The sequence below is a fragment of the Pseudorca crassidens genome, chromosome 4 (genome assembly GCF_039906515.1).
Source record: "Pseudorca crassidens isolate mPseCra1 chromosome 4, mPseCra1.hap1, whole genome shotgun sequence".
Lineage (NCBI taxonomy): Eukaryota > Metazoa > Chordata > Mammalia > Artiodactyla > Delphinidae > Pseudorca > Pseudorca crassidens.
The window spans coordinates 123523077-123811434 of NC_090299.1; the positions used below are offsets into that span (position 1 = coordinate 123523077).

At 37.9% G+C, this 288358-nt stretch overlaps 1 protein-coding gene, 2 long non-coding RNA genes and 2 pseudogenes across 10 annotated transcripts; 2 read left to right on the plus strand and 3 right to left on the minus strand.

Moving 5' to 3' along the window:
* Positions 1 to 12796: 12796 nt before the first annotated feature.
* Positions 12797 to 16925, minus strand: LOC137223046 (serine/arginine repetitive matrix protein 3-like; annotated as a pseudogene).
* On the plus strand, positions 16699 to 222451 carry FBXW7 (F-box and WD repeat domain containing 7). Of its 6 annotated transcripts, XM_067736658.1 has the most exons (14): positions 16811 to 17931; positions 77142 to 77181; positions 131437 to 131486; positions 132132 to 132701; positions 192579 to 192661; positions 195649 to 195790; positions 205327 to 205461; positions 210655 to 210778; positions 212530 to 212666; positions 213612 to 213725; positions 214985 to 215166; positions 217181 to 217406; positions 219543 to 219753; positions 220536 to 222451. In XM_067736658.1, exons 4-14 carry the CDS (start codon positions 132201 to 132203, stop codon positions 220802 to 220804), a joined length of 2124 nt encoding a protein of 707 aa, XP_067592759.1. In that variant the 5' UTR covers positions 16811 to 17931; positions 77142 to 77181; positions 131437 to 131486; positions 132132 to 132200; the 3' UTR covers positions 220805 to 222451. The 6 variants fall into 6 exon arrangements, with proteins under 6 accessions (XP_067592764.1, XP_067592759.1, XP_067592760.1 ...); XM_067736659.1 differs by lacking the exon at positions 131437 to 131486; XM_067736660.1 differs by lacking the exons at positions 77142 to 77181; positions 131437 to 131486.
* LOC137223925 (oxysterol-binding protein-related protein 9 pseudogene) lies at positions 125917 to 127815 on the minus strand (annotated as a pseudogene).
* A 344-nt stretch (positions 222452 to 222795) lies between the features above and the next one.
* LOC137223926 (uncharacterized) lies at positions 222796 to 227037 on the minus strand. Its single transcript, XR_010943129.1, has 3 exons — positions 226910 to 227037; positions 226352 to 226397; positions 222796 to 222933 (listed from the first exon to the last, which is right to left on the minus strand). It is a non-coding gene; the product is annotated as an uncharacterized lncRNA (long non-coding RNA).
* A 37305-nt stretch (positions 227038 to 264342) lies between these two features.
* LOC137223927 (uncharacterized) lies at positions 264343 to 271596 on the plus strand. Of its 3 annotated transcripts, XR_010943132.1 has the most exons (6): positions 264343 to 264995; positions 266946 to 267489; positions 268239 to 268545; positions 269291 to 269418; positions 269636 to 269708; positions 270438 to 271596. It is a non-coding gene; the product is annotated as an uncharacterized lncRNA (long non-coding RNA). The 3 variants fall into 3 exon arrangements; XR_010943130.1 differs by having other exon boundaries at positions 268239 to 269418; XR_010943131.1 differs by having other exon boundaries at positions 266949 to 267489; positions 268239 to 269418.
* Positions 271597 to 288358: the final 16762 nt, after the last annotated feature.

A 288358-nucleotide genomic window follows, 5' to 3' on the forward strand; every position in this document is an offset into this window, starting at 1 on the left:
TCCTAACCACAGAAGCTAAGTGTTTTCAAGCCATGTTGCAAATAGTACCGTTTTTTCATTCACTCACTCATTCAGAAATACTTATTGTGTCCATGCCATGTTTTAGGCACTGTTCTAGGCATGGGGCACATAGTGAATAAATCAGATGAAGTCCCTGGCCTGTACTGTAGTGTGTGTGTGTGTGTGTGTGTGTGTGTGTGTGGGTGGGTGTGACTATGAGTAAATAAATATAAACATAACAGAATGCCATAATAGAAATACCACTGTAAAGAAAAAGAAAGCAATGGATGAGGGAAGGGTAATGATGGGGTGTGTGTTATTTTAGATAGGAAGTCAAGGAAGGTATAGCTGACAGCCATCAGCGCCCGGCCCACATTCCCATTCCCTAAGCACTCTGGAATGATCCAGTTCAAGCCAATCTTACTGGCAGCACTTGTGACCCTCTGTCCGTGGCCTGAGGGCTTCTCTCTATCTGTTTGTGTGACAGGTTCATGCTCGAGGAACAGCTCTCAGCCAATGGTCAACAGGAGTGGAAGGACAAACATCCTGTTTCCCTGCCCCCTTGAGTGGAACATCTTTGATGTGTGGTCCATGTTTCCCAGAGGATCCCTGTGGGCTGAGCTCCAGTTGTCATTGGTAGAACCCTGCTCAAAAGTGCTCTGAATTGTTTCTTTTCCTCTGCGCCTCATGTCTCCACTCCTCTACCACTGCTTCCTGGTATCACATTTTACTCTTCAAACATATCACTCGCACTCAAATCCTTAAGCTTTGGAGGAACACAGCCTAAGTCAGTAGGTCCTAGAAGTGATGCAAGGAAGGAGACCCTCAGAATAGGATTCTAGAATTGGATCACTTGCTGGTCAGATGGCAACTAAGACCCTGCTACTGTTGGTAAGTGAGGCCACGATAATGTCTGGCTACTGTAGCATCACTACCACTAAGAGTCTTACCTGTGGTGAATGGGGCTGGTGTGCAGGGGTAAGACAATGTTCTGACCTATAGAGTAGCTCAAGAACAGAATGGGGAGCAGCGACAATTATTAGAATTTTGGAATTGGTTTGTTGTTGTCAACTGCTAGAGAGCCATGAAAGAAGAAAATAACAGGATCAGGTCAGGTAAACGTTAATTTAGAATTTGGGTTGAAAGAAAGCCAGAAGTCTTCCATCTCATCTTTTAAAGCAGGTCTCATTTCCTGTAGACAGAGGGTAGACTGAGCTGAAAAATAAGACCTCAAATATGATCTTAAATACGGTAGAGCTAAAAAAGGAGGGTGAGTTCACAGCCCAGAAGTGTTCTTATGCTAAAGTCAGGAAACAGAAAGGGAAGGAGAAGAGCCCATTTGGGTAGATGGGATTGAGGATTTAACTCTCTAGATTCCACTGAATAATCTGAGCCAGAATTCTCTGGAGCCCTACCTCTTGCTAGAGGAAACTAGTCTCCAACTGACTGGAGATTGTACAAAGGTCTTACCTAGGGCAGATGCCTTGCAAGATGATGCTTGTCTGTAAGATCTTTCCTTCCCTCTCTTTATTGCTCCTAGACCAATAATTAGAAGTCTTACTATGATCCCAGCAGAGAAATACCACTATGTGGAGAAAGAGATTATTCACTGAAAGCACTGCAGAACCTGGCAGTGTTATGTACCACCAGGAACTGGGAGAATTTGCTTGGAAATGGATATTAAAGGTGGTGGAATCATGCGGGACAGACTGTGAGGCTGGATAAAAGAGAGTTTATTAATATGGGTGCATTATTCAGTGACTCAAGACTTACTGTCTTGGTAGGATGCCTAGAACTGTCCCTGGTACATTGCAGGAATAGCTCTTCGAAACTTGAAAACAATGATGAGATGGAGGTGCTTGCATTTTGTAGAAGAAAGCTGAGGAAGGGGTAAAAATATTCCAACAGACTAGATTTAAGAATGCATTTATTACCTAATACCAGATAACCTACCTGCTAACAATGTTCCCTGGGCGGGGTGGGGGGGGGTGTTCAGAGGGCAGTCCCTTCACTAAAATATGGAATGTGCTAGTATATTCTGAGAACCTCAGAATTGTTTGTCCTCTACATTAAGCTTGTTGCCCCAGAATCAATGGGAATAACAGGATTCTAGGGGCTAGGCTGGCAGCACTATACCGTCAGAGGCAACAGGGATGTAATTATGATCACATATATCAACCTGAATAAATCTTAGGGGTCTAACGTTGATGGGGGAAAGTGAATCCCAGAAGAACATGGGAGTTATTTAGATTTTGAAAACACACGAAATGAAAACGTAAGTGTGTGTGTGTGTGTGTGTGTGTGTGTGTGTGTGTGTGATGAGAGGTTAGTAAACACAAAACTAGAAGAACGCTTCTGGGAGGAAGGGGGAAGAGAGAAGGGTTGGGGAGGTTATAACAAGACTTCTAAGGTCTTGGGAATATTCATTCTCTCAAGCCAGATGCCGAGCACACAGGCAATCACTTTACTGTCACTATTCATACACATAAGTTATACTTTTTGAATGTATTCAATATTTTTTAAAAATTTATTATTTATTTATTTATTTTTGGCTGCGTCAGGTCTTAGTTGTGGCACGTGGGATCTTTTCATTGTGGTGCGTGGGCTCTTTGTTGTGGCACATGGGCTCTTTGGTTGTGGTGCGTGGGCTTCTCTCTAGTTGCGTGTGGGTTTTTCTCTTCTCTAGTTTTGATGTGCAGGCTCCAGGGCACGTGGGCTCTGTAGTTTGCGGCACGCAGGCTCTCTAGTTGAGGTGCAGGAGCTCAGTAGTTGTGGTGCACGGGCTTAGCTGCCCCGCGGCACGTAGGATGTTAGTTCCCCGACCAGGGATCAAACCTACGTCCCCTGCTTTGGAAGGCGGATTCTTTACCACTGGACCACCAGGGAAGTCTTGAATGCATCAATATCTAACAAAAATAATTTAAAGAAATAAAGCCTAACCACAGTTTCTGGCTGGTTGTGACACAGTAGAGAGTAGTGAAAGGAATGCAGGTATTGGGCTTTGGCATCAGATAGAGCCAAATTCAAGCCACTTACTGGCTACACAACTTTAGGGAAGTTACTGAGTCTCTTGGAGATGGGTTTCTCATCAGCAAAATGATTTTGATAATAACTATCCAGCAGAGTAGTGGTAAGGATTAAACGAGATAATTCACATAAGTCTTATAGTCAGCACCTGGCACATATCAGGGGCTTAAGATACAGCAACTGCTATTCAAAAAGTTTGTCCGTGCTTCCCATTTTTTTCCCTTTTAGGAATTGTCCATGTTCCTCACTTGAATTTGACTGTATTCACCTTACTTATTTCCTGAAAGCACAGCTTTATGTTGGGTGGGCTATGTCTTATTTAAAAAAAAATTTTTAAAGTTAGTTTCAAAATACCATTATCTCATTTGACCCTCCTTTGTAATCCTAAGTTCGTAGCACAGGTTGGAACATGAAAGGAGCCCCAGTAAATCTTAGCAAATGAATGAATGTAGCAGGTAGGTATAATGGGCTTAATTGTGTTCCCCCGCCGAATTCATATACTGAAATCCCAATCTCCAGTACTTTCAGAATGTAACTGTATTTGGAGAGAAGGTCTTTAAAGAGGTGATTAAGTTCAACAGAGGCCATTAGGGTATGGCCCTAATCCAATATGACTATTGTCCTTATAAGAAGAGTAAGAGGGGACTTCCCTGGTGGCGCAGTGGTTAAGAATCTGCCTGCAAATGCAAGGGACATGGGGTTCAATCCCTGGTCCAGGAAGATCCTACATGTCACAGGGCAACAAAGCCTGTGCGCCACAACTACTGAGCCTGCGCTCTAGAGCCCATGAGCCACAACTACTGAGCCTGCGTGATACAACTACAGAAGCCCGTGTACCCAGAGCCCGTGTGTGTAACAAGAGAAGCCACTGCAATGAGAAGCAGGTGCACCACAACGAAGAGTAGCCCCCGTTCGCCACAATTAGAGAAAGCCTGCGCACAGCAACGAAGACCCAATGCAGCCCAATAAATAAATAAATACATAAATCTTAAAAAAATAAGGGTAAGAGACCCTACAGATGAGCTCCCACAGGGGAAGGCCATGTGAGGACACAGGGAGAAGGCCAAAGAGAGAGAGGCCCCAAGAGAAACCAACCCTGCGACACCTTGATCTTGGACTTCCAGTCTCCAAAACTGTAAGAAATAACATTTCTGTTGTTTAAGCCACTTGGTCTGTGGAAGTTTGTTATGGCAGCTCTAGCAAATCAACAGAGTAGGGCAATATTACTATCCCCAAGTTATAAATGTATAAACTGAGTTTCAGGGGTTAAGACCTGTACAGACTTAACGTAAGCAGTAAAAGGGTAGAATTGCTCACTGAATTGAATCTAGGTATCAGATTCTGACATTACAGATGCTTCAATCTATACAAACAATTTTTAAATCAAATTCTTATTTTTATCAAAGTTAATATATGGGTTTCTGAAAATAACAAGATTCACCTGCCTTTCCCTCATCTAACGTGGCTTCCTCAAAGGCAACCCCTTTGAGCACTTTAGGTGTTTCTACGCTTGGTATACGTGTCTAAATAACATGCTGATACAGAATATGTGATGATTTTTCAAACCAAGACATCACCTATGAGGTTCGTTATTAAAGATGAGTCTTAATTATCTCCACACACACACAGAGACACACACATAATCACTATCCTTCGCCTTTCATCTCAAAGTTTTATCACGACCTTTGATAATTGTTCTTCTTCTGTATTGTCCTAGTTTTCTCCAGGTTAATTTTATTTTTTGCTTTCATATTAGACTTTCCTCAAATGTCTGGTGATCCTTGGCTGTCCATTCACATTTAAGAAAAAGCTTTTTTCCACTTTACCCTGCTCCCATCCTTCAAAGGTGACTAGTGACTTCCATTTTTGACATTTTCTAGGGTTTCACATCAGAGATTGGCCAGCTATTGCTGGACGCTCTGCAGGAACTTAGGTTTTAACTTCATTTTCTCTAAGTTAGTTGTTCATTGTCTATCTTTCTATCTTCTAGAATTTCCTGACATCTCCTCTCTGCTGTCATTTCATCTCCTGTGCTCTTTGTACTTTTTATGCCTTTTTATTCCTTAACTGTTCTTTTAGGGGTTTTTGAGAGTAGAGACAAACACAGGCTTTTAAACAGAAGCCTACATCTCTAATTTTGACTTCTCTTGGGTTTTTACTATTCGTCAATAAGTAATGGTTAGTATCAGCTCAATGCAAATGAATAAAAATATCCCTATTTTTTCAGTTGCCTTTGTCAAAGCCTCTTTTACTTTGCAAACCTTGTGTTATGAGTGTCACGAATAAGAAGAATAACAAGAAATTTCTTACTTAAGCCTCACTTATACCTGAAGACGTCTGTGCGCAGAGCAAGGTGAGGAGGGTGTACACACAGGACAAAGGGCTGGTGTGGAGTCCCACGGAGGCTGCCCCAGTGCGTGGTGACAAAGCCTGTGCAGGGAGAGAGGTGAGAATCCGTGCAGGGGCAGAGTCGGGGTGGGACGGGTCCCGGCCAAACAAAGAGGTCACCCACACTATGGGGCGGCCTGTGGTGAGGTGAGTGAGAGGGTGTCCACCTGTGGGGATGTCCCAGCATGGGATCTGAGCACATGCAGGGCATCCTCATGGGGGAGGGGGCAGGGACAGTGATGGGAGTTTGGTCATATATCAAGAGATTGATCAAATAAGTAAAAAATACTAATGGTAATGAGAGCCAGGGTTCTCACCTTCATAGAATGAAGTCATAAACACGGAAAGGGAGAAAACCAGAATACACCTTCAGCATTGGAATTAGAAGTTATCAGTGTGAAATCACGGACTGCAACGTATCTGTATCTTTATGGCATCAATGTTGATATATAACTATAGATGTAAATGTCTGCGTGTGTGTGTATACATGTTCCCTAGCTCTGAACATCAAGAGAGCCTAAAAGCTGGGAACTCAAATTGCAACAAGCAGCCCTATCCAGATTGTGGATTCTAAATACCATTTGTTATGTAAGGGAACCAGGGCTCCTTGGTAGGGTGCCAGATTTAGTACATAAAAATACAGCAAATATTTAGCAAACAAGAAATTATTGCATGGGACATACCTACACTAAATATTTATTAATTATTTATCTGACTTTCAAATTTAACTGATTAACCTCTATTTTATCTGGTAACCCTATTCCTTGGAGAAATGGCCACTTGCAATACTGGGGCAGGGAAAAGACAACATGAGCCGGGAACATTTTGTTGTGTCAGAAAAAAAAGAAAATACTCACAGAAGGATGGGGCAAAATGACAAAGAAGCCAATTTGAAGGGGTTCTCAAATACGGGACAATGTGAGCATCAAAATAAATAATAATAGTAACAAATTATAACCCAACGAACAAAATAGGAAACCAGGAGCTGATACTGATGTGAATAAAATAAAGGCGTGATAAGGAATAGGATATTTATTTAGATCTAAAGTAACTCTTCGCAAAATTAATACTTGATAATTCCAAATGGAAAAAATAGTAACTTCATTTTGGAGTTACCTCCTTGTGGAGAAGCCTGGTAGACACCATTTTAATCAAGCGATTAAAGTGAACATCACCAGTAATAGGACAAATCAAAACTGAGTGTCACCTGAACACAGCATCAATTTGGTGATATTCCTGCCAAACACAAACACACCCAAATTGAGGGATATTCCACAAAATAACTGAGTCTTCAAAAGTATCAAGGTCATGAACGTCAAACAAAGAGTGAGGAAACATTTTTGACTAAAGGACACTAAAGAGATGTGACAATTAAATGCAATACATATTCTGAAGTGTAGCCTTTTTTTTTTTGCAGTACGCAGGCCTCTCACGGTTGTGGTCTCTCCCGTTGTGGAGCACAGGCTCCGGACGCGCAGTTTCAGCGGCCATGGCTCACGGGCCCAGCCGCTCCGCGGCATGTGGGATCTTCCCAGACCGGGGCACGAACCCGTGTCCCCTGCATCGGCAGGCGGACTCTCAACCGCTGCGCCACCAGGGAAGCCCATGTATCCTTTTTTTGCTATAAAAGATATTACTGGGATGATTGATGAAATTTAATGAAGGTCTTAGGATTGTTTAATATAAATGATCCGTGTTTATTTTGATGGTTATATTGTGATTATGTGGGAGAATAACTGATTGCACTCCCTTAAGTATTTGGGGATGGTGGGGCATCAGGTTGGCAACTTACTCCCAAATGGCAGTTCAAGATAAAAAAGTTCTTCCTACTGTACTTGTAATTTTTTGTAAGTTTCAGATTGTTTTAAACTAAATAAAAGTAATGCTTATGTTTGGTTTTAAAAGGGAAATGAATACTTAATCATTCTTACACATGGGTCTAAAACAAGAGCTTAAAATGCCACTAATAAGCAGTGTTTTGCAATGATGATGTAAGAGATTAAAAATGAGCCACATGGAAGTCACAAATTCATTTATTAAAAATGCTCCTGAAAGTATGTTGCTGGAATTTTTAAACTACAAGAAGTCAAAAAGAAAATTCTACATATTACTGATGTTTGTATGCCAAGCATTCGGGAAATTGCCATTTAAAACAAAAACCATGGTAGCTGTTTCTGGGGTTTAGACCTTGGCATTTCATCTCTGGGGTAGATGGTCTTTTTATGAAAAACATCTTTAAGGGAGCTATGGACTGAATGTTCGTATGTTGAAATCCTATTCTGCCCTGCCACCCTCCTCTCCTTCCCTCATTGTGATGGTACCAAGAGGTGAGGCCTTTGGGAGGTGAGTAGGATTAGATGAGTTCATGAAGGAGGAGCCTCATGAATGGGATCAGTGCCCTTTTAAGTGTTAGGAGAGAGGTTGCTGCCCTCTGCTCTCCATCATGTGAGGATGCAAGAAGTCAGCAGTCTGCAACCTGGAAGAAGGCCCTCTCCCCAGCATGCTGGCACCCTGCTCTCAGACTTCCAGCCTCCAGAATTGCGGGGAATAAATTTCTGTTGCTTATAAGCCACCTAGTCTATGGTAATTTTTTATAGCAGTCAGAACAGACTAAGACAAAGTGTGTCAGACACTCCTAATTTCCTACTCCTTGTCTATTCTTCTCGCTTTCCTTAGTTATAGAAATCCAACCTCTTGTTGGGCAACAATGCCCAGCTAAAATACTACTCAGCCTTCTTTAGATCTAGGTGTGCCCCAAGGTACCACTCTATCAATTAGACCTAAACGGAAGTGTGCTGGAAATGTTGGGAGAAGAATCGGCTTTCCCTCATACAGGCAACACCCGTTCTCCCTCCTTCCAGTCTGCAATTTGGCTGTAGCTCCTGAGGAACAGCAGCCTGTTTGTGACTCATTAAACAACAGGCTTGATGATAAAAGTCAACATGACATTGATGGCAATGAGGACGGCAAGGAAAGAAAAACAGCCTGGGTACTTGATGGCATTACTGAGCTGCTGTGTCAATCTTGAACTCCCTACCAGTGGATTTTTTATTAAGAGAAACAGCAAACTCTCTACATGTTTATGCCAGTTGGGTTTTCTGTTATTTGCATCTGTATAAATTATTAACGAGTTTGATGGGCTTTTTTAATCAAAGGTGGAGACCCAAGACAGTTGAATTGCTTGTAATAAAGTAAAAGGAATCTTGTATTTAAAGAGACTGTTCTGGAGAGATGTGAGGGGGATGTGGGGTTAGAGTAGCAAATCCAGGGTGACTGGAAGAGACCTAAGGAAAGACATAATCAGTGAGAAATTCCCTAAGGTTGCAACTGACCAACAGTTTTAGGAAAAGTTATATCTGACATCAATTTTGAAATTGTTTCCTGTGCTGTAAGTTGGTTCTTATACTATAATAACCATTTGTTACCTCTCAACCTAAAAGTCTGCTACACAGAACAGTCTTATGTTGATGAAATGAAACACTCGTGTCCAGTGAGGGGCAAGGCACTGAAATAATTTGAGGACATCAGCCATAGTGGAGAGAGCTGGCTCTGAACTTTTCATAACATATAAGATGGTAGGTCATAACATTTTGTTTGGTTATTGAAAGAAATGTCAATCCTGCAACGACAGGCTGGAGAACCTAAGGATATATTATCCTTGAATTGGAAGCCTATTGGTTGACAAGGAAGCCTTCAACAAATATCTGGAGGGTGCTGATGTTACACCCTGTGATTCTTTCACAGAAGAGTCAGTACCTAGGATTGTTGTTTTCTTTTCCCTAAATGTCCTTTTATAGCTTGAATTGGAACTCAGAACTCATATTTCTATAAAAATATAACAAAAGGGGGTTGCATTTTCTCGTCAGGTCACAAAAGCTTATTTATATCACTTAACCTCACTAGATTAGAATACTAACATTCTTTATGTTTTAAATGCAGACTTGTTATTAAACTCAGCAACTTAACATAACTTTATATGTTTTGCTCTGTTCACTGTTTGATTTAAGTCAGATAGCACTTCTCCAAGCAGCAACTAAGGAATCTGGACTCCTTCTAGCATGTGATCCAATATCTGCACATCCTTTGCTTCTAAGCCTGTAGACAGAGGAGCTGATTATCTCATGGGAAACTTTAGGGATCAAGCCTGGGCATGACACACATTACTCCTGCCCACATTCTGCTGGACAGACTAATCACTGGACTCCAGCCTAACTGCAAGGGAGGCTGGGAAACACAGTCTTCCTTTGTGGCCAGGGAAGAGGAAAAAGGAACATGGGCATCTTGCACCTACTTTGCAAGGTTTTGTGAAGATTAAATAACTGCACATTCTAGGTTCTTGTCAAGTGTGTCTTTTCCTTCCTTTGGAATCAGCTAAGTACATACTGTGGTGGCAGGCTGCAGTGGTGGTGGGTTCTGGTGCACAGGACTCCTAGTGAAAGGGTTTTGGTAACGAAAATCAGATGCAGATGCTGGTCGAGTTAAGCAGAGGTTGTGGTAGCCTGAAAGACAGGTAGAGAATGAGAACATAAGGAACTGTGAGTTAGATGCTCTTGAAAGGGCTCCTAGACATTTAGGACAAATTCAAGGAGAGGAGAAAGAGGGAATAAGGGTTTTGGCTGGAATATCAGAGCCTTCCAGGGAAGACATGGTTGGGCAAAGGAAGAAGGAAGCAGCGTCTGAGAAACGTACAGGTTGCTTTCGGAAAACAGAGGAATGCTTAGCACCTCCCCCAACCACTGAAGCCACACGGAGTCAAAGGTGAGTGAAAAAGCCACTGAAGGAAAGGAGATCACCCTTTACTGAAAATATATAACGTTCTTAGTAGACTTAAAAATATAACATTTTAAAAAGGAAATGATATAATGTAAAGCAATTACTTCCAAATAGTATTGGAGAGCCCAGTTTTTAGTTTCCCTAAAAATATTTACATTTAAATATGATTGAAGAATGCAATGTGTGAACCTTGATTGGATCAGGTTGGGGGGGAGGACACAAGCTATCAAAAATAATGTTGGTATTTTATGCTAGAAATTTGCTAAGAGAGTAGATCTTAAATGTCCTCCACCCCCCACCCCACAACAAACACACAAAGGTAACTATGTGAGGTAATGGATTTGTTAACTAACCTTATTGTGGTAATCCATTTCACAATACGTGGGCATATCAAATCATCACGTTGTACACCTTAAACTTATACAATGTTATTGGTCAATTATATCCCATTAAAGCTAGAAAAAAATATTGTTGGGGACAATCAGGAAAATTTAAATGTGAACTAAATTTAGATATAGATTTTTGTTAATTTTCTTAGATCTGACTAAAGGTTGGGGTTAGGTATATCCTTTTCCTTAGGTGATACCTGCTGAAGCATCACCTAAGAAAAAGGATGAAGCATCATGATGCCTGCAATTTAGTTTCAAGTGTTTCAGAGAACATACATAAAGCAAATATAGCAAAATGTTAACAATGACTAAATCTAGGTGGAAGGTGTATGAACAGAAATCATATTGTTCTTTCAATGTTTCTGTATGTTTAAAAATTGTCATAATGAAAATCTGAAAAATGACAATACGACTGAAGGTTTCTAGCCTGTGATCATTTATTTGCTTATCAAGAGAACAAAGCAGTCACCCAATTATTCATAAAATATATCATCAGATGATAATATAGCTCAAATAGTTTTAGATGGAACTGGCTGGGGTCAAGTATAAAGCCTAGGACATATTGGCACCGGACCGTGAACTCCATGAAGCCAGGACACCATTGTTTTCACCATTATACGTCCAGCACTTAGTCAAGTGCTAGGAAATAGTAGGTGGTAAGTAAATTTGTTCATTGAATGGTGAAGTAAATGTGAAAGTTCTATGCTTAGAATAGATATTCCAACCCTTTTGTGTTTTCTACGTACCACTGCTTTTTGGAAGACAAAAAATATACAAATAATATTTATGCATCTGGTACCTTTGGCAACTCCCTACCGTTAATTCAATAACTCAGTTTTGAATTTCAAGCCAAAACATTTAGAAACCTGTGCTTTTCAGAGCTAAGTTATGTGTAAGCCTACCTTAATATTTTTATGAAGTTATTTTCTTTAAGGCTGCTTTCACTCGATACTTTATTTTAAAAATAACAGTCAGATTTTACTGGATAAAAATAGTGACTATTAATGACAAAATCAAATGAAGGATTCTTCTGAAACTTTAAAGGTAAATTATCAAACATAACAAAATTATTTCAAAATCATTTAAATTTATTTTCCATTAAAACTAGTAGTCATCTATCATTCATTTTTAGAATCAACCTTTATGCAAACCTAGATGATGATAAAGGCCACACAGGGACAATCTTATCAAACAGTTGATAAGTTTTCTAGATTGATTTGTTCTTGTATTTAAAAATGTCTTTCAAGTTCTGATATATTCCAACATTTTTAACAGCATTATGATATTATTAGGGAGCTGATCACCAAATCCGAGGGCGTTTGCTGCATCATTTTGACACTACCAACCACTTTTTTTTGTTTTTTCAGATGTTGAGGAAGTATGGTAATTCTCTGGAGAGGCGATGGGGCCTAGTGACAGACTGGCTACAAGGGATGAAGGCAAGAGTGGAGAAATCTGCTTTTTAAAAAGCAGATTTCCATGTAACCCCTTTTTATCACTATTATTTATATTAATCTCTAAAAATTTTATTCTTTTATTTTATTTTTAATTTTTTTTCGGTACGCGGGCCTCTCACTGTTGTGGCCTCTCCCGTTGCGGAGCACAGGCTCCGGACGCGCATGCTCAGCGGTCATGGCTCACGGGCCCAGCCGCTCCGCAGCATGGGGGATCCTCCCAGACCAGGGCACGAACCCGTGTCCCCTGCATCGGCAGGCGGACTCTCAACCACTGCGCCACCAGGGAAGCCCCTATTCTTTTATTTTTATTTAGACCAATCTTAATCTGATCCTAAAGCTGTTAGGCTTAAAATAAAGTAACCTTATCCAACGGTAGAATAAGAGGTTTGCCATGTGGAAGTGAAAAATACTCTATAGACCAGGAGAATTAATTTACCTTACTGCTCCAGGAGCCTGAGGACCACTGTGATATAATAGCGAGCCTGAGGGCCACTGTGATATAATAGCGAGCATACTCTATTTTGAAGACTTGGGGCCGAGTCCAGGCTTCCTTTTTACTTGCTCTTCTGACCCTGGGCAAGTCATTTAATTTCTCTGGGTCTTCCTCCAGCCTTATAATATCACTGACTCTAAACAAAGAACTGACAGAAAAGAAAATGATAAAACAGTCAAGTAGAATATGCTGGGAAAATTTGCCAGGGAGTGACATGGATAGTATGTATTTGATATTAATGAGTAAAATGAAAAAACAAACAAAGTATGTATTTTAGCAGGAACTTTAGGAGGAAAGAAAAAGCCATTGTGATTTTTATAAAATGAATGAACATTGGAAACGAAAAAAAATTTGTGTTGGTGAAACAATTTGTTACACAGTTGCCTATAAAATACAAAGCAACAAAGAATAGACTTTAGTCACACAGATTCAAGAGAATAAACATCTGGCTTTACATACTTGAGGGAAACTAAGTCACAACAAAACCGGAAACCACCATGATGGATTCCAGCAACAATTTAGTAGCCGAAAGCATGGCATTATTTTGGAATGTAAAAAATATAGCCTTATAGGGCTTCCCTGGTGGCGCAGTGGTTGAGAGTCTGCCTGCCGATGCAGGGGACACGGGTTCGTGCCCCGGTCCGGGAAGATCCCACAGGCCGCGGAGCGGCTGGGCCCGTGAGCCATGGCCGCTGAGCCTGCGCGTCTGGAGCCTGTGCTCCGCAACGGGAGAGGCCACAACAGTGAGAGGCCTGCGTACCGCAAAAAAAAAAAAAAAAAAAAAAAAATATATATATATATATATCTCTCTATATATCTCTATATATATAGCCTTATAGTCCTACTTTTAAGAAGTTTATCATCAAATTCATAAGAGATAATTAGGTAAACTATAATTATCCTTATTTTGGAAAGAACTTGTCCCAAATGTAACTCATTTGGTAGTATTACCTTACCTGAACTATATTATTCAAAAGTGGACTATAAAAGGATATTGGAAAATCGGGTATCTCGGTGATTAGGCATGAAAACGATAACACATTTCACAAAATAAGAAATACAAATGGCTAGTTGATCTATGAAAACGTCCTCAATAGCATCAGCAATCAGGGAAGTGCAAGTTAAAACCACAATGATAAGTATACACCCCCACCAAGCTGGCAAAGCTGAAAAGGACTGACTATACCAAATGTGGTTGAGGGTGTGGAGCCATGAGGCTCATACACAGTGGGCGTGAGTGTAACACTTTAGAAAACAGTGCGGCATGATTCGTTCACATTTATAATACACATAACCCCTCCCAGGTATACACCATACAGAAACTCACATAGACGTGATGGAATACATACATGAGGAATATTTACAGCAGCATTTGTAACAGTTCCAAACTGGAACAACCTAGATATCCATCAACAATAGAATGCCTAATAAATGACGGCATATTGCTACAATAGAACACTGTAATATGCAACAATTAAAATGAATAAATTACAGTTATAGGAACAACATATGGATTAAAAACGATGTTGAGCGAAGCCGTAAGCACAACAGGTTACATATTATTTTGTTCCAAGAAAGGGCAAAACCAAACAATATACTGTTTAGGGATGCATGCATACTTGTGATAAAACAATAGGGAAAAGCAAGGAAATGGTTATCACAAAAGTTAGAATAATGGTTACCTCTAAAAGGGAGGGAAAGAGTTGTGTTCAGGAAGGTCACTGGGGGACTTCTGGGGTGCTGGCAGTGTTCCAGTTCTTGACCTGGTTGGTTACATGGAGGTTTCTTTTACAATTACTCATTACAACTGAATAACTGATTTATGCATTTTAATGCATATGTCACAATAAAACCGCTAAAAGTAACTGAATATTGTAGATGGAATTTCTAGAAAGAAATTTTGCTAGAAAATTTAGCTTATGAAATCTTTGACAGCAAAAGCTACTGATGTGGGATAATAAAACTGATAAAATAGTTTCTCAGACGAGCTCACTTTCAAGTGTAGCAGAGAAGAGCCTTATACAAATATCCCATTGTTATATTTTAACATAATATGCAGATCTTTATCACACAAACTGATGTACCAGGCAAAGAACGCTGTTACCTAAAACTTCGGATTTTTTTTGGAATTGCGAATGAACCAGCTGTTTTCTCCTCTGGATTAATAAGAAGTAAAAGAACTAAAGAGATGCAGACCAAGTTGGAAATGTTTGAACTTCCTTCTCTGCCGTCACCAGTTCCAGCTGTTTCCTCCAGTTACCATACTGCGTGAAGTGGGTGGATCTTGCCTAGTAAGCTAGTGCAGCTGTAACTTCATCAGTAGGTGGCTGAGTGCCATTCTGCCTCTCAGCACCAAAGTTCTCTGGTGGAGCCACTGACAACGAAAACAGATCAGGCTGCTGAAAAGCTCCATGTGGTTACACACTTTTCTGGAGGCGTCCTCTGCTGGGTTGCAGAGCTCTGATGTTTGCATTCTTTTCATCCAAAGCTCTCAGAGGTGCTTGGCTTTACAAAATCCCCTCATTCTGTATATTTTATTCTTGCCATTTTCATCAAAAAATTAGGAAGAGGAGCAAAATCCAAAAAGATTTACTTTGTAGCCATGTGGGGCCATCACTTGCTGGTTTGATTTCCTGTGAGTCTTATTTGGAAGGACCTGGCAAGGACTGGTCACTAGAAGAGAGTCAAATCCAGGGTAGCTGAAAAGTAGGAGAGTTAACCTGGTTCTTAGAACTTTGGATGAAGGTCAGCTGTGCAGACGCTACTTTGTGAGTCCCTTCTTGCTTTGGCAATATCCATCTCCCTCCTCCCATCACTTTTACTGCAGCATTTTAATAAAAATGAGCCCTTGGATTTTACCCAGTTACAAGTTTCCTTGGCCTATTTGCATATGGTGGTGGCAGGAGTGTCAGGAACTCTAAGCTCCCCAGATCTGCCTATAAACACTTGCGCCTCACCCCCTGAGGTGGAAAGACCTGTAACAGCCACTACTGCTGCTTCCAGACGAGGCAAGGAGCGCCAGAGTCCGGAGACCCAACTGTGGAATCTGCTTCCTTTCATCACTGCTGCTTTTATCTCGTTCTCACACTATTCACCAGGACAGGTTCAAGACAGATTTCTGAGGATTCTGAAATCCTTTTATCTTAAAATTTCTTGTCCTAGAGAACCACCCTTTCAACCTCATGAGTTTTTTACTTTGATTTACTTTCCAGGATAACACCCGTAGGAAGACCTGCCTAAATGGTAATGATATTTTACAAAGGAAACAGCCTTTGAGTCAGACCTGAAACACAGGCCAAAATTTCTTGATGACGGTAATGGACACTGATTAACAACCAATACCAGCTCTCCAAAGCTCCAAACCACAAGCAAGAATGATTCCTGAAAGGGAGGCACTGCTAAATTCTCCTCCTGAAAAAGTCAAAAATCCTTCCACACTCTCCGGGAGGATGGCTCCCTTCCCTCGTCCCAGCAATTCGCCTCCTTTTTCACTAAAGACTCAAGTTGTGTGACTCCTCACTCAAGCCGCACCCCTATTTCCTTGCGGGGAGGGGGACGGGGGGGGAGAGGGATGTGTTACAACTCTCATCTTTACAATGCTACGCAGTTTACAAAGCGCTTGCACTTCCGTAAAACTCCTCTGAGCTCCGCGAGGGAGGGAGGGAGGCATTCATTCATTCATTCATCAAACATTTGCTCGGCCCGAAAACGCGTTACCGGGCGCTGGGTCTCGCCCCACACGGCGGGAAGGGTGGGGCGCTCGCTCCCTCGAGCAGGTGCAGCGGATCAAGCTGTAAGATAACTTCTCGCTCAGCTGGGCTTTTCGAAGGCCCGTTGGGGCCAAATGCCTCACCTTCGGGTGATGCGCGCCCGAGCATGGCCGCGCGGCCTGGGCCTCCTCCTTGCTCCCCAAGGAGCAGTCACCACCTGCTCTGAAGGAAACCGCTACGGAGCAAGCTCTCTCCACTGCCCTCGGGTCAGGGGTAAGCTTAGGCGGCAGCTTAGGCTCCACGCGGCTCCTCCCCTTCCTCTCCTCAGTTCTGACGCGGCCGTAGAGGCGGCGGCAGCGGCGGCGAGTCCCGCGGCCCGAGGCGCACCCACCCGCTCGCCGAGCCCGACTTCCTCTTCCCTTGGAGCGTCATCGTGCGCGCCAGAGGCGCCCAGGGCGGGGTGGTTGGAAAGGGGAAAAAAGGCCCGCGGAGGAAGCCTCCGAGCGGAGAGAAAAGGGAGGGGGGAAGAGAGCGGTTGCTAGGTGACTTGCGTCATCGGTCCGCGCCGTTTTCCTCCCGCCCCTCTCTCTGGAGTGAGGCGAGAGCCCCGCACTGAGCGAGGGAGACAGCGAGCTGAGCTCGGGGCGCTACCGCCGCCGCCGCCGAGAGCGTGAGAGCGAGGGAGCATCCGAGAGACCCAGCGCCCTTGCACTGGCCGCCGCCGAGACCTCCGCCTTAACCTGGGCCAGAGGGAGCCGCGGCCACCCCTCTTCTCCCCCCCTCGCCTTCCCGGCCGGCAGCGGCGGCTGCACACGCCGGAGCCCGAGCCCGAGCCGGAGCCGGCGGCTGGGGGGCAGGGAGGCGGCTACCTCGGGTCGGGACTAGTCGGCTGCTCCGCGGTGAGAGGACGCTGAGGAGGGGCCGGAGCTTCTGTCCGTTCCGGGGCGCGGGGCGAGGGACCCCCAAGGTGGAGGGAGGGGGTCCCAGCCGCAGCGACACATGCTGGAGCCGGGAGCGGGGGCGGCGCCGAGCGGAGCCGGCCGGGTCCCCCACCTCGCCGCCGCCTCGGCCACCCGCCCGGGGCCGTAGCATCTTGCCCTGGAGTGTATGAGCCGGGACCCCAAGCCCGGCAACCACCCCCCGACCGGGGGGGCGGGGACCCCGATGTGAAGCGGAGGCCGGGGCGGCGGGGACAGCAGGACCGGCGCCGCCGTCCTTTCCTTCCCTGCCCCCTCCCCTCCGCCCCCTCGGGGGTCTTCTTTCTCGGCCAGTCGCCGGCCCCCCGGCTCCTCGGCAGAACTCCGGGAGGAGTTCTTAGAGCCCCCTCCCCTGCCCCAGCCCCGAGGGCGGCGGGGCCGGGGGGGACCCGGGGGGCCGGCCGCAGCCTCCGCCCAGAAGAAACTTTTCAAAAACAAAATCCGGAGCCCCCCAAACGTGACTGTCTGGGGAGAAGTGGCCCGGGACGGGCAGAAGACCCAGCCTGAAGAGACCCAGGAAGAGGAAAAGAGGAGGTAAGCGGGGCCGCCGCCTCGTCTGCTCCGGCGGCGCGGAAGAGTCCCGGGTGGCCGCCGGCTTAGCGATCCCAGCCCCGCTTCTTCCTCACTAACGCTCCGGAGCCTGCCGCAGCTGCCGCCTGAGTCCCAAGAAGGAAGGGAAGCACCCCACGCTCTCAGCGCCCGGCTCTTCTCTAAAGTGTGAGTGGCCCTGGGAAAGGGAATGGAGGGATAGAAAGGGGGAGGATGCTGGGGCGTCCTCCGGAGTTTTGCCGGTGTTTTCCAGGAGTGTTGGGAGTGTATAGACGAGAGGGGTACCTTAGTCCTCACTGCGGGGAGAGGCATCCGGCAGTCCAGTGTTTTGTAACCTTTTAGCGCTCTGTACGTGTGATACGCAAGCCCACAGGTTTCTCTTCGAGGAGTTCTGTCTTTCTCCAGGGTGGACACTTGGTATCTTTCTGGCCAGTTAATTGGCAAAAGGAAATTGAGGAAGCCAGAGCCTGTGTGCGCACAAGGGACATCTCTGTAATACACATTTTCCTGGTACACCCGGTGGGAAACAGCGCGGTAGTTTTTGTCTCTGGGCAACTCTTATTTGGTTCCCAAGTGGGAACCCCTGACTCTTTGAACCCCTGAAAGTAAAATTGCTTTCTTTTTTGCCAGTCTTCCTTGAGAGATTTCATTTCAGTACCTAGTGGTACAGGAATTTTTTTTACCTTCTCATTTCCTGGGTGCAGTTCCTGCGTATCAGGAAGACACTGTAACATTTCAGTTACTCAGGAAATTCTGAGGTCTTTTGATCACAACTGATTTGGGGGAGAGCATTTAGTACTTTAACCAGTTTATAAAAGGTGTTAAATTTTTTCCTTACCCAGATGCTTTTTTTTTTTTTTCAGTAGCATATGTCCTAATTGCTAGCAGTTTTTTGTTTGTTGGAATGACTTGAAGCTTTGCTTATTTGAGTTATCTCATGCTTCTGTATCAAATGAGGAGAAACTTCTGATGTTTAATTCTTTGAAGAATGATGTTTTTCCTCTTCCTTTATTTTAAAGGTGAAGTCTGTAAAATCTTTGATTTGTAATTTAGGTATCTCCTCAGAGTGCCAAATTAAGGTGCAGGAAAGTAATTGACATTTCATATGTTTATACAGACCTTAGGGTTAAGCATAGGGTGGAATTTTATATAACAGAACATAGGCAGTACTAAGAATTATGGCCCCTCCAGACAATTGTGTGAGCTTACACTCTCTGAAGCCACTGCTGAGAGAAACTTTGTGGGAGTGAATGTAAGCCTGGGATTATCCATGCTAACTTTTCCATTCAGGATCTTGATTAAACTTATTTAAAACTTTCTCAAACACTTTTCATCCTGTACTTTTTCTCTTTTGAAGAGATGAATTCTGCAAGTTTACTAGCCCCTGAATTATGTAACAGTTCATTTATTTATCCCAAACCTGTTTCTTTATAAAGTTTCAAGACACATCCCAAGTTCGTATTTTGAGAATTGCTAGAACAAGCTGGAGTTCATCTTTTCCTGGTTTGTAGATTTTGATTGTTCCTCTTTACTATCATCTTTCCTGACTTTTTGTCTTAAAATAATTTCTTCCATCCTTTTGATCACTTTGCCCTCCTCTGGAACTTCACCAGCTGTTTTGTTTTTCTTTATATGCCTTTTCCTTGTTATGCTTTTGTTAGGAACCTTTAATTCTACTTTAAATAAGTACTGGCATCAAAATATTGAGTAGTGGGGCTTCCCTGGTGGCGCAGTGGTTGAGAGTCCGCCTGCCGATGCAGGGGACACGTGTTCGTGCCCCGGTCCGGGAAGATCTCACCTGCTGCGGAGAGGCTGGGCCCGTGAGCCATGGCCGCTGAGCCTGCGTGTGCTCCGCAGTGGGACAGTCCACAGCAGTGAGAGGCCCACGTACCGCAAAAAAATATATGTATATATTGAGTAGTGGATGTAGTGTTAGACGTGGAATCAAAAACAAATTTCGCGGGCTGCCCTGGTGGCGCAGTGGTTGAGAGTCCGCCTGCCAATGCAGGGGGACATGGGTTCGTGCCTCGGTCTGGGAAGATCCCACATGCTGCCGAGCGGCTGGGCCCGTGAGCCATGGCCGCTGAGCCTGCGCGTCCGTGAGCCTGTGCTCCGCAACGGGAGAGGCCACGACAGTGAGAGGCCCGCGTACCGCAAAAACAAAACAAAACAAAAAAAACAAATGTCTCTAGATCTGTTATTTTGTGACCTTGAGGAAGTCATGTATCCCATACTTCACAAACATAGGAGGAAGAGAAATCTAGTCTTGCATAGGCTGTTTTTTGGGGGAGGAAAAGAGGACAGACCAACAAACTAGTTTGAACGTAGATTATACTCCATCAAAGTTGCTTACAACTTTGACTTGTATTGTTTTGACTATAGATTGGTTAAAAATCATGGTAATGTTTAATGTATATTTGGGTAGCAAAGAAACAACAGAGCATTTGTGGGTCCCTGCCTTTGAGATGCTTTTGCTTATGGGTGGCAGAGGCAGTGAAACGCAGATTGCACAAAATTATATAAAAGGAGGAATGGACCAGTTTTTATCTACGATGACTGTATGTCAGCAACTGTTTGATACCTTATAGATGTACATGTATTTGTACATTTTTCACTAGAGAAATGTTGATGTTGGACTATACAGAACTTATTGGAGTGTCTGAGCCAGGAGAAAGTGTTTTTTAGGAAGAAAAGAACAGGTGGAGATAAAGTGTTTAAGACTTTTGGAATTGGAGGGGGTGAGGGACAAATGTAATTAGGAAGTTAGCTTATGGGAATACAGAGGGAGATTGTTGAGTAGGCTTAGGGCCAATTTGTGTTTGTGTGGATACATGTTTACAGCCCAAAGAATGAACTGAGAACAATGTTTCTGAGAGGGTAGTTTTAGACCACTGAGAAGAAATCGTATTTTAAGCCAAGAGGCATTATACCTGGATTAGGGTTTTGTTTTTCTAGAGAACTAACATTTTTACACTACAGTCATTGAAGAGCTGTACAGATGGAGGGGTGAAAAAGAAGGTGCTTCCAGTATGTTGGTATGGTGCTAGTGGTTTCTTATAAAAAGTAATTCAGAAATGAGGCAGTGGACTTTGGACATTAAATTTTAGGGTTAAAGTTGGATACCAATGCAATCTTAAGACAGTAAAATAATGAGTGATATGCTGAAAATGTAGAATTGGGAGTCATTATAAAAGTACTAAGGTTTCTCTATAGTGCTGATGGAGAGTAGAGAGCTGAAAAATGGGTATTTGGGGGGAGGGGAATGTGTTAAAGTTAGCAAAGATACAGGAAGAGGAGAATGGATGAGACTCTCCTGTTTTAAAAGTGAATAAGGGTTGAAATTGAAAAAGGAGGAACAACCTTTAAACATGGGCACCAGTTCAGTCTTAGGGCAGATGATTATTTTTGAAATACTAACAAGCTTTTTGTAAGGTATATAGGTCCCTTGAGATTGTTCAGAAGAATAAGATTTCAGTGTTAAGGAACTTATACATAAAAGGACAGATCTGTTTCATCAAATTCATGTTTTTAAAGTTTGCCTTTCATTATTATCCTAAGTTTGGTCTCTAACATGACGAAGTGGGGCTAAAAATAGCTGGCAAAGAACGCTGCTTCCCCTGCTCGCAGTTGGTGTGTGTCTTTGTGTCCCATACAATGGAGGGGATATCCCTGTGTTGGCACAGCAGTGCTGAAAATGCCTTAAAAAAAATCTTTTTATTAAAAAACAAACAAAAACCAATTTGGCACTTAAAAAAATTCAGACGTCTTCGAAGCATTTATGGACATTGGAAGACTGATTTTTTTAAAAATTAAAATTTAAAATTTTTGTGGTGAAACTTGCATTTAGTGTTGACACTAACAAGGATTAAGAATTGTGAGGTAGGGAATATGTATATCCACACTTTTTTGTGTTCCTTAGTTCCAATTCACCTTCTTAGTAGCCTGTTTGGCCTCTTCTTAAGAGTGATAATTCAAGTGGCAGGACCTTCTGGGCCACAGCTATTTAGACAGGGAGCTAGATCTATGGTGGTTCTAGGATCTGGAATATATGCCATATGAGTGCCTTCTCTCCTCACCCACTATTTTCCACAACAGTTTTTATGCAGGCGAAATCATGTTTCGATGAACTTTAAAGGGCAGCCTTTTGGGGTTAACATGATTTACTAGTGAAGGCAAGTGGGGAAGGTGGGACCCTGGTAGTAGGGAGTGATCACCTCGTGTGCTCTGCCTTGGCAACTTTGGGACTGATATGGGATGATTAAAGAGCCTTGAGGGTGTGTGTGTGTGTGTTTTATCACCGGATGGTCCCAAAGCCCACACCTAGGCTAGCAGCAGCCCAATTCGTGTACTTGGAGATGGTTTTTGGAGAAGTCTTGTGTTGCCTTCGGCATCTCATTGTGTAGAGGAGGGGTTGGCATACTTTTTTTTGGTGAAAGGCCAGTTATTGAATAGTAAATAGTTTAGATTTTGTGGACCATATGGTCTGTGTCGCAACAATGCAGTTCTGCTCTTGAAGTGCTCTTGAACGCCACAGACAGTATGTAAGTGAATGAATGTGAATGTGTTCTAATAAAACCTTATACATAAAAACAGGAGGTAGGTTGGGTTTGGCTCGTTGTTTATGGACCCCTGGTATAGAACACTGACTGCCAAGTCCACCAACATGCAGTATGAGCTTCATTCCACTACAAAGCTGGGACTGGCTCTTTTAGCTGGTCTCTGTTTTCTAAATGAGATGTGTTCCTTGGAGGCAGTCTTAAAATGATTCTGCATAAAGCACAGAGTCTACTGTTCAAGGTACTTTTGCCTCCACAGTGATGAAAACTATGGACTGAGGAGCAGGGGCAATGCCATCTATAAGGTGATGAAGCTAAAAAGTAGGTAGGACTACTTGTATTTCTTATTCAAAGATACCATACCATATAAGATACCATATAGTGATATACTGGCCGTGTATCATGGCCAGAAGTATCTTTGAAGAAACTTGTGAGTATAATTTTGAAAGGTTCTGAAAATAAGTTGTAAAGCATTTACTTTAGATGTAAAATTAGAAGTATTGATGGTTTGTTTGAATCAGATGAAAATATTTGTCAAACTATAAGAACATTAAGGTTTGGTACTTCTGTTTCTTAAAGCTTTTATCTTTTGCAGTGACCAAGTTCATTGTGTAGAATTATTAGCTCCACAATTTTTGTTTTGTTAATTTCAAGTATTATATCTTACCAGATCACTTAAATCATTTAACTCTGTACTTTAAAAAGTTTTGCTGTGTTCTTAAGGGTAAATGTAGCATGGGTTAATAGATTCACCCAAAAAATAAATCTCAGATGTGTTGTTTAGAAAGGATAATTCACTTTGTGCAATTTTACATCACAGCTAATATCAAAACATCTGTTTCATATGTCAGCATTGGACGGTGGTATATTTTTACCCTGGTTTCATAAATCTTATTTATCTCAGGAGTCCCCTGTTTATGGCAGGGGAAGGGGTTATTCTTGCAGTAGTGACCACTTTTTAGTTTCAAACCTGCTTTTACTTTATATAATGTTTCTACATATATAATTGATACTTCAATTCCTCTTCCTTTAAAAAAGAGGTCTGACAATTTTACATGACCTGACAATTTTAGTATACCTTTTAGAAAGAAGGTCACTGTAAAGTTGCTTTTTTTTTTTTTGGCGGTACGCGGGCCTCTCACTGTTGTGGCCTCTCCCGTTGCGGAGCACAGGCTCTAGACGCGCAGGCTCGGCGGCCATGGCTCACGGGCCCAGCCGCTCCGCGGCGTGTGGGATCTTCCTGGACCGGGGCACGAACCCGTGTCCCCTGCATTGGCAGGTGGACTCTCAACCCCTGCGCCACCAGGGAAGCCCTAAAGTTGCTTTTTTATTCATTAGGAGAGGATTCTTTCCTTGCTTTTTAAAAAAATCTTGCTTTTATTTCAAGCTTAAGGATGAGTGGCAATTTAAAAGACACAAGGTGTCCATCTGCTATCTCCTGCCTTCTATCCAAATAGAAATATTCTGTGTTGGTGACATTTCCAGTGGACCAGGGAAAAGAGTGGTGTATTAGGTTTCATTTATTTATTTATTTTAATGTAGCTGAATTGTCATTACAGATGAGTAAAGTTGTTTTCAAATAATGAACTCTTGCTGTTAAACATTTCTACTTTGAGACTTTTCCCCACTGAGTGTCAAACCAGTCTGTCTTATGCCTTAGTTTAGTTTTAGATTTTTGCTACTTTTTTATGATACCTCATTGATACCGTCTCATGATCCCTTTCACACTGTGTTTGGAGTCTGTTTCCTAAATCTACGTGAAATTTCCTGAACACTATAGGATATATATTTTCTAATAATTATACTTTTACACACATGTATATTTAAAATTTCCTCCTGTTCTACCTTCAGGATTGTGAAATATTTGAGGAAACATCTGTACTTGATCTGGATATTGAGTGACAAACCAATGTATACAGTTTTTTCTAAAATGTTCCCTTAAAAAATTTTGAGTAACAATTGATTTCTCTAAAACTAAGAAAATATTATGTTTGTGTTGTATTATCCTGCAATACAGGTAGTTGGAAAATAATAAAAAAAATGGGCAAGAGACGTTATTGTTTGGTATCTTATTTTTTGCTCTTTCCCCTCATCTAAGGGATAGCTAGTAGATCAGTCTGATATTGTGCAGTTTCTGTTGCTCTGCTGTTTCACCTCAGCCCTTTTTTTCCAGCTGAAGGTTAGCTACTGGAAATCTGGGTGGCTTTAGGCAGGAGGTAGCGTGTGCTGTTTGTGTGTCTGTGTGTACATGTATCATGCTAGATGCTCCTTCATGACTGCTGTGGAATTTAGGAAATATTAAAAGATAGTGGTACAAAATATTTTTAATATCACTTAGCCTTTCCTCTGAGAGGATCACCATAGGAGAAGATACTGAACCCATCAATATATGTTAGGCCAAATGTGAAGTGTCAAGACAGATTGCTTGTTTGTTTTTGGAAGAATGTATATAACTTAATGAGACTTTTAGGATGGCATGCTTTTCAGGGTAGTGTAAGGGGTAGTAATAGACCTTTGCATGACATCCTCTAGGTCTGAGAAGGACTTGTCCCACTAATAATGGTGGGTAATTTATAACTATCTAATGGTTGAAAATATGCATACATGGAGCCAGCAACAGTTGCTAATTCATTTCTCATTTCCCTCATAAAATACATTGATACTCTGGAGGCAGAAGACTCATTAGTCAGGCAGTACCTTTCTTGGCTTTGTGGCACGGGACAAGCTACTTATCCTTTTACTGTCGACTTTATCACGTGTTGATGGGGACATGTCTTACACAGGGTTGTTGTTAGGATTAAATGAGATAATGTAAAACATATGCAAAGCTCTTCCAGTGCCTGGCATATAGTAAGGTGACCCATCACTGTTAACTTATTAAGTTAAAGATCTTTTAAACTGTGGCATAGACGGAAGGCTAAAGTCAGGCTTTATATTGCCGAACACTTAAATTCAGCCATTGAGTTTGACAAATAATACTGAAGTAATTCTGCCGTGTTTCCAAAAGCCTCTGAAACAGTGTATCATTCATTAATGTTTTTATTTTAAAAAAATCTTAAAAAGTAAAGAAATGGCAGAACTGCTGTGCTTATTGTTTATAGAAAAGAAAGACTGATTTGAACATAACTGGAATTTGAATTCATCCCTAAAGACTTCAATAGTGCTTAGATCAGAAAGGACTCTTTTTTGAATAATTTATTATCTCTGAAAATGACTGTGGTTTAAATTGTCCATTTAGAAATATCAGGATGTAATTGGATTATCCAGTCTTTAAACTATTCATCTCTTTAACACTGGGAATAAAAAACTTAAAAAAAACCCGTGAAGTTTAATAAGTTTTATTTGTATCGTTACATCTCAAATTAAGATTGAAGGAATTTTATTTGAAGGATTTTATTGAAGGATTTTGTTTTAACTAAATTTTTAGTTTTCTCCTTTTCCTAAAATGATGAGAGTGAGGGAGGGAGGGTTGGCTATTCCCTTTTCATGCTTAATATTTATTAAATACAGGATCAGTTTTCAGAAATAACTTTTCCTTCAAACTTGGCATAATCAGTGTTCTATTGGCCAATTCAAGAAATAAATGCTTCTTGATAGTTTTTTGTATTTGGAAAGTATTTCTACGTTGAGAACAATTCGTCTATGCCTTCATAGTTTGTTTGTTTAATAGAACTGTATATTTAAGATAAGTGTATGAAAAAAATCCAAAGGCAGAAAGAAAAGATTGAGCTATGTTCCTTAGCACTGTTTGTCTTGCCAACTCTTGTTCTCATTCTTTAACTTTTCTTTTAAGGCAGATTTGCTTTAGATTTTTGTGTAAATGCAGAAATCAGATTGACTTATATATTAGTGGATCTCTGGTTAAGTAGTTAATTTAATGAATATTCTAGTTTTTAAACAAAGTCAGTATTTTAAATATTTCTCTCTGTTGGTAGTGATTGGAGTTATAATTCTGGAGTTAGCTTCTTTCCATTTTAGAGATTTTCAGAAAGAATTATAATTATGAATAGGTTACTGGATAGATGGGAGAAGAGCATAATCTCTAGTGAGTTTAATTTCTTCCTGTTTATTTATTATGTCTATAATACCAGGTTATATAAATAAATATGCTGGTCATCAGCTTTCTTTTGCATGATTGGTTGTCTCTTCATTGACTAACATAACTTTTGGACTGCTGCTCTAACGAGTAGGGAACCTTTTTTCTACCTGAGTATTAACACAGGTAGACTTTTTTTCCTTAGAGAAATATAAAAGTTTTAGCTAGATTAGAAATTGAGAGTAGGAAACACAAAATTTTCAAGTTTTTGTAAAGGCCTTTTAGTAGGAGAGGAGAGATGGGATGTATAGAGGAGGGGAGAGACGCAGAGCGAAGGAGGGAGGGAAGTGGCAGATTCGGGGAGAATGGGTCAGGAAATTTTGAGGTCAGCCTTAGTCAGAGGTCACACCCTGTTATTTCTTTGGGTTGTGGACACGGGGTGTTACCACTCGTTATCTACCACCCTTTGAAATGTTGATTAGATGATTGACTCTAGCTCCTAGTTTTTCAACATCTGGATTCTTTAAACCATTGAAGTTTTAATCTGTATGGGATAATCAGTGTATTCTAGGGTGGGAAAAAATCCACAGTACCTGCTAGGAGAGGGGGCGGACATATGGTTTTTGACTACATTGGAATTTCTTTTTGGTTCTGGTTTGTTGTCTTTCCTCATTGGCTACATTTCCTTAGCTTTGCCTTAGAAGGATACTTGTAATTCTGTGTATGTGACATAGTAGTTGAGAGGCAAGCCTTGGAGTTGATAGACCCAGGTTCCAGCTGTGCTGCTTTGTGACCTTGGTCAAGTTGTTTATTCTATGTGTGAACCTGTAAAACTGGGATGATAATAATAGTACCTACCTCTCTAAAAAGGTAGTTAAGGGGATTGAGACAATGGATCACAGTGTCTGGCTCAGAGTTAGTGCTCAATAAATGTTAGTTGTTGCAAAAATAATAAATATTACAATATTATTGTTATTTTTTTGTGGTTGCTGAAGGTCTTTGTAACCTTTGTTTCTGAATATGTCACTATTTTGAATAGTGCCTTTATTCAGCAGCAGATATTTACTGAACACTTACTGTGCCAGGCATTGATCTAAGTGAACAGAACATTATAATCCCTGCCCTCTTGAAACTTACATTTTGGCTGAAGGAGACAAAATACATAAAGCAAAGTAGATGACCCATCACTCTTCTTATGAAATTTAGTGTTTGACTCATATGTCTAAGCCTCCATTAACCAACCCTACCAGTCTTCACCTTTAGGTCTTTTGCATTCATTCCTGTTGCTGTGCTTGAGAGTGTTTGTGGCAGGAACACCCTAAAAGCACACAACTAGTGTCATTGTCTCCAGCTATTGGGCGATCTTAATTTTAAGACAGACTTATTACTCCATCATTTCCTTGGCTTACTGTTTAAGTTGGCTATCACAAATCTTTCCTTTCAGTCCTCATACTTCTGTTTCACATTGTTTACAGAAGTGTTGCTCCTCCCCAGCTTATCATGTTTTGCTCATCCATTTCATTTCCAAAAGGGGATAATAGAAACCTCTTTTCAGAAGTATTCCCTGACTAATCTAACTATATACTTTCCTTCTGCTCTTTTTTAACTTCTCACCTTCTATGTGTTGTTAACGGAGATATTTAACTTGCTTATTCTGTCTTTTTAAAAAAATACTGTTCTTTTATCTTCAATTAAATTGTAAGCCTTATTAGGTCAGGGACTACTTTTCTATTCTGAGCCTTAGCTTCCTCACTTGAAAAAAAGATAATACCTACCTCACAGGGATGTTGTGAGATTTCAGAGAGAGAATGTATGGAAAAGATAATACCAAATCCTTAATAAACATAGTTTTCTTTTCTTTGAACCACTCTAGTTCCCAAAATTTGTACGGGGCATGCATACAGTCAGTGCTTAAAAAAATACTTGTTAATTTATCCTGAATTGAGGTTGGGAGTCTTTTAATTTAATTTCCACTTGTGTGGATAATTTTAGTTTTTACTTCCAGATAAGATTCAAAATATTAACTTTCCAAGTATCTGATGAAAAAAGCTGAGGCATGAATAAGAGACAACAGAGCCGTGCTTAGAGTAGGGATTGAATCCCTGTTGTGTGGGTTCAGCTCGGGCTGGTTGTGTGACTTTTAGCAGGTTGTTTAACTCTTGGCCTCAGTTTCTTTATTTGTAAGATGGGGAAAATAATAACTACCTCATGGATACTATGTTGTTAGATTAAATGAGAATAAATGAGAAGCACAGAACATTGCCTGGCATATAGCAGTAGCCTCAGGGAACATTTGGCAATATCCAGAGATGTTTTAGATGGTCACAGCTGGGGGAGAGGTATGTGTGAGGGTGCTACTAGTATTTTGTGGGGAGAGGCCAGGTATAATCATTGTACACAGGACAGCACCCCGCGAAGAGGGATTATCTGGTTCAAAAGGTCAATGGTGCCAAGATTAGGAAACCTTGCTTTATCGTTAAGCTGTTTCTCATTTGCTTATCTTTGTAGTATAAGGTACTTTGCCAGTTAGATTCTGTATAAATACTGACATCCTTCACTTGTATCTAAAAACTGACTGTATATCCATTTGTATGCAACATATGCATATTTGTGTGTGTGTGTATGTATATGCTTTTACGTATGTCTCTGTACCTTGCTATTTCCTCTGCCTGGAGTATTATTTCCCTTTCATCTGTGAAACATTTATCTCTTAAGACTGTACTTAAATATCATCTCCTCTAGGAAGCCTGTCCTGGTTAATGTGAGTAGAGTTAGTTGTTCTTTCTTCTGGTTACCCACAGTATCTATGTGACTTTTACAGCACTTAACATAGTTACTTGTATTTTTCTCTTTTACTGGTCTGTCAAGTTTTTGAGAACAGGGGTTCTATCTTATTCATCTTTTCAGTAAATATCTCCTTCTGCCAAATGCCTAACATTTGCTGCCACATAGTAGGCATATATTAAGTTAATGAATGGAAGAGAGAAAAACAAACTGGAAAGATTTTTTAATAGGCTGTACAAGAAAAGGATATTATCTTGTCACCTTTGTTTCCAAGTGAGTGCTTAGTGTTCAGTGAATATTTATTGAATGAATTAGAGGCCAGTTGCAAAAGTTGATAGATATTTCATGTGACCTTTTTTCTTCATTTCTACAAAGTGTATCCTAGAAGTAAAACAGCCTAGATACTTGGTGCATGTGATGCATTAAGTCGACCTTTCTTTCCTTGACTCGCTTAATGAGACTTGATCCAGCAGGTACTTCCTGAAAGATGTTTTTGGTTGATTTCTTTTTCACCTGTGTGTCCATTCTAGTGTTGAGCTTGTTGGAAAGATGAACGTGTGGTATCAGTCTTACATTATAGATGAGCTGTCATTAAGTACAAGTGTTAAATAAGGCTTTTGATCTCCTTTACATTTGGGCCCAAACTGAGTGAGTATGTATTTACTCTCAAGTATGGATAATGACTGAGGCTAGTGAAGCATGGGAGAAAAGGAGGGTGAGGAAGTTGCCTACTAGGTCTCTTTTTCTTGATAATGACTGCTTTTTACCTCAGAGCTGCCCCCAGCTATTTATAAAGCATTAGCTAGGAGAGGGTTGTGAATCTAGAGGATAAGAATATAGGTTTGATAATTTGATAAAATCAATTAATAATTTGACAAGTCATGGTTTTTTAAATTTATTTTGTTGAAGTATAGTTGTTTTACAATGTGTGTTAATTTCTACTGTATAGCAGAGTGATTCATTTATACATATATATGCATTCTTTTTCATATTCTTTTCCATTATGGTTTAGCCCAGGATATTGAATATAGTTCCCTGTGCTGTACAGTAGGGCCTTGTTGCTTATCCATTCTATATACAATAGTTTACATCTGCTAATCCCAAACTCCCAATCTATCCCTCCTCCACCCCCTCCCACACCGCCTCTTGACAACCACAAGTCTGTTCTCTATGTCTGTGAGTCTGTTTCTCTTTTGTAGATAAGTTCATTTGTGTCCTGTTTTAGATTCCACATATAAGTGATATCATGTGGTATTTGTCTTTCTTTTTCTGTTGACAGTCATTGTTTTGATTATCATAGTTATCACTTATTGAATGTTTGATATATGTCAGGCACTGTGCTAAGGAATTTTACATGCTTTTTAAATTTATTCTTCACAGCAGTGCCTATGAAATACATACTAATAAGCCTGTTTTATGGCAGAAGAAACAGATTCACAGAATTTTCTAAGAACATATAGCTAGGAATTTGAACGCGCAGACCTGAGATTCAAATCCAGATCCATTGACTCTGTGGTCTATGTTTTAATGACTGTGCTGCTGCCTCCTAAGTTTCAGTGGAGGAGTTTTGTATTGAAAGTGGTAGTACTGAGGTAGGAGGGGAAAATAATAGGATTTCATCCTGTACAGATATTAGAACGAAGAAGATTAACAGACTCATGGAGAAGCAATTCCCAAGTTTATGTCCTTATACAAAATAATTATGAAATTTAAACGTGTGATTTAACTAACTTACACTAACCTGCATTTTTTATTAAATTTAGTCTTGCTCTTGGTATCAACATCAGGACAGGTGTCCCACATCTTTAGCAGTAGAAGAAAACTTTCTAGGTAAAATCTAAAAGATCATGAAGCAAAGTGATTTTTATAAATAATTTTTTTTCTATATGTAAAATGTGTTTTGTAGTTAGAGTTAAGTCTTTTGAAAGAGATTTTTGTTTAGGGGATAAGCCTCAGAATTATATTATTTAGGACTTGAAAACCTATGATTTGTTATGCTTGGAAGGTGTAGCAGAAAATTTGATAATTGACACTTGCTAGTCTCTAAGATATAAATTATTTAAGTCAGTGGATATCTGTGGAGTACGTTTGCTCAGACGGTGTTTGTCATTAAAAAAAATTACTTTTTCCTTCCTTCCCATACTTTGTACTGGACTATTTTTTACACAGCTAGTTTACTTATAGGTGTTGTACATTTAATAAATAAAGTGAGAACATAGTTTTGACGTCTGTGCACTATTATTTTTATTCATTAGGAGATTTAAATAGTTTTAAATTTTATTTTGTTACCTTAAAAAGAGCTAAACCTGGATATTGGTCTTAAAAAAGTTTCTTGAAAGATTTTCTCTTTCCTCTTGGTTGTGTTTTAATACTGTATTTGTAATCATAGTTATATGCATTTGAACTTTGCTCCTTTCAGAATTATAATTCAGTGCTTTTGTAAGATTTTATCAAAAGTTACATGCAAACACTAAGAGCAGTGTGCTGAATGATGTTATATTAAAGACTAAAGATGCCTGAATGAAATTGAGCTCTGGTAAATAAGAATTTAGGGTTGGGGTACAGGGAATCAGATAATCACGTCAAGATTTTAGGATTCTAAGTCTTAGGCTTGTTAGTGCTTTCACATTATCTACCACAGGTTGCCTTTCTTTTTTTCTTCCAGGCAAACAAGTTTTATTTTCACCTTACAAGCTTGCATACTTATAAAAAAATGTAGTTTTGTAAAAAGTTTAAGGTTATACAAAGTTTATAAATAATCCTGCAACCATACATAGTAGACAATCAAGTAAATGTGCATTAACTTTGAACTACATCAGCAGTAAATAACATAATTTCTTTGTAATTCACGGGCTTGGTCATAGGTGCACTTGTCTCCAGGTGTAAAGGTTGGGTTTCAGTATTTTAGTGTCCTGTTTCCAGCATTCATACATTTTCAAACTCGATCAGGTGGAATTGCATTCAATCTAGTGATGGAAAACTTAGTATAAACTTACTATACCAGAACCACTATTCTAGTAGTTCCCGAACTTTAGCATGCATCAGGATCACCTGGAAACCTTGCTAAACCATAAATTGCTGGTCCACAAACCTAGTATTTGATTCAGTAGGTCTGGGGTGAGACCCCAAAATGTAATAATTCTTACAGTTTCGCAAGTGATACTGTTGATCGAGGGACCAAACTTTGAGAACCACTGTATTATACTAATGAGGTGATATCAAATCAGTTATTTCAAAAGTTCAAGTACTTGCATATAAAGATTAAGACCTTGAATTTGTAACCTTAATTAGCAGTACCCAGTCGTAGGCATCAGTTTTTCATGTTACAGTTGTGACCTAATCCCACTTCTTGGTGGCTTGTGCCATTTTTTGGTTATAAAGCAACAACATTAGCTGTAAACCAATATTTATTTGAATTTGAATATTGCATTCTAGTATTTTATTTGCATAAAATAATATTTTTGAAAGGCTTCTATGGCCTAAATAATGTTATTTTCTCCTTAAAATATCCTGAAAAATAGTGTTTCACCTGCTGTGAAAAGACTGAATAGCATCCAGGAGCCTTAAAGGCACAGAAAAGGAAGTAATGAGTATTAAGAGAAGAAGAAAAAAGCCTGCAATGTTATCCCTCCCATGGAAAAGAAACATAAACTATATTGGCCAAATGCACTGTGTCTTTTGGGATTGTGCATTTCTAACAAGCATCTAGGTGATGCTGATTTGGTGGCCCTCAAAACTATATTTTGCATAGCAAAGCCCTAGAATGTCAGTTTTTAATGTTTCCATATAAGTTTCAATTAGTATTTAACATAGGAACAGACATAATACTCAAACCCGTAAACATATCATTAAGGTTAAAAAATACAGTAATAATTTTTAACTGTGCCCTGGCAGATTCATACAATTAAATAAAACTAAAAGCCACCCAGGGGGACAGTCCGGCAGGTTCCTCAGCAAATACACAGTTTGCCTTTGTTAGAGGTAACTGTTAATATGATATTATTATAAAAATAATATTGATGTCATCATTTGAGTGCTTAATATGTGCCAGGCATTCTTCTATGTCCTTTGTATATATTAACCCATTCAGTCTTCACTATAACCCTGTCAGGTAAGTATTGTTAATGTCCCTATTTTTTAGTTGAAAATTTGGCCCAGAGAAGTTAAACATGCTCAAGATCTCACCTTTAGTTAGTAGTGGACCTGGGATTGTATCCAGGCAGTCTGGTTCTACAGCCTGGGATCGTAATCACTATTCTGTACTATATTTATCGTCTATACATTTATTTCTTATATATTATTTAGAGAACAGTGCCTGGCACACAATAAGATCTATAGAAGTGCAGGCTGTTTTCAGTGGCATTTAATTGTATACTACATAAGGTTGGCAGAGCAAGTGTTATTATCCATTTTTGTATGTATATTTTTCTTCTAGTAATTAGATTCCAGACTTTATTCAGGTTTCTCTTAGTCTTTTTTTTTTTTTAAATACCTGAGTTCCCTGAGGTCTTAGAAACTGGTTGTCCCAAATTATATGGCCTTGCTAGATCTAAAAATTAGCTTTTCTTATCACACATTCATCTTTATTTTCATTCCTTTAGAAAGTGATAAGGACTGAGATATTTACTTATTTATTTTTGGTATGTCACTGGTTTAGAAAGACAGAAGCAAATATACTAAATTTGTGTGCCCAGTTGATGGAGGAAATAAATTCTTAGATGTTATAAAGTTGTTTTTTTTTTTGCCTGTAAAGTTTTGAGAGTGGTATCACTTCATCCTACTGATTTGTGAAATTGAATAATAACACTAATAATAATGTGAAGTATAAGAAATTGTTCTGATGATAGAGCAGATTAGCAGCGTTTAAGAGAAATAATATAAACCATATTTCCTCAAATCTAAGAAGGCATCTGTGTTAGTTTTCCATTGCTGCATTGCAGATTACCACAACTTTAGCAGTTTATCTCACACTTTCTGTTGGTCAGGAGTCTAGCCGTGGTTTAGCTGGGTCCTGTCCTCAGGGTCTTACCAGAGTGAAATCAAGGTGTCATCCAGAGCTGTGATCTTATCTGAGGCTCATGGTTCTCTTCTAGGCTCAGTGGTGGTTCGCAGAATTCAATTCTTTGCGTTTGTAGGAATGGCATCCCTGTTTTCTTGCTGGCTCTCTGTCATGGACCACTCAGTCCCCTAGAGGCTTCTAGAGGCCACTTTGAGTTCTTGCCGTGTGGTCTTCCCTATGGGCAGTTCACAGCATGGTGGTTTGCTACTTTAAGGACAATAGGAGACACTCTGCATTCTTTTAAGAACTGATCTCTTTAGGTCAGGCCTACTACAATAATCTCAGTAATTTAAAGTCAACTGATTAGAGATTTTAACTACATCTGTAAAATCCCTTCACAACAGCATTTAGATTAATATTTGGTTGAATAACTTTGAGAAGATGTGTACACCAAGGTGTTAGAATCTTGGAGGCCATCTTAGAATACTATCTACCACATGATCAATTTTAAGACAAATTGTTATTTTATTTATCACTAAGGAAGAAAATGCTGGCTTAAAGTATGATACAGTACATTATTAGTACTTGGATGTTGTCTTCTTTAAAAAAAAAAAAGCGGAATTGTGGTCATTCTTCTAAGCACAAATACTTGCTTCACGAATGTCAAACTTATTCCCCATTGCTGCTTTTCTGTGCTTTTTTGCAAGCATAATTTTTTGTTTCAATGCTGAATCATAGTGTAGTCTTTTAGGGGACATTTAAAATTGGGAAGTAGACTCGACATGTGTGTACCAAAAGTACACAGAATTCAGTAAAAATTATGGTGATATAAACTGCCATGACCAAATTCCCACATGCACAGGGAATGGCAGCTACATTGTGACTGCCACAGGGCAAATGGTGATTGCTTTTTTTTGTTTGTTTGTTTCCTATTTCTTTTCATTCAGCTTTATTGAGGTATAATATGTACAGTAAACTACAACCATTTAAAGAGTTTCATTTGATGAGTTTTGACAAGTGTATACATGAAACCATTACCACAATCAAGACATTTCCATCAGCCTGAGAAGAGTCAGCCCCAGGCAGTCACTGATCTGTTTTTTTGTTAGTGTAGATTAGTTAGCATTTTCTGGTATTTTAAGCGGTGAGAAAAAAATTAAGACAGTGTTCTTAATTTTTGTGTTTTCTTCAGATGCCCCTCATTCTTAAAGAAATCGTTTCTTTGTTAGGTCCTAGGTTTATTCCTTCATTGTGGGGGTAAAATGGTTCTCTTCGAACCTTTCTGAACTCAATTCTGGGATGTTCTTGACTTCTTCTTTGCCTAGGTATTTTTTTCCAGCATAATCAGGGTTGGCTCTGCTAAACCATACTTGTGCTTGCATGGCTTCCTGGTCCACTCTTCTACTTACTGTCTTTGAAAGGGCCATAAACAGAAGCAGTTTTCAGCTGGAAGTTCTAAGCTCCTAAAATATTACACTTTGTTATTGCCTGAAGCTTTTCCCTTGTTACTTAAGATAGTCCTAACCCCCAAGAGAATCTCAAAATGTACTCATCTCAGTTTTTCTTGTTAAGATTCATAGTACAATTTGAATTTTAGGAAACGTAGGAGATTTCCCTCCTAGTCACTTCTTAGGATTATTACTTGTTTCATGTTGCCTGGTGTGTGCAGTGCTTTCCAGTATAAGAAACACTCTGGGAAAAGTCTTACTTCCTGCGTATAAGACAAAGGGAATTGAAGGAGGACTCATGAAGCTCTGAAAAAGCTCATTTAGCTGCCATTTAACACAACATTGTCCAATAGAAATATAATGTCAGTCAACCTCATTTGAATCAGCCTCTGATACATGAACTCAAAATCATTCATTTTCTAGTTAACACTATTAGCAGTTTATTTTTTCTGGGGCCTCAGTTTTTTTTTTTTTTAACTTATCTAGATAGAGTCAGTCTTTTTCTGCTTTTGACACATCTGAAATAGTAAAAGTAAAATATTTTTACACCTATTTAAAAATTATAGAATGTCTTTATGTGCATGCGTGCATGCGTACACACGCAGAGATACAAGCACAGATGTATAGTGGTATTCTCTCCTATTTTACAGAAAAAAGAGCATAGTATACAGACTTAAAAAAAAAATTTCACAGTGTATCCTAGAAATCTTTTCATAATAGTACATTGAGAACTTTCTCATTTTTTTCCCCTGTAGAATAATTTCTTCAAATTACTGGCTTAAAAAGTGTATCCACTTGAATTTTGATTACCTATACTTAGAAAAAGAGATAAGGGAATATCAGTGCGGAAAAAGGACACTATGAATGGACTTTTGGACTTTGTTTACAAATGAAAAAATGGAGGATCAGAAATTTTAAATAATTGCCCCTGGTCATGCAACCAGTGCAGGGTCAGGATGCTAATCTAGGTGTGCCTGATTTTAACTAAGCTCCTGGCCTTTCTGTTATATCCATATTGCATTTGATGAACAAAAGGGGAGATAAGTCATGCCAACTTCTTTTTGGAGAAAAATAATCAAATTCCAGACTTTATTTTTGGGATCAGTCCTTTAAGAAGCTTTGCATTCTGAAGCCCATAGGTGTGCTTTTCAGTTTTCAGAAGAACTATTTCTGATATTAAGAAGTATCCTGAAATGATAGTAAATGAAACACTCTAGGATGAATTTGAGAAAAGTACTTAAAAAAGAGATCCCAATATACATAGGTATTTATCACAGGCAGCATTTCAAATTGGTGAGGGAAAAGTTGGCTGATTTGGTAATTTATGTTGCAACAACTTTCTTATCATTTGGCAATAACAAAAATCAACTGTTCATTGCTTTACTTTTTACATAAAAATAATTAAAAATTAAAACAAAAGATAATATAAAAAGACTTTGTGAGGTTAGCCTTTTTACTAAAAAGACTGAACTCAGTGAGTATAGTCATGAAAGTTTCATTTTTTTTTCCCAGTCACTATCTTTTGAATTTTCTTCAGTTGCCCCTTAACATCATCTTGGGTCAAGCTCATAGCTTTCCCAGTATTTTTTTCAGTTACAAAATGTCTAATTCTGCTCTTGTCCCTTATTAGGCTTGACCTGTGGCTGGAGGGATCTATAGTACTCTTTCAGGCTCCTTCCCCCGTTGTTGGGAGTGTAAATTTATGCAACCTTTTTGGAGAGCAGTTTGACAATATCTGTGGAAAAGAAATGCAGTGTGTATGCCCTTTGACTCAGGAGTTATACTTCCAGGAATTTAGTACTACAGATATACTCACACTACTTTATTTGAAAGGTGAGTCCATTAGGGGTGAAAATTCTTTGTTAGTTCTGATAGAAATTCAGAAAACTTAATGTAACTTAATGTTTGTTAACAAGAGCGCTGTTAAACTTATTCTGACTCTTCCAGTGAAATGGTGAGATATGTTATAATTTAACTACTGGACACTTAAGTTGTTCCCAGTTTTTTAAATAAATATAAAAAAATGCTGCAGTGAACATCTTTGTGTATATGCTACTCATTCACGAGTGTTGAGAATGTTTCTTAATGGCCGTATTGAGAAAAATCTTCTGCTTTATATTTTGCGCCCCCCCCCCCCCAACGCCCCCATACTTTAAGGAGCACAGGAGACCTCAGTTTAAATCACAACTAATTGTCTAAATGGGTGTGTGACTTTATGACGGCACTTTAACCTTCCTGAGCAGGAGGTTCTGCAAATCTGGGCGTCTCAGGCTGACATTTAACAGCTGTAACAAATGCACTCTTCATTGTTGCCCACTATCACATTCTTCACCATCCTGTAGAGAGTATGTGTCAATAGGGGTGCTGTTAGTATTTTGGATAAGACAATCCATTGGTGAGATAGTCCCATGCTTTTCTGGTCTCCTCCTCCATTGTGATGTCACTGTGCTGCAATTGTGTATAATTACAGATTCAAAAAGCAACTTCAACAGTTATTAAGGAGATAGTACTGCTCCCAGTTGAAAACTACTATAGTAAAAACTTTTGGCAGGAATTATATAAGATTATTTCTGATTTTTATTGGCTTTTCTTTATCGCATTCTTTTAGCAAGAAGCAGTGGTAGTTTAAGTTATTTAATCTCAGTATCTACCCTAGAACATGTCATTTTGTTTATTATCCCCATAAAAGACTGGGTCAACAGTAATAGTTACTTCACAGATACATCAATAATTTGGTATGATATAAAAACAAGACTGTATTCTGATTTATTAGCTTTGTTTTTTAGGTGGTTTTACATTTTTTTTTTCAAACTGAGGAAAAGAATGGCAAAAATATTGCCACGAATTCTCATACAGCCTTCATCCAGGTTCCCCAAGTGTTAACATCTTACACAGTGACAGTGCAGTTATGAAAATCAGGGAACTAACGTTGATATAATACTGTTATCTAATCTCCAAGCTTTATTCAGATTTCACCAGTTGTCTCACTAATGTCCTTTCTCTGTCCAGGATCTAATGCAGTTGCATTTTAGTATTCATGTCTCTGCTTAGTTTTCTTTAATCTGAAACAATTCCAAAATCTTTGTCTTTCATAACTATTACACTGTGAAGAGTACTAGCCAGTAATTTTGTAGAATGTCCCACAATTTGGATTTATGTGATTTCCTCCATGATTCAAATAATGTTGAACGTTTTGGTTGAGAGTACTATAGAAGTGACATTTTTAAGCTTAGTAGGAGGCACATGATACTGATTTATACAATTACCAGTGATGTTAATTTTGTTCATTGGTTAAGGTGATACAGTTGTCCCCCATAGTTGTGTTTTTCCTTTGTAATTAATAGGTATTCTGTAAGAAGATACTTTGTGGTCAGATAATTATCTTATTTTTCATCATACCTCTCTACTTTTTACTTTCATTGATGATTCATACCTGAAATGATTATTACTAAGGTGTTTGCCAAATGGTGATTTTCTATTTCCATCATTCCTTTTACATTTTGCACTAATTAGAACTGGAGGATTTCTTTATAAGTTACATTGTGCCAAATATGTTATTTCATGGAAACGTGGTTGAAAATTTTATTTGGTTTTATTGGGTATTTGATAATAACAGTTTTAAAAACTTTTCTAAGAGCTTCCTTCTAATGCTTATGGCATAGAAATGTTTGTATCCTTTATGTATTTATTTAGTATAGTGGTCTCAATTTTTTTTCCTTAAGAAAAATCTTGACTTTGACTTAAGTTCTTGGTTCGTTTACAAAAGGTGGGTTGGCCATCTATCCAGAGTACATTTTTAGTTAAGCTGTACAATATCTACAAAAGATTTCAGGCTTTTCTGCTCATTTAACTTCTGAAACACATGTTTGCTCTTAATATACAATATACATTAGATCCCTGTCCCAGACTATAACTTTAAATTTGCAGTCTCTAAAAGTCGGAAAAGGAAAATTGTAAAGCATTATTTACAAGCCATCAGCTCCTAGATATTTGAGCTTTTAACTAAGGGCGGGATGAGATTAGAACCTCATGTTCTTAGACTGTGTTGTTTTGGCACCACAGAATTCATTCATACTGTCCATTAATTTATCTTGATTTTACCTTGAATTTATTTGTACATTGTCCTTACCAGTGGTTCTCAAAGATGGTCCCCTACCATTAGTAGTGTCAACCTCATGTCAGAACTGGTTAGAAATGTAAACTTCTTAGGATCCACCCAGAGGAAGCAGTCTGTGTTAACCAGCCCTCCAGGTGATCCTGATGCGGGAGAAACATTGCAGTATACATTTCCTATAAATTGTTTTGGATTGTTGGTGGAGGTAGAGAATAGAGTGCCAGTTTATCCATCTGCTGTGTTACATTATCTGTTTTACCTAGCTTGTAGGGGTAGTGAGATATTTTGAAGATTAACTCTCTATTCTCTACCCACCTCCGGCCCCCGAACCTGGTAACCTCAAATTTACTTTCTGTCTCTATGAATTTGTCCATTCTAGATATTTCACATAAGTGAAGATTCATGCCATATTTTTCCTTTGTGTCTGACTTATTTCACATAACATAATGTTTTCAGGGTCCATCCATGTTGTAGCATATACATCATAATTTCATTTCTTTTTATAGTTGAATAGTAGTCTATTGTATGTATATATCATATTTTGATTATCCATTCATTTGTTCATGTATACTTGGGTTATTTTCACCTTTTGGCTATTGTGAATAAGTCTGCAAAGAACCTTGGTGTTAGAGCCCCTTTTTTCAACTCTTGGGTATATACCTAGAAATGGAATTTCAGGTCATAACGGTAATTTTGTGTTTGTCTTTTTGAGAAACTGCCAAACTATTTCCCACAGTGGCTGCACTGTTATACATTCCCACCAACAATGTACAGTTTCTCCACATCCTTGCCAGTACTTACTATTTTTTTCTTTACAAAATTTATTAAAAATAATTATAGCTATCCTAGTAGGTGTGAAGTGGTGTCTCATTGTGATTTTGATTCTCATTTCCCTAATGACTAATGATGTTAAGCATTTTTTCATATGCTTATTTGGCCATTTATATTTCTCCTTTGAAGAAATGTCTGTTCAAGTATTTTGCCCATTTTAAAATTGTTTTTTTTGCCTTTTTGTTGTGCTATAGGAATTCTTTATATATTCTGGATATTATTAAACTCTTATCAGATATATGGCTTACAAATACTTTCACCCATTTGGTAGGTTATCTTTTAATTTTCTTGATATCTTGATGTATGAAAGTTTTAAATTTGATGAAGTCCAATATATCTATTTTTTTCTTTTGTTGCATATACTGCTGTCATATCTAAGAATCCATTGCCATGATCGTGGCAATCCAAGATCATGTAGGTTTACCCTGTGTTTTTGTGTGACAGTTTTTTGGTTTTAGCTTTTACATTTAGATTTTTGATCCATTTGAGTTAATTTTTGCGTATAATGTGAGGCAGGGATCAACTTCATTCTTTTACATGTGGAAAAAATTCGTTGAAGAGACCATTCTTTCTCCGTTGAGTGGACTTGGCACCCTTATTGAAAATCACTTGGCCATAGATATATGGTTTAAAGTCTGGACTCTCGATTCTGTTCCATTTGTGTATATTTTCTGTCCTTATGTACTATGGTATTTTGATTATAAATTTCTCATGCCATTTTATTTACTTAAAAAAAACTCTTGGCACTTTGCTGTTTTAACTTTTTGTTCTTAATAAAACTAAAATTATGAGTAACCCTAAACATTAAAAATACTACACTTAGTAAATTCTAAATAAATAAATTTAGTATCATGTGATAGGTACTCTCCTGAGCTTCTGTGGGAAGCATGAGGATGGGCAAGACTTGTTTCTGTTCTCTAACAACTTGCAATTCAGTTCACTAACTTAAAAAGTACTATACTTTTGCTTTGTCATTCTGTTTTTTGTGTGAGTCCAACCTTGTGATGTCTTTAGTTCAGGACATGAGATGCTTACTCCTGTTGCAGCAAAATTGGAATGTTTAGCTGTTATAGTATTACTTTTTTTTTTCTTTTTTGCTGTTGTATAGTTTGTGTCTTTACCTTAATAAGCACCTAATTTTATTACTCTCTTTATCTTTTTGTAATTTGCTTCCATTATATTCTGCAACTAGTTTCATAGAGAACGGTTCTCCCCTGTTTTAGTTTTATAAAAGACTGAGCTGTTATAACACTGAAGTTTGCCTCTTTCTGTATGTTTTTTACGTATCCATTTGCAAACAACTGAATCTTTCTTAGGCACATTTATAGTCTGATACTGAGACTTGTTCACTGTGTGTTGTGCATATAGTGGGATGGGCTATTGTAATGTGAACTTCCAGGGTGAATTTTTTTTTTTTTTTTTTGCGGTACGCGGGCCTCTCACTGTTGTGGCCTCTCCCGTTGCGGAGCACAGGTTCCGGACGCGCAGGCTCAGCGGCCACGGCTCAAGGGCCCAGCCGCTCTGCGGCACGTGGGATCTTCCCGGACCGGGGCACGAACCCGTGTCCCCTGCATCGGCAGGCGGACTCTCAACCACTGCGCCACCAGGGAAGCCCCAGGGTGAATTTTTAGTAGTTGATAGTGATGTTCTAAAGAATGTGCTCTTCTTGCAAGAACATAATTACATTCATTTTTAGTTAATCTTGCCTAGAATAGCACTGTGTGTTAGAAATATAATTTGAGCCACATAAGTAATTTAAAATTTTCTAGTAGCCTCATTTTAAAAAGTTTAAAAGAAGATTAGATTTATTTTAATATATTTTAGTTAATCTGACATATCCAAAATACTATCATTCTAACATATAAACAATATAAAAATATTGAGATATTTTACATTTCTTTTTTGGACCAATTCTTTGAAGCCTGGTAGATGTTTTATATCTCAATTTGATCACCAAATTTTTATCAGAAATATGTCATCTTTCTGACTTCATAAAAATTTATGGTTGAAAAAGTAGATTCACATACCTAAGTTGTTCCAAATAAACTTATGCTTTTCAATATCTGAATTAAGTGCCAAAAAATAAATTTCTCTTGTATTTGCATCCAAATTGATAAAACTGTTTCATATTTTTTTAATAGACTTCATTAGACTTTGAAGCAAAAGCTTAACAGTTTCAAAACTGTGCTACTCAAATTAAGCAAATTCACTGACTCGTGTCAACTCAGTATTATTAACCTCAGATTCCTTAAGGATATTGCATACGTTGAAAAGCAACACGAAATTCAGTCAGTATCATAGTGTTCAACTGTTTTCTTGTCATTTTCTCAGCCAGTTTTCATAAAACTGTCCATTGTAATTAAAATATTGTGTATATGGATTCATGTTAGGGAAAAGTGTATTAATCAATCTTTATTATTGATTTGTATTGTGAAAGCTTTCAGTTTCAACACAAAAGTTTCCATACCTTGTAGCTAGGTCATAAATAAACTTTTTCTTTCTTTGATACTTCAGATTAAGCTTGTTTACATATAGTGAGATACCAGTGACAAAGAATACTGCCATTTTTGTTTTTGATTATTGCATATTGAAAAGCAATCCTTACTTGAATCAGAGTCAGTACAGTAATACAGTAAATCTTTGTGAAGTTCTTCCACTACTCAACCACTGAGCAAAGAGTACAAGATTATTAAATTATTAAATCTTCTGGTTTTTCAACAGCTTTGTAAACTGGCTAGGATTCGTATTATTTGCATGTACATACTTCTCAATTTTAACAAGTTAATCCATTACACTTTTCATAGTTTTAGAAAGCTGAGCACAGATATTTTCAATGTATATCATACAATGGAACAAAACAATAAGATAAACATCAGTTTCTTCTTTTAAAATTCCAATAAGCGTGGATGTTTGAGCTAACGTGACTGGAACTGTCTGTTGAGATAGAAACTAATTTTTTAATATATAGCTGAAATTCTTTGATAGATGTAAAAGATGAGAAGAGGTCTGTGCCACAATTTTGATTTTTTAAAGCTACATATCGACATTTCTTTTTAAATTTCAAAGTCCTTTCAAACAAAATGTGTCTAAAGTTTTAATTTGGCAGTGGCTCTCATATCACATGGCTATCTAAAGCTAAAAGAAAAATAATTTCTCAAATCTATTGATTTTTTTATACTGTTAGAAAGGTCTTCCATATGATGGACAATTGTTTGGTGGCTTAAATGAAGACCTTCCACTTTTTGTAAAGTAACCTTTTTAGTATTCCTCATAATGTTCTAACAAAATGTCTATAATTGAAACATCTTTACTATCTTTCCATTTAAATATGGTTTCCTTCCTCCCTCCTTCCCTCCCTGTCTCCTTTCCTCTTCCCCTTCCCTCTCTCTCTCTCTCTCTCTCTCTCTCTCTCTCTCTCTCTCTCTCTCTGTGTCTTCCTCCCTCCCTTCCTTCCTTTGCCATTTTATAGATGACCAGAGTCATAAACCCAGATCCCTTAAAAATCTTTTAAAAATGTTTGTGGGACATTTAATTCTATATCAGGTGACTAACTTTGTTGCTTCTCTTTTTTTAATATAAATTTATTTATTTATTTTTGGCTGCATTGGGTCTTTGTTGCTGAGCATGGGCTTTCTCTGGTTGGTGGTGAGCAGGGGCTACTCTTCGTTGCGGTGTGCCGGCTTCTCATTGCGGTGGCTTCTCTTGTTGCAGAGCACGGGTTCTAGGCGCCCGGGCTTCGGTAGTTGTGGCATGTGGGCTCGTTAGTTGTGGCTCGCGGGCTGTAGAGTGCAGGCTTAGTAGTAGTGGCGCACGGGCTTAGTTGCTCTGTGGCATGTGGGATCTTCCCGGACCAGGGCTTGAACCTGTGTCCCTGGCACTGGCAGGTGGATTCTTAATCACTGCACCACCAGGAAAGTCCCTGTTGCTTCTCTTTTGACTTAGGAAACTTCTTATAAAAATTTATTGCATACTTGCTGAAAATGTCTCTTAATATTGTCCACTTTTTTATTTGAAAAATTTTCTACATAAGAAACAGCTTTTTAATTTTGCTGTACCACAGCTAATTGTGATTATTATCCCTATTAGAATTTGTGGATTATCTTCTTCTAGTCTCACTTCACTGTTCTAGTGATAGTACTAACTTCTGTGTCTCTCCTTCATTGTGCAGGGGTAGAATGCCTTTGTTTTAATTTAAAATTTTTGTTTACCCCCACCACCCTTTTGTCCATTTGTTTTTTTAAAGTTAAAGGAAACAATTATATTCAAAATATATTAAAATTTAAAAATTAAAGTAAAAATTAAAAAGTATCTCCATTTGGTTATCAGTTATGATATACATAGGCATCACTGCAACTTGTGTTCTTTGCAAAAAAAAAATTAAGTAAATGCTTTACACTATCATTACATTGGTATGTAGAAAAAAAGTCATTTCAGTTGAATAGTTAATTGATGCCGCCGAGATCACAACAATACAGTTTTCTTTAATAGGAAGACATTTTACATGACTTCAGCTTTTAAATTTAGATAAAATTAATTATAATTAAATAAAAATTCAATTCCTCGGTAATGGTAGTCAACATTTCAAGTGTTCACTAGTCACATGCAGCCAATGGCTATTGTATTGGAAATTAAACTTTGATAGTTGGTTATATACTGTATACTTCCAGGTCTGGAAATGAAAACCTTGAGAGTTGGGCTTAAAATATTTTGGTGACTTGAGACCAAGCATTACAGTCTTTTTTTGATAATGCTAATGTTACAGGAGCAGTACCAAGAGGACTTAAGAATCAAGAACCCTGGAAAGAGTTGCTTAGAACTACAGGAATACCTTGTTTTTGTTTTGCACTTTGCTTTACTGAGCTTCGCAGATATTGTGTTTTTTTTTTTTTAACAAATTGAAGGTTTGTGGCAACCCTGTGTCAATCAAGTCTGTTGGTGCCATTTTTCCAACAGCTTTTGCTCACTTCATGTCTATGTGTCACATTTTGGCAATTCTTGCAGTATTTCAAACTTTTTCATTATTATTATATTTGTAATGGTTATCTGTGATCAGTGATCTTTGATGTTACTATTGTCATTGTTTTGGGGCACCACAAACCACACCCATGTAAGATGGCAAACTTAATTGATAAACGCAGTGTGTTCTGACTGTTCCATCAACTGGTCATTCCCCCGTCTCTCTCCCTCTTCTCAGGCCTCCCTGTTCCCTGGGACACAACAATATTGAAATCAGGCCAATTAATAACCCTACAATGGCCCCAGTGTTTAAGTGAAAGGAAGAGTTGCATGTCTCTCACTTTAAATTGAAAACTAGAAACAATTAAGCATAGTAAGGAAGACATGCTGAAGCTGAGATAGGCTGAAAACTAGGCCTCTTGTGCCAGTGCGCCAAGTTGTGAGCAAAGGAAAAGTGTTTGAAGGAAATTAAAAGTGCTACTCCAGTGAATACACAAATGATAAGAAAGCAAAACAACCTTATTGCTGATATGGAGAAAATTTTAGTGGTCTGGATAGAACATCAAACCAGCCACAATATTCTCTTAAGCCAAAGCCTAATTCAGAGCAAGGCCCTAACTCTCTTCAATTCCCTGAAAGCTGAGAGAGGTGAGAAAGCTGCAGAAGAAAAGTTTGAAGGTAGCAGAGGTTGGTTCATGAGGTTTAAGGAAAGAAGGTGTCTCCATAAAAGTGCAAGGTGAAGCAGCAAGTGCTGATGTAGGAGCTGCAGCAAGTTATCCTCAAGATCTAGCTAAGATGATTAATGATGGTGACTACACTAAACAACACATTTTCAGTGTTGATGAAACAGACATATTGGAAGATGCCATCTAGGACTTTCATAGCTAGAGAGGAGAAGTCAATGTCTGGCTTCAGAAAGCTTCAAGAGAGTCAGGCTGACTGTCTTATTAGGGCCTAATGTAGCTGGTGAGTTTCAGTTGAAACCAATACTTACTTACTATTCTGAAAATCATCAGGCCCTTAAGAATTATGTTCAGTCTGCTCTACTGTGCTCTGTAGATGGAACAACAAAACCTAGATGACAGCACATCTGTTTACTACATGGTTTACTGAATATTTTAAATCCACTGTTGAGACCTGCTGCTCAGAAAAAAAGATTCCTTTCAAAATACTATTGCTCATTGACAATGCACCTGGTCACCCAAGAGCTCTGATAGAAATGTACAACAAGATTAATGTTTCTGTGCCTGCCAACAACATCCATTCCGCAGCCCATGGACCAAGGAGTAATTACAACTTTCAAGTCTTATTATTTAAGAAATGCATTTTGTAAGGCTAAAGCTGTCATAGATAGTGATTCCTCAGGTGAATCTGGGCAAAGTAAAGTGAAAACCTTCTGGAAATGATTCACAATTTTAAATGCCATTAAGAACATTTGTGATTCATGGGAAGAGGTCAAAATATCAGCATTAACAGGAGTTTGAAAGAAGTTGATTCTAACCTTCATGGATGACTTTTTTAAGGGGGTTCAAGCCTTCAGTGGAGGAAGGAGCTACAGATTTCTCTTGCTACAGAAATAGCGAGAGAACTAGAATTTGAAGTGGAGCCTGAAGATGTGACTGAATTGCTGCCATCTCATGGTAAAACTTGAACGAAGAGTTTGCTCCTTATGGATGAGCAAAGAAAGTGATTTCTTGAGATGGAATCTACTCCTGCTGTGAAGATTGTTGAAATAACAACAAAGGATTTAGAATATTACATAAACTTAGTTGATAAAGCAGCAGTAGGATTTGAGAGGACTGACTCCAGTTTTGAAAGAAGTTCTACTGTGGGTAAAGTGCTATTAAACAGCACCACATGCTACAGAGAAATCATTCGTGAAAGGAAGAGTCAGTCGATGTGGCAAACTTCACTGCTTTAAGAAATGGCCATAGCCGCTCCAGCCTTCAGCAGCTACCATCCTGATTCAGTCAGCAGCCACCAACACGGAGGCAAGTGCTTCCACCAGCAACAAGATTACAACTCACTGTAGGCTCAGATGATGGTTAGCATTTTTTAGCAATGAAGTATTTTTAAAAAAATTTATTTATGCATTTATTTATTTTTGGCTGCATTGGGTCTTTGTTGCTGAGCATGGGCTTTCTCTAGTTGGTGGTGAGCAGGGGCTACGCTTCGCTGAGGTGTGCGGGCTTCTCATTGCAGTGGCTTCTCTTGTTGCAGAGCATAGGCTATGGGCAGGCGGGCTTCAGTGGTTGTGGCACGTGGGCTCAGTAGTTGTGGCTCGCAGTCTCTAGAGTGCAGGCTCAGTAGTTGTGGCTTGCAGGCTCTAGAGCACAGGCTCAGTAGTTGTGGCGCATGGGCTTAGTTGCTCCACAGCATGTGGGATCTTCCTGGACCAGGGCTCGAACCTGTGTCCCCTGCACTGGCAGGCGGATTCTTAACCACTGTGCCACCACGGAAGTCCAGCAATAAAGTATTTTTTGATTACGGTATGTACATTGTTGTTTTAGACATAATGCTGTTGCACTCTTAATAGACTATAGTATAGTGTAAACATGACTTTGTACTGGGAACCCCGTAAATTCGTGAGACTCACTTTATCGTGATGTTCACTTTACTGCGGTGGTCTGGAACCAAGCCTGCAATATCTCTGAGACATGCCTGTATTTGCATTTTCTTTGTGGCATGCCTCATAGTCATGAAAAATTAAAAACATTTCAAACATTGTTTATGAGTTAAAGGATATTTAGTAATAAAATACTTGGACACATGTATTATATATGAAGTCATGGCCCGCCCGCCTTTTATCCTCCAAGTGTTCTGTAGGAGTACTTGGAGAGTGGGAACATGTCTATATTCTGAAAACTATTTCATCACTTCGGTGAAAGACCAAGCAACAACAAAATTAGGGGAGTTATTTTTTTTAAGTGCTCTCTCACAAAAAATTAACATTTTATCTGTAGAGATCTATAGGGGTCTCATCAGGTTCACAACAGATCTTTAAATTATGAAATTTAATTTCAGTTGACATGGACTGTGGAAAGATTGTTAATGGAGCTTAAGTATTTAATATTCTGAGTTTGGTTAAATATGAAAATGTTTTATTAAGTATCCCTCAACTCCTTTGTGGTTCTTAAATTAGGAGGGGCCATATCTCAACTAGTTATAGCACCAACCTTTTTTCTTTTCTTTCCTTTCTTTTCTTTCTATCTTTCTTTTTTTCTTTTTGTTCTTTTCGTTCTTTCTTTTTTGTTCTTTTTTCTTTTTCTTTTCTTTTTTTATTTTTTTGCTGTTGTCTTCTGAACAAGCAGTAAGTTCTCCAAAGTTTCTGATTTTCCCAAAATAAAGGAATGACAATGTTTATTCATTCTCAGTTATGATCTGTGAATACAGGGGGATGTCTAAAGACCTGTTTTAAAAATCAGAGGAGCAAGTCTGTGAATAAAAAGGGAAATGAAACTTGTCTTAATAGAATTTGTCCACTAGATTGTTTCCAAAATTTGTTCTGTAGAAGTAGTCACTAGCGATGGTCCTTGAAGAATGCTTTCTGTGATTTAAGTTTGAAGAAATACTATATACCATAATAATGGCCTATTGAAGATTCACAATGCACAGTGATATATTAAAGACTCTGGGACATCTTACAAGAAAGAAACTTGCTAAAGCTTGTTTATCCTGTGTTTCTTAAACTTCTTGGACAATGGAACTCTTTTATTTGTCAAACCTGTCTATCCTATGAGAAATGCTGCCCTCTAGAGGCATAAATTCAGTTGCTCTTGAATTTGAGTACCATAATGCTGCCTCATCTTAGTATGTAGAAGTTGTAACAATAAATAGTAAATACATAACAAAATAAAATAGAAAAATCTTATTTTGTTGAATTTTAATAAAATTTGGGGAGATGGAACAGCAATGTAAAATATATGCTCCTCTTTTTATTGGACATATGCCATATTTATGGCTGCTAATAATCTTTTGAATACATTTTCTTTATTTAGGGAATTATGAACACAAGGCAAGTCAAGTCTCTAAACACCATAAAGTCTCTCTTGCTGTCAGAAGTCATCTTTCCCTGTCTTCTTTGAAGACTTGTAACAATCTTGCTTATGAAAGTTACCGTTCACGGGGAAGCCAGTTTCCTCATAGCCCTTCCCATAATTCTCATTGTTTCCAGATCTGTAACTGGAGTCAGATTGTAGCATGCTGTACTTTTGGATAGTCAAAATGAGAAGAAGGGATTATATATCAACTTAAAATTTTTTGCTAACATATCAGAAAAAATTTCAGGAGTATGTGTAGACGTGGGTTCTGATGATGAGAGGGAAACATGCTTTTACATTTGGCTCAGAGTATTGGCATGGTGCAATTACCAGAGATTCTCAATTCATTATTCCAGCTCAAGCAGCTAAGAGAGGTAATTGTTTGTTTCTTTGACTGATCTCAACATTGGCCTATACTAATGAACTTGAATGCCTATGAACTCATGGTATAATGTAGAGGAAGAAGTCAAAAGATTAAGGGTCAGAGGACTGATGGAGTGGATTTTTCATTGTGCCCATTCACCCACCTCTTTTATTCTGTCTCCACTATTATCCACTAAGAGGTCCAGAAGACACTTTACTCACCAAGGTAATGTGGAATACGTTGAGGACAAATAGCAATAATTGCTATTGTCTGTAGGTAGGAGACCTACCTGCATTTAATTTAATTTAATTCCATTGAAATTGTCTTTCTGATTTCAGATGGTGGGAGTCTAGGGTGCCTCTAAATTTCACAGGCAAGGTGGGCATCATTTCCATAAGGTAGCATGACCCGCATGATGATGAGAGATGCAGCGACCTGAATGCTTCTTTTTTGGCTGTGGCTAAATGATCATGGGATCTCTAGATCTAAAGTAGATGGGCGGACCATTAAGGTCCTACTATATCTGTATAACCAAAAGTTTTAGGTTTCACAAGGGAAGGTCTGAAGAGTGAGTTGTAGTTCTTCACACGGTTCCTAGACCCAGGTCAGGTCTCTAGAACCTATTAAGTTTTCCTTCTCTCAGTGTTTATGCATTTAAAAAATATTTTCATTTGTTTTTCCATTCCCACCTCCGTTGCAGTTTTGTCCATAGGTTATAGAAGAAACCAGGAGGGCGGGGGACACGACCCAGAGGTTCTGATATTGGAGCTGTGCACAATAACTGATGAGACTGGTTCTCATAGCCCTTTGAGGAACAGAGAGTTTTGTTTGTACAAGGCTTGGTTATAATCCGTCAGGCTTGAGAATCTTGTTTGGCGCTTGAAGTTTGGAATAAATGTGCATGTTGTTCATTAGCCAAGACTTGGTCTGTATTTGGTCTTATTTCAAATAACCTCCCACTGTTGGATAAATTGGTATGTTAGGAGTGCTACAGAAGGCAGAACTCAGTTTCCTAACATCCCTTGCAGCTAGGACATGGGCACATGACCTAGATTCTGTTGATCAGATGCATCTGTGGAATACATGAATTCAGAAGAGAGAATTGCAGGGTAGCAGCTCGTGCTTGGATTGCTTCTTAACGTGGATGTTGGGTGCTGAGACGTTGAGCTTTTAGCGTGGCCAGACGTTCTGGTGAGCCTTACAGTCTGAGGCTCTACTTTCATGGCACCAAGGGCTCAAAGAGTGGGAATAATTAATTGGTGAGGATACTTAGGTATTTTTCTGGCTGTTATACCCCCAAGCTGATTCTTTGCTTCTTTGCAGGGAATTCTGTGTATCATCTAATGTGTTTTAATGAATTCCTTTTCTGGTGAAACTACGGGAGATAGGTTCTGTTGTTTGTAGGTAGAAACCCTGATTGATCTACTGATTGTAAAGACTTTGTTTATTGTCAAAGTATTTTATTTTTCTAACTAAGATCCAAAAATTACCAAGCACTTGCACTCTATTTTTCCTCCCTGGAGGTGTACCATTTTTTTTTCTACCTAGAATGCCAATTTTTGTACCTTGTGAATTGCTTCCTGTCCTTCACCGCTCAGCATGAGTTCCACTGCTGTGGTGAAACCTTTCTTTTACATCGCAGCAGCCTGATGGATTCTTTCCTTCCTCTGAATTCCAGTGGCACTTGTTTAGGCGTTAAGTGCTAGTTTTTTTCTTTCTGTATGCATCTTAGCTCTCACACTAAGGGATAAGCTTCCTGAGAACTGGTAGTATACCTCTTTCTGTCCCTTGCATTATCTAGCAGAATGCCTAGCACCTGTTGGATTCAAGGTCCAGCACGGTCACTTTTATAACATGTGGTGATTAGAGTTGCTTGAGAATCACAATGATGCCAGGTCAAGTGAGCTGAGATGATAAACTGATTAGACTCTATCTTGGTCCTAGTGAGACAAAATTGTCTGGCCACGAGGCCCAATTTCATCTTCCTCAGGAAGTCTGAGACTTGCCTCTCGTCCCTGTTTTCATCACTAGGTGGCCATATCTTTTAAATTACCATCTTCAAAATGTTTTGTAAGTTTTTGCCTTGACAGAAGCCTTCCATGTATTTCTCTCTTACTTTCTAGTTACTTGCATTGTACCCTCTGGAATTGCTGTTCATAATCAATGAGCTTACTGTTTTAAATCTCTTAAAATGAAATAATTCAAACATACAAAAACGTACAGGAAGTAATATAACAAATACTTGTGCCTCGCCTCAAGATCAAGCACATGTTAACTTTTTTCATTTGCTTTTTCTCTTCTTTTAAAATTCTCCCCTCCTCATCCTTTCTTCCCTCCTTCAGAGGTACCCATTATCCTGAAGTCCTGGTGCACCATTCCCCTGTTCTTTCACATGTAGGTTTAGTTCATTCTTTTTAACTGCTGTTTGGTATTCCATGTTGAATGAAACCCAGTTTTATACTGAGAGATAACTAGGTTCTACCTTTTGGCAAATAGTATTGTAATGAATAGACTTGTACATAGATACCTAGTCACTGTGTAAATTTATCTAGACTAGACACCCAGCAGTAGAATTGCTTAATCACAGGGTATAGGTGCCACTTTATCTTACCAGGTAAAGCCAAGTCCAGTCCAAAGTGGAGGTACTACTTTGTAGCCACCAGCATGTTTTTCCACATCTTAACGACATTTTATTTTATCTAGCTCCTAATTTTTGCCTCTCTGAAAGATAAGAAATGGAATTTCATAGTTTTCATTTCATTACTTTGATTTTTAGTAGAGTAGAATGTCTTTGCATTTTGGTCTCCTAGTCTGTGACTCTTTTCTCAGTGTCCTTTGCAATTTTTTTTTCTTTCCTCTTAGGCGTTGGCTTTTATTGATTTGTGGCAATTCTTTTTATAATCTGGATATTAATGTTTTTGGTAATACGCATTGCAAATATCTTTCTAGTCTGGATTGTTTTTAACTTTGTTTAAAAGTATTTGATTTGTCTACTTTCATGTCACTATCATACTGTGTTAATTACAGCCGTTTTGGTATGTCTTGATGTCTGATAAAGTATCTTCTCTCTCTTAATGAATTTTAGGTCAGTTTGTCAAATTTCACCCCACCTCAAAGAAAATCCAAAAAAAACAAACCCCAAACCCTGTTTGGGGTTGTGATTGGAATTTCTTTGAATTTACTGGTTTACAGTCGGGATAATTGTCATCTTATTGGATGACTGTGGTATACATCTCTATTTAGGTATTCTCTAATATTTTTCAATACAGTTGTATTGTTTTCATGAAAGTGTTCTATTAGACTTATTCTTAGGTTTTTTATGATTTTTGTTGTGAATGATACATTTTTATAAAAGTACGTTTTGTAAATGGTGGTTACATACTAGTAACCACCAGTAACCAATTAATGTGGGAAACAAATTGCTATTTGTGTATTGGTTTTGTATTCAGCAACCTTGCTGAACTCTTAATTCTAATGATAGATTCTCTTGGGTGCCCTATGTAGTTAACCATATAATCAGGGAATAGTGATGTTTTTGTTGCTCTCTAGGCTTAAGCCTCTTTATTTTACTTGTCTTATTGAGATGTTCAGGGTCCCTTACTAAAATTGCAGCCCTCCCTGGGTCTATATGAGTGTTAATGTACAGAAGAGGAAGGGGGATCTGAGTTCTAAAGTCTCTCACCAAGGGCCAAAATTCTCATCTGCAATCCCTGCATATGAATTAAAGGGCAAATATATAGGTTAAGACTAGTAACCCTATGGCAGAAGCACTGCCAATTTGTAATCTTGTTAGTTTTTCCTGTATTACCGGCACTTAAAGATTTTTCTTTCATGGTAGCTAAAAGATTTATTTAAATGAATGATTTTGATTTATCCTTTCTGGATGAAGTTTTTGTGGGAAGGCTTTTCATGTGATCTAATCTGATATATTGTTGGGACTAAAGGATAGCCTATGCTTTATACATTTCTGTAATTGAAATTTCACTCTGGGGATTCTTTGTGGTCTGTACTGCTGTCACCTTGGTTTTTGATGTATTGCAGTATCATATTGCATAGTGGTTTAAGAGAACAACCTTTGTTAAATCTCTTAAAACTTCTCTGAGTTTGTTTCTTCATCTGTTGTAGTAGTAGTAGTAGTAGTATCATTTTTTCCTTATAGGTTATTGAAGGAATTAAGTAAATTAATACATATAAAGCTTTAAAACAGTGTCAATTATTGTTCTTAGCCTCCTTTTAGCTGCCACCTACTGCCTTCCTGGTAGATTCTGCTTATTTCTCTAAGACAATGGCTCATTGCTCCTATCTCCTTGTACATTCCAGGTCCTACAGTGATTCTGGATGATTTCAGCATCTGTATGAATGATGCACCAACATTCTGAGTCTCATTTCCCTGACCTCACCAAATCCAGTGACTTTCTCCTCCAGTCTACCCTATTCCTCAATCTCATGGGAATTATTATATTAATAACTGTTACATCTAGTAAATCATTAATAAGCACTTTGTATCCCTTAGGGTTGTTTGATTAGCTATATAACTGTTGATTAGCCATTATAACTGTTCTACCAGTTCATTTATACTTCGTCTTTTGGCCTCTCATTTTTCCAATCATCATACTTTTCCATTTTTCATATCTCTTGTTAACTAAGAGTCTGTTGTCTACTTCTTGTTCATATCCTAAATTTCTTTTACTTGCATGTATTTCTCCCAATTCTTTGGCAAAATCCCAATTCAGAATTATCTGCTTCCTCCCTTTGTAAAGCACATGAATACTGCAGTCAAAATCGTCTGAAAGGACGTAGTTCTTTCATTATAAATTCATGATAATTTAAACCACAATGAGATATCATCTCACACCTGTCAGAATGACTGTCATCAAAAAGAGCACAAATAACAAATGTTGGTGAGGATGTGGAGAAAAGGGAACCCTCATACACTGTGAGAATGTAAATTGGTGCAGCTACTGTGGAAAGCAGTATGGAGGTATCTCAAGAAACTAGACATAGAACTACCATATGACCCAGCAATTTCACTCCTGGGTATATATCTGAAAAAAAATGAAAACACTAATTCGAAAAGATACATGCACCCCAGTGTTCATCGCAGCATTATTTACAGTTGCCAAGATATGGAAGCAACCTAAGTGTCCATCAACAGATGAATGGATAAAGAAGATGTGGTGTATGTGTGTGTGTATACACACACACACACACACACACACACAATGGAATATTACTCAGCCATAGAAAAGAATGAAAATTTTGCCATTTGCAACATCGTGGATGGACTTGGGGAGGGTATTATGCTAGGCCAGACAGAGGAAGACAAATACTGTATGATATCACTTATATGTGGAATCTAAAAAATAAACTAGTGAATACAACAAAAAAAAAGTGCATTCACAGATATGGAGAATAAACTAGTGGTTCCCAGTGGGGAGAGAAAAGCAGGGAGGGGCAAGATGGGGTAGAGGATTAGGAGATACAAGCTATTATGTATAAAGTAAATAAGCTACAAGGATGTGTTTTATTATGTGTAAAATAAGCTACACCGGGAATATATTCAATATTTTATAATAACTATAAATGGAGTATAACCTTAAAAATTGTGAATCACTGTTGTATACCTGTTATATAATATTCTGTTTTCAACTATGCTTCAATAAAAATTAATTAAAATAATTTGTGATCTTCAACCATAAGTAGGCCGTACTACTTCTTGGAAATCTGTTGCATTATTCTTGTCAGCTGGTCTCGTCATCACTGTAACTGTTTCAGTCTTCCACTCTCCTCACACTTCCTCCACTATGGCCCTTCTCCTCCTCCAGAATGCTTTTCCTATTACTTTACAGTGAAATAGAAGTACCCGTAGTTGCCCACTATCTTTACTATTTTTTCTTCTTCTTTTATGTTAAAATACAGGCAACACTGCTTTTTGTCTAAGGCTCTCTCCGTTTCCTTCCCTCCCTCTTGGGTACCTTACACTGTTAATTATCTCCTCCTTCTTTTGTATATTCAGTTTCTTTCCTTACACTGGATTCTTCTCATCAGTGTTTAAACATACCCAGTTCTCAATATTTAAATAACCAAAACTATATGTCTTCATAGGTACTAACATTACTGATCTTTTTGTTCTCTTTCCTAGCCAGATGCTTGAAATCATTGCTTAAGTTTGTTTCCATTTCTCACCTTTGACTCACCTCTTCAATTTATTTACTCCACCAAATAGTATTTGCTAATGATACCAGTGACCTCTGTGTTAATAAATTAAGTGGATATTTTTAGACTGGCTCTTACTTGACCCTTGTGTTAGTTTGCTAGGGTTGCCACAACGAAATACCACAGACTGGGTGGCTTAAGCAACAAAAATTTATTTTCTCCCAATTCTGGAGGCTAGAAGTCCAAAGTCAAGGTGTCTAGAAGTTTGGCTTCCTCTAAGACATCTCTCATTGGCTTGTAAATGGCCACCTTCTTGCTGTGTCTTTCTCACATGGTTTTTCCTTGGTGTCTCTGCATTTCCTCTTATAAGGACAAGTCACAGATTGGATTAAGACCTAGGTGATGACAGAATCACCTCTTTAAAGGCCTGTTCCCAAATGCAGTTATGTTCTGAGGTACTGGAAGTTAGAGCTTCTATATTTGGATTTTAAGGAACACAATTCAGGTTAGAACAACCTCCTGGAAGCTTTTGGCATTGTTGACAACTCCTTCAAACCTTTTGGGTCTATTACTCTTACGCCTTTTTTTAAAATAAGCTTCTCTTCTGCTTGGTTATTAAAAATTGTAATTTCATGAGGTTTGGTCCTGGCTGGTTTCTCTTGCTTTTTTGTTCTTTCTCCCTAGGCAGTCTCACCATTTTGATTTTCACTAATGAAGTGATTTACGTGTTTGTTGCTTTAGCCCTTCCTTATCTAAGTTCCAAACCTATTTTATAACTCTACTTAGCTATCCCAGAGGCACCTCAAACAAAAAGTCTGAATCTGAACTCATGATAATTTCCATGTGATTTAACTAGTCTGTTCCTTGCTATAGCCATTGCTGGCCTCTTTATCCAAATGTGATATATCTTTTACTCCAGAGCGTTTGCTCTTGTTATTTTCTATGTCAGTACACTCCTCACCTTCATTTAAAAAATTCCCAATTTTTAAAATATATCAAAGTTATAATATAAACATTAGTCATTAAGGAAATGCAAGTTGAAACCATGAGGTGGCCACTTAAAACCAACTAGAAGGGCTAAATTAAAAAAGACTGTAACAACAAATTTTCCGGTTAGATACCCAGAACTCTCATAAGTTGCTGGCATGGGTATAAAATGGGAGAGCCACTTCGGAAAACCATTTGCCATTTATCAGTTTAAGCATACATCTACTTCTGAATCCAGCAATTCTGCTCCTGGGTGTTTTCCCAAGAGAAATGAAAACATACGTCCACAAAAAGCCTTTTTCAAGAATTTTTGTAGTAGATTTATTCATTATAGTTAATAACTGGAAAAACCCAAATATCATCAACAGGATAATGGATTAAAAGGTTTTGGTATATTCATACCTTGGAATGCTAGTCAGTAATAGAAAGGAACATGCATGCAAATAAGGTGGATGAATGTCACAAACACAGTGGAAGATGCTGGGCACAATATGGCATGACTCTATTTATATTAGAATCTAGAACAGGCAAAGCTAATCTGTGGTTAAAGAAAAAAATTGAACTCAAAATTGTTCAAAAGAATTGAACATGGTTCAGTTCTTTTGGTTGTGGGGAGTGCTGGCGCTCCACTGGGAAGAGGCAGACGGGAGGTTCCTGAAGTGATGAACACGTTTAGTATCTAATAGAGATGTGGGTTACCCGAGTTTATCTGCTTGTCAAGAGTTGTATAGTTGTATAGTTAAGTTGTATAGTTAAGAAGTGTATATTTCAATATATGTAAATTTTACCTAAAAATATAAAAACAGCAGTCAAGTTCGTGGCAGGATGTGGAGGGTATAGATGAAACAAGAATGGCAGGATGTTGATGGTTGCTGAAGTTGGGTAATGAGTATATAGGAATTTATTATGCTATTCTGTTTATTTTGTGTATGTTTGAAATTTTCCACATAAAAAGTTTTTTTTTAATCTGAAAGTTACAAAGACACAAACAGCCCCATGTTCTCACCACCATCTTAATAAATAAAACCTTACCAGTATAATTCTCTTACCTGTGAACCACACCCTGATTCCATGTCCCATCTCCCACCAACCACTATCCTGAATCCCTCTTCTCTCTTAAACATTTCCAAATCTCACTCTAAATGTCGCTTCCTTGGGGGAAGGTCTTTCCTGATTCAAAACACTCACTAGGTTAAGTGCCCCTGTTATGTGCTTTCATGGCTTTTATCACAGTTGTGATTTATTTGAGTACTCCATATTATTAATCTCTCCAGTAGACTAAGTTTTCAGAGGGCAGAGTATATTTATTTTTGCCGTCTTAGTGCGTAGCATAATAAATTTATTAAATGACTGTGTTGGTGTAGTTTTTTTTCTTTATTTCAATGAAGAGATCTTAAAAATTGGAGAGCTGTTCTATTATTGCATACTTAGATTGATGGGTCATGTGTTATAAAAAGTTATGAATGTGAGAGAATGATTGATAGGTAGTAATTCTTTCTGATTTTATTGGCATCAGATAAAAAAGGAGCAATAATACTGTGTCCTTAGATTGAAACCATGTCCAAAAGGACTGCCACTTGGTTCCCAAATGCTCCTGAGCTTTATTATTATTTATTTTTATAAGTTTATTTATTTTATGTATTTATTTTTGGCTGCATTGGGTCTTTGTTGCTGCACGGGTTTTCTCTAGTTGCAGCGAGCAGGGTCTACTCTTGGTTGCAGCGCGTGGGCTCCTCATTGCGGTGGCTTCTCTTGTTGCGGAGCACGGGCTGTGGGCACATGGGCTTCAGTAGTTATGGCACGTGGGCTCAGTAGTTGTGGCTCGCAGGCTCCAGAGTTCAGGTTCAGCAGTTGTGGCGCATGGGCTTAGTTGCTCCACGGCATGTGAGATCCTCCCAGACCAGGGCTCGAACCCGTGTCCCCTGCGTTGGCAGGCCAGTTCCTAACCACTGCGCCACCAGGGAAGCCCCGTGAGCTTTATTATGTTGTCTTGGAAGCCATGTGAGTGAAAGACCCCTTTCCTGTTTACAAAGATTATTTCTAAATACCTTTTCTCTTTCTCTTCTCTAATGTGCTTCCTCCTTTGGTTATTAGTTTTGGTGTTTATCAGGGATAATGATCTTTAAGGGCTTGTTGTTTTCTTATTTTTTATACTGATACTATATATTTTAAACTTTGATATGACTTACTGCCAAATGACAGTATGAACTAATAAATAATAGAGATTAATAAAAATGCTTTGCTTATAATTGTACCATTAAACATTATCATTAATGCAAATAGACATTAAAAGTATTGAAGGGGAAGGATTGTATTTTGATTTCTGCCATTTTATATTTACAAGGAATACTTAGGCAGTTTAACACAGTAGTTAAATTTCTGCTATGATTGTTTTTTGTTTTATAAACTTTTGCTGTCTCTGGAAGACTCAGACCGCCAGGGTTTGAGTCCCGGTTCCATTATTTCCTAACTGTGTGACATTGACTAAATGACTTAACTGCTTTGTGCTTCAGTTTCCTTATCATTAAAACAGATATTAATAGTACCTGGAAGCATTGTCATGGGGATCATATGAGGTGGTATGTATAGTGACTGATACTTAGTAAATGTTAGATACTTACTACTTTTTGGGTTCTAGGGAACCTAATAAAACCTTTTCCTTTTTTTTTTTTTTTTACTGTGGTAAAATATACATAAAATAGAAACCATTTTCACCATCTTTAAGTATACAATTCAGTGGCATTAAGTAAATTCACAGTGTTATGCAGCTGTCATCACTATCCATTTCTAGAACTTTTTCATTGTCTCAAACAGAAACTCACTAAAAAAGCTCTCTACCCATTAAATAAAGTTCTCCATCTTCCCCTCCCCATAGTCCCTGATACCCTTTATTCTCCTTTCTGTCTCTATGAATTTGACTATTCAAGGTACCACATATAAGTGGAACCATATATTTGTCCTTTTGTGACTGGCTTATTTCATTTGGCATAATGATTTCAAGGTTCATCCATATTGTAGCATGTTATTGTAGCCATTGATTTTTCTTTTCATTCTCTTGTGATTGGAGAAGATACTTTATATGAGTTCATTCTCTGAAATTTTTGAGACCTGTTTTTTGGCCTAACATACGTAGAATTCTTGGAAGAATGTATATTCTGCTGCTTTGGGGTGACATGTTCTGTAGATATCTGTTCTGTCACTTCAGGTTGACATGAAAAGACACAACTTTCATTCACATGAAGAAATGAAGAGAACCATTACTTTTCATTTCAACCTGAATGATTTCTTTTAGTACTTCTTGTAAGGCAGGTCTGCTAGTGATGAATTCACTGTTTTTGTTTATCTAGGAATTTCTTAATCTCTCTTTCATTTTTGAAAGATAATTTTGCTGGATATTCTTGGTTGACAGTCTTTCTTTTGGCATTCTGACCTCCTTGGTTTCTGATGATAAATTTGTTGTTGATCTTATTCAGGATCTCTTATACATTAGATTAGCTTTTTAAATCAAATTTTGGAAGTTTTTGGCTGCTATTTCTTGTAATATTCTTATTGCCTCCTTTTCTCCTTTCCTTCTGGAATTTCCATTTTGTATATGTTGGTAAGCTTGATCGTGTCCCAGAGGTTCTCTGAGAATCAATTCCTGTTTCTTCATTCTTTTTTCTTTTCTGTTCCTCAGACAGGTTAATTTCAATTGACTTGTCTTCAGATTTGCTGATTATTTCTTCTACCTGCTGAATTCTGCTGTTGAACCCCTCCAGTGAGTTTTTAATTTTAGCTGTTGTACTTTTTAATTCCAGAATTTTTATTTGGTTCTTTAAAAAATGTCTTTCTCCTTATCGATATTCTTCATTTGTTGAGATACTATTATCTGACCTTTAGTTCTTTTGGCATGCTTTCCTTTAGTTCGTTGAACATGTTGAAAATAGCTGATTGAAAGTCTTTGTCTAGTAAGTCCAGTGTCAGGGCTTCCACAGGGATAGTTTCTTTTGACTGCTTTTTTTCCTCTGTGCATGAGCCATACTTTGAAGTTTCTTTGCATGTGTTGTAATTTTTTGTTGGAAACTGGACACTTTAAATTATATAGTGTGGCAACTCTGGAAATCAGTTTCTTCTCCCTCTCAAGACTTGCTTTTGTTGTTACTTTTTTTTTTTTTAAGTGATCTTTCTCAACTAGTTTTGTAAAGTCTGAGTTCTTTGTTGTGAAGCCACTGAAGTCTTTGCTCAGTTAGCTTAGTAGTCAGCTAAGAATTGAACAGAGACTTCCTTGAATTCATGGAAGCAGTAAGTCTACTGGAGAGATTGTTATGAAGTACTGAAACAAATTAATCACAGCTGTGATAAAAGCCATGAAAGCACATAATAGGGACACAACCTAGTGAGTGTTTTGAGTCAGGAAAGACCTTCCCCTAAGGAAGTGACATTTAGACTGATATTTGGAGAATGTTTAAAAGTGAAGAGTGATTCAGGATAGTGGTTGGTGGGGGATGGGACATGGAATCAGGGTGTGGTTCACAGGGAAGAGATTTATATTGGTAAGGTTTTATTTATTAAGCTAGTGGTGAGAACATAGGTACTGTTTATGTCTCTTCAGAACTTTCAGGTAAAAAAAACTTTATGTGGAGAATTTCAAACATACACAATATAAACAGAATCGTATATTAAATAAACTTTTTTCCTTCATGTTTTTCAGTGTAGACTGGCTTTTCCACATTGTGGGAAACCTGCAGAAAGAGCCAGTCTGAATTTTTTATCTTAGCACATCAGCCGCTAAAGAGGATCTGATTAATTTTTGAGCCCCAAGCATTAATAGACTCACTGGTATGGCTTGGTCAAGTTGGACTAATTCACTGTAGTCCAGGGTCATGTAAGAACACTGAGTTCCCAAGGTAGCTGTTGGGATGTGTGTGAAAGGTGGGGAGTTAGGGAAAAGAGATGGTGCTTGGAGGAAGGCAAGGGTGCTAGGCAGACAGTACCTTGGATGTTTGCACTAAGGATTACAGTGAACTGAATTTTGTGACTTAATTTATAGATTCTAAATGCAATCTGTTGACTTTAACTGAAACTCATAAAATTGACCAATAATATGACTTTACAATATATGAAAACTGATGTTTTTCTAATACTTTGAAGGGGTTTAAAATGCCTGATTATTATTAGAACCAGTATTTTATTTATTCATTGATAGTTCTCTTTGATTAGCAATTAGTTTAGAAAATGCTGACGTTAAATTAGCAGTACATAATAGATATATAATTATACTGAGCATGAATCATATTTGAAAATCTAGCATTCATGTATTCCTGGGGTACCCTGCATGCCCCAAAGCATTATGTATTCTGAAGTTACTGAAAATAGAAGCTTTTGGGGGTTCACATATCTCAGGAGTAAACTTTCTAAGACAACAAACCTGAACACCATATATCTTATAGTCTTATATATCTTATAATCTTTTAATGACTACCCATTGCATAGAATAAAGTCCAAATTCTAGAGCAATAAAAACATGGCCTTTCAAGGACTGACAGACATTTCCTACTAACTCCCTACACATATGATACATTCTAGCCTTGCTAAATTAATTAAAAATGTCTGAGTTTATTGTGGTGTTTCATGTATCTGTTTTTGTATATGTTATTCACTAAGCCTAAGGTATACTTTCCTTTATTTAGCTTCAAGAATCTCCTCATTAAAGACTTATCTTGTTTAAGCTCAGTTAATGATATCCTTCATGCTATTATATTTAGTAGTTAATACTATTATAAGCTACCTTATAGTAATTTTTTTAGATGCCTGTCTTACTCCTTAAAATGAATTGCTCGAGGGCAAGGATTGTGTATTAATCTTTGCAGTATCTTCCATGCCTTGCTTACTGTAGTTGATTGATTAATGCTGATTGGGTAAATGAACATTTTTGTTCTTCATTTTGAGACTGTTATAGGTGTTGTTCCTTTAGTTGTTTATGAGAAGATGGCACAGATTTCTACACAACTTGGCTCCATGGGAAAACAGAAGAGAGTAATTAAATAAAATATAAGTAGTTTCATCTAGGAACAGCTTTCTGAAGTTGGAACTAATATGTTATTAAATTACCTGGAGTGGAAGGTCAGATTTCTAAAATGATCATGTTTTAGTTGTTAAAGCAAATGGCATGTAAGAGAACTTTCAAGTTCGTATGGCAAAAACAGGGAAAAATTGCAAAGTTAGAGTCTCTGAGGTTTCTGATGTTTCATAGACTAACAAAAGGTTGCTTTATTAGCAGCATTAATGAAGGAATCGCTTTATTGGCTTAGGCATACTGGTAGCTTTGTCGGTCCAAAGAGCTAAGAGTTCTTATTTCAATTCATGATTATGTTGGAGTAGTGAAGTGAAAGCCGTTGACCTTCTCTTAAGCAGAAAATAGAAAGTTTTTACAAATAGATTAAAGCATTATAAGGAATGTGATGAAGAACTAACTTATGATCAAATCACTTAAACTTTGAGTTTTCAGAATCTTTTTGTGCACCATTTTTACAACAGTAGTAGATTTTTTATAGACTTATTAATTGGTATTTAAAGTTATAACTTTAATAGGATGGCTATGTAAAATTAGGTCAAAATGATTGAAAAAAACCTGAATTATTAGAATGGATAAACTTTCAGTTCTCCAAATGGTGATACATATTAAGAGCAATATGAGATACAGGAAGTATCAAACTTTAGAGATGGTGTAATGCCACTCAGATGGTGTACCTTCCAAGTTGTTTTTTATTTAGGTAAATGAAATGCATTTTGCTTTTTAGAATCATTTTGAAAGGGCTGATTTGCTTCTGTTAATTTACATCAGAGATTAAAGCAGAAGGAGACACTGGGGGCCTGCTTCTAAATTAAAGTTCTTCAAATCAGTAGTTTTAAATACCAGGAATTACAGAACTAAGTATTATATAGGTGTATAACAGAATTAAGGTTTTTGTATAGCAGCAATTCATTTAAAATTTTAAATTTCTAAATGATGGAATATTTAAAAGTATAAAAATTACAGGGACGAATATAAAGTGCTCATGTATCCATACTGACCAAATTAACAGATATTAATATTTTGCTATAATTGTTTCAGAACTTTTAAAATAAATTAAAATATGGCTGAAGATTTCTAATCTCATTCTTTTGCTTCCAAGAGGTAATTACTAATCTCAAGGTATCTTTTAAGTTTTTTATACTTTTATGCACACATTTATATAAAAAGATAAATTGTATTGATTTGGTTTTAAAATGTAAATTAAGTAGTATCATATTGTTTACATACATTTGTAACATGCTTTTTTTCACTCAGTGTTCGAGATTTATACATGTTGATATATGTATGTACTTAAAGTTTGCTTATTTTACCCTTTGTATTATTATGTTTGTTCCATTATTTGTGATGTTAAGCTAGATTATTTGGTTTAGCTGGTGCTGCCAAATGTCTCTGTTGTAAAGGTATTACAAAGGTATTTTTCCCTTTGGTAATTAATCTATGCCTTCAGGCTGAATTAATATTGTTTCTCAATAACCTTTGACCTAATGATTTTAGTATCCTTTGTTGATTTTTGCCTGAACCGTTGATTATATTGATGCTTGAAAAATGATGATTTTCTAGTTTATTATTCTTCCCACATTTATTAGCTGGCAGAGTTTCATGGATTCTTTTTTTATTCAGTGGGCTAAGATCCATTATTGTTACATTTCTTTTGAAGGCTCAAAATGTTAAAATTCAGCAGTAGGAACTCATTCAGTCTGGTTTTTATGTCTCTTTGATATGTACCATTATTTTAGATCACTTCTTTACTTTCTGGCACAACAAAATGTTCCATTCTTATTACCTTATGCTTTCACTGCCCCTAGACCTGGAAACAGCTATTTATCCAGGAATCCCCGTTCCTCTTGTTGGGTACTTAAAAGCTACCTCATGAGCTCTGAATGTGTTCTGTATTACTGGTCGTCATTGCTTCTAGGGGTTCTTTTCATTGGACAGAGAACAAGGAGTTATACTTAAAAAAACTACTAATATTTGTGATTCCAGTCGAGTACCCCAGGGTCCTTCTCTTCTCCTGTTTCATATTTGGATCTCTCTTCTCCCACAGTGAGGATATTGGTTAACAGTAGCATCAATATACATATATTAATTTTCTCTGACCTATAAATATACATGATGTAATATTGGAATTACCACACCAATACTACTGCCAACAATAAACCCAGTAAGTAAAGAAAGTTGAAGATTTCTGTGCATTTTGTTCATGTAATATATCCCAATGAAGGTATGCATCAGAATACTATGCTCATAAATTATTTTAATTAGTGATATATTTTTATGCCACCAGTTTGATAAACACTAGGTTCATTTGTTTTTGCTTCTGTTCAGTTTTAGCGCCCCCATTACTGATTTAATTTTTTAAAAAATTTGAGACTAGTAAAACAGTAAAATGGCTAAAAGTCAAAACTATGTAAAAAGGCATTCTCAAAAGTCTTACTCCCTTCTTCTTCCCTGTTTTCTATTTTCACTCTCTGTAGGTTACCAATTTCATTAGTTTCTTGTTTATCCTTATGTGTCCTTTTATAAAAATAGGCATATTATGTGTTCATGCATTTCTGTTTGTATCTTTATTCATATTCTTATTTTATATAAACAAGAATGTGCTATATATACATATTCTCTATGAGTGAAGTTGAACATCAGCTTATTGAGCTCTAGGAAAACAGTTGTTGGTGTTTTTATTTGAATAATGTTATTCATTAACTTGGGGAAATCAGTATCTTTATGAGGCTAAGTCATACTTTCCAAAAGAATAGGGGATGTTTTTTCATTTGTTTACTTTGGTTTGTATCTTTCAGAAGTGTTCTAAAGTTTTCCTTTTAGAGGTTTTACACATTTATGTTTAATCCTAAATATGTTTTCTTTTTTGTTGTTTTTGTAAATACTGTTTTCTCTTCAAATAAGCAGTTTGAAACTTTTTCCTTTTAATAGGAGAGTTAAGCCTATTTATATATCTTGATATGACAGTGTTTCTTCTAATTGATACATTGCACTTACTGCTGTTTTATGATGTACTTACTTTTTTTCTTCTCTATGGGCTGTTTTTCTACTCTTTTTGAAGATTATTTTCTTATTTAGGAAGGTTGATGTTTTTGTTTTAATGGCTAACTTTATAGTAATACCTTTTATAATATCATTAGGGTCCCTTTAGGCAAAGGCTTAGACTGCTGATAATTGCTTTGTTTGCATTAAATGAATATCCTCTGACATTCACTTATTACCTATTCAACTCCAATGAGCTGATCCTTCTGTTTTTTACTTGTTTTCTTCACATTAAAAAAATTGCATGATAATTTGTCAGAGAATATAATACTTGAGTACTATTCTTCTGTCTTTGTCCATGTCTTTGTTTTAGTAATATATCTAAAATTAAATATAGTCAATGTTTATCCCACTGTTTAGTAAAGTTTTTGCCAAAGTTTTTGCTGTCTTTTTTTAATGGGATGAATCTCATTCTTTTGTAGATTGCTCAGAATGGGCTATGAATAGTATAGTCCCAGAGTTCTTGCATGTTTATTTCTGTAATAGACTTTGTAGTAATAAGGATACATGACTGGATATAAAATCCTTAGTTTACACTTTCATTCCTTGGGTTTCTAGAAAAAGATGCTACACTGTTACCTCACTTTGACTGTTGCTCTTCAGAAATCTGATGCCAGCCTTACCTTCAGTCCTGTGTAAGAGGCTTAGTGTTTTTTGTCTGGAGGACCCAAAGATTTTTTTCCTTACTTCCTTTTGAAGTTTTACTAGGCTATATTTTGGAGTTTATTATTCTGGGTTTTTCCAAGTGTATAGTAGGTTGTTGCCAGAATTAATGTATCTTGTACTTCCTCCTGCCCACCACAACATACAAATACATATTTGTTTTGGAAATACTCTATAAATTATAGTTTTAAATATTTATTCCTTTATTTTGCTTTTTATTCTTCAGAGTTTTCAGTTATACATATAACTTCTTTAAAGGTATATGTTAATAATGTTTTTCTCCAATCATTTTTTTCTTCTATAGTTTTATTCTCTTGGCTGACATTTTCTTGTTCCTTATTTTCCTTTATATTTTTACTTGAATCCAACCTTACTTTTTTTTTTTTTTTTTTGCGGTACGCGGGCCTCTCCCTGTAGTGGCCTCTCCCGTTGCGGAGCACAGGCTCCAGACGCGCAGGATTAGCAGCCTCGGGCCCAGCCGCTCCGCGGCATGTGGGATCTTCCAGGACCGAGGCACGAACCCGTGTCCCCTGCTTCAGCAGGCGGACTCTCAACCACTGCGCCACCAGGGAAGCCCCAACCTTCCTTTTCATTACTTTTTTTTTGGCCCTGCCAGAGTGTGGGATCTTAGTGCAGCATGTGGGTGAGATCTTAGTTCCCCAACCAGGAATCAAACCCACACCCCCTGCATTGAAAGCATGGAGTCTTAACCACTGGACCACCAGGGAAGTCCCTTTATTACATATTTTAAAAGTGATTTGTCTTTTTCTCAATCCCCCCCACCCTTCCTGAGCATGCTCAGTTCTTGTTTCATATCTTGTGTTTTGACCATTTCTGTTTTTGATTTTTGGTTCAAGATTTTTAAAAAATATGTAAAAGTCTGTTACAGATTCATTTTGGAATATTATTTTACAGTTTTCTGTTTGTGGATTTTTTTTCCTTTGGTGAGAATTTTCATTAGCTGGAGTGTTTGGACTTGGAATGTCTGTGTTCTTACAGTAGCTTTTAAAATTAGTGTTGTCTGCTATTTCTGTTCATTTCATGGCTCAGCATTACAACTTGTATGTAGATGGGGTGAGGGATTTGCTTAGTTTATAAGGTTTTCAGTTCACGAAATCGCATTTTTGTTGGTATGGTGCAGTATAATTTCTTTAATCTACAAGTTTTTTGTTTTTTGTTGTTTTGGTCTGTGAGGGGGAAGGGGTAGGTATATTGTACAGTTTTTGAAATTCTTTTTTGTTCTTTCAGAGTACTTAATTTCTACCCTTTGCTTCCTTCTTTTCCCTTCACCACCAGGCGTCTAAGGGGTACCCAATCCAAATTATTTTACTGTCTCCCAGAACTGTTGCCTTCCTGGGACTGCCATCTTTGATCCTGCGTACTTTACGTCCTCCTTTTCTGTTCTTTAGTAGCCAGTGATCTGATCTACCCTTGTCTCAGATGCCTTTTCTCAATATTTTCTATTTTCTATTTTCTCAATATTTTCTATTCACTTTTCTCAATATTTTCTATTCAATATTTTCTATTCACTGATAGCAATAATTATTTGTATTTACTGAAACAAGGGTTCAGGCTAACATTTTAGCACCTATTGTGTGTACTTATTATCTGATTTGTTCTTAAGCCGTTGTAACATGTAGGTATTACTATGCCTGTTTTACTTTGATGAAACTGAAGCTTAGAAAAGTTAAATAATTGTATTCAATAAATATTGAGTGCCTACTATATCTAAGGTTGTTTCCTATATGCTAAATGTGGAGTCATAAATAAAACTGATACTATTACAAAGATTTTAAAAAAGACATAATGATCCTTGATAATTATAAAATGTAGAATTGCTTGGTTATGTTGTTTGTTACATATATTTTAAATAGGTAAAGAAACACATTAACCAGAATTTGCAAAATAGACAAAAAAATAGAAACCACCTGCATAATCTGCTATCCTTTCCTGAAAAAATATTGTAATTCATATCTACTTCCTTGATAGTTACTTGGCATCTAATATTTATTGCCACAAGTTTATTTAATATTTCAATAATATGTCTAAGTGACATATGACAGTTTCTTTTTTATGTACAAAACAAAATGTAGTTGTATTGCATATTGTAAAGCAGATCATTTTTAGATACCACATGGCTGTGTTTTAGTAAATAGATTAAATAAAAGTGAACCTTTTTGGTTGGGTCTTAATGATATTGCATGATGGAAGGTGTCTATATTGAGATTATGTTTATATCTGTATCCTTGTTTATAGAAAAGGGATATTCATTCTAACTTTGCTCTGAAGTCATATGTTATGGGCTGCTGTGGGGCTGGGGAGTTTCCACCAATAATATAATATATCCTAATATTGATAATGTAATGAGTAGATATCATTCTACTCTAAGGAAAAGAATAAAAGGAGCAGAAAATGATAAACTTGAAGTGCATATACAAATTTCTCTTTTGTAAAATAATTCATTTACACTTGGAAACTTGATTAAGTAATTTGGGTTGTTTGCTGTGATATTTTGCTTACTGGAATGCCTATTTAAAAGAGGTATGCATGACCTGAATGTTAACTGAATATTTTCCATATGGAAGTAATTGGAGATTACTTCATGGGAGGACGTCCCAGGACGCATGGGACTAGAGACTGAGAACTTTTTGAGTACAGAGCTGTGCAGCCAAGTTTTACTTTCCGTGGCTTATTCCCAAATATTTATGCTTAGAAAAGTTTCAAGTCATCTTATTAGTTACCCCATTGGAAAGTTTGGAATCTGCTGTATATTTTCTTAAATACATAAGCTTATTATTATGCCAAGATTATGTACATTGGTGTATATTATTTCTTTTCTTAGTGCTAGATAAAATTTGTTAAAACAGGTTTTGGTGCTTGAGAAAATGTATGTTTCCAGATTTTCCTCATTTGTAAAGATTATTATTAAAGATAAAATAGAAGACAATTCAAAACTTTTGTAAAATGACCATTAAAGATAAATTAAATGATAGGTTAAAAAGATCATTGTTACAATCCTTTCAATTATGAATGAAAACTACGTAATTATTTAGTAACTATAAATGTCCACTGTGGTCATATTTAAAGGAAAACCAAATACTACTTTTAGTTAGTTCCTGATTTAAAAATTATTATTTTGCCAAATTTTATTAAAAGTATTAGAAATACACACACACACACACACACACACACACACACATACATATCTCTATATATGCTTGTTTCTATTCAGTTATTATGAACTTATATTTTCTGTCATTATGAACTTAACGTTAAAGGAAAAATATATCTTATGAACTAGTATCATTTGATTTTACTTCTCACCTTTACTGTTAGTTTCTTGTTTTTAAAGAAATTTATGAGGTCTTACTTTTATACCTGATTTAAATAGGAACTTTAAATATTTGACTGTTTAACCATAAAGTATTTGTCTATCAGGGAATATATTAATGTGTATTTTGTTTATATTGTCTTGTTCTCGATTTTCTAAGGTCTGCTTTTTATGTATAATTCCCTAGCATTTGGTGGTGTGGTCTAGTATGGTCTAGCCTGTGTGAAGGGAGAGTCATGTACCCAGAAGATAAATACTATTTGTTAGAGCATCAGTTTTACTTGAAGAGTTGGAAAAAGGGAACATTAGGCAATTTAACTGTTAAGTAATTAGAAGGTTATTTATATAATAGAATGAATTCACAAATAATACAAAGTAGAATGCAAAATGTGTGTTAATTTTTAATGTGAGTCAAGCATTCCAAACAATTTGGCTTTCAGGTAGGCTGTTTCAGACTGTACTTTTCATTGTCACAGGTTAGATGGAGCTGAAGAGTAGGGGGGATAAGATCGTTATATGTTTTTTACTTTTACCTTTGGTGGTTTTTTGCTAAACTGAAATGTGAGAAGTATTGTCCTAAGGTATTTACCCCTAACTCTTCAGCTGCCTCTGGATACCTTCTTTGTGCCTAGGATACCTTCCTAGGAAATCAGTTTGCCAGCATCTGCTTATCAGGACAAGGCCTGTTTCTGGGTTGGTAGTATAATACCTAAAGGCTTTCTTGTCTTGAGGTGTATCATCAGCAGAAGTTTGTCTTCCTTTCTGTAGATCTTTAGAATTTTAATCTTAGCCCTTAGATAGTGCTTTCAGTCTTTTTTGGTATTTTTATTGTCATTACTATGTTTAATTTTGTTAACTAGAATCTGCATTTTCTTTTTTTCTGTCCATTTAGTTGGGCTTTATACTTTTCTTTGCAAAAATCTTGTGTCCTTGAGGTAAATTTGCATCTGAGCATTTAATAATTAAACAAATTACCATTGTGAGTGGATTTATTTTATATGAATAGTGTGCCACAACTAAATTGTACTACGGTTGATTTTTCCTTTTTGTGGAGCTTTTACAGTGTTGACGGTATTTTTGTTTGCTTGCTCCCCCATATGTATAGCTAAGTAATTACCAAAAAAGGTGTTTTTTGCCATATTTATTCTGTAATTGCTACTGTGCAATTGAACTGCAAAAGGAGGACATTCTCACAGTGGTTATATGTCACTGCAGTAAAGTGATCAGTTGAGACTTGTATTGATTTAAGGAGTATGAAGGTGGTAGTGAAAGATATAAGACCCAGGCTTAATGAGAAGTATGTTGTAAAAAATTGGCAATTGACAAGAACTGTGAGGAATTTAGAAATACTTTTAAGGTTTGTGGAAATGTTGAAGAAAAGCGATGAGAGCATAACTTTATAAAGGTGTAATTGTGTAGTGAAAAGGATTATAAAAATGCAGGTAAATTGTACTGAAACTTATGTTTTGTAATGTTTTAATAACTGGGGCAAGTAAGATATTTTAAAAGTATCATGTGTTTCTTTTTAAATTTGTTGGTAGTTTCTATGAGACTGTCATCAGAACATTGAGGGATTCCTTTCAAACTGTTGGAGGCATTGTGGAAGCATTCCTTTGCAGTTTTGTAGCAATCAGGCAAGAAGCTTGAGAGGATAAATGCTGAGTGCTGTGTCTTCTTTGTTCAAGAAATAGAAATGCAGCATGAGATTTTTAAAGTAAAATTTTACATCTTTTACAAAAAATTATGATAGTGTGGAGTTTTTTGAAGATATGTGAAGGATAAAATAGGATTTAGTTCTCTATAAGGTAGGGATAAACTGTCGATTTGGATTGTGTTGATTTGTGAAATATTGTAATTAGGGTAAATTGAATGGGTGATGGGCAGTTTGAGAAGTGAGTGCTAATGCTTTTTTTTTTTTTTTCGGTGAAGATATTTTATTTTTCATAAAAATATAATTGTACAATGCTCTTCAGAGAAAGAAAAATTCCTTCAGTGCCCCAAAATACCATGTGATTTAGTAGTAATTTTCCTCTCCTTTAAAACTAAAAATGTAATTGATAATAGGCAACTGATTTCTTGTGAAACATCGCATTTATGTTTTTAAATTTTATTTGCCTTTGTTTTAACTAAAGGTAAGTCTGGTTTTAACCTATAGTTTTTGGAATGAGCCAAATCAAGCCTATCAGTTCAAAGATGATAAAATAAAATGCTAAATGGTGATGCTGATAGATACTGTCAGATAGCTGGTAAACAGTGATATCAATTTGCTGCAGCAAGATTCTGATTCCGATATATTAGAAAGATTTTAGGTAAAATAGAAAAAAAATTTAAGAACTTCAAGTATATCCTAAAATTTGATCTAGTCAAACTTATTCCATATTATACTCAGTTGCTCTAATATACAACGAATCTATGCTAAATTAATGACAGAAAATTAATGACTGGTCTAAATTTTCCCCCTTTCCTTTCCTTCTTTGGGAAAAGGAAAAAGGAAACATTACTCTGTGTACTCTACAGAGCAAGGAGAACAGCAGAACAGATGAAAGGGGACTGAGCTCACTGACTCTTCAACCGGCTTCTGTTCTCTCTCAGCCTGTATGTTGTCCTTATAGGTGAGTGAGAGATGCTAGGATTTCAGCATGCTGCTCCTTAACTGGAATGGGACAATTACTTAATTTATAATTCAAGATCTGATATCTATGTAACAACTTAAAACTCTTGACTAGCTGAGACCTTGTTTTTTAGATATTTTTCACCAGTCTGGCTCTAACTTTTCCACCTCTAAAATTAAAATAGAAAACAGCAACAAAAAATAACAGAATCCTAAGAAAATATATCATTAGCATTATTCAAAGATGCTAGCTTTTCAAATACCAGTTTTTACATAGTTATCATTAATGAGCAATCTGTATTAGATTTATTGCTGACTGAACAGTGTGTAGTCACTGAATTCACTATGCATCTTTTGTTTTAGGGGAAGACTGCTGTGCTTACATCCTTATTGTCCTCTCTGGGATTTTTAGTGTATTACTAGAAATCATGAAGTTAGATAATTTTCCTAACAAACCTTTGTCTAGCCCTGTAGGTTCTTTAGATTTGGGATGGATCTATTGGCTCTCTGCTTCAAAATAGGTCCTAAATCGTGATCACGGTCCTTCTCTTAGTGTTTCTCTGTCTTATTTTAGTGAGATGTGTGACCTCTGGGGAGGTCTCCTTACATTTAGTAAGTTGATCTTTCTCTTTTAGGTAGATAAGCCAAACTTCTCTTGAGGGAGAGTTTTTTTGCCTGTATTTTCTAAAGTGCCTCTCAAATGAACACTGTTATTCATTTCAAAAGTTGCCCAAAGTGGGAACCTGTAAGTCTTAAGTTGTTCTTAGTGAAAATATACAATTTAGAAAGATAAGTACCTGAATTAGAAGAAGTGGGTGTCTGGCTTGGGGGTGGGTTGACTGATGAAAAAAGTCAGTTTTGTGCAAGTGTTGCTTTTGCACCTTATGTCTTAGAACCACAACTGAATGGTTGGCTACTTCCAAGTAGAAACCTGATAAATCCTGGCTGGTTGGAGGTTTGGAGAGATCTCTACCAAGCCAGACTCGTAGGTAAGGCAACACAAGACTGAGGAAAGTTATTGTAAGGTTTTGATGAGTCGTCTAATGTTTGTCCAAAGGATACTCAGACTCTGGGAATTGTTCAGGGAACTAACCTGTTGGGGCCTATGCCATTCTGTTCCTCTGAACATTGTCTTAAGAGACTTATATGACAGACCCCACCCCCAGCTCAAGACAAATCTGTCTTATGCAAATAAGACAGATTTCCATCAATGATACAAGTTTTCAAATCTGATCAAATAATGGTATCATTTAATTTAGAGAGAAGTTAGGTTAAAAAAATAGTTATTAGGTAAATATAATGGAAAAATAAAAGGATATACAGATGAAACTTTATATTTTTAATAAAGAAGGTATACCATTGTAAGTATCAACGTAAAAAGTTTTAGATATGTAAGAATATTTATTTGGAAGACTTTTCTTCAAACGGTTACTGGTTTTTAATAGTCTTAAATTTTTTCTGAGAAACAGGGCCAAGTGGTGTGCCTTAAGGTTTTTATGAATGCCTGTCTTGGCCATACAATTGCTTTTAAAATCAACTTCTGAGTTAGCTATTAATACTTTTAATATGTGTGAAGTTATACATTTGTGAACCTAACTTGAGCCTATGTAGAACAGGCATTGGCAAGACTTCATGCAAAACTTTCTCTGCTATTAATAGAAAATCATAAGGAATCCCTTCTTGGTAAAATTTATATTTACATTGAAACTATTCTTAAAACTTATTAATACAAAATAACCAGACATATTTACTTTACCTTTATGCAGTCTATAGAAATAAATTGAAATACATTGTTAGGAGATCCAGATTTTCAAATGAGTGAGTTACAGATCATTAGTACAATGACCTGGAGTTATTTAACTGAGAAGTGATTTTTCATCTATTTTATTTTTTTTTAAATAAACTTTTAGGGACGTCCCTGGCGGTCCAGTGGTTAAGACTCTGTGCTTCCAATGCAGGGGGTGTGGGTTCAATCCCTAGTTGGGGAACTAAGATCCCACATGCTGCAAGGCGTGGCCAAAAAGTAAAAAAAAGTAAAAAAAGTAAAAAAAAAAAAAAAAAGAAACTTTTAAAATAATTGAAGTATAGTTTATATACAGAAAAGTTTAGGTGAACTTTTCTATACTGATGAACTTTTACAAAGTGAACACACCTTTGTAACCATACCTAGATCAAGGTATCCACTCCTCTGAAGCCTCCCTCTGTTCTGCCCCAGTCAAATAACCCATTCACCCGAAGTTAACTACTGTTCTGACTTTGTGATCAGAGATTAGTTTGGTTTGTTTTTGAATTCAATAGAATAATATATAGGCTTCTCCTCCCCTCCCCGCCAGCTGCTTCATATAGCATTGTGTTTGTGAGATGTATCTTAATTTTGTGTATGGCACTAGTTTTCTCATTTTCACTGAGGTGTAGGAATCCACTGTATAAACTACAGTTTATTTCTCCTTCCTACTGCTGACGGACATTTGGGTCGTGAGTTTTGGGCTCCTTAAATAATGTTACTATGATAAATCTTGTACATATCTTTCTGTGCACAAACATATACATTTCTATTGATTGTATACACAGGAGTTGTATTACTTAGTCATTGGGTATGTGTATTTTCACCTTTAGTAGATATTTCCAAATAGTTTTCCATACTGGTTATACGAATTTCCATTTCTACCTGCAGTGCATGAGAATGCCATTTGCTGCACATGCTCACTTACATTTGGTATTCTCTGATTTTTCGATTAAAAACTAGCCATTTTGGTGTGTAGTAGTATCTTATTGTGTTGTTTATCTGTGTTTTCCTGAGGATTAGTGATGTTGAGTACCTTTTCAATATGCTTATTGGTTTTTGAAATTATCTTTTATGAAGTTTTTTTTTGGTCTTTAGCTTATCTTAAAAACTGGGTTGTCTTTTTCTTGGTGATTTAAAGTTGTTTTTTTGTTTTTTAATATTTCATACATGAGTCCTTTGGACATGTGCATTGAGAAGATCTTCTCCTACCCTGTAGCTTTTTCATTTTAAGAACACAACTTTTTAATGAAGTCCAATTTGCTGTGTTTATCTTTGTGTCTTGTTTAAGAAATCTTTGCCTACCTCAAAGTAATGACAGTATTCACCTGTCATCTCACAGCTTTATTGTTTTAAACTTTATTGTTCAGGTCATACTTTCTTCTTCCCTCCTGTTCCATGGCCTGTGGATGGATGTGATTCATTTGACTGATTTTGATTTTAATAGTAGTAGTGATAGAAAATATACTGGTATGGCTTACTCATAAGAAAATGTTTTTATTTTTATATATGGCATTATAATTTCTGTATGATAACTTATTGCTAGTTAAAATAGATGATTTTTATTTTGTTGATTCTTTAAAAGGAATTTAAAAACTTTTTTTTTGTCTGACTCTAAAAGAGGCAATCAGTTTTACTATATACTATGTCATGTTCTGTCTTATTTGTTTTGTTTTTGAGGAGTCATAGTGTGATGCCTTAAAGACATTGGATTGTGCAGTCAATGGCAGCTACTATATTTAAGCAGATGAATGAATCTCTATAAGGTTTGGTTTTGTAATCTATAAAATGGAGAGTAAATAAGGTGATTAAAAAAAGTGTGCGTAAGTTTTTTCAAATCTTTGGCAATGTGCCTGACAAACACTAAGAGCACTATAATATTTAGTGCTTTTTTCTTGAATTTTTGAACTTCATTTTGAAGATTATTTTGACCTGAGACTTGACTGAAAGGACATATACTATGTTTATTATAAAATTATTCACAGCTAACTTTTGTAAGTAGTAAAATTAATTTGTAAGTTTATGCATTTCTTTTTATTGTGGGTAAAATCTTAATTTTTTTTAGTATCAACATAAGGTGGATTTAAAAATACTTATGTTAATTTTTTAATAAAATAGAATATAATAAATAAATAGAAAATATATATTAATAAATATTTTAAAATATCTTTCTATTTCATTGGCTCTACTTTAACTCTGTAGATGCTACAGTTACATTGTCTAGCTGCTACTTAAAAGGTGGTAACTAGATACTAGAATGTAGAGCTTGGCATTGTATGTTGATGGTTAGGAATAATTTAACATATGGATGCTTTTCTAAGACATTGTTAGTATGCTGTTATCTGATTTGTTATAGAGCTCACTCTTTTTGTAGTCTAGTAACTGCCAATATCTGATAATTCATTAACTTTTCCATATATTACATTTAAACTTTCAGTTGTTTATAAGGTTAGGAAAAATTTTGTTAATCATTTGCCAAAGTTCAGCACGTGCTTTGGGTTTTAAAGTAGTGTGAAAAAACAAATTGCTGTCATGAAAATGGGATTCCTGCATACACTTTACAGATTAGAGGTAACTCCGAAGTTGAAAAATTATTCCTGATATATTTATTTTTTTATTATTTAGGGAGTCTCAACGAGATTTTTAAAAGGCTATCAAATATTTGGTAAGTACGTATTCTCCATGTTAAATACTTTGCATGTTACTTAAGTTTACATGTATATTACATTAATGGCATTTATAATAATAGCCTGTGTAAATTATAATTTATATTTCTTTTAATTTTTACCCAGTATTGGAATTTCTTCTCTTTATATTCTGATCCTCTTCTGATTCTTTCTACACATTGCATCAAGAAAATTCTTCTAGCGTGCAGGCTAAGTATTAAAAGAGTTCAAAGAAAATAGTAGCCTTCATGGGCAGAAATGCTAATACTTTGTGAATGAAACAGGATTTTCCTCACTTGCGATTTTTGTAACAGTTTTTGATTAGCTGTTGATACGAGTACAGATATCAAGATTCTTCAGCCATCCCTTACTCTACTCCTTACATTAGGTCCAGTTCATCACAATAAGCCAATGTGAAGACTCCGATCAGACCTTATGCTGTTTCCTATTTGGGCCACTCCAGTTTCTTTGTAATAACATTATAATATGAAAATTTGATAAGGGCCTGTAATTAAGAATTTCATAAACTTTTGATTTCACTAGATAGTGCTTTTACTGTTTTTACTTTTTTTTTTTTTTTTTTTTTGCGGTGCGCGGGCCTCTCACTGTTGTGGCCTCTCCCGTTGCGGAGCACAGGCTCTGGACGCGCAGGCTCAGCGGCCATGGCTCACGGGCCTAGCCGCTCCTCGGCATGTGGGATCTTCCCGGACCGGGGCACAAACCCGCGTTCCCTGCATCGGCAGGCAGACTCTCAACCACTGCGCCACCAGGGAAGCCCTACTTTTTAAAATTTTTGAGTGAAAGTGGGAGAATTAATCTCAGAATGTGTTTCACTTCACTATATAGGATTTTAGAGTTTTGTGCTGTGGTGATTATATAGGTGTAACAATGCTTTGGTTGGTTACTCATGATAGATTTAAAAATTTTTGGATATACTTCAACAGTGAGGGGAAAGTATCAAGTGGCATATGTAGATTTTGATTATTTTAATATAGTAATAAAATTTTTTTAAGGATGAATACATTTACTTGATTAGCTAAAGGAAATTTCCTAGATACATGAAGAAATATTTAATCATTAATTTCTTTTATTATACTTTTTATGTGTTTGAAACAATAAATATTCAACTGAATGATATTTCTAAAATTCTGTAATAATCATAGTTAATGTAAGTATTCAACAAATTATACCACTCTATTTACTGTATATTTATAATAAATATAACATTTTTAGGAGCAAATGATGTTACAAAAATCTCTTAAACAAAATTTTACTACTTTAAAATGTGGTAACTGATTTCTGGTGATGTATTAAGTGGAAAAAGCAATTTACTGCCATCTTTTCCCCCATTGATGCAAATATTTGAGTTAGTTTGAGTGAACCATATTCAGAGTTGTGTATTCATTACTGCTATCTAGTTTTAGACATCTCCCCCCCCACCCCCTAGGCAACCAGTAATATACTTTTTCTATGAATTGTGTATTCTGGACATTTCTTATAAATGCAATCATACAATATTTGTCATTTTGTGTCTGGCATCTTTCACTTAGCATAATATTTTCAAGGTTCACCCATGTGGTAGCGTGTATCATTTATTTTTATGGCTAAAAAAGATTCCATTGTATACCACATTTTGTTTATCCATTCATCAGTTGGTGGGTTGTATCTACGTTTAGGCTATTAGGAATGCTTCTGCAGTGAACATTCTTGCATAAGTTTTTGTGTGCACTTATGTTTTCATTTCCTTTGGGTGTATACTTATAAGGGGCAGAGTTGCAGGTTAGTATAGTAACTGTGTGTAACTCTGAGGAACTGTCAAAATGGATGCACTGTGTTACAATCTCACCCCAGTGTATGAGGGTTCCAATTTCTCCACACTCTTGCAGACATTGATTGTTACACTGTCAATCTTTTTTGTATTTTAGCCATCCAGATAGATGTGAAGTGGTATTTCATTGTGGTTTTGATTTAGATGTGAAATGGTATTTCATTGTGGTTTTGATTTTCATTTCCGTAATGACTAATGATGAGCATTATTTCATGTGCTTATTGACCATTTACATATGTCCTTTGGAGATGTCTCTTCACATCCTTTGCCCATTTTTTAATTAGGTTGTCTTTTTATTGTTAAACTATACACGTTCTTTATATATTCTGGAAACTAGCCCCTTATGAGATAATATGATTTGCAAATACTTTCCCCCATTCTGTGGATTGTCTTTTCACTTTCTTTCTGGTGTCCTTTGAAGCACAAAAGTTTTTAATTTTGATGAAGTCTGATTTATCTCTTTTTTTCTTTTGTTGCTTATGCTTTTGGTGTCATATTGCAAAATTATCTTTAAATAAATATTCATTGATAGTCTAGGTCTGTGACAAGGTTTTAATTATCACAGGGCTGTAAAGCATTGACATTTCCTGTGTTTGACAGCCAAAGCCCAAAGGAAGCAATTATCCTTGTATTTGTGCTTCAATTCCTCAGCTAATTGTTTTAAGCAAAACATTATGTTTTGATTCCATGTGTTGCCATGAAAACGTTAGCTGTGTGTGATATGTTTATTGATATTGGTCTCATGAATTCATAGTTAGTTTTTTAGATTGGAGAAGAACTAAGTATTTAGTTTATGTGGTGTTTATTGCATATTTGATTTCATACCTTAATAAACCATCGCTTTTTAGGCTAAGAGTATTATCAGCTTTTTAGCTTTTTAGCTTTCCTGTGAGGAAAAAATAGATTTTGAGAATCTTATTGATTTTAATCTTGTGCAGGTTATTTGTAGCAGTGATATTTTGATGTTTTTGTAAACCTACATATGGAATACGTATATTTTTCTTCTGCTTTATTAAGTATGTGCCTTTTTAATTTTTATGGGACCATTTTAGTTTCTTATTTTTTACATTATGTGGTTTTTAAATCAACTGGAGGTATATTTCAGGATGTATTGGCCTGTAATGTCTAATTCAGTTTTTTAGAAAAATGGCATGTGACAATGAAGTGTCACTACTCTTAGTAGATTGGCTTTCTGTGTAAGGGCAAGAGGTTGTAATACATTATAACAAATATATTTTTATTTGGGGAATTTACTTTTGTATCTTTCATATTATCTAATAGTATTCTGTGTTAACTTCAGGTTAACCAAAGTCTATTTTAATGAAATTTTATAGAGCTAAGATCATTGATATTCTTCTTGTTAGTTGATTTGAAATCATAGTGTCCATTGATGAACAGTCCTTAAGTGCCCATTGGATGAGTGATATTGTTCTTTACATTGATGTGTGTTATACTATCTGTGGACATTTTGCAGTGGAAAAGGAAATAAAAACTGACATCTCATTCATGGTGGTATTAATTGTGGTGGTATTAATTGTGATAAAAATAAGGAAAAGATTTAGCTGAGAGAGTTACCTCCTCCTATGGTTATATGTCAGATATGGTGATTAAGAGGATTTTGATGATCTATTTATGGCTGAATTAAGGTGAAATGGCTTTTGTGCACTATTCTTTCCCCCTTCCCTTCTCTTGTTCTAAATGCTTATTTACTAACATAATAACTGAATATATATTAATTCTCTTTGAGTATTTATATTTGAAATGAGGTTTTAATATTAGTAGAGACCTCTTTTTCTTACAAGGGTAGGAAGGATTACCCTTTAGTTAAACCACTAATTTGTCACTAAAGTCAGTAAGGCCTGCCTTATACTACAGGGGGCAGCTTCTCAGCACATATACTAGAGTTTGCCATTCCGCTGATCTATAATACCTTGGAGATATTGGTCAGGGTTGTATGGATAGAACAATTAAACTATTCTTCATCAGAGGGGTCTTTCACTACTTGCTTTTTTTTTTTTTTTTTTTTTTTTTTTTTTTTGCGGTACGCGGGCCTCTCACTGTTGTGGCCTCTCCCGTTGTGGAGCACAGGCTCTGGCCGCACAGGCCCAGCGACCATGGCTCACGGGCGCAGCCGCTCTGCGGCATGTGGGATCCTCCCGGACCGGGGCACAAACCCGCATCCCCTGCATCGGCAGGCGGACCCCCAACCACTGCGCCACCAGGGAAGCCCTTTCTTTTTTTTTTTGTAATTAATTAATTAAATTTATTTATTTTTGGCTGCGTTGGGTCTTCATTGCTGTGCGTGGGCTTTCTTCCTGTAGTTGCGGCGAGCGGTGGCTACTCTTCGTTGCGGCAGGTGGGCTTTTCATTGTGGTGGCTTCTCTTGTGGCTCTAGGCATGCGGGCTTCAGTAGTTGTGGCACGTGGGCTCAGTAGTTGTGGCTCGCGGGCTCTAGATTGTGGGCTCAGTAGTTGTGGCACACGGGATTAGTTGCTCCATGGTATGTGGGATCTTCCTGGACCAGGGCTTGAACCTGTGTCCCCTGCATTGGGAAGCGGATTCTTAGCCACTGCGCCACCAGGGAAGTCCCTCTTTCACTACTTTCTAATCTCAGGAAAGCTCAGCTAGACTTGAATTATTCTAAATGTCACACTGTTTTTTGCACAAATGTCTGAAAGCTATTGCACAAGTAGTATGACTTTTTTTTTCTCCCAATACAGTTACTGTAGTAACCACATCATGCAGAGAAGTTTTCCTAAAAGCTTTTTCCTTCAGAACTTACTTTTAAAAAAATTTTTTTAATTTAATTTTATTTACTTTTTTTATACAGTAGGTTCTTATTAGTCCTCAATTTTATACACATTAGTGTATACATGTCAATCCCAATCGCCCAATTCATCACACCACCATCCCCACCCCCCCACAGCTTTCCCCCCTTGGTGTTCATATGTTTGCAGAACTTACTTTTTAAATGAAAACTTAATCCAGATTAACTCACATTCAGTCTAGTAGCCATCTTAATTTTATTCTTATTAATATCTAAGATTTCCATTCTCTTGATCTTTCTTCAGAAATTTCTCAGTCTATTAATCCAGGGGTCCCCAGTCCCCGGGCCGGGAGCCAGTACTGGTCCAAGGCCAGTTAGGAACCAGACTGCACAGCAGGAGGTGAGCGGTGGGCAAGTGAGCGAAGCTTCATCTGTGGTTCCCCATTGCTCACGTTACCGCCTGAATCACCCTCCGCATCCCCATGGAAAAATTGTTTTCCACAAAACTGGTCCTGGTGCCAAAAAGGTTGGGGACCACTGTATTAATCTAAAGAGTTACAACCGTTCATTTCTTCTGTTTTATCCCCTGTTCGTGGACTGCTTTATTTTGCTAGAGTGATATCAGTTTACTGTCTTGAGAGGTTCCTAGTATAAATTCACATTCCCCCGGCCCTGCCCCAGTATAGCCTCAGTGCTTCTTGGTCATCTTTATCTCTTTTTCATCTTCTATTTCATTCCACATTATTAGTTATTTGGAACCTTTCCACTCTCCTCAAATGACCAGTCCTGTCCCTATTTCGCTTATTCTTTCTTCATTTCATATTTTATACTCTTTCTTTCCCCAGTCTAAGTTTACTCAAGGAATAAAATGTTTTCATTTCTTTCAAAAGCTAACATCTATATTCTCAGTCTTATTCCTCCTTTCCTTCACTGGAACCTTGTTATTCTTCCTTTTATGCTCCATGCCGGGTTCTCTGCCTTATCACACTAAGTCTTGAAAAATATCTTACTTCTACTATTTTCCTATCTTTCCCGTTATCACTGAGCTTGTTTGATTTATAGTTGTTGACTCTAGGTGTCCAATTTCTCAACTTTTATTCAACTACCTTCTGCAGTTTGACTATTGTTTCTACTAGTGTTCTGCTTCCTCAAATGAAAGTAAACCACTTTTCTTACCTACCCAGATAGACATTGGTTAGGTTGATGATAGAATGTTCTGTATCATCCCCCAAATAAGACTGAGTTCCAATTGCTAATCTGTGTCTTTTCTTTTCTCATCCTGTCCTACCTTTTTCAGCATTTGGTATTTTGCTTCTCCTTAACATTCAGTTCTCCCTTGTCTTCTGTAATACTTTAATGGTTTTTCTACTACCTCTCCAACTAAATGCTTGCTTTCTTTGTTATTGCTTTTTTCCTTTACATACCCCTTATGTATAAACTGGGTTGAAGCTTTGCTCCTCCTCATTATATATCATTTTTAGGAGGTGGTCTCTGCTTTTATTATGTAAATTATCACAAATTTGTGATGACTCACAGATGCCACATTTTCCTTTATTACGTGTTTTACTTGAGTCATTAGGTCTTAAGCACCACAAAATTAAATTAATATTTCTCAAGCTGAAAATATTGCCTCGATATATGCATGGAACTCAGTAAACACTTGTTGAATCACTGAATGACTCATCTTAGTCTCCCGGTCTGTTTAGTCTGTTCTTTTTGTTTTAGATAACAATTTTACCCATTCACCTATTCTCATATTGCAAGGCTTATAACATCTTTGACCACCTCTTGTCTGTGCTGGTTAATATTAGTTATCGTATTTTGGTCCTAAGCTTAACTAATGAGGCAGATGATATTCCCATTTGCAGATGGTAAAAATAAGGATCACAGAGGTTGTGATTTGCTTATAATTTCACAGGTAGTGGTGGAGTTGAAAATTAACATCTGATTCCTTATCACATGTTTTCTGGTTTTCACAGAAAACATTCTAATGATAAAAGCAGTATGATGGACAAGAAATTATTGTCAGTGTACTGTGTGAGTTAAGGTAGAGAAAACAGGAAGGTGGGAATACTTTAAATTGTTACGTGATGAGATGAAGTCCTAATTTGGTGGGAGGAATGAAAATCAAGGATGTGAGAAGTTTGTCCCTGAAGATTAATAGAATTTTGACATCTGTTAGTGATGCAGGGATGCCGGTAAAGTATTGAATGATCCCTCAGATAACAGTGATAAAATCCGGATAAAATATTGAAAGAAAAACTATTTAAAAGCAGCAGAAAATGACCAAAAGGAGACAGAAGTCAGCTGAGAAGTTATCCTTTAAAGCCTGAAAATACAATGTGTAAGAGTTGTACATTTGTGGTTTTCTTGCTTTTGAGTGCATCCCAACCTCCTGTATTTCCAGTAGTACAGGACAGAAGTTAAATCTAGCCAAGTAGCTGGAAATTTATTGAGGGAAATCCTAGAAGCAAGTGAACCACTGAAAAGTAAACAAAAACTGATGGAATTTTTTGCCAGCCCACCACCATTACAAGCAATTCTAAAGGAAGTTCATCAGTCTGAAGGGAAATGGCACCAGATTTCAAGTGTTATTTACAGGAAGAAACCAACATCAAAAATAGTGAGTAATTGGGTAATTATAAAAAACTATATACAGTTGACCCTTGAACATTATGGCATTAGGAGCACCGACCCTCCACACTGTTGATAATCTGAATATAACTTTACAGTTGACTCTCTGTATCTGGGTTCCGCATCTGAGGATTCAACCAACCATGGATTGTGTAGTACATATTTAGTGAAAAAAATCGATGTATAAGGGGACCTGAACAGTTCAAATCTGTGTTGTTTAAGGGTCCACTGTGTGTGTGTGTGTGTGTGTGTGTGTGTGTGTGTGTGTGTGTGTGTGTATATATATATATTTTGCGGTACGCGGGCCTCTCACCGTCGCAGCCTCTCCCGTTGCGGAGCAACAGGCTCTGGACGCGCAGGCCCAGCGGCCATGACCCACGGGCCCAGCCGCTACGCGGCACGTGGGATCCTCCCGGACCGGGGCACGAACCCGTGTCCCCTGCATCAGCAGGCGGACTCTCAACCACTGCGCCACCAGGGAAACCCTCCACTGTATACTTTTATTATTTAAAAAAAATTACTGATTAAAGCAAAACTTATAATACTGTATTTTTGGGTTTGTAATGTATATATGAGAACAACAGCACAAAGTTGGGGGTGTTGTGTTCTTGTATTTCTCTGATGTTAATGTTGAGCATCTTTTCATGTGTTATTGACTATTTGAATATCTTTGGTGAAGTATCTGATCAAGATTTTAAGAATTGACATATTACACAGTATTTAATATAACATGTCATAATAAGACCTATTATGACAAATTGACATACTAAGCAATATTTAGTCTTTTTTTTTTGGCTGCACTGTGCGACTTGTGGAATCTTAGTTCTCTGACCAGGGATTGAACCTGAGCCCTTGGCAGTGAAAGCACTCAGCCCTAACCACTGAGCCCCCAGGAATTCCCAACAATGTTTAGTCTTCTAACTTATGAACATGGTATATCTTTCATTTATTTAGATTGTTTTTTCATTTCTCTCAGTAATGTATGGTAGTTTTTTTTTCTTAAGGTGGTAAAAAAAAAACTGAACTCTGTACACATTAAGCAATAATTTCTCATTTCCCCCTCTCCCAGGCCCCAGTAGTATCTAATTTACTTTCTGTCTGTATGAATTTGCCTATTTTAGATATTTCATACAAGTGTACTGTCATCCAGTATTTGTTCTTTTGTGTCTGGCTTATTTCACTTGGCATAATGTTTTCAAAGTACATCTGTGTTGGAGCATGCATCAGAATTTCCTTCCTTTTTATGGCTGAATGATGTTCCATTGCAGTATTCCACATTTTGTTTATCTGTTCATCTATTGATGGACACTTGGGTTGTTTTCACTTTTTGGCTGTTGTGAATAATGCTGCAATGAAATTTGGTGTACAAGTACCTGAGTCCTCTTTTCAGTTCTCTTGGGTGTATATCTAGGAGTGGAATTGCTGGGTCATATGGTAGTTCTATGTTTAGCTTTTTGTGAAGCTGCTAAACTGATTTCCATTGTGGCTTCAACATTTTACATTACCATCAGCGATTTACAAGGGTTATAGTTTCTCCACATCCTCATCAGTGCTTGTTATTTCCTATCTGTAGTACCTTTGTGGGGCAGATTCCTTAGGATTTTCTACATAAACAATCATGTGAACAGAGACAGTTTTACTTCCTTTTTGATCTTTTTGCTTTTCTTTTTCTTACCTTTTTGTTTGGAATTTCTACAATATAATGTTGAATATAAGTAAGGAGAATAGACATTCTTGCCATGCTCCCAAACTTAGGGAGAGTATATTCGATATTTCATTATTAAGTATGTTGTTAACCATAGGACTTTCATAGGTACTCTATCTGGTTGAAAAAGTTCTTTGCTGAATGGTTTTGTTTGTCTGTTTTTAATCATTAATGGTATTTGATTTTATCACTGACTTCTGCATCTATTGCCACAATCATATAGATTTTCTCTTGAACTATTAATGTGGTTGAATTACATTAATTATTTTTCATGTTAACTCAACCCTGCATTCCTAGATAAACTTTACTTTGTCAGACTGTATTACTGTTTTTATGTATCACTGGATTTGATTTGCTGAAAATTTTGGCAAAACTGGAAAGTGTCCTCTTTTCCTCTATTTTGTATACTACTGGCATATGTTTATATGCCAAATATATAGTTTGTGTAAATCTGGCATATGTTTTCCTTAACTGTTTGGTAGAATTCACCAGTGAAATCATCTTGGTCAAGAGTATGTTTTGAAGGAAGGTTTTGGATTTATGGATTTTTTATTCTTCCTGGTTTTATTTTTTTATGGGTAAGTCAGCTGTTTTAGTAATTGGTGCTTACCAATTGGTGCTTACCAAATGGTTAATCCATTTTTCTGTTATGAAATCTGGTTACTGGATTGGATTTTTTTCTCTCTTTTCAAATAGTAGTTTTATTCCTCATTTAGTTTCCTTGGGTTAGTTACAGTAATGAAGAGAACTACATCTTAAGTATTTAGTGATTTAAAAATATGTAAATGGACTTATATATACTACCAAATGTAAAATAGATAGCTAGTGGGAAGCAGCCACATAGAACAGGGAGATCAGCTCGGTGCTTTGTGACCCCCTAGAGGGGTTGGATAGGGAGGGTAGAAGGGAGACGCAAGAGGGAGGAGATATGGGGATATATGTATATGTATAGCTGATTCACTTTGTTATATAGCAGAAACTAACATACCATTGTAAAGCAGTTATACTCCAATAAAGATGTTTAAAAAAATGTAAATGTATAAATTGTCTTCGGTTCACCCATGTGTCACCTAGGTTTTGAACTGCTTTTTCCTCCGTGTTTTAATGTTTTTGCTTGGATGCTAAAGAGGACTTTAATTCATTGTAGTTTTGTACTGTAGGATTCTTATAATAGCTTTTTGTGTATATGTCTGTGTGGTCCTATGTTGTAGTATAGTCTTGCCAGGGAAAACTTGATTTTGTTTGATTTAAGGTCTGGTGAATGCCATTCTTCCTCCTGTACATTTACTGCTACCCCAGCACAACCTTATATATAATAAAAACAAATTTCTTTCCTAAACTGTAATGTGAACTTTTGATCTATAATAGTTTTAACCTAACTCACAGTATACAGAGTAGGCAAATGTGAAAAATACCCAGCTGGTTATTTGGCATATGGCAGTTTAATAAGTTAAAAAAATTCCTGTTATTGCCTATTTTGAAATTGCATAGTGTTTTGAACTAACTAGTGTGATTTGAACCTAAATTTTAATGTGAGGCACGTTCTAATCCTGCTTCTCTCACTTACCTTTCTCACTGTGAATTTCGTAATACTTTGATTATATTCTTTATACTTTATTAGAGATCCATTTTTTATTTTCTGTTGCACTTTCTGAAATTTGTTAGTAATTTTTTTTTCTTCTCCTAATGTTACATAAGATTTGAATTCCTGGGACAAAACTCTGGTAACAGTGGGTAATTCTTTTAATATTAGCACTTCTTTCTCACATTCAGTTATGTAGTTATTGCCTGGCAAATGTCTGAAAAGATCTTTTAACACAAATTTAAAGATTTCTGTAGGTATAAGTAGCAGACAATTTGTTTGGTTTTGGCTAAAGTAATCTGAGCTGGGGATATATTTCATTTAATTTGGGTGTAGTGGTATATATTTATATGGAGATCAGTCATGACCATGTATAATTGTAGGGATGTGTTCTTAATGTCCAGTGGCTCTAGCCATTGAGACAGGAATGTATAAGGCTAGAGCGCATATACATTATGAAAGTGTCCTGCGATGGTCGTTACTAGAAGTATGAGTACACTACTAGTAGCAGCAAAGGAGAAACTAGGTTTGAAATTTACAAAGTCAGAATCAAGTCTATGGAAATGTTTACAGATACATATCTAAAACTGTAAGATTAGGTTTTCATCCTACTCATTCAAAATGTCTGTACTCCTGTATAGAAAATAATACATAATGTAATGTGTATATTGTATATTCACCAAATATTTTTCCTATTTTAGTTGAAATAGCATATTTAATAAAATTAAAATATGTGATTTCATCTGCCTATTGGAACACTTTAGTAAAGCAAGTATGAAATAATAGACTTCTGATTTGGAAGTATGTTGAAGGTGTATTCTTTTGTCATATTTACATTTATTTAAGAATTAAGATAAAATTTAGATTAAATTAATGGAATATGAAACAAAAATGGTTAAAGATGTGCCACAAGTAATTAGAAGTTATTCTGACATTGCAAAGTGAATTGTGACATAAAAATGTTTTGATCATGCAAAAACAGTAATTCATTTAAGAGGAAAAAATATAAACAGAAGTAATAGGCTCTTGGTTTTTTGATAGTCCAATTAATGAAAATGAATCTTATGAAAATATTGGAAAAATATTTAAATAACTTACTTGTTTGAAACCAGAATCTCTGATCAGTGAACATAGCATAAAACTCATAACCCACCAAGAATGACATTGATGATTGTCTTATCATCAATGAATGTCTTAAATTTAGGGTATGTAAGATTAGTTACTGCACAAGAAAACTTGAATTGAAATCTCAAGTTTATATATGAAAGGAGCGTGATAGGAGTTCCTCATATTTGTCAACTCTCTCAAAAATTTACACGACATTCCCAATAACAGGTTGTGAAATTTGAAGTTTGTAAACTTTGAATAATAAAAAATAAATTATGATAAACTATGCTAGAGGAAAGACTAAATTATCCTCCTAATCTCTGTATAAGAAACAGTATAAAATTTTGTCACATGAAAAGCCAAGCAAAGATTACTCAACCAAAAAATGAAGGAATTATGGCATAACAGAATTGTGTCAGACATTTAATTAACGTGTTATTTTTCTGGATTTATTTATGGTATTTGTCAGTCTTTTAAAAATTAGTATTTTGTTATTTTTTCACATTTCAAATATGTATTCACTTTCATTTCTAATTTTGTATTTGTAATTTTGTATTCTTTCTTTTAAATCCTCCAATTTTTAGAAGCTTCAGGCCCCTTAAAACTTAGATGTGCCCCTATTAAAGGGATAGAGCACACACAGATGCAAGTGCAGTCTGATGGGCTTGGCGGGGGATGGTTTAGAGAGACTGTCTTTCTGAAGAGGTGGCACTTGAACAAAGATCTGATTAAAGGCATGGAGAGAACCTTATGAGGGTTTGGCGGAAAGAGCAATTCAAGTAGGGGCACTGTTGTGGGAATGTCTGGTATGCTTATTAAGAGGAGGCAATGAGGTTGGAGCCCAGTGGTTGGAGATGAGATTGAAAAGGAAAGCAAATTATATACTTAAAGCAATTATATATGGCCTGGATAAAAATTTAAGGAATTTAGATTTTGATTCTAGTTATAATAAGCTTACCATTGTAGAATTTTTCACATTTTCAAACTGGCAATGAAACTTTTTCAAGTGCTCATTTGGGGACCCAGTTTGCTTTCATCTTTTAGGTCCTTCATCCTTGTGCTTTATTTTCATGTTCCAACTGCATTAGGAAGGAGAAATAATCTGCATACCCACTCTCTTAAAATGCCCAATGCAGAAGGGCACACATAGTTTCTAAAATTCATTTTCCTTTGATGAGAATTTAGGTGTAATTGTAAGGCAGAGTGCCCTGCTACATTGCCGTTACTATGGAAGGCGAGAATGAATTTTGGTTAGAAAATTTGTTGTCACTACCACATTAATACTTAGGTGTTAGGACCTAATATCTGACTTATTCTGACTTCTTAGGATTCCATATGAAGGTTGTACTATAGTTTAATGTTTAGCCATTCTCTTATTGCTAGATTAACGTAATTTTTAAGTTCTTGGTATCATAAGCAAGGCTGCAACAAGCAACTTTGTTATGTTTACTTGAATATTAGGGTAGCTAACAAAAAGTATAATTGCTGTATAATAAACATTAAAAAAATGTAATAGATACTGTGAAATTGTCCTTCACGTGTTACTCTCGTCAGTGGATGGGTATATCCATTTCACTACCTCCCCATTAATACTTGATGTTGTTTTTGATAATCTTTTAACTGAAAAATATATTCTCTTTGTTTTGGTTTGCATTTTCTTAATTATTGGTGAGGCTAAACACCTTTTTGTAAGTTTTTGGTAATTCTTTCTACTGTGAATTGTCTACTTATGTATTCCCATTTTTTCTATTAAAATTGTCTTTAAAAAATATAATCTAGTTATCATTTTAATCCTTTGGATTTTCCGTCTCTTTCAAAAACATTGTCCCAGTTTTTTGCCAGTTAAAAAAATTTTTTTAAATGGTGTTTTATATCGTACGTGGTATTTCTATATTGTTTCAATATAGAAATGGAAAATATTGAAATATTACTGGTTTCCAAACTACTCTGTGGAAGCAAATATTTTACAGATTCTATAGACTAAAGTTTTTTAGATTAAAAACGTCTAATGTTTATTTATTTTCTCCTTTTTAAAAAATTTCAAACCTACAGGTGAGAAAATAATACAGTGAACTCTTCACTTAGACTCAACCAGTTGTTAACATTTTGTTAATATTTTGCCACATTTTTTCCAGTCTGTATCTCTATTTCTATTCATACCCATATCTGCATTTACATATATACATATAATCTTCTTTTGATTACACATTTAGAAAGTAAGTTTTGAGCAAGCAGGTGGTTGCCAGAAGGGAGGAGGGGGTTGGAGGAAAGAACTAGGTGAAGGCAATTAAGAACTACAAACTTCCATTTGCAAAATAAATGAGTCATGGGTAAGAAATGAACATTGTGGGGAATATGGTCATTAACTATGTAAAATCTTTGTACAGTGACATATTGTAACTATACTTAACATGGTGATCATCCTGAAATGTATAGAAAAACTGATTCACTATGTTAACAGGAACGAACATAGTGCTTGAGGTCAGTTATACTTCAAAAACAAACAAACAAACATACATACATAGAAAAGGAGAACAAACGTGTAGTTACCAGAGGTGGGGTATGTGGGGAGGGTAATTGGATGAAGGCAGTGAAAAGGTATAAGCTTCCAGTTATAAGACAAGTACTAGGGGTATAATGTACATGATAAATGTAATTAACACCACTGTGTGTTATATATGAAAATTGTTAAGAGAGTAAATCCTAAGAGTTCTCATCACAAAGAAAATTTTTTTTTCCTGTTTCTTTAATTCTGCATCTATAGGAGATGATGGATGCTCACTAAACTTACTGTGGTGATCATTTCATGATGTATGTAAGTCAAATCATTTTGCTGTATACCTTAAACTTATACAGTGCTATATGTCAATTATATCTCAAAGCTGGAAAAAAAAAAGTTTTGTACGTTCTGACATTTAACTGCTAAATACTAAGCATGTTTGATATAAAAATAAGATTTTTGAAAATGTATAGCAACAGTATCATTATTGTACCCATGAAAATTAGCCTTGATTTGATAAAATCTAATAATACTGTCCATTTTCAAATTTTCCTAATTGCTTTCTAAAGATTTTTATAATCCCCACCCCCATCTGCTGCCTGCCCAATCTAGGATCTAATCCAGGATCACTCGTATTTGGTTATAATGGTTTTTTTAGTCTCTCTTAATCTGAAACAGTCTCTTGCCTTTATTTTATATTTTATGACACTGACTTTTTAAAGAGTCCCAGCTAGTGCCTTGTAGGCATTTTTACATTTTCAAATTTTTCTGAGTATTTCCTTATGATTGGATTCAGGTTAAAACATTTTGGCAAAACTAAAACATAGGTGATAGTGTATGCTTTTCAGTGTATCACACATGCCAGTTTGGTTCATTATTGTTCATGATAAGTTTGATTATTTTCTCAAGGTGGTGATGGCCAGATTTCTTTATTATAAAGCTACTTCTCCCTTATCGTTTATAAGTAACCTGAGGGTGATACTTTGAGGCCATGTGGATATGTTTCCTACCAAGTTTTCATCCAACAGTTTTATCGTCTATTGATGATTCTTGCTTGAATCAGTTATTACACTGAGTTTTAGTGTTTATGGTATTTAAAAACACAAATTTAAATTAAACACAAATTTAAAACAGTTGTGGTATATCAAATTTTAAAGTGTTAGACACCACTAGTATATTAACTTGTGCTGTCAGAGCAGCTTTTTAAAAGCATTTCCTGCTTTCTTCTAAATGTATTGTCAATGCCCTCCAGCAAAGAGCACCAGAAGCATACCTGCAGTTGGACAAGTTGGGTGTACTACTCATTGCAGCAAGGGAGCACACACACTATGGGAGACCATGGGGTCCCAGTAAGAGGGTGTCAGGACTTAAAGGATTTGGGCTTTGGTTGAGTGATTTTGGGAATGGTCCAAGGTAGCAGAAGTCCACTCTGGATTAGGTACTGTCAAAAAGCAGGAACAGTTTTATGATTTCGTACGCCAACAAATCTTATCTATAGGGACAGCAGAATAAAGTGAGACTAGAGCTGTAATTGTTAAAGAAGCAGCATTCACTCATACCTTTTGCAAGAGGGGGATGTTTGGTATTTTGTGGCTTGGAGAGTGTTCATATTTTGCCTGTGTCCAGATGTGATTACTGAGTGGTCTTGTAGTCACGGTTCATCCTGATCAGAGTGACCATGTCTAATGCAAATGTTCTTTGAAATTGTTTTATGTTCAACAGAAGAATATCAAGGCTGGCAGATGGTACTAGGCAAGTTCCTGGATATTAGGAGTTCTTTTCCATCTCTCAGTGTCATTTAAAAGAAAGTTTTAAACTCACCAGTGATTTTTAAGGAAGTTTTCCAACTGGATATATTCTGTATGTAAAGTTTAAGAATGATGACTCTACTGCATAGGTGAGGGGACTGGAGGGTGTGGGCTCAGCTAAATGTGGCTGAGACTCAGATGCATATACAGCTCCTGTGTTCTTTTTGTGCTTTGTCAATAATGTATATAGTCATTGTGCAGTTAATGAATCTGTAAATATTTCGAGCATATTGTATTACAGATAATATTAGTACTCATTTTAAATTTGGGGTGTTTAGTTTTATACATTTATAATAAGTTAACAGTTGTTGGAAACTGTTAGTGATTTAGCTTTGGATTGAAATGTTCCAATGTATCTTTTAGAAATTACTTATTCAGGTACTTATCTTTATGTATCAGGATTTTCTTAATATAGTCTAACCCATACAATACAGAAATAAATTGCTGAAACTGATAAAAACTCATGACTACATATTTTTACATTTATTAGACAGCCACATTGTTTTATTAATTCTCTTTATGTGAGTAAATATAACTTAACATAACTTTACACTAATAATATTGTTAATATCTTTCAAATATAGTTCCATTTAAGATTTTGTTTGCAGATATTGTTAATATCTTTCAAATATTATAGTTCCATTTAAGATTTTGTTTGGGAGGGAATGGTTGAATATCACTGTCTTATGAATAGCATAAAGTAAACATTTTCTGTTTGGTATTGTTACTTCTTTAACTCAGAATAGGTATAGTACATATTTATTTATATAGTAATGTATATTTATGTGTATTACATCCCCAGATCTTGCTTTTGAGGATTTCTGACTTCTCCGAATCTATTTGTTATGGAAATTAGCAATTTTAGCTCCAATATAATTAGAAACTTTATGATAAAATGTAAATTCCACAGAATTTGTTCTGGATAGTAAAAAGAAAAATTTTAATGTTTTTGATATGACTATTTTAATAATATGTCGTACACTTTGCTTTTTTAAAAAGTAGCATATCATGACCATAGTTCATTTTTGGATAACTTAGGGTCCCATTTGAATCTCGGTTATTGTACAGGGATGCCATTGCAGAGAGTTTACAGTTTAACTCATCCCTGACTTTTCCAAATAGGCAAGTCAGTGCCCTAGGGCATTTTTCTTTCCGCATTCCCTCCTTTCCCCCTCCCTTAATACCTATTAAAACCATTGTTACACTCCATTTTATGGTTATGGCAGAAGGTTTGCCCTCCCCCATCCTTACCTATTATTATCCACGGTTGGAAGGTGTTAGTATTAGGGATTTATAAAGTATTACTTTCTGTACTTTGTAGTACAAAGAAAATTGGTGTTTTTATTGTAGTATTGATTGTGCTTTTTCAAACCACACTTCCCCCATGGTTTGGAATCACTGCTGTATTAATGTAAGGTCAGTCTGCCTATGATATGATTCCCCATTTATCACCAGGGTTAACTGAATTAACTGCTGTCTATAAAAAGAATCTTAGGAATGGCTATTGGGTTTGCTCTTTGCATGTTTTGGCTACTCTTGTAGTTAACTTGGCTATAGTATTGTCGCGACTTATTTGCCTCAAAGAGATATGCCCCAAAGCTTGATTGAAAAAAGTGGATCTGCTGATAGTTTTGAAAATATGATGATCCTGAAGTCATCTTTCTGGCTTGACTATTTTTCTCATGGCATTAATGATAGATGGGATGTTATTTTAGGTAGTAAAGTTATGTTGTAGTCTGAACTTGCTGTACTATTTTGGCTAGTGACTTAGCGGAGAATACCACTTTCTTAGTGGCGTGCAGGCTTCTCTCTAGTTGTGGCATGCACGTTCTTTTCTCTCTTCTAGTTGTGGTGCATAGGCTCCAGGGCACGTGGGCTCTGTAGTTGTGGCGCGCGGGTTCCAGAAAGTGTGGGCTCTCTAGTTGAGGCATGCGAGTTCAGTAGTTGTGGCACACAGGTTTAGTTGCCCCGAGGCATGTGGGATCTTAGTTCCCGACCAGGAATCGAACCCATGTCCCCTGCGTTGGAAGGTGGATTCTTTACCACTGGACCACCACTTCTCACCTGTCATTTGGGGCTGTTTCACTGCACCTTGCAGTGAATATGCAGAGGAGTAACTAGATCCTAATTTCCATAAGTTGATCATGCCAGTTGGGGAACATTTTAATTGTGGTTGTCTAGCTATGTTAGGGCTGTATTGGTTTTGCTTTCAGCTCTGCTACAAAGTGGAAAAGATTGAATTGCTTATCAATCTCTCATCACATGCTAAGACTTTCCAGTGACCCATAGAAGTGACATAGCAAACCAAACATAACTGGGGTGGTTTTCCAATCACAAGCTCCCACCTTCCTCTCTCTGTCTCTCTCTGTCTGTCTCTCTCTCCCTCCCTCTTTCTCTGTTTGATTTTTGGACTTGTTTCTTTTCATACCCATACTGTAAGCAGTGCTTTCCAGTTAGAAGTCAGTTGACTCTTAACAGAGCTGGTTTACACAGAGATGGGACTAGGGTAGCAATCCAACATGAGATTATTATGCTGTCATTTTAAAATGAGCAAATGGCTGTTTATGAGATGGTGGTTTGTCTAAGATAGTATTGCCTACTGAGGTTTGTCTGACCTGGAGCCCAGATGTGTTGATTTCCTAATAATGTCTCAGTGTTATGATGGATCATGCACATCTGGATCATTCTTTTCAGTTGACTAAGTTGATACATATCTTTTATCTCTGAGAGTTAAAAATATTAAAAAAGTCAGAAATTTATTAGGCACTCTCTCTGAAGGTGAAAATAAATGTGCCTCAGAAACTAGTAAAGTTTATTTTTGACCACTGTGTCAATCTGCTTAGAAAGTTTATTTTAAACATCAACTTACAAAAGTCTCCTGAACTTTCTCCTTTTTATGGTGTTGGGGAGGATAAGAGTGGTGGAGAAGTCCAGTGGAAACTGAGTACCACTACCCTTTTCCTTTACCTTCAAACCAGAAATCTTTCCTAAATTCCACAGTTAATATCTGTATTCCAGCTCCAATTCTCAGGTGTCCTACAATTCAGTTTAATTCAGTTTGGAAACTAACTATCGTTAATGTTAAATCCCACAAGTTAAAGGGCAAGGTTTCCAACAAAACTGCCTTTACTTGAGATGCCAGTCACAAGTGTGTTCCCCAAGCTACCTGCTCTTCTGTCTGACCTGTTTACAAATTCAGAGGTTTGTACAACTAGAAAGATTGGATGATTCCCTAGAATGATTCACAGAACTTGCTGAAAACTCTGTACTTATGATTATACTTTTATTTTAAAGGATACAACTCAGCCAAATGGAAGAGAGGAATAGGCAAGGTCTGGGGTGAGGGTAGGGGCCATATAGAGCTTGCATGTCCTCTCCTCACGCTTTCTGTGAATGCCACCTCCTACCATATCAATGCATCCACCAACAAGGGAGATCCCTTAAGCCACAATGTTCAGTGTTTTTATCAAGGTCTTATTATGTAGGGGTAATTGATTAAACCATTGGTTTTGTGTGATCGAATTTAATCTCCAGCCCCTCTCCTGTCCCTGGAGATTGAGAGGTGGGGCTGAAAGTTTTTCTGGTGACCAACCCCCATCCTGAAGCTCTGTAATACCACTTTTAGTCACCTCATTAGAATAAACTCAGGAGTGGTTGAAAGGGGCTTTGACAGAGGTAGTGTCAGAATGGAAGGATTGTACCTTTAATTTGTGCATTCTGACACTAACTCTGGTTAGTATCAGAATTGAATTGAATTGTAGGACACCTAGTTGTTATCCGAGAATGAATAACAAAAGACACTTTTATCACTCAGGAAAGTCACGGGCTTTTGCCGGGAACTGGGGCCAAAGACCAAATACATATATTGAATGTATTTTAAATTGTATTACAGTGTCAGTGTAACATCTTTAATCTTTCAAGTTGTCTTTGGTATTCTTTACTTTGCAGACTGTTCATTAAGATTCTACCAAAAAAATAGGTTTCAGATTTTAATTTCTCTGCTTCATTTCCATGTTCTAATTTTTAAATTTAAAAAGTTTAGTTTTATTTAGATGTAATTAATGCATAATTTGATGACTTTTGACACATGTATGTACTCATGAAGCCATCACCACATTCAAGATGAATATATACGTCATCCCCAAAATCCTCCTTATAACTCTGTAATTCCTCCCTCCCCTCCCCCACTTTCCCGGCAAACACCGATTTTCCTTTCTGTCATTACAGGTTAGTTTGTATTTTCTTGAATGTTATATAAGTAGAATCATATAATACGTCTCCTCTTTTCTCTGGCTTCCTTCCCCCAGGTTAATAAATTGGAGATTTATCCATATTGTTGGATGGACTATCAATACTTTGTCCCTTTTTATTATGGAATACTAAAATTTTGATTTGATTTTGATACGTCACAATTTGTTTTCCATTTACCTGTTGCTGTGTTGGGTTGTTAACAGTTTTTGGCTATTGCAAATCGGCTACAAACATTTGCATGGATTTTTTCATGTGGACATGTGCTTTCCTTTTTCCTCTGAGTGCAGTAGTGGAATCATATAGTAGGTATATGTTTACCTTTATAAGAAACTAGTCCTTTGTGTAACTGTTTGAGGTTTTTCCCTGTTTGTGGCTTGCATTTCATTTTTTTTAACCAATGTCTTTTGAAGTTTAGAAGTTTTTCATTTTGATGAAGCTGAGTTTATATCTTTTTCTTTTATATTTCATGCTTTTTTGGTATATTGTGGGAGGTTGACTAGTATCCCCAGCCCCAAAAATGTCCATGTCCTAATTTCCAAAATCTGTGACTATACTATCTTATGTGGCTAAAGGAACTTTTCATATGTGATTAAGTTAAGGATCTTGAGATGGGGAGTTTATCCTGAATTACCCTGGTGGGCCCAGTATAATCACAGACTCCTTAAAAGAGGGAGGTAAGAAGGTCAGGGCAGAAGAAGGAGATGGGAGACTGAAGGTAAGAGGTTAGAGTGGTACACTCTGAAGATTTAGGAAAGGGCCAGGAGCTAAGGAATGAGGCAGTTTTCTAAAAGTTAGAAAAGGCAAGGAAACAGATTCTCTTTTAGAGCCTTTAGAAAGAACACTGGCCTGCCAACACCTTGATTTTTTTTTTTTTTTTTTTTTTTTTGCGGTACGCGAGCCTCTCACTGTCGTGGCCTCTCCCGTTGCGGAGCACAGGCTCCGGACGCGCAGGCTTAGCGGCCATGGCTCACGGGTCCAGCCGCTCCGCGGCATATGGGATCTTCCCACAATGGGGCACGAACCCGTGTTCCCTGCATCGGCAGGCGGACTCTGAACCACTGCGCCACCAGGGAAGCCCCAACACCTGGATTTTTAGCCCACTGAAACTGATTTTGGGCTTCTGACCTCAAGAACTGTAAGAGAATAAATTCATGTCGTGATATGCCAGTAGTCTTGTGGTAATGTGTTACAGCAGCCCTAGGAAGCTAGTACAGAAGTGGGCGGAGCTGCTGTAACCAATACCTGCACATATAGAAGCGACTTTGAGATTGGGTAATGAGTAGAATTTTGAGGAATATGGTAGGAAAAGCGTAGATTGCCTTGAATGTACTGTTGGTAGAAACATGGATGGTAAAGATCCTGAAGATGAGGACTCAGAAGAAAGTAAAGAAAGCCTATAGCTTCTTAAAGAAATGCCAAAATGTCATAAACAGAATTTGGTGGAAACATGAACATTAATGGTACTGCTGGTAGGGGCTCGGAAGGAAGTGCACATGTTATTGGAAACTGGAGTAAAGGGGATCCTTGTTAGATAGTAACAGAAAGCTTGCCTGACTTTTGTCCTATAGTAACCTAGCTATCTCTCTTCTGTCTTGCCTTGGTAGAGTAGCAGTCATGTTTGTATAAATTTTGCTCTTCTTTTATGTACTTGCATAAAGTACTTCAGTTTTAATTAAAGTGACAGATTTATATTTTTATATAAATTAAATTTACATTTTAACAAAATGTCAGGATTTTTCAGAGCAAACATCTTAGTAGTAGTAGTAGTAGACTATGCTTATTCTTGAGATGTCATTATTACTGGTCTTTTTGCAGTTTCCCTTTGAATAAATGGATATGCAAAAACAACTTGCTGTAAAACCCTTAATTTCTGGATTTTCCTGATGACTTCAAGAAAACTATTTTTCAAAACATAATTTTAACTTACCATTTTGAACTAAAATGGCTATTATAAAACACATACCTTGGTTTTAATGTATATATGCTCATTGAAGATAAATATTTAGAAAGTAGAAATGTATTGTTTGGTAAAATAATTTTAAATGATAGCTTTTGTTAATGGTTATTATTTATTAGTATGATACAACTTATAAATATCTGTGCATTCAGTATTTACCCTGTTCTTGCAAATCTTTTTCTTCTGTATTCTAGGGTTTTTGTTTGTTTTGTTTTTGGAGGGAGGATATATAAAGTAGTAATCATTACTATATTTTCAACCATTGCCACGTTGAAACTCAGTGTTTAAATTTGAAACTAAAGTTAGTGCTATTTAAATGTGGAATTCCTAAATATTATAGTTCCCTCTTCTGTCTTTTCAGAGCTATTGCACCACGTTAAATGTTTCAAATTAATTTCAGCAAGTGTTTGAAAATTACCAATAGCCTTAAATTGCTGTTTGATTCTCTGGAGTTAGAAGGACTCCTGTGTCTGCCACCTCAAATCTCTAGTATTTCTGTTAAATTTGGAATTTGGAATAGTCATTATCAAAAATTATTTGTGGGAAATAGGAAAGATTGGGGTACAGGGTAAATGACATAGTGAAGAAGCATATAGACAGTTTCAGGATATAAGAAAACTAAAGTGGTTTCTGCAAGTCAGTGGCATGAAAAAGAGGGGCAGGGGAGTTGCTCTCAAATGAAAGAGATGTGAGAAACAAGAATCACATACCAAGAGTAGTTCTTTTTGGATTCTGTTTAGATCACATTATCTAAAATAGACATTCTTGAGGCAGTCTTAGAAATTTGAGTATTGACTGGTATTAGTTAATACCTTGGAAGATTAATTTGATAAGTGTGATAATAGTGATTTTGTTATTATATAAGGCAATGGCAAAATTAAAGATATGTGTGTGGGTGGGGGAAGGGAGTGACATGATATCTGGGATTTACTTTAAAAATACCTTAAAAACAAAAACAAAAGACAAATATAGAAATATCGATAATATCTTGAATCATATTCCTAAATCTTTAAAAGTATTATTTATATTTCTAATAAGAAAAATGAGGCTTTTCCCGGCCATTTCGTTCTTCTTCTTTTTTTTCTCCTTATGATTTATCACCATCTCCTATAGTAAATATCTGTTTTGTTGTTGTGTGTCTTCTCCTGGAATATAAGTTTAATGAAGGTAGGAGGGATTTTTATCTGTTTTGTGCATTGCAACTTCTTCATTACGTATCCCTGCCTAGCACATGGTTGGTGCTTAGTAAATAGTTGAATGAATGAACGAATGGGAACTAAAGCTCTTGAATACTGAGGACATGGGGTTTGGCCAAAGACAACTAAGGAGAACCCCTTTGAAAATTAACCATGTGGAACTTACAGGGGAAAACGTGGCCTAGTACATTAAAATTTAAGGTGATAAGCCGTTTATCCCGTGTTAGACTATAAAGTCATAATATATCAAATATTCAACATATTCTCAGCAATAGGAGTTGCTATAAAGTAATTGTTGTCTTACTGTAATTTCTCTAGTTGTCTTTCATATAGTCTTTATCGTTTCTTCTCCCCCCAGTCATCTGTTTATCACATCTTGAGGTGTACAGCCATCCCTTGGTGTCTGCGGGAGGTTGTTTCCAGGACCCCCCCCAGACACCAAAGTTCGCAGATGCTCAAGTCTCTCATGTAAATGGTGTAGTGCAGTTGGCTCTCCGTATCCGTGGGTTCCACATCTGCCTATATGGAGGGCTGACTCTTTTATTTGAAGGCTATGTATTTCTTCTTAGGGGGAAAAAAATGATTTAAAACTAGTAATTTTGTACAGATAAGATGAATTTTAGAAACTGTTCTTACGGTTTATTTTTATGTTAGAATATATGTAATCTCACATTTCTCCTTTTTCTAACAACTGCTTTGCTCTCTTTTTCACTGTATATGTGTTTACAAGCTAGATTTTAATATCTCACTTATGAACATAATTATCAGTTATCTACTACTTTTAAAAAATAGATTTTAGTTTTTAGCATTACTGTGAGACACAGCTGATAATAATTGTACTCAATAATTAAGGTGACCAAGTTGAGTATTAAAATGACATCAGTGAAAATTCAGAAACTTTTTATATTTGATATTCTAAAACGAATGTTTTTAGAATCACTGCTTTTAAAATTGCTGAAGTCATTTTTATAAACCCAAACTGTAAGCCTTGACTGAAGGAAAAATGTGAGCAAAAATTTTTAGTCAGTGTCAACTTTTTTGTGTTTCAGGACCCTATTATACTCTTAGAAATTATTTAGGACCCCAAAGACGTTTGATTTATTTGAGTTATATTTCTCAATTTTTAACCTATTAGAAAGTAAAACTGAGAAGTTTAAAAAGTACTGTATTCATTCTTTTAAATTCACTTAAAAATAACTGGTAATTACATGTTAACGCAATTAATATATTTTGGGGGAATTAGCCTTATTTTCCCCAAACAAAAAAAGTCAATAAGAAAGATGACATTGTCTTACGTTTCTACAAATGTATTTAAAGTCTGGCTTAATGAAAGATAGTTGGATTCTCTTATCTGCTTCTGCATTCAGTCTGTTAAGATATAACAAACCATGTTGTCTGAGGAAAACTTCATTGTATACTCATGAGAGATTGAGAGTGAAAAACACAACTAACATCTTAGTATTATGAAAATAATTTTGATCTCATAGACTTTATGTCAGGGTCTCAGAGACCACACCCAAGTCCATATTTTGAGAACTGCTGGAATAATTTCTCTGGGAAACTGTATGTGGCAATATCTTAAAGTCTTTAAAATGAAAGACAAGTTTTAAATATATAATAGTGTCAATTGAGTGTTTCTGTTCCATATGCTCTACTTTAGGGGAACTATTGAAGTTAGCTTGTGCTTACTTATGTATATATCAATACATTTGGGCATTGAGGAAGGATGCCCTGACCTGCAGGGCTGTGTTTGTAGATTTCACATGTTTTAGACTACCATGTAATAGAACTGGTCACCTTATTTCTTAGAGAAGTAGAAATTTATTCAATAGTAATAGATGGTTAAAATTTTTAAAGCAAGTTTTTGGTATTCAGAGTTACTTGTAATTAAGGGGCAAAGCACAACTTTAAAATGCAGTTAATTTATTAAAAAATAATCATGATGCTTAATGTCATTAGTGAGCAAATATTAGTGTTGTTTCCACCTCTTGGTGAATATAACTCTAGCCATACAAAGATAACTGTTAACTGTTTTTTTTCCCTAAATATGTTATGTTTCATTTTCTGAGAGTTTTTAAAGCTGTTTCTTTGTTGACTTGCCTTCTGCCTCCATCTGTATGCAACCTAAAAATCAATAGTACATTAAATTAGCTGACACAGAAGGAAAAATAATAAGTAAAGAAAATAGCACTTATTGCTTACATTCGATTTTAGTTATAACTAGTGTAAGATCCAGAGGGTATTGATGGGGAATGAGGGAAATGAAGCACTACACATCAAGTTATTTCACAAGTAGTAATCTATACTTTTGCATCTTTTATTTCATGGTTTTGTTTAGAAACAACATTGATGCTGAGTAGCTAGTAAAATAACTTACTTTCACTAACAGCATTTGGTGAGGATTGTTATTGATGCTTGTCTGTAATATTAGACACAATGATTTATTTAAAGGCTGTGTTAATTATAAAGCTAATAAAAACCTCATATTATTATGGGCATGCTATATATTTGTTGACAATATAAATTGCATGAGGTTTTAATGCTCAGTACATTGTCCTTACGTTCGGATGATGTACTAATTTTTTCATTACCTCTCTAAGCTTCCCAATCTCGCACATTTGCTAGGAGGAGTGCATTAGCAGCAATAAGATCTTTTTCTCCAACGTGTCTGACAAGCCTCTGAAAATGTGATGGAGCAAGCTATAGCTAGATTTTAGAAGTTCTTTTGTTAAATCATGTAAGAAACTTAAACTTACAGTACTTCACATTTTCCATGGTAATTTGCTCTTTCGATGAATAGCTGGGTAGCAGCAGCACAGGAAAAGCAGAGTACTTGGCAATACCAGCTCAATTGCCTCTGCAGATGAGGATTTAAAATTCTATGCAGCAGACAGTACCTCCAGCAGGCGAGTAAAAGGTTACTGCATTATTTTGCTTGTTTGTTTCTGTAGCCTTTATCTACAAGCGGATTTTTAAAAATGCAATGTGAAGTGCATGCCTGTTTTTAGATATTCTGGAAATTGATTTAAGTTTAACATGAATATCAAAAGGGCAGCGCAAGGTGAAGGAAGAGGCAATACTGGTTCTTTTTAGATTTAAACCAAAGAAGAAATTGAACATGAGATACACACAAATAAAGAACCTTTCAATGCCACAGAAAACAGGAAGTTTTTAAAATATACATTTTAATACAAGGTATTTCTTTTTAGTTTTTAGACTATCTTCCTCAAAAACGGTGCTGTTAACAGACTGATAATCGTGGATCTGTGAATGTTCATTAAGTTACAGTTGTTTGAAGTCTGATTATTTGGGAAGACTATAAAGTATTTGTATTAATGTGACCCTCTCTTGTCCTGTGGATTATAATTACATGGTATACATACATATATATATCTTTATACATTATTGGCAAAAGATACTAGAGTATGGCTAACATAATTAATACTGTTGTTTATGTTTTCAGGGTGGTTTGTGGTTTTTGAATCTTTTTAATGAGATGCAGGTAACCAGGTAGGAGAAGATTCAGTATCAAAACAACCAGGTTTTTGGTGGCTTTTCACTTATTGTCAATACCTATCTATGTAGTCACATGCCCTTTCCTTCTCATTTTAAACTCTTCTTACATTTATGATAGCAGGGGTCTCCTTGGATTCTCTTTCTTAGTTATTCTGTCATTATCAACACCACTGGTTTTGCTATAGAATTGTATTGCTCCATATTTCTCAAGTTTAAGTACAGTATTCAGAAGGAAGTTTTTACTTTGCCTATCAACCACCGTCCTGCCCTCTTCCAGCAATACTCAAAGATTTTTACTAGCTACTGTCTAAATTTTGTTTAAAAAAATAGTTATGCCTATGTTTTTGTATTTTAGATTGAATAACAAGATTGAAAACAATCCTATAAATTAATCTGTAATAAAGAAGTAAAATCAGTTGATTATTCTTACTGTGAGAGTTTGGCTGGCTTCTTGAATCGTAGAGTCATAAAGGGTCAGCAGTTCTGATTGGTAAGTTAAAGAATCCGTCCAGTAATTTGCTCCCTGTTGTTTCTCAAAGCAATGCAGCAGCAGTTCTTTTCCAGATATTGAGCGGTTCTTGAACAGAGTGTATGGGGACAGGGAGGGGTGGGGCTCATTCCTGTTGGTTGTTGAGACAGTGTGCATTTACAGAGGGAACAGGTTGGATAGGCTGAGCCGGAGGAGTAGGCAAGCAGATCTAAACTGATGGAGGACAGAAAGAGTGGTTAGTATAATTTGGGGGTACATTATCTTGAGTTTGCTCCTTTATTCAGTACTTGGGCTTTAATATAAAACAGTTTAAAATATTAAAGCACCCTACCTTCTTTCTAAAGAGTAGCCGGGAGACTTCTGCTTTTAATATCGAGTTTTTCTTGGCAATGAGTTTGTGGCTGGTATCTTCTGTAGGGAAGCTGTTGTTTTATTCTTTTTTAACAGTGTTTCTTTCAGCCAGAGAGCTGCAGAATGAGGCAGTTAGCCAATTTTGAGTATACATGGGACATTACAGTTCTGATTTTTTAAGTTAAATTCTCTGATTTTTTAAGTTAAATGAGCAAGTCAATGTGTGGCTGTGGCTGCAGCGTTATTTCTTCTTTAATGAAGAGGTTGAGCCGTTCGACCTGCTGCTCCGACCTGTTCCCTGGTAGCCATACATCAGACCAGTTGCAGAGATTATCCATCGAGTGTCCCAGGCAACCAAAGGTAACTACATAGATTTATTTCAAATAAAAATATACAATTAAAATGGATGCATTATAACTAAGACCAAATGATTAAAAATAAAAGATCAATTAAAGATGTTCTGAGCAGTTTTCTTGACCTTGCAGTAGCTATCCAGTATCATTTTGTCATCATCAGATTGTGTAGCAATGGAAATGCACTGCAGTAATTGATTTTGTAATAGGATCAGGTGATTTACTAGCTGCACTGACAACCACTTGCTTGCCTGCTCTGAGCTGTGGAGGACTCTAATGGATGTTGTGATTGCAGCCCCGAGTTGCTGTGAGGCTGCTGGCCACTTAAAGCAGCAGCATGTATTTTTAAAATTAGAATAGTAAGTTTCTCTTTTTTGTTTTCTTTGCTGTAAGTTATGGGTAACCTCAGTAATTTTACAGGTAATTGAATGCCCCCATGAAATTTTAGAGATTATGTGTTATTTCATCCATCAGTTCGTAAAAAGTTCATTGGTACTAGTAGTCTTGAATATAATCTCTGCTCCCTGCTCCTAGTTTAGCATCAACATGTGTATCAACATACTTTGGTGTTGAACATGAGAGCACATCTCTAAAATATAACAATTTATGTTAACTGTCCTATGTCATCTAAATGAAACAGAATATTTCTCACATTTGTAAATTTCATCAATTTCATCTAGCTATAATTATGATAATGGGATTATGGTAAATTCTTGTACTAGTGAGGAGTTGTATTAAGAGTTGTTTTGTATCCTTTTTTGGTCTTTTGCTTTCTTAGTGGTCTCATAGATATAACAACATTTAGGAACTCTGAGTTGAACCAATTCTAAGGAATGTTGATGAAAACATAGTAGCTATTTTAGAGTAGTGTTTAAGGGTATAGCAATTTAAAAATTTAAAAATTGGATATTAAAAATTTAATATCCAAGATTATGAATTTTCAGTGATTATATTTTAATAATCTTTGCTTTCATCTTTCCTTTATGCATTTTAAACAAATAGTTGATTATAAATATAGAAGTATAAGACCAAAGCTTAAAACAGAATAGAACTAGTGTTATGTAAAGGACCATCAGACTCAGGTGCCCAAGATTTTGCCCACTTTGAAGTTCTGCTTAGGGCTTTGCATTAGGAAAGAAAATTATCTCCCCTCTTTACATTCCTCACCAACTCCTTTACCTCTCTAACTATCTAACATGTGAAGTGTTTTGTACACAGCCTGATACATAAAAATACTGAATTCTCTGTCCTTCCCTAATTTACATTCTTAAATCATATTTATTTTCTTGCCACAATAGAGGTGCTATTTCTTTCAACCACATCTAAAACATTTACATTAATTAATGTTAATAATTTGCTATAGAAGCAATTGGGCATAAAATTGCCATTGTATATGATAGTCAAACCTCCAAGTGAAGACAGCTTCTCTTTGTGATGTACTTAAATACTTGCCCGTAGTATTTGAGGCCTTTGTGTTTCTTGAAAGATGCAAACATTTCCAATATCATTCTATACTTTATCCTAAATTCAGATACTTAAAACTTTAATTATGGAAGACTAATATAATTTAAACACTAGTATTTGAAATCTTTTATTATTCAATTGGTAACAAGTTTATTAACCCCCCGCCCACCCCCACCCCCACCCCCCAAAAAAACCCTCTATGAACACTGATAACATGAACATAAGGATGTTAATACCATAAGAGATTTGGTCAAGGATGTGTTGAAATTTCATATATATTGAAATGTTAAGTGGTGGATTACCAATAAATTACTAATAAGTTTCACTGGATTGGTGAAAGCTTTTTTGCAGTGGGGCGGGCAAATAGGAGGAAAGGAAGTGAATATCAGAAGTGTTGACTACTTTTTAAAAAAATTGGTTATAAAAGATAGGAGATACTGTGACCTGTAATTCAACACTCTGTGAAGTCCTAGCCCTAGTGGAACTGCTTTTTCTTAAGAGCTCTAGATCAAGCATTAAAAGACCTGGATTTAATCACACTCTGCCACTAATATGTTGTACTTGATGACCTTGATCAATTTGTATATGAACATTTTCAGGGTTCCTTAAGCATGCTTCTAAAATGTCCATTAAAAAGAAATGAGTTGACTCTTACCACTGTGAGGTATGGTAATACTTGACCTGGAAGCATGTTAAAGTTAGGAGGAAGGATGAAATTTCTTAAAGAACCAGGTTCTAGGTGATATTGAAATGTCTCCTTTCATTTTTCCTGTTTTGGGGCTGGAGGGCAGAGAGGCACATGTTTTTGCTTAAGAACACTTGTCTTGTTGATATCCAATATTCTCTAAATAGGATAATTATTCTAGATAATAAATAAAAGAACAAGTTTGGGATTAAATTCTGGAGCTGCCATTTTTTCCTATGCTCTCTAACAAAGATAATGTTGTTAAAGAGTTTGTTGCCACACCTGGCATATTTTTTAGTCAGAATTTTTTTTTAAAGGCAGCCTTTATGTTGCTACTGCTTTTTCCATATAGGGCCTATCAGATAAGCTGAACACAGTCCTCTTTTTTGCCTGGGCAAAGTCATTTGTGGGTTGATTGAATTAGGTGCATTCACCATGATGATCGTGTCATAATAATTATAACAAAGATTTATTGGACCCTTAACTTGGACCAGATGCTATCCTAAGCACTTCTACATTAATTATGCCATTTATGAGATAGGTGTTCTTACTGTCATTTTTAAAAATGAGGAAACTGAGGCTCTGAGAGGTTACATAACTTACGTTAAATCACACAGCTAGGAAATAGCAGAGCCAATATTAAAACTTATACTTAAAAAAATATATATTTTTTAATTGTGGTAAAATACTGTACTTTAATATACTTTTAAAGTATTTGCACTTTCAATTAAGCAGTGACTGCAGAGATGAAGCCAAGTTTTTGTCTGAAGACATTATATGATTACTTAATTTTTGTGTCTTGAATGAGAAGAAAGTGATATATTCCCTTCTTACTCAGCTTTTTGGAATATACTTCTCATTGTTGCAATAATTATTCATTTAAAGCATTTGTACTATGTTTGCAGTAATGTTTCTCAAAGTGCAGTTCAGAGATCACTTACATCTGTATCATTCAGGATGGTAGTTGAATGCACAAATACACATCAGAACCCACTGACAGAATCACTAGAATTGGGTCCAGGGATTTTCATTTTTAAACAGTCCACTCAGGTGATTCATATGCATATCAAATTTTATATGTCCATACACATTTAGTGCATGTATGGTGTTAGGTTGAACCGTATGAAATTGCCATTTTTGTAGGCCTAGTGGTTTAATATCGACATTTTCATGGAGTTTAACCTACCATGACATCAATTTTGAAAATATGTATTAGTTGCACATTGTAGTGAGGGAGACTGGAAGCAAATACAACAAATTTATAAAGTGATCATCTCTGGATGATGAGATTATAGATAATTTAAAATATTTCTTCTTTACATGCCTAGGTTTTTCATGTCTTCTTTACATACTAGGTCTTAGATTTGACCTTTATAATAAGGCAAAACAAGTTGCCTTACTGATAACGGTTCTAATAAAAATATTAATATAGCTAAACATTTGTACCCAACATCAGTTAGTCTTCTCCTTTGAAATGTAGGTCCATGAGGGCATTCAATTCTGTTTAAGATAAATTGTCCAAATTAAATATTCTGATCCAGGATGTAGCCTCCTTTAGTAGTCCTCCCTACCCCCAACCCCCCTTTTCTTAAGAAAAAGGAAACATGGGAAAGGTATTTTCATGGATTATTTATCTGTACTCACAGCTTGGCCAGATAATTTAACATTGTGGAAATCCTAGCAGTTCTTGACCATTAACCAGCCTCTGCTTGGCCTCTTCTACAAAATTTTTAGTTTTTTTTTCCTTAAGGTCATCATATATTGCTAAGGCTCTCTCTGTGAGGAAGCTTGTCCCTGATGGCTTTAAAACATTACTATGCTGGAGAATATTTTTTCTGGGCCAATGTGACTTTTACATTATTCTGACCTCATCCCTTAATGATGAATGAATGAAGTAATTCTCACTACAGAAATGTGTTTTGTAGAAAAATAGTAGCCTCTAGTTGTCCCATTGCTTTGTCATCATTCATGTATTGAACTATATTTGTGCACATTCATGTTTATATTTATATATTACCATGTAGTAAAGGAAAGGGGCTTTGGAGTTAGGCTGATTTGTCGGAATGAATCAAATTTAGGTGACTGAGTTTTGGTTGTGTGAGGATAATACTAATTATCTGGTAGGATTCTTTTGAAGATTAAGACAGAATGTACATAAAACATCTAGCACAGTGATTGGCATATAGCAGATAACAAATGTTACTTCCTTTTCTAATGCTGACATTTGAGACTGCAAAGATTAAGTGACTTGCCCAAGGTTACCCCTCGGCAAGCAAAGGGGCAGGTAGCAAAAGTCAGATTCACTGACTACTATAATTGCTATCTTAATTCCTATCCTATCCTAATTCCTGTATGTACACATATACATACATTTGGGTGCATACATGAGATTCTCCTACTGATTTAAGGTTTATTCTTCCCTTAGTTGATTAGTGTCTCACTAATTCATATTCTTTTCTATTCAGATATTGATGCTGATAATGGTAAAAGATTGGTAGGGAAGCTCTTTACTTTATGTAAGTTCCTGTTCTAATTAGACTAGTACTGCTTTGAAGTGAAGGATGCTGTACTTAAGGTTGTGTCAGCAGTTTTATTCATGCCTGTTTGCACTTTTCCAGTAGACTGTAAACTGTTTCCCTAGTTACACAATAATAGACAGGCATTGGCAAATTCATTGTTTACTTTTTTAAAAAACATGGCATCTTCCCCCAGTCAAAATAAAATATACCAGTTTACTTATTTTATACTAATGCATTATGTTGATCATACAAGTTTTCCTTTGGAGTAATTTATAAATGAATATGAAATTAATTTGGTTAATATGAAATTAACCCCTTTCTATTTGTTTCTCAGTAAAATTTCTATTCTTTAATATGGTCATTATTTTATTCTTCTATTTATAGATAAAAATACAGCAACAAAGATTATTTTCTTTTCCCAAGCTTGCTACCTTTTAGTATAAAAAAGAAGGAATATCTTCCTATATTTCTGTAACTGAGATTTGTGTACATTATCTGCAGTTATTTACCTCACAATACCATTTGCAGTAATGTTAGAGGATACGCATGCTGTAGATTTTATGGAGGATGTGTTATATGAGTTTGTAGTGGTTGTTATTATGTTCTTTTATGTTTTGAAATTTTAAGAATCAGAACTCATAGGATTTGACATTGCACCATGTCTGGCTTTCATTAAATTTTTGAACTGTTACTCATAATAAAAATTATAATTACATATCCAAATTTGCATGTAGTAAGTGATTAATTTTGAAATCATGTTAACATACAATATTAGAATCAATTGATATATTTGATCAAATCTATGAAGCTTGAGGTACACAATTATTTTAACTATTAGAAAAGGAAAAATGCTGCTTATTTAAACTATGGCATGCCATCAATTTCAGAGAAGCTGAGATATGAAAAAAATGTGCCTTTTAGAATCTATGAAATATTTCAGGTGTGTATTCAGATTTTAGGGCTCTTTTTCGGTGAGGAGCAAATTTTGTGTTGCTAGTTGTTGAGGACCCTACTTAATTCTCTGTATATGTACAACTTCACCAATTCTTTTTGTTCATTTGTTCTGCCTTTAGTATTTATCTAGTGTCTTTCATGTGCAGAGCTGTGTCATGTTTCTGGCCACGTAAGATTTCTTCCTCCTTGGAACTTCTATTACATATCCAGAGCATAACAGAAAACCAAGTTATTGGTAATACAAAGTAGTACTTACTTGTATCTCCAGCTAGGTTTCAGGCTATCTTAGGGCAAGATTGTTGGTTTTTATGTGTCATGTATCTGCTTCATTTCCTATCACATACTTGGTAATTCATTGTAATTTCTTGATTAAACTTTGTTTAAAATGGTAGGAAAGAGAAGTAGCACATACACCTCAAAAGAGTGTCTGTATGATTATGTTTTAATAGTAGTTTGTATCTCTTAATCTCCTATCCCTACTACTATGTATAAAATAAATAACAATGATACATTGTATAGCATAGAGAAATGTAACCATTATTTTATAACAACTTTAAATGGAGTATAATGTATAAAAATATTGAATCACTATGTGATTCAATTATTATAACTATGTTAGTTATAATACTAACATTTTGCAGCCTCCAATAAATTAATGGATGGAGACACCGAATATCAACAGCTGCTAACATCATGAAAGGAAGGACACCAGACGCTAGGTGACTCCTAATGAAATAACTCACCACGCTGTGACAGAGGGACCAAACCAAGCCTAATAAAGCCTCTGGATCCAGCTGCCAGTTTGAATGAGGAAATACAAAGGATGGATAAATGTGTTGAACTGTATCACGTGTATGCAATTAGTCAAATCCAGACTATGAAAAACAGATCAAACAGATAAATTTTAAGAAAGGTATAGAAAATAAATCTGTAGATTGAAATAGACTTAAAAGAAACATCAACCGTTTTTTTTTTTTAATGGTCAAGATTGAAAAACAGTATCTAGGGAGACATACTTCAGTGAGAGAATCATAAATAAAAGGAAGTGATTTCTGCAAGAGCAACTTAGAGGAAAGGAGTTACTTAAAGGAAGGGAAGGGGCTATGATTGAGTCAGGGCACTTGGAGGCACTTCTGGGATAGTTGGCAAACTTCTAAGTATTGAGCTGTGTGGTAGTTATAAGAATGTATATCCATGAATATAAAAAAAATCTGATTAGAAAATGGGCAGAAGATCTGAATAGACATTTTTCCAAAGAAGACATACAGATGGCTAACAGACACATAAAAAATGCTCAACATCGTTAATCACCAGAAATGCAAATCAAAACCACAATGAAATATCAGCTCTCATATGTCAGAATGGCCATCATCAAAAGTCTGTGAATAATGAAACGTTGTCAAGGACATATAGAAAAGGGAACCCTAGTACACTGTTGGTGGGAATGTAAACTGGTGCAGCCACTATGGAAATAATATGGAGGTTCCTCAAAAAACTAAAAGTGGAACTACCATATGACCCAGCAATTCCACTCCTGGGTATATATACGAAAAAAACAAAAACACTAATTCGAACAGGTACACGCACCCCAATGTTCATAGCAGCATTATTTGCAACTGCCAAGATATGGAAGCAACCTAAGTGTCTATAAACAGATGAGTGGATAAAGAAGGTGTATATACATATGCACAATGGAATATTACTCAGCCATAAAAAGGAATGAAATTCTGCCATTTGCAACATCACAGATGGGCCTAGAGGGTATTATGTTTAGTGAAATAAGACAGAGAAACACAAATACTGTATGTTATCAATTATATGTGGAATCTAAAAAATAAAACAAATGAATGAATATAACAAAACAGAAACAGACTCACAGATGTAGAGAACATACTAGTGGTTACCAGGGGGAAAGAAAAGGGGAAAGATAGGTTGATTCCATATCTTAGCTATGGTGAATAATGCTGCAGTGATCATGGGAGTGCAGATATCTCTTCAGTATCCTGTTTCCATTTCCTTTGGATATATACCCAGAAGTGGTTGCTGGATCATATGGTACTTCTATTTCTAACCTTTTGAGGAACATCTATACTGTTTTCCATAGTGGCTATACAAGTTTGCATTCCCACCAGTAGTGTACAGTAGTTCTCTTTTCTCCACACACTCTCCGTGAATATTTGGTATATTTGGGTTTGGAAGGTAGTTACTCTGACCTTGTAAGTAGTACCCAAATTGAGTTAAGGTTTGAATTAGATGTCTTTAATGACTGCTAATCTCCTTTCTTCTGTGTCATATTTAACTCATGATGAGGTAACCTATTTTAAATATATATTTTTAAATTTTTATTTATTTATTTGGTTGTGCTGGGTCTTAGTTGCAGCACGTGGGCTCCTTAGTTGTGGCCTGTGAGATCTTAGTTGTGGCATGCATGTGGGATCTAGTTCCCTGACCAGGGATTGAAACTGGGCCCCCTGCATTGGGAGCGCGGAGTCTTAACCACTGCGCCCACCAGGAAAGTCCCTGAGGTAACCTATTTTAAAGTGTTTTTAAAATTGGTAACAGAAGGTTGTTTAATAGCTAATGACATATTAAGTACTCACTATGTGTCAGACACATCTTTAAACATTTTACATGTATTATCTCTCTAATCCTCACAATAATCTTGTGATATAGAGGTGCCATTTTAAATCTCCTTTTGCAGATGAGGTAACTGAGATTTAAAGGTGTTGAGTGATATATCCAAGTTTACATAGCTAGGTAGTGGTAGAACTAGAATCTGTATTGTCATCTACTACTGAACATGGGCTCTTGACCACTGGGATTTATAACCTCAATTTTATGCAGCTGTTTCCCTATCAATTTGGCTTTGACCAAATGGATCCCCAACCCACTGTCCCTGACTCTGATTGGGAGAAAGGTGATGTTTAGGGGTCTGAGAAAGCAGAGTGGGCCCTATCTTAAGGGGCTTTTATATGAAAGAGATAGTTGTAGTGGTGTCATGTTACTGTCACCTGTGCCCATTGTTTTTCTTGGTGCTTCAAGATTTTTATTATGCCATGTTGGAAGACAGGTTGGTCTAATGGAATGAACATAAACCATGGCTCAGACATATCTGAGTTTCAAACATGTTACTAAATCTTACTAACTGTAAATCTTTGGGCAAGTGACCTTAATCCGAGGCTGTTTCCTGTTTTGTAAAATGGAAGTAATGATCTCAGGGTTGTAGATTAAATGAATGTGCTGTACCTAGCATCGTGTTGGTCCCTAGTGGACACTCTGTAAATGTTTGTTGATTACATTAATGCATTGGAAGTATCTTTACTAATTTGAATATAAAAACAGGCTTCTTAACCGATAAGATTCCCTACTAATATTTTGGTTTCTATATCCGGAGGAATCGAATTGCTGCAGTAGAAAAACAAAGGCCTATTTTATGGCTTTCAATTAATTATTATTATTATTATTCTTTTGACTTAACCTTCTACTTTTGTCTAGGGGAGAGGAGTAACTTCAGAATGAAGGAATCCTATCCAGAAACTTGGAAGTTCTAAGAAATATTCCTTCCAACAAATCTGAAAATCAGTAGTTTTGGAGAGCAGCGACCACCGTTATTGTCTTTCCAGTTATTTGAATGGCTGAGTTTAGTGGTAAAATCCTTAGGCCGTCCTCATTGTGATAAGGAATTCAAGTTGTGACCAACCCACAATGCTTCCTCTTAGTTTTAGATTGAGTGTACAACACAGCATTGTTTGTACTGAAATTGAGGGTGTTTGGAAGTTTGAGAGTGTTGTACAACTACTGCCTTGTTAGGTTTGTCCAGAAATACTGTTCTATAACCTGAAAAATTTTAAAAATTTCTTGTCTGAAAAATAACAGATCATTACATAAGGGATCTAGTTTACTGATTTAATCATTATGACAGTGTTGCTTTATTTCTACATAAATAGAAAACGTCTTTGTCAGAAGATCATATTTCTTACTATTTAAAAAATAATAGCTCGTAGTCTTTACTAAAAAGAAAGAATAGTTTTGAGTGGATTATAATTGTTTCTTGCTATTAGAATTAGTATTTTACATGTTATTTTCTTAGTGGTGGTGATGGTTTTTACCTTTTTTTTTTTTCTTTTTCAGTTACTGTAGACATTGGTGGGCACTGATGAAACTGGGCTAGAATGAAGTTTATTTTACCTGGTTTCTACTATAATTATATAACTTTTAGAAGTTTTTTTGTCCATATATCTTACAAAGGTCTAACTAGGGTAGATGTTTGTCTCATAATTTTTAAAAAATAATATCTTTATAGCGATTGCACTCTACTTTTTGGATGCAGGGTTTATGTCTTTGGTCAGCATTGTATCCCCAGTGCCTGGCGCATGTTAGAGTTTAAATCTTTTCTCTTTTTCAGTTCAAATACACATTTTCTGAAGGCACGTTGTGTGCAGTGCAGTCACGCACTATCTTCCCCCAATATGTCCACTCAACCTTCCTGCCAAGAATTTGAAGAGGAAGATGGAGTGGTTGTTTCTGAGAGTCTACATGTGAATAGTGATTTTCTGGCATATTCATCTAAATGAGGTCATTGTTTTGCCTCTGAGAGCAAGAAAAGAAATCTAGGCAGGAGTTACCTGAGTTCTAATTGCACACATACTGACTGACACTTCCTAGGGATCCAGGCATGGGGGGGATCAAGCAATAGCAAATGAGAATAGGATTCCTAAATTTAAAAAGCAAATAATAAGACGACATTTTTTTCCGCTTGTTGTTTTTCTATAGTTGCCAAGCTAAAATTATGCTCACCAAGATAGGAACCCTATTTAAAAAACAGACTCACTGGTTTTCTATAGACAATACATTTTCTATATTACAGTGGTGTGCTTTTTCTGAAGTGCAAAACCTTGTAAAATGATAGTGAGGCAGAGTAGAGGCCAGAGTTCCAGGATTTGTTCAAGTCAGTAGTTGCTCATTGTGATGGTATTGAGGCTTTCCTTAAAGATGCTGAGTTATTTCTGAAATTAAGCAGATTCTGGCTTTCTTTGGTCCTGTGATCACTGGCTCTTTAGGTAGTGGCTTCAGATGTTGCTTCTTCTAAGTACGGTTGCTTATGTGTCCCTATTGTATTCTTCATTCCAAATTCTGTCTGCTTGCTACAGAATGTTTCACAGTGAACCATGTGTTGCTGACTCTTCATCTATGGGCCCAGAGCAAAGAAGACCTAAGCCTTCTTCAGCATGTAACAGTCTTCAGCACGATGGGAGAGTCAAGGAAGGCAGAGAAGTTTTTGCATTGTCTTCAGTTAATTACACATTTTTCATTGAGGTGCTTTTATGTAAAGTGAAGGTACAGATGAGTTTTGACCAATGTATGCACTTATGTAACCATAACCAACACCTCAATCAATATACAGAGTATTTCTGTCACCCCCACCCCCGCCAAATTTCTCTCATGCTCCATTCCATTCAGTCCACACTTAGGCAACTACTGTTCTGATTACTCTCACTGTAGATTAGTTCTGTGTATTTGCAAACATCATATAAACAGAATCACATAATGTTGCTTTTTTGTGTCTGACTTCTTTCATTCAGTGTACTGTTTTTGCCATCCATGTTGTTGCATGTATCAGAAGTGCATTCTTTTTTATTTCTGTGTACTATTCCATCACATGAATACAATTCAATTAATCCATTCTTCTGTTGATGAATATTTGAGTTGTTTCCAGTTTTGGCTATTCTGAATAAAGCTGCTATAAACCTTCTTGTACCAGCCTTTTTTATGGACATTTCTCTTGGGTAGGTACCTAGGAGTGTATATGCTAGCTCACCGCATAAGTGTGTGTTTGTAAGAAACTGCCAAGTGGTTTTCTACAGTGGTGGTACCATTTTATAGTCCAGTAGCCAAATATGAGAGTTTCAGTTGTTTCCTATTTTCAGCAACATATGGTGGTGTTTGGTCTCTTTTAATTTTAGTAATTCTTGTGGATGAGAAGATCTTCTGCATTGTGGTTTTAATTTGCATCTCTTTGATGGCTGATGTTATTGAGCACCTTTTCATGTGTTTATCAACCCTTTATATCTTCTTTTAGTCAACTGTTTGTCTTTCACCCAATTTTTTGACCTATTTAATGTTTGAATGGTGAATGACTGAATTACTACATGACTGAATTCTGTGATTATTTACCTTACTTACCCAGGTTTCAGCTTTCATATCTAAACCCGACACCCCTCTTGCTCCAAGCCATGATGACAGCACCACTCTACCTAAAAGACTTCTAGGAAGGTTGTTTGCTCAGTCATAAGGTTTTTTTCAGTAGACTTCAGTTCAGTAGACTTCTTGAACTACCACAAAGAAATAGAAATATCTGGTAACAACTTAAGATGGACACTTACATTTTTGTTTTAAAAATCTATAATCACTAAGCTTTTTTGTTTACAGTCTATGAGAAAAGTGATTGAATATAAAGGCAAAGCAGTGTGTATTGAAGATGGATAGAGGTGAGACCAGATTGGGTATGTCTTAAGTACTGTGCTTAGGATTTTAGATTTATCCTACAGAATGGTAGTTTTCAGAAGTTTTGCAGAGTCACTCGAGGGTTGCTAATTCTCTCTTCTCCCCTGCTCTCACAAGCTCTCTCTTCACCTTTTTAATATTTTGCTCTCATTTGAGCAAAGGGTTCAACATGTAAAAAGTTTAAAAGCTGCCACTGAGTTGTTGACATTTCCTGTTCTGGCAGCAGTATAGAGGGTAGATGAGAGGGGCAGGAGACAAAAGATAGGGAGATTACTAGGGATGTTATTCAAGTAGTTTGGGCAAGAGGCAGATGGCATGCGCTTATTAAACAGTACTAGAAAAGTGGGACTGGTTGTAGTGGACTTAGGAGAACTTATGATGTGAGTGGGTGACAGAAGTGTGGGGATAGGCAAGGGTAGTTTGTAACGAATGATAGGAACCAGAATGACATCCAGGTTTCTCCTTTTACCCCCTTATTTCAGAAAAGTTCCAAGTACAGTGCTAAGAACTTATTTTGCCCCAGAACCATTTGATAAGTTGCCAAAATGATGCACCATCACTCCCAAACACTTGAGTATGCATTTCTTATAAACAAGGACATTCTTCTGCATAATCACAATATAACCATTAAAATCAGGACATTGGCACTGGTATATTAGATTGTTTATTCCTCAGACCCCATTGTTGTTCAAATAATATCTCGTATAAGGACAAGATTCCATTCAAAATCATGAGTTGAATTTATTATCATGTATCCACAACAGTCCCTTGATCTTTTATTTTCATTCCTTTAACACTTTTGAAGATTACAGGCCAGTCATTTTGAACTGGGACCCTTAATTTGTGTTTCCTCTTGTTTCCTCATTAGGTTAGGCATCATTGACAGGAATATCACAACAGAAGGGATGCTGTGTTACTCCCACTGCTTCCTATTAAGTAAACATAATTTCAGTTTGTCCCATTACTGATTTTCACTTTCAGCCTTTCTCACTCTTACACTGGGAAAACACTTAAAATAATTTTCTGATCTTGAGAAACCTACGTAAAAATTATTTTATCTACAGCTCATGGTATATTCGCTTGATCAGAAGTTGTAGATATAATGATTCATTGATAATTGTCAGTGCTCTTTTGAGTACAGAATGCTTTTTTTTCTCTGTGGACATGTTTATACTGGCAAATTTATTAGCCTCTTCTTTTCGTGTGGTTCCCCCTTCCCACAAAGGATGTCAGCTCCAATACAAGTTAATGGAGCAGATAGAGGAAACGCCAGTTTTTTCTTTTTTTAACTTTACCTTCTTAACCTTGACCACATAGGCCTTACCACAAATTCTTACTATTTGAGATCCAAATGAGATATGGTACGTGCAAGAGCAGTCCCCCTTTCCACCCCAATATTTAAGACTAAACATTTTAGCCACCTTTTCTTGGGGGAAAATACAACCCCCTGGTAATTAAGCTTAACTTACTTTCCTTGAAATAAATCTCTTTTAGGGAATTCCCTGGTGGTCCAGTGGTTAGGACTGTGTGCTTTCACTGCCAAGAGCCCAGGTTCAGTCCCTGGTCGGGGAACTAAGATCCCACAAGCCACGTGGCTCGGCCAAAAAAAAAAAGAAAGAAAATCTCTTTTATCATTTCATAAATTTTGCAAACTCATAAGAAACATAATAAATTTCATGTAACTAACTTAAACCAAAATGGGACTCAATTTTTCTTAATGTAGGCTTAGCAGATTTAATTTAAATAAAGGTTATAAATTAATTTTAATTAATGTTATTTACAGCATGAAAATTTATTGACAGTGTCGAATAGTAGAGCAACTGAAATCATAAGCCAAAGCAATATGAATAAAAATATTGCCTAGACACAATTTTATACAAGACTGAAAAAACATTTCCTTATTCAGTGACATGATCAGGCTCAAATATAGACCAAGCAGTTAGAAAATTACTTCTTTTATAGGCTCATATACACATAAAAGTGTTGTTTTTGAATCTTAAAAATTATATTTACCTCCTTACAGTGAATTTACCTTTTTAATGTAAAAATTGTATTTATCTTGTGTGCTTGTTCTTTGCTTTAGAAATACCATTCAGGGTCAAACATGGGATGAGCAAGCACATACAAATTTTTCTTTCAGCTGAAATGAGACCATTTTTTTAGCTTACTCTTTTTTTTTTTTATTTTTTTTTTATTTTTATTTTTTAGCTTACTCTTGATGTTCATTGAATAAGTAAAAGATTGCTCAAATGTGTGAAAAGTTGGAAACTGTCGCATAATGTTCATTGTTTCCTATGATAGCAGGATATTCTTTTCTTTGCAGAAATCCAAAACTTGTCTGGGCAGATCAATAAAACTCATCTTGAATGTATTAGACTGCAGCTTCTTCCTTTTTTCTCAAGTCAAATTCTCACAATCAGAAGATTCAGAAAAAGAGTACCTGCTCATTGATAACACTTGTTTTTGAAAGGGAAGGAAAATCGTTTCAGTTTGTTCTTCAGCTTCACTAGGTGGTTTCCAGTAAGACTTGAGACTTGCTGATGACTTCTTCACTTGGGCCCGAGCAGCAGTGGAAACATTTTAGGATTTCTTTTTTGTAACACGATGTTTTCTAAAAGCGTATTTTCCTTTTAAATCCAAGAATTTTGTCCCTTGAAGTCAAAAACATTAGAGACTGAAGAGCAAGTGTGAGATCTGCAGCCGTTCTTCATCTTCAAAGTATTCAACAAAATCTCTTCCTCTGTTGTCTTAAAAGGACTCCTTTCAGCTCAAATACCCTGTTGAGAATTTTTCCTCTGCTAAGCCACTGGATTTCTTTATGTAGTAGGAGATGTTCTTTAAATACTCTGGAGTGAAATGACCTTTGTTTAATGAAGTTAACCATTTTGTAGTGTCTTCCAGAACAGTTTTATTTCATCCCGAGTGTTTTTGACACCGGTACGTGAATACCTTCTGTGTCAGTTCAGGTCCCCAGAGAAACAGATGTCAAGACAAGATTTGATGTGCAGGGAGCCCCATCCAGAGTTGGCTATTGGAGCATTACCACCATGCTCAGGCTTCTGCTGGGAGAAGTCTAGAGGAAGCATGGCCAGGTGTGAATGTTACTGTGGATTCCAAGGTGAGGTAGCTGGGGGCTGTCAGGCAGCTCTGCTCCTCATAGCAGGTTCTGTTGAAGGGATATCTGAGCAGGGCACCACTGTGGCCACCACACCCACGATATCCCATTTGGGCTCTGACGCCATCCTGTCATGTGGATGCCTTTCTTACCCTGCTGACGTTCGACACGCCCACCCAAGTAGAACTTCTCATTCTGCTCTGCCTTTGCCCTGCTGGGTCTCTCTGCTGTATGGATCACTCCTCACCTTGCTCATAGTCAGGCTGTTTCCTCCCACCTTCCCCCACATACTGGGAAGCCCTCCTCCCACTGCTTGGACTGACCCCTCTGCTGGACTGCCACCACCTCCCACACATACACCTAACTTGCCTGGCTCCACTTAATGGCTTTAGGACTGAATTGTTGAGGGGAGGGGATAGTAGAAGGAAGTAGAAGAGGAAGAACCATTTGGGTTTCTTAAATCTGCAACTGACTAGAATATGCTTCCATTCACCAAGGTAGAGAAAATAGGAGGAGGACCTAAGAAGAAACTTGGGGGTGTGTGTGTGTACAGGAATTTGCGTTTTAAAATAACGAATTTGGGGCAACTGTGGGATATCTTGATAAAACTAATAGGCTCAGTGGAGGAGTTTGGCTAGAGAGAATAGAATTGGTTGTCATTAGCTTCTATGTGGTAGTTAAAATCCCAGGTTGCAAAGAAACTGCAGAGAAGGAAGGAGCTGTCAGTGGAGAGCAATAGTGCTGCCTGGTGGACAATACTAAGAAAAGGATTATATCAAGGGAAACTAAGGGATGTGAGAATTGTAAAGAGGGGAGTGCTTGTTTAGTAATGTCAAAAGTTTACATTTTTTACAAAAATGGTAAAAGATCCAGTGGGATTTAGCAACCAGTTTAAAATTTAGTTATAATGGAGTAAACCCAGATTGCAGAGGGAGTGGAGGTGAACGGGAGTGAGGAATTAAATTTGGCCAGAAATAGGTATGTTATTTAACTTACATACACATATGTATATGTAAGTTAAATAACATAAAAAGTAGGTATTGACATATGGACTGAAAAATAGTGTTTTTCATCCTTTCTAGTAAAGATATACATGATTGATGAGGCATGTGGATTTAAAATATTCAGTTCAGAACCATAAAACTTCAAATGAATAATTGCTGGTTGTATGAATACTTGTATGATGTGCCCCGTATTGTTCATTTTGTGTTGATTTTATTAATCTACAGTACTAAGGATCTGTTCAGCTAATTTTGCAGCCTCTGGAAGATTTTCACCTTAAGCTGCATAAATGATTTCCCAGTTAGCTGCAGTATGGGAGATGTGAAACTAGAATTACTCCACAAATTATGTGCTTTTGAAGTATTCAGCTTTTTAGTCACACATTTTTTATAACGTGCTGAAAATAACAAGAAATTTGATAAAGGGAAAATATCTTTATGACTTAGAGGAAGATAATTTATAAATAAATGTTAACATATTAGATTTATACCCTCTGAGTTTCAAGAGTACTACAAGTGACTTGTTCAGTACAGACTACAACTTAAAAAAATGTGTTCAAAATATCTGGTACTTCTTTGTGACCTGGCTTGTAGCTCTTCTTTGATGAGGAAAGAATTCTCAGCACACGACTGGCTTTAAAAAGATGTAATAATTATTTACTCACTAAATGTTTTGAGGACCGACTGAGCCAAGCATTTTTGTAGGTGCTGAAGATAGTGGTGAAAAAGGTAAGTCTCTTTCCTTATGGAGCTTAAATTCTAGTGGGAAGAGGCGGATAATACATGAAGAAATGAATGGATGGATGGATGGATGGATGGATAGATAGATAGATAGGTAGGCACTCTATATAAACAGACAGTATTGCAGTGCTTTTATACAGTGCTTGGAGCAGAATAAAGCAGGACAAAGGGGAATAATGTGATGCAAGGGAGTGATTATTTTAAATAAGATTATTAGGGAAAGTGCATTTCTTAGAGGATGTTTGAAAAGAGTCCTGAAGGAAATAATGGGAAGAACCATGCAGATATATGAGGGAGAGCATTCAGATAGAAGGTGTATCCAGTGCAAAGGCTCTGAGGTAGCAGCGTATTTTCCTCTTCCAGAAAGAACAAGGACAGAAAGAGTGGAGCAAGGTGAAAAAGAGAGAAGAGTGGAATATGAGCTCAGAGTGGTGGGATGTGTGTCGATTATACAGGGCCTAAAATACAACCATTTATAAAAAAATGACCTTTATTGTGAGTGAGATGGGAAGCTCTTGGTGGATTTTGAGTAGCAGATACTAAGTATCTAAGTAAGTGATACTAAGTAAGTGATACTTAGTATGTGTTCCAGATACTTACCTTTAATCAGTTTGAACATAGGGATTAATACTAAATTATTAATTTGTCACATAGAGAGTTCATAATATGCAGTACTATTAAGTGGTGCGTCCAGAAGAGGAATCCTGATGATTAGTGAGGTTCTTTTAGGATTCATTGAAAATCCTAACCTGCTTATAGAAGGTGATTCCCAGCTTTGAGTTATCCTTCTCGATGATCAGTACAATTTGGTTGATTTTCCTACCATCTATATCTTAAAGCTTCTTAACTGACTTTGTAGATCAAGCCTAGTGGCTTCTGAAAATGTTAGTATTGCACAGTCTTTGAAGGCTTTGACAATTTGCTTGTCACCCCGTGTACATTAGTGTAACCAGTATTACTCAGTGTCTACTATGATTTCAAGGTTAATCTTTGCCTGGTAATCTTTGGAGGCTCACAATTCTGGTTCACTCTGAGATAGGCTTTCAGAGCTCACTTTAACATGTATACTATGCCCTCTTTAACTCCTTTAGGCAACCTAAAATAAGCTGTTCAAATGGTTTTGGATAATCAAAGGTCTTTTGAGAAGCGACGTTCATAAGAAACTATTTAAAAAGTTTGTGAGAAACTTAAAAAAAAAAAAAAGGCACTGAAAGTAGGTCTGAAGTGCTGCGAATGTAACCAGGTATAATGACTAAAAGTTACCCTGTATTTTCTAGGACTTGGGGAAAGTCACATAGTAGTTCTCTTTTATCTCAATAACCTTATTATTGAATTTTTTTGAAGAGCAATTTATTATAATACTTATAATACTTCTCCTTCATCCTGGAATGGAGATGCCTGTAGGTGTCTCTTCCTTTAGGTACCCTTAGGTTTGGGCCTCTCTGGACTTTCACACTGCCAGGAGAAGCCTGTTCTCCCCACTTACCTAAGGAAAAGTGGTGCCCCTTTTCCCTTTTCTTTCTGCAGCCGTTACTTTATACAAAGTCCAGCTTTATTTAATATGGGATTTGCCTACTCACTAAAATTCATTTGTAACACCAAAAATCAGTACTTGTGGTACTTTCACAGTCATTTGTGGATGTTCGCATGCACAGGGTGGCAAAAAATTTGAGTCACCTGACATGGACTTTCCCGTCTGAACCAGGTGACACTCTGCTTTCTTGTTTCAGCTCTCATATTTTACACAAGTGTCCTTTTAATCGTCTGTTTACTGAAACATTTTTCACTAAAAGCTTTTTGTGTTTATTGTTTGTGGTTTTGCTGTTCAAAATGATTCCCAAGCAGTTTTGAGGTACTGCCTAGTGTTGTGATGGAAAACATACATGTTAGATAAGCTTCTTTCAGGCATGAATTTATAGTACTGTTGACCATGAGTTCAATGTTAATCAACTATATATTAAATAACATGTCTTTAAATAGAAATACACATATAAAAAGATTATGTATTGATCAGTTGGCAAAAACGTGACTAGCGGCTTGCAGGAACTCAACCGTGTATTTCCCTTAGGAACACTCGTTTGGTATTTGTGGCAACTTTATAGAACACAATTACTGTGAATAATGAGAGTCGACTGGGACTTCCCTGGTGGCGCAGTGGTTAAGAATCTGCCTGCCAGTGCGGGGGACACGGGTTCGAGCCCTGGTCTGGGAAGATCGCACATGCCGTGGAGCAACTAAGCCTGTGCACCACAACTACTGAGCCTACACTCTAGAGCCCGTGAGCCACAACTACTGAGCCTGCATGCCGCAACTATTGAAGCCCGTGCGCCTAGAGCATGTGCTCCGCAACAAGAGAAGCCACCGCAATGAGAAGCCTGTGCACCGCAAGGAAGAGTGACCCCCACTCGCTGCAACTAGAGAAAGCCCGCACACAGCAACGAAGACCCAATGCAGCCAAAAATAAATACGTAAATTAAAAAAAATAATGAAAACGAACTATGTTTAATTAAGGGTAGTGATTTATAGAGACTTTAGGTATAAACATTTCATCATTCCCTCTCACTGAAACCATCGTTTTAGATTTGTTTAAATACATGCATAAAGAGTTGTAATGTAAAATTTAATTTTGCTATGGGTTCAGGTTAAAAGTCACTGATTAACTTGTAAAGAAACATTTCTAAACATTATCTTCTACAAAATTAATATGTGCCTGAGGCATATTGAGTGCTCAGTGAGTATTTATTTTAGAGTAATAATTTTTGAGCATTGTAGGATTCTGGTTTTGGAGAAGAAGGCAATATCAGTGTTAGAGAATAATATTCTTTTAAGACTTTATCATATGTAGTTATGTAGACTGAGGCACATGAAAGAAAACTCAGTTGAATGTCAATTTCTGGTCCCTGCTTTGCTCTAAGCTAGCTAATCTTGAGAAATACGTACTCTCTTTGAGCCCAATTGCTTTGTCTGTGAAGTGAGGAACATTTTCAATTTGTTCAGTTTCATTTTCTTTTGTCAGTATTATTCCTGACCTTAAATCATTTCCATTCTCATCAAGGAAATCATACAATTTAATGTCAAAATACATTAGCTGTCACATTTTGTTTTACTGACTTCAACTTCAGTCTCACTGATTATTGATAAAAATGTAAGTTATGTATATGATATATCTGACATTATATACTGGTAAGAAGAAATAAAAGAACATCCTTAAATTTTACATAATTTTTTTTTTTAGGATATAGGATTCTGTTTGTTGATGTTTGTGTTTCATATGATACAGTGTCCTAAATCATACAAAAAGTTTTCTCTAAAAACAGTTTAAAATTAGAATTATAAAAAGCAAAAATGTGCTTTTATTAATACCTCATTTATTAACATTTCCTGTATGGCAGAAGTTTTAGATTATGGGTGCTTAGTTTTTTTTTGTGGGACTTTATAAACTAATTGTTTTTTTTTTTGGAAAAATTGCTTTATGAAGCCTTAAGAAGCACTGAGTATAATTAAACTGTAGTCCAGAGTTAGATACAATTTAATAATAGTTCAATTCCAAAATAAAAGTTATTGTAGGTGAGACCATGAAATTTCCTAACACGTGATTTTAATAGTTTGCCCTAAATTTTCTAAAACGACTCAGAGGAACCAATATTTACAGTAGATGGCATATTTATGAAAAATCTGACATCACCTATTTCATATATATATATATATATATATATATATATATATATATATAAAACCTAAGATTATACGACCTAGGAAATAGATGTTGTATATCTCAACAGCAATACTAGAATGCAGAGTTTGAGACTGGGATTTATAACGTGAGATTTGGAAAAGGAGCAGACATCTTGTTTTCAAAACCTGAAGTTTTTCTCAAGACCGAAGTCAACATTGTAACTGCCACAGAACAGGAAAAGGGAAGCTTTTCTCGCTTTACTTGTTCATCTGCATCAGAAAGTCCAGTATCCCTGAGATAGGAACCACTGCAATAAGAAGGGAGTGAATAGGTTCTCCTAAAGGAAGATTGTTACTTCATTATGCCTCTGCCCTGGTCACCAGGAGTGAACTTTGCATTTCCCAACCTAATGCTTGGCAGCACCGAGACGTTTCAGTAATGGTTCATCATAAACCCAGCATTCTCCATCTTCATGAAATAACCTGTCTCCCGTTGAATTTCCTTTTGTTTCCTTTCTCGGGCTTCTGCTCTTTGTCTTTCTTCAAGTCTGTGCTTGGCTTCAGTTGCTGCATCAGTGTCTCTGATTTTTAAGTTGAAAGTGACATCCTTCCAAAGGCAGTGGGTTTCACACTCATTCTGATCTTCCAACTTCCTCACTTTCTTCTTGATTATAGGCAACTTCTTGGTATCTATAAAAACTACATTTTCCCCTGTTGAGTATTTTGCATACATTATACCATTCCATTCCCCATCAATTGAGCAGAAAGATTTCGTGTCATTTGGAGAAAAAATCTCAGCAGTAGTTCTGTGCTTCTTGCCCCCATAGAAAGGTTTAGTGTGGAAGACGATATTGGTACTATAGCCAGTTTTGGAACAATTAATATTGCATTCTCCGCCTAGTTCCACGCAGGGCACTGTGTGGAGAGACCTTCCACGACCATTGCGGAATGTGAGAATGTAATGTTCATCATAAGGTACTATTTTACAGCCTGAACCATTCGGTCTGTGGCATCCTTCTGGTCACTAATACTCACAAACAGGTCCGGATGTGCAAAAAAGTCTGCATACATTTCTAAAAGAGATCTTCTTTCAAGAATAAATGTTGGAAGAACTACCTTAGTAAGATCCATTCCAAGCCTAACCTGTGACAACAGATGCATGATAACACTCTTGTGCTCTTCCACTGACCCTGCCTCCCCTTCATCATCTCTCTCATCATGTGAATCGAAAAGTTCAGCATCACTTGTCCCATTGGACATGGAAGAATTAAGTGATTCCGTGGTATCTGGGCACTTTAGACTATTCCCTAAGCTGCTGTGTGTCAAGACTGAGGCAGATCCAGAGGAATCTATTAAGTGCTGTGGGGATGAGCCACTCTGTTGGAATTCATCCACATCATAGAATTCATCTTCACATCTAGAATAAGAGAACTCTGGGACTGTGTTTGGAGACAAGTTGACATGGCTTGGAGAAGTTAGACTGCTTCTAGGTGGTGAGTGCCCACTGCCTGTACTATTTGGTGTTGGAGTCTGATGATGTCCCAAGGTAGCTAATACGGGTCCAACTGGTAGAGAAGATGGATGCTGCTCTGACTTACACAACTGAGCAGGTTCTGGAGGTAAGACAGTCTGGGAAGGCATTGTGTTGATCACACGTTCCAAGGGACTAGGTTGATATATTGCATCTACAGGATTAATAGTACTTTTAGCGATCTGCAGCAACACAATGCAGTGTTTGATTGATTCTACCATGCTATTTGTTGTCTCTTTGAGAGTTGCAGTTTTCTTTCTCTGTTCATCATCTTTGCAGTTTTGAAGTTTGTCATCAAAAAGCTTTAACTGTTCTATCAAGATTTGTAGGTAAGCATCAGCCTCTGTAAGTTTCTTATCAAAGTTTTGGACACTAGGAACAAATCCTGAATCAAACCCCCAGGGGGCGGCGGGAAGGAGGCGGGGAGAGAACGATATCCATATTAGTGCCCGATATTCGTGCCCGCGGCCCCGGCAAGAAGCAGGGTCCCTGGGGACTCAGGAGTGGGAGCCGGCCCCTCCCTCTCCCAGGCCCTCCGGGTCTAATTAGCAAGTAGCCATCAAGAAAGCCATTCGCCAAGGCCCCTGCCTTCTGTGCCTCCAGGGGAGAGAGCCGAGGGCCGCTTCCGAGCACCCACTCTTCTCCACCGTCTGCCGGATCACCGGGCTGCTGCGCAGTCGGTCCGGTCTGGTTCAGCCGGTCCCCCGGTACAGCCCTTCGCCCCCTGTGTAAACTAATTTTTGAATGTTTTTTTCCCCCTTAAAAGTGTTTAATAGTTGATTCTGATTTCCTATTAATTATTGGATAAATATTATTTTAATTAAGTCATTAGCTTATTTAATAGATTATTATTAGGAAGAACACATTTTTTAAAAATACTGTTTTTTAAATTAATACCAACAGAAAATGAAAATTTCCTCTTAGTTTCTATATATTTATTACTATTTTCCACTCCCAGAATGAGTCAGAGAAGTCCAATTTTTATGTAAGTCTATCAGTTAGATATTTTCAGCTTCTTCAAATATTCTGGAATTCCTGTAATTTGACTTTCAGTTGTGTCATTGAATATTTTTTATTGGCTGTGCTTTAAATCTGATTCTTCTACTTGGATTTTCCATTATTGACCAGGTCTATCTTTAAGAGTCTGTATTATTTTGAAAGCTGTTTACGTGCTACACTGTAAATATGAGTCAGTTTATTGGCTTAAGACATTTCTTCTCTGTTCCCCTCAATATTACACTAAAGTTATACAATGACAGTGATTTGTATTTTTATTTTTCATAATTGGTAACAGAAGTGTTCTTCAGTGACCAGGTACTGTTTTTGAAATGCCAGTTACAAACTTTCTATTTGTTGATAGGCTGGCTGCTTACCAACAGTCTCCTCCCTTTACGCACATTCTTTATGCTTTGTTTTATGATCTTGGTTCTCTCATTTTTTTACTTTGTAAGTTGCTCTTAATATGTCATTTAACCTGTTTCAGTCTTGTAAAAATATGCCTGTTAGGTTGGGTACACAAAGGGCAATTTTCTTGGGGCCTGCATTATCCCAGGCAGTGTCCCTGATTTCATGCCATTCTGTGAATAAACATCCAAGTGAAAAACGTTCTCGTTAGTGTTACGAGAGCTAGACTTTAGATACAGTTACTAAAGCAAGATTTTGATTCTAGCCTTGAAGAAATCCTGTGTATAGCAGATTTACTTTTATATACACAGGGGTAGTGTGTGTGTGTGTGTGTGTTTGTGTGTATTTTTTCATTTGTGTAGGTCACTGTGTTTCAGTATGTTATTTTTAACCTGATTTCCTGTGATATTTTCATAGTTTGTCTTTGACATATACTAGCCAGCAAGATTTTGATGACCTTTATTTTCTGTAGTTTATCTTCTGAAAACAATGGATATATATATTCCTTTTTCTAAGGAACCCTACCTGCTACCTCAAAGATAAAGTTTGTATTGTGCTTGCCTGAGTTGTAAATAAGAACCACTTGACTTTTACTTTTATTTTTTTTCTTCAAAAGCATAATAACATTTTATTTTTAATTTTTATTTTACACTGGAGTATAGTTGATGAACAATGTTGTGTTAGTTTCAGGTGTACAGCAGAGTGATTCAGTTATACATGTATCTATTCTTTTTCAAATTCTTTTCCCATTTAGATTTTTACAGAATATTTGGCAGAGTTCTCTGTGCTGTACAGTAGGTTCTTGTTGGTTATCTATTAGAACTACTTGACTTTTAAAAGCCGCATTTAATATATATTACATCATAGTTTATTGATTACATTTGATCATCAAAATCTCTTGCGCGAAGAAGGTTCCCTTCCTCTTTCTCTAGAGGGCTATTTCATGTCTTTCTCTTCAAATTTGTAACATCACTCTCAGCTGATAACCTTACTTCTTCCTATTTTACAAAGAAAAGGAAAAAATAATTGAAGGAATGAGCAGGGAACTTCCAAAGACTCTGACCACTATAAAAATCTACCTGCTTCCAACTGTTCCCACATTGAGAAATATGCTAAAAAGAAGTAAAGTATTTATATAATACTATACTGCTTTTCCATCTATGACCGTAAATGTAGTATCCCCTTTTCTAACTATCCCCTTTTCTAACGTTTGAATGCTTTCTCATCACCCCCTTTTTAATTACTTAAGGATATCACTTCACTATTTCTTCTCTCTCTTGATTACATTATTGACTTTTTTGTTTTGTGCTGGATCATTCTTGTCAGTGTACAGATATGCTGCTAGTTCGCTAGTCTTAATCAAGAATCTTCTCTTGACCCCATTTTCCCTACCAATTACTACTCCCTTTCTTTTGTTCCCTTTTGCATCAAACTGCAAACTCTTCCATACCCACCATCTCTATTCTCTTTTCCCAGTCTCTTAAATCTACTTTTATCAGACTTCAACTAACGAAAACTCCTCCTATTACTAGTGACTTCCATGTTACTGAATCCAGTGGTCAGTTCTCTGTCTCCATCCTACTTGATCTCTTGGCGGTAGTTGTCATCATTTACTTTCTCCTGCTGGATATGCTTTCTTAACTTGGCTTTACGGGTAACTCTGGTTCTTGGTTTTCCTACTTAGTCACCTTTGCTGGCTACTTCTCTTCTTTTAGAATGTTGGAGGGTCTCAGGGGTCCATCTTCAGAACTCTTCTCTTTCTACATTTATACTTCTAGAGTAAGTAGAATTTAAGAATTCCCTCCCACACACACACTGTAGCTTATTTCTTAGCAATTGTTGATTATAGAAGAGAAAATAAAATACTGTTATTTAAAAACTATCTTTTGGACTTTCTTGACCCCATCTTAAAGTTTGCCATGAGAACTGTGGACCTTTGGGGGAGTGACCATCTAGTGGCAAGGGTTGGAGAGGTGGATAAGGCTGTTTTATTTAAAGATCACTGTGATATAATGTAGTAACTCTTAGGACATGATAGAAAATGGATATTGTATTTCCTTATCTCATAAACCTTAAAGGTATTTTTAAAAGGAATTTTATATAAACTTGTGTAATGTGTTGGCATTATTTTCTGTAACCTCAAGCATGTCCATATAGATATCTGCAAAGGATGAAATTTAAAATGGAACGTTATGAAAAGATAATATATCAGATCAAATTTTAGAGCCACGGTTAAAAACATAAAAGTAAACATGCTTGATGCATAAAATTTGAGAAATACGGTAAAAAAATGAATTAAAACACCTATCATACCACTGCCTAAATGCAGTTTATATTTTGACATATTTCTTCAATCTAGTCTTGTGCAGTTTAAAAATCATTCTATGATCATATAATGTCCATCATTTTGTGAAAACGTCCATGTTTTCACAATTTTTTTTTAATGAACATTATGTTTAGGGATTGTACTAAATATATCCCATCTCAAGGGTTCATTTGTCTTGAACATTTGGGTTTTGATTATTTTAATTTACATTTACATTTATTTTTATTTTTTGTTTTTGTGGATAAAGCTGCAGTGAGCATCCTCTGCATCATTTTTTTTTTCTGTTTTAGGATTACTTCCTTAGGATAGATTGCCAGAAGTGGAGTGACTGGGTCAGAGGGTATGAACTTACGAATGGTTTTTCTTTTCTTTTTTTGAAATAAATTTTTTTATTTATTTGATGTCTAATTGATTTATATTCATTATGAAAAATGAAAATCATAGTGATTATATTTGGTAAGTGTCAGAAAACTGTGTCTAAAGGCAAGGTTCTGTGATCCGAAAAGTTTGGGAAATTCCTAAAGTTAAAAAAAAAAGCCTTTTAATCTTGGTTTATCTCAGCATTTCCTGAACTTAACTGAGCATTGAATAGGTTTTTCTGTGATACACTTCTTAACATTTTGTGGAAGTTTGACAAAGGGTATAGTTTATGAGCTACTGATCTAAAATTTAAAAATGTTTTATTGGTTAGATTATGTTTTATTGGTCAAAGCAACTAAACTATAAACCTTTGTTCTAAAATTATTTTTAAAAGATTAAAATAAAGCTGTTTACTATATGATTTTTGTGTATGTCTTTATAAAGTCTCATACTTTTATAATTTAAACTTTCTATACTGACTCCAAAAGAACATCTTAATGTCTCCATGGCATCAAATACTTTTTACAGTCTTTAATGAAATTTGGAATATAGACATACAACATAAAAGTAGAAGATAATGTAGATTGTACAAACCTTTTTTCCCTCCCCCCATTTTTCTCTACAGAATGTGAAAACCTTTGCATCTTCTGATAGTCTAGCCAAGGTCCAAGAAGTAGCAAGCTGGCTTTTGGAAATGAATCAGGAACTGCTCTCTGTGGGCAGCAAAAGACGACGAACTGGAGGCTCTCTGAGAGGTAACCCTTCCTCAAGCCAGGCAGATGAGGAGCAGATGAATCGCGTGGTGGAGGAGGAACAGCAGCAGCAGCTAAGACAACAAGAGGAGGAGCACACTGCAAGGAATGGTGAAGTCGTTGGAGCAGAACCTAGACCTGGAGACCAAAGTGATTCCCAGCAAGGACAATTGGAAGAAAACAATAACCGGTTTATTTCAGTAGATGAGGACTCCTCGGGAAACCAAGAGGAACAAGAGGAAGACGAGGAACATGCTGGTGAACAAGATGAGGAGGATGAAGAGGAAGAGGAAATGGACCAGGAGAGTGATGATTTTGATCAGTCTGATGACAGCAGCAGGGAAGATGAACATACACATAGTAACAGTGTCACAAACTCTAGTAGTATCGTGGACCTGCCTATTCACCAACTCTCCTCCCCGTTCTATACAAAGACAACAAAAGTAAGTACATTTAGTCTGCTCTTCACCTGAGAAATTTTACATATCCATATTAATTGTAACGAAACTTTCTTCACAGTCTTTGTAGTATTGCAAAATTAATCTTCAGATGTGTAGTAATAAAATGAACTAATTTTTGTTTTACAGAAGGTATTAGAAAGTATTAGAAATAGAAATACTGATAATGGGACAATGTTATTACACATGGAGAGGGTATTTGATCCTATTACTATGAAAAATCATTAATATCAAATTTCATTATCAGTTTTGTCCCTGGGACAGGGATTAGTAGGTTGCATGTAGTGGAGAGGGTTGGAGTGAAACATGGTTTGTGTAGATCAAGTAGTGAAGGCTCTTTTCTTATTTACCAAGTGCAGCTGGGCTGGTGGGCTGTGTATTCACAGGTGTTACTCCAAGGCAGTAGTTACTAGAAGCTACTTCACAATTAGTTTTCTTATTATGATGAATAAGATATATCCTTTGTAAATAGTTTTCTCTTTGTTATGTAAACAAGGTAAAATTACAGTCTGAATATTAGTATTTGGTTGTTGGGGAAATCTGAGTAGGTATTTTTAAAAGTTAAAATGCTAGACGCCGACGTATTTAAGATTATGAAACATTTTTCCTACTTTATAAAACAACAAGAATGTATGGTGCTGTCTTCACTGCTTGTTTTCTTCTAGTTATTTTATTAAAGTTAAAGCATTTAGGAACCCCAGAGGAATTTTTTTTTTTTTTCCTGATTCCATTTTAGTGGAACACTCCATTTGCTTCTCCAGGCAATTTGAATATTAAGTATAGGATAACCACACCATTTTGGTTTGTATTTGACTGTGAGAAATAGGAGGTGATATGAAGATGAACTTAGATTCCCAACTTTCGCTCAAGTTACTGCCACGACTTCCCTTGCTTGCAGTTTTCCTTTCCCTTTGTTCCTGGGAGACAGCTCTGTTGGATCTGCCTCCTTATCTCATTTAGCTGGTGGTAGCCCATGGAAACTAGCCATAGCCATGTTTTAAAAGGTGGACAGTTAGACTCTTGTCTAAACTAGAGGAATCCTATCAGTTCAGGGACTTGGTGACTAATCTAGTGCTGAGAGACAATTCCATTTTATACAGTCCTTGGAGGCTGTGCCAGAGTTAAGGACTGGATACACTGTCACTATCACACACCGTCATTGCTTCCCAGAATTGTCCTTGCTGGATAGGCAGGGAGCTGCTGTCTGAGGTGGAAGCGGGAAGTGTTTGAGTAAATATGGAATTGCCAGTGCTAATTCTGTGGGGTGGCATGTGGGCTTCTTTCCTCAAAACATTCCTGGAATTATCACTTAAAATTGCGGTCATAACAAGGGGCAGGGATTGTGGAGAGAAAGAGGAAGCATTGCTCACTACCCAGTCTTTCTATTGTATTCCCTTTCCCCCATCAAATTACAGTCAAAATGAAATGATATAGTGTCTGGGCTTTGCTTCAAAATAATACCAAAGGGGAGAATAGGAAGGAGGGTATAGATTGGCCATGAGTTAGTTGCTAATTGTTGAAGCCGGGTTATAGGGACATGGGGGTTCGTGGGTATTCTATGTAGTTTTCCAAGTATGTTTAAAGTTTTCCATAATAAAAAAAAATTAAGTTGTAAAGAATACACACACACACACACCCCAAAGTTGGAAATGAGAGTTTTCTTTACATACCTTGGTCTTGTTCACTAGCTCCTCAGTCATCTAAGTGCTGACTTCTCTTCTGCATTGAAATTTATTTTCTCTGTATTTTGGTGCTATTGAAATTACAGGAAATTCAATAAGGACATCATGTGCATTTTGCTGGAGTTAGAATTTATCTTAATCAATATTTTAGGCAGTGTTGCTAAGCAGTGGTCTATATAAAGAGGAGAGAACGTAAAAAGAATTATATTCAGAATGAATGAGGTATGTAGCATAACTTCTATCCTTTTTTTCCCTTCAGGCTTCTTCGCTCATAGATCTTTATCTTTGCATGCTTTCTGTTTCTTTATCATTTAGAAATTAGATAAAAATCATGAATATCCATGTAGAGTAGACTGTGAGTTAAACAATTCTTTGGAAAGGAGCATTTTAACTGAAATAATATCTTACTTATTTTACAGACATTAAAATAAATAATGGCTGAGGTAGTTTATCCTCTTATTCGCTTACTTGTAAATTTTACAGTGAATCATTTATTTAGCCCATAAACAACACACAAACAGATTTAACATCATCCTCTTTAACTTGACCTGCAATAAAATAGCTTAGACACTATCGGTTTAATAGTTGAATTGCTGTATCAGTTTTGCTTCGGCTTGTGAACCTTAAACTCTTTCTAAAACATGTTTATCCCTAATTTCCCTAGCCTGTCTGCAAGTTTAGATTTTATTTAATTGGTTTGATCTAAGAAGGAAGTGGCTTCAAGTGGTGGTTTTCATCCCTTTTACCATCCCTGTCTCAAGGTGTTGAAGTGGTGCTTTGGAACTCAGCCAGATGGCTCTAACACAACCAATGGCAAAGCTCAAACCTTTTATAGTGCAATTTGCCCAGCTTATATACCTGATCTCTTGATTTCTCTCCCTCAAGGTTACTATCTCAAAAGAGGAAATTTATATCTCTCCTGTTTTTTTCTGAGGATTCAGATGGAGGAATAGGGATTTAGTATTTAATTGCATTATCTTATTTAAGAAAGAAGTTTAATCAAAACTAAGCCTTTCAGAACAATGCAAAGCTATCAATGAATTCTGCTGCATTTTAAATTAAAAACTAGAAAGCCAGCTAGATGAAATGTATCATTTACCTAAAGGAGAAGTCATCATAGTGTTCAGTAGGAAAATTTCCAGTATACAGATTTGACAGGTGCTTTATATTTCCCTTCCCTTCAAGATGAAACCATAAACAGAACTTTTAGATATGTCTTATACAGATTAGCTACCTCCTTAAAAACAAACATACTGAATTTAAGTCTGTTTCCCCTAGTGACTCTTGAGTTGTGAACACAATTATTGTGTTATACATACAAGGCCGCAGGAGTGGACTGAGTACTAACAGCAACAGAGCTAGATGTGTTCATGTGTTTATGTGAGTGTGTGTGTGTGTGTGTGTGTGTGTGTGTAAAATGCACTTTTGATATGCTGTTTATCTTGAGGTCATTTGCCTTAATAAGTATGGCAAGAAGAATATAAAACTATTTGATTGCCAAGGCAGAGATGCCCTTCTAATAAGTAGGATGTCAATCTGAGATTGGCTCGTTTTCCTTTTTGTTTGTTCTTGAAACGCTTCTTCAGGATCATTCCCAACAACATTTTATTTTTTCAACAACATTTAAAAAAATCACCTAGTACTGTGTTACTTCGAAAGAAAATGTCAGTCACCCATGTGTATAAATCTTTTAACTACAGTAAACAGGGGGAAAGCTCTCACTGTTTCAAAATTACTTTATTTTGGAGCAGCTCCAAATTATTGATTATTATAAACATAAGACACTTTAAACTCTTGATCATTATAAACATAAGACACTTCTACAGATATAACCCTAAGCCACAATTTCTTTTAAATCCTCTTAAACTATAACTTTTGAGAAGAGTAGAGGTATAATAAGTATTTTTAAAATCCCATTTTTTAATGTTAACATGGGATTAGCCTTCTACAGTCTTACCCAGCATACCTTTCAAATGTTTTTGTTTGTTTGTTTGTTTTTGGGCAGTTTCTTAAACATACCCTTTGGACCACTAGACTTATTTGGCATTCCTGAACATGCTATATATGCAAATATGATATTAATGAGAAAAACCATTTTTGGTCCTTCATTGTATTGGGCTTTTCTTTGAAAGCATATTGGAAACTATCAAAACTCTTAGGACAATCTTTTTTCCCTCTAGTCACCAAAGATTTATTCTAATGGGAGTCTATGGCAATAATATAAATTAGAAATTCCAGACTTTCTTAATGTTAAGAGTCAAGGACAGTGGCAGTCAAGAATTGGTGCTTATTAAGTCCATACTTAAGTTTGTTTGAACTTGCAAACAAACTTAAGTAAGCAGAGCTTGCAGAGAGGCCAACACCCCAAAATTTCACTGTAAGTGGCAAGAGATTTTAAGACAGATCTGCCTAATTTCAGAAAAACCCTTTCTTTCCATGCGCTATGCTGCCCCCTATGGTAGAGTTTGGCAAACATTACTAAACAAGATCTTCAGCAGAATTTTAAGTCTCTAGGTTCTAGGCTTTGGAGTATGGTGGTTTTCTAATACCATATCACATTTGAAATCAACAGAGCTATCCTTTAGAAAGTACAGATTGCTTAGTTAAATGCTTTTCTTTGTGATATTTAACAAGTACTGTACTGAAGTTATGAGGGCTCAAGGCTAAAGTTATAACAGGAAGAAGTGACAATGAAATTTGCGACTGGATAATAGATATCAATTCTCTCTGGATTCCATCAAATGTGCTTCTTAATTAGTGGTTGTGTGCCAGCTATTTCTGTAAGTTTGGTTAGTCTGCCTGCAAATTTGAAATTCAACTTGCTTCCCCGAATAGAAATGCCCATCTCTTCAGTTTTAACTCCCTGTGTCAACAGTCTTTTATATATATATATATAATTTTTTTTTTTAAATCTTGTTTCCTGAAGAGATGCCCAGCCCATACTAAAGACTTCTTTTCCATGTTTAATGTAGAGTATCAACTCATTTTCTACTAAAATGAAAAGCAAATGAGATTACCATCAGGCCAGATCTTGTATCCTCCTGATCTTCTCATGAAGAGAACCATGTTTGAGCACCGATTTCTGCTTCTTCCATGTCTATCATAGTGCGTTTTATTTGTTCTCACATAACTTCATTCCTTATCTCAAGTTAATATATCTTTTTTGCCATCCTGATTGTTAGATTTCTCCTGGTAACTAAGCCTTTTTTTTTTTTTTTTAGCTGTGCCGCACGGCACGTGGGATCTTAGTTCCCCAACCAGGGATCAAACCCACACCCCCTGCAGTGGAAGCGCAGAGTCTTAACCACTGGACTGCCAGGGAAGTCCCTAAGCAGTTTTTTTAAAATCCTTTTTCCCTCAAATAAGAAATAAGTGTTTAGTAAAAATATGTATATATTCAAAGAAGCAGTATGTTAGTGTATAAGAGGCCTGAGACTTTCTTGTCTCTAGATTCAAAACAATAGAGGAGCTAGGGACAAGAATCACTAACCAGTCAGGGGATCAAAACTACAGTTTTGTTTCTAGTCCAGCATTTTTCAGCTGCTCCCTTGAGCCAGACCTACTGGCAAACTTTGTAGGACAATGTGGGTAACAACTGAAATCAAGTAGGGTTCTAAATTCTACTTTATTTAGGTAGAGTTCTAGAGAGCGATGGCCATGTCATGAAGTCCCTGGCCTTGTCTTGTTCTTGTAAGACAAAGAACCAAAGTTTAAATTCTGTTAGGTGGAGAGAGGTCCAGAGATCAGTCATCTTGAATAACATCCACTAGGAAACATAGCCCAACAAATAGCCATGCCTCCTGCATTTGTGAAGGAGAACAGACTGGAAACATTCACTCAGCCCAGTTTAACCCAATTTTAAACATGTGGAGAGGGTGGAAGCGTAGGGAAGGGGACACACTGGAGGAGATGGGTTTCCCCTAACTTAGTAGAGTGAAAAGAGCTTTTCAGGCTTGAACTTGAATTCTGATTTTGCCGCTCATTATATGGCCATAAATATGTAATCTCATTGAACTGTTTCCTTATCTGTAAAATAAGACTATAATACCTACTTCACAGGGTTTTTATAAGGATTGAGTAAAATAATTTATGTAAAGCAAGTAGTGTAGTGCCTGGGACGTGCAAGTAGTTTGCAGATGTAAGCCTGTGACCTCATTTTGTCTGTCTCTTATCCTTCATCCCTAATCTCACAGAACACACTTCATTCCCCACAGAAGATATCAGTCTATGTACTTTTTATGACCTTTAGTGTTCAGTCATCATATCACCCTCTAGTGGAAAAAGTTATTAATAGAGAAATAGATAAATACTTTTAAAAGGATGCTCAGGAGGAGTGGGAGCATATTATAATAAGTGGGCTGATTTCTGATAAAAATAAGAATAGAACAAATTTCCACGGGGATGCTTTTCACAGATCGTCCTAGTTGATAGGTAGGCATCATTTCCTTCTATTAGAATTTGTCAGTTTCTCTAAATTTTCTTCTTTAAAACATCTGTATACTTTAAATGCTTTGTGAATTTTACAACTGGATGCCCAAATGAACTTTAGTTTATGGTCAATTTCTAATTAATTCCTGTTAGTGCAGTTTTAAAAATACTTATTAACATTATTTTAAACCATAATAGCTCTCATGTTGGTCATGTTTAAATCTGTTATCCTGTTCACTGCAAATAATTAATTAATTATGGATTTTAATTATAGACCAAAACAAATCTTCCCACAGAATGGAGAATTTAAAAAATTTTTAATAGTGTTCCATTGATTTGTACTTTATGCAGATGATAACCTTCTCTGAAGTATCCACAAATACCAAAGATAGTTATACTCAAAATGTTCCTGAGGCAGATTATTTCATATGTATATAATAAAAATGAACTGATGTTTATTCATGTTGTTTTTGTTGGTGATAAGGAAGAGGGTATGAAAAGGATAAAGGGGTTCTGTTTTTACTTTGGTAGGTAACTCCAAAATTAAGTCTCAAGGGCCCATCATTCACCCAGGCCTCAGTCCTGCATTTCTACCTGTCTCTTGGGCATTGTCACCTGAGCGGTCCACTGAAAGCTAAAACTACTACTGTATGTATTTCTTCCTACCAGTTTTTAATTTTCCTCTTTAGATTTTCTAGTCTCTTAATATCCTAGTCTTCTGTTCATTTGGTGAAAAAATGGTTTGACTTTTTCTTATCGTCTGAGTCTGTGGGTTTGCTGAAGAGTTTAACACATATGAACACTTGATCTTCCTTTTTCTTACTCCCAGGCACTTGTAAGATAAAAATTGAAGGGTCATGTTTAAAAATCTTAAGAGCATCTTTGCTTAATGTTTCTGTTTGCACCAGGCTATAACGCCATGTCCTTGACAATGTGTTGCCAGTATGAATTATTGGATGAATTTTTAAAAATGAATTTTTGTTCTGTGTGGATCAGTAACTTCAATTTTAAGTATCTGGTGCTCCATTTCCCCCTGATGAAGCCAAATCCATAGGTGGACACTTGAAGTGTTTCACAATCTTACCAATTTTTTTCTACCTGATTTCATCTCCATTTCTCCCCTTGCTTTTAATAAACTCTAGCCAGATCCTTCAAATTCCAGGCCAAATTCCATCTGTGTCTTTACACCTTCCTAGAATTAGAAAATTCAATTCCTTGAACCCGTTGTTGGTTCTCTATGTTACAGTTCATTTGGTGTTACCTTGTGACTCTTGCGGTAAGTTTTATCTTGAGTTGACATTTAATTCTTTTATTTTTTGAACAGTAGAAATTTGATGTATTTGTCTCTAGTGCTGATTCAGGTTGAGAATTGAAGTTTCACAGATTGCAATGTGAGCAATTCTCATTTCACCTCTTAAGATGTACCCAAGCTAGACTATAAATTATAAATAAGCATGCCATTTAAGTTTAGTTTAAAACTCAGATATTCATTATAAAGATAGTTACATTGAGGAACATTATAATAACAATTAGCAGTTGACTCCCCGGAGGAGAAGTTAAAACCCTAGTTTAAGAACTGTGTTGCTAAGATGCAGAAATCAATTGCGGGTAACTTATACAGTCATTAAAAGTCATATTTTTACAGGAAATTTAATAACAGGAAAACCTTAAAAATATAACATTTACTAAATATATAGAACTCAAAACTATGTATATAATATGATCCTAACTATGAAATAAACATACAATTATATATATATGCATGGGAAAAGATCAGAAAGAATTAAACCAAATGTTAGAAATTATCTCTGAATGTGGTTGAGTTATTTCTGTTTTTTCTTATATACTTTTCAGAATTTCCCAAGCTTGTTATAACAGGCATATATTACTGTTATTTATTAGGGGAAAAAACTATATCTATTAGAAACCAGTTTTTATTCTACTTACTTAGTCTTTTTAGGTAACTTTCATAATATATAATGCTCCAGTGGAAGACTGGATAAAAAGACATCTTTCACAAGTAAGGGCATTATATAATGATCTCTTCATGAAAATGCAGCTGAATATAGTGGGAAAAAAGCAATGAAATCTTTAAGAGTTCTTTGAATAACCAATTCTTCACCTCTCTAGGACTCAGGTGCCATGCCGGCAATTCTCTAAGGTCACCTTACCACATTATTAGAGGAGGAGTAGTTAGCATGGTGGTATCTTTCTTTGTTTTCAAGACATTTATTTAATATATGGTTTCTTCAGAGTTACTTAGAGTAGCCTTGGCAGCACTTTTGGCTGTCCCTGAAACATGAATATCTTTCATTTAAACATCCTGTGAGCAATTTCAGAATCCATCTTTTTAAATATAATTCTGCAGTGCTTTACCAGGAAGTCACCAGTGCTTTTCTTCCTGTCCCCTGGTCCCAACGCTTCATTTCTTCAAACTGATTAATATATTTAAACTGCTTAGGTTTTCCATCCTAGTTTTAAATCTCCTGAGATAGAATCCGAAGGAGACCTTTGAGATCACCAAGTCCAGACCTGTGCCCAGTAGCTTTATCAAGAGACTTGGGCTTGAAAATGAAGTCGTCACTAGGCAATACTACAGTGTGAAGTAGCATTGTATTTTTAGACAGTTCTTTATGTGGACATCTATTACCTTTCTTTGGTCCTTTCTCTTCCATGTAGAGCAGTAACAGCCTTTCTTATAGGAGAAGACTGCTGTCATATTCATCCATAATCTTCTCACCAGACTTAATGCCTTCAACATGTTTTCTAGGATCACCATCCTGGTTGCCCTTCTCTGCACAAATTGATCTTGAAGTGTTGTATGCTGTAGTCAATGGAGGTGCTGCTCAGGTGTAGTAGAGCCAGACTATTCCCTGTTCTTACTCTGAACCTCATCAGTGCAGTGGCAAGCTGCACTGATAAAAATGCTACTACTACTAATAAACCACTTACTGAACACTATTTACTATGTGCTAGGACACTGCTAAATACTCTCCATATATAACCTCATTTAATCTCAACAGTCCTGTTATGTTGGTTCTGAGTTTTATCTCCATATTAGAGGTGAGAAACAAGTGAAGAGAAGTTAAGTAATTTGTCAGTGGTCAGTCATGTGGTAAGTAGTGGAGCTAGGAATTTGAGCCTAGATCTCATTCTGGGTCCAAGTTGCACTTTTGTTAAAATTTGAAAATTCAATGAAACAGTAATTTTGGGAGGAGGGGAACAGTAAAATAACCCATAAAGCCAGCTAGTACCTGTTTTTATCCCCCCCGCCCCAAGAGTTTCCCTATCTTAATCTCTACTCCCATGCTATATTTATTATGACTCATTTCGTATTATATTAAATTTGTTTTCCTATCTCCCTCCTATTCAAGCCTTTTGATTTCTTATCTTGCCTAGAGTACTTATCATGTGTAAGGCACCCATATACCTAATAATTTGTCACTAAATAATTAGTGAATAAATTTTTATGTATTACTTGCCAGTCCTTAACCACACAGATACATATTTTGCATAGCTAGGGTCAGTGTATATACTGTTTCTCATTTCTGCTGCTTCTAACATCCATGTGAAGGTTTTTGTGTAGGCAGAAGTTTTCATCTCTTTTGGGTAAATACCAATGAGCATGATTGCTGGATAGTATGGTAAGAGTATGTTTAATTTTGTAAGAAATTGGCAAACTCTTCCAGAGTGGCTGTACCGTTCAGCATTCCCACCAGCAATGAATGAGAGTTCCTGTTGCCAGCATTTGATGTTGTCAGTGTTTTGGATTTTGGCCACTCTAATAAGCATGTAGTAGTATTTCATTGTTGTTTTAATTTGAAATTCCCTAATGACATAGGATATTCACCATCTTTTCATATGTTTACTTGCCATTTGTATATCTTCTTTGGTGAGGTGTCTGTACAGATCTTTTGCCTGTTTTTTAATCAGGTTGTTTGTTTTCTTATTGTTTAGTTTTAAGACTTCTTTATATATTTTGGATAACAGGCCTCTATCATACTGTCTCTTACAAGTATTTTCTCCTAATCAGTGGCTTGTCTTCTCATTCTCTTGACATCGTTTTTCACAGAGCAGTTTTTAATGAAGTCCAGTTATCAATTATTTCTTTCATAGATTGTACCTTTAGTGTTGTATTTAGAAAGTCTTCATCATATCTAATGTCATCTAGGTTTTCTTCTATGTTATTTTCTAGGAGTTTTATAGTTTTGTGTTTTACATTTAGGTCTATGATCTATTTTTAGTTAGTTTTTGCATGTGCATGTCCAGTTGTTCCAGTACCATTTGTTGAATAGGCTATCTTTGTCCCATTGTATTGCCTTTGCTCCTTTGTCAAAGATCAGTCAGTTGATTATATTTATAATGTAATGTAGGTCTGTTTCTGGGCTCTTTATTTTGTTACTTTTTTTTTGTATCCACAACATCTTTCCCCAGCATGACCTGTGTAAGTCATTGTTGGATAGCTTTCCTCTGTTGAATCACAACCCTGGTGTATAGGTTAGGCAGGTAATATTAGACAGACTTGTGTGCTGAAAAGAATAGGAGGTAAGAAGGCTTACCTGCTCTCTCTCATCCATTAACCTCCTTGAGCCTCAGTTTCTTCATCATTAAACAGGAATAGGATACCTGACCTTATTGCAAAGTGTTGTGTGGAGTTGAAATGACATGATGAATGTGAAATGCTTTGCAAGTGTTAAAAAGTTGTGCAAACATATGTGTCATTTTTATCATCCTTATTATCTCCATTGGTGACATGATCATAAGCAAGGCAGGGATTATCCAGTGTTGCCCTTGCATATTTTTGCTTATTCATTTGCTTACTGGGTTTCTTCTTCCCCAGTTGAGACATGCATCTTTGCTCTTGTGATCAGTGAAGGATTCCTTCCAACATGATAAGAGGTGAACCTAAATGATGATAAGCTAATTACTACAAGTTTTAAGACCTACTTACTGTGGAGAAATGCTTGTGCATTATCAAGAAAACAAGTTTGGAAAGGAAAATGAGGACATTTTGTCCCTTTGATTGATTTGTCTATTCTTCTTCCAGTACCACACTGTCTTGATTAGTCAGTCCTCTGCCTCTGACTTTGTTGCTTTCTTTCAATATTGAATTGGCTATTCTGGGTCTTTTGCCTCTCTGTATAAACTTTAGAATCAGCTTATCAATATCCACAAAGTAACTTGCTGGGATTTTGATTGGGATTACATTGAATCTATACATCAGGTTGTGAAAAACTGACATCTTGATAATGAGTCTTCCTATCTAAGATCATGGACTATGTCTCCATTTAGTTAGTTCTTTGGTATCTTTCATCAGAGTTATAGTTTTCCTCATAGAGACCTTGGACATGTTTTGTTAGATTTATGACTATTTCATTTTGGGGGGTGCTAATGTAAAGGGTAATGCATTTTTAATTTCAAGTTTACTTGTTTATTGCTGGTATATAGGAAGGTGATTCCTTGCTATGATCACTTATTAGTTCCAGTAGTTTTTTTCTTGTTGTTGATCCTTTCTGATTTTCTTCATAGATGATCATGTCATATGTGAATACAGACAGTTTTATTTCTTCCTTCCTAATCTGCATGTTCCTTATTTCCTTTTCTTGTCTTATTGCATTTGCTCGAACTCCCAGTATGATGTCAAAAAACAGTAGTGAGAGAAGACACCCTTGCCTTGCTCCTGATCTTATTTCCTTCAGCTTGTTTCTGCCCTACTGTCTACCTCAGCAGCAGCAGTTTATTTGACATTTCTGAGAACAGAGGAATTCAGACTACTTTGATACCTTTGCTTAAGCGTTTTCCTTCTCTTTTAAATGTCTTCTTCCCTCTGTAGCCTCTTTCAAATTTCTGTCCTTCTTTTTAAGATCCATTTCAAATCTTACCTCCCTTACAAATATTTCACAGAACTCCGAGCAAAATTCTGTATCTCCATTAGGTCTTTGTTTTTAACTTATATTGTGATAGTTGTAGTCAGCTTCTTTTTTTTAAATTTATATATATTTAGATTGTTGATGCTCTAGATCATTAATTCATCAGATTGTAGATTCTCTAAGATTCTGCTGTGTCTTACAGGACTTTGTACTTTGCATGTAGAAAATGCTTAAAAATTGAATTCAGTTTTCAGAAAACAAAATCTTACGTATTTTTATAAACACAGTCTAGTTTAATCCTGTTCCACTTAATGTGAATGTTTATAGGTTTTTGAACCTAAGTACAAGACTTTAAATTTGTTCCTATTAGATTTTCTATCGTTATTTGCCATCATGCCTCCATCCTCACTGAGTTCACATTTTGGCTCCTTTACCAAGTTCTTGTTTGTTTGTTTTTTTAAAAAATAAATTTATTTATTTTTGGCTGTGTTGGGTCTTCGTTGCTACGCTTGGGCTTTCTTTAGTTGTGGCGAACGGAGGCTGCTCTTCATTGTGGTGCATGGGTTTCTCATGGCTTGTGTGGAGCATGGGCTACAGGTGCATGGGCTTCAGTAGTTGTGGCTTGCAGGCTCTAGGGTGCAGGCTCAGTAGTTGTGGCGCACAGGCTTAGTTGCTCCACGGCATGTGGGATCTTCCCTGACCAGGGCTCAAACCCGTGTCCCCTGCATTAGCAGGCAGATTCCTAACCACTGTGACACAAGGGAAGTCCCCAAGTTCTTGTTTACTAAGATTATTTTGTATTAAAATTCTGTCTTCCAGCATTTTCATTGTTCCTCCCACTTTTGTAGTTCTCAACACATATGCATCCACATTCAAATAATTAAATCAGTGATATCTTCAGTGAGGAAATGAAAGCTAGGCTGAGACCTATAGGATAGGAATTAGTGTTGGGAGGCTGTAAAGAAATGAAAATGAGGAGTTGTAACTTTTTTGAATAGTGGCAGAATTTTTAGAAGTAATTATAAAACCTTTCTAGGTGACTATTTGAATATATTCCACATATCTATATGGGTTAATATTGGGCAAATTTGTTTAAATTTTCTTTGTTTGTATCCTGTCTTTTTCTAGTGATTTACTGATGGCTAAGTCGTACTTTGAGGGGTCATTTGTAGAGTTTCCAGGCTGTAGTCAACTTACTACCTTGACATTTGGAGGATTGATCTCGATACCAAGTACAAGAACTTCAGATCTTTCTGCGGTTTCTGAAGTTTTAACTCGGAAATATTATTTGCTTAAAGTTATAGGAAGTGAATGACAGAGCTGGAGTATAATTTAGATCTTGCTCATATACCAGTCGCCACCTTCCCCGTACAAAACTCCAATATATAAACAATAAATATATATTTTTAAAACATGTAATAAACTTAGGTCCATTTTGAAATTAGTGTTTCACCAACTTTATTTAGACAGTAATAATCAATTTTATGTAATAAAAAATAATAATCCATTTTTCACCAGTGCTTACAATCTTAATCTCCTCTGAGTCTACTTTTTTACTCTTGACTCTTGTCCTAAAATCTCAATCCCATCTTTGACCTCTCTTCTGGGGAATACAGTTTTCATGTATTTCATTGCTTTGGTTGCTGTAATGAATGTCATCTATAAATTATGATAAAGATAAAAACGAAGTTGGATGAATTATAGAAGTAGAATACAGAGAAAGGAAAATACGATTAGAGAATATGGATTAGTTGTGTTCTAAATACCTACCTAATTTGTAGTCATGACACTATTATTTTTGTTTCTTCTTTGAAAATTTCCTTAAATTTAATACTGTTTAGTTTTAATTGAGAAATGTTGTTTCTTCTCTGTTTAGAATTGGGTTTTTTTTAATGGAAAATCTTTTTATGGAAATGTTTTTATGGAAAACATTTAAGAATTCTTTCAGAATCTTTTGGATACTCCAAACATGGATGGTAGTTCAAAAGAAAGCACATAGAAGTAAAGCCACAGAAGATACAAACTATTTGGGTTTTTGTAGAAGTCACAAATGAACATGTTTAACATACTTAGTAAATCAGAGAAAGTATTATTTTTTACTATGAAATGTCATATATAAGAGTTAAGAATTCATCTGTTTCTTCATTGAACACTAGAGGGCCGTATGGTACCTTATTGTTGCTTTTAACATGTTTAAATATAGTTAGTAAGTGCTTTTTTCTCTTATACTTTGTGTTCTAGTACACTATTCCTTGCTCAGAATTAGAAGTTAATATTTGGAGTAGTTATGTGCCCTGTCATATAATATGTGAGATACCTAGTGGTGTCTTTTTTTTTTAACCAGCAGCTAGCATATATTCATTTTGCTATTTTAAAACAACAATGCCAACAAAAAGTGAACAAAAAGTGAGCCTTGGGGTGACAGTACATATGTGCCCAGACTTACTGTGCTTTGGGAATATGTGTATGCTTTTTGAAAATTTCTCGAGTATATGCACATAAGTGCATTAAAAACAAAAGTCTTGTCGTTAGTTGCTCTGGGCAGCCTCATCATGGATGTGAGAAAAGAATGTTCTGTCCAGTCCAAGATGCTATCTTTCTTGTTTTGATTTCCTCTTTTGTTAACATAGAACGTAATATTGCAGCATAGAGCCAGATCATCCTGAACTAAAGAATATTTGAGCAGATGATTCTTCTTCCTCAATTTCTTTTAGTTGCTTGGGGTGAAGAAATGAGAAATATAATCTACAATTCCCAAACAGGTGGTGTGAATGAGTGAAGGAAGAGTCATGACTGAGCCAGTAAGATTGCTCAGGCTCTTACGAACCGCAGGGCACATTTGTGCAGGATCCAAAAACACTGACTTTGAGCCACGTTTGATCTCTGGATTACTATTTATCTTTGATAGCTTCTGAAAAAGAAATTCAACATCTTAAGTATAGCCTTGGTTAAATTTTTATTTCCCCCTCAGACGTACTTTAAAGAAAACTGCTCGTTATTAATTTCTATATTATGTTTTGGAGGGAAAATAAGGGCGTTTTCTCTTCAGCTACTATTTATACTTCCCTCTTTGTGAAGGAAGATTAGAATGAACTCAGCAGAAACACATTGTTTATACCTAGAGAAGGGCCTGATCATGTGACAGAGAGAACGTGCAATAATAGTTGAAGACTTCAAAGAACCTTATCTTTTGAGTTTCTCTTCCTTGTATTTGTTAATTTTAATGTCTTAAATTATTTCCTCAGATTAGTTACTATCAATATAATGAAGTGACAAAACTTCGATCTTTAATTCTAAATTACACTGAGGAGTTAGTCCTTTTGAATATTGATGAACTTCTTTTCAACTTAGTCACTGCTATGATAAACAGTATTCTCTAACTGATAAAGTTATATTTTGTATATGTTTGCTTTTTTTGGAATCATTACCATTTTCTGAAAACCGCATTTATTGCTATATTTTTACAGCTAACATTAGCCTAAGTGATTAAACACTGAGCTAGAATTCTGATCTTTTTGCTCAGATAATGAAATTTGCTACTAATAGAATAATTTATTTGGTGAATGTTAAATGGTCAGTAGTGTAAAACGTGGGAAAAAAAACCAGATCAGTATCTGGATATGGTGAAAAACACCTGAACTTCTCCTTGCTAGAGAAGGAGAGGTATTAGATGCTCTTGATGGATTGAAGACATTAAAATCCTGCCTCTGTAACATGTTTCTGGATTTTTTTTTTTTGCGGTACGCGGGCCTCTCACTGTTGTGGCTTCTCCCATTGCGGAGCACAGGCTCTGGACGTGCAGGCTCAGCGGCCATGGCTCACGGGCCCAGCCGCTCAGCTGCACGTGGGATCTTCCCGGCCCGGGGCACGAACCCGTGTCCCCTGCATCGGCAGGCGGACTCTCAACCACTGCGCCACCAGGGAAGCCCTGATCCTAGCTTTTATGGGAGTGGGGAGAGGAAGGCGTGGGGCACAATACTACTGTAAATGCATACAACCACCATAAGGGTGTCATGTTTCCAAAGGTTAATGGGGGAGGGGCAAGTGCAGGCTTGAGGGTATGGGGTATTTCACAAAGGTTTGGGAAAATCTGGTTAGTATGAGTACTAGAAATGTTTCTAGAATACCATTCACCTGTCTTGTAACTAGTTTCCAGCAGTGATTCCTGGACTATGCTGAAATGATTTTCTTCCAGAAAATCTTCTTAATCTCATTTCCCCCATCACAATTTATAGGAGACACAAACCCAAGGCATAGGGGCCAGAAAGGTAATTTAAACGAATGAAATAGACTAAATATAAGACCTGGGGAGCCAAAGCATCTCTAGATAAAGGGGATGACTGAAAATTGGGATACTGATATTACCATATTTTCCAATTTTTCAAAAGTCACTGGAATTCCAGATTTTTCAATGATAATTTCTCAATTTTTTGTATGTTGGCATCCATATTTTTTAAATACATTTCTGTGGGCTGGTTTGACCTATAGACCACCCGTTTCTACTAGACGTTATATGTGGAAGAAGAGTACTGTTCATCACTCATTGCAGAATTAAAATAGTTTGCATCTAGTGCAGATCCATTAAGGGCATTGAGTTGGTTGGAGTGGGAGAGCACCATATGCAGAGCCCATTAAGTGTTTTAGCAGGGACCTACGGACTTTTTGCCTTATGAATTTAATATACTGGTTTTAGGTATTGAACTGCCAAATGAATTAGCCTCGTTTGAAAGAAATATGTATCCTAACTTTCACAAGGAATTTGAGGTGACCTATATATAGGAGAAACACATATAATAAAATAATCAAGTGTACATGAAAATCAGAGCCAGGGAAAATAGTGGAGTAGACTATGAAGACAAGGCCATGAGAAGAAGTAAGGAATGAATTATGATGAGTTGGAGTAAGCTGTTCATAGGTTACAGGTTGGCCACTCATAAGGACCAGTATTCTTTAAAGTGTGACCCATCAGAAATATCTGGAATGCTTACTAAAAGTGCAAGTTGCAGGCTTACACTGCAGAACTACTTAACCAAATCTCTAAGGGTGGGATATGTATTTTTAACAGGCTCCCACATGATTCTAATGTAGACTAAAGTTTGCAGAACATTGGACTGTTAGTCTCTCTGCTTCCTTGTGATAAAATTAAGAGGAGAAAGTGCTGAGTCCTCTCACGAGAAAACATGTCAGTCACACACACACACACACACACACGCACCCCTTTTCCTAACATTATATAAAAGGAATTTCTCACATGGGACTTAATGAGTGATTCAGTAAACGGTGCCCTCAATAAGCATAACGTCTATAACAAATGCATCAATGCTTATAAATACTGGTAAGTAGAGATCGTGATCTCTGAAGTCAGACTGTGTTTTCACAGTCTGTCACTTCATGGCACTTTGACCTTGGGCAAACTGTTAACTGCTGTTATATAGTTATTTTAAGGATGATAGTAGTATCATAATAACACAGTATTATTGAGAGGATTCAATTAGATAATGTTTGTAAAGTACTTAGAAAGTAACTGGCAGATAGTTAAGTCCTTAACAAGTGTTAAGTATTATATTTTGTAAGATTTATTGTAGTGTTAAAAGACTATGCTAAAGCTAGCTTAACGAACTAGTCCAGGCTAGATAGTGCTATGCAAAATGTTTTTGGTTTCAAAGATCAACTCTCTTAGGTGGGTTGAAACTATTCCACTAATTTTTGCCTGAATTATTTTGACTTTTAGAGTAGTGTTCAGCTGTTTGGTACTGTAAATTTAGTATTTTGTATTTAGTACTAACTGTGAAGCACTTTAGCTCTCTGATGGGTGTTTGTTTTCCTAATTGATTGTTAATGTTGAACCTAGAAGGAATTTGAAAGAAAACCTAAAAGTACATTTGGTATTCTTGGGGCTTTGATTCCTCACATGAGGACTAGTTCTATTCTATAATGTTAGTTCTTGAACTGAATAGCTGGGGAGCTGGGATATATGCAAGGGAAAATTCTCTTTGGTACTTCTGTAGAAATTCTAGAATTACAGCTTGATACTATAGGAAATACCTACATTTTCATAATTAAGAGAGTATTGTAAACAAATAAAAGCCATCTTTACAAATGGAAGAATAGTTTCAGTCAAGTTAAAATGATCTCTACTTAGGATATATTTTAGGGAACACATTTTGTAAAATGTTGGTATAAGCTACTGGATGTATCTGATGTTCAATATTAACTCAATTGCTCCTAATACTAAGAATTATTGTCAGAGTAGCACCTTGCATATAAACCTTAACCTCTAATTATATGAAATGTAAATAGAAGAATGATGATTATTTTCATAGATCACCAGGGCTAAAAATAATGTATAAGATTGGGGGGGGCGTCCAGAAAAGGATTTATTTTGTTGAAATGTACCATGTTCTTCTGTTCAGTGGTCTTTGCTGATGGTAGTATTAAAAGGTAGCTTCTGTGCTTTAGAGTAGCAATTGCTTTTAGAAGATACTTTACTTTCAAAGTGAAAAATGCTTTTTTTCTGTGTTTCTGGTTGGTCTTAAATGACAATTTCTGGTTATTGAAATCAGATGCAAATGAGAAATGGAAGTACGAAGAAAATACTGGTGAATTTGGGAGCTAAGTGCCAAGAGTCATTCATTTGCTTAGCTATAGGTGTTGGTTTTATACGTCAACATTATAAATTTAATTGTTAAGAATGAATTGTTTGTACTTTACCGATATACTGCCATCTGTCTTACGGTCTAATGAGTGAAAACATTACATATGCTGAGGTGCATCTGTAATGTTTATCACTTAAATTTTCAGTTTTCTGATTTGTTTCTTATTTCACTCTGTCAACAGGTATAGAAAAGAAGATTAAAACATTTAGAATCATTATTCTATGTCATTTAGATATCAGTAATCTTATATTTAATCTTTATTATATTTTTATGCTTCTTTACTCCAGAGAAGAACAGAGCAGAGATTGCAAACTAGTGTCTTATATAGTGTTTTGTTTTTTTTAACGAATTTAAATATGTTGCGAACACTTAAAAATCTGGAGAGTTCACATAAAAATATTGATTCTTCACCTTCTTTTGCAAATGTGGACTGTCTGTCCTTACTGGGTTCCCGTGCTTACATGACAACAATCAACGGCACCTTTTAAATGGCCTTTCCAGGCCTTAAACCTGACCTGTTTTTCTCCTTTATTTTACCTGAGTGCTCCTCTAGTCATTTGAGTTTGCTTAGAATGACGACAAAAGCATGACTGTAGGAAATGCAAAAGTAAGTTGATTTTTTCTTTATTTGTCACATGTCAAACTAGTTTGGATGAAGATCCAAGTCGAAGTAATATGTAACCGTTTGTCAAGTTTATTATTAAAATAGAGATTTGCTAAACACCACATTTCTAATGGGTATTATCAAGGTGGGAATTTGTCACCAAAGCTTTTACCAACCTCCAAATACCTACTCGTTTGCATTTTCATTCTAGCTCACCTGTTATCTTTCCCATTCTTGTTAAATTTTGAAGTTAAAACTCTACTAGGATGACTGTTCATATTACAACAGTAAACCAGTGTTCTTGGAGCTTCTTATTTTGGAAGATGTTTCAGTTATCTATTGCCACCTAACTGTCACCCCAAAGATTTATGATTATAACAAGCAACAATTATTTTATTATTTCTCATTGTTCTTGTAGGTTATGAATTTAGGAAGGGCTCACTTGAGCATTGTTGATTTGGGGTTGCAGTCAGATGGTGGCTGGAGGTGGAATACCAGGGGGCTAGAACAGCTAGCTGGGATCTAGCCAAAAATCTCCTCTTCATATAGTCTCAGGACTTACCCAGATATGGTCTTTTTACCCGGGTTAGTTTGGGCTTCTTCATGGCATGGTGACCTCAGGGCAATCAGACTACTTACAACAGAGCTACCATGTGAGTATTCCAACAAGCAAGATGGAAATGGAATCTCTTTTGTATGACTTAGCCTAGGAAATCGCATTCTGTCTTGGTTGAAACAGACTCACCTCTCAGTGGAAGGAGTGTTGCAGTACATTGTAAGAAGAGCATGCGAAGATGTGGGATATTGCTGTGACCATCTTTGAGACACACAGTGTACTATAGAAGGTCATAATATCTTTGCTTTTAGAAGTTTTTGTTTTTCGTTTGTACTTCATAAAAATCAGGCTCATTAAAACAGATTTCATATATAATATATGTATCTTATGTAATTCCTTAAAATGTAGACTAATGATACCTCACAGTCTTGTCATGATATTTAAGTGAAAGAAAGCATGATCTACTAGGAACTCTGTCAGTCTTTTATCCTTCCCTCATATCATTGTACCAATCTGAAATAATATGTATTTTTTCTAAGTCCTGTAGCTGCAAACTTCCTTTATATCTCCTATTGATCTCTGATAGTCTCCTACTATCCATAGACTTCCTCCTTCTATCCCAAGATCTTTCTGTTTCAGGCATAATCAAGAATTATAGGGATTGAGTTTTGTTTTTTCTTTGTTTCTAATGTTTCTTGATAAACAGTGTTTTATTTATTGGAAAGAATGAAAACTTGGACTGTCAGTTTAATTTAAACTTCAGTCGATGTTTATCAGACGATGTATTTTGTTGAATATGTAATTTTTTAATTAGTTGTCTGCATTGGGTGTTAGCTGAAGCACGTGGGATCTTTTGTTGTGGCATGCAGGCTCTTCATTGCAACGCATGGGCTTCTCTCTAGTTGTGTGTGGGCTCCAGAGCACATGGGCTCAGTAGTTGTGGCATGCAGCCTCTCTAGTTGTGGTGCACAGTCTCTTTAGTTGCGGTGCATGGGCTCTCTAGTTGTGGTGCATGGGCTCTCCAGTCATGGTGTTCAGGCTCAGTAGTTGCGGCACGCAGGCTCACTAGTTGTGGCACATGAGCTCTAGAGTGCGCAGGCTTAGTTGCCCTGCAACATGTGGGATCTTAGTTCCCCAACCAGGGATCGAACCCACGTCCCCTGCATTGGAAGGTGGATTCTTAACCACTGGAGCACCAGGGAAGTCCCTGAATATATAATTTTGACAATGTAAAAAGGCCAGTGGTGTCAACTGTCAGCCCATCCAAGAATGAGACCCTAAATATATATTTTCTATAGCTTAATTCTATATTAAAGTATTTTCTATGCTTAAAGTAACTCTATACTTAAATTTGATGCTGAAGTGAATATTGACAAATGAATATTTATAATGAAGAAATTATTCAGTGAATATTGTTAAGACTCATATGTTTTAATAGCATGTTATTGAAAATTATACAATTGAAGTCGTGGAACTATGTTCACCTCACTCATAATTGATTTTTACTTATAATTGCATCAAAAACTCAACAGCGTAGGGGATATAATTATCTCCACGCCTCCTTACTGTTTTACTTTCTTAAATTGTTAACACTGTCAAGTATCTTACATGTCCATTTATTTTTCATAGGATACATTCCTACAGTGTGTTAAGCCATCAATTTGGTGAACTTCCTGCGTTATAGCTTAGTTTAATTTTTTTTAAGTGCAGAAAGAAACCACCTACATTACTTACTGTGCTTTAAAGGAATTAATAGTATTATGTCCCTACTTATTACTCCCTGGCCTATAACACTTTTCAGAATTTTTACAAGAGAGATAAATGATTGATAAATTGTATTTAGTTTAACTGAAAGGTTAATGAAACTTTTATGCTTAAACTTGTTCATAAAAGTAACAAATCATAAACCTTAAAAAACTGATATTAAAGAAGTTTTTGTCCTCTTTGTTGCACTTAAATTTTATTTTGAGAATTGTAGAAAATTAAGTTGCTTTTAAATCACTCTGTCATCACATGAGGCTTTTGCATGATTGAAATACCTGTAATTACTATGTCATTTTTGTCATTGTTGACTTAAAGGTGTAACTATAATAATCATCTGCTAAATTCTTGGAGAGCAGCTGTATAAGACCGATTTAACAGCTGGGGTAACCCAGCACAGACTGTAAGAGTTAAACTTAATCTTGAGGCAAGTTATGTTATGGTCGTTGAGGACTTCATACTGGGCATTTCTGAAATACTTAAAAAATTCAATCCAATAATTGGATTTTTGTTTTATCACAAATATTTCTTTAAATGTTTAATGAAAGAGTGAGGAAAAGTATCATTTTGATATTAACAACTAAAGTTTTCAGACAAAATATGGGAATAAAATCCAAAGTTTACTCATTAAAAAAAATCAGATATACTCTGAATGTCACTGTTCATGCCACCATGGTAAATAGGAAAGGAAAAATACGTTAAAAATATTATGGAATAATATGGAATCAGAAAAATTCTAAGATCCTTATCTTGAATTTCATCTTTTAAAATCATGTTTTAAAAAATCATTTATGCCTGTAACTTTTTTCCATTGAAAATGTTTTCTTATTGTTATGCAACATTAATATATATTCACAACACAAGGATAGATGCCTGTTTTTAGAAGCTATACACAGAAATGAATTGAAGCAGTGAATTTTATTTGGATATATTTTGTAAAACTGTAACTACTTACTAAACTACAATAAAGGAAGGCTCACCAAATTGACAGTCCAACACATTACAAGAAGGTGCTATACTCGTTGCTATTAGAACTGCAGTATATATATTCTTAAAGCTGTAAGGGACTTCATTCTTAATCATTTTGTCCAACCTCCTCATTCCTCATTCTAGAAATCTGAAATCTGAGACAGCTTAAGAGACTTACCTAAGGTCACTGGTTAGTGGTAGAGCTGAAAGTAGAACTTAAAGTTCACCCTATATTTTTTGTATACTGGTAAGTTTACCTGGAGTATTAATTTCAGGTAATTTGGATGAAAGTTGATTGAGGCAATAATTAAGAGTAATTTGATTGTAAATGAATTTAGTTGTAAATAAGTCAGTAAATAGTTGGTGTTTTTTGAGTCATGGAATTTCTAGTGCACTATGCAATGGTGTCGTCATATTTAATTTTTCAGGACTTTTTTGGGTTTTTTTTATAGTCTTTACCTTGTAACTTTATTTTCAGCCAATTTAAAAAAATTAACTGGAATTTTCCAGCAGAATTTGGAAATAACCTAAATGTCCAGCAATCAGACCTTGATTATACAAATCAAAGCAGTTCCAATACTATATAAAACCTGATATTGTAACATTCTTATTTTGAAAATGCTACACATATATGTATATATGTAATGCTTTTATTTTGCAAATGTCTAATTACCAGGTCACATTTTTATAACACTTATATAAACTGTATGTGCTGCTTTAGAATCCAAGCTAATTTCTCTTACGTCCTTAGGGGCTACATGTACTCAGGGGCTACACTAAGTCCCTGGATAAAGAAAATTAGCAAGGAAGTACAGTAATAAGTTATGACTCATTAAATGTTTACATGAATATAATATCTTAAATGCATTATAATTAGATGTTGTAATCTTTCTTAGGAACACTTTGAGCATTTAAATGTTTCAGAATTTTTTAAGGAAATGTTTTGAATGTGATTTTAATTTTTATAAAACATTTCTGTTCGTTTGACTTATGCCTTTTATGAATAATAAAACTTAAAGAGGAATGCCATATATTTAAATTTTTCCTTCATAGTAAATTTAATTGTGTTTTTAGTTTCTACAATTAAAGTACAATATGTTATTTGGATTTTTTTTTTTGCAATTGTTTTTTGGTTTTTTGCAGTTGTTTCTAATACAAGCTTGACTGTTCATCATTAAGCAAAGAACTTAATTTCTTGATTCATCATCATTTTTCTCTGTTTTTAAATTGTTCTATCTTTGTACATGAATTGCTTAGACTAGGGAGATAACTTTTAACGCTCTGGTATCTAAGGTGTTAGGAAAGACTAAAAACAATGACTTCGATACAGAGAATAATCTGTTTCACTCTATATCCCAGAATAAATGAGTATGCTCTTTATAATACCGTATTTTCATCTCAAAAGGATATTGATTCTGATTTATTTCACTTTAGGAGTGGTGTTAATTTTTAGAATCTGGAATTCTTTTGTTTCTACAGAAGAGTAAGTCACTTGTTGCTTTAATTCACAGAAGTAATAAATAATACTGAATTTAAATGGTGTATGCTGATAGTCTCCCTGTCAAAATTTTTTGATGTGAGACTGAAAACTTTTGGTTAAAATCATAAATACTTGTAGGTAAACTTGTATCTTCCAAGCGATTTGTTTTAGCTGATTCAAAAATAGTTTATGAAAAACAGAAAATCTTTATGCTGCTTATATGATGTGGCCTTTGATCTGGAGCAGTTAAATCCTGGCCTTCTGTATAATAATGAATGTAAGAAATGGTAGAAATCCAGAATAAACTACTATAAATCTTTTTGTCATTGTTGTAAGAGAATTGGAGTGTATGGAACTGTAATACATTTTAGAAATACTGTATTGGTGATATTTTGTTACATGTAACATTTATATATAATCATCTTTGACTAATACAAACTTTTATTTATTTATTTATTTGGCGGTTCGCGGGCCTCTCACTGTTGTGGCCTCTCCCATTGCGGAGTACAGGCTCCGGACACGCAGGCTCAGCGGCCATGGCTCACGGGCCCAGCCGCTCCGCGGCATGTGGGATCTTCCCGGGCCGGGGCACGAACCCGTGTCGCCTGCATCGGCAGGCAGACTCTCAACCACTGCGCCACCAGGGAAGCCCTACAAACTTTTAGAAGAAAGAAAAATCAGACAGTGATAAACAGGCAAAATATCTTGTATAGAGATCTTCTCTTTATCACAAGTTCCCCATTGTTGAGTTCTTCTTGGATGGATAGTGATACCTGAAGTCTTAAAATGCCAAGGCACAACTACTAAGATGCTACAGCTTAACTTTTAGATAAAAATCGTGACAGAATTTAGGAAGTCTTTCTAAAACTTGTAGATGATTGTGTTTTAAAATATTGTACTCCAAAGTTATTATAGGTGGATTTTGCATCTTTGCTTGCTTTCTTAGTGATTTTTAAGATTGAAATGTAATCTGCAAAGCTCTACGTGATTTTTTTTTTATCCTAGTAGTAGTAGTAATGGCAGCTAACAGTATTGAGCACTTACTAAATGTGAAGCATTGTTCTTTGTGTTTCACTTATATTAACCGTTGTAATCCTCATAACTGTCCTATGAGGTAGGTTCTATATAGATGAAATTGAGGCACAGAGGCATTGATTTAAGGACATACCACTAATAAGTGGTAGAACCAGGCTTTGAACTATGGCCGTTTGACTCCAGCATATATATTCCTACCTACTGTATTATACTCCCATAATATTTATTGATATCATCTTAAAAAGAGCTTGTCTATTTTGAAAAGTCTCAGTTTGGGTGGGGGGGCGTTAATAATTAAGACTATCTTAAATGCTTTTAAAAGGATCATTGAAACCAAGACTTTATTTTTTCTTGAACGTGTGGAACTAGCTGCATTTTAAAATATTAGCAATTGAGGTTCTCCTACCCATTGTCTTCAGCTTCTCTCACTGACTAGGGTTTTCTTCTGTATTTGAAGATTTTGTAGTTTGAATGTTTCCATGCTGATTTAGAGCATTGCTTTAGAAGTACTATTAACTTGAATCCTCAGAAAAAAGATGGAACTCGGTAGTTTGGAAATTAGTACTCACTTTGCTCAATCACTAATAATGTCTCTTTCACAAAAGTATATTGTTAAAGACACATAATTTGATTTAGCGTTTGCTTGAGTTGCAGTGCTCTGTACTATCCAGTTGAGGGCAGCTACTTACCAATTTAAAAAATGAGTTGAATTAGAATGTCACCACTTTGTATTTACCAAAACTTGGTATCTAGTGTAAAACACAACATTTAATATACAAGACTGCTTTAATTTTCACTCCTATTTTTACCATAAATAATTTCTTAAAAATGAAAAACTAGTTTTACTTCATGGTAATTTCTGCCCTTTCATAAGTATTTTATGTGTATTTTAATTTTCCTAATCCAAATTCTTTTCAATTCCAATCTCCTCCCCCTCCCTTGCTTTAGGATCAGACTCCAAGAAGATTAGAGAGGTTCATATCATCCTTATCTTCAAACTACCTACATGTAAATACATGTGATTATAAATTTCAATATAAAAGTGAAAACTAATTTTCAGTATGGTGATCTTTATTAAGTGAAAGTCAAAATTGGAGTTGATCTGTTTGATTCATTTTTCTCTGCAGAATATGTTAAATTTGTGGAATGAAGTACTCTTCTAATTTTTCTGGATTGAAATAACACATAGTTTAAATTACATCTTCTGTGTGGTATCAAGAAATGAATTTTGGGGGTTAATTAACTATCTGATTCAAAGATATCACTGAGACAGAATTTTTTTGAGAATAAAGAATGTCTACCTGAAACTATATGTAATACTAACAAAGTGACCCTGATAGTAACTTGGAGAGGGGGCATTCCACGGGAGCTGCCTCAACAAAGAGATTTTTCTAATAAGGAGAAACAGACACAATATGACTGAAGGTTATGTTATACAAAAAAAAAAAAAAAAATTAGACTTGTGTTAAGGAATAAAGTGAGCACCAGAGGAGATGCTGAGATTAGAATGAGGCTAGAGACATTCATTCTGCAAGGTAGTAAGTAGTCTAGTGGGGCCGTAGACATCCTTATCTCAGGTATCAGTCTCACCTTGTTGTACCATATCAACTTAACAGATTTCCAGTACCCTCTCTCCTATCCCTAGATCTCTGTTGGGTTTTTTCAGTGGTTATGGTTGTATTCTTAGTCATTTGCTTTTTTACTAAAACAATTTTTGTATTGTGATTAAATACCCATAACATAAAATTTACCATTTTAACCATGTTTAAGTGTACAATTCAGTAGCATTAAGTACATTCACAGTGTTGTGCAGCCGTTACCACTGTCCATGTCCAGAAGTTTTTATCTTTTCCAGCAAAAATTCGGTACCCATTAAACACTAACACCTCATTCATTTCTCCCCCGAGCTCCTGGCAACCACCATTCTACTTTCTATCTATAAATTTAACTACTCTAGGGACCTCAGATAAGTGGAATCATACAATATATATCCTTTTTTGACTGACTTATTTCACTTAGCATTATATCTTCAAGGTTCATCCATGTTGTGTCAGAATCTTCTTCCTTTTTAGGCTGAATAATATTCCGTTGTATGTGTATGTACCACATTTTTTTACCCATTCATCCATTATTGGTTACTTAGGTTGTCTCCACCTCTAGGCTGTTGTGAATAATGCTGCTATGAACATGGTTGTACAAATATCTGTGTGAGCCCTGCTTTCAATTCTTTGGGGGTGTATATCCAAAAGTGGAATTGCTGGATCACATAGTAATATTTTGAGGACTTTCCATATTTTCCACAGTAGCTCTGTCCATTTTACGTTCTTACCAACAGTACACAAGGGTTCCAGTTTCTCCACATCGTTGCCAACACATATTTGTGTGTGTCTGTGTTTAAATAATAGCTGTAATAATGGGTGTACAGTGTGGTTCTGGTTTTGATTTGCATTTCCCTAATTATTAGTGAAATTGAGCATCTTTACATGTACTTATTGATCGTTTACATATCTACTTTGGAGGAATTCAGTTTTTTACTTTCGTGTCACTAAAAATTTCTTCTCTGCTTAATGATTTTGCATTTTCAACTACATTTTAAATTGTGGTATCAGAGAAAGGTGTACTTTAAGAAAGTAGCATCATGGTAGGACTAGGGGGTATTTCTTGTGTGTGGATTGACTTCCCAGCAACCCACTTCGTGTATTCAGTAAGACAGATCTCACCAAAGTCAAAGAAGAGACCACCCATTTCTGACATTCTCCTTTTTAACTCTCTCCATATCCATTCTAAATTCCCACTTATAAAAATCCATAAAAGCAGGTGGAAGGAGAGATAAGTGAGATGACTGGCTGTTGGAAGAAAAAACAGAATGGAAGGAGAGAACAAACATTAGCTGAGCATTGTGAATGGATAGTTCACTTCTATTATCTATCTATTAAAACTACTATCAATTCTCACACTAGGCTTTTTTTAAATCATCATAATGTTCTAGTTCCTGGGCTTGGAAATGAAATGTAGCATAAAGATTAATTAGCATGGCATAAGTAGTTAATTTAGGGAAATATTTGAGATCATTCCGAAAAAGTGAGTTTGGGGCCACTTTGAGGAGAGTCTTCATCTCCAAACTTTATCTTAGGCTTTGGGGAACCATTGGAAGTTCTTGAGGAGTGTATTGTACACCACATTCCGTCTCCATGTTTTAGGAAGATGTATCTGACTAGGGTATGTTAAAGAAATGAAGCCCTAAGGATTTATGATGAACTGGTTAGTTATTATTCATTTTACTTTAATTACTTCCCAACACAGGTTACATTTATAAATACTTGGGTTTCTAAATATATTTAATCAGTCACATTACTGTTATACTTTCAAGTGGAATCCCTAAGTGTTTCAGAATTATAGAGATTGAACTGAAATTTGCAAACAACTAAAATGTCTTCTGGTAAAATTAACCTGCAGTGCATATTAATAGCTATTGAGAGCCTCAGTTGATTTAATGTCTTAGTTTGAGATAAAGACTGGTACATATGGAAGAGGAAAAGAGAGCATGCTTAAGACAAACACTTGAAGGATATAGTGCTTATTCTGAATATATCTAAGATAGAACAAATATATGTTTGTCTTTTTTGAGCATGCATAAATGCTGTCCTTAAATTTGAAGCACGATTCGAAACACTCCTAAAATATTAATGCTGATATTTGGGTAAGGAAGACTTAATAAATATTTAAGAGAAAATACAATGTTTATCTTTTGGATTTTTGTAAAGACAAGTTTACTTTCACTTTCTAGGGAATACCTAGGTTAGTCACTGGAGAAGTTTCCAAAGGGACCCTGTAGCACAGCCCTGCTTCGGTTGTCTTCGCATTACTGACTTTGTATGGGAGGTGCACCAGCTGTTTGACTGGCAGGAGCAGGAGCTTTCACTTCAGTAGTTTATAACTCCTGGCTATTCTAGGATAGCTTGCACTTCACCAAGCCTCAGACAGGTCAGGACATTTGGTAGGAGAAGGTTGAAAGACAAAAGCAGCAGGCCTTGGGTTCTCAGCCTTTTTTTTAAATTAGAAAGTTATATTTTAATTCGGTGGTTAGAGTTTTTAGTAATGTGCCTGTATTACATGTAGAGAGTATTCATCAGCCAAGAGGAGTTTTAAAATGTCAAAACCGGGAAAAGCTACTCTAAACCATGGCTTGGTTCCTGTTGATCTTAAAAATGCAAAAGAGCCTCTACCACATCAAACCATGATGAAGATATTTAGCATTAGCATCATTGCCCAAGGCCTCCCCTTTTGTCGAAGACGGGTAAGTCTCACACATTTGAAAAATAGGAATATTTATTTAAATGAACTACTTCTGCCTCTTTTGGTGAAGAAATGGTTCAAATTTCAATTGGTATTTATAACTAAAACTATCAGTGCATTATGTAGCCAGTGAAAACTTCTGTAAGTGATAGTTTTAATAGTGTGATAGAGAGCCTCGAGGGCAAGGTTACCTAATTCACCGGTTTGTGTCTCTCATTTATTTTTATGGTATTAGAATTCTTTAAACTTACTTAAACTTGGTAAATTTAAAAAGTATGTTTTGAAATATGTCGGCAAATACTAACACCCCAAATTTGTCGTTTTTATTTTGTGGGAAAAGTAAAAAGCTGGTGGTATGGTCCATATACATGATAATTAAAGCATTTAGCTCTCTTAAAGAGTTTATCTGCCAATTTAAGCTAGATTGTTTTTAAATCACTATTTCTTAAATTCAGACCTAACATAATAGAGACGTTACTTTTTGCTGTTATATGAAATAAAAATAGCATGCTATTGTGTGGCAGTTACGATACAGTTTATATATAGACAATTCTGAACTAATATTTTGTAGAACTTGTGCTAATCTATAATCAGGTTATGATCTATTGGATGTTTTTTGGGATTACATTCTCCTCCTCGCCAGATTTTGACCCTGTTAGTATTAACAGTTTTGTTGTATTTTCTGTGTTACTTGGTATTACCATTTTGAATTATTAACTAGAGTGATATATTTTTAGATCTAAAGTATGTTTAGTATCCCGAACACATTAAACCAAAAAATACCTGTTGGAGATTCATTGAGTGTTTTTATATATCAGTGCTATTAGTGTTTTAGTTCCTTTTACCAGCTCCCCCCACACCCCGCTTTTTTTTTTTTTTTTTCACTAAAAGGGAAACATTCTATTAAACAAGTAGGTTAACTTAACAACACCTGAAAAATATTTTTCCTCTTTAGTGAACAGAATCTTCTATTTGCTTGGACTTAAATAGCCTTTGTAAAAATATGTTTTCTAATTACCTTAGTTCTTTTTGAATTGTTTCTACTTCTACTCCAATAAATGGTAGCCATGTTGAAAAACATTTTGAGTAAGTTTTAAATGTAATACAGTTTAAACATTGAAAATAGAATATAAATATCTCTGTCACCCACTTACTTTCTTCTTAACTATATTTTCAGAAAGTGTGTCTTTTGTTTTGTCTTCTGTCACTTTTATAACTTCTGAATGAGGTCACTGCTCTGATTTAAACATTTACACAGAGGCCTCTAGTAGCTTTAAGGTCATTAATAAACTAATTTATTATTTTAATACTTCTGTAAAAAAATACCAATACAAGTAAACTTTCAAATTAAGGAGAAGAAGTGTGAGTTTTTAAAATTAAGGGGTTAAGATCTTAAAAAGATAATTTTGTTCTTGTTGAATATTTCTAATAAACTTAAGTACAGTTTATAGCAGATTATTCATTATGTCACACTGTATGTTTTCTATCTGTATCTTCTTTACAAGTGCATGAAACTTAAAAGGCTCAGGAGCAGGTTCTCTAAGAAAAATTAATAGAGAACTTAAGGGCTTTCCTTGCAGGTTTCCTAGGGTCACTATTCAGTTTGACTTTTCTAGGTTACTGTTATGATAAATTATAGCCTGGCATTTGTAATTATAGACGAGGACTAAATTCAAAAAATAAAATTCAAACTATAACATAGTTCTAGTTTGGGGGAAGATAGATAACAAAATTAACACATTCAGTTTTAGACTGCCTGCCAATAATTTACTATTGTATAACTCATTGACTCTGACTACTAGAAATATTAGAGGGATCGTGTAATTATAACTTCTCCCCTCCTTTTTGCAACTGGTTAATTTAGGTAGCTTTAAATTGATTCACATGTTCTTTGTTGTTTTAACTTACTAACTTTCCCTTGGTAATGTTAATGATAGATACTTTTTTCGGGCCTCTCACTGTTGTGGCCTCTCCCATTGCGGAGCACAGGCTCCGGACGCGCAGGCTCAGCGGCCGTGGCTTACGGGCCCAGCCGCTCCGCGGCATGTGGGATATTCCCGGACCGGGGCACGAACCCATGTCCCCTGCATCGGCAGGTGGACTCTCAACCACTGCGCCACCAGGGAAGCCCTTTAATATATTTCTTATCAAAGATTTTAAAAAGACTTTTGGTGTGATATGTAATTAATCACATTGTGTATCTAACATCCAGTATATCTTTTCCATTAGGTATGTTTAGCCTCTTTCAATCAGATTGTTATACACTGACAACAAGTGTACAGACCTCTCTATTTTGTAGGCCATTTTTATCCTTCCAAGTAGTGAGCTAATGTATAGTGAACTCTTACAAGACTGTATGTAGTCTTGGCCTATTAAAAGTTGAAAAACATGTTATTGCGCCTCCATCCATCATAGGTGTTGATCCATTTAATGTTTGCACAGTAAAATAATTTTGAAAATTGTGAAAAATTCTTTAAAATAGTTATCATAACTACAGCTTCAATTTATAGCTCTCGAAATGTTTTCAGGAAATTTATTTACCTCATTATTAAATACTATTAGTAATGATAGTCTAATTTATTATTATGTAAATTATTCTAGCTCCTCATCAGAGATACTTTGGACTTAATACTAACGACAGTAAAGAAATAGCAATCTAGCTATTAACCAGTTACTGTCAATCAAAGTGTTTTTAGTATTTAGGTCCTCATAGTTCATATAAGTCCTACAGGTAATTCTTAGCATCAGGAATATTTGAGAATATTACTTGAGTATATAACTTTTTATTCTAAAAGAACTGATCGTCCTTTAAAGGAAGAGAATATTTACAGGAAAAACTTACTTAGTCTATAAAATCACTGGAAAATTGTTTTTCTTTGAAATTGGAATACCTAGTTATGGGAATACTGTATTTCCTAAATCCTAAGATACATTATTTTTCTACATTTTAAACATATGTAAAATTAGTATACGTCTGGATGGAATTTCATAGCTTAGCTGGCAGCATTTTTTTCTTTCTAGTGATAAGAGAAATAATATCTTACAATTAATAATAGTATATTGAAAGAAAAGTCATTAAAATGTTTATATTTCATTTATTAACTCGTTTTTGTTTGGAGACTTTCAAGCATTGACAATATTCTCATAAAGTTATTCTTCAATGTTACTATTTTGGTAGAAATTTCCAAAAGACATGCAATTGGTTATGTATATAGGGCTTTTAAAGATATCTGGTTGACTGTGTTGGTTTATAGAAGGAAAATGTTTTTAGAGTGCCTTTATATTCTTGGGTTTGAACCGATTGTGTAGCATAAGCATCAGCAACAGAGCTAAGAAAATGGGGTAGAGCTGCTGGTGGGAGCAGCAGGGAGGCGAGGTGGGAGCAACGTGGTACAAGGACTTGTTCACCTGAAACCCAAGAGCTCAGGCAACAATGAAATGTATGACTAGATTTCTGATAGTTGAAAACAATTTTGTACTGGTTATATTCCATATCCAGTTCTGTTTAAAGTACCATATTTAAAATAATCTTTCTTTAAAGTGAAAAAGGAAATAAAATTGAAATAGAATATTTGAGTCATTTGAGAAAATATTTGAGTTAATATCACTCCTGTGTATTTTTATCTTTGAGGGTTAGCTTAAGTCAGGGGTCCACAAACTTTTTCTGCAAAGGGCCAGCAGCTATTTTATACTTCGTGGACCAGATAGTCACTGTTAGAACTATTCAGCTCTGCCATTGTAGCATGAAAGCAGATGTAGGCAATACTTAAAGGAGTAGTTGAATGAGCATGATTGTGTTTTAGTAAAACTTTATTTACGAGACAGTGAAATACAGATTTTTATGATTACAGTAATACTATAGTAAATCTTCTTGTGCTTGAATATGTTTCAGCTAACAGTAAATTTTTAGAAAGAGATTGTTAGAGCCATGACGTTTCATTTTCTTTAAAAACCCTCATTCTCTCTTCTAATTCTTTTGTAGCTATATAGAGAAAAAATTTTATGTGTATAATCACTAGAATTTTAACATACTGCTCTTTTTCTGTTTTTATTTGTTTTTTTTTTTTTTTTGCGGTATGCGGGCCTCTCCCGTTGCGGAGCACAGGCTCCGGACATGCAGGTTCAGTGGCTGTGGCTCACAGGCCCAGCTGCTCCACAGCATGTGGGATCCTCCTGGACCGGGGCACGAACCCGTGTCCCCTGCATCGGCGGGCGGACTCTCAACCACTGCACCGCTGGGGAAGCCCAACATACAGCTTTTTAATTTTCCTTCTCGATGTACAGTAGTAGCATAATAATGCTATTAATAATTGCTCTTATTTTAAAAGGACCTACTATATATTCTAGGCATTGTCCAGCTATTTTTTATATTTTAAATAATTCTTAAATGATTTAAACGTTTGTTAAGTACGGTAAGTTAGGTATTATCTCCATTCAGTAGACTAGAAAGCTGAGGCTCAAACAAGTTACCTCTCCCCAGTTTTCTTGGTAAATAGTAAAGCTGGTATTTAACTTCAGGACTCTAATGCTGCAGGTAGTAGCCATTCTCTTTCTACTGTGTTTTGTGACCTTTTCTTATGAACTTAACTTTTTTCAACTACTATTATATTCATATTTTGGTGGGTAAACCTGGGAGCCTATCATTGTTGACATTGTTTCTTTGAGAAAATTCAAAGATTCAAATAATTGAACTACAAATAACTTGGTAGCATGTACATTTATAAATTTAGGATTTTTTGTGTAATCTCTTTCAAGATGTTTCATTTGTAAAGTTATCCCACAGATGATGCAATGATTATAGTGATAAAAAACTAGAAATATTCAAACAGTATGCATGTTTGTAGTCTTTCTGTAAGCTGAGGGATGATACCTGTTAAAGAAAAAATCATTCATGAACCTTGTTAAAATCGTAAGACAGATTTTATTCAGGGGGACTGTCATGATATGTATAGGGACTACTACAAGGGGAGTTTGCAGTAGGGGAGATAGATTGGGCTCAACTGTTAATAGAACAAAGAAAAGTGAGAATTTATAGCCAAGGAGCAGCATGGAATTCAGTGGGTAGCTAATTTCTAAGAGGAAGCATCAGGGGTAAAGGGTGGGGGTGCTCTGGTTAAATGAACTTAACCAAAGTGGTCAGAAATCCCCTGGGGGATGGTGGAGGATGGCGAACCCAACAGATATGGAGAGGGTGACCAGGTACCACAGGTGATTGACATCAAGGGTGGGGAATTCTGGTTAGACTGATTTAGCAGGATTCTTGCTAAAATTTGGTTCCTGAGAACATGCCGAAGGACAGGTCCTAGTTGAAAAAGAGCTCAGGAGCCTGACTAGAGTTTTGTTAAGGAGAGAATCGTTGTCATACCTCAGGGTCTGTGTTTGGTAGGAAACAACTCAGAACAGGGTGTCTGACAGATGAACCATCCTCAAACTGCAGTGCAGTACCACTCTCATCAGTTTGTTCATTTAGTACTTTTGACTATGATGACAAAAATTAAAAACAGCATTATACCTCTCTTAGCTTCAGTACTGTCTTGGATTCAAGTTTTTTCTTTATTGTTGAACTATGATACTAATTAAAAAAAACCATGACCTCACAGTCTAGCTTGTCTCTCTGGTTGGAACCTTCCTCCTGGCACTGGTTGCATCTACCGTTGTCCTTATCCATTAGTGGAACGTATTGTAGTTGTTGCAATTACCTTTGGTGCTTAGACATATATGTACTGCTCAGTGGTGTTATTTGACAGCTTCATTTAGTTATCTTGTTTCCTCAGTTGAGGCTATGAACTCTTATTAGACTTCAGAAATTATCTCTAGGGCTTCCCTGGTGGCGCAGTGGTTGAGAGTCCGCCTGCCGATGCAGGGGACATGGGTTCGTGCCCGGGTTCGTGCCCCGGTCCGGGAAGATCCCACATGCCACGGAGCGGCTGGGCCCGTGAGCCATGGCCGCTGAGCCTGCGTGTCTGGAGCCTGTGCTCCACAACAGGAGAGGCCACAACAGTGAGAGGCCCGCGTACTGCAAAAAAAAAAAACAAAAACAGAAATTATCTCTAATATCTTTTCATGCTCCCAGTGATGTGCAAGAGAAAGTTAGTGTAAATATTTGTATGACCAATTTGTTGAAACTTTTGTTAAGTTTGGAAAATTCTTTAAGGAGTTTTTGTACTGTTAGAATATGGCATGTTTTTGTTTACTAAATGTTTTTAAATGACTGTGCAGCTGTGATTTTGAATATTTCATTTTCTAAATATAACTAAATTCAGATACAGTTTGACACTTAATTTTAAAAGTAATTACTACTTAGCAGTTCCGAAAACGAAGGAGAAACAAACATAGGGTGTACTCGTTTAGATGGCACTTTTGAGAGTCTGCAGTAGCCAGACAAGTCAGAAAATGCTAAAATAAAAATTATTACAATGCTTTGGAGAGAAGGAAGAACAGGGTGGTGCTATGAGCAGATTTGGAGGGAGATTTTAATAGTTTTATCTGATTTTTTTTTTTGAGTAAACTAAAATGTGGCTTCCTAAAGTTTTTTTCCACAGATATATTCCATTGGAACTTGGGGGAAAATTGGCATTTTCAGATCATCTGATATCTTTTTTTGTGTGTGTGTGGTATGCGGGCCTCTCACTGTTGTGGCCGCTCCCATTGTGGAGCACAGGCTCCTGACGTGCAGGCCCAGCGGCCATGGCTCACGAGCCCAGCCACTCCGTGGCATGTGGGATCTTCTCGGACCGGGGCACGAACCCTTGTCCTCCTGCATCGGCAGGCGGACTCTCAACCACTGCGCCACCAGGGAAGCCCCATCTGATATCTTTTATTGTCACTACTTATTTTATCAATAAAGGAATTAACTAGTTACCACATACCAGGTCATTCTATTTTTGATCCTATCAGTTTCTTCTTAAGAATGTTTCATACATCATGCATAAACATGAGTAAACAATATAAATTGTAAATTTTCTTCTGGTCTTATTTTCTGTACTGTGCAAGGCGGTGGCTGTAAATAAAAAGGTGATGATTCTTCCTCTCTGCCTCTGGACATACAAAAATGAAAATTACAATCCGTTAAGCATTTAATAGGTAGTGGTAAAACCACAAACAAACCCTTAGACCAAAGGATAATTGCTTTAAATGGACCCATATACAAAGTACTGTGGGAGCATGAGAGGGCCACCCAAGTCTCAATTCAAATGGCTCAGGAAAGGCTTCATAGTAACTTTAAATGAAAATGTGAAGGATGTTTGCTAAGCAGATGATCAGAGAAGTTATGGACAGAAGGAACTTGTATTATTGCTTGGTCTTACATCTTGTTTTTTTCACGTTAATTATACTGCTGCAAAATTATTCACTTATATCTGGATATGAAGTTTATTAATAGTAGTAACAGCCCCAAAATATGTATTAAGGACTTAGAACAGAGTTGGGAACTTTTCTAGAACCTGTAGATATAACAGTAAAGTAGATGGACAAAGGCCATGCTCTCGTGGAGCTTAGATTCTAATTTAGGGAAACAGAAAAGTAACTGTTAATGCTAATGTATTGATGATGATAAAACAGGGTAGCAGTATATAATAGAGTCTAACTTGGGATGCAGAGGAAACACTATTCTAAGTATTTTCCACATATGAACTCATTTAATCCTTAAAATAACCTCATGAAGTAGATTGCATTATATTATCCATATTTTATAGATGTAGAATCAGAGGTATAGGAAGTTTAACTAACTTGCCCTAGAGCTAGTAAATGATGGAGCTAAGATTCTAACCTAGGTGTCTGGCTCCAGCATCATGAACAGTGTGGTGTACTGACCTGGGTAAGGGTTTGTTGAGTGAATGGATCCTTAGTTTCCAAATATTTCAAGGTTAACTTTTGGCATGTAATCCTGGATTTTTAAATACGTAATTTATACTTTGTTTTCACAATTTATGAAGACCTCAATATCTAATTACTGTTAACATTGCTTTCTAGATGTTTTTGTCATCAGGTGATGTCATAGTATTAGGTTGTGCCTCAGTTATCAGATACAAACGCTAACATGATTTGTAAATCTACAACTACAGCATAGAAATAACTGCCCTGAATTGTTATCCCTTTTGTTGATAGTTAATCTGTACAAATAGTATAGTAATTTTAACATCACAGGGCAAGGCTATTTAAATTTGTAGGTTATATTTTACAGAAACTAAATATTAAGACTTGGAGTATGGAAGACAGATGAAAAATATGCTAAAAATAAACTTGTTACAAAGCTTCTGGCTGGGTAAACAAGTATGAAATAAATCCACGGTCCCTTGTCTGCAAATCAGGAGTCCAGTAAGCCCTGAAAACTAAGAAGTGTTTTAACAAGTTGGCCAAACCTAACCCTAACTAACTAAGACAGTCACTTTTATTGTTTATCTGAATATTTGTATATTTTGCTGCAGAAATGTTTGTACGTGATGTACTGGAAGTGTTCTGCCATACGCTGTATATGTACCATATTACCCTTCTAAACTCCAAAGGTTTTGAAGTCAGGAACACAGCTTTCTCCAAAATTGTGGAGCTAACTGCAGACCTTTGAGTTTTACAGGTATCATCCACATTTAGAAATGGAATACACTTTGAAATGTCGAAGTAACCTAAGCCTTATCTTCAGTTTCTTAAGTACATTCATATTTAACTGCTTTAAAACATACATGACATAAATGAATACCTAAATTTTATTAACCTAGTTATAGGCAGCTCAATATAGTATGATAATAGTTCAGAGCTTTTATATTATTTATCTTCTGTGATTAAAGGCAACTCATGCTATCAGATAGATACTTTAAATGAGGAATGAGAACCGCAACAACTTTTTAAATTTTTCTCAGTATTTCCGTGGAATATTAACACCTCTAAATTAATTTTAATTCTGCTAGTATGTATTAGGCGTATACATACTCCCTGCTTGTGATGCTAATGTAACAAAGGTGAATAAGGCAGAGACCTTCCCTTAAGGAGGCCACTGATGCTTTCCTGTCTCTGAGAGACTTATTGTCACCGTTCCATGATATCCTCATGATATCAATCAGAGGAACATGGATTAATTAATCCATTCAACAAATAAGCATCTACTAATTGCCAGGCACAGTTCTAGATACATTATTGAACAAAACAAACAAACAAAAATCCTACCTTTTTATAATTTAACATTTTGGTGACCCTGAGAATTCCACCTAGGCATGGAGAGCATGTTTGATCTGCTCCAGTATACAGTGTTTCATCAGACTCCTTTATTCAGTTGTACACTTTTCATTTCCAAGTCAACTGGTGATCATTTGTAGTTTATAGTTTCTCCATATGTATATAAAGATACCTCCATACACATGCCTGCATATGCAGACACTCTACCTGACTTGATAGGATTATTTTGGTAACTTAAGTGAAATGTATTGATAGTAAAACCTACAAGTTTTCAAATACTGTTAGGTAGTATCCAGTATATTATTTTGAGGCTCTGAAAGATTAAATATGATTCCATATTATTTAATTTTTCATGTTCTTGCCAGAAAACTTTAGTCTTTAATATCCTATCAGGTCCACCATAGTGATTTCTTTCTGGATCGTACCTGGGTCAGAATTAGAGTTCTTGGCCCTATCCCTGACTTGTTGTGGAAAGTTGCATAAATTAATGTGTCTCACATATAAATCAGTTAACTAATGGTAGATTAATTGCGGTAGATGCAAATAATGATAGATATAATGTAGGATTTTTAAAATGTGATGTAAGTTTTACTATAGAAATAATACCAGAAAGGACTACCATTTGTGATAAAAGCAATGACATTCTTATTTCCTTTTACAAAGACCTATTGATGCAGCACATCTCTTTATTTGCATATATAGTGCTTTATTCCTACAATGTTGTAAAAGGTAAAATAATTACAGTAGATTTTTTAAAAGTAAATCTGGTATTAGATTAATAAAAGTATCTGTTGTGGTTTTGGTAGTACCTATGTATATATGTGTTTATGTATACATTTATGAGCTTTATAGAAATTTATTTAGGTCTGGGGGAAACAATTCAATGGTTAGTATTTCTCAAACATTAATATATAAACATTGATCCCAGAAGCACATAGGTGACTAGCTATTTGTTTATGGTTATTTTATGATATCTTCATGTAAGGTCGGGGAAATCTGTTTTGAGAGAAAAAAATATAATGTTGGATGAAATTCTCTTATCTTAAGTTTCTTCTCCTTGCTAGTATTGAAAGTGAAAATTGAAACTTATGGGTTACTCCTATTTTTAACTACCTTTTTATGTGTGAGTGATTTCATATCATTCACTTGGGAACAATTTGAGCTTAAAGAGCTTTTCAGTAATCCACAGAAATCTCTACATTATCACTTTAGATTTTGAAATGTCATTGTTACTACTAGTTTGAACATGTAGGGGCAGTATAGTACTGTTTTTGTAAATCTCATCTGAATTTGTGGGTTTTTTAAATCTGTAAGTGTTCTTTGAGGAAATACAACTTATGTGTTACTTTTTAAGGGATGATTGGTGCTGTTTTATTAAGTTGGAACTATTCTTTCAATTCAGGTTCATATATATATATATAGTACAAAAGCTTTTATATTATAGAAGCTCATGGCCCTGATTTATATTTGAAGTCAAGGAATACGTTAAGCTAGTTAACAGGGAAAATGCATTCTTACAGTTAGACAATAAAAACGAGGACAAGTGGATTCATGGAAATGCTAAAATCAGTGCAATTTTGCTTTTATTCATTCTGTACCAACCTTTCAAAATGAATGTTTAATCATGAGAATTTTAAAAATTTAGTCTTAATTTTTCAACCTGACAAGAGATTCCTAAACAGTCTTATTTTAAGATTCTTTAATTGGTAAATAATTCTTCTAGTATCAAAATGATTAAGGGTTTTTACAAAATTTATGATTGCCTTTTTTTTCCACTTAAAGTGATGTACACTTAATAAAAAAACAACTGATCAGTTATCTCTTCTATCCATTCCATCTATTTATTCAATCTATTCAACAACTTCTATGAACCAAGGACTACTTTAGACATTTGGAGTACAGTAGTGAATGAAACAGACCCACATCTTTGCCCTTGTGGAGTTTATGTCAGGATGGCAGACTGCTTAAGAACATAGAGATAGAGTCAGTTAGACCTGAGGTTAAGTTTTTAGCTCCATCACTTACTAAACCACCTCTGTAGGATGGCAATAATAGTACTACCTACTTCACAGGATAGTTTTATGGGTAAAATGAAATAACATAGAGAAAGTATGGTTATATAATAAGAACTTAGTAACTGTTATGAAGTCCACATAAGACTTATTTAGATGTGTTGGTAAAAATATAATTAATTCTCCTCATATAATAGTACTTATTTCTTTCACTTACGGTTAGTATTTTGAATATTTTTTCATTTTTACTTTCTTCAGATTGTGAGAGAAAATGCATAACACCAATTTTGATAGTCATTTTTCTTAAAGTTTCCTGATTGACTGTTAATCTCTAAATGGAAAGATACTGCACATAAAAAATTAATGTGATTTGGATCTTCTTGCATTATATAGAGTCATTCAGTGTGACTCTCATGTATATAAAAATTAACCCCAATATGTCTTCCTGAATTAAGAAAGTAACATGTGCCACTTAGTATTTTGTTTGGAGTTTCTCTGTTCAGAATAAATGTGTTGGCTTCAAATACCATTAAATTTTTAGAAATTAAATTGCTATATAAGAATTAAAAACATAGTTTGTTGATTCACATATTATGTTAGCAGCTAAAATGTCTAGGAAATAGTTTTCATTATGATTCTTAAATTTTGACGCCATTTCTTTCCCTAAATTAGGCCCCAAAATGAGTTAATTAAGAAATGGAACGTAACTTGTTAACATCTTTGAAAACTAGCTTGTCCAAATGGCACCTGGTATATTATTACCATATAGGAGTTGAGACTTAAAACATTTAAAGAATTGATTCACAAGTCTTAACAAAAGTACTCAGAAATTTAGATCCTTCTTGGGTACCCTGTACTACTCTTGGTTCTTTTTATTTTTTAATTATGTGGAAGACCCATGTTTAACACACACGTGCGTGCACAGGCACAAGCACACATCCCCCACATACAAACAAATAAAATTCTCATCACCACCCCCAACCCCCGTTTAACAGCTTATCTGCTGTGTTCATGGGACAACCGCTTCATTGAGGGGAAGTCGTTGTTCTGCCGTTTTCGTATTAGCTTTGTTATCATGCAGGATTTTCAGCTGCTCACACTCATTACCATACAGCTGGTATGTAGAGAAGGAAGCAAGCAGAAGTTGTACTGTCTACAAGAATAAGAAGCTCTCTTGCAGATGGGGTGCTGGCAGATGGGGCATGTGTTTGAACAGGTTTTACTAATGACAGAGTGCATTAAAAATCATTCTGAGAAAGTCTAAGGTCAGTGCCATGAATTCAGAGCTTGAGAGGTTGTTCAGCTTTTTGTAGACCTTTTTAGAATATTAATTAACTCTAATGCAAATAAATAATAAATGGCCCAACCACAATGTCTTCCAAAATTTTTTTATCAGTTTTCCTTTTTTATTTTAGTATATTTTGTTTTTCTTTAATATAATTTAAAAAGCACTGTTAGCTAGTGTTTCTCATCATCTTGCACTATATTTTGTAGTCTTCAAATATATTTACTTAACATTCCAGAGTATGTTTATATACAAAAGTGTTTTGTATACATGCTTTGAAATGTATACATGTATACATTCTTTGAGCAATGTAATAACATTCCTCAGTTTTGATATATGAGAGTATTTATCAGAAGATGAAAACCAAAGAGGATTTGGAAATCCATATGTGTAGTATTGACTTCGTTGAAGATTAAGATGAGGTATGTTCTATCTGCATGCAAAATTAGAAGTGGGGCTTCCCAGGTGGCGCAGTGGTTGAGAGTCCGCCTGCTGATGCAGGGGACACGGGTTCGTGCCCCGGTCTGGGACGATCCCACATGCCGTGGAGCGGCTAGGCCCGTGAGCCATGGCTGCTGAGCCTGCGCGTCCGGAGCCTGTGCTCCGCAATGGGAGAGGCCACAACAGTGAGAGGCCCGCATACCGCAAAAAAAAAAAAAAAAAAAAAAAAAGTGAATGGTATGCCCCAAATGTATCTATTGTTAAAATTATTACTTGCATATGTTCCATATTCACAAAACCAAAATGAATAAAGTAGTAGTTGAAATATCTATCAATATATTTTTTAAGATATTTCAATGGGATCTTAGTTCTTTTGACCCTTTTCATTAAATGTAGTGTTTCTTGATATATCCTATCTCAATGGGAGATGGTGATAAAAAGCAGGTGAAGCAAAATAAAGCTAGGCAATTATATGTAAAAATGCAGTTTTCAATTTAATTTTAATGGAAATGGAACTCAGCCTGTTATTCTGTTCATAGGGATTAAGATATATATTGCCAAAGGTTTTTCTTAGTTATAATGCTTTTGGTAACTCTCAAAAACTTACATGCTGTAGATTTCCTGTCAGTAAAATTGAAGCACAAAAATGCTATCTGTTAGGTTAATACCTATGAATCAATAGAATACTTGGTAAGTGAGATCTGTAGGCAATGGTGTACGTTAAGTGTTGTTAAAACTGCATACTGCCTTTATCAGTAAAAGTTTATATTCTGTTGGGCATTTTTAAAGGTACAGGAAGTCCCAAACCAGGGTGGCTTTTAACAACAAAGATAGTTGCATTTTCATTGCATATCAAACTGTATATTTTCTTCCAATTTAATTCATACTTGACTTGTGTAACTGATAAATATGTAGAAAATTTTATTACTTTTCCCTGAGGGGGAAAACATATAAAATATTATAAGTAATAATATGTATAGTGCAATAGTAAATAAATAATAAATACGTGAAATGTATTGTTTACCTATTAATATTTTTCAGTTATTATTTCTGTACTTCTGTCATTGTAGATTAGAGTGTATCTCACATTCTTAATTATCTCATATAAATATTATTTATTGATACCCTGATATGTGCAAGAACTGTGTGAGGAGCTGAGATACAACAGGAATCAAAATAGATGTGGTCACTGCTTTTATGGAACTTACAGTCTAATGGTGAAGAGAGACAAATAATTAGTGTGCACACATTGTGACAACGTGTTGGGTTCAAGCACTGTGATTCACAGCTTTAAAATGAGGAGGAGGTGGCCTATACACGGTTAATTCCCATGTTTTTATCTTCAATCTAGACCTTTTTTTGAGCTCCAGAGCCAGTTGGAGCATGATATGAGTTGAGACCTGGATGTCTCAAAGACACCTCAAACCAAATAAGACTAAAAATGGAACTTGTGATCCTCCCTACTCTAGAAAACAAGCACCGACCTTGTTTAGTGTCCTCTGTCATCTTCCATCCAGTTGCATAAGTAAGAAACTTTGGTGTTCTTGTTAATAACTAACTCCTTCTCCTTTATTTCCCATGACCAGTCTGTCACCAAATCCTATGAGTTTTATGTCCTAAATATCTCCTAACTCTTCACTTCTGTCCGTCTGTAATGCACCTAGCTAGTCCAGGCCAACATTATCTCTTGCATGGTCTAATGGAATAGCTTCCTCCTCAGTCTCTCCACATCAACTCTCACTTACTTCCCCATTCTGCTCTTTTTTATTTTCTTCTTTTTAATTTTTACTGGAGTATAGTTGCTTTACAATGCTGTTAGTTTCTACTGTACGCAAAGTGAATCAGCTATACATATACATATATCTCCTCTTTTTTGGATTTCCTTCCCATTTAGGTCACCACAGAGCATTGAGTAGAGTTCCCTGAGCTATACTGCAGGTTCTCATTAGTTAGCTATTTTATACATAAGTGTATATATGTCAATCCAATTTCCCAATTCATCCCACCCCCCTTCCCCCTTGATAGCCATACGTCAGCCATACGTCTGTTCTCCACATCTGTCTCTATTTCTACTCCTCATTCTGTTCTTAACATTACATTCAGAATGATATTGCAAGAGGTATATCTGGGTCATGCCCTTCCCTTGACTGACTTTACTTTTCATTATTCTTATGGTAAAGACCAAAATCCTTTATGAGGTCTTGCATAAGCTGTCCCTTCTCTACTTCTCTAGCCTCATCTTGCACCTGCCATAATACCTTTATTCTGTGCACTGCAGCCCAATGGGTGCCCCTCCCCCGCCACAGCACAGCTTAGTCGTTCCTTTAGAGAAGAGAAGCATTCTCTGAACCCCCAAACTAGGTCAAAACCTTAACGTTATGCATTTTTCTAACGCTGTGTAGCGTATACTAGTTTCAGCTTTGCTCTGTTTTAATTGTTTATGCTTTCTCCCCTACTACACTGTGAACTCCAGTTATGAAGCTGAGACCATACTTAATTTAGCTTGTGTATAATAGGCAACCAAGTAAATGTTGAGTGAATGAGTGTCTGTGGGAGATTAAAATAACCATATAAATCTAAATTTGTTGTAATTGTGTATCCTACTTAGAATAAAGGTAATTAGAGATAGTTGAAACAAATTGTAGGATAGACTCATAGAGATATGCATGTATCAACAATGGTGTTTACTGCTAGAAAGTGATAACCACACATGGATCAAATTGACATTTCTTAAAGATGGACTGGCTCTTAGAAAAAGGTCATATGTGATGAAATTAAGAAACATGGCCAAAGTGATAATCACATATTGAAGAGTATGTTCTGTATGTACTCAGATGGAAAAATGCTGTGTGTGTGTGTGTGTATGTATATGCACACACACATACACATTACTTAGTTAATAAGTATTTTTAGGCTGTCTGCTAAATTAAGCTAAATTAAAAATCAAGTAGAAGTCATAATTCCCTGTTATAAGTGTTAAAATGTATACAATAACTTTTGCCTATCTGCTATAGCGTTCAGATCATTTTGGTAATGGTGAGAGACCCAGTAGCCTCTTTGAAAGGACCTTCCAGTGAAGACACTTTCGTTGTATTCTGTTCTCAGCTCTTTTTCATTATTTCACGTTTTGGGGAAATAAAGCATGGAATATAAAGAAATAAGGGTAGGAGATAGAAGTTCTTAGAGTATTTGGGAAAAGGAGGCAAAACCCATGTGTTGTTGTGAGCACCTTCCATCAGACTTTCTTCCACTCTGCCTACTGATGTCTGCTTAGCCTCAGTACATGTCCAAGATGCCATCATCTTGGAGCAGTTCTTCACCAAGTAAGCATTGGCAGTAGCGTGTTAACTCTTTGTCAAGTTGCTCTTAGTAAATTCCCACAAATAAAGTGTATCAGAGTACATAATTAGCTGCCTAGTTTGTCTTTTCTTTCTCTGTGTCTACTGTGAGTCTAACATAAATTTCATCCGTACATCACACATTTGCATACTGAAATAGCCCAGGAAGCATCCCAAAGATTTCTTAACTACCAATACTTCTTGCTATATATGTAGAAAACCCTATTTCATTTTCTATAAACTGGAGACCAAGATCTCCCTGTGGTTAAATTGCTGTTACCAACTCTATAGTTGTGTGACCTTGGAAAAGTTACTTAAACTCACTGTGCCTGTTCCTTATTTGTAAAATGGGTTAATAGTAGTACCTACTTCTTAGGGTTGTTAACAGTTTCAGTGAGTTAATATAAGTAAAGCACCTAGAAGAGTGCCTGGCATATAGTAAGTTCTCTTCCCTGTATATTTCATTTTCTTAAGAGATCATTTTTTTTAAGAGTTGATTATTCAAAGCTGAATAGTTTATAGTATCTTTGATAGTGAGCACTGAAGGAGCACTCAAGTCAGAATGACATCTAGTGTTTATTTTTCCTTTATTCTTTTGGTTTAAAATATTGCCATGTGTGACAACATTTATTTCTTCCTCTTTCTAGGTCTGTGTATTGTCGTATAAACTGAGCAATTTTATTTATCAGTTATATTGCTTTGTCATTTTTTTATTGATTTGTCTGTCCTTCCCTCTGAATTGGGGAGTTCTTCCAGAATAGAGACTACATCTTGCTCAATTTTGCATTCTTTTTTGCTTGGAGTCTGGCTTTCAGTAACCTTGGCTAAATATTTCTAGAATGTGGTAGGTCTAGATCTATAAAAATACAATGTTTGAGTCACTGTTTAGTTTTTTTCCACCTCTTGTTTCATTGTTCAGAAAATAGAGAACCATTATATGACTCAGGATTCATTTGGATGAGACTGATAATATTGAAATGAAATGTGGGGTTAGAAGCTCACCATAAATTTTTCTCACAGTAATTTCCTTTTCCTTTGCTACGTATATATAAACACACAGAGTGAACTTCACAAAGTTAAGGTCTTTGAAATAAATGAATTGGTGGGGAGTAAATTACACCTTGGCCTAACAAAATCTGTTTATTATAATTGTTCAGTAAAAGCTAGTTGAGTAAAAATATCTTAGAAGATACCATCTAATTTTAGTCTTGGTTTTTTACATTGTGATCATGATGATTAATATCACCTCATTCAACATCTCTGGAAAAAATTCTAAGTTCTTAATTTGCTGTTTTGTCTCCTGATAGAATAACTCTAAAGGAAAGGCTTAAAATGAAGAGGGGTGTGTGTGTTTCTGTGTGTGTGTGTCTGTCTTTATCCTAAGAGCTAACAAAATATTACAATTTTAAGAATATTCTAAACTTCAACATCTTTTTGCTAGCTTTAACTTTATATTCTTTGGTAGATTTAAGCTGTTCCTCATAGAATTTTTTTTTCATGTTGTAGAAGTTTGAACATGCATTGACTCAATAAAAATAAAATTTAGATTTAGTTTTTTGAAGTGGTCTCATACCACCATGTAACAGTTTCCAGCAGACCAGCTGTGTGCATAAAGCAGTTCTTAATTAAGTTGTATGCAAATTTGTTTAATAGTCAGCATGCCATCACTACATACCATGCTTTCATGCAACTGGTGGGGAAAGCCTGATATCCATCCTACAGAAAGAACTGTTTAGAGTCATGTATCAAGTGTGACAGACTTTCAAAGTTAATTTGTAAACATTTGGAGGCCTCAAGTATTTATAGGTAAATATTTTTTAAGTTATGTGCTAAATTTTAAAGAACTTTTTAATAAAGAAAATGAACTTATAAATAAAATATTTCTATTACAATAGTCTTGCCAAGATATCAAAGTACTCCTAGTCATTTGCAATCTTACAATTCATTGCAAATAAAAGACTACTGTAGATCAGATACTTTTTCAAATTAATAGTTATTTTGAAAATGTCTCCATGACAGACAAAATTATGTCAAACCCTACTCATGACTATTTCCAGCAATATTTCTTTGTACTCAGATTTTATTTACTGAATCTTCACAGTCTTTTGGAATCTCCTGAAAAGGTAGGAGATCATGTAAGTGTTATGCTAGTCATATAATTCTTGATAGTTTCAAAGTAAAGAATGCAGTTTGTTAAATTATAGGTACAGTAATTGCTTTAAAATGTAAATTGATGTTTCTCAAATGAATATTTAGAATCCTCCTTTTTATATGTAGTGGGGGCATGATTACTAGGTTCTTCCCTACTCACTTGACAGCTACATCAAACACTTGAATACTTAAAGAGCAGGCAAGCGACTCTAAAATAAGTAAAGGATTGATTAAAGATCACTATGATGTACACTTTCTAGAGGAAGAACCCAGTGTGATTTATGTTTCTTACTGACCTAGCACCAATGTGGAATAGGTACTTAATAAATGTTTTTAAGTAAGGGAAATAAGTTCAGGTTCACAGACCTTGATTCTTGACTGGAGTTTGAAGAGAATGGTTTAAGCTATCCCTTCTCATTTTGAATTCTTCTGGAAATTTTTTAAGATATTTGGAAAGAGATGTTATGTTTTAAAAAGTGCAGTAAGTTTGAATCTGGACTTTATGTGTCTGCTAGTCAAATATTTATAATTGAACATAATTATCAAAATCAGTAAGCCAACTAATAGAAGACCACAGAGTTGAGAATAACTTAGTATTTTAGGTTAACCAGGTCCTGGATGACAACATGCTAGTGAAAGTATACGTAAGAGTGTAACGGAGGCTGTACTAAACTTTAGTTGAAGGCTTTTTCCAACCTTAAGATTCAGTGATTATGTTCTGAATTCCTTTATGATTACAGAGAAGCAGTTTTAAAAAGTGTACCATGGGTAAAATCATTTCACCTCCAATAACTAAGGGTGACCATGTCTTTCACCATTGTAGACATTTGCTAAAGTAAAGCTGGCAGATGCATTAACAATCTACAGAGATCTGAGCCCAGTATGTCTCTCTTTCTCAAAAAGAGTAAATTATCAAATTTAAAGATAAAATCAGGGTATAGAAAGTGGAAGAGCAAGGAAATAGAGATGATATGGTAGATACCCTTTCATTCTTATAGAATGGAGTTACTAGATATAAAGGCTTTAGAATGGTGCTTGGTTCATGATACAGAATAATTAAGTATTACCTACTATTCCAATTCTCTTCCTTTTCCAAGTTTAAGAATCTTGGAATAGGTGCTAAGTTTGAGAATTAGTATGAGGTGACAAGTGATAAGGGAAATGGAAGAGTAATTGAACATGAAAGAGTTGAAAAGATTTTTATGCATTTTCTCTATATGTCTAATTTCAGCAAGTGAGAATTAATTACTTTGTGAGTGGTCTTCAATTTTATATACATTTTTTAAATATAAAAAATAATATTAAAACATATACACAGAAATTGTGTATTCTCGAAATCCTCGGAATCCTCTAATGGCTTCACATTGCACTAGAATTCCTTAAATCCTAACTCTTGACCGTGGCCAAGATCCTACATGATCTGGCCCTTGGTTACCTCTCCATCTTCATCTTGTACCAGTCACTTTACCTAGCCAGATTGGCCTTATTCTTGCTGAGTCTAGACTCTACTCCATTTTGACTTAAAGTTGTTTCCTGGGTAATACCTTTCAAAATTAGCTACAGTTCTCTACTACCCTCTGTTAACTACTTACTTCTTTCATAGTACCTACCCTGTTTTATTTCTCTCTTAGAGCTTAGCATTATATGAAATTATCTTTTTCATTTATTAGTTTATTTATTGTGTGTTTTACCCCACTCCAGAATACAAACTGTATGAGACTAGGGAGCTCATCTGCATTGTTTGCTACCTTATACCCAGTGCCTGGAACAGTTGTTAGCACATAATAAGGAATACTGGTTTATTGACAAGTTAAAAGAAAAAGAAGGAAAATCTCTTATTAAGCAATTTAGATGACCACTGTGCACATTTTTATATATTTATGTAGGCTTTTCCCCATCCATACACATGTGTGCGTGCACACACACACACTTAAATATACGTGTATATATTTTCGAAAGGACCATACTTTTTATCATGTGTTTGAATCTCACAACTCCTGCTTTACAGTAACCTTTCTCCTAGTTTTGTATATGGTGAACAGTTTCTGTGCCTTCAGAATGCTCTATACTGAAATCTATTCCTTAGCAGGAGGCTTTGAGTCTGGAGGCTGGAGGGGCAAGGCATGGGAAGAAAGGGCTGGGAGTGGAACAAGACAAAGTATTTCATTTTCCAAGCAAGCTGTGTTTTTGAATAGTAGAAGTCCGTTTGGCCACATGTTGGTGAGAATGAGTCAGGTATCCACCTTGGCCCTGAGTTACATTTTTTATTGTCTTTTCATAAAGTTTTTTGGTGAATATGACATTTGAATGTTTATTTAAGAACTCTCTTATATCTGTACCATCCCCCCTTATATTCAAGAGTACAACCTGCCTTTATATATGATTTCTGTATGAGTACCTTTGGAAACAGAAGGACCCCTTCATAGTCAGTGTTTGTAACTAAAATAAAAGGTCTGCAGTCTTCACACCCACACAGTAAAGTTCTTCTTGTACAGAAAGACACATATTAGCCCTAAAATGGAAGAATGAGTCATGGCAGGAAGTACTTTTGAAGAAACCATTACTAGTAAGTTAAAGGCTATTTTAACTGTAGTATTAAGTGTTTGAATTAGGAGATAATAATATTAAAAAGGTTATTCCCTAATGAGCCTTAGGGAGCCTAGTGACTGCTAGAAGTCTTATATTGTCAATCCTTCAAGTTAATGATTGTGGCATTTCCACATATATCTTAGGTCCACAGATGATAATTTCCTTCTATCTCCTCAACATCTACCAAACTTACGTCTTTTAAATTTAGAAGCAAGATCGTATGTTTTATGAAATCTCAGACTAGTTAAATGATTTCTCCATTTTCTGACTTCTTACACTACCCAATTTGGCACTTGATATCCAGTCAAATATTGTTCTCTATTAGTCTCTTGTCTTGCCAGTTGGATTTTAAGTATCTTAGGGGTGGAGGGTTATTGCAATGTTTTTATTTGACTTCAGTATCATTTTGCAGATAGTGGGTGATTTTTTCTTAATTGATTGATTTCATTTAAGCTAACTCTTTCTCTCAGTTTCTGTTACCTTTTCCCCAATTACCATGTCTTTGCCTCAGATTCCCAAGTGTAGCAGAAGCATAGTTACATAGACCTAGATATTCATTCCATGAACTGAATAAATAAAGATTTAGTTGTGGTTTGCATATTTCATTGATATTTGCAATTAATATGCATATATCGCAATATATATTTGCAAAATATAACACTTTTTTCCTTCTTTAGTAATGTCTGATTTTTTTAGCTGGACTTGAGCCCTCACAGAGCTAATGCAAATCAGTTAAAAGTAGTGAACCTGGGACCTGAGCCTACGCCTCTAAAATAACTGTATGACCCTGAGCAAGAAAATTCTCTACCTTACCTTTCTCACCTGTAAATAATAGTTATTATTTTATAGGGGCACCTCTGTGTTTTCACAATGACTCTGTGGCCTAGGTTGGTAAGGTAAATGGTATTACCACCACATTTAAGAGAAAACTGGAACTCATCATGGTCAAATAACCGCTACCGAGGTTAACACTCTAGTAATGGCGTAACTGTTGTTTAAACTCAGATTTCTCCGATTCCAAAACTTAGGTTCATTCCACAAATGAAGGAGAATTAGATTAGGTGATTTCCAAGATCCCTTCTAGTTCTACACTCAATGGCTTCCTGCTATTAGTGGTTTTTTTGTTGATTCAGTGGATATAACTTTTTTACTTCTTAGCCTTTATCTCTTTTCTCAAAACTTTTTAGTCATGACTAGTAGCTGGTATAAGAAATTAATTTCAGAATTTTAAGCAGTGCTTAAAATGAAAGGTTATTTTAATATTAAAATACAAGGTTGATATACCACATCTATAGGAAATTTTTCTCAAGCCAGGTAAATATATTTGAACATTACGAACAGCAGCAGTAAATATCCAGTTGGATAAAGAAAGAAGAGCAAATGTGGTTCTAAGCAATACATGGAAGGAAAATTGATTTCATTCTTTCTCCATGTTAATTAAATTCATTCCTGGGTCATATTTGCTGTTTTATTTTTCTTGAACTTAACCTTTTAAAAAATAGTTTCCCATGGTATTTTTCTTACTTTACTGAAGGGATTACTACAAAAAATTTATAATAAAAATTTGAGAGGAAACTCCTAGGTATGAATTCAAGATGCTTACTGGTAGTTTATTTTGGATTCTAAGCATGAGATTTAAAGATTAATTGCCTTCTAGATAATTCAGGATAAACTCCAGAGTGACTTACCAACTTTGTCAAATTATTGCAGATGTTGCTTGTCTACAAAGAAGTATTGTAAGTAATGTTTTGGTATGTGTAGTAAGTCTCTGACAGCTCTATAACAATATAAATTTTAGAAGCGCAAACAAACAGAGCTCCCATCTTCATTATTTTCTTGTGTGCCTGTGATAAATAGAACTCTTAACTTGCATTATTGTGTGAAATTCTGTATGTGTCTATATTTATTTATTGGTAGATACATATATTTGTGCGTGTTTATCAGATCAGTAATTTGGCCCAAATTAAGGGATGAAAAAAACCTTTATCTTGAATCAATATTGTAATTTGTGTCAAATCTTCAGGGGCTGCATTTTTATAAAGAAAGTTATAAATATTTTAAACATCAGGAATAAGAAAAAAATTTTAAGTACCACTCCTACAATCATAGTTATCTTAAAATTTTTTTAAACCAGTCTAAGCTGTGATAGTTTGATTTGCATTTTGATTTACTGAGGTTAGGATTTTGTATATTATTAGAAGCATCCCCCTCACTTCCCAACAAGTGTATTTTAAACAAAGTTGTTATATATTACAATATTTAGTGTTTGGGATATTTTCTAATGCAGTAGTATTTTAATATTTGTTTCCTTGGATGGTAATTTCAAACTAAATCTGGCTTACCTTGTTTCGTTTTACATATTCTCAAAAAATTTTTTGAACTAATTTCAGTGTGAGTTCTAAGAATCAGATGTGTATATGTATCACCCTATTCTCTGTCTTAAATTGAGCATAAATTCAATGGAGGAAGAAAAAGTTTTTTAAATTATGTACTATCCTGTGCCTGACACATAGTTGGTGTAAATAAATGCTTAATGAATGAATAAATGTGAAAATAGCTTATTGATCAATACTGCCACCTACTTGTATTAGGGAAAATGTAGGTGCTGGGCATACATCCTATTTTAATAGATAATACCTGTGATAGAACAGGTTTATTAACTTGCCAATTTCAGTTGTGAACCTTTTAATAAGAACTAGCACCCCAGAAACCTGATGACTGTGGGTTAGTGAGATTTCAAGTTTGTTTCAACCTCAACATGCTTGCCATTCCTTTCTTTGATGTTGAAATCCCAAACTGTCTCTAATCTAAATTCTGTGCTCAGGGCAAGACGGCTAACTGTGCTAGGTGGTTTTCTTAGTGTAACATCAGAGTAAAGAATGTTGTCATAATAGTAATGAAGAAAATCACTGATGTACAAATATAAACACATTATCCTACTATTATAAAATGGAAATAAAATTTTAAATGTTGGCAAAGTAATGCAAAGAACCAATAGTATTTATAGTATCATCAACTAATTATAATACAATAGTTGGACTTTTAGCACTAAGTATAATTTAGTACTAGTTATATATTTATGCTTTAGAAAAATGATGCCATGGTTGCTACTACTTGCTTGTATGGCCAGTGATTCAAAACTATTAATTATTTGTTATATATCATTTTTCTGCTATGTCTTAGAAAGCTGTGAACCTTTGAGTGGTAGGGGAGAGGGATGTATAAAAATTACAATGAGGTATGATAAGTGCAATGGAAGAATATATTTAAAATGGAAATAATGAACTCTGAGAGTCAAGGTGAGGAAAAGTACTCTATTAACGACTCCTTCCTCTGTCGACACCATGTATAAGATACATACTTCTCTGAAGACACATGATACATGAAGACTGTTTTACTGTTTGTATTTTTCTCACTATTTACATGTAGATTGTTTTTTGTATCTGCCCATAACCACAGCTTGCTCTTCTGAAAACGTAGTCATCCCCACCAATTGCTTAGAAAGAGCCGTTTCTCTTATACTAGCTCACAAGTTAATCGTTCTACTGCTACTGTTTCCCAGAGGCTTACACTCTGGGGCAGTACATCTTCATATCTTTGTGCTGTTTTTCAGTTTTCAAGCTACTGCCCTCGTGCATTGCTCATACACCTAGCTCAATGGAGTTGTGATGAAATGAGCACTGAGTCTGAATTAGCAGATAGGCTATGATCTAAGGACTTCATTGTTAGTCACTCCCTTACTAATAGATTTTCAGCAAGGTTTATAGCACGTCCGTCAGCACAAGAAATAATTCTTTATAGAATGGGAAATTCATTGCTTAGCTGATATTACATGAAGATTTAGTTTATTGTAGTGAAAATGATATTGAATACACTGAGATATTAATTCTAAAAATGTGGATGAGAAACACAAGTATTTTCTTAGCTATAATGATTAACTAGCTTTTTCAGTGAACTTAGTAGCTAACATTCTAGCATAAAGCATAAAATACTTTTTTTGGTAAACTTATTTAACATAGATTATGGACTGACCTCAGTTTTACAATGTTTCTGTCTACCACAGGGATAAGATAGATAAAGATTCACACACAAAGCCTTTTTCAGTCATATTAGTAAAAACCTTAAATCTCTGAATAAAGTTTTAAATGTTTGTATTTTAGCCAAGACTCCCAGAAACAGGAATTTGAGAATGATTTCATTTGCTTTGTTCATATATAGATTATGATGAAAATAATATAATAGATCACAATTTTCATTCCTAGTACTTTAGAGAATATTGAAAATCATTCATTTTTATTCTGTTAATTTGAAATCTACTTAGAGACTTGGTTGACTAGCTTTGCTTAAATTCTTTCTTCGCAATTCAAATTAACATTATAAACAAGATATTAGGGAGAATTGTTTAAATATTTGGAAAAATTAAGTCTTTGTGAGTATTTATAAGCATACACATTCTCACTTAAAGGATAAACAAACTAATGAAAATCATTTCCAAGTGGGAACCATGGTAGATGGGTGGGTGGGGGTGTTGGAGAGTCTTCTCAGTGTTTACTTTTTGCATATCATTTTGATTTTTGAGCCAGATAAATATTTTACCTGTTTAAAAATAAGATATGAATACACATACCTACATATAAACATACATTTGTGGGAATCAGGTTTTCCTGTAACTTCAAAGCCATACATAGGAGCCATATGACCAGAAGAGCATTCCGTTGAATGTACAAAGTTAAGATATTTTCTTCTTCAATTATCCTAGATTTTGAGACGGCATTCCTGGTTTATTAAAGTTGGTCGGTGTCCTCAACTGAGTAGACTTAATTTGAAAAGGTTAGTTCAACTAGAGGTAGGACATGATTTCAATTGAAGTCAAGGTATATACCAGTATGTGACTGGTAGGTAGTCTCTTTGTCCTCCTACAAGCTTTAGAGGAAATTTCAGGTGTTCATTTTACAATTAGTTTCTTCAGACAGCCCAGAATGGCGGGAGGGGGTATCCTTTTTTTTTTTTTTTTTTTTTTTTTTTTAAATCCTGCATGCTCTGAAACTCTAATAAAAGGGTTTATGGGTCTGTTCCTAACATTTGGGATTTTTTTTCCTAAGAGTAAGAGATTTCTTTTTAAAAGGAACTTTCCTTTGAAGTAAGCTAATTGTTTATTTAGAAAACTAACTTTTGCTGGGTACATGTACATATTGTTTCTGAGGGTAAGAATTAGTTTAAGAGCCAGGAAGGGGATTTTTTTTTTTTAAAGATAATATGTAGACTATAACTTCCAGGAGAAGACCCAAGATGTACATTTTCATAAAATTTTAGATTATCTTATTTATGTTTTAAAGTAAAAGACAGGAGGGAGACGCAAGAGGGAGGAGATATGGGGATATATGTATATGTATAGCTGATTCACTTTGTTATAAAGCAGAAACTAACACACCATTGTAAAGTAATTATACTCCAATAAAGATGTTTAAAAAAATATAAAGTAAAAGAGGTTATACTGACTTAATGTCTTAATTAAAAAGGTAAACATTTATTTTTAAAATTATACTACTTTATGCAGTATTTAGAATCATTTTTCTAACAAAAGCCATTTATTACCATAGCAGAGAGTATTAAAATGTAGTAAGTCAAAATAGTATTTCTTTTTTCCTGAAGAAACTTTTTAAGTACTTAAGTAACTATAGGCACACAGTTTGCTTGTAATAAAGAACATTAATGGGGAGGGTAGGAGTTAATTAACTAGGCCCTTAATAATGGGCCTTTCTAGTCCAAGGAATCTTATAATTGCCTCTGAAGCTGGTTTTGTAGCAAGTTGAGTGATGAAATATCTAGATTTGCGTAGTAGTCATTCTAAGAAAAAGGTTGCCTTCAGGCAAACTTTAGTACCTTTATTATTCTATAAAATAACTTTTTAATGATAAGCAGTACACATTGTGAAAGTAAGTTTAGAGGTAGAAATCCAGTGCCTCCTGTTTACTCAACAGTAAATGAACAAATAATTATAAGACTCTCCAATGAGCACAGTTTTTGCTCTCTTGGGAGAAACAGAACCTTTCAGCCAGACTTTATATACTTAGTTTGTTAATCATAAAAAGATATTCTCATGATTAGTAAGGATTGGCAGTGTGTGGTAATTTTCTTGAAGACTATGTTTTAAATGAATGGAATGGGAAAGCAAAGGGAATATTTACATTAAATCTTAATATAAGAAATATACAGATTGAAGTATAACTTATTACATAATTTCTGCAAACGTCGTATGCTCTAAACTGGTTTACCTTTTTGTAAATTGCCCCAAAGAATATCTAATTCCTCCCTTTGGAATTGCCCATTTTGGACTGTCCAAGCTACTTGAAAAACCTAATCCAGGACTGACTGTAATAGGGTAGCAGTTAGTGAAAATAGACTGCTTTGCTTCCGTTGGGAGGACCATATGAAAATATATTCCATTTTCAAAATGTTTCTGAAAGGACTTATTTGCGGAAACGATGCTTGCCATTTAAAACTCTTCAAAAATGCAGGTTTTACAAAATACAAAAATAACCTCCTGAAAGTTTGAAAGGGGAGAGAGGGGGCTGTGGTATGGGGGCGGTCTCCTTCGTTGCCCACCTCCTCCCTCTGTTCAGCGCGCTGTGTGCTTACGGGTTCCCTGGAGCGGATCACCATGTAATTGATGTGCAGTCTGCATTGCTGAATCCTGGACTGCACCATTCTGTGTTCAAGGGAAGATGTAATCTGATCCCTCTGCTGCTGAGGGAGGAATCTGTTCAGTCCAGGCTTTGACAGGGCATAGTCTCCTCCAATAATCTTCTCGGTTCTCTCTCATTATTCCCTTGAGTTCTCCTCAGTCAAGCTGCATGTATGTATGTGTGTCCCAAGAAGCGGTTTGATACTGAGCTGCATTTGCCTCTACTGTGGAGTTTTGTTGCCGGTTCTGCTCCCTAATCTTCCTTTTCTGACGTGCCTGAGCATGTCCACATTAGAATCTGTGACATACCTACCTGAAAAAGGTTTATATTGTCAGAGACTGCCAAGCAGCCGGACACACGGGGGCACAGAATCACTGAAGGGGAAAAATCCAGAAAATATGGGTTTCTACGGCACACTAAAAATGATTTTTTACAAAGTAAGTAAGCTGTTTTCTTCCTGTGTTGTATGATTGTGTGTGTGTGCCTGCCTGGGAAGGAAAATCTGTATCATCAGAGATGGCTGCAGTATCCTCTAATTTTGGTGGGTGGCTGGATGTCTGATATTCTGTTTTATATCATGAATGTAAGCAAATAATGGAAAGACAACATAAACTGGAAAAAGCTTTACATTTAAAATAAAATGTACATTTTAATGTGAGAATTTTCCTCTAAAAATATATTCAGACTTTAGAAATGTGGCTCCGTTAAATGCTGACCTGGAAATACTCTATCCTTAGTTAGCTTTTAGTGAACCTTTTGCCTGTAATTTTTCTATACCTTATATATAGGTTTTTCTTTTTTCTTTAGTTACCTCTCTTAAAGTCTAGAATTGCTAGAATATTGGGGATTTATATTTAAAGAGGTTATATTTACTTTCGGTACCCTTTCAAAATTGCAGGATTGATTTTTGGTTCTAAAGTCGGTATTTTCAGTAAACAATATAATATTTAAAAGACATATAGTCATACAGAAAGTGCTTTATTTTATAAAATATTCTAAATTTAAAAATCCTTTCACAGCAGTTCCCTTGATATGAATTTCAGGCATTTTTATTCATTGAAGGGATTTCTAAGATGGAAATAAAGTTTGCTTTAGTGGCAAATGGCATTTGCACCAATGTATTTACCAGATATCCAGGGAAGTTCTGAAAGCCAGTATTACAAACTTAATTACAGTGAATATCAAAGTTTATCATAACAACTTTGAAAATGAGGGTTTGTGGAAGTTATAAAAAAATAGATTTTTAAGGTAATCTGTACTGACTGACCTTCCTGATGGATACATTTGTGTGTATGTGTACATGTGTGTCTATAATTTATATATATGCAAGCATGTGGCTACCTATGTATTAAAGTATTTATTTTTGCCTTTTATTAAAATTATTTGGAGAAAGAAAATAATGGGTTTTGAGAGGAATCACTTTAAAACAATGTTATGAGCACAGAAACTTCTGAAGGGTTGAAATAAGACCAATTCCGTTTCTGTCGGTATTTCATGAACTAAGGTATAAATTGTGGATGAGCTTGTCGTATGCTCACCTCTTGCCTCTAACGTTGTAAGATTATCCCTGTGTTTTAGAATACTTTCTTCATGATGATAAAAACAGTCTTTATTACCCAGAGTGTGGTTCAAAAAGCTTTTAGTCTTGTTGCTTCTCTCTGGTATTTACAGTGTGGCATGCTGTGTTATGACGTTCCCATGTGAGGAATAGGTAAGAAAATAAGGCTGCTGCAAAGCAAGGGTTTTCACCTTATTACAAAAATGAGGGTAACTTTCTATCACTCTGGGATTCCCCCGCTTCCATCATTTTCAATGATACAGTAATTAATTAGCAGACACAAATCTTAGAGGGGTTGCTGAAATAGAGAAAGTTGAATCTTCTCAGATCTTATTTTATAGTTTTATAACATATCTATAGTAAGATGACCTCAGTTAACCAATAGTAAAATATAAAAATATATATATTTCAATATTGATGATGACAAAATATAATTCTGAATATATTTACAATATTACATACCTATATAGCATAATAAAATACTTTAAAACTACAGATGTCGGGTATACCTTACAAAGATGCATAACTCATTCTTTTTAAATCTTTCTGTTTTTCTTGTTGGTTTTCAAGTTAGAATATTTTGTCCTGAGTGAGTATCTGTCAGTAGAGCTATGTATTCTGTGTAAAATATCAATTGATGGCTTTTTTCCTACCGTTACTATACCATCTCCAGATTTCCCTCTTATTATGGACTTACTTATTTGTACTGTCTTCATTGCCCATATTCATTGCTTTATGCCTTATCATAATTACTTTTCAAGAGCATTTTATTTACATTATTTTCCTTACCCTTTTATAATAATGTGTTTTAAATTCAGTGACTATTACTTCCATTCTGATTTTGAAATTTTGAATTTGTTGTTTATCTTTCTTAAAATACGTTTTTAAAGGAAAATGTAAATCACTAAGAACAGTATATTAAATATGGTTCTTTTCTGTGTGGGTTAACATGACGTGTTCCTCTGTGTTGGTTCTTAAACTAGAAAATGTGAAAGGTATAGTACTCTCAAGGAATATATACGATGGATATCAATTTTTAAATCACCATACACTGTTCTTCTGGACAAATATTAGGGGGGAAAATTCACCTTTCCAGTCTTGTAAAGAGTAAAACAAAGTAGAACTAATAGAAGAAAGTATGAAACATTTATTTTCTATATTAATTAACTATGCCTAATTAACATTGAGGGCATTTGAAAACTTAAGAATTTTTTCAGTATTACTGATGCTAACATTAAGATTTGATAGTTGGACAGGTGATTTTTTTTAAACATATCTCATTTGTTTTACCTTATAGATGAAAAGAAAGTTGGACCATGGTTCTGAGGTCCGCTCTTTTTCTTTGGGAAAGAAACCATGCAAAGTCTCAGAATATACAAGGTAATATTAAGTATAATAATTCATTCTCTCATGATTCTCATGTTTCTTTAAAGAGTTGATGATTCTGTCACTAATGCTGTTGACTGTTTTAACACATTTTGAGATCACTGAAAGTTGAGAAACATACATTTTAAATAAGGAGAAGAATGACTGCCACTGTGGCTTTATATTACTAATACATTGAAGTAAGACACAAGCAGAAGTTCTCTTATCTACAAAATTTTTAAATCATAATTTTTAAGGAATTCTAAAAAGTAAATCGTAAAATATGGATATGAGCAAATGTATCTTGTTACTATAGCAACAGCTGTTCTAGGGTGGATAGTTATATATGCATAACTGAAGATACATTTGTTAGCAGTGAAATAGACCACACAATTACTAACTGAATCTTATTTCATGAGATTACTATGTTAGAAACTCCCTTTATTTGCTTCGTAAGTCTTATGTTTTTAACACATACATTTCCACACCAGTAGAATAGTTTCCATAACAACTAAATACAACTGTACTCTTGTTTCCTGCACCATTCCATCATTTTTGGATTTTGCATCAGTATAAAACTTTTCCCACTCTCACGCTAATTAGGCTAACTTAAGCACAATATCTATTACCCAGCTAATTAAAAATGGCTTTGGATGTCATTTGGAATGTGGTATTTTAAAATTTAAATGACAAAAGCATCTTAAGGGTTTTATGGGGGGTCTTTTTTGCATAATTGTCACTTCTTCAAATAACTGATTGAAAGTTATAGAAACCATAAGAACTTCATTATGGTGACATTTCTTTTTTTTCCCCTCAATATTTTGATTTAGATTTATTTTTACTCTTTAAGGTACAATAAAATTAACATTGCTCAGACATAAGTTTATGTGATTGAACATTGTTACAGATTGCATCTCTTTTTTCCAGGGAACCAGTTTATACTTTTACTTCATTCAGTTGTGGAAAATATTTCTTTCAGATGCTCTTTGGTGAAACTTAGAAATCATAATAATTAGAGTAGTTTTATATACAAAAATGATACAAAAGAGAAAAATAAAGCTATTTCTTGGTTACTCAGGAAATGCTTTTTGTGTGATGATCCCATGTTAATTGTTCCCTTCCTCCCTCTTATGTAGGCTTTGCCTTTTGAAAATTTCACTGTGTTTTGGCACTTCCGCCAGAGGGTGTGGAGTGATAGACAAGTGAAACTATTCACTTCATTTTTGTTTTTTTTCTTCTAATCTTGATAAACTGTTTCTTGGATGAGAAAGTTGAGTTTAATGTTTAAAATGTGCTGTTTTTTTTAATGTATAGATTTCAGTTAACCATATAATTTTGGTCTTCAATTAATATGGCTAATGCCAGGGCAAAAGTATTAAATGGTTCAGTTGTTTTTCAGGCAGTTTATAAATGACTGCTGAATTTTTACCACAGAACACATTTTAGTAAAATTTTTCTTTAGTTGCCGACTTTTTTATTGAGAAAGTACCTGCAAAGGTGAAAGTTTTATTTTTAGCCTTTTAACACACAGTCTTACTAAAGCAAACCAGACAGCATATTGATTGCCGTGTCTTTTTGGAGACTTGATCAGTGTATTTTTGATGTTCTTTAATTTTGTTGAAAGATTTTCTAATAATAAGATGAAACTATGATTTTTCATCATTTTTGTTAGAAAATTTAAGTTATAATCACATCCTATTTCATTTCAGAGAAGAAAATAGAGCTTACCTTTGAAATTTGATAAAAGAAAAATAGATTTAGTTGTTGAATGTTAGAGACCATCTTAGATGTATAATGCTAAAAGATTTAAAGGTGGTAGATATGAAGATTTTTCTGTATTATCTGGTGACTGAGATGCATTTTTAAGCAAATAATGAGATATGCTGGATAAAAAAGAATTGGAGTTGTTTCATTAGTAATTTTTCAGAGCTTGATAGTTACCTGTTAGGATATAATTTATACGTTCTTTGGATTTAAAACACTTTACTGTCATAGCTCAATAAAATGAAGATTATTTTACAAACACGGTTTTGTTACCTGCATCTTCCTGCTCCTTTTTTTCCACGTGTCTCTAAGATAGAGATGTTCAGTACTTACCTCGAGTTTAACTAATTTAATTAGGCATTGAAATTAGAAAGCAAAGTTTAATATACTAATAACATAGTTCTAACTACTTTTTCTGCTATTAGGCATTTTTAGGAGAGTTGAACAATTTTAGAGATAGATCATCTCTTATTTTACTAGTGGCAGAATTAATTGAATTTCAGGTTTGTGGTGTTTTTTTTTTTTTAACTGTCTCAAAATTTAAATTATTGGCTAAAAGTATTTAGCCAAAATGATCTCATTTTACAGTATTTAATTTTGCATATAATAAAATAAGTTCTACCTACCTACCTGTTTGAGTAAACACATTTCTAATCAAGGCTTATTCCTGTTAAATATTATTTAGACTAAGCTTAATCATAGCAATAGAAATTAGAGAGGAATAGACAAATATTATAAATAACTTAGAAGGCATCTGGGGCAAACTTAAGGAATAATGTGACTAGTGAAATGTCTAAAACATTGAACAGACTACTGCTACATATGATTTTTTTAAAGCATTAATAATCTCACACCCCTTTTTGTGAAAGAAATTTAAACTTTTGTTTAATTATGATGCTGAAGACCAGACATAGGCAAGTGGAACCTGAATCTTCTAAGCAAATATTTTAACATTATTTGTATGTTACCAACAACTTACAGTTTTGCCATAGAGATTCTGTCATTTGGTTGCAATTAGCTGTGCCGGGATAAAAACAGGTGGTTATGTAGGAGGGAGGAAGCTTACTCTACAATAGCAGAAAAGGTTTTGTGCATCCTTGCTCTCTGGGAACAAGCAAATAAAAATAATAGTTTGATTGATGTTTGAAATATGCCGTGTCATCCCATTCTTATTAAACTAGAGCCCATTATTCTTAATAAATATCTGTCTTTATCTCCACTCTTGTATTTTCTTGTAGTACCGCTGGCCTCGTACCATGTTCAGCAACACCGACAACTTTTGGAGACCTGAGAGCAGCCAATGGCCAAGGGCAACAACGACGCCGAATTACATCTGTCCAACCACCTACAGGCCTCCAGGAGTGGCTGAAAATGTTTCAGGTGACATGTCTAAACACAGTACTTGAAATGCTTCACTTATTTGCTGCAAAAAATAAGGGATTATTCAGCCATGAAAAGGAACATGCTACACCATGGATGAACCTTGAAAACCTTATGCTAAGTAAAAGAAGCCAGACACAAAAGGCCACATAATGTATGATTATATGAAATATCCAGAACAGGAAAATCCATGGAGACAGAAAGGAGATTAGTGATTGAGGTGATGTTAGGAGGGCAGGTTGGGACTAACTGCCGATAGGTATGGGGCTTCTTTTGGGGGTGATGGAAGTTTTCTGGAATTGGATAGTGGTGATGGTTGCACAGCAAGATGGGTGTGCTGGGAACTATTGGAGTGTACACTTAAATGGTGAATTTTATGTTTGTGAAGTATATCTCAATTAAAAATGTTATTAAAAATAAGGGAACTCACTTTAATTTTTAGGTATATTAATCAAGAGAGTCCAGTGCTTGTTTTGTGTAAGTGTGCATTTGCATTGTTTATTGCTTTTTAGATAATAAGACCTTTCTTTTTCTCCTTTATGTTTGGGTTTCTGGTATTACTGAATGTACTTGTTTTCTAAACTGCACTGTTTGGAAGTTAAGCATTCTAAGAACTCTGCCTATTAGTCACTAGTGGTAACTTATGCATCACTGTTACCCTTGTAGCCTCCAAGAGTTGATGCAGCTTCTTTCCATCAGTGCCATGCTTGTGTGTGGCTTACTGTGCTCAAAATTCTGATTACTATATTTTACTAGCATTTAAAGTTTTGGGAATTTTACCGGGAAGTTCAGCTACAACCAAACCTTGAATCTTATGAATTTTATAGCTCATGATAGTGATATTAATTGATTTATCTTTTCTTCTAGTGAGATAACACATAGAAGTCAAGTATTTAGCAAAGTAGTTGGCATCAATTAAACACTTGGTTAATTATTCCTTGTAAATGGTGAATAATATAAAGTATGTAAAGTGAAGGTATCTCTGATGCTAGCCACTGTACTAATGTAAAATGAATATATTTCCTTACCTCTGGCTACTTTATTGATGGTATTTTATGAATGCATAGGGGAATAATGGTTGAAATAGAAGATATTGCATAGATTTTATATGATATTTCATATTTTATGGTGTCCATTTATATAAATCCCAATATTTTAAATACCTGGGCAATAACTAAGTAAATGTCCCAGTTTTTTTCTTCTGGAGCTGGAAAACTCACTTGAAGCAATGTTTATTTAAAATGGATTTTTAAAATTGTTTTCTACCCTTCAGGTGATTTCAGAGAAATTAGGATAACTTCTTTTTTCGGTTGATAACTGAAAGGTTAGAGCAGCACGTCTCGACAGGGGGCAAATTTTCCCTTGGTTGAAACATTTTTAGTTCTTACAACTGCCTGGGTCGGGGGTAGGACACTGCTGGCATCTGATGGGTGGAGCCAGTGTAAGGAACAGCCTCCCCCAACACAAAGTTATCCAGCCCAAAATATCAATTGCTGAGGTTGAGAATCTATGGCTTCGAGGCATAAAAGTTATACTTCACTGTTACAATAATGTTATGAACCACTACAGTTACAAAGATTTTGTGTTTTATTTTCACAGTCATTTGTTAATTAAACTTACCTTTTCTTAAGGATCATTCCCTCCCCTCATCTGAGTTCTTTTATCTTAGGTTCATGATTTTTAAATTTTATTTTAATTTTTTCCTACACATGCCCTCAGAATTCTAAATTATTTGTCACATCCTTTTTTTTTTTTTTTTTTTTTTTTTTTGCTGTACGCGGGCCTCTCACTGTTGTGGCCTTTCCTGTTGCGGAGCACAGGCTCCAGACGCGCAGGCTCAGCGGCCGTGGCTAACGGGCCCAGCCGCTCCGCGGCATGTGGGATCTTCCCGGACCGGGGCACGAACCCATGTCCCCTGCATCGGCAGGCGGACTCTCAACCACTGCACCACCAGGGAAGCCCCTGTCACATCCTTTTAAAAAGAGATGTATCCCGCCAATTAGAGGTGAAAATAGCACTCAGACACTTACAAAGCCTAAAAAAAAATGCTTTAAAGACTTGCATCATCTCTGATTAAGCCAAGGAGACAGGAATATGGGTGTGGATTGTCATGCTTACACGCACATGTAGTGTGAGCAGCACAGCACTTGAGAGTATGCAGAGGCTGATTTCATATCATTTTTATAGGAAAGTACCAACATGATGGAAAATTACACTATTAGTAATAGTTTTATCATCATTGTAGACAGCCTCCAAAATGTTTATTTTATATGCAAAGCTTTATTTCTTATCAGAAGGTAGTCTAGACTGAGATTTATTTTGTATGTGGTATGGACCTATTTTTTTTCAGTGTTTCAGAGGCCCAGAATATTCTTTGCTAGCCATTTAGGGTTTTTTTTTTTTACCAGTTTTAAGAGAACTATCTCAAATACTGATATATAAAATATAGTTTTAAGAGAACTATCTGATATATAGTAGGGGGCATTTGTGCTCTATTTTGCAGTGAGGGTGTTTTAGGGAGTCCTTTGTACAATGTTGGCTTGTTTATTAGCTCACTCATGCTTTTCTTAATGAAACGTCCTCGTGTTACCACATACTGTATGTCATCAGATCAGAGATACCATAGATTATTAGATGCATCCCAAATTTAGAAATGTTCATTGTAATTTTAAAAACTTGTTTTTTTAGAATTAATGATATTCAATAAACTATATTAGGCTAGCTTTTGTCCTATAAAAAGGCCCATTTGATCACTTTTCATAGGAGAAGTAGAAAACTTGTTCTCAGTTAATAGGAATAACATAGAATTATCCCTGCAGGTGTAGTACTATATTTTTTTTTTCACATACATATTCTGTAGCAAAGAAGTTTACTAGCAACAGAAGGTCAGCTAGACGGGTAGATCAAGACCTTAATCCTTTGAGTACCATTTCTGCCTTGACACACCCAAGACCCCATTGTGGTACACTGCCCTTAATTTTCAGGGCTGGTGCCAAACTAACTAGAAATGAATCCTTTGCCTAAAGGCTTACAATGCTTTAATGCTTAACTTGTAGAGAGAGATAATTTCATAGTAAAGTGGGGGAGTCATGAGTTGACCTACGTGGTATACTTGAGGGACAATTAAACTGGCATGATTTCTACAGATGTGCTATGCGGGCATTTAATGATGACTTTTCTGTGGCATAACAAGCAAAATGGGAGAGCTTGTCCCCTTACTGTTCTGCTATTCCTCCTAAGATGGTGGTACAGCATTGTTTCGGTCCAGCTCCATCTATTCTGACAAAGTACTCTGTACTCAATTTATAAATTGAATGAGAACAAATGATACACCATTTTAGGAAAAGGGAAACTGAAACAGAATGCCACTCTAAAATAGAAGTACCAATTAAAAACAAAACTAAAAAAAAAAAAAAACAAATTTTGTATTGTTTGAATTTTCAGTTGCCCTTGATTCTGCTTTTTTTGGCGGCCCCAGGTTGATGCTTTCAGATTGTTAATTTGGGGGAAGAGGATTGGTCACTTTTTTATTTTGTTTATGTCATTTGAGTGTAAATATATAGTTTTTCACTTGCAAATAGTAGACTAGGTAAAGACACCAATAACATTGACATTCTCTGATGTTGAAATTGATATTCAGAGGTATCCTGATATAATGAGAAGCACTTTGACTTAGAAGAAAAAGCTCTTAGTACAAATTCTGGCTTTCCCTCTTAATAACTGGGTAATTTCATTGATATTATGTAACTACTTTTGCCTGTGTTCTTATCCTCTGTAAAATAGATATAACACTAAAAAGTTGTCGAAAGGGAGAAAACATGTAAATGTGCTTAAAGCTGTTCTTGGAAATACAGTGGAAACTCAATAAATGTTAGTTTCCTCTCTTGGTTAAGAAATAGCCTTTGTGAACCTCAGTTTTCTCAGGTGTTAAAAGAAGCTATTAACACTAGCTTCATGCAAATGTCATCAGATTAACATTATTAGCATTATTTTAATCAAAGCATATTTGTATTGTATTAAAATTATGAATGTACTTTGAAAATGCCTGTTATACTCCATAATATTTTTTTGAATGATAAAGTAGAAAATACTTCTGTGTTTTGAAATTAAAAGTGGAGTAAAAACTATTCCTTTGAAGGACTTAATCAAGTTTTATGGTAACACTTAGAAATTGTACATGTTTTCTAACTTATTTGGATCTCTTTTATTTGCTAGCCAACGACATGTTAAAACAGCAAGGTACCAAAAGAAAATGAATTCAGTAATACTTTGCCATTGTATTTGAAACAGTATGATCAAGAAGTCCTGTTGGGTGATGAAGAGTTAAAGAAAGTCATGTATTTAGCCAGAGAAGACTAAGGGAAAAATGTTGTTTCTGTCTAACGTTTTAAAGACTTTTGTATAAAAGTAGAATCAGACTGATTCTTGGTTTCTTCAGCAAACAAAACCTGAATCATATTCTTTGAGTCAGATTTTGGTGTAAGTTGAACTTAACAATTTGAACTGACCCAGAGTAGAATGGGAGCTAGTAAGTCTCCACTCCTGGAACTGTTCAAACAGACTAAGTAACCATCTTCTGGAGGTACTAGAGAAGTGAGTTCTTTACCACATGAAATGCAGGTGCTAGACTGCCTAAAGTCATAAAAATATATATATCTGAATGAGATACCACCAAGGATCATCCAGACTAATAACCACTGCTGGTTTGTGAATCATCCACATCCATACGGGATGAGTTGGTTATTTAAAGCATAAACTGCCCTCAGCCCCACCATGACCACTGAATCAGACTCTTTGATGGTGGGCTGGGGGACTCCATGATTCTTGCACCACTCAGACAGCACTTGGGAACCCCTGGTATGGCCAAGCCCCTCATTATACAGGTGGGGTCTCTGAGACGCAGACTCATTAAGGGGCTTCCCTGCAGTTCCACAGTGAGTTTACTGGTGAAACCTTGGCCCCTGATTACGGCTCAGTGCTCCTTCTACTCTTCTCTACTACCTTCAGGTATTCTCTGATTACCTGAAATCAAATACCGCTTCCATGGGGAATTTTCAAGTTTGCATTTGCAATTTTGTCCACAAATTAAATTTTGTTTATCTTGATTCTTTCTGATTTTGGAATGTTTTTCCTATCCCTTTCAGCGTGTTCCCAGTAACTTTACCATGAAAGACCAAAGGAAAGTGCTTTTTTCTTTTCCAGAAGAACTACTTTTCAGAGCAGAAATAAAATAATTATCAGAATTTACAGCACTTTTTCAGATAAAGAAACTAAAGCCTGCAGAGGTAAATTGTAACCTGATTAGTGGCAGTTATCTTCTCCAAAAGTTGTGTTTCCTGATCCCCAATTCGGTATTCTTTCCTCCAGTCCTCATTAAAGATTGGTGTGGGTTCAACAATCCACACCGATAATAATAAAATATTCTTTTATTTTAATATAGTCATTAACTGCAAGGTTTTCAAGTTAATACATCCTTCCCTTGCTGTTAAATCGTGTATGTATCAAAACTGGGAACCAGTCTCGGAACCAGACTAAGCAAGCAAGTCCCAGTGATACCATCAGGTACATAGATTAGAAACTTTCTCAAGAAAAAGGGTTTTTTTTTTTGGTTTTCTTGTTTTTTTTTTGTTTTTGCGGTATGCGGGCCTCTCACTGTTGTGGCCTCTCCCGTTGCGGAGCACAGGCTCCGGACGCGTAGGCTCAGCGGCCATGGCTCACGGGCCCAGCCGCTCCGCGGCATGTGGGATCTTCCCAGACCAGGGCATGAACCTGTGTCCCCTGCATCGACAGGCGGACTCTCAACCACTGCACCACCAGGGAAGCCCAAGAAAGTTTTAAGATAGCATTGGTGCAGTATTTCCTGACTCTTTGGGGATTCATTCATTTATTCAACAAATATTTACTGAGTATCTGTCAGGTGCTAGGCCCTAATTTGGATCTGGGATACAGTAATTAACAAAACAGACAAAAACCCTTTTTTGGAGAACTTAACTCTAGTCAGGAAAGGGAGGGGGTTGGGGGATTTCAAACTGGTTTGCAGTTTTAGAAAATTGCACAGAGAAGGTCTCAGAGAAGGAGGTAGGGAAGTAAAGCACGTGGGTGTCTAGGGAAAGAATAGTCCAGGGATCAGCAAGTGAAAAGGCTCTGAAGCAGAGCATGCTGGGTGTGTTTGAGGCACAGAAAGAGTATCTATGGCTAAAGTAGAGTAAGCGAGGGAAAGGAATAGGAAATTAGAACCTTGTAGGCCAACCTGAAAACTTTGGTTTTTGCTTGGAGTGAAGTGGGAAGCCACTGGAGGGCTTCAAGCAGAAGAGTGAGTGAGTGACTTTTAGCACGGTCACTCTGACTGCTTTGTGGAGAACAGAACTAGGAGGGCAAAGGTGGGAAGCTGGGAGACTGGGTAAGAGGTTATAGGAATAACCCAGGTGAGAGACAATAGTAGCTTAGACCAATGTAGTAATAGTCAGATTCTGGGTATATTTTGAATTTTAAGGTCTTAGAATTCACTGATGGATCAGAACTATCTGATGGTGAAAGTAAGAGAGTTGGGGATGACTCCAGAGCTTTGGGCCTGAACAAACTAATATAATAAGAGTTACATCTTACTGAAACAGGGAAGATTGTGGACATGCATATTTGAAGAGAAAGGTCATGGATATAGTTTCTATTACATACCCAAGAATACATGTTGAATAAGCAATTTTATAAACAGGTCTGGAGTTCAGGAAAGAAATCCAGGCTGGAGAGAGAAAAACTAGGGACTACATGATCCAGACCTTTGCTGGAACCATCTAAGAGATGTGACTTAAAGTAATTGGACTGTCAAATATGTATGGTCGGTGAAAACAGTCTCATTTACTTTGTAGATTACAGCTTGTTACTAATCTTTGTCAGCTGTATACTTTTCAGTAAAATGTCACAAAGTAACATCTGCTGAATATATGTATAATTCAAATTGAAATATAATTTAAATTTTATTTAACTTATTAAATATTATCTTAAAACAGAATAAAAATATTGTTTAAAGTCTTAGAAGCATTTTGCTCTATGGGCATAATTTTCATCATGGACTTTGCCTTAAATATATAGAAGTTTCTGACACAGTTTCTAACATTTACCTAAGGTCTGAATTGTTTATCTTCTGTTCTGGCTTTTTTCGTTCTGTACTCCAGCCCCTAAAATCCTGGAAAGGATATTTTTTCATCTGTTAGCAGTTATATACCATGTATTGATACTGTTTTTCTATTCCTTCCTTTTTTAAACACTGTAATAATATGTTAACTGAAAAAAAAACAAAACATGAAACTTGTATAGTATATTAACCTTTAATTAGAAATATTCATAATAGTTGTAATTTATATAGAATAGTAATATATTAAATTATATAGAATATAAATTATAATTAGTAATATAAATAGTAATATGTTAAAAGATGTTTCACTATCTTTTTACCATAGAAGATCACATACCTTTATTTAACCATAAATATTTCCAAATATTTCCAAAAATATCTGTAAAGCTGGCGTTCATATATGCAAAGGAGATTTAAAAATTTACATTAAAATTATTCTATCAAGTGTCTTAATTAAAGCTGCATTTTAATCAAGTCAGCATAGTTATCCATCACCCAAAATGGGCATGTTTTTATACTAGTGTCCATGAATTCTTATAATGTAGATGGAGAGGAACAGCATATTATAAAAACCCACCTCAAATCCTGTGAGGAATATAAATCAGTAACTTAGAGTTTATAGTATTGGTACTGTCAGGGATGAGTGGCGATTGATCAGCAAGAGTTTTGTCAAAGAGGTATTAAGTTTTGAACCAGGATTTTAAGCTATGTGAGGGAAATGGAGTGAAATAAACTTCAAATTAACTGCTTTTAATTGGTCATGTGTGTGCATATACATGTATATGAGTATTTTTAACTTCTATGTATAAATCCTCACCCTAACCAAAAAGGATACACAGTGAGTACTCAAGGAGAATGTTCTGGGTATATGTATGTGTCAAAGTAAAAAGAAAGGACACAGCTTATTAGAGCCTCTGTTTCCTCATATTTGATGGTAAAATGAGGATATTCTCCAGGGTTTTTATTGATGATTAAGTGAGATATACATATATAGTAGTACTGTGGAAATACTACTGAAACGTTTGCTAGTATTAGTGTAGTCTACACTTTATGATAGGAAAGAAGAGATGAGATTTCATTGTAGATTCTGATAAATATTTTAAGAACTACTTTAAAAAGTAGTGATATTCTGAATACGGCTTCCAGTATCCTCAGTATCTCAGTTTTCAACTATTATCTATTTCACATGTTACAAAATCCAGGTTCCTAGTTTGAGCAAGAAAGGGAATGTCAAAATCCAGATCTTTCTAGCTCCAAACCTCACCTATTGTTCTCTCTTCTCCCACTTCCAAAGTGGACATAATAATTCACAAAGGTACTATATCAGCTTGCTCAAGGATGTTTTTTCACCTAAGTGTTTCAAGGTTATTTAAATGTTTTACTTGATTTTTGTGAGGGGAGGTCCTAACATTTTAAATGATTCATGTGGCTTTTTAGTTTCTCCTTTTAAGAATCATGGCATTTCTGTGCAGGTGTTCCACACTGGGGAAACAACCCCCTTAGTATGGTTTAAAGGAGCTCATATTTTTGAGGTATAATTGTTTTTGTTTTTCCATAGCATATACTTTATTTCTTACCCTCTTTTAGCCTTTGTTCATATTCTAATTTTACTATTAAGTCAGCTACCATTTTCTGTTGTTTTCTTTCTTTCCTTTTTTTTTTTTTTTTTTTTTTTTGCGGTACACGGGCCTCTCACTGTTGGGGCCTCTCCCGTTGTGGAGCACAGGCTCCGGACGTGCAGGCTCAGCGGCCATGGCTCACGGGCCTAGCCACTCCGCGGCATGTGGGATCTTCCCGGCCCGGGGCACGAACCTGTGTCCCCTGCATCGGCAGGCGGACTCTCAACCACTGCGCCACCAGGGAAGCCCTTGTTTGCTGTTTTTTATTTGAAATTATTTTCACATAGCAAATCAAAGCCCTTTTAATTTGTAGAAGACACTTGTCAGATGTGCAGTCTATCCAGTTATTAATTTTTCTCTAGTTGATGCTGCCAGTCTCAGATGAGTGCCTTACTAAAACCATCAAGTTTTATGGTGCCCACTAGAAAGAAAGGGAAGAAAGGAAAATCATCTGTCAAAATTCATTTACTTAGTGGCCCAAACCGATGTTTCTGAATAAAATTTTGGTTTCTCAACCAGTATCTTGGTGGTGGATGGACGAACATATAACAATTATAATAATACAATGCAAAAATATTTTTCTGTCTTATCAAGCCTAAAAAAAACTTTTACACAATAAAGGTAGCTAATAAACTTGATGAGACTAAATGATTGTCACTTCAGTGCCTTCTACTGTAAGCAGCCACTTTTTATGTTGTGTGTGGATGTGGATTTTCCTTTATGAGTTTATAATTTGAGACATTTATTAAAATAATAGATAAAAATTTCTAATTCCTCTTTGATAGAGCTGGAGTGGACCAGAGAAATTGCTTGCTTTAGATGAACTTATTGATAGTTGTGAACCAACACAAGTAAAACATATGATGCAAGTGATAGAACCCCAGTTTCAGCGAGACTTCATTTCCTTGCTCCCTAAAGAGGTAAGGATTATCAATTATATTCTTCATTAGTGCTATTTGAAAATATAAATCAACAGCTACCATCTTTAGACATTGTCATGCTAATTATGGTATTCAGTATTGTCAGTTTAACACTCTTAATTAGTATTACAGGGGGCTGTAAATGATAAGGTGCTGTGACTTAATATAATTTTCAGATTAAATTATACTTACAGACTAAGTGTCTTCTTTCCATCACTGGAATAAGTCATATGTGAGACTAAGCTATTGAGTTTCGTTAATTTGACTGTTTCTTTACCAAGATTTTTTCCTAGGTTATTTGAAGTCCAACCTTTAGTTGTCTTGGTATGTTCATTTATAGTAGTAGATTTTTTTAAATTCTGATTTTATTAAAACAGCAATATTTTTTTTCTTATTTTGTTTTTTGTTTATCCTAAGTCCCTTCAAGACTAATAGTTTCATGATTCTATTGGATAGTAGTTCTCAGTGACTTACATTATGTAATTATTTTGAAGTGTATGGAATTTCACATGTACGTCATCTTCTATAAATCATTCCCCTTTCTGCCGCATCACACACACACACACACACACACAATCACAGATTTCCCATACCAGTTACATTCTTATAGTATTTCTTTTAGAATTATTTATGCCCATTTGTTTTAATATCTTTATATAAAATAAAACATCTTTGATTTTTATCATAGATTGATTATGATCACATGTGCATTCTTGACTATGTAAATGAGGCATAGTTTAGATGTAGTTCTTTTATTGATGTTGTAGCCTTCATAGTTTCATTTTTGTCAGCAAACAGAAATAAGATAACATTAAATAATCAATGTTACCATGATTTATATTTTCACAAAAGTTTTATATATGCCACTAATCATACATAGATCAGCTAAGAAGACAATATAAAATACCATTTATGTTAATATAAATATAAATGCAAATGGTCCTGAAACTTCAAATTTGAAGAGAAAGGAAGTTGATTTTTTTTTTTTTCAGATACCCATGCTAAATATCCTAAGGGCATTAAAGATAGTCCCAATACTAATTTCACAGCGGATATTAATAAAATGGTTTCCTCATAGTTAATGGATAAAATTAAGCATAACTACAGGAAAAAGCAAAGTGGAAAAAAATATCTTTTTCCTGAGATGTTGCTTCTTTGGAGTGATTTTTAAAATGACATTGTCCCAGAAAAAAAAATCTTTATTCTTGATGGCTCATTCTAAAACTGAACTCTTTGGATAGATTTCGCTTATGAAAGTGGCATAAGCTCTCTCTCTTTGCTTCCAGAAGGGTGGTAATAATAGGAAGCACTTTTATAAGTATTTGACTGAAACTGAATTTATTCTCCTTTGATATATTTTTCATAGTTTTCCTTGATATCCTTCATATTTTAGAAGGTAGTATTTTTGTTAAAATATAGACTTTTTCTCAGTCTAATTTATCCTCTTATGTCTAAAGATTGTGAGGTTTTTGTTTTGTTTCGTTTTTTCTTTATTTGGATTTCCACAGAAGCTTCATAACACAAAAAAAACATGATTTGAAATCAGAAGAATATTAAAGTATTCTTAAGAATCTAAAAATTAAGCACAAATTATCCATAACCAGGGCAGTAAAGATTTTCTTGAATTAAGTGTTCCTTTGAAGATTGCCTGAGGGGAAAGAAGCTTTGCTAGGTAGAATGAGTGAGCCTGACTTAGCATGGCACCTGTCCCCCCATCTTTTTTAATTTGTTTTTTATTGAAGTATAGTATTGTATATAAGTATAGTATTGTATATTGAATTACAGTGTTGAGTTAATTACTACTATACAGCAAAGTGACTCAGTTATACATACATATACATTCTTTTTCATATGCTTTTCCATTATGGTTTATCAAAGGATATTGAATCTAGTTTTAACTGCTAGAAAAAACGTTTTCTTTTTTGAAAAATGCTTTATTTTATATGTAGAGAAATAATGGTATAGATCTAAGTCCTGAAGGAAACTAACATCTTATTGGAGACTAAGTACTATCATTATTTAAAACAGTATTACCTTCATGTCAGGAAATGGACTTATAGTAATTTTCTTATAATTCCTTTCAACAGATCACAAAGCTCTTTACCAACATTTACTTACTAATCTCAAAAACCTTGACAGAAATCTCACTAGTCTCACATGGGAGACTTGTGATAAAGAGCACTATCTTTATTTTGTAAGTAAATGCCAAGAAAAGCATAGTGATACAGTAGATGATCTAGAACAAAGCCTAAATTCTTAACATAGGATTGGCCAACATTTTCTTTATTCTTTTCTTTTCTTTTTCTTTCACTATTTCAATCCACTGAAATATAGCAATTCTGGGAAAGTATTAGCTACTTTTTAAATATAATATGGTGGTCTTTTATATTGGGTTGGCCAAAACGTTTGTTCAGTTTTAAGTAAAAATAAAAGACACGTTTTTTCATTTTCACCAAGAATTTTACTGAACAATGTATTCACTAACCGAATGAACTTTTTGGCCAACCCAATATAAGTTATAGTGAAAAACAAAAAACAGCAACTCTCATTGAAATGACAAGTTTGGCCAAAGAAAAGATAATTATCTGAAGTGAATTTTCAATATAAGAGATTTTCTTGTGTGGAAGTAGTCCTTAGGAAGAATTACTAATCTAGAGTTTACCTTTAATACAATTTAATAGAAAACTGCATTAGCTAGACCATTCAATTTGGCTCCAAGAAACCTGTAACCCCCTCTGTGGTATTGTAGAGATGTAGTTTGGGACAATGCCCACTCTCTGTCCCCTATAAGGAACCCTACATGACAAAACCTTGTTTCCTTTGAGGAACTGGTATAACTAATTGCTGTTTTCTTTTTGCTTGGCAGCCTAATTAAAAAACCATGTAAAATACTGTTGCCAGTATATTTGTGTTCTACTTTTCCTCTAGTTTAAACCTTTTCTATTTATATTTTTCCTGGTTCTGATTTTCTTATTCATATTTTTCTATGTATATTTTCTCTTTTTAAAAAAATTTTATTATTTGGCTGCATCAGGTCTTAGTTGCGGCATGAGGGATCTTCATCGCAGCATGCGGGCTTCTCTAGTTGTGGCACATGGGCTTCTCTCTAGTTGTGATGTGCGGGCTCCAGAGTGCACAGGCTCAGTAGTTGCGGCTTGCGGGCTCTCTAGTGGCGTACGGGCTCAGTAGCTGCTGAGCGTGGGCTTAGTTGCCCCACGGCATGTGGGATTTTAGTTCCCCAACCAGGGATTGAAACCTTGTCCTCTGCATTGGAAGGCAGATTCTCAACCACTGGACCATGAGAGAAGTCCCATGCTATGTGTATTTTCTATAATACAGGGATGTTTTGATGGCATGGACAAACATTTAATAAGTTGAAGTTTATGGTTGAGTTAGGGACTTTGCTGTTCTAAAGGAACAGGCACCAGTTACCTATGGAGTTAGCACTTCAAATTTCTTTAGCACCTGAGTGTTTCTTTACATTTCTTTTTAATGCATGCAGACACTGGACTAGATGATCTCTTAATCACCAGTAATGACAGAAATTTTACCTGTTGATTTAAGGATAAATCTAACCTGCTCTGGATTTGTTTCTTAGCATTTAGGATCCATTGAATGTTTCTATAACTTACCTGATTTCTGCTTCAGCTGGATAGCTAAAATAAGAGTAGGCTTTTTCATATGACCATTCTCAATATCTTGGGCATTAACTAGCATCTCTTTTCCACAAATATAACTTTGTGCCTGATAATTTCAATGTTAAATATCAGTTTCACATAGAAGATTAATAGTATGCTGTTAGACTGACACTAAGCAAACTTGTCTAGGCTTTGATTGATTGAGAATTTCAAAATTAATTGGTTTATGGGGTATCCATTTAAAAATATATTGTTGAGTTATGTATGTATGTGTATATTTGTATATGTGAACACACACGCATATATAGATTGTTTAATATAGTTATGCCTTTTCATTTTAAATGACTCCGTTTCTGTATATAATACTGAATGGTCTTCTCTGATAGACCAAAAATAATTATTCCACAAAAAGTTTTTCACTGTCATTTGTCAGTAGTAGTATTACGTTGAATACTGACTGGTTGAAGTACTTTCTATATAGAATATACTCAATAAATATGTGATTAATGATGAACTCTGTATATATATTGATACAAAGTCATTGGGAAAACATAATTTATTTCATGTAATTCCTGTTTAGCATCAAAAAATAATTCAGATTGTGCTTTTTTACTCCCTGTATGACCCTAGGTCCTTTAAATGATAGTTTGTTTTAATCTTTGTAACTTAGTTTATGTGAAAAGTAAACTTTACTACTCTGTTTAGATCATTCTGTCCTAATATCATAATTTAAATTTTTATGTGATTTGTGAGGCTAATTGAACGAGCATAGTTGGAAGCTGTTGTTCTCCTTTTTCTTCTATTTCCTTTTCTTTTATTTATTTGAATTGACTTTACACACTGGAAGAAAAATTGATGGTTTGCAAGTATTGGAAACAAAATTTTTAAATCAGTGATATATCAAAGACTTAGCTCAAATATACAACTCTATCTGGCCCATCCAGAAAATCTCCATAAGCAATATAAAGGAATTAGAACCCAATTACTTTTATAGGTCTAGGAAGCAGTTTAATAATTGTTCCTTTTTGTCATTTACAGTAAAGGATTAAATGTTTGAAAAGTACATCACTGTGATATAAACAGTTTGATACGATAAAGAACTATTAATTATATCTAACTATCTGAAGGATTCTGAAATTATGCCACACAGAGTATATAGGAATCTCATTTCTTAAGTCAAATTATATTGTAGTGAGGACAGAAAAAGACAAAATTTAAACAACTAATAAAGTAAAAAATATATAAATAAATAGTAGAATTCTTGAGATGAGATTCACAGAGCAAAGGCAAGAGAAGAGGCAGAGAGGTTTAATAAGTATTCCTTGAAGAGGTGAGGAGCTAGTGGGGTGAAGTTCATAAAAACCAATAGGGTGTTTTTGAATCAGGTATGTGTTTGTTAAAATTGAATATTAGAAGGTACTGCCTTTCATAATTTTAGAAATTAGAATGTAAAATTATATTACATTTATAAGTACTTTATACCATAGGGAATAATTAACTTATTTTTTATCGTTAAAAAGAGACACATGGTATACTATGCTTTTTCTTTTCATAGCTGGCACTTTATGTGCTTTCATTCCTGGAACCCAAAGACCTGCTACAAGCGGCTCAGACGTGTCGCTACTGGAGAATTTTGGCTGAAGACAACCTTCTCTGGAGAGAGAAATGTAAAGAAGAGGGTAAGGTTCAAAATCACAGAGAGAAAATATTTGTAGTTCGAAAAAGCAAAGTGATTCTGAAAAATAATAATAAGTTTTATGTGCACATAGAATAAAGTGGTGGATAAATAAAAAAAGAGAACTTTGGCAGCCTATCAAAGAATCAAGACTGTGTCTTCATTTACATTCACCTACTTATATAAAATCCACAGGTTATTCCACACGTTCAGATGTGCCAAATCTTGCCACTAACCCCTTTAGTGAGCACTGTAACTAATAGTGAATATATCTCATTTGCTTCCCAGTCTCCAGTAGAATTAATAAACAATGAGAAAGTCAAGATGAGGACAACTTAAAGAGAACCCCCAAATTAAGTTAGCAATTAAATACTCAAATATTTGTAGTCTATTCATTTCTTCCACAAATATTTCTTGAGCACCTCTTATGTGCTAGATATTCTTAAATCCTGGGGATGTAGTAGTAAAGTCCCATTTTCTTCCTACCATGGAGCCTGTGTTCTGAGACCTGTTTAAAAAAAAAAAAATCCCCTTTCCTAGTAATGGAGTAGGTATCATACATATTAAGAAAGGACATTTTTTCTTTCCAGCAGGCATCTAGAAAAATATTACTTTTGAAAAAAATATTATTTGCCTTCAACAAGCAAAATTTTTAAGAAAGAATCATAGAGTGTAAGACAGATGTGCTATAGGTTCTCTTTAGTAAAGGTGAGAGGTAAAGAAAGATCCAGGATACTTGGTTTCTAATCCTGCCTCTGCCCTGCCTGTGGCTTGGACTACTCAGTGAAACCTTCTCTTCTCAGATATATATAAAGTGGGATTAATTATCCCTGCCTTACCTTCTCATAGAATCATTATTTTAATGACTTTTTTAAATTGTGATAATTTATACGTAAAATAGAATTTATCACTTTCACCATTTTTAAGTGTATAGTTCAGCAGCATCAAGTATGCTGACTTTGCTGTGGAACCATCACCACCATCCATCTCCAGAACTTTATCATCTTCCCCAGCTGCAACTCCATACCCATTTAACAGTAACTCCCTATTCCTCTTCCCTGCAGCACTGGCAACCACCATTTTGTTTTCTGTCTCTATAAATTTGACGACTCTAGGGACCTCATATAAGTGGAATCATACGGTATTTGTCTTTTTGTGACTGTCTTATTTCACTTAGCATAATGTCTTCAAGGTTCATCCAAATGTATCAGAATTCCCTCCTTTTTTAAGACTAAACATTCCATTGTATGTATATACCACACTTTTTTCTCCATTTATCCGTCAGTGGACACTTGGGTTGCTTCCACCTCTTGGCTGTTATAAATAATGCTGCTATGAACATGGATGTACAAATACCTGTTCAAGTCCCTGCTTTCAGTTCTTTTGGGTGTATGTTCAGAAGTGGAATTGCTGGATCATATGGTAATTTTATGGTTAATTTATTTTGAGTAACCACCATACTGTTTTCCATAGCAGCAACATTATTTTATAGTCCCACAAGCATTGCACAAGGGTTCCAATTTCTCCACATCCTCACCAACATTTCATAGAATTATTCTGAGAGAAATGAAATAGTCAGTAGACAACATGCCATACAGATTGCAAATTTACATTAGTGTCTCATAATAACAGTGTTAGAAATTAGTGTTCTGCATTTCAGTGGTTTTCAGCATAGGAGAAAATGAGATGCATTATAAAATGTGTAATTTGTATTATTGGTGAAGGCAATTATACTCTAAATTTTCTAAACCTTAGGTATTGATGAACCATTGCACATCAAGAGAAGAAAAGTAATAAAACCAGGTTTCATACACAGTCCATGGAAGAGTGCATACATCAGGCAGCACAGAATTGATACTAACTGGAGGCGAGGAGAACTCAAATCCCCTAAGGTAACTGAACTCTTGCATGATGTAACAGAAACCATTAATCAGTGTTAGTACGTAGTGTACTCTTTCGTATCTGACAAGTAGTATAACTTGACAACCTATGTCCTGTAGAAAGAAAACAATATATTTTAAAATAACTGAAAATGTAACTGACAGTATTCCTCTGTGCTAATATCTCTAGTCTGACAACTAACTGTACTTGAATAAAAGACGAATTGACTTACGTGTTGTTCTGTCTATTGCATGTAAATGAAAATTTCTGAATATCCTGTTGAATTTTGTGTCATATACGTACTACCTAAGAATTTGCTCCCTCTCTGACCAAACATGATTTTTTGAGGAGTACCCATGTTTGGGGGTTTTTTTGATGGCTTTTGTGTGTTTTAATTTTATAAATTTAAGCATAATTCTGACTTTCTGCCTTATAACATTTCAATTATATAAAGAATGGCAAAAACACTTGAAATCCTTAGCTATATTTTTTTCAACTGGAAAAAAAGCAATTTGGGGAGACATTTTGTATTAAAACGTATACATTATGACAGGCTTTTTTGTTTAAGTTGAGAAAGTTGATGATTATTGTCTTTCTACTTAGTAGGTACTTTTGTGTGTCAAAATTGCACAACTTAAGTGCATATTCTTTTGGTTTGAGCGGATAAAATAGATGATTGTAAAATACGTTTGTGTTTGAACCATATTTATGAGGTCTTGACTGAGTAAAATTTTAATAGTTGATGTCTCAAGTATAACTAATAGAATATGGAAACAATAAAATGTTTAATACTTAATTCATCTGCCAGGAAGGATGCTTCATATTTTATACAAATTTTTACTCTGGAAATAGACTATGGATTACTGTTGCTATTTATGGCCTCATTTTTCTTTTCACTAGTATTTTAAAAAACATAATGTAGTAACATACTTCTGATCTGTACATCTATGTTGTAGGTGCTGAAAGGACATGATGATCACGTGATCACATGCTTACAGTTTTGTGGTAACCGAATAGTTAGCGGTTCTGATGACAACACTTTAAAAGTTTGGTCAGCAGTCACAGGCAAAGTAAGTGTACTTCTCTCTACACTTCGTAAAGTCACCATTTGGTACATACCTTTACAAGGATCAACCAGTGAAAGGAAAACAAGGATTCATTTTTGAGTCTAGCTTATTTTGATAGCAAATATCAGAGCTTCTAATTCAGCTTTTTTCTTGGCATGAAAATGATGTTTCTCATGATAGGGATGTCATTAGTTTCTTCTTCATTTAAATAGTTTGTCTATCTTTGTGACTTAGCTATTTTAAGATTTTACAGATGTGCTTTTTTTTCTTTCTTTTTTGGGGGTTAGTTTTTCCCACTTTTATTAACCATAAAAGTTATATCTCCTTCCTTTTTAATCTTTTTCAAAACTATGACTGAGGGATATATTTTTTTCCTTGTAAACTTTGTTGATAACCTACCTGGAGTTTAAAAGTTAAATAAATCATGTTAATTTTGATTTATCTCAAACTCTGTAAGATAGAAGTTAAGCAGGCTAGTTAGTTATGTAAATAGGAGTTTGAAGGAAACAAAGCAGTCCAAGCAGTCAGTTTCACTTCATACAATACTATACTTTAATGGTTCTCTACTGAATACTTATTTTTATCTGTCCAATGGAAAATATTTTCTTGAATTAGGTAATTGACCACCTAAAAAAGAATAGAAGAAAGTGTGTGGGGAGGGGGAAATCTGTCTTTTAAAATGTCTTATAACATGTTGATTCTTGGGCAAGAATCTTCTAAATATTCCAAGTCAGATGTAAAAGTTTTTTTAAAACTGCTTCGTATTTCCGTAGTATAATATTAGTTTTGGATTTATTTCAGGGTTTTAGTGTCTGTCTTTACTTGTCTAGAAGTACCTTGCCGTAGAAGTACCCTAACTACTGCCTTGGGGCAGATTCAGATGAAATGTGGAATGTAGCCACACCCAACTCTGTTGGCATTCTTTCACTGAATCCATTCCCGTGGAAGAAACCAAGTTGCAATTTTAGTATTATTTTATCAAAGAGGCCAGGCCAGAGTTGTCATACTTTAGTGAGAAAGGTTTACTGTCTGCATACTTGCTCCCCGACTGTGTGTGTGTGTGTAATATGCAGTGCTGCTGAATAAACAAAGAAGTACACAGTGATGGGATCATGTTATATTGATGTGAAAAATTATTTTCTAATATGCCAAACATTCCAACTGAGTAAATAACTTTACTTCAGATTTTAATGAACTGCTAAAATCTTATTTACATTGTTTTTCTTTCTACCCAAAAGTAATCATCTTAAGTGTTTTTGCAGTGTCTGAGGACATTAGTGGGACACACAGGTGGAGTATGGTCATCACAGATGAGAGACAATATCATTATTAGTGGATCTACAGATCGGACTCTCAAAGTGTGGAATGCGGAGACGGGAGAATGTATACACACCTTATATGGGCATACTTCCACTGTACGTTGTATGCATCTCCATGAAAAAAGGTAGGGGAAACCCTGTAGGGGTTGGGAATTCTTTCTCTGTTACTTGTGAACTTGGGGCCTTTTGTATAGAGTTCAGTTGTACAGTACTTACTATGTCTAACAGAGAGATAGTGATAATATGCTCCTAAACTAGACTCATCATTCAACTTCAGATATTTCTCTGCTAGGAAAGCAGTAGTGTATTGCCTTAAGATTGGGCAGTAGGGTATTGCCTTTAAATTTCCGTCCTCATTTAATGTGTTGTTGGCTTCCACCTTGAAACTCTGTTCTCTGCTCTTGACTAACACCTTACTTGATTGTTCTAAATCTTTGATGACTCATCATCTTCAAAAAAAAATGGGGAGGGGCATATATTTCCAGTAGTGGGACAAATTCAGTAATTCAGGCTTCAAGTCTCTGAGTCTTTTTAATTACCCACCACCCTTCCCCCACTCCATCATATCCCCTGTGTCTGGGCAAAAGCTGAGGCCTGTGGGTTTTAACTTATTCTCTCATTACCTATCACCTGAAATACTGACAGAGCTTTCAAACTTGGTCACCTTTTACACAGCTGCAGAGAACCTCCTCTAATTACGGTAGTACCACTGCCCTTTGGGAGCCTACTGTTACCTACCGAATTAAGGAAGAAACCCTCAATCCAGTTTTCAAAATAGTTTAAGCCAAACCAGACTGCTTGACTTTTTCTTCTCAGCATCTTTGCTGTTGCTTTTATCTCCTCCTACAGAGCCCTCCTATTAAAGTCCTTTCTATCTTCCATTGGCGTGTCTTCACAGTACCCCTGTTAAACAGATGTGATTTCTACCTCCTTTGTCAGAAAAGGTCTCTCTGAAGGGTCCTTACAGTGAATCCACTCCAGTTTTTACCGTTCATTCATTCTGTCCATAGCATCTTCTTTATCAAGAACCATTACATTTAGCAGATTTCACTTTAGATTTGTAATATGTGCAGAAAAGTACCTTCTCACTTGTAATTTGAATCTACTTTGAACAGTGTGCTGTACTATTAAAATTGGGGGGGATTGGTATCAAGAGACCTTGCATTTCAGTTTCCATTATATTCTGACTTAAATCTCTCAATGCTTCCATTATCTACTGTCCCAAAGGTGGAAACTCTGGCCTTTCTTAATCTCTTAGGAATGACATTAAAGACATCTGAGTTTTCAGCTCTCCTTTGTAATCCAAAGGTGATTGCCATATTTGTATCACTCTGGTCTTCGGAAGAGAATAATGTTGGGTCAGAGTTTCAAGGGATTTCCATTGCCCCTACATGCGTATGTTCTAAAAATCTGTATGTCTTAATGCCCCAGTAGCCTACAGAATATTTTTAAATATAAGCATAAGCAGCCTTTGTTTGAGGACATGTTTAAAACTGGTTAATTTAACCAGAGTATATGGTGTAAAGCACATATGTTTAGCTGTTTAAATTCCAGATTCTGATTTGTTTTGTTGAAAAACCTTTATTGAATTTTTTCCCTAGTCACGAAGGGACTTTGTGCTCATAATTAAAATAGGGGGAAATGACAAAGAATAAAGAAGAAAATTTAAGTTTTTCAAAATACTACCATCCATTAGCATTTTACACATATTGCCCACACTAACATTTTATTTCTAAAATCAAGATCTTATTGTATGTGTTTAGAGCTGGCTGCTTCCGCTGCTGCTTCTTTATCTTCTTTGACTTGGTCTTCCTCTCCTTCCTCTTTGTCATTTCTAATTACAGTACAGTAGTCTTAAAACTGTTCCACAGGACCCCAAGGTGCTCCTGGGTCCCTCATAGGTGGAGGAATCAAACAGGCAGAATTCTAGGCTTTCCAACTTCCCATCCCAATCAGAGTAACTCAACTTTTGCATGTTTATATATCAAGGTTTTACATAGTATGTATTTATTTTGAAAACAGGTATTTCTGCTTAAGAAAAGGTAAAAAAGTTTTAATAACCACAGACTTTTTATGTATCATGTTTTCTCACAATATCAAAATTCTAATACATTCTTTTTTCTGTTTTCCCCCCTACAGAGTTGTTAGTGGTTCTCGAGATGCCACCCTTAGGGTTTGGGATATTGAGACAGGCCAGTGTTTACATGTTTTGATGGGTCATGTAGCAGCGGTCCGCTGTGTTCAATATGATGGCAGAAGGGTTGTGAGTGGAGCGTATGACTTTATGGTGAAGGTGTGGGACCCAGAGACAGAGACCTGTCTGCACACGTTGCAGGGGCACACCAACAGGGTCTACTCGTTACAGGTAAGAGACCTATCTCTCCTGCTCTTGAGATGCTATATTTTTGAGTCATAAGGTTGTCTTACTCATAATCACTGTCAGATTGCTGATCCAATACAGTCCAAAAAAAGATGAATCAAATTATTCTGCCGTTTACATATACTTTATTTATTTTTTAAATAAACTTTATTTATTTATTGGCTGCACTGGGTCTTCAGTGCTGTGCGCGTGCTTCCTCTAGTTGCAGCGAGCGGGGGCTCCTCTTTCGTTGCGGAGCATGGGCTCTAGGCGCAGGCTTCAGTAGTTGTGGCTCGTGGGCTCTAGAGTGCAGGCTCAGTAGTTGTGGCACATGGGCTTAGTTGCTCCGTGGCATGTGGGATCTTCCCAGACCCGGGCTCGAACCCGTGTCCCCTGCACTGGCAGGTGGATTCATAACCACTGTGCCACCAGGGAAGTCCCTACATGTACTTTAAAATTGGCATGAAGAAAGCATAAATTTTGAAATTATTTAAATGATTTCTTTCAGTTTTTCTGTGATTGATTTCCCTCTAAAATACAAATATTTGTCTTGGAACCTGAGACTTCGGGGCCTTAAATTTTGCTATGTTAATTAATGGGTAGATAGTCTCCTAGGAGAATAACCTGGATTTTAATAAACTCCTTAGAGGATTAATTTGGCCCAAAGCTGCCCCTTTGCCTTGATAGCTGGAAGTTGATGGACCACGTAATTGTGATTCCGTCCCCATTCAAAGTGGAAGTGAACTTCGCACAAAGCTGCTCTGCCGTCACAGGGCTGCTGGTTTGTAGTCATGAAGAAGTAAATTTGACTTAAACTGATTTTTGGTTTGTTTTCATTTGAACCTGATATCCTAGAATAGATTGCCATATTTTGACATAAATAACTAGATTAATAGCAAGTTTAGAAAATAGATCTTGTTTCGTTTCGTGAAAGACAGCATTTTCAATTCAAAACTACAGTTGACCCTTGAACAACTTAGGAGTCAGGGGCACCAACCACCCCCTCCCCACCCCCAACTCCAGTCGAAAATCCTTGAATAACTTTACAGTTGGCCCTCAGTATTTGCAGTTCCACATCCAAGAATCCAACCAACCTGGGATTGTGTAGTAGGTATTTAGCAAAAGAAATTCGAGTATAGGTGTGGACCCTCCCGGTTCAAACCCATGTTGTTCAAGGGTCAGCTGTATTTCTTATTACTTACATAGCTTGTTTACCAGTTACTGCCCGTTAGTAATCAGCAAATTAGTATGTAGTCCCAGGGCTCACAGTTCTGTCGTTGGGGTATTTGTATCTTAACTGATGGAATACTCTCCATGTCATGAAATATTGACATATAATAAAGATGTCTGTTAACTTAGGAAAGGTTATGAATTTGGAGGAGAGGGAATTGGCTGCAATTGTTTGTATGTTTTGTGATATGTTCGAACCTTAATGAATATAATAATCTTATTTAAGCCATTAGATTGAAGAAAGAGGTGGTAACATTATTATAGATCTGGGAATTGGTAGATATTTGTTGACTTTGGGTATAGCTGGGAAGCTGGAGAAGAGATGCTGTATATAGTTTGCTTTTGTTCTCAAAATGCCACCACTTCTAATTCCAGATATAATTGTCTGTTGGCACATTTCCTAAATAGCATTAGGTTCTTGTAAATGAAATTTTTATTTTACATACAATTTTTAATGGAACTTACTTTGAAGTATCATGAAAGCTATCTCCAGCCCTTTTCTTGCCATAGGTGTTGATAAGCACACCCTTTATTCATAAACCACGTCAGCAGTTTTAGCTTCCTATTGGGAAGTAAAACTCAAATGGCAATCCATATTGAATCATTCATGATAGGTAGCTAGTAAGTGTGGCCAGATGATCTGAAAATAATATGTTCATTTTAGGTGGTTTTTTGAAAATTGTTTCTGCATCTAGTTTGAAGCCACTGGCCATAAAAAATTAGCATTTCTGGTAGAAGCTTCTGAGAACATGCCCTGTAGAGTTGCTTGATTGCATGCACTTTGTCTTGTACCCCATTTTGTTCCTGGCATTTTGTTCTCATGCTTTACTCGCGTCCCCTTTTAGGATTAAGGTCAATAAGTAATATCAAGAATGTGTACACTTCTAGTCTAATAAACTGTGTCTGTTGTAGTTTGATGGCATCCATGTGGTGAGTGGATCTCTTGATACATCAATCCGAGTTTGGGATGTGGAGACAGGGAATTGCATTCACACGTTAACAGGACACCAGTCATTAACAAGCGGCATGGAACTCAAAGACAACATTCTTGTCTCTGGGAATGCAGATTCTACAGTTAAAATCTGGGATATCAAAACAGGACAGTGTTTACAAACATTGCAAGGTAAATATTGGCTACCCACCTTTAGTTGCGTTCCTTAAAAATGAGATTGTTGGTCAGAAGAGAAATGTGGAGCTTTTGTGTCACAGAAAGAAGTAACCTCATACAAAATGAAAACTTATTTTGGATAAGTTTATGAGCCTTTCCACTCTGACTTGAGTAGGAGTGGAAGTAGGATGGGAAGGATTCACAGTGCCCACTGAACTAGAGGAAGAAACATGTGAAAGCCGCTAATACTAAATGAGGCACAGCAGTGTTAACTTCTTATATCTTGATTAACTTCTTTTTATTAGTCATAGCCCTTAGAAAGTGTTTTTTTCATTGAGGCCATCTGGTGGGCTATACTGCAGCTTTTTTACTCATTGATTTTGTCTCTTCCGCAGAGTTTTGGAATAGTGTCCATTCAGCCTTTGCCTTTGACTGGTTAGTTCAGAGTGGTAGGGTAATAGATTGTCCATGAGCAGAATACGTGATGCTGGTACTATCTACATCACCACCGAGAGAAGTGCTCATTCATGCAACCAGGACACAAAATGTATGCCTGTTAGCTAACCACGCTTCCTGGAACACAGAACCCTCAGAGATTAACGTTTCAGTTACAAATAGCTACCAGATTTTCTTACATCCCTGCCGATCCTAAAATACTCAGAACACAGTTTCTAAATGTGCAGCGGTTTAAATATTTCATTTATTGTGTGTTCCAATATAGATTCCACAAATTACAGTATAGCTGACCCTTAGTCATGATTTCTAACCAGTAACGAAATGCCTTTGGTTTTGCCTAGGTCCCAACAAGCATCAGAGTGCTGTGACCTGTTTACAGTTCAACAAGAACTTTGTAATTACCAGCTCAGATGATGGAACTGTAAAACTATGGGACTTGAAAACGGGTGAATTTATTCGCAACCTAGTCACATTGGAGAGTGGGGGGAGCGGGGGAGTCGTGTGGCGGATCAGAGCCTCAAACACAAAGCTGGTGTGTGCAGTAGGGAGTCGCAACGGGACGGAGGAAACCAAGCTGCTGGTGCTGGACTTTGATGTGGACATGAAGTGAGGAGCAGGAAAGGTGGCATCGTCCCAACGTGTAGACGACATACTCCCTGCCCTTCCCCCTGCAAAAGAAAAAAAGAGAAAAAAAGAAAAAAGAAAAGAAAAAGAAAAAAAATCCCTTGTTCTCAGTGGTGCAGGATGTTGGCTTGGGGCAACAGAGCGAAAAGACCTACAGACTCAGAAGGAAAAGAGGAAGCGATGACAAACCGCAACTGACAAGAGAGGCGCCTGCCGGCTCGTCCCGGAAAAAGCTTCACTTTGGACTGAGGGCAGCTTTGCAAAACGAGACTTTCGAAATCAAACCAGGTGCAATTATTTCTTTATTTTCTTCTCCAGTGGTCGCTGGGCAGTGTTACTGCAGAGATGTCGTTACAGATTCTGCTAGCCTGTTCTTTCACCACTGAGACCTAGAAAGAAGCTGCAGTAACATCCACACAGTACCGGTGGACTTTCTCACCAGAGAGCATCTGCAACAAAAAGTCATTTTTCTGGAGCGGAAAAGCTAAAAAGGAAAAAAATTACTGTGAATTGTTTTTGTACAGTTATCATGAAAAGCTTTTTTTTTTTTTTTTTTTTTTGCCAACCATTGCCAATGTCAATCAATCACAGTATTAGCCTCTGTTAATCTATTCCTGTCGCTTCCACATACACTCTGCAATGCCTGTGTTGCTCAAAGGTGGCAAGTTGTCCTGGGTTCTGTGAGTCCCGAGATGGATTTAATTCTTGATGCTGGTGCTAGAAGTAGGTCTTCAAATATGGGATTGTGTCCCACCCCTGTACTGTACTCCCAGTGGCCAAACTTATTTATGCTGCTAAATGAAAGAAAGAAAAAAAAAAGCAAATTATTTTTTTTTATTTTTTTTCTGCTGTGACGTTTTAGTCCCAGACTGAATTCCAAATTTGCTCTAGTTTGGTTACGGAAAAAAAAAGACTTTTTGCCACTGAAACTTGAACCATCTGTGCCTCTAAGAGGCTGAGAATGGGCGAGTTTCAGAAAATAAAGAGTGAAGTTTGCCTGCAAGTAAAGAATTGAGAGTGTGTGCAAAGCTTATTTTCTTTTATCTGGGCAAAAATTAAAACACATTCCTTGGAACAGAGCTGTTGCCGCCTGTTCTGTGGAGAAACTTTTCTTTTTGAGGGCTGTGGTGAATGGATGAACATACATAATAAAACTGACAAAATATTTTAAAAATATATAAAACACAAAATTAAAATAAAGTTGCTGGTCAGTCTTAGTGTTTTACAGTATTTGGGAAAACAACTGTTACAGTTTTATTGCTCTGAGTAACTGACAAAGCAGAAACTATCCAGTTTTTGTAGTAAAGGCGTCACATGCAAACAAGCAAAATGAATGAAAAAGTCAAATGGTTTGCCTCATTCTCCAAGAGCCACAACTCAAGCTGAACTGTGAAAGTGGTTTAACACTGTATCCTAGGTGATCTTTTTTTCCTCCTCCTGTTTATTTTTTTTGTTTGTTTTATTTATAGTCTGATTTAAAACAATCAGATTCAAGTTGGTTAATTTTAGTTATGTAACAACCTGACATGATGGAGGAAAACAACCTTTAAAGGGATTGTGTCTATGGTTTGATTCACTTAGAAATTTTATTTTCTTATAACTTAAGTGCAATAAAATGTGTTTTTTCATGTTAGTATGCCTGTTTCTTCCACTGAGGTAATAACACTTCATTATCAGTATTTAGGGTTTGTCTCTGATATTTTAATCTTCGCATCCCCTGTAGTGCGGCATGGAAATTGATGCTTCCAGGCCTGTTGTCCACAGCCAAAGTAAGAACAGTGGGCTGCAAGATGCCAATTACATTTATTTAGACTGTGCAGGAGGATGTGGTGCTGTGCTCATCTCTATTACATTGGGGTATATATGTATGAAATCTGGTCCCTCAAAGAGCCACCAGACTTTTATGGTAGTTACAACTAGAATTCCTGTAGGAAGTTCATTTTTAAAACGTGACCACATGTCGACTACTTACCAGGAACTTTCTACGCGTTCGTTCTGAAGCTCCCACCATCCTGAGATGGAGACACAAGATGAGGGCAGGACTGCGGCTCACACGGGTTAGGTGTTTGTCAGGAGTCAGGTACCTGGCCAAGCACCAGGATTCACACTCATGCCCTTTAAGGAGAAAGAAACCTAGAATTTTGACAGACTAAAGCAAGATTTGTGGCGGGGAGGATCATTTTTGTGGTAATTTCAGGCTCTTTTGTCTCTGTTTTATTGAATAAATCTAGCATTTTATAAAGTAAGGGAAAAAAATGAAGTTCAGTTACTCAAATTAAGTAACCTCTCAAGAAGCAGGTTTCTGCCATGTGTGTATCTCCAGGAATCTCAACTATCCAGGCCCAAGGTGAACATTGGAAAGTTAACAAATATTGATGCTACTTAGAGAATAAATTTCTCACAGTCACAAAGCATGTGTTCTTTACTCCTAAGGCAGCAATTCTTGGGCCTCGCTCTCCCACAACTGCTGAATGAGAACATCTGGGGGTGGGACCCAAGAATCTGCATTTAAACTAGCTCACCAGGTGGGGTATGGACACGACTTTAAGAACCACTGCCCTAGAGACCTTCCAGTACGTTTGGTTATTTGGTTTTTTAGTCCACAGCACATTACAGGCACAAGAACATCAGAAAGAAGTGACAGGTTAAGGGAAAAGACAGAAAGCCACATGGTTAAAGACAAAAGTCGTATTAGGCAATGAAGTGCGGGTGAGCGGCCCGGCCTGCTTTAGGGAGAACCGGGGCGAAGCCCAGAGCCATGACTGCTGTTCACACGGACAACTCGGTGATCAAGAAGAAGCTGTAATCCTACTTGGTAGTCTTGAAACTGCTTGATTTTTCATAACGTAAGTGTGGCTTGACTCTAATACAATTGAAGAACATCATCAATAAAAATAAATGTACAGAACAGAATAGAATGAGTTCACAGACAGATACGCCTGAATCCAAATCCCAGTTCTGTCTATTTACGGGACCTTCATCAGATTACTTGACCTCATCTTCTAGGAGGCAGAGAATACCTACCTCCTAAGGTTATCGTAGGGATTAAACGCAATGTTTTAAAGCACATAGCACGCTGTTGGCACTTGTAGCTCAATTCAGTGGTAGCTGCTATTACAACTTTAAGAAAATAGACCCAGATAATTGTAACTTGCTAGATTTGGGAGCAATTGAATGTATTTGTGACTCACTCAGGTATGAAATAAAAATAGTATTTCTATATAGCAATTTACATTTTTTAAGTAGAGTCACATAGATTTCTCATTTGAGTCTTACAGAAACCTTGTAAAAGACAGATAAGGAGCACCTAGGAGTGATTTTATATATGTTCATTAAGTATTATTTATGAATAAATGGATAATCTTTATTACAGTGGATCTGTTCCTGAAAGGGAAAATATTACCCTCATCCTAAAGGAATTAAAGTATTGTCATTGAAGGAAGAAAGGTCACAAAGGGACCCCTGCTTTGTGGCCTCCTTAATGAAGAAATTCACCACCTTATATAACTGTGAATTTTCAACTCTTTATACTGGAGTAAAGGCAGTCCCCACATTTAGATGTTACAATTTCCCAAAGATCAAACATTGCCTGAAACTAAAATTAGGACACAGAGTAACCCATAAAAGCTCAGTAAATACCTGTTGAACTGAGCAAAGAGAGTTTACTATCTCTCTCTCTTTTTTCTTAATTGGAATTGTTTATAATTTTGCCACTTGGAAACTCCTTGCTGTTTAAGAAGCAAAGCTATTTCATTAATTTGTAACAGCTAGTACATGCCAAATGGTTAAGTTAAGTAAATGTTTCAACCTACCTATTTGTTTAATTTCAAAAGGTAGTTGACATTTAGTTAAGTGTATTAACTGTTTTTAAGCCATTTTCTCTATGCCTTTTGGGCTAGCCTGTTACAAAATCTCCTTTCTACTTCTCCGAATTGATTGGCAGCTACAATCAAATAACAACAGGGCTTCCCTGGTGGTGCAGTGGTTGAGAGTCAGCCTGCCGATGCAGGGGACACGGGTTCGTGCCCCGGTCCAGGAGGATCCTACATGCTGCAGAGCGGCTGGGCCTGTGAGCCCTGGCCGCTGAGCCTGCACGTCCAGAGCCTGTGCTCCACAACGGGAGAGGCCACAACAGTGAGAGGCCCGCGTACCGCAAAAAAAAAAACCACCACCAACAACAAAGAGCTCTGTGCCTTTCTCTTCCCTGAAGTGAAACAGGATAGAGGGCAGCTTCCCCAGACCCAGGCTGTGCCTTGTTTTCTGCACACTTTTCCCGGATGCACTGACTGCACTCTGTGAAACAAAGACACCAAGGTGGACAGAGAAACTACCTGGCGGAGCCTGCCCAGCTCTATCCTGTCTCCTATAACTCCTAGCATCCCATATTAATAGAAACCAGAAACAAGCGGCTTGCTTGGCACGAGTAGATTAGATTCATATCACATTGATTCTGATTCCTTCCCTCAGATACAACTTTTATTCATTCACCCCCAATAAACGAGTCAGTGTTGTAACCTCTACTCTATCAGATTCATCGGCAACAGAGGATTCAACCTTGTCGTCCCTTGCAGCAATTCTAGGAGAAACTCCTAGTTTGTAAAGCCATTTGGAATTCTACCGATAGTCAAAGTGGTTTAGTGTTGCTGGTGAATGAATTTGAATAAATGCTTCTGACACAGGTTGTTTTCACGTTCCCTGACTCACTGCGTTTTGGAGATAGGTTATGTGTGTGCATGTGTACACAACGTGCATCTACAAGAATATATTGGAACCTGTTTATATAACATTTCCATTAAGCCTTTCCCCTCATCATCCGTGAAAAAAAAGAATGGGCCATACGAAGGGAAGGTTGTTGGTGGCCAAGAGACTTCCCAAGTCTTTTCTGTGATAGATCAATGGCCTCTGTGTGAAGAGGTTGTGTTTTCACACAATGTTCTGCATTAAACAAATGGTAATTACCATATGGTAACTTGAAAAGTGGGTGCACGTTTTTTTATTTTGGCATTGCCTGCCAAGGAGATGGATTTTAAATTGGTCCAAAGTGGCTGCACCCAGCTCCCCATTTTGGGGAGTGCCAGGCGTCTATTTGAATTGCAAACAAACATAGCATGGCATAGTTCACTAGCCAACACGTCTCATTGTCCATTTGATTAATACTAGTGATGCCCAAAGGTGGGAGGTTCTTGCCAACTTCGTTCCTCTACCACCTTCTCTTTCTAGGTGGAGGAGATCAGAAATATTAAAAGGTAATTTCAAAGGTTCTTCAAAAAAAGGAAAAGCACCAAAAGCTGAAATGACTCAGAATGCACCTTCCTCCCAAAGTGTAAATAAATTCTAGACCCAGTTCCTAGGAAGACTCATTGCTGAGATGAAAGCCTGGCGACTTCCCAGTTTGCAATTGGGTATAAAAATAGCAGAGTTTCTATTTCAGATGATCTGATTCTCCCCAGGATTCTTAAGGACAAGGAACCACTGAGCGGACATTTTGATGTTTTATTCTTTGCTTTGGAAAATCTATCGTGGCCAAACTTACGAAGGCTGTTTATCTTTGGGTTTTGCTTTGCTTCAGCAGTCATGCTCTGCAAAAGGAAAATTATGTTGAAATCACTCTTGCAAATCAAAGGTTCAAACATAATAGAGCACAGAAATATATTGCCAGTTTACTGCTTTTCTAGGAGATTCATAGATTATAAAAGAGACATCAAACCACTATTCCCAATAAGAGGAAGGAAGGTTACTTGCAAGACTTTTTAAACCTATATTAATGAAGCCCATTAATACTTCACCAAACCATTATGCCTTACTAAACGCAGGCAGCAAGACAGTCTAGTCCCCTGCTACCATGAGCCTTTCCGTTTGAGGATTCTCTCCATTCCTATAAAGTGACTTTATGATCTTAAATCAATCTAGCAAGGACATAATACGGTGTAGAGATTAAAAGTAAGACCAGATGCACCTCTGTTAAGAGTCAGATTTGAGTTTGGGAGACCTGAAGCTCATAAGCTTAAGGACCCTCTTAAAGAAAAGAAAAAACTTACAAAATTAGATCCCAAAGTGAACATTTAGAATGATAAAGATTATGACAACTTACTGAGGCCTTGGTAATTCAGATCCCTTTCTCTGAGATCTCTTCAGGCAATTGCTAGAGTTGCTTAGTAGAAGTGCTTCTGACTGCAGGCTGGCTTCTCCTCCCCACTGCACCTCCTAGCACCCCCAGCTCTCACAGGGATCTGTTAAAGGAGAGGCCCTGAAGCTCAGCTTCATCAGTTTCAGGGAAAATCCTCCTCTGTTCTCCCAACTCTAATCCACTCATCTGTAAATGGGGTAACATGTCATGGGGATTACATGTCATGAGACATTGTATGTTGAGCATTTAGCAATGTGCCTGGTATGCAGTAAGTATTCATTAATGGGTTGTAGATATCAACAGTAATAATGGTAGCTAGCTGCTATCATACACTTATTATAACTTAGCATGGTGACAAGTACTTTAAAATCATTTATTACTCATTAATCTTCTCAGCTGTCCCATGATATATTATTATTAGCCCTATTTTACAGATGAGGAAACAGGTACAGAGATGTCAAGGCACTTGCTCAAGGCCACGCAGTTAAGAAGAAAAAAAAAAAAAAACTTGTAGAAACTGGGATTCAAACCTGGGCTTGTGGCCCCAGAGCCCAAGCTCTTACCCACTTTATTATGCATTGATTCACAACTGCCTTGCAAATATAGGAACATGTAGTATGTTGTAGATCATACCAGAAAATGACACGGTCTCAGTCCCAACCTGCCGACCTGGGAGCTGACAAAGCCACAGAAGCAGGCATGGGCCTGGATTTCAACGAGGGAGCCCTGAAGAACAGTGGGTAGTAGATTCCTGCTATGGTTTGGCTGTAATGAATCCCCTTTTGTTGGAAAATTGGAATCACTTTTTCCAGTTGCAGAGTCAAAAGAGAGTGAGTTGCCTAAAAAGAAAGGCATAGCAATGAAAATATAGGAATAATGGGTAAAATAGTGTATTAGTAAAAGAAAGTTTGCTTCCAGATCATTTCGGGAAAAATATATGCTATTCCTACAAAAGATGGACACTTCAGTTATACGAGAATTTTTTTTTTTTTATAAATCACGATTGATGCATTTGTGCCCCCAAACAACTAGGCAAATGAGGAGCAAGCTTTTGCATTCTCAGGATTGATACATGGTGAATCCTCAATAAATGTTAGCAGCCTTTGTTGTTGTTATTATTATCAAGAAATACAGCTGTAGTCAAATTCCATCTCAGCCACTTGTGTGACTCCGGAAGACTTTTTTTTTTTTTAATCTTTCTGAACCTCTGTCATCATCTGTAGAGGAGAAAGTTGTGAATGTTACATGAGATAACTCATAAAGCACCTGGTACCATCTTGGCTAATTATATACTCAATGAATGGTAGTTATCTTTAGTATCATCACCACCACTAACAACAGAGATAGTGGTGACTGTGTTTCAGGGCGTCATTTCAAGCTAAATCTGGAACAGCAGACCTGTAAGACTTCTAGAACACCGTGCCCCAACTACCTTCCAAAATATGCCAGGAACAGGTATGCCAGAGAGCAGTCTCCGCTGTTAGAAAGTAATCCAGTTTAAAGTGACAATTCTATTTCTTTCCAAAGACTTATTTAAATAATAGGAGAGAAATTAAACAGGCATAATCCCAAAAGGGGAGCAGGAGAGGAGAGCCAAGTAGACCAAAGATTTCACCAACTTTGGATGAAGGAAAACAGATGGAGTGGTGGTCTTTAGACGAGTAGGTTAGAGAAACTACAACCTAAAGTGCCCACGAAGAGGGGGGCACTAATGGGAAGTGAGCTGACCCCTCTATGTGGACGGCGAGGCCAGACACAGGGCTCAGAACTGGGGACTGATTGTAAGTAAGAGCAGGGGTGAGTGGGACCTACCTCTCTTTCTCATCTTCTTACAGCCAGGGGACCATCTGTGTTGAACCCACCCCTCTCCAGGCCCAACACACCCGCCATTTACAAGAACTATGAAGGGGTGTGACCCAAACTGCATACCCAGGCTTAGGTAGAGGCAGCAGGGAGTGGGTTCAGAAGTGAAAATGGAGATTAAGTTACAGTCTGCAGTTCTCCCCCACTCTGTTCCAGAAGGCCAACAGTCTGGCATATACCAGAGGATTCTTCCCCAGAGAAGCGAACAATAGGGAAAAAAGTTTCCATGTACTGGTGTTGGTGGGAGAGGCGAGAGTTCCTCCAATGAAAACTGACTCCCCTCCCAATCAAAGGAGAAACTCCTCTTCCAGAGAACCCCAACCAATACAGAGAGCCTTCTCTCTGATTTTTAGTGTCTGTCTCTTAAATATGAACAGATAGTCAAGAATCACCAAACATCTGAGAAAGACCTCCAATTTGAAAGACTAAGCCAAAAACGTATGAAATAAACTTGGAAAAAGAACAGTAGAAAGGTAAAATACTATCTTATAATACAGGAACAGGATGTGATATTTTAAAGGCCTCGTGGAAACTAAAATGTGGTAGAAATTCAAAAAGAAAAAGAAAAACCTTCAATAGAAAATAAAAATTTAGCAAATCAAACAGAAATTTTAAAAAGAGATGGAAATTAGCAGAGAAAACATAAAAGACTTAGAAGATCAGTCTGAGACATCTTACAACTAATAAGTGTCAAAAAAGAAAATAGCACAGAATAAATTATTCAAAAATTAATATAAGAAAAATTAGCAGAATTGAAGGACAGGAAACCTCTAGATTGAAAGGGCCACTCAGTGTCCTTTGAATAAATGGATGAAAAAAAATCCATACCATGATTTATTATTATGAAAGTTTGGAACACCTGGGCTATAAAGAAGTCCCTAAAAATTTGTGGAGGGAAAAATCAGGATTAAAAAAATGAGAAATGGAATTCTGGACTTCTCAATAGCAACATCAGATGCTAGAAGACGAAAGTCTTTGAAATTCTACAGGCAAATTATTTTTAATTTATAATTGTACACCCAGCCAAATTATTGACCAAGTGAGAGGGAGAATTAAAAACATTCCCAGACAAAGGACTCCAAACACTACCTCTCACAAACTCTTTCTTAAGTGGCTGTGGACAATATGGTCCAACAGAACAATGAAATAAACCATGGAAGAGGAAAACATAGTACACAGAAATTTAGGATTTCAATACAGGAGAGGGAGTTCTAGGGTGATAGACGGGCATTTGGACTCAAGAACTACCAGTCGAGGTGTGAGCAGGGAGGGCCTTAGGAGAAAGGCCCTAAGAATACAAAGGAAGTGATAATTCATCTCACAATCATGGTACAGCATTTAGAGAAACACATTTCTCAGAATTCAGGACATCAGATGATAAATTCAGAAAAATTTTAAAAGGTTCAATGTATTAAAAGCTATGCAACACATCAAAATGAGGCAATTTTTTTTTTTTTTTTTTTTTTTTTTTTTTGCGGTACGCGGCCGTCTCACTATTGTGGCCTCTCCCATTGCGGAGCACAGGCTCCGGACGCGCAGGCTCAGCGGCCATGGCTCATGGGCCCAGCCGCTCCACCGCATGTGGGATCTTCCCAGACCGGGGCACAAACCCGTGTCCCCTGCATCGGCAGGCGGACTCTCAACCACTGTGCCACCAGGGAAGCCCGAGGCAATTATTAATTCAAAATAGTATGTGAAAAAACTTAAGCATAGTTGGTACACTGTGTAGCCCTGCAGTAAACCATATTCATGCAGCTATAAAAATGTGAATACTGATTAGAGACTGTGCTAAAACATATGTGAGGGAGGGGAGGGATGTGGGATGGTGGGCGAGTTAAATCCTCCTCTACCATAATTAGAAGTTATTAATGTTTAATATGAAAAAAAAGCTAAAAATAAGAGGATGAGCACATTATGAAAAGATTGGAGATAGCATCGTAGAATTAGCTAAAAGAGTTAGAAATGTTTGCTTTGTGCTTGAGGAGACAGGAGAGGGGTGCAGCATTTTGATATGCTTTACTTTTTTTGCATTACTTTGCTAAAAATATGTATTTTAAAGGAAGACCAAATAAAAATTAGTAGGGCAGGACTTCCCTGGTGGCGCAGTGCTTAAGAATCCGCCTGCCGATGCAGGTGACGTGGGTTCGATCCCTGGTCCGGGAGGATCCCACATGCCGCGGAGCAGCTAAGCCCGTGTGCCACAACTACAGAGCCCGCAATCCTAGAGCCCATGTTCCACAACAAGAGAAACCACCGCAAGGAGAAGCCCATGTACCGCAGTGAAGAGTAGCCCCTGCTCGCCCCAACTAGAAAGAAAAGCCCATGCGCAGCAACTAAGAACCAACAGAGCCCCCCCCAAAAAATTAGTAGGGCAAATTTCAGAACCAAAGGTACTTCTTTACCCATGCCAGCCGGCATCCATTAACAAGGCACTGATCAAGCTAGTCACCATGAGTTACTAGTCTAATGGCAAAAAAGAGGGGCATGGGGGCGCTCCTCTGGAGGAGTTCCACAGGGTGAGAGCCGTGTGGGCACAAATGACCTAGGTTCTCTTTGTCCCCATTTTTCATCTGTAAAATGGGCCCAATGATAAGCCCCCTCCTTAATACACGATGCATGTGATGTGCTCAGCATAGTCTCTGGCTCACGAGTTTTTAATAAAGGGAGCTTTATTTTTACCACCACCCCTCAGTCTCAGGGTGAAAGCTAACTTACATTAAGATCTGGAACTAGTAGCATCCAGTACTTTTGACTTCAGGTTCTAATTTGAGCATGAAGAGATGGGTAACCTGAGTTATAACCCCGTGTATCTTATATCAGGAGGATTAGACACTTGTGGAGACCCAAGGATATAGACCTCATCCCCTCCCCAACCTGTTTGCCATCATCTCTTTTTTTTAAACTTAATTTTTATTTTATATTGGAGTATAGTTGATTTACAATGTTTTGTTAGATTCAGATGTACAGCAAAGTGATTCAGTTATACATATACATATATATATTCTTTTTCAGATTCTTTTTCCATATAGGTTATTACAGAGTATTAAGTAGAGTTCCCTGTGCTATACAGTAGGTCCTTGTTAGTTATCTATTTTGTATATAGTAGTATGTCTATGTCAATCCCAAACTCCTAATTTATCCCTCCCCCGCCACTTTACACTTTGGTAACCGTAAGTTTGTTTTTAAAGTCTGTGAGTCTGTTTCTGTTTTGTAAATAAGTTCATTTGTATCATTTTTTTAGATTCCATATATAAGGGATATCATATGATATTTGTCTGTCTCTGTCTGACTTTACGTAGTATGATAATCTCTAGGTCCATCCATGTTGCTGCAAATGGCATTATTTCATTCTTTTTTATGGTTGAATAATATTCCATTGTATATATGTACCACATCTTCTTTATCCATTCATCTGTCAATGGACATTTGGGTTGTTTCTATGTCTTGGCTATTGTAAATAGTGCTGCAGTGAACATTGGGGTGCATGTATCTTTTTTGAATTATGGTTTACTCTGGATATATGTCCAAGAGTTGGGTTGCTGGATCATATGGTAGCTCTATTTTTAGTCTTTTAAGGAACCTCCATACTGTTCTCCACAGTGGTTGCACCAATTTACATTCCCACCAACAGTGTAGGAGGGTTTCCTTTTCTCCAGGCCCTCTCCAGCATTTATTATTTGTAGACTTTTTGATGATGGCCATTCAATCATCTCTTTTTAACTAGCTTTGGGTTTTACTTCCAAATTCTCCCACCAGGTATCTTAAGCTTTTTCTCTACTTGGAAATACTTCTCAAATGAAAATGACTAAACTTTTTATAATGTGAAATCCAGAGTATCTCTTTTGGACACTCTGTCTTTCCCTTAAAATTCTAGATCAAAATTTCAAAAAGGCCAGAGAGGGGTGAGTAGAAGAGCAGAAGTGATGAATTGGAAGGACTTCCATTGTGTCTGCATTAGGTCCTGCTAAATGGAGCACTGAGGGTGAGTGCACAATTCCTCCCAAGCCAAAAGGCTTTTTCCTACCTGGGAAGTGTGCAGCATGAATTAGTCTGGGTGCGTATTGGTCCCCAGCACAGCAGAGCTGTGACAGGTGTGCTGTCCCTGTGAGTTACTCCTGACCTTCCAAGCCTGCCTAAAACAGACAGCAGCAGTGCCGTGAGTTCTTCATCTGCCCCGGCTGCTCTGTCTAAAGGCTCTAGAACCAGTGGAAGCCTCAGAGGTGCACAGGGTTTGGGGACTGGGGCTGGGGGTCGGTGTGGGCTTGCTGCTGTCAGCTCAGCTCTCCAGGCTGAGTTCTAAGAACCACGTGACAGGCTGCAGCCACCTGGTCCTTTTGAACACATCCCAGATGGCCAGAAAGCCCCCCAACCACAGACCTTCCTTGTGGCGCCTGGGTCCTGAGCGCCAGGCTGGTCATTCGTGTACATTTCCCTGTGGCTTTCTGGTTGGCGATCTAGACTCTCACCCAACAAGATTCCTGTAGGTTTCAAGGCAACTAGAGGGACCGATAGCAAGCGTGTCTTTTTTGAGGACTGTATAACCATCACTTGACAACTGAAATCAGCTGTTGGTTGAAGTGGGCGGTGTCTTCATTTTCTGAAGTCATCAGTGACTTCATAAGTTGTATCCTCGAATGTTAAGGATGTGTGAACAGATCAGGCCTAGTATCATTACCCTCAGTGAAGGTTCTGTGTTGTGGTTTTGTTTTTGTTTTTGTTTTTAATTTAAAGCAGCCATCAGAGGCCCAGGGTCTAATTTAATTAAGCAACTCGGCTTCATGACCAGGGCTCCAATGAAAGAGTCTTCAGAATTGATTTGCTGCTTCTGGAAGTTGGCCCAAGTTCCCACACAGGTGTTGAGAACACCTAGTTCTAGTTGGAGAAGAAATACCAAGGAGAGAAATGCTGTGACATTTCCTCTTCTCTCAGAACCCAAGTCCTTTGCTTTGGTGAATACAATTCTTTAAAACTCCTAGGAGAGGGATTCTGGTACTTTGCTTGCAAAAGCCTCGCTACCTTGATCACACACACACACCCCATCCGCAGGGCCTGAGCCTACACACACCCTAGTGTTTCTGTTTATTTCCACTGAGCTAAGGAGTCATTGCAATGGGGAAAATAAATTAGAACTCAATTAGACGGACATTCAGAGTCCTGGAAGCATGACTGCCTATGAGCATTACTGGTTGTTTTATGTCTCCACTGCCTGGGGGGTGGGGGTGGGGTGGCTTCCCACATCAGTAACGGGCAATCTGGCTAATCAGTGCACAGAACAGAAATCTGGAGAGAGGTCCAAATCTGTTAAGATGGAGAGTGGCATACAGCAATTCAAGTTGTATCCATCTCTAAGAAAAAAAAAATCACTTACCTACAGAATATACTCAAATTGTTGAAAAGCTCTTACTTCACTCTCTTCCCTTGCTTACCCTAATTTGGAGAAATCCAAATTAGAAAACTTCCTATTTAAGATAATCAACAGAGGAGAACAACAGATCAACTTGGCCTAATATCAGTAGCAGTGAAGACCAATTAACAAATTCATGAATTGTGTTGTTTACACTTCTTGTCCTAAAGTTAATTATGCGATCAAGTAATAGCTGTTGCCTTGATTACAGGGCCCTTAGGAAATAAAAGTGTGTTTCCACTTTACAAGTATGTTTGCATTTCAGTCCTGCATTGAAAGCACAGGAACTGAGCTTAGTAAGTATCACCTGTACACACCACTGTAGTCAAAGGAGAGGGTTGTTAAAAAAAAGAGACAACAGGGCTTCCCTGGTGGCGCAGTGGTTGAGAGTCCGCCTGCCGATGCAGGGGACACGGGTTCATGCCCCGGTTCGGGAAGATCCCACGTGCCGCAGAGCGGCTGGGCCCGTGAGCCACGGCCGCTGAGCCTGTGCGTCTGGAGCCTGTGCTCCACAACGGGAGAGGCCACAACAGTGAGAGGCCCGCATAACGCAAAAAAAAAAAAAGAGACAACAGGCCCTAAATGGAGTCACTTGTGCTAAGCCCACGTCACCAAACTGAGACTTAATAGCCAACCTAATTGCAGTTTCAGCCTCTCCCAGCAAAGTAATCTTAACCAGTCAGTCTGGAATTTCCTGGTCAGCCCTAGAGAGGTAATTCACCTGATAGACCCTGGCTGTCCCCCAGAGGAAGGGGACCCTGCCTGGAACAATCCACTCTTTGCTAGAATAACTTCCTCGCCCACCTCCTTCTGCCTATAAAAGTCTCATTTTTGCAGCTCTTCAGAGCTCCTTTCTATTTGCTAGATGGGGTACTGCCCAATTCATGAATTGTTGAATAAATCCAAGAGCCAACAAGATCTTTAAAATTTACTCAGTTGAATTTTGTTTTTTAACAGGGTCTTAGCCTCAAGACTCGATGTGTAAACAGAAACATAATTCGTAGAAGTACTAACATCCACCTATACATCTTTCCCCTCTCTCTGCTTGAGACTATTTGTATTGTCCATTCTTTCCAGTTGTTGTAGATTGGAGAGTGCAGGTCTTTTCTCATTATTCCCTATTGGGAAGAATCAGTAAAATTAGCTACTTGGCCTTCAATATATGTACAGAAAAAAGAAACGTCACCTACATTTTCAGGGGACAATCTTAGCAAGCCTGTTCTAGGTCCCTATGAATAGTGGCAGCTTACATTTTTTGAGAGATTGGCCCATGACAGGCAACTCACATGAATTAATTTGTGTAGTTTTTACAATAAGCCTATGAGGTAGTGCAGGGGAGCCAAAGCTGCCACCCCAAAATGTCTCTTTGGACCTTGATTATTTCGAGTTAAAAACAATCAACGTCCAAGAGAGGAAGACACTCTGACCTTTCCCCTAACTGCCTAAAAGAATTTACACAGAGGGCCGGTTCCCGGAATAGAGCTATCTCCAGAGAGATCTGCTAGGAATATGGCCGAGGTATGGTGGGAAAACTTGGGCATGACCTAGAAATCAGAGTCCACTTTGTGTCCCAGTCTCTGCAGGGCCCAGCCAACATTTATTTACCAAATATTTGCTTTTCTATCTCCATGTGAATTGCCTTCCCCCCCTTTGAAGTCTCAAACCTGTAGCCCCAGCATTCTCTTTTGTCTTTAGCTGAAGATGGTATTTGAGACGAGGGCTTCGGCCATTTTGGCGAGTGCCTCAGGTTTTCCTGAGTCTCTCCCATGTACACATGTTATTAAACTTTGGTGTGATTTTCTCCTGTTCATCTGTCTCATGTCAATTTAATTCTTAGACCAGCCAGAAGATGCTAGAAGGGTAGAGGAATACGTCTTCTCCCAGACAGTAGATACTATCATTTCCATCATCTCTCCTCTGCAGGTGAGAAAACGGAGGCATTGAGAGATTATGCAAACTGGCCAAGACCCTAGTGGCTAGTTAAGTCGGGATTTGAACCCAGGCAATCTGGCTCCAGAGCCTCCACACTTAACTACCATGTGCTATTGTTTCTCCCTTTGGGCCCCGACTCTGGTTTGCAGTATTAGAGGATAGTGGGTTATTTCAACAAAATGGAGAAGCAACACCTAGAAGGTATATCGTGTCGTTTGTAAACTTTAAATTGAGGTGCAAAAGTTAACCTCTTCTGCATGCCATCACTTTGGAGTAATCTGACCCAAAGTAATCAAAAAGATCATTGGTTTCTTTGGGGGCTGCCAAAAGTATTACCAAGATACGACCAGAGCTAGCTGATGTCTGGCTGACTCTTCCTGCCTTTCCTGGAGCCCTGGACTGGCCCATGTCCTCAGGGCAGCAGAGCCAGGGCTGCGTGGATGCAAACCCTGATCAACGGTGTGGATGATGAAGAAAGGACTTATTGGCTAATTTAACAAGGGCTCACCACAGAATTCTCTGGATGAAGATCAAGGTACCAAATTCACTTTCTGTTTTTCTTTTCACTAAAAAAGAGAGGAGGTATGTATAGCAGCTGTGAGTTCGGGCTGCAGGGCCAGACTGAACTAAATCAAACCCGGTCTCTGCCGTTTACAGCCAGGTGACTTGGGGTGTGTTCCTTAATCTTGCACCTCAGCGACCTCATCTGTAAAAGAGTGTCTACCTCATAGGTTGTCGTGAAGATGAAATCTGATAAACATGGTAAAGAGACTCAAAATGGGGTCCTCAGACCAGCAGCAACAGCATCACCGGTGAGCTTCTCAGAGATGCAGGCTCTCAGGCCCCATCCCAGACCATTCACCTGAATGGTGGGCCCTTCATCTCAAATACTAAAGACTGATCAGTGAAGTGAAACACAACGATCGCTATTAGTTGTAATTATATAAAGTCAGATCATCTGCCATCCAAGTGGCTTCAGCGTCACCCTCCCAGGAAGAAAGTGTTAGGCAGGACCTCGGGAATGGGCCACAAGGCCCAGGTTGCAGATCCCCTCCCCTGCCTCAACTGTTCCTCATTTTCTAAATTCTCAGCGATGAAAAGAAAACCTCTGAAGAAAGTAATGGAGACTTTCTGGGAAAAGCCAAAGTCGGGGAAACAGCCATAAAACGTGCAGCTTTCGCACCGGCAATGATGGCAGCTGGCAGCCCTTGCCAGCACCTAAACTAAGAAAGCCGTTTGTAACAATTATTATTATTATTTTTTTCAGCACAGCCCGTTTCCTGCCCGATCGTGGCTTTTAATTTAAGTGTACAGTTGCTGCTCAAAAGTGAGTCGCCGGCCTTTGAAGAGCCACTCTCCTTTAGAAGTCTGTTGAGAATGCAGAGGGTTTGAAGATTAGTGTTGGCAGTGAGAGCGTCTGACTGCCCAAGTAGTCAATCTCCCAGGGACTTAGAGATTTCCCTGCGGGAAACTGATGTTCATTAAACTGTAAGCAAATTAGAGTTCAAGCCAAAGGTATAAAGGAAGACATAATTAGTGTACTGGAGCCAGCCACCATCGTTTGACTTCTCTTAGGTGAGAATCTTATACTTCGGAATTAGTTCCTTGCACAAGAGAAAATCATACAGCTGCTTTTATGCGGGCTGCTGATGCTGTTTCATCGCACTCAATTTACAATGAAATGAAGCGGAAGCCAGCAAGACGGCTTTAAAGCTTTAATTTTTCTTTTGCGTTTTACCTCCATTTTATCTTTAGAGGAAACAGGAATGGGTTGATACATAGAGTATTTTGCCAGTCAATAAATAAAAAAGCTATTTTTACCAAGTGGACGCTGAATGGCTACAGCACAGGACAGAAGCTTCCTGGGAGTCAGAGGATGGGAAGGCATGCCACCCTTCAGCAAAATCGATTTGGGGAAAAAAGCATTGCTCCCTGTCCCCCGAAACCTGGCCACCCTGAAGTAATGTGGTTCTCAAGGACTCCTGACACACCCTGGGGGCTACCCTACCAGGCCTAGGTTCCAGGCACAACTTGAGGGAAACAGACAAAGGAACTGAACTCCCAGAGGAAAATAAATCTCATCAGACATAGTGTAGCAACAAGTCTGTGGCTCCATGAGGAGTTTTGTAAGGAATGAAATACCCAGTTCTCCCTCGCCCCACCCTGAAACACTTTTCCCGTTGCGGAGCACAGGCTCCGGACGCGCGGGCTCAGTGGCCGTGGCTCACGGGCCCAGCCGCTCCGCGGTATGTGGGATCCTCCCGGACCGGGGCACGAACCCGTGTGCCCTGCATCGGCAGGCGGACTCTCAACCACTGCGCCACCAGGGAAGCCCTGGGAGTCACATTTGAGTCTGTAGAACATGCCCCACTCCACACTCCCTCCCACCATCCCTCCCCAGGTACTGGGAGTTGAAAGAGCTCGGGAAAGGCCCTCCCTTGGATCTGGAAGGTAATCATTAGATCAGCAAGGGCAGGTGGGCAGGCCATGGACTGGGACCCCAGTTCCCTGGGTCTGCAGGGCGGGGAACGACACGCCTGGGTCTGGACTGAAAGGGAAAGCCGTGGATGCAACGGCAGCCAAATGCATCCTTGAAAGAGGACAGCAACATGGCGGCTCCCTGCAGGGGCTGAGAGGGGAGCCTGAGCGGGCTGGGGAGTTTGGGCTCGCTCAGCAGGTGTGCTGCATCTAGATCATCCCTGACCAGCAGCCTCCAGGTCTGACTTGGTAGGAAAGATGCTGCTGTGACTGAATGGGCTGGGAACGGGAACACTGCTTTGGAAACTAGAATAATGTCAGTCGTCATAGACACCTCTCCGAGAGCCCCTTTTTACAGTGAATCTGAGAAGTAGATTGGTTTTACCTGTGTTTCACCAATAAGGGAAGAGAAGCGAAGTGCACACCTGCCATTTGCCTAAAGTCACCCAAACAGAGGATGGGAGAGATTGAAGAGTAGCCTCCACCTAGGAAACTAAAGCTGGCCCCGCCTCTGCCCAGTTCCAGAAAGTTCTGAAATCTGGGAAATGTGTAAGACAAAAGAAGAAACTTGGAACATGATTTCTACTTTTCCTTTTCTAAAGACTCAATGTCTTTTTTTAAAATTAATTAATTTATTTTTGGCTGTGTTGGGTCTTTGTTTCTGTGCGCGGGCTTTTCTCTCTAGTTGCGGCGAGCAGGGGCTACTCTTCATTTTGGTGCGCAGGCTTCTCATTGCAGTGGCTTCTCTTGTTGCAGAGCACGTGCTCCAGGTGCGTGGGCTTCAGTAGTTGCAGGACATGGGCTCAGTATTTGTGGCTCGCGGGCTCTAGAGCGCAGGCTCGGTAGTTGTGACGCACAGGCTTAGTTGCTCCGTAGCATGTGGGATCTTCCCGGACCAGGGCTCGAACCTGTGTCCCCTGCCTTGGCAGATGGATTCTTAACCACTGAGCCACCAGGGAAGTCCTGGGGACATGATTTCTGAGGGAGGGAGTAGAATGTCCAGAAAAATGGAGGAAGTGGAGATTCAGGAAAGCAGGGAAGGAATAAAAAGAAAGAGGGATCCCAAGAAGGAGAGAGCAGGGTGTTAGGAATGGAAGGAAATTCATGGTCCCAAGTTCTGGGCAGTGAGGAGTGAGGCTTTCCAATTCTGTTCCTCATCTTGCTTGAGTCAATAACCTCAGAAACTTCCTGGAGCCTTGAGTGTGGGGACAGTGGCCAGGATGGAATCTGGAGGGACATGGCACAAACCACACCAGAAATTCCTCCATCATGGAATATGGGGCAGTAGGGCGGCCAATGTCCTGGCAACAACCTCAGCTGGAGCCCGAGACCCCTCCCCAGAATTTCTCTTGCCCAGAGGACAGGAGAGCACTCCCTAGCGACACTCTCCCACAGCGGCAGGAAGTGGTCCCGACACCAGTCCCTGTTGACTCCCTGCTCTAAAGGAGGCCCTGGGGTGGGGCCACACTGGCCTTTGTAACAGAGGGGAGCTGGGGTGGGAGAGTGTGTGTAATGCCAGGACCAGATCACAGAAAGGAGTTTTTTTCTGGAGCTCTGTCCGTTAATGTTGGTTTGATTCCACCCAATGCCCGTCTTCCTAAGAGTACCATAAAGTGTTTTTTTTGTTGTTTGTTTTATAAAGTGTTTATTTTAAATTTCATCTTCTCAGTGGCTCTTAAGATCCTTTCACCAAGACTTTGGAACCACTCATTGAAACATTGATGGGGTGGGGGGGGGTGGGGGAATGAAGCAGAGAGAGAGGAGACGAAAAGAATAGTCCTTTCTCCCAGCTCTATAAATGAATCATTAAAAAAATTCCCCAAGCAGCAATAGATCAGCCATTTGGCCTGGGAAGAGTGCACCTAACACGCACAAGCTGCTTCCCGGGCTGGGTCTGTCAGTGCCTGGCCTCATCACATCAACTAACATTTCTGAAAAGGCCTTCAATGCCCCAGTGAGGGTGCTCAGTTTGCTGTCCTGTGTATCCGTCAGGCAGCTGATCCATCATATTTTGTAAAAGAAACCAGTCCTGCAGCTCTGGTGGAGAAGCGGGGATCTGTGGGCATACACGATGCAGAACGAGGAGAGGCCAGGGAAGCTAGGGATAGGGTCCCCAAGAAGGACCCAAGGAAGTTCACCAGCCTGGACCCCTCCCTGGGGACCAGGAGGGAAGCCACTGGCCCAGGAGTCCCCTCGAGAGGACAGTTAGGAGCTGCAGAGGTGGAAACGAAAGAGGAGGCACCTTAGTCACATGGATGCCAAGCGTTCTGAGATTCCCAGGACTGTCTTGATTCCCTATTATATGCTTTTCAGTAAAGATGTGCTGGCATTTCTGCTCTATCGTCGTATATACATTGCTAAAACCCTGAGTTCTACAAAGTGGCACGCTAAAAAAATGATAGGTCTTATGGGAAAAACAGAGTGGGGGCAGTCTGTAAAAATCTATGGAACTTGGTAACCAGAACACTAGCAAAAACAATCACAACTCTCATGAAATACGAGCCCAGCTACATGTCTCCTGGCATTTGTACAGCGTCACTGGCTGTGATGCCTTGCAGCCTTTCCCCGGGGCTTTCACTTCCTTCTTCTAAACCCGGGTCCTGGAGTGTGTTCGCTTCCACTGGAGATAAGTGTCATCGAAATGAAAAGTCTGAGTCAGGGTGAAGGCATCCTTAATAATGTTTTCATCTTTGGGGGAAATATAATCAAACTCCTAGATCTAACTCTATAAGAAACACTGAAGATGGATTTATCGATCATCTTAAATACATGAAGATAGAACTAGCTAAATCCACTGTAAACCTGGTTTGAACAAACTAACTGTAAAAATGCTTTTTTTTTTTAACAGAAAAATAAACACTGACTTGTAATAGGTGATATTCAGCATTAGTATTCACTTTTGTTGGGTGTGATAGTGATTTTGTGGTTATGTTTTTTCAATCTTTATCTATTAGACGTAAAAATAGAAAAACAGATGGGGGGACTTCCCTGGTGGCACAGTGGTTAAGAATCCGCCTGCCAATTCAGGGGACACAGGTTTGAGCCCTGGTCTGGGAAGATTCCACGTGCCATGGAGCAACTAAACCCTTGCGCCACAACTACTGAGCCTGCACTCTAGAGCCCGCGAGCCACAACTACTGAAGCTCACAAGCCTAGAGCCCGTGCTCTGCAACAAGAGAAACCACTGTAAGGAGAAGCCCGTGCACCACAACAAAGAGTAGCCCCCGCTCGCCACAACTAGAGAAAGCCTGTACACAGCAACGAAGACACAATGCAGCCAAAAATAAATAAATAAATTAATTTAAAAAATAAATATTACATTAAAAAGAAAGAAAAAAACAGATGGGGTAGTTATGTCACAAAAAATGTTAACAGTTGTTAAGTCTGAAAGGTGAGTATCTGAAGTTTCTTTATACTATTCACTTTTCTGTTTGAGACTTTTTTGTAATAAAAAATAAATAGGATCTCATCTTGTACTGCCAGAAAGTAAGGAAGGGCTCAGAAAAACAAAACACCATCAATTATGGGAGCAGGCCAACTGAAAGAGCTCCCAGTAGCCAAAGTTGGAACAATTTGAGCAAAGAAAAAAAAAAGTAGCACTAGATTATAACCGAAAGTATAAAATAAATATCTCTAAGTCCATACTGATATTAAAAAATGATCGAATAAATAAATAAATGGGAGAGAAGAGACAAATCTTCTGTGCAAAAGAATTCCAAGTAATTCACGTGTTAATGTCTACTCTGTCCTCCACGAGTGGAGCGTAACCCTCCTCCTTAGTGAGAGCTGCCAGAGTGACTACCTTCCAATGAGTACCGTACGTATGGAAAGGGGGAGAGGAGTACTTTGCAAGGGGAGAAACCCAATAGGTAATACCTCAGCCTGGTGGTGATCAAGGTCAACATCAACTGTGAGAAATCATGCTGATATTGTGTACCCTTGATATATGATAAAAAACAGCACTTCACCTCTGTGATCTGCCTCAAAAATCCTATAACCACAGTCTAATTATGAGAAAAACATTGGACAAATCCCAATGGAGGAACAGTCTACAAAACAACTGACCAGTGCTCTTTAAAACTGTCCAGGTCATCAAAAACAAGGAAAGTCTGAGAAACTGAGCCTAAGAGAGTTGATGGCTAAATGAACTGTGGGATCCTGTGTGGGATCGTGGAATGGAAAAAGGACATCAGGTAAGGAAACCTGAATAAAGTACAGACTTGAGATAATAGTACTGTATCAATATTGGCTCATTAATTGTGACAAATGTACCACACTAATCTAAGGTGTTACTAAGATGTGCAGGGTAGATGCGAACTCTCTGTACCATCTTCACAGTTTTTCTGTAAATCTAAAACTTAAAAAAAATAGTTTATTTTTAAAAACTAGGAGCACCCAATGTTCATTGCAGCACTATTTACAATAGCCAAGATATGGAAGCAACCTAAATGCCCACAGACAGAGGAATGGATAAAGAAGATATGGTACATATATACAATGGAATATTACTCAGCCATAAAAAATAATGCCATTTGCAGCAACATGGATGGACCTAGAGATTATCATACTAAGTGAAGTAAGCCAGACAGAAAAAGATAAATATCATATGATATCACTTATATGTGGAATCTAATAAAACAAAAATGATTCAAATGAACTTTTTTCATAGCAGAAACAGACTCACAGATCTCAAAATCAAATTTATGGTTACCAAAGGGGAAACATGGGGAGAAGTAATGGACTGGGAGATTGAGATTAACATATACACACTACTTATATATAAGAGTATATAACATATACACACTACTATACATACCCACTGTATAGCACAGGGAACTCTACTCAGTGTTCTGTGGTGACCTATATGGGAAAATAATCTGAAACAGAATGAATATATATATATATATATATATATATATATATTCATATATATAAACTTCTTTGATGGATGGTTTGTTTCTTGTAACAGCTTTATTGCCATATAATTCATGTAACCCAAAGTTCACTGTTTTAAAATGTACAATTCAGTTGTACATTGGTTCATGGCAGCACTATTTACAATAGCCAGGTCATGGAAGCAACCGAAATGCCCATCGACAGATGAATGGATAAAGAAGATGTAGTACATATATGCAATGGAATATTACTCAGACATAAAAAGGAACAAAATTTGGTCATTTGTAGAGATGTGGATGGATCTAGAGACTGTCATACAGAGTGAAGTAAGTCAGAAAGAGAAAAACGAATATCACATATTAAGGCATATATGTGGAACCTAGAAAAATGTACAGATGAACTGGTTTGCAGGGCAGAAATTGAGACACAGATGCAGAGAACAAACGTATGGATACCAAGGGGGGAAGTGGCGGGGGCTGGGGGGTGGTGGTGTGATGAATTGGGAGATTGGGATTGACATATATACACTAATATGTATAAAATAGATAACTGATAACAACCTGCTGTATAAAAGATAAATAAAATAAAATTCAAAAAATATTTCAATAGAAAATGTCATTACTTACAGAGTAATACATGTAAATCCTATCAGACTAACTGGAAATGTGTATACCTTTACCTCTAAATGTAGGATGCTGTAAATTTAGTTTATTTGAGAAATGGTGTTGGTAATCTTGTGTGCTGTTGAAGGTAGAGCCACACATTAGACAGAGGTTTAAAGTCAATTTAATAAAAGTAAATTAATAACCTATTAATGTGAAAAAAATTTTTAAATTAATTAATCATTATTATTATTTTTTTGTGCACCGGGTCTTAGTTGCAGCAGGTGGGCTCCTTAGTTGTGGCTCGCTGACTTTTTAGTTGCAGCACGTGGGCTCTTTAGTTGTGGCATGCGAACTCTTAGTTGAGGCATGCATATGGGATCTAGTTCCCTGACCAGGGATCAAACCAGGGCCCCCTGCATTGGGAGCATGGTGTCTTACCCAGTGCACCACCATGGAAGTCCCCTCCATTCTTTTTTATGGCTGAATATTATCTCATCATATGGGGATATACCATATTTTGTGTATCCATCCATCAGTTGATGGATGTTTGGGTAGTTCCCACTTTTGGGCTATTGTGAATAATGTTACTATGAGCATTCATTTGCAAGTTATGTGTGAACATATGTTTTCATTTCTCTTGTGTATATACCTAAGAATGGAATTACTTGGTCATGTGGTAAGTCTATGTTTAACTTTTTGAGAAACTACCAAACTGTTTTCTAAAGTGGCTTCGTTGTTTTCTCATCCCGCCAGGAATGTATTACGGTCCCAATTTCTCCTCACCAACACTTGTTATTGTCTGTCTTTTTTTATTTTACCCATCCTAGTGGGTATGAATCATATTGTGATTCTGATTTGCATTTCTTTAGTAACTATTAATGTTGAATACCTTTTTTCCCCAGCTTTATCATGGTATAATTGACAAATAAAAATTATATATAGGTAACATGTACAACTTGATGTTTTAATTTATGTATACATGGTAAAATAATGACCATGGTCAAGCTAATTACACATCCATCATGCCAGATGTTGAGCACCTTTTCATGTGCTTATTAGATATTTGTTCATCTTCTTTATAGAAATGTCTATTCAAATCCTTTACCCATTAAAAATTGTATTGTCTTTTTATTGATGAGTGATGAGTTCTTTATATATTCTGGATATGAGTCCCTTATCAGACATACAGTTTGCAAATGTTTTCTCCAATACCATGGGTTGTCTTTTCACTTTTTTAATGGTGTCCTTTAAAGCACAAAAGTTTTTAATGTTGATGAAGTCCTATTTATTTATTTAGTTATTTAATCTCTTGTGCTGTATGTGTTGTATCTAAGAAATCATTGCTTAACCCAAGGTCATGAAGAGTTATGCTTATGTGTTCTACTAAAAGTTTTATAGTTTTATGTCTTATATTTAGGTCTATGATCCATTTTAAGTTAAATGCATTTTTGTGTATGGTGTGAGGTAGGGATCCAACTTCATTCTTTTGCATGTGGATATCCAGTTGCCCCAGCATCCTTCATTGAAAGGACTCTTCTTTCCCCTATTGAATTATCTTGATGATCAACTGATGATCAACTGACCATAAATGTAAGGGTTTATTTTTACTTCCTTGTTTTTTAATAACTATTATTTTCTTGATACAAAAAACAATATTTGTTCATTGCAGAAGTTTTAGAAAATACAACAACAACAAAAGAGAATACAGTAAAACATGCTATAATCTCATCCTCTAGAGCAAACCAGATTTTCAAAACCTGATTTCAAAATTTTTGAAATTTGAAGCATTTTTTCTTGTAAATCAAAAACCTTGGGGGTGGGGGTAGAGGGTGATTCTGATGTGTAGCCAGAGTTGAGAACCACACCAAGAAAGGCCATCATGGGCTGTGCAGATGTGCTCAGATAAGCTCTGGGGATGAGAGCTGTGCAAGCATCCCAGGGAGTAAGTGGCCCAGGACGGCATCCCAGGAGCCCAACTGTCAGGGGAGTCAGGGCATGTGAAGTGCTGGTCTCCCTCACACGTCCCCACCCTCCTGCTCTTGTCATTCTTAGAAAAGCACACCCATGCTACTTCTCCTCTTGTGACCCACCAGACTCGGGATTCAGCCTCGCTCTGTTTCTGCCATTACTGCTTCTGATTCTGCTTCTTCTTCTGTTTGGATTTCTTCCTAATGTCTCTCTTTTCCTAAGTCACAAATTCACAAGCCTCCAAGAGAAGATCTGACTGGATCTCTCAACATGGAATCCTCCATCCAGGTCACTGGAGGTGACCATATGATTTGTCATTCGAGTTGGGACACTCTTGAGAGTGAACATGAGGGCTGATTGTAATTGAGCTGGAGTAACAGGTATAAACCAAGACTACGCTGGGCAGACTGAGCTGCATGGTCACCCTACTCTAACATTTTCCAAATGTGCTGTGTGTGAAACACTACATATTATATACTCCCTCTTCCTACCTCTTTCTTGGTGGTTTACAGAGCACATTAGCCTATTAAAGGCTGAGAAGAAACCTGAGTAACTTTATTTAACATTTTCCATATTCATTTGACTATTTTTTCTTTATGTAATATGTGTCTGGTGGACTCCTTTTCCACATGGATTCTTCCTTTTACCCCTGGCAACCTGGCTCCAGCCAACTGGGGCATCCCTTCCCATCCCCTTGAACTCAGTGATTGGGTCAGGGATAGTCATGTGATAGAACTGGGGCAAATGAGGGGATTGATCCCAGAACTTGCACAAAAGCTACCAAAGATTTTCTCTCTCCTCCTCTGGAAGAGATGAGGTAAAGACAAAATTACTGCAGCCATAAAGTGAAAATAATCTTAACGGCGCCATCAGCTCCCCCAAAGGGCAGAGAAGAAAGCATCCGCGTCCTGCTCCATCTAAGGGGTAATGAAATAAGGGATGACTCAGCAACCTCCCAGCAGAGATTAAAAAATGGCAATTATCCCCATCAACGATCACCTCAGAGGCCATTCATAAGGAAAAATGGGGGGAGAGAAAATAACTTCCCTAGAAAGAAACCAGGTGACATTGTTGAACCACTGATGGTTTCTCAGCTGAATCCAGCCCTGACTTGTGTTATTTGCCGATTAAATATCTTTTGTTCCTAGGCCTGTTTGGTTTGGGTTTTCTTTCACCAACATTTTTTTTAAAAAGCCAACTAGGAGAAAGCTGATTTTTGTCTAAGTTTTCTAGACCACAGACCTCTGGGCCAGGGTAGTGGAGGAGGGAGGAAGTGTCACATATCACAAACGCACGTGGCTGCTGATGGCTGATGACAACTTATTCAGGAGAGGGCTGTGGTCATGGCAGGCTGGCTGTACTCCTCAGTATTTTGACAATTTACCACGAACTATTTCCTATGTCATCAAACATACTTCTGCAACATGATTTATGATCGCTGCATAGTATTCCATTGTATGCATCTGTTATCCGTTTAATTAACCAGCCCCCTATTTTTGTCCCTTTTAAAAATAATTATAAATAATGCTATGATGAACATCTTGTGCATGATTGTTCATGTCTATCTCTGATTATTTTCTTTTGATTAATTACCAGAAATGGGATTGCTAGGTCAGGCGGTACGATGTGGTCTTAAATCTTTATATACCATTGCCGATTGCCTTCCAGGAACATTGCATTAATTTACATGCCCAATACACACACATGAGAGGATGGATGCCCATGAGTCCACACATGGCCATTTAAAAATTTTTGCCAATCAACTATACCTCAATAAAATAAAATTTAAAAAAATCTTTGCCAGTTGATAGGTAGGAGATAGGATCTCATTGTTCTAATGTGCCTTCATTTTATTGTTAATTGGCCATCATGGACTTGTATAGGTTATCTCTAGTCCAAGAATTAGGAAAGGTCCCCAAAGGACGCCGACTACAAATACACAGAGGAAGATGAGCCCTACCCTGAAGCCCGTGGTGAGGGGCACCTGTGGGCTGAGAAGGTGAGTCAGGAAAGAGCATTGTCTCCCAGGGGTCTGGAGCCAGGCCTGGGACATGCAACGGAAGAGCCCAAGAGGAAAGGGCAGGACACGAAGGAGGGGAGACGTTACAGGATGTATCAGCATCAGGTGCAGTTCCTCCAGAGAGATCTGGAGAGGACAGAAGACGAGGAAGAGAAAAAGAAAAGGAAAAAAAATACTCAGTCCTTTCCAGAGGAGGAAAGGGCAGCCTGTGGGTCAGAGGGCGTCTCTGGCCTACCGCGCCTGGCCCCCTCAAACTTCACACTCTGCGCCTGCCTTTCCTGGACTAGAGGCCAGTTCTCACTTCAGAAGTAAAATTGTATACATTTTGTCGTTCATCTGAGGAACGTACCGACACTCATTTCTCCTGGCCAGCTCTGCCCTGGCCGGCAGCCCCGCTTTTCCTATTTGAACCTTTTTTCCTCATCACCATTTGCCTGTGGGTTTGGGCTATTACACACACCACACCCCAAAGGCATTGGGACATACTTAGTGGCTTTCCTTGGCATATACATATCATCTTTTCAAAATGTGATTTTTTCTAAAGGAAATTTCTTCCCGAGTCCTCCCCTCCCCATCCTTTACCCATTTGCTCTGAATAAAATGTGTGCAGCAGACTCATGAGCTTATTGGAGAAAGAGAGAACATGACTCTTTAGAGAACATTCTCTGTGATAAACATGAAAGAGATGACCACCTTAACATACATTTCAGAGATTTTCTGTTGTACACATATGACCTGTCAGATGTCCCCTGCTTTCTAAGCTTCCAGAAGGTTATTGTGAAAGAGATTCTTTATTTTCTTTAACAATCATAAATGGAAAATCAGTTCCAAGCTGGGTAGTCCCCGAGGCTGAGCGATCCCTGGGAGAATGAGGTGCTGACAGGAGCAGAGAGCAGGGTAGCCGAGAGGAGGGGTCCCCCCTTGGCCGGCAGCAGGCAGGGCGGTTTTCAGACAAGCTTAGGGGGCCTCCACTGGCCTCGCTCAGGACCCAGTGCAGCCTGGCAGCCCAGATGTAACACTGGTTCTGGTATCTTCCTTGGTGCCCCTTGTTCTGGCCTCCTGGGTGCCGGAGATGTTTAACTGCAAGTTTACTGATGATGCCCTGAGGACGGATGGGGATGTCCCAGCTATAGCAGCTGCTGAGAACTGCTGTATCCCAGGGGACCCCACCTCCTGACCCCTGTGGCTCAAAGGCTCCTGCCAATAGGTTTTCTCTACTTGGTAGATGAGCTCTGGGTCCAACTTGGTCATTTGAAGCCAGAGAATTTTGGAAGGGGGGACTTCTGGAACTTCAGTTGGCTCATCCAATTTGATGAGATTTCTTTAAAAAGAATAATAAAGTTGTTAGGGACTTCCCTGGTGGTCCAGTTGTTAAGACTCCACGCTTCCACTGCAGGGGGTGCAGGTTCGAGCCCTGGTTGGAGAACTAAGATCCCCCACGCCGTGCAGCGCAACCAAAAAATTAAAAAAAAAAAAGAATTAAAAAAAAGAATAGTAAAGTTGATATCCTGATAAAACAAAGGTAGTTTTTACTCAGATGCTTTATTGGTCCTTTAAGCTCTTTAAGAAGACTTTAGAGCAGTGTTTCTCAAAGTGTGGTCCCAGACTAGTACCATCAACTTGCCAGAAGTGGAAATCACGGCTCCCCCAGACCTACTGAGTCTGAAAATCACACGTCCTGTCTCAGCAGTCTGCGATTCTGGTGTCTGGTAAGTTTTGAGAGCCATTGCTTAGAAGACACACACGTGGATGTGACTAGGAGTGACTGAAAGCAAAAAGCATTCCGTTGGAGCTCCACTTGGGGAAGACTTGGTAGAAAGACCTTGCTGACCCCTCTGTCCCCAGGGGCCCAAGTGCATAGTCAGAATACAATGGCCAGAGCAAATGGCTCCGTTAATAGGCTCATCTTTGCAGAACGAACTCATCCTTCCCTGGACTCTTGCTCCCGTCTCCCTCCCTCCCAGTTCCCCACTCTTCTTCCATCCCTCTCCTCCCGCCCTTACATTTTCTTTCCTTGCCCTGGAGAATCCCCTTCATGACTTCATGACCAGCTCCCCCTCCAGGAAGCCCTCTCTGACTCTCTCCAGTGGGAAGGCCTGCTCCCTTTGCTCAACTCCCACGACATTCTGTCTGAATCCTGATCTAAGCTCTCGGACCACCAGGAAAGGAGATCTGAGCTGGAGTCACTTTGCCGCACCCTCAGTGGAGCCTGCCACAGAAAGGATGAACACACCTCAGATGCAGGAACAGCAAATAAGAAATCATAGCTCACAGGGTTGTGGAGGACTTTGAGGGAAGGAGAATGAAAAGGCACAGAAATAAGTTAACATCTGAATGCTGAAACGAAGACCAAGACAAATGGGCCCCTTAGTTTTCAGTTTAAAGATCGATTATCACATTAATGTTAAATTTTATTTAAATGAGCCTATTTCTTCACAGTGGGCATTCAATAAAGTATCCCTGTGGAACAGAATATAGGAGAAAAGAAGAAAGGCTCAGTGAAGATGGGCATCACTAAAGGGAAAACCAGCTGCATCCGTACAAATCTCTCTCTAAGACTCGTGTCCCTCGCCTCCAAGGGCGTCATCCCCCTGCTTCTTTCTGCTACCAGTGCAGGTTGCTCCCTTGTGTGATTAACAGTGAGCCCTTTAATTTTCGGCCACTTGACCGTGCACCATTCAGTAAGGTGCGTCCTTATTTCCCCAGCCTTTTCTGTCACTTTGACCTTTCATTTCAGGAATGTAACTATTGAAAGGCAGCCTCTGAATCCCACAAAGCTAGAACAGCCTTCCTTGTTTTAGGCTCCACCTCATTCCCCCTGTTTGTTTTTTTTTTTTTTTTTTTTTTTTTTTTTTTGCGGTACGCGGGCCTCTCACTGCTGTGGCCTCTCCCGTCGCGGAGCACAGGCTCCGGACGCGCAGGCTCAGCAGCCATGGCTCACGGGCCCAGCCGCTCCGCGGCACGTGGGATTCTCCCGGACTGGGGCACGAACCCGCGTCCCCTGCATCGGCAGGTGGACCCTCAACCACTGTGCCACCAGGGAAGCCCCATTCCCCCTGTTTTGCGTTGATCCGCTGAACTTAGTTCAACACCAGCACATCCAAAACATCTCACACAGACTGTTGGTGGGAGGCGAGACCTCAGAGAACTGTCCCATCCTTCCCGTCCAGTCCAATTGCAACTGCCCTTGATCCCAGGCTCTGTGAAAATAGCACATTCAAATTGTAGTTGTTTCCACCAGACAAGTGGGGACCAGCACCGGCTGTGCTTCTGGTTGCCTGTGGACCCTGGAGATCCACGGGAGCCTGCCTGACCTGGTTGGCTCCTGCCCGAGCGTTTGCAGGCTGTGTGCCACTGACTTGTAGCTTCACCTCCCTCGGCTCAGGGTGCCTCTCCTGTAAAATCCCTGCCTCAAAGGGTGGTTGTGAGGACTGGCACAGTGGCCAGCACGTAGTAAGCACTCAATAAAAGATAGCTAATAATGCTAATGGCAACTGACATTCTGCCCAGGATCCCTGGTACCTATTTGTTGTTGTTGTTTGCCAGTCACCTCTCTCTAACCTGCTCCTGTCAGAGAAGCTGAAGCCCGTGCATGAAAACAGCAAGCCCGCTGTGGGGAGGGAGGTTCATCACATCACACAATCCTCAGTCCATTTTGTGAAGCCAGACTCTTCCCCTCTGTCACCTGGCTTTTAACAACTCGAGAACAGAGACGATGCCGTTTAGTTCTTGCTGAATGAATGAATGAATGAATACAAAAGCGACCCTGCCCAGCTCCACATCCTCTCTAACTCCTCCTGGGTCACCCCTTGCTCTGCTCTCCCCTGTCCCTTGGGCTCTGGTTCCTCCAGGGAGGGGGCTGTCTCCTCTCCCGTTGCCCATGCACACCTCTCCCCTTTCCGCCTGGACCTGCGTGCTCTCCCTTCTCGGGAACACTAGGGGTGATGCAGCCAGGCTGAGCTCAGCGGTGGCGGAGGATCCAGGCACACCCTCTGCCAAGGAAAAAGAGCCAGTGATGGGAAAAGGCTGTGCTGTTTAGGACAGTAACCCGGACCCTGTCCTTCCCCAATCTAACTTCACACAGAAGGAAGAACTTCTATTTGAAGGCCCTTCAATTTCAAACATTATCAATCAATGTGCATTTAAAAGCACCAGATACGTGTTTGGCATTTCATGCAGAGAGTAAGAAAGACAAACTGTATTGTTGTGAATATCAAGAAAGTTTCCCTTACAGTTTTAGAATAAAACATGCCTTTCTGATCTCTGCTTTACTGGTGACCCCAGCCCCAGCTCCCTCATACGCTCAAACTTCACCTCTAGGAAGGAAACCAGGGGGTCAAAGGATATTGGAGTGGGAAAGTGTGATCACAGCACAGGATCTGACTCCTGTTAATAACATTTTCATATCAACTCAAGTCAATAAACATGATATAGCATTTTGGTACAAAATAAACATAGAGGTACCAATTCAATATAGTTTAAACTAAATGTAAGCTGTTGTCAATTAATATTTAACTCTGATTTCCTTTTTCATTTGAACAAACATCTTTTCACCCTTTCATGTGTGTTGGACCAAGTTCCAGACCTTTCAACTTCCACAGTTCCACTGTGTTCGTTGATGCAAGGAACAGAGATGCCGAAAAGTGACCTCCCAGGATGGCCAAGGAAGGATGCTTGTGGGAATTAAAAAGACAGGACCTCCCAGGAGCACAGGCCCAGCCACACAGCCAGGGCTTGAAGAGATTGGAAGACAGCACAGGACATGGAAGGATCCAGCACAGCTCTTCAGACTGGGTTCTCTCGCTGCTTCCTTGGGAGTTTCTTGATCCTTTGCCCTTACTGGCATCCCCACTCTGCCTTGGTTTCTATCATTCCTGTCTTTACCATGAACTCCCACAGCCTGTGGCCAGGAGGGCCTATACCTCATAGATTCTGTACATTTTCTTTATGCTAGCTCGGGTTTTCCCTGGGCCTCTCTTAGCCCCTGCTCTTTGATGTGCATATGAATCTTTTCTGCTTCTGGTTCTGAAACTGAGCAGGAGGACCCTGTGGGGCTCCTGGGCACAGAAGCCTTTCTGTGTCCCCTATTTCTTGATTACAGGCAATAGGCTTCATTCAGCCTCCATGACCTTCTCTGAGTTCCAAAGGGCAGGTTCAAACAGTTGCTAATCAGGGAAGGGAGAGGATGCAGAGATAAGGGAGGAACAGTCAAGAAACAACAGTGCAGCCTTGGGTCAGGTCCTGGTTCCCCCTCAAGGGATACACATAACAATACCTTTGAGCTGTTCTGCATATACTGAAACCCCCACCAGGTGGGAGAAGTTAACTGTATGCTGCCCACAAGCACGTAGACCCCAGACTGGTTGGAACCAGAAGGCTGATGACGCTGACTCCTGCTTACCTCCCCACCAACCGGTCAGAATATTGTCCACGAGCTGATCACGTCCCTTTGAACCATTACTATAAAACTCCTCACTACCCGCTCCAGGTTGGAACACGCAGTTTTGAGGGCATTAGCCTGCCGTGGCCCTGTTTGCCTGGCAAAGCAATAAAGCTATTCTTTTCTACTTCACCCAAAACTCTGTCTCTGAGATTAGATTTAATTCAGTGTCGGGGTACAGAGCCTGGATTCGGCATCAGTTCCATTACTCCACTGATGAATTATCTCATTTTCCCCCCAGTTGGATCCTTAGAAAGAGAGACTCAGATTTCAGCAGCTGATCACCATTGTCTCGGCCTGGGACACGTGCTGCTCTGGGCCAGCTCGCAGGTCACAAGACAACATATGGATTAGCTGTCCTCAGGCCAGTGCCCACGCCACAGCCAGGACGGAAGACAATAAGACCATCTTTGGCATCTCCCTAAGCCCAGCACCATGATGGCAAGTCCATGTCAGGAACACTTGGGCTTCTAGCGAGATGCTCCTAGCCTTTCTCCTGCCATCCTGGACTGAGGTGTCCTCCAGCTCTCAGCTGCTCCTCAGTTTATAGCATAAAGTTGGTTCACATTTATCAGAATATTTTTTGGAATGTTGGGTGTCACTGAAAGGTTTTTTTCTGCACTTCTTTGCTTGACTAAGTCCTACTCAGTTGAGGCCCAATTCAGCAGATTAACTTCCATGCTGCCTCCATCATGCTTGGTTATTTCAACTTCTCTGGAATCATGAAGCATTCTGGGTATGCGTCAGTCTCATGTTTGCACCTTATACTGTAGTGGTTTAGTTTATCGTAGTGAACAACTGTCATTCACAGAGACCTCAAATCTTTTGAACTGCTTCTCCATATTCTGCTGGTTCCCCATGGTATAAATCTCACATTCCCATCAAAGAATGCCTTATGTTTCCCAGACTCTTGCGCTAGAGTACAGATACTGATTTATGATCTGCCAGTCAGATACACTCATGCAAGACTTGGATTCAGATCTAACTTTCATGGGAAAAGAAGCAGGACATGGACCATTCTTTCTGCTGGCTCCGGTAATGGCAGATGTGATGTGGTTACAGAGCCAGCCGTGGTGGCGATGGCTTTCCATTTCAGAGGTTCTTGTCTGTGGCAAGGATAGCTTGTCTTTTGGCAAAAGCTATTTTGGTGGAGTCTTGGAAACCCAGCCTGGAGCTTGTTTCTTCCCAATGATTTTGTGAGATATTTATAAACCTTAATTAACCCCTTTCAGCTTAAACTAGCTAGAATGGATCATATTGTCTGCAACCAAGAACCTTGACCTTTTTCCTATTAGACTGAACCTTACGAAGGCAGGAACCAAGTCATGTTTGATTTTGTATCCTTAGCACAGCACATTTGTGGCACAGAGTAGGGTTTCAATAAATGTTTATGGAAGTGCTTTAGTCATCTATACAGGCTTACCTGTGTACAACTCTTTCTAACTAGTTAGTATTTTTGTTTTTGTTTTTGTTTTTTTGCGGTACGCAGGCCTCTCACTGTTGTGGCCTCTCCCGTCGCGGAGCACAGGCTCCGGATGCGCAGGCTCAGCGGCCATGGCTCACGGGCCCAGCCGCTCCGCGGCATGTGGGATCCTCCCGGACCGGGGCACGAACCCGTGTCCCCTGCATCGGCAGGCGGACTCTCAACCACTGCACCATCAGGGAAGCCCTAGTTAGTATTTTTGTTGAAGGCAAAACTATTCTTTTGAGAAATCTTATATTTATATGCTTATTCAGATTATTATCTATTCCAGCAGCTGTGTTGGGCTATGCATATAATGTTGAATAAGATACAGTCTTCATTCCTCCCTCAAACCATTGGGGAGATCTGTCATTTTACTATATAAATGTGATTTGTAACTCATGATTGGAGTGAGAAAGAAAGCAAGTGAGATGCTATTTTCCTATCCTAAGATGAGGTACGATTGAACACTAAAAATACTGTTTATGGAATTTCTAAAATATTCCCCATTTAACCAGCATCAGCTCTTGATTATTTCCTTCCTGATGGCAAGGGAAACAGCTTTGACTATCTTCAAGAAGCTGATCAATCAAATCACATTTATATGGGGCTTTGGGACTTTTTTTAAAAAAAAGATGGCAGAATCTTATGTTCTGGGAATTTATTTCAAGCAGCACGATGAAGCAGAACTGGAAAAATTTGACTCGGTTGGATCTGGGAATCCATCCAGTTTCCCTAGCCTGCCCCTCTGTTCAAACCTCTCCTCTAACGGTCTCAATGCTAGGAATAGACTCTTCATCAGGCGGTTTAACGCAGAGCATCACCCAGAGCAGAGCTGCCCTTACTGAATCTTTCTGAGAGTTGGAATATCATTAAGTGTTTCATTTCCACAGGGTTTCCCTGTTGGGGTCCAGGGTTTATAGGAAATCAGAGCAACACACAGTTGAGGTGACAATGAAGGAGAGAGAAAATAATCAGTGGCTTGAAAGCTACTGAAAAGATAGAGCCTAATCTGTTGACAACGCTTGGATAGATTTTATGTGTCTCTATTTTCTGCATTGCCTTGAAAAAAATACTTTTCTTTAACTCTCCTGGAATCCCAAATTTCCTCACATAATAGCCATTCTTGGCATTTACTTCTGGCCAAACACTGGGCTAAAAGCTTCCCCTGCATTATCTCATTTAATCCTCATACTGACCCTCCCTGGTATGTATTTGAATTCCAGTGTTACAGATGAGAAAACAGCTCAGAGGCCATAAAGAAGGAAATGTGCCTAAGACCATATAGGCAAGGATTCAAGCTCTGGTTGTTCTGGCTCCAAAAAGTGTGTGCTCACAACTACGCTACAGCTAGCCAACAACAAGGAACACAAGAGTCAGTTCCAAAACTTCCTCTTGTCCTTTTCAGCATTTGGAGGGACTCACGAGATTTTGCATTCTTACCCTCCTTCAAAATTGGGTCCCTTCAGATTATTTTCAATAGGTAAGCCCTTAGGTATAAAAACCTACCCGTCATATTTTTAATAAACTTATTCCATAATAGAGAATCACATTCTCCCCACATAGGGCTGCTTTCATGGTTGTGTGTGTGTGTGTGTGTGTGCATGAGAACCTACTATGCACCTTCTGAAACATGACCTTAAGGGTCTGGAAAATAACATCTCATGTGTCTATGGTGCTTTTTTGTTTACAAAGGGATCATGAATCCATTATCTACTTTTAATCTCACCACAAAGCTGTGAGATAGGTATTAGCATTATATTTCACACATAAGAAAACCAAGGCTCAAAAAGGATAGGCAACATGCCGCGCTCACACAGCTGTTAAGTGGCAAAGCTGAGCTGGGCGCGGGTGTCCTCGGACCACGGGCTTCCCCGCACAGCTGCCGAGACAGCACCAGCACCGCTGCCTCTGCTCTGACAGCTCAGTTGAGGAGAAAGGCCCTGCTGAAGTGACAGACCACCGAACACAGGACTCAGAAAGCTCACCTGTAACTTCCCACAAAAGGATAAGGCTTCAAAACAGGCCACAATTAAGTTTCCATCGGCATCAACCTTCCTTACAGTGAGTTTCAGAAACACGATGACAGCCAAATGGCCGCTCTTCAGCGTAAGCGGAAGAACTGAGTGTGACTTCACAATTTAGGGCTCACTTTTTACACTTTTTCAAGTAGCTTTCTGGGAGGATCTTGCATTTTGGGGGTGGTTGGTGCTGACACATCCTGGCACTTTCCAGCCTCCCTGAACTGTGAGAAGAGGTCTTCGTGGGCTGGTGGCTAATACTTCCCCCTCCTTGACGATTTCCTGCCCAACTTCCCGCCTTCTGCAAGCGACCCACGACAAAACTCCCAAAGCAGCTCTCAGAGCTGCATTTGTCCGCATCAAGGAAAGTGAAAACACCTGCATCTTACATGGTCCAAAGTTTGAGGCTTCATTTGCATATTTTATTGACACCCCCCCCCCCATACACCTTTCTTTCAAGAAGGAAAAAGCGTCAATCTGGCGGCCTTTACCTGCATCATCATGTGAACACTTAGACCGGTTTGGAAACCCCTGGGAGGCAAAATAACATCGCAAAACCCTGAGGATGGCGTTCATTTCAGAGCCTTCTCAGTTACTAGACTCAAAATTTGCCCAGTAAAATCAGTCTTACCGTCATAAACATTCAGTAATGTAGAGTCCCTCTACACAATTTTTTCAGATCTGAAAGTTCTCTTACAGGTATGGGGAAACCCAAGAAAGAAAAGCGTGAGAAGAGGGTTTATTCCATTTTCTTGGGTTTGTTGTCTGACTTTTTTAGGTAGTTTCTGAACAGGGCTTAGGTAGATGGGAAAATACAGATGTACACACACACGTATGTATGTGTGTGTGCCCCTCTCCATGTACCTATTTCATTGAAACCCTCCGGAAGAGGAGAACTACCCCCACCCTCCTTTGGCTACCATGTCTAGCATTGGGAATAAGGTAAGTCAGGACTCAAAGACTTTAGGAACATGTGTCAGGAAACCCAATTCAAGCCAGTTTAAACAACAATGTAAAGAAAAAGTTAGATTTCTTTAGCTCGTTTAGCTGGAGAGTCTACAAGTAGTGAAGCTTCAGGCATGGCTAGATCCAAGGGGTCATAATCATACAATGCCCCAGGAACTGGTCTCCTTTCTTGGTCTTTTAGTGTTGATTTCATCCTCAGCCAGACATTCTTTATCCGGTGGTCCTCATCAATAGATTTAGTAAAAAGTCCTGGGTCAGCAGTCAGCTTGGTGTATGTGTCTGTTGGGCTACACCCCACAGGCCTACAGTACCTGTGCTTGCCCAGCTTCAAGACTGAAGAAAGAGCCCGGAGTCAGGAACAGAGACATCAGTGGTTTAATGGAAGCTGGAGCTTACCTGTCTGGAGCAAGGTTCTGGTGTGACACCCTACTGTGTGTGGTGGACGGCGGGCAGGACATGGCAGGCAAGCTTTGCTCCCAGGGAGAAGGGGAGGTGACCACTTACGGGGGGAACTGACGTCAGGTGGGCTCATTAGTTACCAGGGAAACAAGCAGAGGGGCACGCCCCTCACTACCCCTTTGATAAGAACAATCACTAGCTGGGGCCTGGGGCAAGTGTCGGAAGGTCAGTCATGTGAGTGGGGTGTAGGTGAAGCAGGCACTGGCTGGGCAGGGGATGCACTGGTTGGACAGCAAGAGAACAGCTGTCTTGAGTGGCCTGACCATACAGTGTCCGTCCCTGAATCAGCATGGATAGATAGGGGGCTAGAACATGTGGCAAGGCCAGGGCTGAGCCAGGTACCCGCCCTCAGAGCTCAGGATGGGCTCAACCACCTGCACGTGTGGTCCCCGGGGGAGGGATGGTTTCCCAAAGCGAAATACAAGTTCACCGGAAGGGGGCATGGCTGCTGGGAGGCCAAATCCACAGATGTCTACTGCATTTACAGACTCCTCAGGACAGGTTAAAAACCTCTTGTTTTCTCTGGGTTAGTCCCATTATTCTCCATAAACTACTTTTTCACAGATAGGAATCCTATTAAGCAGAGAGATGTCTGCCTTACCTTCCTAGTTAAACTGTCCTAACTCTACCTGGTGGAGTTTAATCTTCAAAAAGATTTGCTGTGTGATAACATTGCATAGAAGTAAACACACACATAAACACAAATGAGAGCATGTAAAATCGGTGACATCTGAATAAGGCTGGTGGATGGTCTCAACGTCAATTTCCTGGTTGTGGTTCGGATGGTCGTGCAGGATGTTACCATGGAGGGAAACTGCAGGAAGGGTACACAGGCTCTCTTTTGTATTATTTCTTACAATGCATGTGCATCTACAATTATCTCAAAATAAAAAGCTTTTAAAGAAGTTCCTTGCCCTTTCCTGGGAAAAATTCCTATTGATGCCAACTCCGTTGATGGCAGACTTGGTCACGTCTTGTTTCGGCCAATGAAGTGTGAGCAAAGACAGTGCTTAGCTGAAGCTTCAAGAGTGAGATCACTGCTTGCCATGTTCTCGTCTCCCTCTGCCATGAGGACTGGCAATGTTCAGACAGAGGGTGCCGGCTGCGCCAGCCCGGGTCTTGGAGAAGAGCACAACCGGCCCACGGTGGACAAGTTTTGTGAGCAAGAAAGCAATCTTGGTCACCATGAGCCATTGAGATGTGAGGGTTATTTGTTACTGCAGCACATCCTAGCCCAGTGCTCTTCCGGTTCTGTAGCTTGCTCCGGAACCATCTAGAGAGCTTGTTAAAACACAGATTTCAGAGCTCTGCCCCAGAGATTCTGATTCAGTGCTTTTGGGGGGTGTGGGTTGAGAATTTGTATTTCTTTTTTTTTGTGTGTGTGTTATGCGGGCCCCTCACTGCTGTGGCCTCTCCCGTTGCGGAGCACAGGCTCCGGACGTGCAGGCTCAGCGGCCATGGCTCACAGGCCCAGACGCTCCGTGGCATGTGGGATCCTCCCGGACCGGGGCACAAACCCGTGTCCCCTGCATCGGCAGGCGGACTCTCAACCACTGCACCACCAGGGAAGCCCGAGAATTTGCATTTCTAATAGCTTATGCTGATGGGGCTCATCTAGGAGTGTGAGTAGCACTGACCTGGCTTATCTTAACTGATAAAACTTTAATTCTCCAGTGACCCTTCTCTCAAACTTTCCCAACTTGTTCACATCCCTCCTATCACAGAATCCAGAGCTTGGCCTGGGACAGTGCTTGACATGTTTTCAATGGATCTGCTGAATGAATATATGGTCCAGTGTTCTTGACAGAACCTAATCTACCAGCTCAAGTGGAAAAATGATCTTCCTAGCCTTATAATCCCAGTAAAATGATTGTGATCTTTAAAAAGTATGTTAATTTTTTTCCCTGATTACACAATAAGAAAATGTTCATTGGAGAAAATTTTGTGTCAAACACAAAAGTAGAAAACAACCCACAGCTGAATCACCCAGAGGAAGATACTGTCAAATTTTGGTACATATCCTTCTGTTTTGTGTTGCCCACAGTTTCAGCGGAGTTGCACAGAGTACCAGCCCAGGTTCACGTCATTGTTCATTCAGACTTCTTACTTCCCTTTACTCAGAACTGTTCTTGTCCAATCGTTTCCTCCTTTGTGTTTTTACAGTTCTCCCCAAGGGTTTCATCAGGCATTGGTCACTAGTGTTCTTTGTTTTGATACTATGAAGCCAGCAAGTGACTAACAGGCCATTGCCCAGGAGTTAGAGTTGCTCTTTCAGTAACCCCTGAAGGGCTCCCCATGCTGGTGTGAACCCACGTCCACTTCTCTCCTAGGCCTGAGCTCCCTGCTCTGCACCCGGCAACTTTGGGCCTCATGGCTCATGGGAGAACCAGGTCGGGATCCACACCACCATGGGTCCTGATGGGGCCTGGGCAGAGCCCTCCAAAGGAGAATGTCAGATCTGCCCCCTGCCTTCAGGAGGAGCACAGAGATATCAGCGATTCCCGTAGACCAGAAGCTCAGCAATGGAGTCAGGTTACCACTGGAAGTCTGACAAGGGAGGGAAGGAAGTAAGCTTTATTGAGCACCTACTATGTGCTGGGACCTTCCCATGTCATCTTCTTGGTCCTCATGTGAGACAGCTTTTAGGTTTTACGTTTTATAGTTGAAGGAACTGAGAGTCAATGAGGTTTGGGTACTATTTGTGTGACTAAAAGAAAGGAGAGGGATATCTTGTTTAATTTCCAGGGATTGTTAAACCAGGCAAATAAGAGAATGAACGTCTACATGAAGACAGAATGATGTGCTCACACTCTCCAGCCTAGAAACTCTGAGAAAGAGTGTGTTCAAGGACTAGAACATGAAACAGAAGCTTGTGCTTGACCATGGACTGGTCCACTCAATCCCAGTTCCCCACAACAGAGGGAAGATACCAGGGTGAGGGAGGGGATGGACCCTCAGCCTTGGGACTCCAACTGCTCAGGTTCAAATCCTCATCTTGTGAACTCTGTACCCTTCAGCAAGCCCTTTGATCTCCACCTCAGTTTCCTCATCTGTTTAAGAAAGGGTGGTAATGATAGTATCCACATCACAGAGTTTCTTTAAAGATTAGAAGAAGTGACATATATAAAGCATATATGTGACATATGTATGACATATATAAAGCACCTTGCAGAAGGCCTGGTACCACAGTACCACGGTATTAGCTATTTTAATCTGGGAACATGTTGTACAGTCTAAACGAGGTAACTGTAGATGAAAACAAAGCTTACTTCCCAGGTGGGAAGTAAACTTGCTAAACCTATCAGCCCCAAAGACGGCACAAACGGAAAATATAAATGAAATAGAAAAAGGTTAGCTCAGGGGTGGATAACATTTTCTCTACCCTGAGCCAAGGACACACAGGGAAAACACATCCATCTCTGGCCCTGGTAAGTCAGGGAAGCCATCATGGGCTGTGGAGGGAGTTCAGTTAGTCCCTGGTTGCCATGCCAATGCAAACCTTCCACCCACTCCCCCGTCAACACATTTGAATAAGTAACAATGATAACAGCATGCACTAAAAATGCTATTTTTAAAAAAGTTAAAGGCACTTCTGTCAAAAGTCTGGTTTTCAGAAATAATTGCTGTAGGCCAGATAAAGATTTGCATAGAATCCCTAAGATGGGTTGAGTATAGTCACAGAAGAGAAAGCGTCTATAGATCGTTAAGGGACTCTGGATCTGGGGGGGGGGAGGGGGGGTTGAGGGGGATGGGGTCCACCTAACGTTCCAAGCTTGACAAAAGTCCCCTTTGTGGTGTCAGAAGCGAGGGTGAGACAGCGCTCGGGTGACACTGCCTCCTTCATCCCCTACTGCCTAATGTGAATCCCTGGTCCTCATGGTCCCTTCTGTAAGCATTACTTGAATATTCACAATTTGGTGATGTGTATCTAAAACTTAAAACAAAACAAAAAACTTTGATCTAAGAATTTAATTTCCTATAATCAATCCTGAGAAAAACCATAACTGACATGCAATCAGATTTATAATAGCAAAATAAAAGAAATGAAAACAAAAACAATAGAACTAAGCTAAATGTCTACATTAAATTGTTGTGCATCCTTATGTTAGAATACGATGAACTATTAAAAATGAGACGGTCAAAGACCATTTGATGATGTGGAAAATTATTATACATTGTTAAGTGAAACAAGCAGGTTACAGAGCAAGGATTTGGTGAAATCCGAATTCGATGTATGCAATTTTATGCAAATATATGCATAGGAAAAACTAGTAGTGTGTTACTCTAAAATGTTAATGTTTATTTTGGGATAATAGGAGTACAGGTGGCTTTTTGTTGTCTTTGTGCCACTTTCTCAAAAAACACTTTTTATGATGATTTCATATTTCTTCTGTAATCAGGGAAAAAAATCCAATGAATATCATATACAGAGAACCAAGGGCCTGCTCTGTGTCTGAGGCATGAGAAGGAAGGACTTCGGGGGGGGGGGGGGGGGGTGCTGCAGTTGGGTCATCTGTGGCCAGACCCTCACCTCACTCAGGGCACCAGAGGTCACGGCTGAGGTGTCAGCCAAGATGACTTAGGTTCAAGTCTGAAATGACCTGGGCTCTCAAAGGATCTGTCAGCTCCCTGAGGAAGCCTTTCACACTTGAGCTTGGCTTCATCCAGCCCCACTATTAATAGTGTTTCAGTGTCTGTGACTGGTCTGCACATTCTGGTCCCTGCGACGATGGCAGATGTGCCCAAACGGGAGACAGTTTTCTCATGGAAGTTTGTGGGTGTGTGTTGGGGGGCTTTATGGGGCCTGTGGAAGCGTCACATGAAGTTTTATGACCAAATAAGCCACCCATCACCTCGCCCTCTCTCCCACAATGCCTTTTCCAGCCCCTGGGACCCAGGAGCCCCACATAAAAGGTAATCAGAGAAGCTGTATCCCTAGGACCGCAACGTGGACCATCATGTACAATAAGACTATGATGGTGCTGATGAGCAAAGTCAGTCTAAGAGATGGACATTCCTTTTCTGCAGGATTTCTTAAAGTTCAGCCCTTCAACCACCTGACCCCAATTTCCTGGCTAGAACATGCACATTCCTGGGTCCACCCCAGACCTACCACAATCAGAATCTCTGGGAGTCAGGAGTAATTCTATGCGCCCTAGAATAGGAGAACTGCCTCCCCAAGAACTGGAAGCGGGGAAGAAAAATGCCCAAGGGTCTGGACTAAGAAGTACAGAGGGACACATCCCCTGAACTGGGCGCCCCATCTTTGTGCACTCCAATCTAAAACAACGGCCATTCATTGAGTGCCTACTGGTGCTGTGTATCCATTACCTCAAATAATCTTCTCTACCACCCTTCCAGGGCACTTTTTATCTCGATGAGGAAACGGAGTAAGAGGGTTTACTGGAACTCACCTAGAAGTCCTTTTATTTGAACCTGACCCCTGTAAACTGTCCATTGTCTATCTTCTGTTTTCTCTTCTCCTTCTCAAACCTTGGTGCACATAAAGTGTTTCCTTTGAGATGAAATTCCAAAGACTCTCCCAGACCACTGGCCCCATGGTTGTCCTCTCTCCTGGTCCCTTCCCTAAAGGTTTATCCTCAGTGCCTCAGCAGGCGGGAGGTCCGGCTGCATAACTGCACCATGTGTAGAGTAGGGCCAGGTATGGATTCAGCAGGGGGTGGACTTGTCCTGGCTGAGCACTGGGTCCCAGCTCTCTTCACTGGCCTCTGCTGCAGGGAGTGCCCAGGCTGCCCTGTTTCCACCATGCGGCCCTCCTAGGCTCTCCCTCCGTCCCGCCACCATGACTAAGGCACCTGCGTGTACCGTGTACCCGAGACGGCTGCTTGCCACGCATTGACAGCCTAGCAAAGAGGCATTTCCTGGGCAACTTTGAAGCCAGGCTTAGTCATGTGGATAAATTCGGGCCCTGGGAGTGGAGGTGACTCATGCCATTCCAGGGCTCCTGCGGTATGGGTGTGGTGGTGAGCAATCTTGGACCATTTAGGCAAAGTTGCCACCCTAGGACGATGGAATAACAAAATGCAAGGAGCCTGGATCTCGGAGAACTTTGCAGAGAAGGGCTGCCGTGGCAGACTCTCAGGAGAGAAAACAGATGCTCTTGTTTAACTGTGATTTGCGGTCTCCTCGCTGCAGTGGTTCAGCTGACACCCAATCAAATGCACTGAACCCACTAAGGGTCTTTCCCAGGAATTTGGAATGGATACCCTGGGAATTAGCTGTCAGGGGGTCCAAAGGTCATGGCCACAGTCGGAGCCATGGCCAGCCTAAACAGAGACGCTGGATAAGCAGAGGAAGCCAGAGAGAGGAGCATGAAGAGAGATGCAGTGAGAAAAGAGCAGAGAAGAAAGAAGGTAGGGAGGGGGCTGCTGCCCCTCTCAATGGCACCCCAGTCCCCGCACCCCAGTCCCAGGCACAGTTCCTGCAGAGCTCCGGGTGTATCCTGCTGTTCGATGTCATAAAATTGTCCTGTGTCCTTTCACTACTATGACTGAGTTTCTCTTCTTTGCAACCAGGTGAGTTGTAATTAAAATACAGTGCCCTTTATTATTATATTACTGTATCTATTACTTTATATTACTATTATTATATTACTATAAATTATATTATTCTAGTTCTTCAGATCTCAGATGCACATCTCCCCCCAGCAATTTAATATTTCTGAAAATGGTATGCACTTTAATCTCACTTTTTACCTAATTATTTATGTCTGGTATGGTAGATGTTTTATATTTTTCCCTCTCAAAGCAGGTGGTCCATCACGGCTTTGTCTGGTGACCACTCTCTTCTATGGGTACAGAAGCTGCCCAAGGGTAGGGCTTTGTTTTGGGGCCAGCACAGTGCTGGGCACACAGATGCTCAGAAAATGTCCAGTGGAGCAAGGGACCCGGTTAGTCCTGGGTGTCGCTGAATCAAGAAATGATTACATAGGAGCCACGGGGGGGAGCTGCCAGGACTCACTCCCGAGCCCCAGCTCATTCCCCTCCCCTTGCTCTTTCTACTGCCATGTCGGTATTTTGGCCCAAGCTCTTTCCAAACCCTGAGCATGTTCTTTCTTCTCTCTTCCTTTATTTTAAAGTCTCACTCCAACATTTAAATCTCTGCTCTGCTCGCCCTCCTCTGGGGGCTTTCTTAGAGAAACCTACCCCTCAGTGCATTAACAATACTGCTGCCCTCACCCTGAGGTCACCCTATCACCACCACTGGCCAGGAAAGGCCGGTCCTTGTGTACTTCACCAGGTGGATCATCAGTCCCTTTGGGGGCAGGGTCAGAACTGATCTTGGCATAGAGATGGCCAACAGGCACATGAAAAGATGCTTAACATCGCTAATTATTAGAGAAATGCAAATCAGAACTACAATGAGGTATCACCTCACACTGGTCAGAATGGCCATCATTAAAAAGCTACAGGGCTTCCCTGGTGGCGCAGTGGTTGAGAGTCCGCCTGCCGATGCAGGGGACACGGGTTTGTGCCCTGGTCCGGGAAGATCCCACATGCCACAGAGCGGCTGGGCCCGTGAGCCATGGCCGCTGAGCCCGCGCGTCCGGAGCCTGTGCTCCACAACGGGAGAGGCCACAACAGTGAGAGGCCCGCGTACTGCAAAAAAAAAAAAAAAAGAAGAAGAAAAAGTCTACAAATAACAAATGCTGGAGAGGGTGTGGAGAAAAGGGACCGTCCTACACTGTTGGTGGGAATGTAAGTTGGTGCAGCCACTTTGGAGAACAGTATGGAGGTTCCTTAAAAAACTAAAAATAGAACTGCCATATGACCCAGCAATCCCACTCCTGGGCTTATATCTGGAGAAAACTCTAATTCGAAAAGATACATGCACACCAATGTTCATAGCAGCACTATTTACAATAGCCAAGACACGGAAATGACCTAAATGTCTATCGACAGATGAATGGATAAAGAAAATGTGGTACATATATACAATGGAATGTTACTCAGCCATAAAAAAGAACAAAATAATGCCATTTGCAGCAACATGGATGGACCTAGAGATTTTCATACTATCATACTACTAAAGACATGCTAAGTCCTTCTGACTTACTTTCTGAGGTAAATCAGAAAGAGAAAGACAAATACCATATGACATCACTTATATGTGGACTCTAAAATACAACACAAATTAACTTTTATGAAACAGAAACAGATTCACAAACATAGAGAACAGACTTACGGTTGCCAAGGGGGGTGGGGTAGGAGAGGGATGGAGTGGGAGTTTGGGATTAGCAGATGCAAACTATTATATATAGAATGGATAAGCAACAAGGTCCTACTCTACAGCACAGGGAACTATATTCAACACTCTGTGATAAACCATAATTGAAAAGGATATTATAAAAGAGAATGTGTATATATATATAACTGAATCACTTTGCTGTACAGCAGAAATTAACAAGACTTTGTAAATCAACTATATTTCAATTAAAATAAAAAGAACTTGTCTTGGCTGTCCAGCAGGGCACGCACGCCGGCTCCTCCCTTACCACCAGCCTGTCGCATCCGGCTCTAGGCACGGTGATGGTGTGATGCTGGCCCAGAGTGGCCTCTCCCTCCCAACACACTGCTCCAGGCTCTGGGAACCCAGCGGCGGACAAGACATGTTAACATTTATCCTCAAGGGCAGTTACCACTGATGAGGTGCCGCACGTGAGCGGGACTCTTCCGAGGCTCTTCTCTCCGTCTGTGCGGATCATGGTCTGCCGTGCTGGAGGCTGAGGGTTAGAATCGATAAGATCGGTCCCTGCCCTCCTGGAACTTGAAGAGTCAGAGTGAAGGATACAGGCAGAGATAGAGGCAAGTTCATGCTCTAAAGTGTTCTGCTGCAGGACCAGCTGGCTGGGAACCACTCCCGGGCCTTTGTCTGAGGCGCTTCTCCTCTCTTGTCACGGCTGCGGGGCTGGGGGCAGTGACGAACACCGGTCTGAGGGGGCTACTTCCTGCCCCTCACTCCAAGTCTCTGGTCTCAGGCCTGGGAGGCCCAGGTCACCCAACCATGCAGGTGAACTCTAGACTCCTGGTTCTACAGTTTGGGGCTGGCGCTGGGTGACCTGAACGGTTTTCCTGCCATGGCAGAACAATGCAAAGTTCAGGAAGGCCCTGCTTGCATCGTCAGGGGAGCCCCATGGCCCACCCAGCCCATAGAAAAGGGAGGCTCATGGTGGGGGCTGCCCCTGACCCTGGAATTAGTATCAACAGGGCCAGAGCAGGTGCTGGAGAGGAGGGAGCAGGGGCGGAGGCGGGCAGTGTCGCAGAGGCATCAAGATTTGACGCCTAGGGAGACCTTCAGGAATGCCTTCTGGGGTGGGTGAGGGGAGCCGGGATGCACGGTCAGGAACTCTCGCAGGTGGGAGGGAGACCGCAGAATCAGAAGGGGCTTTGACCAGAGGAAACCCAGGGCCACCACGCTCACCCGAGGGTGCCACCCAGAGGCCTCACTCATTCCTGGCATGGGAGCCCTCCTGTAGCCGGGGCAGGACAGGGAGCTGCCCTTAGAGCTGGCCCGACAGGTTTACGGAATAATTACAGGGGCCCTGGTGTGGAGGTGTGGAGCCTGTTTGCATATGATTTGCATATGATTTGCACATGAATAGCCTGCGCTTTGGGTTCCCAGGCAGTTTTCAACTTAAATATTAATTATTGCTGCCCTTAGGGTTTTCATTGGTTGGTTCTGTTTTCTCTGTTTCTTCTCACCCACTTGCTGTCAATGACTCCGATCTGTGTGTGTGTGTGTGTGTGTGTGTGTGTGAGAGCGGGGAAGCAGCCCAGGTGTGGAGGATTGGGTGTCTACTAGGTGCAGAAAGCAGTAGCCGTGCAAAGCAACAAACCAGCCAATGATGCTATAGAAACTTCCGGATTCCTCCCGGGCCCAGCAGGAGCTCCTCTCTGGTGGTGACGTGGGATGTGTGGCCCCCAGCCCCGGCTGCAGCGCAGTACCAGACTCAGCAACTGCCTGCCAGCCTGCCCGCCCCAGCCCTCGCCTGCCCCCCAGATCTGCCAGCTCCTGCCCGCTCTGTCACCAGAGGCCCAGCCACACGCGGCACGGAGACAGGGAAAGGTGAGGCTGTGCAGCGCAGCGTTTAGCTCACAGGCTCTGAGGCCGACTGTGCTGCATCTGGATCTTGGCTCTGTATCCTAAGTAACTTTGCAACTCTGGGCAACTGCCTGACCACCCTCGCGCCCCAGGGTCCTCTTCTGTAAAACAGAGTGACCCAGAGTGCCTGCCTCATTGTGAGGCGGGGACGAGGCCAGCGACTGCGCGTGGAGCCCCTGGCCCTGGGCCTCACTGGTACACAGACTGTGCTCCCTGCCGCTGAGCTGCAGACATCCCACGCCAGGTGTGGGTCACCTGGTCCCAGCCTTGCCCAGTGCGGGACATCCCATGCCAGCATGGCATCATTTGGCTTTGGCGCCAACGTCCCCTGAGACGGAGGCTCACTCCTGTTCTCCTGAGGGCTGTTCCCAGCACACACACGATAACCCCGTTAAAGGACCCTTAGAAGGGAGCTCAGAGCTTTTCCAGGAGCTGGCCTCTGTGCCCGGCTCTCATCCGGAGAAAGGACTTCCTTGGGCGGCCCCTCGGCTCCCTGCAAGTCGACTCGAGTCTGGTGTCTGGGGTCCTGCAGCCCGCAGCTCCCCTTCTCTCTGAGAGCCCAGGAAAAATTGCAGGATGTGCTCCCTTCTTGCGCCTTCTCAACCCAAGCTGCTTAGACCGAGCACCTTGCTCTTGGCCCAGAACAAGGTGGGGCACCAGGGTGACTCCGAGCCACTGACACAGGCCTCTTTGAGCTTTTCTCCTCCAGCGCCTGACTGGGTCCGTAGAGTCCTCCTGGGAAGTGTGACGAGCAGCCTGAGGTTGGCTGAGGATGGCGGCCACTGCTCAGTGCGCCAGGCAACAGGCTGCGGGCTCTAAATACACGGGCTCGAAGGGGTAAGTAAGTGCTACTATTATTCCCATTTCACGGCTGTGGGAAGCGAGGCTTAGAAAAGCTAAGGAATGTGCCCCGAATGGCTTGGCTTTTATGCTGGGGAGCCTGGTGGTGATGCAGACAGGCTGGCTCCAGACACTGGCTGCTACCAGCTGCAGGACTACTTCTCTAAAGGCATTTTTCTCACAACTGGGTTTTCTTTTCTTTTTCTTCTGTAAGAGGTGACTGGCTCAAGAGACGAATCCTTCTAGAATCTGCCTGTCTCCATATCTGTGTTGTAAGCACGATTTGGGTATGTAGCGAGCAATGGTCTTTATTTCTTTTGGCTTCGCTTATAGATCTGAGGTCTTGAGTTGACCTTGGGGCACCCTTATCTAGAGGGGTGGCTACACAACACCCCCCTCCCACCAGGCATCTCAGCACCTCTGAGCCAAGGGCACAACGATTCCCCTCTCATAAGCTCCAAACCAGATTTCTCCTCCTCCTTCCATGTTACCATCATAAAACCTGCTCACACAGCCTCCACCCCAGGCCCCCTTTCACCAGCCCTGATGCTGGGGCCCTGACCTCCCAGAAAAATGCAACTTCCGGAGAGCACTCTGGGCTCGGCAGTCTGTGAGCTTTTTCTCCCCGGGGGTGAAGAATCAAGGCCCCACTTAAGTCATAAAATCACCTCTGATGACCATGACCTTATCAGAACTGCATCCAAATGTGGTGTTCCCATTAAGCTCAGAAGAAAGGTCCAGAAATTTCTGCAAAACTTCAGCCATGCTTGGGGAGTGGGGGGACATCGTTAGGAAAACGGCGAACAAAGTTGTTATTTTCCTCATATCTCCAAGGAAACAGCTCTAGAGTAGGGCTCTTACCCAAAACGTCAGGAGCTTGTGACATGTGAGGAGAATGGGTTGATTCTGACTGTATTGTGAGGACCCAAGGAATGGCTGCATTTTTCTTTGAAAATCCAAGAGACAGCACCTGGGAAGAGGAGGCCGCATATTCATAGTCTTATTTACCTGGACAGGGCATAGCTATTGGTCAGCAAGGCTGCTGATGCGGAGGTTAGAAGTTCGAAAATCGCCCATTCGAGTGCCATCCGTATTCTGTCTGGAGAATTCCAGGAGCAGCCTGGGAACGATGGAGACCTGCTTCCAGCTCCCTCTCTGTCTTCAGCTTCCCCTCTCTGGTCCTCAGTCTCTGCAAAATAAAGAGGTAGGCCTATATCTTCAGTTTCCAAACTTTTAAAACAGCAGTGGCTTCTCTTTAAAAAAAAAAATCTCTTGTGAAAGTCCAAAGTATATGACGGATCAAAGAGCAACAGCTTTGGCTGGGTTTTCTGGGGATGGTTCCCTCAGGGCCCTGGGAAATCTGACAGGTCAGTCTGGGAACCTCTCCCTACCTGAGCTCTAGGTGCCCATCAGCTCCAGGGAAAACAAAGGAGACTCTGGTTCCTGGAGCTTGGACTTAGCCCAGGGAACTTGGCCTTGACCTTGGATGGGCGAAGCAGCTGGAGTGCACTGTGGATAGAGTTTTACGGCATGACATTTGGTGGTCTTTTCCCTTTCTTTCCTTTCACCTTTTCTCCCACTTTCCCAGTTCTTTTCCTTCTCCCTCGGGCACCTGGAGGCAGGGCTCAGCACCAGCTGTGGTTTGCATTGTGGAGCTTAAAATCTGCTGCTAAAGCTTTTTTTTTTTTTTTTTTTGGTACGCGGGCCTCTCACTGCTGTGGCCTCAACCGCTGCAGAGCACAGGCTCCGGACGCGCAGGCTCAGCGGCCATGGCTCACGGGCCCAGCCGCTCCGCAGCATGTGGGATCCTCCCAGACCGGGGCACGAACCCGTGCCCCCTGCATCGGCAGGCGGACTCTCAATCACTGCGCCACCAGGGAAGCCCACTGCTAAATCTTAATCTGGAAAGGTCTCCCAGTCCTACCGAGAAGATTTACCAGCGTTCTCCCAGGACCCCAGCCAGCGGTCCACACTACCTGGAGAACGGCTACCGTGGGGCCCATCGCAAATGAGTGGGGAGGGGTTGTCCAAACCAGGCCATTATTTCTTGAATTTATCACCTCCTTTACCTGTGTCACTGTCACCAGGAGAAATGTGTTTTAATGTCCTGGATCATTAAAACCCAATAATCGCTTTGAAATGGCTTAACTGCTTCCTGCATGGAGATAAAGTAAATAAAACTGTCGTCTCTGTGTCTGCTGTCACTGTGTGATGCGGCAACTCTTTTCCTTTTTTAATAACTGCATTCATTTTAGCTCAGGCCAATGCATTTATGCCATGCTGGTGGTGTATAAATTTGGTAATTAAATCCTGTTATCTTGACACAATGGGCAGAATAAGAAGCAGTTGTAATGCTTCAGAGAGGAAAAGACACTGTGGGAAGAGAGAGAAGGAGATTTGTTTTGTATTTTTTAAAAAATCATTTTCATGGAGTCTTTTTTTAGGACTGACGAGCTGACAGATGCCTGACTAACAGCGAGATCCTTGTGTGGGGAAGGATTCTAGAGAATCCTGTGAAATTGCTCTTCACTTTGTTGTCCACCCCGGCAGAGTAGAAAGTGTATGGTATTTGTAATCCTACAGACCTGGAATTGTATCTAAGCTCAGTGGCTTAGCTGTAGGACCTCAGGTCAGTCACTCACTTCTGTATCTGTCAGGGTGCTTGTGGCTGCAAATAAGAAAAATCCCTTTCCAGAATGACCAAATCATTAAAGAAAATGTTTACGATCCTATAATAAGAAATTCTGATTTGAGGTAACTCCAGGGATGTTGAATTCAGCAGCTTATCAATGTAAGTGAAGAGCCCAGATTCTTTCCAACATTTTCCTCTGCCCTCCTTCAGGGATTGGCTTGGGCTCCTAACCTCGCCCTATGATTGCAAGATGGCTGCCTCATTTCCAGGAATCCCACGCAGACTCAACAGTGTGCAGCAGCAGCAGAGGGCCTCTTTCATCAGCAAGAAAGCATTTCCTGGAAGCTTTCTAGGAGACACAGCCTCACATCCTATTGGCCAGAAGTGTGTCTCATGCCACTTCTAAACCAATCACTGGCAAAGGGGAGAAAGGGAATCATTATGATTGGCTCGCATGAATCAGAGTTTCCTCCTCCTCCCAGCCAGGCTGGTGATGGGACCCCTGAAATGCCTGCCACGCAGATAAGACAGGATACTTAAGTAAAACCAGGGTTCTATTAGGAAGAAAGATGAGAGGTGCAACGTTGCTGGGTGGGCAACTGATGGTATCTGCCACAACCTGTTTGAGTCTGTTTCTTCGTCTGTAAAACTAAGATCATAAATACTTACCTTAAAAATCCTGTTGTGGGGATCCAAAGAGATGAATAATACATCAGACTCTTATGTCATACACAGAGTGTTAGCAGGATAGAGAGCTGATTTGGGGTTAGCCATCTTCTCCCGAAGAGGCTCATTGGTAGACATGGGTTTGCGTCTTATTCAGTCCCAAGAGGGCCAGAGAATCAGGCTTCTGCTAATGATGGAACTTTGTGCTGAATGCTCCCACCACATGCGTGGCTGGCCTTGGTGGGTCCTCCAGGTGGCCTGGAGACTTGCCTCCTGTGATCGGCCTTTTACTTTTTCTAATGTGTTTGTGAATCATGTAACTGGAATATGGAAGGGCCCCTTGTTTTCTGACTCAAAAGGTGTCTCCAGCCAGCAAATGGTGCAATCTGGGCTCATCTCCGATTCCAGTGTTGAGTCTGCTTTATGATCCTTAGGAAGAGATGGAGGTGAAGCCCAGGCCATCTTGGAGCCACTTCAGTTCCTCATCCTCCAGACCAGACAGGCAGGAACACCAGGGAGGTAAAAGAAGTTCTCTCCTGAACCGTCAGGAGAGTTCTCAGATGAGTAAGCAGTATGGGGGACCAGAAGTTGGAAACTTCATCAACTCAACCAACACCCTTTGCCCAACATAAGGGAGCCAGACCTGAATCATGGAAAAACGGTATCTACCATGGATGTTCCTTCCCATCCAACACTCTCTTTGTTACCCCCTTGCCCATGAGGTCCCCTCTTTCAAGTCGCTTGGTCTTCCATCTTCATCCTCTTCCTTGGGAGACCCCATGCCTCCTCACAGGAGCAAGAATTTCCTCCCCCATCCCTTCCCAAGTCTCACCGACCGACCCTGGGGAGACAATAGATTCCAGAAGCACCAGCGAGAGTGATGGAGGGTGTGTCGATGCTAATTCAGTCTGCAGTGTCCGCTTCCTCAGCGGTTCATCAAAGAGGTAAGCATGCCTCACCTAGGCAAGGTTTAACTTGTCTTGGAGCCTACCCAATCTTAACGTGTGTGAAGGCAATTGCATCGCTCCTATTAGAAGAGCTTTCTTCTTGTCCTTTCCGTAACATTAGCCCTTGCCCTTATTGTACTAGGAAGCATTTGGGTTTTTCTTGAATCTGCTATTGTATTACATTACAAGAGCCTCGCTTTGACAGTAAAATGGCTCTGTCTGTGGTACCCAGGAGGGATGGCACCCGCTTAGATGACATCTTGGATGAAAGAAGAGGGGGAGGGCTTCCAGTTTATTTCACTCCGTGCATTTTCCCTTTTAGTCTGTGAACGCATTGTTCCTTCCGTGAAAGGTAGAAGTGGGGTGGCCATGGGCCTATTCGTCATATTCTGGAACGGCAGGTAGGTAGGTAACATGTAAAGTTTGTACATTAGGACAAAAGGAGGAAATGCCATATTGCTCACCAGAAAACAAACGTTTCAAACTTCTTGCCCCAAGTGGTGGAAAAATTAAAGTTATAAATAGCCTTTAAAAAGATTAGGTTTGCACATAGTGTGCTTATTTACCAGGGCAATCCAAAGAAATTAACTAAAAAGATGTTAGGATTAATAAAATAATTTTGTATAAATGTTGGGTAAAAGAAGAGGATACAAAAATCAATGATATCCAATAACATTCCTGTGTACTTGGAATACCCAGTCAGAAAAATACAAAGGACAAACAAGCAAAAAGCGTTTGGCCTGTTCCTTCTCTGTGGGGTTTTGTCCAGCTACCGCCTACCTATTAATCAGATAGAATCGTAGATGTTATGCCCTCAGAAAGGGCTTCCCAGATCCTTACACTGGGTAGGTCCCCCTGTAGTGTGCTTTCTGGGCACCCCATACTTATCTTGTTCATTGGAATTACCAACTATTGCTTAAGTGTCTCTTTCCTTCTAGACTGTAAGCTTCTCCACTAGACTGTATCCTGAGGGTAGGACAGAGGGGTCTTGCTTACTGCTTAATTCCTAGAGCTTTGCACAATATTCTTGAATGAATTAAAAAATTAACAAGACAGAACATTGCTTGGAAACATCTCTCTGTAGAGAAATGTGTGTGCCCTATATGAAGAAAAATGACACACTTTACAAAAGGTCAAAGAAAACTTGAAAAGGAGTGACCAGGTGCCTTGCTTTTGGAGGGACAACTGGTATCTACCATACAGTTGTCCCTTCTGCTCAGAATAATGTACAGTATTGACTTAATGTAACATCAAGTAAAGTCCTCACAGAATTATTGGGAAAATTATTATAAAATTATTCTGGAAGAAAATGACCATAAAAGAAAGTTCTGGAAAACTAAGCTATGAGCTTCCTGTGTATAGCGTCCTGTTATCTCTCCCCTTTGTCTCCAAGTAGTCTTTCACTCACAGCACAGCACAGAAACCCCCTGATGGGTTCTGTCGGAGGGGCGGGGAGGGGCAGGCCCTCCAAGACAGTAGAAATACCCAGGCAGCAAGTCCCCAGGCTCCGGTCTTTCACCCCAGAAAGCAGTGGGAGCTCAGGGCAGACAGGGACAAGACCAGTTCATGAATGCTCGTCTGGAATTTAGCACTGATATTGACAGTCTGGGACTGGACCAGATGCAACTAGAGCTCACAAGGCTCTGTGCAAGCAGTTATGTCCCCTCCCAGGGCCCTTCCCCGAAAAGGCCCCTCTCCAAATGCTCCTCTGACTGTATCAGTGCCCCTATTGTCCTGCCTCTGTGCTCTGTTTGCCTGATCATGGCTCCTTAGAGAAGTAGCTGGAGCAGCATCTCCCAGGAAGAGAGGATTCTGTGTCTCGTTCTCCGGTTGTCTCCAGGAGGGTCTCGCAGACTGCAGAGGCTCTTCTAGGCTTCTTGCCCAGGAGTGTCTGTAAATCAAGACCACCTCACTCTGAATGGGGACGCCCCCATCTCCCTTTGACACGTCTGGCTCAGTTGACTTAGCTATAGTTCTCAATACAAAAAGTCAAAAAGAACAATGTGAAGCCTTAGGCAATCAAGCGTTTAAATACCTCATTCTTGAACCAATCAAGCAGTGTTTGACACCATGCTCCCTCACCTCAAACCTCATTCAATCAACTTCGATTTAACGTCCTATAAAAATATACCCACCGTGACACTTTACTGTGTCCCTGAAATTGGAACATACATTGTAAGTTATAACATCCAACCCCATCCTCTCAAACATTTAAACCCACGAGAAGAACTCTTATCATTATTACCAAGTCCCACAATTCCAATTGCAGTGAATTTCCCACAGGACATGGGATCACAAATATTCTCATTGGCTGCAGTTTTAGTAATATTGATATCTTTGCACCAGGCTGGGAAAATAATTTCTCTTTCCCATTTTTGCTTCTAAATGGCTCCAGCTCAAAATGATTACAACGGGAGATTGAAGTCAGGAGTTGCAGAGAGCAAGAAAGCAGGTGGGGGAATTTAAGGTCTAAGAAGCAGAAGAGGGATCTAGTGGGTTCTGAGGCCAAGGGACCCAAGAATGCCGCTGGGGTGGGGAATTCAGGACAAAAATGCAGGGAGCATGGGGGTGGGGGTGGGAGGTGGGGAACTCCTGGGAAGCCATCAAGAGCAATTCTGGAGCCGGTATTGTACTGCTGATACTCCAGGTACCAGTCACAGGTGGGCTTGGGTGCACGTGGGGAGGAATAAACAGGACCCCAGGGCTTCATTCCATGGAGCCTCGTCTCTCTCCGTCTTCCCTTGGGGAGCTGAGCCAGCGTGAGCCCCAGCCAGAGCCGGCCCTGACGTCTGCTATCTTTGCGTGCGGCTTGAACAGACTCCACCCTACAGATGACCCAGGATCCCATTGTTCATGGAGAACCACACTGTCTAGAAGTCCTCTGGGCTCTGCTGTCAACCTTGGGTGTTGTAGGTCCTCGAACTGTACTCATGGTAGGGGACTATCGGTTCCTTCCTTAGAGGACTGACCAGCTGCCCTAGTCTATTTCCTCCAACCACTGCCCCGTGCTAGCCACATGCTTGACCTCAACTTGCTTCCATTTCACCAGCTGAAGCTCTCAGAACACTCTGTGGCTAGGGCCGTGCATAAATCAACGACCAGTAGTGATAAGAATGGGAGCTCTAGAATGCTGGATTGAAGTCTCAACTATGCCATCTACTCTCTGGGTCACTTTGAGCAAAGGCATGTAGCCTTTCGAAGCTTGAGTTCTCCCATCCACAAAGATGGAACTAGTAATTTGTACCTCCTCTGGGGTTGACATGTGAGTTATAAATGAGAGGCTGTACATGAATACACCTAGCACTCAATCAATACATCTTTAATCACATTCATGAATCTTGTAGGACAGGGTACAGTTTATCATTCCCTCCGGAAAAGTCATCCTAGTTTAACCCCGTGGTAGGGACTGTATCACTTTGTCCCATTCTTCATCAATAGGTGAGCTCCTTGCTGGCAGAGACTGAATGAAACCCACAAAGTCAATCTCAAAGATTCCTATCCTGGGACCACATGTTCCAAGACAGCCCAGCCATGCTGCCCACGTGAGAGCTCCCTCAGATACCCGTGGGGAACGGCCAAGGGACTCAGCGGATTCTGTGTTCACACTTGTGCACACACGGTCACACTGCCAGCAGGCTCAACCGGCAGCCAGAAAGCGACTGCATAAATATGATCTACACACACCCCTGTAGATTAAAAATATAGGCCAATATCTACTTGCCAAGGAAAGGACTAAGATATTTTCTCAAAGGGATATATTTAGACCTGACAGCAAGTCCCAGTATTTGCCGAGAAGGGGTCTAGGTCTGATACCATCGCTTTCCCACCCGAGAAGGGCTCGTCCTTCACAGCACCTGTGGGCTCCATGCTTGGCCGAGTTATGGTTTTGACAGGTGAGGTGAGGCAGCCTCCAGAAAGCCTGGTTAACTTCAGAGGTGAAATAGCAGGAGTGACAGTTACGGTGATTCCCCACAGTAAGGCCATTGAAACGGTGTTAGTGGAGGGGTGGATGGAAATGGTTCTGATGTCTTCTGAACATGGTGGCGAAGGATCATATTTAATAAGCATTTTGTGCCTGCCTCTCTGGACCTGTTGAGTGGCCTATCCTTCTCTCGATAGCAGGATATGGCTCCTATTAATCTCAGAGAGAGAAAGGGGGGAACGAGAGGGAACCAGCCTCCCAAGGGAGGCTTTCACTTAGGCTTGAGATTTCCATGGACCCAGTGGTTGGCCGGAGAGTTTCCTAGGAATAAAAATGAGTAGGTGGGTGTTTGGAACGGAATCAATTCCACATGCTCCAGACTCTCAATCCCACTACGTGCAGCCCAGAATATTCGAATGTGGACTTCATAAAAGGAGGGTGGGGCCACAGAAGTAGCCTAGCTGAGAGCCCACGTGAAGCTGCTTTACAAGAGGACAAACTGGACATCTCTCGCCATTTTTTTCCCCCCTGGCAGGCGGGAAGTTTTCCTACTTGATTTTGTCACTCTTGGCACTGATGGTTGGGTTGGATTTAGGACCACATTTGGACTTGAGTTCATTCTCAGTTACTCGGCTTGATTTCTCATGAGTCATGGCTTGCCAGGAAGCTCTGAGATGCTGGGCCAAGCACATGCCTGTTGGATCTGCCCTCCATTTCTCATTAGCTTACCTCTTTGGAAGTCACGTAGTAGCTTCACCACCACTGGTAGCCTCCCTTCACTGTGGGAAAATGCTATGCGGGGCTCAGGCAGTGAATAAGTAGGGATGGAACCAGGGCCCCTGTTTTCAAAGTCATCATTCTCTGAACTTGCCTTGTGGAACCCCAGCACCCAGCCTTTGGAAGGACTGCAGGTCTGCTCTCTCTGCTCTCTTTCTCCCACAGGAATTGAGGCAACTTTGCTGCAAGAAACATATTCTGACACACATCCAGGGCTTGGATTTGTTTGGAAATGGATGACCTGAAGTCATCCCTTTACGTTTTAGTACGTGTGACTCAAATGCCTGGGTACGTGTGTGCGTGTCTTCGTTTCCCTCTGCTGAAGGCATTCACAGACTGTCCTCTTTTCTTTATTCTCTCTGGCTGCAAGCAGTAAAAGTGAGGAGTCCTTGCTATTTAAAAACCTTTAAAGCCCTGCCACTGTCTACAGGAAAGTGCTAATTCCTGAGTGTCCGGATGATTCTTGCCTCTCTGTGGATCACTCTGAGCGTTGGTGCTTTGGGCTATAATCAGTCTTATTCTTCACCTTTCATGTCTTTCCTGTCTGTGACACATGGTGTTCCCTGCCAGCTCCCACTTCCTCTCTCATCCATCTATCTCTATCTACTGGCCTGGTTATATATATCTACCTGTCTCTCTCTCTCTCTCTCCATCTCTATGCTCAGAGTTGACAAATGCCAGCAAGACCCATAATGAAAGAGCCCCTCCCAGTTTAATGTACAGCAAATACACTTCAGTGTAGACCTGAACCCACACTGGATCCTCCATCACACCTCCTCGGGAGAGGATTATTATCTTTTGTAATGCTTGAGAGGAGAGCAGGAGGAGAAGACGATGCCCATTTCTGGAGAGCGTCTTCTTCTGAAAGGCTAAAACTCTTCTGAAGTTCATTACTTACCGAGCACTGCTTAGGTGGCGGGCACTGTAATGGGCCAGAGGTTCAGAGATGAACAGGCCATAGCCTCTGACCTCCAGGACTGGCCAGTAAGTCTAGTGGATGAGGAATCAAGCTGAAGACATTGCAAATGACTGAGTCGGTACCAGCTGTCACAAACTGGTCTAGAGAAAAGACTCAGTAGAAAGTGGACACTCAGCCCGGGTCATCCAACTGGGAGAACTGGGGAGAGAGGAGGAAAATCTGGCAAAATAAGGTTGGAAAATAGTAACCACCACTGGACCATGAGTTCAGAGAACTTGGCTCTGTTGTTCATTGTATTCCTAGGGTCAAGAACAATACCTGGAACATATCAGGCATACAAAAAATTATTTGTTGAATCAAGGGATAAATCTCAGTGGCTCATTTCCCTTGCCATTTGCTGGAAGGAATCCCCCCTCCTCCCCAATATAGGACAATGCCATTAGGCAGGTGTACCTTGGGAATTTGCACCATCTGTTTGGGGCCCCATGGAGAGGGTGTACCAGATGGACTTGAGGTCTATTTTGGTCTTTTCTTTGCATGTTTCTTGTTTTTCTGCATCCCATGCAGATGGATACTGTCAGGTTATTTATAGCAGGAGTTTGCTAACAATAATAGAACAGTTGCTCTAATTCCAATGCCAATTGAATTACTTTGGCTTTGCATTCTTTGGAGGACCTGTAGCAAGCACAGTGTTAAATAGCTGTGGGACCAGGACGGTTCCTATATAGCATCAGCTGCCGCCCATTCTGACCCTCTTCCCCAAAACAATTCTCTTTGAAACATGGGACACAGTGACATTGTTTGCATGCATTCCACAGGTTTCAGGAACAGTCTATTCATAGATGCAAAACTTTGTAAAATACAGTGCTGGAAAACGTATTATTTAATAGTGTATTAAATAATTAATACACATAGCCAAGAATGAAAAGATGGTTCTTATGTACAAGAATATTCAGGATTTTAGAATTTATACTATTACACAGCAAAGGAAACCATAAACAAAATGAAAAGACAACCTACAGAATAGGAGAAAATATTTGCAAACGTTGGAACTGACAAGTGATTAATCGCCAAAATATACAAACAGCTCATACAAAACAAATATACAAACAGCTCCATATCAAATATACAAAATATACAAACAGCTCCATATCAAATATACAAAATATACAAACAGCTCCATATCAAAACAAACAAACAACTCAATCAAAAAATGTGCAGAAGACCTAAATAGGTATTTCTCCAAAGAAGACATACAGATGGCCAACCGGCACATGAAAAATGCTCAATATCACTAATCATTAGAGAAATGCAAATCAAAACTACAATGAGGTATCACCTCACATCAGGCAGAATGGCCGTCATCAAAAAATCTACAAATAATAAATGCTAGAGAGGGTGTGGAGAAAAGGGAACCCTTCTGCACTGTTCGTGTGAATGTAAATTGGTGCAGACACTATGGAAAACAGTATGGAGGTTCCTTAAAAAACTAAAAATAGAGTTATTATATGATCTTGCAATCCCATTCCTGGACATACATCTAGAAAAAACTCTAATTTGAAAAGACACATGCACCCCAATGTTCATAGCGGCACTATTTACAATAGCCAAGATAGGGAAGCAACCTAAGTGTCCACCAACGGAAGGATGGATAAGGAAGATGTGGTATATTTATACAATGGAATATTACTCAGCTATAAAAAAGAATGAAATAATGCCATTTGCAGCAACATGGATGGACCTAGAGATTATCACAGTAAGTGAAGTAAGTCAGACAGAGAAAGACAAATACCATATGATATCACTCATATAAGGAATCTAAAAAAATGGTACAAATGAATTTATTTACAAAACAGAAATAGACTCACAGACATAGAAAACAATCTTATGGTACCGAAGATATATATTTATATATATATAAAGAACAAGGACCTACTTATAGCATAGGGAACTATACTCAATATCTTGTAATAAACTATAATGAAAAATTATCTGAAAAAGAATATATATATACACATCTATATGTATAACTGAATCACTTTTCTCTACACCTGAAACATTGTAAATCGACTGTACTTCAATAAAGAATAAAGTTAAGAAAAGAATTTATAATAGTGAAGACTTGAAAACAACCTATATGTTCAACAATAGGGGCCTTGTCTAGAAAATTATCATATGTTCACATGATACAATACTCTATAGCTATCAAGAGTGTATTTCAGGATAATAGTTAATAATATGAGAAAGTGGATATGATATATTAAGTGAAAACCTGCAGATCGTACACATACATACACAAACATATGATCTAATCTTATAAAAAACTGTGCATGCCTAGGAAGAAAAGACTGAAAGGATGCAGTGAGTAATTTCTCAATGGGAAGATCATGAGTGACTTTTCTGTTTTTAACAAGATTTCTAAAATGAACATTTATTACTTTTGTATCTAAAAAAGTATGCTATTTTGAAGGATAGTCCCTTTGGTTGTTTCCAGGTGGGGTTTTGTATCTGAAGTTTATATTAAAGACTAGCTCAGGCCATCTGCTAATAGAGATGAACAAAGGGAAAAGAGGAAGTGTACAGTCATGGTCTTTAAAGTAGGCATTTAAAAGGCTGCTTTTAATTTAATCTCAAAAGGAAGAGGTAGGGGGTGTCTTCTCTGCAGATATTTATTAATGCTGGTTTGTACATTATCCAGGCATCTCTCACTTGCCCTAAAGCCTGTCTGTAAAGAACCGGCACGTGTAGGCAGCACGTGTGTTTTCCATATCCATAAACTGTGTATTGCTCAAGGCCGGTCGTCTATTACGTCTGCCCAGGAATGAAGACCAACCTGTGGAATCTCATCTTTAAGTCAATAGCAGAAAAGCTTTTGGGGAGAGGAGGTTTATGAAGAGGAGAACTGTGGACCCTACTTTTGCTTATAACCTCCTGCTTGCCAGTCCCCTGTCTTGGAACCTGGGCCCCGATCAGGCATTTGGAGCAAACTTGTTATGCACAACCTCCTGTGTAAACCCATCTTGGTTAAAGACACGAGTTTTCTAAAGCCTGAGGGAGGAACAGTCTGACTCATAGTCACTGTTTTAACTTGAACAGTCAAACTATAATAGCTACACAGCCGGCTCCAATGATTACCAGCAGAATTCATCTTTCCTGGATTGCATTTACAGTGACACACTCAATGTTATCCGCCCAGATACAGCATCTATAAAGTCAGTTGTATCATGCTCACTATTTTTAACTATAAGAAGAGGAGTCATATCTAATGTAATCTATATAGTGCTGTAATTAAAATGTCCTGCATAATGAGAACATCTAATAAATACAGTACAGCAAGTATTATGTTTCAGAACAAACAAATGCTGGGATTTAGGCTGCCTTAAAATCCGCATTTGAGAAATGAGGACCAGCCTTTGATAGCAGAGAAAACAAGATTAGGGACACCTTTCCAACATGGGGTTTAGACAACTGTTGGAGAGATATAGAGAACACAATTTATTTGACAAAAACTGGTCATCTAAGGCAACCTGGAAAGATGAAAAGAAATGGATTAGAGATTGAATCTATTCTGATTCTACTGTAGAATCTGATAATGCTTTTTAAAAAATAATGATACATCAACATCAAAATCAAATCAAATCAAAATCAAAACAAACATACTTTGCTTAGCTCTTTAGAATCAACTTTACTACCATTGCTAATTGTATCAAATTGTTCTGTCGCTGCAGTTCTAAGGAAACTTTGGTGGCTATTGTCCTTACATTTCCACTTGAAATTTGCTTCTAGGAAACCCATGGATATTATTGGTTTCCTCTTATATCTCCCACACGATCTTTGAAATATCTTCTAGACAAGAAAAAAGATCAGTCCTTTAGTTCTATGAGACTTTTCACTTTAGAGTGGAGAGAATATGGAGGAGACCTTTCACATTAAAAGAGAGAATGGAAAATACAGTATATGAAGTAGAAAGTCAAGAAGACAAGAAAATACCCAGGGATGCTCTGTATCACCTTTTGGTGAAGAATTGCAGTGTTTGTCCTCCCTCTGAGCATGAGACTATGCCCAATGCCTCTGACTTTGAGCAGAATGACCATGGGAAATGGATAGGCTGTGATGTCCTGATTGCAGGAGAAACTAAATTCTGGGCAGCTCTTGTAGATCAGCAACTAGAGAACAGACAAGGCTGACTCAGGATTTCCATGTTGGAGCTATTAGCAGCTACAGCTGTTCCCAGGAGCCCAGGGCTCTGCAGCTTCCATCTGAATGACTTCCACAATGCCAGATTAAGCATTTATTGAATGAATATATAAATCAATGAACTGCATAATTGGAGAAATGAAGGAAAGCTTCGCTAAACCCTGAGGTTACAAAATTCCCTCTAAGTACCACTATCTACATCCTATAAGTTTTAACATGTAGTATTATTGTTACAGTTCATAATGATTTTATTGTAGTTTCATTATTATTTCATTTTTAACACACTAATAACATAGAGATAAGGTTTTAGTTTAAAATGAATGTTTTACGAAGTTTATCTTTTTATTATTCATTTTAAAGCTAATTGCACTTAGTTATAAAATATGGTCTGCAAATAGAACAGATTCTTCAAAATATATTGAGACTTACTTATTGACGTTTATTCATACCTGTGTTTTCTGATTTTTAATCCAGGACTCTCTACATGGGTATTAAATCAAATTGTTAATTGTGTGGTCAAAGCTTTTATACTTTAATTTTTTTGCCTGTTAGATCTATTAGTTTCAAAGAGAGGTATGTTAAACTCTCCCACCATGTTTATGGATTTGTCAATGACACCTTATAATTCTATCAGATGTGATTTATATATTTGTTGCTATGTGATTAGTTCATACAGAATTAAAATTGTTATTCTTCCTAGTGAATTTAACATTTTATCATTATGAAGTGGCTCCCTAACATTTAAAAGACTTAAAGTCTATTTAATCTATATTAATATAACTATATATGAATTCTTTTGGCTAATATTTGTATAATATTCATATTTAATTGGTTACTTTCAATTCAGTCTTTCCATTCCTTATACTTTAGATATGCCTCTTATAAACAGCATATAGCTGGATATTAAAAATGTAATCTGATAATCTCTAATTGGCAACTTTAGCCCATTTACACTTATTGTGATTTATACTTATTTTTACCATCCTGTGCTATTTGTTTGATATTTGAACACCTTTTTTCTTATTTTGTACCTTTTTTGGATTGATAATTTTTTTAATAAAACATTTTTCTATTACTTTCTGGAAATTATAAACTCTAGTTTCATTATTTTAGTGGTTACCCATAAAAGTTTAATTGTACAGTGGACCTTTGAACAACACAGGTTTGAACTACATGGGTCCACTTATACATGGATACTTTTCAATAGTAAATAATACAGTACTACATGGTCTGTGGTTGGTTGAATCTGCGGATGCAGAAGAACCATGGGCCAACCATAACTTATACATGGATTAACTCCTGCAAAGTTCATGGGTCAACTGTACTTAACAAAGCCTAGAGTTACATAGAATCTCTTACTCTTTTCTGAACCTTTTAGCACATTTAAATCTGACCACTCCCTCACATCTTAGACACTATTGTTGACTGCTTTTTTAAAATCTCTAAACTATGTACTATTATTGTAGCTCCATACAGTAACTATTCATTTACATTTATTTGCATGTTTGCCTATTCTTGGCTTACATTTCTTCTTGCGTCTTAGATCTTCCCTGAGAGAGAATTTTCTTTCTTCCAAAGATGTATCTTTTAAAGTTCCTTTTATGATAATTTGTTGGTGACAAACTCAGTTTTTATGTCTGATGGAATCTAATATACCTCAGAATGGAGTTGGCAGGATTTGCAGATGGCTGGAATAGAGGGTGAGGGAAACAGGATAGCCAGGAGAGGTTCTAGCAGAGCACTCCCCATAGAGGCACCTAAAAGATACTTACAGATGGTGCAGTGGGAAACATTGAAGGGTACTGCTGCTGACCACAATAAATGCTGCCTGATAGACATGTAGGTTCGAGGATTAAATCCTGGGTCCCTAAGACCTTTATAAAAAATTCCAGATATTCATTCATCCGCCAATTCACATTTTGGACTTACCAAATCTACTACTTGTTTATTTGTTCTTTAATTTTTATTTAAACAGATTTTTAAAGCATCTGCTATGTATTAGGCATAATGTTAAGAGATGAGGATGTGAAAATGGGCAAATTCTTGCCCTTGTGGGTCAGACAGCCTCGTGGGAGAACAAATAGTAATCAAGTAATCAATCAAGCAAATCAGTGTAAATGTATGATTGTGATAAGTGCTGTGAAGAAAGGCACCTTGTGCTCTGAGGACCTACATTGGGAGGTTTGACTACCTGGAGGTCAGAGTAGGTTTCTCAGAGGAAGAAAAATTTGAGCTGATTGCTGAAGTCTGATGAGGCACAAACTAGGCACAGAGTGGGTGAGAGAACCTTCCAGGCTGAGGAAATGGCAAGTGTCATGGCCCTGTGGCAGAAAATGGCAGGTACAAAGCCTCGTGGTGGGGAGATGGGCATGGATGGGGCAGCAGATCGGTGTGGCTGGAGCAGAGAGAAGAAAGAGAGGGATTTAGGCAGAGTCTGGAACAATAAGGAGGGGACAGACTCGCGTCCTCATAGGCCACTCAGGGAGGTGGCCTTATCCTGGGAAAAGAGCTGCTGATGCGATTTAGGCAGAGGGAGTGACCAGATCAGATTTGTGTTTTGAAGAGAAACCATACAAGCTTCCCAGCTTCTTCTCCTGCACTGGCTCACTCAGGGGACTGCACAGTGATTCTGGCTTTTTCCAAACAGCAATTCTCTGCCTTTGTCGGGGTGGTGGGGTGGGGGTGGTCTGGGCACTGTCCTGCCGGCGATGCTCGTAAAACTTTCAACACAGGTGGAAATGGCTGGCAGGAGGCTTTCAGGGACAGGCACTGGGACTGTCGGTTTCCCCTTCTGTGCTCTAAGCCAACTCTCAGGAATATGTTCTAAGCGCCTCCAGGAAGCAAAGGTATAATTAATCAAGAACAGCCAGAAAAGTTCTCCTAAACCTTTGATCCCGGAGGAATGGGAAGATGTAGCTGAGGAGTCAGGCCAGGGCTGCTCAAGCCACTGTGTTCTGTGAGCTCTTCTCCTGGTGGGGCTCCCTCTCACCCCTCTCCCCTCTGAGCCCTCTGGAGCGGGAGGGGCAAGATGGGATCAGTGAAACAGGAAGAGGAAGAAGGAAGGCGAGAGTCAGGAAAGAAGAGGGGGTCACAGTGTCAAATGCAGGGTCCTTGAGGAAAGAGGGTCCAAGGAGAGCTCTGGCGCCGGTTCCAGGCCTCACTCTGCACCTAATCCGCTGTGTGACCTCAGGCAGATGATGTAACCTCTCTGTTGGCTTCTGTGTCCTCATCTGTAAATGAGGGCTTTCCGAACGGTGTCCACACACTTGGGGGGTGTGGTGAGTGAGGTCTGTGAATAAAGATGATGCAACTTCCTGTGGAGGATCAATCTTTTTTGAGGAAAAAAATGTTATTCTTATATTAAAACAAATACAGTTGCAAAATTTGTACTTAAAGAGAAAAGGATTCAATAAGCAACAGCCAAAAAATTGGTTCATGTTCTTTCCCTTATTATTCAGGGTGCTTGGGTGGAGAGGGTTAGAAAGCATTGGATCAGATGTGCACTGAGATGCCCTCCAGCTCCTTAGCATGATGATCCTTTGGTTTTATGATGCAGATCAAGGAGAAGGAGAATTATCACTATGTGGACTCTAAAAGGATTTAGGCGACCTTTTAGGTTTGCGAAGGAGTGAGTATGAATGTGGGCGTTCAGCTGTGCCTCACGCTCCCTCACGCCCTCGTCCTTCCTGCCCGCCTGGCTTATTCCTCCTTGTTCTGTCAGAGCTGTCCTCGTGTCCCCTCCTAGGGGATGTTTTGTCACTTCCTTTGTCCTTCCTGCCCCAATCCTCTAAACTGTCGACTTAGGCTCTGCCCAGCTCCTTGTGCCCACAGAACTCACCATGCAGTTCAGAGTTTGCACTCACTGGGCTACGCTGTATCACTGTTTTCTGGCCTCATTGTGTTCATCTGCTATTTAACAAGCCTTCATGTTATTTGGAGAATAAAGTCTCAATGTGCCGACAAGCCCTTCATGACATACCCTTGCTGACCTTTCCTGATTTGCATCTCATAACTCTCTGATTTTTGGTCTGGACTGTGGGCATGTCCAACAACTTGTAGTTCCTCCAAGTGCCACGTTGTTCCCTGTCTTTTGTATCTGTTTCCTGGAATGCTGTTTTCTGGAATGATTCTACCCTTGTCCATGTGAAGAATTCCTCTTTATCCTTCACGAATCGGTTCTGTAACCTCCCCTTGGAGAAGCCTTTGCTGGCCTCCCATGGCTTCCCTGTGTGATGTCACCGCCCCTTTACATCAGCTCTGCCTCACCACCTGCCTGAATTCTAAGGCCAGAAGTTTGCATGTCTCCTGGGCAAACAATAGCTCATGGAAGACCCTGAGTATATGCTCCATATGTAGCGTGGCATAAGCTCACGTCAGTGAATGCCAATTGAATGAATATACGCCTGGATTAGAGAAAAGGGAAGGGGAATGATCATGCTATACTTCCATAAATACCCCCTCCCCTCCACATTAGCCCAAGCAAAGAAGTTAAGTTCTGGGTTCCCAAGGTTGTAGATACAACTTCAAGCATACATGTACTAGTTAATTTCATCATTCACTCATCTTTTGACTCATCTTTATGGAACAACTACTAAACTTCACTCATTAATTTATTCAAAACAATTTGCACTGTCTTAGCTGTTGAGAATTCAGCCTGAACAAACAGACAAAAGGAAGAAACAGATAATCAAGGAAATATTTGCTATGTCAAATTTTGATATATGTTTGTCAAGGAAAAAACAGCAAGGTCAGAGGCCAGATCATTAGGCATCTTAGGTCACCACTGTTAGGTGTTACTGAGTGAGGAGAGGAATAGCCTGATTTCTTTTACATTTAAAAGGCTCACTTTCTATCATGCGCCCTGATTTCAAACTATA

Bases quoted from the DNA above. Each gene is read 5' to 3' on its own strand.
- FBXW7 (XM_067736658.1), top strand. From the start codon at position 132,201: ATGAATCAGGAACTGCTCTCTGTGGGCAGCAAAAGACGACGAACTGGA. The intron at 192,662-195,648 runs GTAATATTAAGT...ATTTTCTTGTAG, and splicing joins AAAGTCTCAGAATATACAAG to TACCGCTGGCCTCGTACCAT. The intron at 210,779-212,529 runs GTAAGGTTCAAA...TCTAAACCTTAG, and splicing joins AGAGAAATGTAAAGAAGAGG to GTATTGATGAACCATTGCAC.